At 50.3% G+C, this 255725-nt stretch overlaps 6 protein-coding genes and 1 long non-coding RNA gene across 26 annotated transcripts; 6 read left to right on the top strand and 1 right to left on the bottom strand.

Annotated features, from left to right (window-relative positions):
- The first annotated feature begins 12167 nt into the window (after positions 1 to 12167).
- On the top strand, positions 12168 to 69294 carry LOC112920381 (beta-galactosidase-1-like protein 2). Its single transcript, XM_072729290.1, has 21 exons — positions 12168 to 12246; positions 12381 to 12450; positions 13033 to 13280; positions 13432 to 13629; positions 26373 to 26441; positions 28757 to 28852; positions 30101 to 30209; positions 32361 to 32453; positions 42217 to 42298; positions 43393 to 43457; positions 53865 to 53949; positions 54465 to 54602; positions 55106 to 55186; positions 55844 to 55950; positions 62917 to 63063; positions 65225 to 65296; positions 65753 to 65840; positions 66734 to 66821; positions 67192 to 67303; positions 67966 to 68082; positions 68194 to 69294. The coding sequence occupies exons 3-21, from the start codon at positions 13192 to 13194 to the stop codon at positions 68290 to 68292; spliced, it is 1935 nt and encodes a 644-aa protein (XP_072585391.1). The 5' UTR covers positions 12168 to 12246; positions 12381 to 12450; positions 13033 to 13191; the 3' UTR covers positions 68293 to 69294.
- A 3070-nt stretch (positions 69295 to 72364) lies between these two features.
- Positions 72365 to 76478, top strand: LOC112920235 (cullin-associated NEDD8-dissociated protein 1-like). Its single transcript, XM_072729289.1, is given in 3 exon segments — positions 72365 to 72805; positions 72807 to 72834; positions 72836 to 76478. Coding segments are annotated over 3 exon segments (3537 nt in total). The 5' UTR covers positions 72365 to 72596; the 3' UTR covers positions 76136 to 76478.
- Positions 76479 to 84013: 7535 nt separating this feature from the next.
- Positions 84014 to 84423, top strand: LOC112920237 (FXYD domain-containing ion transport regulator 4-like). The gene has a single exon (XM_025998880.2). The coding sequence runs from the start codon at positions 84030 to 84032 to the stop codon at positions 84294 to 84296; it is 267 nt and encodes an 88-aa protein (XP_025854665.1). The 5' UTR covers positions 84014 to 84029; the 3' UTR covers positions 84297 to 84423.
- A 15634-nt stretch (positions 84424 to 100057) lies between these two features.
- Positions 100058 to 142453, top strand: LOC112920236 (beta-galactosidase-1-like protein 3). Of its 5 annotated transcripts, none has more exons than XM_072729285.1 (20): positions 100058 to 100211; positions 100934 to 101065; positions 101156 to 101371; positions 103696 to 103764; positions 104306 to 104401; positions 105469 to 105577; positions 109299 to 109391; positions 110807 to 110888; positions 111709 to 111773; positions 129045 to 129129; positions 130676 to 130813; positions 131405 to 131485; positions 132159 to 132265; positions 133115 to 133255; positions 133594 to 133665; positions 134207 to 134285; positions 134650 to 134737; positions 135046 to 135157; positions 141817 to 141933; positions 142076 to 142453. In XM_072729285.1, the coding sequence occupies exons 1-20, from the start codon at positions 100189 to 100191 to the stop codon at positions 142139 to 142141; spliced, it is 1971 nt and encodes a 656-aa protein (XP_072585386.1). In that variant the 5' UTR covers positions 100058 to 100188; the 3' UTR covers positions 142142 to 142453. The 5 variants fall into 5 exon arrangements, with proteins under 5 accessions (XP_072585386.1, XP_072585385.1, XP_072585384.1 ...); XM_072729284.1 differs by having other exon boundaries at positions 135028 to 135157; XM_072729283.1 differs by having other exon boundaries at positions 109176 to 109391.
- Positions 142454 to 154083: 11630 nt separating this feature from the next.
- Positions 154084 to 194945, top strand: LOC112911946 (beta-galactosidase-1-like protein 2). 2 transcript variants are annotated; one of them, XM_072729269.1, is made up of 19 exons: positions 154084 to 154269; positions 164750 to 164947; positions 166419 to 166487; positions 167030 to 167125; positions 168475 to 168583; positions 173775 to 173867; positions 175337 to 175418; positions 181182 to 181252; positions 183620 to 183704; positions 184784 to 184921; positions 185364 to 185444; positions 185811 to 185917; positions 186399 to 186539; positions 190386 to 190457; positions 190701 to 190779; positions 192789 to 192876; positions 193130 to 193241; positions 193579 to 193695; positions 193917 to 194945. In XM_072729269.1, exons 1-19 carry the CDS (start codon positions 154184 to 154186, stop codon positions 194001 to 194003), a joined length of 1911 nt encoding a protein of 636 aa, XP_072585370.1. In that variant the 5' UTR covers positions 154084 to 154183; the 3' UTR covers positions 194004 to 194945. The 2 variants fall into 2 exon arrangements, with proteins under 2 accessions (XP_072585370.1, XP_072585371.1); XM_072729270.1 differs by lacking the exon at positions 190386 to 190457 and having other exon boundaries at positions 154105 to 154269.
- A 1663-nt stretch (positions 194946 to 196608) lies between these two features.
- B3GAT1 (beta-1,3-glucuronyltransferase 1) lies at positions 196609 to 221832 on the bottom strand. 14 transcript variants are annotated; one of them, XM_072729275.1, is made up of 9 exons: positions 218628 to 218742; positions 218008 to 218250; positions 217155 to 217236; positions 206092 to 206187; positions 205780 to 205926; positions 200985 to 201493; positions 200199 to 200495; positions 199395 to 199495; positions 196609 to 198959 (listed from the first exon to the last, which is right to left on the bottom strand). In XM_072729275.1, exons 4-8 carry the CDS (start codon positions 206093 to 206095, stop codon positions 199409 to 199411), a joined length of 1044 nt encoding a protein of 347 aa, XP_072585376.1. In that variant the 5' UTR covers positions 206096 to 206187; positions 217155 to 217236; positions 218008 to 218250; positions 218628 to 218742; the 3' UTR covers positions 196609 to 198959; positions 199395 to 199408. The 14 variants fall into 14 exon arrangements, 12 of the variants coding, with proteins under 12 accessions (XP_072585376.1, XP_072585373.1, XP_072585374.1 ...); XR_011995743.1 differs by lacking the exons at positions 217155 to 217236; positions 218008 to 218250; positions 218628 to 218742 and adding an exon at positions 221691 to 221823 and having other exon boundaries at positions 196609 to 198426; positions 198863 to 198959; XM_072729272.1 differs by lacking the exons at positions 218008 to 218250; positions 218628 to 218742 and adding an exon at positions 221691 to 221796 and having other exon boundaries at positions 206075 to 206187.
- A 26523-nt stretch (positions 221833 to 248355) lies between these two features.
- On the top strand, positions 248356 to 252261 carry LOC112911947 (uncharacterized). 2 transcript variants are annotated; one of them, XR_011995741.1, is made up of 3 exons: positions 248440 to 249808; positions 250344 to 250494; positions 251955 to 252261. It is a non-coding gene; the product is annotated as an uncharacterized lncRNA (long non-coding RNA). The 2 variants fall into 2 exon arrangements; XR_003233454.2 differs by lacking the exon at positions 250344 to 250494 and having other exon boundaries at positions 248356 to 249808.
- The last annotated feature ends 3464 nt before the right edge of the window (positions 252262 to 255725 follow it).

Here is a 255725-nt window from a genome sequence, read left to right as displayed (position 1 = left end):
TTTAAAAAAAAAACTGTACTCCTCTATTATTTGAGAGAGGGAGAGAGCGGGGGGAGGGGCAGAGGGAGAGAGAGAGAAGAGACTCTCAAGTAGACTCCTCGCTGAGCATGGAGACCAACATAGAGCTCGATGTCACACTCTGAGATCATGACCTAAGCCAAAAACAAGAGTTGGATGCTCAAACAACTGAGCCACCCTAGTGTCTGGGCATCAGCTTTTAAAGTACAAATATGCTTCTTTCAAGGGAAGACTGGTGGTTGGAGTTTCAGTCTCCTCACTCTGCACTGAGCCCTGGGGTTATTACCACTGGGTTATCAGCCCAGTTAAAAATTTCTTTCTTTGATACCATCCTATTGAACCAGTAAACAATAAGCTCTGGTGATCACCAGAGCTAAGCTATCAAGGGATGTATCCTCTGGGTAGCCACCACAAAAACCAGGGTGCCAGGTGTGTACACAAGCTCTTGTGCTTGTGGCGGAGAGCCCGTTTGCGCAAACGTTCAATAAACCCTCTTGCTAGTTGCATCTGCCTGTCTCGGGTCTGAGTCTCTGGGGCGTCCACCGGGACACGTTGGCACCCGTGAGCCAGGGTCCAACAATGCTAATAATCTCACATGAGACAGATGGAAAATGTAAAGATGGTGCCTCCAGCCTCCCCAGTCTCTGAAGAGCATTGTAGTCAGCCCCTGGATGTTAATTAATTACAAGCCTACCCCTAAGGCCACAGCTATGAAAACAAGCTAATAGGCCTCTTTCACAGATTCTAGTGACCTGTGGAAAGGCAGGGGAAGAACTCAAAGATAGCACCCACCAGCCTCTGTCCCCAGAGAACACCTTAGTAGGCTTCTAGTTGCCTGCCCCCTAGGCTGAAGCTCCAGGGCAAGCAAATAGTTCACGTTCACAGAAATAATGGGCATATGTTTGCCTGCTTTTTGCATTGTGCCCTGAGAGGGCTAACATCTCTCCATTTGTTAGTCTTAGGAGTCCCGCAAATACAAACCCTGCTGGCTATCAGAGGTAGGTGATCAAGGGGCATTCCCTGGGCAGCAGCCATGAAAGCTGCTGTAGCAGATGTAAAAACTTGGGCACCAAGTGTGTGTATAGCTCCCTCCTAGGAGACACCAGATCTCTGGAGCATGGCAGAAGGAGTAAAAATAGCAACCACCTTCTGAGATCTGGGGGGAGGGGGGATTAAAGTCAGCCCTTAGATGTGTTTATTTAAAGGCCTACCCCTCAGGCCACAGCTATGAAGATAAGCCAATAGAACTCTTTCAAAGAATGGCTGGGGGGATGCATGGGTGGCTCAGTGGTTGAGCCTCTGCCTTCCGCGCGGGTGGTGATCCCGGAGTGGGAGATCAAGTCCCACATCGTGCTCCCTGCATGGAGCCTGCTTCTCCCTCTGCCTGTGTCTCTCCCTCTCGCTTTTCCTCCGCGTCTCTCATGAATAAGTGAATAAAATCTTTAAAAAACAACGACAACAACAAAGAATGGCTGGGTGTCTTGGTATATTTCCTCTCTGCTCTACTGTGAGGGAGATTGGTTAAGAATTCTTTCTCCATTTCTTATAGTCTATGGAACCCAGAGCATAGCTCTGCTAGTCATCGGAGCCAGATAATCTAGAGGTGTCACCTGGCTAGCAGCCACAAAAATTATCGTGCTAGGAAAGGGTACAAGCTGTTCCCCAGGAGCTACCAGCCTCCATCTTTGGAGACTATTCACCAGGCCTCTAGTTATGTGTTAAATTAGATGCCTCAACCCCTTAGGCCAATACTTTTTTTTTTTTTTTTGAAAGAGGAGGAGGAGGAGGGGCAAAGGGAGAGAGAGAGTCTTTTTTTTTTTTTTTAAGATTTTATTTATTTGAGAGAGAGAGAGACCAAGTGAGGAGGAGAGGGAGAAGCAGGCTCCCCGTGAGCAGGATGCCTGATGCAGCACTCAATCCCAGGACCCTAGGAGCAGGGCCTGGGCTGAAGGCGGATGCTTAACTAATGGAGCCACCCAGGTGCCCTGAGAGAGAATCTTAAACAGGGCATGGAGCCTGATGTGCAGCTCATCTCACGACCCTGAGATCATGACCTGAGAGAAAACAAGAGTCAGATGCTTAACTGACTGAGCCAACCAGGCACCTCAGCCCAATGCTTTAGGATAAGCAAGTAAGCATTTTCCACAGAAAGTCTAGGAGCTTTTCAGTCATCTAGCACCTCTGTGATGGCCTCTGGGGTGAAAGAGTTCATACATACAAGCCCTTTAAGAACTGTTCCACAGCTTGCTATAGGTTTGTGGGCCTCATTGACATAAGCTAGATGCTTTGGGGGCTAATCTCTCCAGTACAGGTCTTAAAAGTTGAAGCACCAACATGCAAAAGAATGAAAATAAACCATTTTCTTATACCATACACAGAAATAAATCCAAAATGGATTAAAAATCTAAATGTGAGTCATGAAACCACTAAAATCATAGAGGACAACACAGGCAGTAACCTCTTTGACATTGGATGTAGCAACATTATACTAGATATGTCGCCTGAGGTAAGGGAAACAAAAACAAAAATAAACTATTTGGACTACTTGAAAATAAAGCTTTTGCACAGAGAAGGAAACAACCAACAAAACTAAAAGGCAACCTCCAGAATGGGAGAAGATATTTACAAAAATGACATAACAGATAAAGGGTTAGTATCCAAAGTATATAAAGAACTTATCAGGGATCCCTGGTTGGCTCAGCGGTTTGGTGCCTGGCTTTGGCCCAGGGCATGATCCTGGATTCCTGGGATTGAGTCCTGTGTCAGGCTCCCTGCATGGAGCCTGCTTCTCCCTCTGCCTGTGTCTCTGCCTCTCTCTGTGTGTCTCTCATGAATAAATAAAATCTTTTTTAAAAAAGAACTTATCAAACTCAACACCCAAAAAACAAATGATCCAATTAAAAAATGGGCAGAAGATATGAATAGACATTTTTCCAAAGAAGACCTACAGATGGCCAATGGACACATGAAAAGATGGTCAACATCACTCATTATCAGGGAAATACAAATCAAAACTACAATGAGATATCACTTAACATCTGTCAGAATGGCTAAAATCAACAACACAAAAAACAACAGGTTTTGGAGATGATGTGGAGAAAGGGAAACCCTCTTGCACTGTGGTGGGAATGAAAACGGTGGAGGCACTGCAGAAAACAGTATGGAGGTCCATCAAAAAGTTAAAAATAGAACTACCCTATGATCCAGCAATTGCACTACGAAGTATTTACCAAATATCTATTGATTGATGAAGGGATAAAGAAATGGGATATTATATACAATGGAATATGCCTCAGCCATAAAAAATAATGAAATCTTGCTGTTTGCAATGATGTGGATGGAAGTTGAGAGTATTATGCCAAGTGAAATAAATCAATCAGAAAAAGGTTTATCATATGACTTTGCTCATATATGCAATTTAAGAAACCAAACATATTATCACGAGGAAAAAAGAGAGAGAGAGGGAAGCCAAGAAACCAATTCTTAACTATAGGTAACGAACTGAGGGTTACCAGAGGGGAGATGGAGTAGGGGTTGGGCTAAATACATGATGGGGATCTGGGAGTGCATATTTTATGATGTGCACTGAGTGCTGTAGGTAATGTTGGATTAGTAAATTGTGCACCTGAAAAAAACATTATACTATATGTTTACTGGAATTTAAATACGAACTAAAAAAAGAAGTTGAAGTGCCAAATGTGAGGTTCAAACATGCTGTTCCTCATAGAGAAGCTCGGAGTTTTGATTCTGCTTCTGATTGTGGGTCACTACGGGGGTGAGGCTTTTGGGGAGACTGTGTCTTAGACTTCCCTACTGACTTCAGTGTGGGTTTTTTTCTCATTTGCTTAAAATTTAGGAGTTGCTGAAGTAATTTTGGGGTTTCTTTTCAGAGGAAATTGTTCCATATGACTCTGTAGATTTTGTATGTCCATGGGAAGAAGTGAGTTCAAGGTCTTTCTATGTGGTCAGCTTGGATCAAGCTGACATTCTTCACTTAGTAAAGGCATTCATGCACATGTCACCTTCTTATAAGGCTATCTGAAATAGTGTCTTCCATACCCAAACTATCTTTTCTTTATTTTTCCCTTATAGCAGTCCCCATCTAACATAGTATGATTTTACAAATTTTTCTACCACACCAGAGTATAAGCTCTAGGAGGGCAAGATTTTTTGGCTTATTATTTTCCTTTGTTGTTTTATCTTCATCCTGAATAGTGCTTGGAATGCTTGGAACAGTGTAGGTTCTCAATAAATATTCATTATTCAATGAATAAATAAAAATTAAAGCATGGTGTTGTGCAGAGAGAAAAACTATTTTTTTAGGCCCAGAAAAGGGATCTCAAACATTTAATTAAATACCATGTACTTAAGTGGGATGATCTAATGACAACTTGATGAACTTGGTAAAATCATACTAAAATTCATCTGGAATAATAACTCATTATCATAAAACAGAAGAACTCATTAAACAAATGAACAAAGACATGGACTTGAGCTATGTAATATGCATTTGTGGAATCGTTTAATAGACCTACTGTAGAAGACAAAATAAATAGAAAGAATAAAACTCATAAAGATGTGTGGAGCGTAGATAAATTACTCAACTGTGGAACTTGTTAGATGAAGTAGGTAGATCACACGTGTATGAACATAGACAGGTTGGAAGGACCAAGCACAAAATAAATATTTATGACACCCTGAGAGTACCTCCTTAAATTTTGCACCCTATATACCTCACTCTAGTGAAACCCTGTACATAAACTTGAATGTTCATATGTCAAATGTATCTGAAGCATTTGAGGTCCTCAAAATTCATGAGGTCCTAGTTCCCTCACCCACTGGTGATATTCATCCTGCCTTTATGAATCTTTTACTCAAGGACCACTGATAAGAGGAGGAGTTAAGAAGGAGGAGGAATAGGGGGACTCTAAGCTTGTCTTATCCCTCAAATACAACTAGATAATTACCAAATCATTCTGAATACCCACAAAATCAGTTGGAGGTCTGAGAAAACAAATACTGCAAGTCTACAAGCACAGCAGCAACTATATTTGGAAGGAAGGAGATGCAGAGACTTGAATCCGGTGTGATATAGCTGAGGATATGGCAGCTGGGAGGAAGCCTGCTTAAGGAGGCTGCCACAAAGCATTATAAGCAGTGGAGTACGAAATCGGAAATTTTAGAAGTCCGCTACAGTGGGGGATGTGCCTGCTTTTAACAAGCAGACCAAAACCCAAATAAGATCTAGTTTTTGTTTTGTTTTGTTGTGGTTGTTCTTGTTCTTGTTGTTTTTGTTTGTTCTTTTTTTATTTTCTGGACAAAATCATGAGATGGAGAAATTCACTCCAAAAGAAAGAACAGGAGATAGTACTTGCAGCCAGGTATTTAATCAATATGGATATGAGTAAGACGTCTATACTACGACTCAAAAAAATGATTATAAAGATACTAGAGAATCTCTTACTGTAGAAAGAAAGAACTAAAACATAGGCCAAAATTAAAAATGCTAAAACTGAGACGCAGTCCCAAGTGGAGGCTATAAAAATGGAGATGAATAAATCAGTGATACAGAAGATAAAATTATGGAAAGTAATGAAGCCAAAGGAAGAGAGAAAGAAAACTATTAGATCACAAAGGTAGAATTAGGGAACTCAGTGATTGAATAAAGAAAAATAATATCTGCATTATAGGAGTCCTAGAAGAAGAGGAGCACAGAAAAGGGGGCAGAAGTTTTATTTGAACAAATTATAACTGAGAACTTCCCTAATCTGGGGAAGGAGACAGGCGTTCAGGTCTGAGAGGCACAGAGAACTTTCCTCAAAATCAACAGAAATAGGTCAACAGCTTGACATACGATAGTGAAACCTGCAAATTACAAAGATAAATACAAAATTCTGAAAGAAGGTTGAGACAAGAGGTCCTTAACCTGCAAGGGTAGACATATAAGGCTGGCAGCAGACGTGTCCAGAGACCTGGCAGGCCAGAAAGGGCTGGTGTAATATACTCATTGTGCTAAATGGGAAAAATATAAAGCCAAGAATACTTTATCCACCAAGGCTGTCATCCAGAATAGGAGAGATAAAGAGTTTCCTGAACAAACAAAAACTAAAAGAATTCATGAACTTTAAACCAGCCCAAGAAGTGTTAAAGAGGGCGCTTTGAGCAGAAAGAGAGACCAAAAGTAACAAAGACCAGAAAGGAACAGAGATGATCTACAGGAACAGTGACTTTACAGGTAATACAATGGTGCTAAATTCATATCTTTCAATAGTTACTGTGAATGTAAATGGACTAAATGCTCCAATCAACAGACATACAGTATCAGAATGGATAAAAAACAAGACCCATTGATATGCTGCCTACAAGAGACTCATTTTAGATCCAAAGACAACTCTAGATTGAAAATGAGAGGGTGGAGAAACATTTATCATGCTAATGGACATCAGAAGAAAGCTAGAGATCCTTAGACAAACTACATTTTATTTTTTTAAAAGACTATTTATTTATCTGAGAGAAAATGAGAGTGAGAGAGAGAGAGAGAGAGAGAATATGCACAAAGAGATAGGGAGAAGCAGACTCCCCGTTGAGCAGAGAATTCAATGTGGGGCTCAATCCCAGGACCCTGAGATCAGGACCAGAGCCAAAGGCAGAAACTAAACTGACTGAGCCACCCAGGCTCCCCCAAACAAACTAGCTTTTTTTAATTAATTAATTAATTAATTAATTTATTTATTTATTTATTTTACAAACTAGATTTTAAACCAAAGATTGTAATAAGAGATAAAGGACACTATATCATATTAAAGGGGTCTATCCAATAAGATCTAACAATTGTAAATATTTATGACCCTAATGTGGGAGCACCCAAATATATATATATATCAATTAATAACAAAATTAAAAAAAACCACTGAAAATAATGCAATAATAGTAGAGGACTTTAACACCCTACTCACAGCAATGGACAGATAATCTAAACAGAAGATCAACATGGAAACAATGGCTTTGAATGACAAACTGTACCAGATGGACTTAATAGATATATTCAGAGCATTTTATCTTAAAACACCAGAATACACATTCTTCTTGAGTGCACATGAGACATTCTCCAGAATAGACCACACACCAGGACACAAATCTTGTGATTGTGTCATACTATACATATTTTCAGACCACAATGCTATGAAACTTGAAATCGACAAGAAAAAATGTGGAAGGACCACAAATACATGGAGGTTAAAGAACATGCTACTAAAGAATGAATGGGTTAACCCGGAAATTAAAGAATTTTTTTAAATGCATGGAAGCAAATGAAAAAGAAAACATGACAGTTCATAATATTTGGGGTGCAACAAGGCAGTCTCAAGAGGGAAGCATATGGCAATACAGGCCTTCCCCAAGAAGCAAGAAAAGTCTCAAATACATAACCTAACCTTACACCCAAAGGAGCTGGGAAAAGAATGGCAAATAAAGCCCAAATCCAGCAGAAGAAGATAATAACAAAGATTAGAGCAGAAATCTATGAATTAGAAATAAAAAACACCAGTAGAACAGATCAATGAAACTAAGACTTGGTTCTTTCAAAGAATTAACAAGATTGATAAATCCCTATCCAGACTTATCAAAAAGAGAAAGGACCCAAATAAATAAAATCAGGAATGAAAGAGGAGAGATCACAACCAACACCAAAGAAATACAAACAATTGTCAGAGAATATTATGAGCAATTATATGCCAAAAAATTAGGCAATCAGGAAAAAATGGATGTGTTCCTGGAAACATATAAGCTACCAAACTGACACAGGAAGAAATAGAAAACCTGAACAGACTCATAACCAGTAAAGAACAGAGTCGGTAATCAAAAATTTCCCAACAAGGAAGGGTCCAGGGCTGGATGGCTTTTCCGCTAAATTCTACCAAACATTTTAAGAAGAATTAATATCTACTCTTATGAAGCTGTTTCAAAAAATAGGAAGGGGAGTAAAACTGCCAAATCCATTCTATGAGGCCAGCATTACCATGATCCCCAAACCAGAAAAGGACCCCAATAAAAAGGAAAATTACAGACCAATATCCCTGCTGAACACAGATACAAAAATTCTCACCAAGATACTAATTAATGGGATCCAACTGTCCATTAAAAGGATTATTCACCAGAATCAACTGGGATTTATTCCTGGGCTGCAAGTTTGGTTCAACATTCACAAATCAATCAACCTGATACACCACATTAATAAAACAAAATATGACAATCATATGATCCTCTCAACAGATGCAGAAAAGCATTTGGCAAAATACAAGTTTCTTGATAAAAACCCTTCACAGTGTAGGGATGGAGGGAATATGCCTCATCATCATAAAAGCCATGTACAAAAAATTCACAAGGAATATCATTCTCAATGGGGAAACACTGGGAGCCTTTCCCCTAAAGTCAGGAACATGACAGGGATGTCCACTCCCACCCCTGTTGTTCAACATAGGACTAGAAGTCCTAGCCTCAGGTCAGACAGAAGAAATAAAAGGCATTCAAACCAATAAAGACGTCAAACTCATTCTTTCCAAATGACATGACACTCTATGTGGAAAACCCAAAAGACTCCACCCAAAAGTGCTAGAACTCATAGAGCAATTCAGCAATGTGGCAGGATATAAAATCAATACCCAGAACTCTGTTGCATTTCTATACACTGTCAATGAAGCAGCAGAATGGGAAATCAAGGACTCAGTTCCATTTACAACTGCACCAAAAGCCATAAGACACCTAGGAGTAAACCTAACCAAGAGATAAGAGATCTGTATTCTGAAGACTACAGAACACTTATGAAGGAAATTGAGGAAGACACAAAGAAATGGAAAAATATTCCATGCTCATGGCTGGAAGAAGAAATATTGTGAAAAAGTCTTTGGTACCCAAAGCAATCTATACATTCAACGCAATCCCTATCAAAATACCACCAACAGGGATCCCTGGGTGGCTTAGCGGTTTAGCACCTGCCTTTGGCCCAGGGTGCGGTCCTGGGGTCCTGGGGTCCCGGGATCGAGTCCCACGTCGGGCTCCCGGCATGGAGCCTGCTTCTCTCTCTCTCTGTCTATCATGAATAAATAAATAAAATCTTTAAAAAAATACCACCAAATTTTTCACGCTGGAACAAATAATCCTAAGATTTATATGGAACCAGAAAAGACCTTGAGTAGCCTGAGGAATATAGAAGAAGAAAAAAACCCCAAGGCTGGAAGCATCACAATGCTAGATGTCAAGCTGTATTACAAGCTGTGATCGTCAAGACAGTATGATACCGGCACAAAAACAGACACATAGATCAATGGAACAGAACAGAGAACCCAGAAATGGACCCTCAACTCTATGGTCAACATGTCTTCAGCAAAGTGGCCAAGACTATCCCCTGGAAAAAAGAGTCTCTTCAACAGATGGTGTTGGAAAACCTGGACAGCCACATCCAGAAGAATTAAATTGGAGCACTTTCTTACACCATAAACAAAACTAAATTCGAAATGGATGAACAACCTACATGTAAGGTACGAATCCATCAAAATCCTAGAGGAGGACGCAAACAGCAACCTCTTTGACGTTGGCTGCAGCAACTTCTTGCTGGGCACATCTCCAGAGGCAAGGGAAGCAAAGGCAAAAATGAACTCTGGGACTTCATCAATAAAAAGCTTCTGCACAGCAAAGGGAACAGTCAGCAAAACTAACCGACACCCTGCAGAGGGAGAGGATATTTGCAAATGATATGTCCGATAAAGGGCTGGTGTCCAAGATCTATAGGGAAATTCTCCAACACTCAAAGAACAAACAATCCAGTCAAGAAATGGGCAGAAGGCATGAACAGGCATCTCTCCAAAGCAGACCTACACGCGGCCAACAGACACATGAATAAATGCCCCACATCCCTGGCATCGGGGAAATACAAACAGAACCACAAGGAGACACGCCCGCCGCTGTCACAAGGGCTAAGGTTTGCCCCGGAAACAACCCAGCTTGAGGACGAGAAGGGGGAGGCGGCCACCCGCGCAGCCACCTGGAAAACTGTGCGGGGCCTCAGGGACTTCAAAGAGAGCTGCGCTAGGCCCCGCCAGGCGCTCCGGGAGTTTGCCCCAAAGATAGGGATGCCGCCATCCGGAGGGGCCCCGCACCCGAGGTTCTCAGCAGCAGTGGCCGCACAGCTGAGGGCTCTAACTGGCACTTGACCCCCGGGGCGGGGGGTGGGGCGGGGGCAGCTGCGGGGCCAAAGCTGAAGGAAGGGCCACCCAAGCGCTCAGGCGCTGCGCGCCGGACAGGCGGGTGTAGACGCCGCTCCTCCACTTCCTGACCCCAACGGCCTCAGGTGCCCTCGGGGCTCCCCGCAGGTGGGGCGCACGGGGCTGAGGGAGGCTGCAGGCGGGGCCCCCCAGTCCGCGTGCCCCAGGGTGCGCGCTCGAGCACCGACGCCGCCCGCACAGCCGCAGATCCCGAACCCCCGACGGACCGAGCCTCTGCGTGTGGACGGGTTCCCAGCCCGCCTCGAGGCGCCAGGCTGCCAGCGCGGCGGGCGCCCCGGGGCGAGGGCTCGTCCTTCCGTGTGCTCCGGCCCGCCCGGCGGGGGGCTGCCCTCCGGGGACGCGTGCCCAGGCCATCCACACGGTGGGGGGGGGCTGCGGTCGTCGCGGAGCGGGGCACCCCTGCCCCCAGCCCGCAACCTACGGCGGCCAGCCAGGGTGCCGGTGGGTGGCCCCGCTGCACCGGCTTCCCCGCGGTGTGGACGGCCGTGTGGGTCCCCGCGGTGTGGACGGGTGTGTGGGTCCCCGCGGGTGTGGGGGGCGGAGGGGCAGGCGGCGCCAGGGCAGCACTCGGGGTGAGCCGCGCGGGCTTGCGGGGCGCGGAGGGAACGCGGTCTTTTTATTTATTTATTTATTTTTTATTGCTGTTCAATTTGCCAACATACAGAATAACCCCCAGAGCTCATCCCGTCCAGTGCCCCCCCAGTGCCCACCACCCAGTCACCCCTCCCCCCGCCCTCCTCCCCTTCCCCCACCCCTAGTTCTTTCCCAGAGTCAGGGGTCTCTCACGGTCTGTCTCCCTCTCTGATATTTCCCACCCATTTTTTCTCCTTTCCCCTTAATTCCCTTCCACTATTGTTTGTATCCCGCGGTCTTGACTCCGGGGACGCCCGGCAGCCTGAGCTGTCCGGCCCGCGACGCCCCCCGAAGGCGGCCGGGGAGGGCGGGCCCAGCTCCCTGCGGCGCCCCACCCCGCTGCGGACCCCCGGGCCCGGCCGCTGGCGGTGGCTGCGTCTGCCCGCGGGGGCGGGGGGGTCAGCGCGGGGGCGGGTCCGGGGGGATGGAGGGGATGGACCCGGGGCGGCGTGGGGGGACGGAGGGCGTGGGCCGGGGGCGGGGGCGCGGCGTCAGCGGAGGGGGGCGGGGGCCGCGGGGGGCGGGGCGCCCAGGAGGCAGGTTCCCCCGCGTCCTGCCGCGGGCTCCGAGCTGCGGAGCGCGGGGCGCAGGGTAAGGCGAGCTCGGCCCGGGCGTCCCCGGAGCGCAGCCGCGACAGCCCCGGGGCCTCCCTCAGCTCGGAGCCCGCCCGGCAGCCCCGCGCCGCCTCCACGCGGGCGGCCCCTCGGCTTCCCGCACTTTCTGCACTTTGCCTCCGGGCTCCGGGTGCCGCTGTGTCCCTCTGTGCGCCCCCCGGACTTCCCGAGCGGCCGCCCGGCGCGAGCGGTCCCCAGGACTCTCTCCATCCCGGGGGCCCCGCGGTCTCCATCCCGGGGGCTCCGCGGTCTCCATCCCGGGGGCTCCGCGGTCTCCATCCCGGGGGCCCCGCGGTCTCCATCTCGGGGGCTCCGCGGTCTCCATCCCGGGGGCCCCGCGGTCTCCATCTCGGGGGCTCCGCGGTCTCCATCCCGGGGGCCCCGCGGTCTCCATCCCGGGGGCTCCGCGGTCTCCATCTCGGGGGCCCCGCGGTCTCCATCTCGGGGGCTCCGCGGTCTCCATCCCGGGGGCCCCGCGGTCTCCATCTCGGGGGCTCCGCGGTCTCCATCCCGGGGGCTCCGCGGTCTCCATCCCGGGGGCTCCGCGGTCTCCATCCCGGGGGCTCCGCGGTCTCTATCCCGGGGCCCCATTGCGTCTGCGTCGGTTTCCCTGACAGCGGTTCCAGCCTCTGCGCCCACCTGCACCCGGGGGAAGGCTCTGGACGCCGGCAGAAAAGCCGAAGCTCACGGAGGCCGCACAGGTGTTTGGCGTCTCCTGCCTTTGTTCAGAAAACCCCTGTTGGGCGGTGGGTGAGGACAGAGCCGCGCCGCAGGCAGGTGCCCCCTAACCTCCCCCCCCCCCCCCCCCCCCCCCCCCCCGGCGTCTGTGCTATAGGCCGCCCTGGTTCTGCGCACCTGGGGTCTGGGCTTTTGCTGCAGGAGGAAAGCGTCTGCCGCCGGTGCAGGTGAGCGCGTCAAGATCGCTGGCAGGGGATCCCTGGGTGGCTCAGTAGTTTAGCGCCTGCCTTCAGCCCAGGGCGTGATGCTGGAGACCCGGGATCGGGTCCCACGTCGGGCTCCCTGCATGGAGCCTGCTTCTCCCTCTGCCTGTGTCTCTGCCTCTGTGTGTGTGTGTGTCTCTCAGCAATAAGTAAATAAAAATCTTAAAAAAAAAAAAAAAAAGATCACGGGGGCAGAGGAGAGGGTGTTGGGGGTGATGAGGCAAGCGCCCCACAGCAGCAGAGCGGCTGGTAGCTGGGCTGCGGGGGCAGGTTGGGACCTCCCTCCAGAGGAGGCCCCTGCATTCTGCCCTGGGTTCTCTGCTAGCCGCTGACTGTTAGGGCTCGTGTCTGGGGGGCAGTCCCCCCCCCCCTTGCGCACATTCCCAGACACTGTCCTCTCTTCTGGGAAACCTCCACCGCCCGATCTTCTCTAAGATGTAAGTGGTGCCCAGAAGCCCAGTGACTCTCAGGAGGTTCTTCGGGGCCGCTGGCCCCCTCCTGCAGTCAGTAGACGTATCCCTGAGGTGCTGTCTGTCCTGAGTGCAGGTGGTGCAGAAGCCGAGGGACTGTGTGCAGAAGCCCGGGGACGACGTTCGGAATCCTGCCATCCAGGGAGGCCACCTCCATCCGCCAGGCCTCACTCAGCTCCCGCCGCCTCCTGGGCGTCCGCAGTGTCTGACTTGTGCTCTGTCCTCTCCGCCTAGCATGCTGACCTTGTTGAGGCCGGTGGGCATCCTGTACCTGTCTTCAGGATTATTGGTACTAGCTCAGTTTAGAGGACACTTTTCACCCAGGTATGTTTGGGAAGGGCGTTTGGGAAGGGCTGGGAAGTTTCCCTTTGCCCTGGAGGTGCGCCTAGGGCCCTGAAGGAAAGGCCTTTCTTATCTGCCCGTGGGCCCCATGGGTCACATCTTTAGGACTGCACACGCTCCTTTGTCCTTGCAGGATGAATCAGATTTTCCTGACTCCCTCCCGCATGATAAATCGCGGTGTGGGTCTGAAAGTAGAAGGCTCGAGCTTCACGCTGGACGGCTCCCCCTTCCTGATCATAGCAGGCACCATCCACTACTTCCGGGTGCCCAGGGAGTACTGGAGGGACCGCCTGCAGAAGCTGAAGGCCTGCGGCTTCAACACGGTCACCACGTGAGTGCGGGCCCCTACGTTCAAGAACGTATAGTCTGAATTCCTACCTCTGAGACTTTATTAGACCAGTCTAAGGGTTGACTCTTCTAGTGCTTTCTTCCTTGTCCTTCGAATGTCCGAGTCTCCACTTGCTATCTCCAGAATATCCATCCTGTGGCTAGAGGATCCCATTGCTCTGAAGAGCTTCCCTCTCAACAGGGTCACTGTGGCCTGCGAGCAGAAGTCTGCCTTCCAGAGGCAGCGGCCAGTACGGGTGGCTGTAGGTCAGTGGCCCCGACTACTCAAGGAGCTCAGGCCCGGCAGCCTCTCTCCTCCCTGGATACCCTCCGTTGCAGTGATGAGCCCGGGATAGAACAGTTCCAGAAGATTTTGTCTTTGAAGATAGGTTTCGCAGGGAGCCAGGCCTGGCAAGTAATATAAGTATCCTCATCCTACAAGCTGAAATTAACCAAAATTAGTAATTTCTTTCTAGGCTTCTAAACTTGGAAAGTGCTTATGCATTACTGTTTTCATATCAGTTTTAGTTCTCTTTCGTGGTTTGAGTTTTAAAATATAGGTTTAAAAGAAAAAAATATTTTATTGGAATTAGATTTGGTGAATGATGAGAGTGATGTTTAAAAGCCTTTACCAGGGATCCCTGGGTGGCTCAGTGGTTTGGTGCCTGCCTTTGGCCCAGGGCATGATCCTGGAGTCTCGGGATCGAGTCCCACATCGAGCTTCTGGCATGGAGCCTGCTTCTCCCTCCTCCTGTGTCTCTGCCCCTCTCTCTCTGTGTCTATCATAAATAAACAAATAAATCTAAAAAAAAAATAAATGAAAGCCTTTACCTCTAAACTGTCATAATGCCTTTTACACATCACATCGTTTTCCCTCTTTTCTGCCCCTCATTATTTTGTCCCTTTATATAGCAGTGATTCACACGCTGAAATTTTGTAAACTATTAAAACTTTAAAGACGGTGTGGTCTAAATAAGACAGCTCCATTTTTGTTTGTTTTTAATACTGTAGATTAGACAGATTTTTTTTTTAAATTTTTTAATTTATTTATGATAGTCACAGAGAGAGAGAGAGAGGCAGAGACACAGGCAGAGGGAGAAGCAGGCTCCATGCACCAGGAGCCCGACGTGGGATTCGATCCCGGGTCTCCAGGATCGCGCCCTGGGCCAAAGGCAGGCGCCAAACCGCTGCGCCACCCAGGGATCCCAATACTGTAGATTAGAAAAGTAGGAAGTGTCATCCTTATTTCATAAACTATGAGACATTCTAAGTGTCTCAGAGGAAGAGAGTATTGTCTCAGAAGGAAGGCAGCCTTCTACATTAAAGACATTTAGGATATAAAGACTGCATTGCCTTAAAAAAAAAAAGTTATATACACTTAATCAGCCAGGGTCTTGCAGGGACAAACCTAGGGTCTGACAAAATCAGATCTGCTGACTTTCAGGGAGGGAGGGAGTTTGAGAGGAATGATGAAGTGCCAGTCTCAATGGAGACAAAGAGGGAGAGACTGCAGGGTTAGGCCCCAGGTGCAGGATCCTGAAGGGAGTCTGAGGAAAGCAGGCACGACGTCCGGACTGCTTGATTCCAATGCAAGATTAGACAGAGCGGGTCTAGCCAGGCTTGGGTTCTGGCACGAGGTGAGGGTAGTTTAGCAGTTGGGGCCCCCTAGAAGTAAATGGGTATAGCAGACAGGATCTGGGGGTGTCACTGGTGAGAAAGTAATGCTCACTCAAAGAGGTGACATTTTACCACTGCTACACCCCCTTGGCAGCCGCAGTGTCTCTTATTATCCGTGTCTACCTTCCAGTCTGAAAAATGGCAGGACTGGTTTTTCTTTTTCCATCAAACTAGTTTCCATTCTTTCCATCCTGAACAGGTTTTCAGTCATTACAGACGTTCACTACGGATTCGCAGAAACTTCACCTCAGTATCAGTAGATCTTGACCACTGTTGGAGAATGCAACCCCAAATTTCATTTCCCGGCTACTCGTGGTTCCGTTGTATTATGTATTCATTCTTGGACTATCATAACACTTAATTATTTCTTTGTGTTTTAGTTGTGTTAGTTTCCCCTTTTTCCAGATATGATAGTGGGTTTCTAGATTTTTGTTCTGTTTTAGTTTCTCAGCCTTTTATTGCCTGTTTCATGAATTATTTGCTAATTGAATTTTTTGCTTTGCTGGATGCTCAAGAGTTTAATAACACTCACCCTTAATCTGTCAACTAGTTCTTTCAAATACTTTTACCCACTTTACAATATAAAGACATTAAAATGCTTTGTCTCAGTTTTTTCTTTCTTCACGTACATGTTATTGTTAGGTATTTTAATTCTAAATAACAGAACTGTTATTGCTGTTCTGGAAACTTAATGCATGGAGAACACACTTTTGAATTTTCTATAGTGTAGATTTGCTGGTGACAAAGTTCTTATTAGCTTTTGTTTATTTGAAAATGTCTTCCTTTTCCTTTTGTTTGTGAGGAATCTTTTCACTGGTATAAAATTCTAGGTTGGCAGGTGTTTTCGCATTTTGAAGATAATGCCAGTGCCTCTGGCTTTCAGTTTCCGTGGTAAAGTCAGCTAGCTGTCCCTTAACTGATGCTCCTTAGAGGGCCATATATCCTTTTCCCTAGTTGCTTTGAGGACTTGAAGGATTTCCTCCCCACCCCCCCAAAAAAAGACATTCTTTTAAATTTTTTAATATTTATTTATTTATTTATTTATTTATTTATTTATTTATTTATTTTTAGAGACATTCTTTTTAAGAGGATTTTTAGGTTCACAACAAAATTAAGCAGAAAGTGGAGAGTTTGACTTCTGGAGAGGGGAGAGGAGCCAGATGTTGTGCTAGTTTACCAGTGCGCAGTGATTTAATCGACTAACTATTCCTGAAAAATGAAGTCCCTGTAACATCCTAACTGAAGGGGTTTGTCGAGCTTCCAGGTTGGTGAGCACACTGAGGTGCTGGAAGGGTGGTGTGTCCAGGGGAGGCATGGAAGCTCCCTGTTCCTTCCCTGTAGCTTGTCCTATGCATCTCTTCTATCTGACCGTTCCTGAATTGTATCCCTTAAAATAGACTGATAAAAAGCTAATTATTACCCAGAGTTTTGTGCACAGTTCTGTCTAGCAAATTATCAAACTCAGAGACGGGGGTCATAGAAACCCCTGATTGTAGCTGACTGATCAGAAATACAGGTGACAACCCGGGACTGCTATGTGAAATGGAAGAGTGAGGGAGTCATCATGTGGGACTGAGCCCAGTTAGCCCTGCTAACTGTGGGCGGTTAGTGTTAGAGCTCAGGTAAATTGTAGGACACCCAGTTGGTATCCGCTGGAATTGGAGAATTGCTTGGGGTGGGAAAAGCCTGCATATCTGGTGTCAGAACTGTTGTGTGACTAAAATGAGACAAATTTTCCTTGAAATTGACAATTCCTTTCTTGTAGCACTTAAAACCTATTGTGCTACTTCCTTCTGGACTCCGTAGAATAAGGCTATATTCCATGTCTCATAATTGACTGTAACTCCAAGGGGGTTCCTCTGTAAGTAATGCATCATTTCTCTCTGGACTTTCACAATTTTTTCTTTATATTTAGTTTAGGTTTTTTTTTTTTTTTTAGTGTTTCAATAAAAAAAAGACTTTAACTTCTTGAGTAAGTAATTTGGAGTTTATAATAAAATTAAGAGGAAGGCACAGAGATTTTCCGTATAATGCTAGCCCCCAACCCACCAGAACCACCCTCACTATCAATATCACCCATCACAGTGGTTCATAAATGATACTCAACAAACCTACACTGACACATCATTAATCACCCAAAGTTCATAGTTTGCTTACGGTTCACTCCTGGTTTAGTTGAATGTATAATGACACTTATCCACCATTAACAGTATCCCAGAAAGTAGTTTCACGGTCTTAACAATCCTGTGCACCACCTGTTCATCCTCCGTCCCCACTATCTCCTGGCCACCACTGATCTTTCCAGTGTTTCCACATTTTGCCTTTTCCAAAATGTCATGTAATTGGAATCATACAGAAGGGGGCCTTTTCAGACTGGCTTCTTTCATTTGGTAATATGCATTGAATTTTCCTTTATGTATTATTTTCATGATTTGATAGGTTACATTTTCAGTTTTGAATGAGTTTTCATTGTTGGATAGTATTGTTTGCTCAATTGTTCATTGCTGTTATACAGGAAAATGATTGAATTTTGTATATTAACTTTATTTTCTGCAACCTCACTATTGATCACTTAGTAGTTCTGAGAGGTTTGTTTCATCAATTGTTTTGAATTTAATAGACAAATATCATCAGTGAACAAAGAAACTTTTATGTTTTTCTGCCCAATCTATACTTTTTATTTAATTTCTTGTTTTATTGCATTGATTATGTTTTGTAGTACAATACTGAAAAGAGTGGCAATAAGGGACAACTTGCCTTGCCCCTAATCTTAGCAGTGAAACTTCTGATTTCTTATAATTACGTTTGGTATTAGCTGTAGGTATTCTAGAGCTATTTCTTTCTGAAGTTGAGGCAGTTCTCTTTTCCTAGTGTACTGATGTTTTTTTTTTTTATCATGAATAGGTGTTGAATTTTCTGAAATGTTTTTAATGCATCTATTGATAAAATTATGCGACTGTTTTTCTTTAGCCTGTTGATATGATGTATTATATTAATCATTATTTTGTTTAGGTCTTCAACTGACTGGATGAGACTTATCTGGTTAGGGAGTGCAGTCCACATTACTCAGTCCACCAGGTCAAATGTTAATCTTTTCCAGAAACACTTGTATACCATTTGACCAAGTGTCAGAGCAGCTGATTGCCTAGTCAAGTCAACATGTAGAATTAACCATTACATCAGTTGTCTCTCACTCTGGCTTTTGGGGCAGCAATCTTCCCTGTGACCTCTCTTCTGATGAATAAGAAGAGTTGTTGCTTTTCAACAGCTTCCAGTTTTTCAGCTTTGTTCTAGGCTCTTTGTTACTTTTCGGGCCAGAAAGTGGAAATCTTTTTGATGCCTCTGTCAGTTAATAAAAAACTTGCTCACTTTTTCTTGTTTTCCTCATTAAGAGGTTTGGCCCAAATTACCTACTATCTTTCTGGTAGTAAACATTCTCAATTCCTTTTTTCCCCCTATTCCTCTTCATTTTAGTTTTATCTTAAAGTAATATTTGATTTGAGTATTCAGTATTTAAGGATTTAGCTTGGTAAATTTTGATTAAGGAAACCTACTCCTATAACTAACCCCCAAAGCCTCACAGTACACCAATATCTCAGAAGCTCCCTCATCCCCCTTACAGTCATGACCTCCCTCCAAAAGATAACTACTACTCATTATTCTAACACATAGGTTACTTTGGCCTGTTTTTGAACTTTATGTAAATGGAATCCTACAATATGTACTCTGTTGTGTCTAATATCTTTTGTTCAAAATTGTGTTTATGAGATTCATCCTTATTACCACATATTTTAGCTTGTTCACTCTCATAATTGTATGGAACTACATTGATGATAATACCAAAACATATTTGTTTTGTGGATAGACATTTAGATATTTTCAGTTTTTAGCTATTGGAAATGGTAGGGCCGTGAACAATCTTGTACTTGTCTTTTTGGTGAGACTATGTAAACACTTCTGTTGGATATACATCTAGGAATGAATATGATGAACAATAAGATAGATGTATGTTTAGTTTTAGTGAATAATGTCAACTAGTTTTCCACAGATTCCAAAGTCAGTGGCATTATGTAAATACATGTTGTTTTGTGACCATTTCCTCTATCAATATCCAGAACTTTTTCATTATCCCATACTACTCTATTAAGAAATAACTTCTCATTCTTTTCTCCCTTCATTCCCTGGTAACCACTGTTCTACTTTCTGTCTCTGTGAATTTGATATTTGGTGCCTCATATACATGGAAACATATAATATTTGTCCTTTTATGTCTGGCTTATTTCACTTAGCACAACGTGCAAGTTTCATTTATGTTATAGCATGTGTCAGATTTCATTCCTTTCTAAGGTTGAATAGTATTCAACAAAATATATTTTGTTATCCATTCATCTGTGGATACGCACTTGGATTCTTTCTGCCTTTTGGCTGTTGTGAACAATGCTGCTGTGGACACTGGTGCATAAATATCTATCTGCGTTCTTGATTTCAATTCTTTTGTGTATGTTCCCAGAAGTGGAATTGCTGGCTCAAATTGTAATTCTATTTTAAATTTTTTGAGGAATGCTCTGGGTTTTTTTTGTTTTTTTGTTTTTTTTACAGAAGATGCACTGTTTCAGATTCCTACCAGCAATGGACAAGCATTCCATCCTAATGATGTGGAATGGTGTCTCTTTTTGTGATTTGGATTGCATTTCCCCAATGATTAATGGTGCTGAGCATCTTTTCATGTACTTATTGACCATTTATATATCTTTGTTGAAGAACTATCTATTCAAATATTTATGTTCTGTCCATTTTTTAAAAAAGATTTTATTTATTTATTGAGAGAGACACAGAGAGAGAGAGACAGAGACAGAGACAGAAGCAGGCTCCCTGTAAGGAGCTGGATGTGGGACTCGATCTGGATCCTGAGATCATGCCATGAGCTGAAGGCAGATGCTCAACCGCTGAGCCACCGACGTCCTACTTCTGTCCATTTTGAATTGGGTAGTTTGCTTTTTTATTGTTGAGTTGTTGAAATTCTTCATATATTCTGGATATTAATATCTTATGAGATATGTGATTACAAATATTTTCTTCTTTTCTATGAGTTACATTCTGTTGAAAGTATCTTTTGATGCACAAAAGTTTTAAATTTTCATGAAGTTCAACTTGTCTACTTTTCTTTTTCTTGCCTGTACCTTCATTGTCATATCCAAGAAATTATTGCCATATCCTATGTCATGAAGCTTTCTCAAAAGGTTTTTTTCTCAGAGTTTTATAATTTTAGTGTCTAGACTCTGAGCTTTGTGAGGGCAGGAATTTTTTTGACTGTTTTGATGATCTTTGGTGCTTTATAATAGCACCTGAATTAGTAGGTTTCTGAATGGCTTGTGTCTGTTTCTTTTGTTTTCAGTTATTATATTAACTTTATAAAATGAGTTTACTTTGATTTAACATGTATTATACAGCATCTTGGAGTTTGATTCTTATAATTGAGAGAATAATTTACTAAAAATATCATTTTTGATAATGGTGTTGGTACAAGGATTTGAATATTTAGTTATTGTAGCTTTCATCTATACTTTCTAATTTAACCAAATTTTATGCTTTTATTGAAATAGGCAATTTGTCTTTTTTTTTTGAAGATTTTTATTTATTCATGAGACACAGAGTGGGGGGGCGGCGGCAGAGAAACATGCAGAGGGAGAAGCAGGCTCTATGCAGGGAGCCCAACATGGGACTTGATCCTGGGTCTCCAGGAATGGGCCCTGGGCTGAAGGTAGCGCTAAACCGCTGAGCCACCTGGGCTACCTGCAATTTGTATTTTTTAACAAGATTTTCCATCAACTAGAGAGTTCCAGATTTCTTTGTATACATTTTTAACGTTATATTCTATAAGCTACTTTAATATCCTTTACCATGTTAGTTCTATTTCTCTTTAATTTCCAATTTCTCATGAATTATTTTCCCATTTTTAAAGTAATTTTTTAGCTTTATTGAGATATAATTGACAAATTGTGATTTTTGATTTTTGATTTTTATTGTTTTGCACAGCATAGTGAATTTTAGTGTTCCCCCTTTGGTCGGAAGAGATTACTCTTTCTGCTTTTGGAGACAATCGTAGGTTGTCTGGCACAGAAAGGATTTGGCCCAATATCTTGCTGACTTAGAGCACTGAAAAGCACAGAAAGGTCGCAGCTCAGACTCCTGTGGGCTGGGCTAGAGCAGGAGGTAGACAGGGAGGCAATTTATATAGATGAGCAGAACGTGGATGTGGCCTCAAGTTCTTGTTCACAGAGGTAGTTTGTCCTGGGTGGGTGCTGGTGCAGCTGAAGGCACCTTTAGTGCTCAGGCTGGGTAAATGCTGCTGGGGTGGTTCTTGTGTGCCCAGTCCACCAGCTCATTGCTCTGGAACCATAGCTGGATCTCTCTCTCGTCCCCTTCCACAGAATTTCTGGTGTGGATGACATTCTTGCTGGGGTGGATGATAACGTCTCCACAGTGGTGCCAACTGAGTCGGTGTAGACCATGTTGGGCCCTTCCCAGACCAGGGCTTTGCAGGCCACGATCACTGTGGAGCCAGAGCTCCTGTAGCTGGTAAGAGCTAGGTAGAGGGTCATACCTACAGGTCGTACCTGCAGGTCGTAGGGCATGGTAATGCTCAGCAAGGATGCTCCGGCACCTACAGCATCTTCAGCCCCAGCCCGAAGCCCCCATCTCAGAGTCCTCCATCCTTTCCCTGATGAGTTACCTCTGCACCCCATGAGGCTTCCTTGTGACCATAGTCCACTCTCAGATCCAAGAGGACCCTCCTCAGCTGGGGCGCTTGAGTAGGCTCAGGCCGGGCAGGTGGGCCAGGTAGCTGCCCCACAGTGGGATGCACTGAAGAGGCCACCTGGGCCTCCTTGCCTCTGGCTGAGCACTGTGAGCAATGCTCTCCTTGAAGCCGGAGTCCACGATCCCCCAGAGGGAGCAGCTGTAATGTATTTAAAGTATACATGTGATTAAAGTAGACATTGTGAGATGGTTCTAACCTATAATCCAGTTAATAGACACATCCATCACCTCACATATTTATCTTCGTTTGTGCTTTGGTGAGAACACTTAAATCCTATTCCCTTAACAAATTTCAGTTATACGGTACAGTATTACCAACTGTATACCGCGGTATACATTAGCTCCACAGCCTTTACTCATCTTGTAATTGAAGGTTTGTATCCTTTTATCAGTCTCTCCCCATTTCCTCCATGCTCAGGCCCTGGAAGCCAACACTGTATTCTGTGTCTATGTGTTCATTTTGTTCTTTGTTTTCTAAGATTCCACATATAAGTGATACCAGATGGTATCTGTCTTGCTGCCTGGCTTACTTCTCTACCATAATGCCCCTAGATTAATTTATGTTGTCACAAGTGACAGGATTTCCTCCTCTTTTTAAGGCTAAAAATTATTCCTGTGTGTGTGCGTGTATGCGTTATCGCCTTTTCTCAAATCATTTATCTGTCATCAGACACTTAAATTGTTTCCATAGCTCAGTTATTGTGAATGATGCTTCTGTGACCGTGGGAGTACAGATATCTCTTTGCGGTAATGCTCACTTCCTTTGGGTACATACCCAGAAATAGGATTGCTGAATCATAGGATAGGGCTATTTTTAATTTCTGGAGAAACTTCCACACAGTTTTCCGTGATGGCTGAACCAACTTATAGTTCCACCAGTAGTGCCACAAGTATTCCTTTTCTCCCCACACCCTTACCAAACTTTGTTATATCTTGTCTTTTTGATAATAGACACCCTAACAGCTCAGAGGTGGTATCTCACTGTGGTTTTGATTTGCATTTTCTGGTGACTGGGGATGTTGAGTACCCTTTGATGTATCCATTGTATATTTGTACATCCTCTTGGGGAAAATGTTTGTGCAGATTATTTGCCCATTTTTGTCTTGGATTATTTTTTTTGCTATGGAGTTGTAGGAGTTTCTTGTATATTTTGGATGTTAACCCCTAATCAGATTTGCAAATTTCATTAGATTTGCACGTTTGCAAATATTTTCTCCCATTCCATAGGTTGCCTTTTCATCTTGTTGCTGGTTTCTGTGACTGTGCAGATCTTTTAGTTTGAAGTAATCCCTCTTATTTATTTTTGCTTTTGTTGCCTTGGCTTTTCGTGTCAAATTAAAAAAATCATTGCCAAGGCCGATGTCAAGGAGCTTGTTTCTCCTAGGACTTCTATGGTTTTACATCTTAATATTTATGTCTGTAAACCATTTTGAGTTGATTTTTGTGTGGTGTAAGATAGAGGGTTAGTTCATTCATTTGCACATGGCCATCGAGCTTCCCAACACCACTTATTATAGCATATTCTGGACTGATTTGTTATAAATTAATTGACAGGGGCAGGGGTTTATTTCTGGGCTCTCTATACTGTTCCACTGACCTATATGTCTATTCTTATGCCAATTCTTTACTGTTGTCATTACTGTAGCTTAATATACTTTAACATCAGGAATTGTGATGCCTCCAGTTTTGTTATTCTTTTTCGATTATTTTGGCTATCCATTGTCTTTTTGTAGTTTCATACAAATTTTAGGATTTTTTTTTTCTGTGACAATTGCCATTGTAGCTTCGTTAGAAATTGCATGAATCTACAGTTTGCTTTCGGTAGTGTGGTCATTTTGACAATTATTAATTCTTCCAATCCTAGAGTATGGAATATCTTTCCACTTATTTATGTTGTTTAATTTCTATATATCTGTACATTTTCCAGTTTTTTCTTATAATTGACTTCTAGTTTCATACCGTTGTGGCCAGAAACAAGCTTGGTATGATTTCATTCTTCTCAGATTTATTAAGACTTGTTTTGTGGCCTAACGTGTGATCTGTCCTGGAGAATGTTCCACATGCACTTGAGAAGAACGTGTGTTCTGCTGCTGTTGGGTGAAATGTTCTATATATGTCTAGTAGGCTCATCTGGTCTAACGTGTTGTTCAAGTCCAGTGTTTTCTTTATTGGTTTTATGTCTGGATGATCTATCCATTGTTGAAAGTGTGATATTGAATTAAATCATTTTTAAGGATCCTGGATTTGTTTCCAAAGTTTTTATGTAAAGTTCTATATCTAAATTTTTAAATTCCTAATTTAATCTTTTTTTTCTAGACATATAGAGCTATTACTAGGAACTCTTACAATGGCATAGTTCCATTTCACTCTTCTAATCCTTTGTGCTGTGCTGTATCATGTGTTTTGTTTTTTATAAACTACAAAATTCATAGTATATTGTTATTTCTCTGCTTTGAACATCTAGTTATATTTGAATTTAAAGTGATAAAATATCTTTTTTATTTACCACATACTTACCATTTTTGGTGCTCTTCAATTTCTTTATATAGATTTTAATTTCCTATGGTATATAGATTTTAATTTCTTTTCTGTGGAAGAACTGCCTTTGGCATTTCTTGTAGTGGAAGTCCATTAGTAATCAATTCTCTTTGCTTTTGTTTCTTTGAAAAGTTGATTTTTTTCATCTTCTATTTTGAGAGAGAATTTCACTGAGTATAGAGAGAATTCTAGGTTGACATGGTTTATTTTTGTTTTTGTTTTTTATTTTCGGTACCTTAAAAAGTTTTTTTGTTGACTCCTGACCTGCACATTATCTGGACAAATCTGCTGTACTTCTTATCTGCCTCCATCCCAACCTTTGATTGCTTTTAAGATTTTCTCTCTTTCATTCATTTTCAGCAATTTGATTCTAATGTGCTATGGTGTAGGTATTTTTTTTTTTTTAATTCTACTTGTGGTTCACTGAAATTCTTGGATCTGTAGGTTTATAGTTTTCATCAAATTTGGTAAAACTGTGGCTCTATTTCTACTACTATTTTTGCCTCTCCTTTTTTCCTCCAGGGGTCCAATTGCATATATGTAGAGACTTCTTGATAAGGAATCATGTATCACTGATGCTGTGTTCATTGTTATTTTTAGTCTTCGTTTTTTCTATTTTCCATTTTGGATAGTTTCTTTTGTTCTGACAATATATTCTGTTTTATCTACTCTGCTGTTAGTCTCAGCCAATACATTTTTCACGTGCTGCTGTTAATAGTATCCAGAGTATTTTTTTTATTATAGATGCTATATTTTTAAAATTTAGAAGTTCCATTTGAGTCTTTTTTATATCTTCCTTTTCTCCTCATTGTGGTTAAGCATTCCTTTACTAATTAGAGATATGGTAAAATTTGTTATACCTTTTTAGTTTTTTTTTTCCTGCTAGTTTCATCTTATATGTCATTTCTGGGTTTGTTTCTATTGATTTTTTTTTTTTCTGTTTCGTGTCACAGTTTCCTGTTTTTTGCATGCCTAGCAATTTTTGTAATGGTTCTTGGGTACTGCGAATCTTGTATTGTTGACTTCTGGATTTCATTTTATTCATTTAAAGAAAACTGTATAATCTAGTTCTATAAACTTTTTTTTTAAAAAACAGATTTTTTTTTAATTTTTTATTTATTTATGATAGTCACACAGCGAGAGAGAGAGAGAGAGAGAGAGAGAGAGAGAGAGGCAGAGACATAGGCAGAGGGAGAAGCAGGCTCCATGCACCAGGAGCCCGACGTGGGATTTGATCCTGGGTCTCCAGGATCGCGCCCTGGGCCAAAGGCAGGCGCCAAACCGCTGCGCCACCCAGGGATCCCTAGTTCTATAAACTTTTTAGCTATTTCTGGTTTCTGTCATAAAAACAGTTTCTGGTTTTTCTTTTTTTGCCATTATAGATATGGATTTAAATTTTTCATATGTTTTCATTAGTATTTAAAAAAAGAAATTTGTGGTTACCCTCCAGAGGGTGTTACATATACATCTTTCTCACTTGAAGTTCAGCATCAAGGAACAGTATTGGCTGCTTGAATCTGCACTGGGCATTTGAAGGGGGAAATTTTTAATTTAATACAAAGTTCATTTACACACAGAAAGGGGCTGGCTACTGAAATCTTCAGTTTCCTTCACAGTAGAGGTAGCCCGGGTGCTATATTAAAACTGGAGGAATCAATATGGAATGAGGGCAAATAATAAAAGGTTTTTATGTTTCTCTTTTTTCCATTGCAGGCATATTCCCTGGAACCTTCATGAGCCAAGAAAAGGCTGGTTTTATTTTACTGCAAACCTGGATTTCGTGTATGTCTTAATGCTGAAGTTGCCTGTTTCTCTGGCTTGAAGACAGGGTTTAGACTCTGTGGGATAAGTTGTACAAGGGCACCTTACTTTCTGTTTGAGAAATCATCAGGAAGATCTGATCATTTTGTTCCCAGGATTGAAACCCTCTGGCGCAGTGAATCTGTTATTTGCAGTGGAGCTTAGACTATAGCGTCTGTGGTGCATTTTATGAACCGTATGGTTTAGAAAGTCTACATGCTGTAGTTTATTATGAAGAGCCTACTTTCTCGGTTATAAGAGGACAATTCTGGGCTATAATTTGGAAGGCTTCTAATATGTGGTACAGAGTCTAGATGGTCCCCAACTTACAACGGTTTGACTTACGATGTTTTGACTTTACAATGGTGTGAAAGTGAGAGCATTTGGTAGAAACTGTGCTTCAAATTCTGAAGTTTGATCTTTTCCCAGGCTAACAATATGTTGCACTCTGTACTCTTATGATACTGGACAGTAGCCACTAGTTATAGTACCTCGTCAGGCTGGCGGTCATGAGAGTAGACCGTGATATACAACCATCTGTACCTATACAGCCATTGTTTTTCAGTTTGAGTATAGTACTCAATAAATTACACGAGACATTTTACACTTTATTATAAAATAGGCTTTGTGTTAGCTGATTTTGCCCAGTTGTAGGCTACTGTAAGTGTTCTGAGCTCATTGTTGAGTAGGTTAAGCTAAGCTATGATGTTCAGCTGGTTAGGTGCATTAAACGCATTTTTTACTTAAAATATTTTCAATGAATGATGAACCTATTGGGATGTAAGCCCATCTTAATTAAGTTCAGGAAAATCTATAGTTGTTTATTCTAAAATAAGTATTAGCTATCTGCTAGAGTTCAGACGCTGACTTTCGTGCAAGAGATGGACAGATAAAGCACTTTGTGCTGTCAAGGCTAAGTATTCTCTGAGGGAGAGACAAATAACATACTAAGAACACACAACCCAGGGAAGAGGACAGTGAAGTCATAGCTGAAGTAAATTGAAATGTTAAGCAGGAGTTTGCTAGAGGGGACTGAGTGGTGTTTTAGGCAGAGGATCCAGCGAGGGCAAAGTCAGCGACGTGAGAAAGCATTTTTGAGTTTGTTAAGGTGGTGTTAGCTGCTGTAACAAGTAAGCCTCAGCATCTTTAACAATGGAGGTTTCTTTTCATTTAGGGAAAATCTAAAGTAGGAATTCCTGGTAAGCATTGTGTCTTTCTTCCCAGGAGTAATCGAGAGATTCAAGGTCTTTCTGTCTGTGGCTTCACCATCTTCATCACAGTGTGGAGGCTGCTACTCTTGTCTGTGTCAAGCCAGAAGCAGAAGAAAGGCAGGGAGAGTGTTTTCAGGACATTGGGATGCTCTGCTCCTGTTCACATTCTGTTGGCTTGAAGTCAGTCACAGAGCGACACCTCAACGCATGGGGGGCTGCGAAATGCGCTTGAGCTCTCTGCCCAGGAAGGAAAGGGAATGGCTTTGGCAATTAACTTTCTGCCACAGGTATTTTCTGGGAACTGCAAATAACGCTGTGTGGTTCTCCCGCTGGTTTAAATAGAGAAAATGCCACAAAATAAAGCGGAAGCGAGGATAGACCACATCTTGCCTTTGTATTTACCATGCACCAGAATTTGGGATCTTTTCTGAAGTCACTGGGAGTCATTTGAAGAGTTTTGATTTGGTAGGTTTGTGCATTTAGAAAGATTGTGCTAGCAGCATCTGAAGGAGGTGGATTAACACGTAGTTGATATTTCACTTCTGGAAGCTTTCTGCCTGCTTGTGGTTTTAGTTCTTCTGTTTACTGAAAATGTGATCTGCAGGAAGCTCTGGCTCGTTGAAGCTTATGTCCTGATCTGTAAGACGGAGACGATATCGATACTCCGCTCACTGAGTTGTCCAAGAAAAATAGTCTTAAGGAAGGCCGTTGCTCCAGAGGCCGAGACAAGGTAGAAGAGCACTCCTCTCTCTGCTGTCGGTGATGATGACTGACGTGACTGGGGGGACAGGGGAAGAAGGGGAGAAGGAAGGAAGGGGAGCAGCCAGTCAGGAAGCGGCGCCCTAGGCCCGGTGCCAGCCTGCGGCCCTCAGTAAACCTGGTAGCGCCACAAACTAGGTCTCACGTGTGAAAACATGAAGCAGGAGGAATAAACGTGGTTTGGTGACTGGAAGTAGGAGACATGGAGGGGGAGGAGAGCCAGGTCTGTAAGGCCCCAGGGTAGGGGGGCCTGGCCCAGGCCCCGCTGCACCCCTGCCTTGGGCCTCCAGCCGGGAGGCCACACAACCTCGATGCTCCGCTTCGCAGGACCTTCGTAGCCATGGCTTCGGAGGCAGGGCTGTGGGTCATCCTGTGTCCCGGCCCCTATGTTGGCGGTGACCTGGACCTTGGAGGCCTGCCCAGGTGAGTGTCACCCAGGCCCCTGGCTCCACGTGGGCCCCGGGCACATTCGGGGGAGGTTAGAGCAAAGGGGTTGTGCTGGGTTTCGGTGTACATTTTTAAACTACACTATTTTTTTCCCCATTTAATGACCTAGAAAATGAATTTTGATATATTGGGATTTATATAGTATGTATTTGTTTTATTTAAACCTCCATCTCATTTCTGCAGTACAAATGAGATACAGTACTTTAAGTAAAAACTAGTGGCAGCCACTTAAGCACTATCTTTGTAAGTTCTAGTTTTTGTGAAGGCAGTAGACATAGTAAGAAATTGGGTTGATTATCTCTCTTTAAATAGAGGTTTTCCCTTTTGTTAGCTTTGAATCATTTTTTATTGTAGTAAAATGCACATAACATAAAAATTTACCATTTGAAAATGTGCCATTTTGTGGCAGTTAAGTACATAAAAAATGCTGAACAACCATCACCACTCTCTAGAGCCAGACTTTTTATCACCCGAAAGGAAGCCCTATGCCCAGTCAACTCCCATTGTTCCTTCCCCCAGCGCCTGGCAACCACCAGTTTGCCTTCAGACCCTGTTGGTTGGCCTATTGTGTACATTTCATATAAATGGAATATTATAGGATATGTGACCGTTTTTAAAGTAGCTTCTTTGCTTAGCATAATGTTTTCAAGGTTCATCCATGGTATAGGACGTAGTTCTTCATTCCTCTTTTATGGCCAAATATTGTTCCATCAAAGAACGTGTCTTAAAAAAACTTTGAAACAGCTTTATAAAAGCTCCATCCAGACTAGGGGTTGATAAACCTTTTCTGTAAAAGGCCAGATAATACATATGTTCAGTGTTGAGGGCCACATACACTGTCTGTTGTGACTACTCAATCCTGCTGTTGTAGCATGAGCACAGCTGTGACGATATGTAAACAAATGAGTATGCCTGTGTTCCAATACAACTTTATTTACAGGAACAGGCAATTGGCTCTGATTTGGCCTGTGGGCTGCAGTTTGATGACTCTGCTCAGGATCATTTCATTATTACACAACTCTGATGTGTGTTTTGAGGATAGAGGTGGTGGCTCAGGTGCTGACCTATTTGCAACTAGAACATAGATTGCTTTTTCTTAAAGATGACTTAAGATGTCACAATATACTGTTCCCATGTGGCTGTATTTGTTTTCCAGCCTCATGCTTGAGTATTTCTTATTGCTTTTTCCCACCCCAAGAGTGATTCCTACCTTTTCAATCCTAGCTGGTTACTCCGGGATCCAAAAATGAAGCTGAGAACAACTTACAAGGGCTTCACTAAAGCAGTGAATCACTATTTTGATAAGATAATTCCCATGATAGTACAACTCCAGGTAAATCCCAGTTCCCCATTCCTGTGACCAAGGGAAATAATGGCCTCAACTGATTTCCTGGAAAGGGCTAGCCTATTTCCTGCCATACAGAAATAGGAAGTGTATATAGCAGGTTGTTCCAATTCCTTATTTAAGAACTACTAGATTTTTATTACCCTGCTTTTGTGCCTGTTTCCTATCTACTGCCCAACTGGAAGCCTTATCCTTGGCAGTGGACTTGAAATTGCATTCTGTATATTTTTGTTTACTCTTCTCCATTATATCTTTGCCCTCAATCCCATAAATGGGAAATTAATGTTAGTCATCAAAATGTTTTAATTTGGCTGCTAAAGGTAGCTACTTGGCAGTCCTTCACACATAATAGATTAGGTCTTGGTGACCTTAGCGGTTTTATAGAAGTTGCAATTCATTTGTTTTTTTAACATCCCTCCACCAAATAAAATCGTGGTGTGGAACATAATCATCTCTTAGTGCTACTGTATTTCTAAAATGGTTGAAAGATATAAAAAGAACTATATACTAGGTAGGAAATGAACAGAGGGAAGGAGCAAAGCTATAACATCTATTGCATATTAAGCTTTCTACGAGGTAATCAACGTTTGCCTAGCATATTTCGTGAATAGAGGCAATGGCAAACTTGTATGTGGGTAGGAGAGGGTTTCACAGAGTGTGAATCTGAATTTATTATGGGCAGAGTTTCCTAACACTGTGAGTATCTCAGAGTTAATCAGACTCAGGAAAGCCATCAAAACCACTAAGTGACTTAAGAGTGTCAATCAGTGTGCTGTTGGGGTTGTAGAGATCATCCTTTACTAAGATTAGAGTTGTGTTGTCCAGCATAGTAGCCGCAGCCACATGCAGTTATTTAAACTTAATTAAAATAAAATAAAATTAAATACTCATTTCCTCATTTATATTAGACGTTTTCAGTGCTCAGTAGGCACATGTTGATGGTTGCTATGATATTGGACAATGCAAATGCAGAATATTTTCATCATCAGAAAGTTCTGCTGGACAGCATTGAACTCGATTACTCAGCCCACTCCAAATCAGACTTCTCAGTCTTGAAACTGCTGGAAAACTAAATTAGTAATCAGAACCTTGCTTAGTGACCACAAAATCAGGGCCCAAGGAGGAGGAGGAGGAGGAGGAGGAGGAGGTGGAGGAGGAGGAGGAGGTTGGGAGGCCCCAGAAGCATTTTATCATGAATATCCAGAAGAGTTTCCAGAAGGAAAGGCCAAGGATGTCAGATGTTGCTCAGAGAGACAGTAAATTAGGATTAAAATGTATTGTTTGTACTTAGCAAAGAGAAGGTAATGTTAATAATGTAGGTGGAATGGAAAGAATGAAAGTAAGTAAAAGAGGAAATGAGAGAATAAGAAGTCAAGAGTGGGATTCCTGGGTGGCGCAGCGGTTTGGCGCCTGTCTTTGGCCCAGGGCGCGATCCTGGAGACCCGGGATCGAATCCCACATCGGGCTCCCAGTGCATGGAGCCTGCTTCTCCATCTGCCTGTGTCTCTGCCTCTCTCTCTCTCTCTCTCTCTCTCTCTCTCTGGACTATGATAAATAAATAAAAATTAAAAAAAAAGAAGTCGAGAGTGAGTACAGGAATATTTTAGAGTTTGTCTAAGTGAAAAGGGCAAAATAATGGGAACTGGAGAAGGAAGTGGTCCAGACAAGTTAATTTTAACTGAGGAATTTGAGTCAACCTAAATGATGATAGGAAAGGTTTAGTAAAAAAGGAGATGATGACACAGAAGACAGAAGGGTACTCCAAAAAGAGTGAAGTTCCTGAGAAGTGGGAAGGAGGTGAGACAACATTTAGGATGACACTTGACTCATGTAACTGGTGCTAAGGTAGAAAGGATGAAAGTGGAGGTTTGAAGCATCATGCTTAATGCATTGAATTAGGAGGGAAAAGGGTGGGAGTCCATTGACAGGGAGTACTAGAAAAGGTAGGATTCTATGAGCAGTTGATTGCTGACTGTGGAGTGAGAGAAATTGCCTGAACTATAGTGTAATTTGGAGTTGAGTTTAGGAATATGTTATTTTTAGGGCACTCTAAACATGTGTGTGCAACAGCAGCTTGAGAAAATCCACCCTTTCCAACCAGTAACTTCACTCTCAAACTCTCATCTCCTTGACCCTCAGTATGCAAAGGGAGGCCCCATCATTGCTGTGCAGGTTGAGAATGAATATGGTTCATATCATCAGGATAAAAGATACCTGAAATATATTAAAAAGGTAAGTGCTCCTTTAATTTTCCTCCATATTTACATATTTCTTATCTCACTTTGTGAGTCTGTGGAGCAAACATAGTCTGAGTAGCTACAGCTTGCATGATACCATGGGATATAAAGATGAATAAGTCCTGTTTAATTTTTCCATGCATTTACATCCTAGTGAAGGGACAAGGAACTAACTACACACCTCTCATGTGAGGCAAAGAGTGATCTTAGAATATTTTTCCTTTCTGTGAACATCACAGCTCTCTTTTGGTTGGTGTTTGTATAATATGTACTTTTCTATCTTTTTTACTTTCAGTTATTCTGGATTCATTTGCCTTACGAACATACCTTGTAAGCAGTACATAATTAGAGTTTGTTTTGTTAATCCGTCATGAAAATTCTTGTCTTTTAAATGAGGTATTTGTCTTATTTACGTATAATATAACTACTGATAGTTGTAGTTAAATTTACCATCCTGTTACTTTCTTTCTACTTGTCCTACCTGTCCTATGGCTCTTTTTCTCTTCTTTCTTTTTTTTTTTTTTTCCTTCTTTTGGATTGGCAGTATTTTTTATTATTCCATTTTTTCCTGTATTAGCTTGTTAAGCATTTTTCACTTTTCTTTTAGTGCTGGCCATAGAAACTACTCTTCACCTTAGAATTATTAATATCTAATATAAAGTAGTGTTTTTGCCAGCTCCAAGTCAAAGAAAGCACCTGAGAACAGTTTAGTTGAATTTTCCCCTTTCTTCAGAACTGTTATTTCTTTTAATGCTATATATATTTTAGACACACAAGTTATTATTTTTATTGTATGAAGTCATTTAGATTTATGCACATAATTTTCTTTTTGTTGCTTTTCTCTCCTCTCTGTCTCTGAGCTTTATCTCTCTTATCATTTCCTCTGCTTAAGGAACACCTATTTGTACTTTTTTTGTTGCAGGTTTTATGTTGTTAACAAATTCTCTAACCTTTTGTTTACCTGAAAATGTGTCTAGCTCATCAATATTTTAAAGGCTGTTTGTATTATATGTAGAATTCTGGGCTGGCAGTTATTTTCTTTGATGATTATCTGGTGTACATTGTTTCTATTAAGAAGCCAGAGATAAATAAAATTACTGTTCCTTTGAAGGTAAAATGTCTTTTTCTTCTAGCTTCTTTTAAGATTTATTTTTTCATTTTCTTCAACTTCACTAAGATTTGGCTAGGTGTGGTTTTATTTCTACTTTTATTCTACTTACACTTGTCTGCACCCTTCACTATGTGGCTTGAAGTCTTTAATTGGTTTTGGAAAATCTTCAGCAACTGTCAGCTTCATTTTCTCTCTCTTCTGGGACTTCTGTTATACAAAATTAGGTATTTTCTTCATAACTGTCTTGTTCTTTTTTGGATAATTTTTTCTTCATAATTTATGAATTTCCTCTGCAGCTTTGTCTAATTTGATGTTAAAACTAGTCTTAAAAAAAAAATAAAACTAGTCTTAATTTCGGATTTCATGATTTTTAGTTCTAGAATTTTCATTTGATTCTTTTCCATAGTTTCCCTTTTTTGGCCAAAATTTTCCATTTTTTAAAAAATTCCTTGAACATATTATAGTTATTTCAAAGCTATGCTTTAGAGGCTTAATGTCTAATCTTCTATGTATCTGTTCTGTTGTCTGTTTTTCTCATGGTTTCAGTAAAGTAATACCTTCTGGTATGCCTAATCATTTTTCAGTCCAATTTATTTATGAAAACATGATTTAAATCATTTGAAACTATTCAGACAGATTTATTTTTGCTTCCAGAAAGTAATATGATTCAAAGCTTGGCTTTGTTTCTTATGAGAGCAAGTCTAATTCTTGTTTACCTTCTCTCCTAGTGGATAGCCCTTTGGGTCCCAGTTGAAAACCTAGAATTGCTATGGCCCCTCCTCTACCTTGGCAGTCTATGAACTGCAATTTCTTTCCCTCCATCTCATAAATTGCTGGGGGATATGCTCAGCTTTTCAGCCCCTCAACTGATGTTTGGGGAATCAGACAGTGTCTCAAGGAAAAAGTGTAAGACATGCCAGGTTCCCCTCTCTAGGCCGCCTGCCTCTCTGGAAACTTGACTCGTCAAGGCTTGCCTTGATATATATCCAGTATCTTCAAATAGGTTATTTTTTTCCCAGTTCATCTAGTTGTTATTAGCAGATCTGAGACAAAGTAGCCCACTGTCCCTAAAAGTGGAACCTGTTGTTATCCCTATGAGTCATGGTCCATGAATTCTGATTAACACCTTTGTCATTTTCAAGTGCTCTAGTTTAGATGAAAAGTTATATGGTCACCTACCAATGAGCCATATTGCTTGCTTGGGGCAAGACACATGCACCATTGCATCTAAGAGAACCTATGGTGGTGGAAGGTTGACTTAATTAATATATGAAATGCTGTCTCCCTGGTTAGTTGAGAGAGGGAGGGAGGCAAGATGGCAGAAAAGTAGGGGGCCTCGTTTCATCCGGTCCCTTAAATTTAGCTACTGAACTCTCAAATCATTCTGAACACCTATGAATTCAACCTGATATGTAAGAAAAGAATTGCTGGAATTCTACAAATAGAAAAGTGACCACTTTTTGCAAGGTAGGAGGTGTGGCGGAGTGAACCTGAGGGACATATGAGAAGACAAAGGCAATGGGAGCAAGCCTCTGTAAGCTGGCTCCTATTAAGTGATAATGCCCTGGAGCACAGAACCAGAGCTTTTAGAAGTCTGCTCCAGTGAGAGACATCCCTCCCTGAAGGCGCTCAAGTGGCGAAGCAAGGTAGAGTACCAGGTAGGACAGTGTGGCCTCAGGATCCTTGGGGCCACACAAAGAAGGTGGTGCTTGAGCTGCAGAGTTCTCAACTACTGGGGCGGGGAAACCAGCTATGGTCAGGGAATCTAGGAGCGGGCTCTCAGTTTGCCATAAACCACAAAGTGTGGCACAAGCGGGAGACTCTCTCTGGGGAGCCCTGCAAGCAGCAGGCCCATGGTGACCTTCCTCCCCACCTCCAGGGGGTTTGGAGTGGCTGTGCTCCGTAGGCATCTGCAAGTTTGGTGCACACAAAGGTGCAGACTACTTTTCCCTCAGGGTTTGTTAAAAAGAAGGGCTGTGATCTTTCAGCTCCGGAGTGCACCTATTTTTATTTTCATCCTCTAAAGCAGCAAGTAAGGCCTTTGGGGAGCAAAAGCCACATAGAGCAACCCAAAGCAGCTTACACTGAGCCTGGACCCCTGGTAATGCAACTCCACCCTGGCAAAGACACCCGACAATCAGAGCAGCAGGCCCCTCCTCTAGAAGACCAGCTGGAACATGAGGCGAATACCGAGTTTACAGGCGCACAGAACTGCAAAACTCTAGCACTAGGAGAAAATAGTATATAGATTTTGGGATTTTTTTCCCCCTCATGTTTCTTTTATCTTTCAGTTTAAAGTTTTCCTTTTCAACTAGTTTCTTGTTTTATCAACTGTTTGTCTTTTTTTTCACTTTCACTTTTTACAATTGCATTTTATAGATATTTTCTTCATTTTTGGCTTTCTTTCAGTGTATTCAATTCTGAGATTTAGTGTCTTCTAACAAATATACCAAAATACATCCAGGACCAAGTGGAACACTCTGTTGTGTCCACTTGGGAGGTTATGTTCTTTCCGCCCTTTTTTTCTTTTTCTTTTCTTTTCTTTTTTTTTTTTAAAGATTTTATTTATTTATTCATAGAGACAGAGAGAGAGAGAGGGGCAGAGGCACAGGCAGAGGGAGAAGCAGGCTCCACTCAGGGAGCCCGACGTGGGACTCGATCCAGGGTCCCCAGGATCACACCCCGGGCTGCAGGCGGCGCTAAACCACTGCGCCACCAGGGCTGCCCTCTTTTTCTTTTCTTTTTTGGTTTCTGACACCTTCAGATTTGTCTAGTGTGTATTTTGTGTAGGTCGTGATTGATATTTTTGCTTTTGTTCTCTTCATTCTTCTCTGGGAAAAATGACTAGAGATAATTCACAATGAAAGAACCACAGATCTAATTGGTATGGATATAAGTAATACGTCAGAGTTGGAATTCAGGATAATGATTATAAAGTTATTAGCTGGACTTGAAAAAAGCATAAAAGACACTAGAGAATCTCTTAGTGCAGAAATAAAATCTAATCAAGCTGAAGTTAAAAATGCTTTACCTGAGATGCAGTCTGAAATAGATGTTCTAATAGCTAGAGTAGATGAAGCACAAGAGGGTAAATTAAATAGAAGACTAGATGATGGAAAGGAAGAAAGCTGAGAAAACGAGAAAAAAAAATTGATGGACCATGCAGGGAGGCTTTGAGATATCAGAGATACAATAATGTGAAACAATGTTAGAATTACTGGGGCCCCTGAAAAAGAATAAAGAGAGAGAGAGAGAAGATAATATTTGAGCAAATCATAGCTAATCTGGGGAAGGAAACAGGCATTTAGGTCCAAGAAGTAGAGAGAATCCCTCTGAAAATTAATAAAGATAGATCAACACTCCACCATATAATAGTGAAGCTTTTTCAAAAAGCAAATTTCAAAAATAAAGAGAAAATCCTGAAAGCAGGTTGAGATAAGAGATTCCTAACATAGAGGGGGAGAAATATTAGATTAACAGCAGACCTATCCACAGAGACCTGGCAGGCCAGAAAGGGCTGACATGATATATTCAGAGTACTAAATGAGAAAAATATGCAGCCAATAATACTTTATGCAGCAAGGCTGTTGTTCAGAATGGAAGGAGAGATAAAGAGTTCCCAGGACAAACAGAAACTAAAAGAATTCACGAACACTAAACTAGCCCCACAAGAAATATTAAAAGGGATCCTATAAGTGAAGAGAAAGCCCAAAAATAACAGACCAGAAAGAGAAAGAGACAATCTACAGGGCTTTCACAAGTAATACAATGGCACTAAATTAATATCTTTCGATAGTTACTCTGAATGTAAATGGGCTAAATGCTACAATCAAAAGATACAGGGTTATCAAACTGGATAAAAAAGCAAGACCCACCTATTTGCTGTCTACAAGAGACTCATTTTAGACTTAAAGTTGCCTCTAGATTGAAAGTGAGGAGATGGGGCCATTTATCATACAAATGCACATCAAAAGAAAGCTAGGGTAGGAATCCTCATATTAGACAAACTAGATTTTAAACCAAAGACTGTAATAAGAAATGAAGAGGGACACTATATCATAATTAAAGGATCTATCCAACAAGAAGATCTAATTATAAATATTTATACATCTAACTTGGGAACAGCCAATTATATAAACCAATTAATAAAAAATTAAACACATTGATAATAATCAATATTGATTATTGATTATGAGGGACTTTAACACCCCACTCATAGCCATGGACAGATAATCTAAGCAAAAGATCAATAAAGAAACAAGGGCTTTGAATGACACACTGGACCAGATGGACTCCACAGTTATATACAGAGCATTCCATTCTAAAGCAACCGAATACACATTTTTCTCAAGTGCCCATGGAACATTCTCCAGAACAGATTATATAATGAGTAACAAATCAGGTCTCGATACTAAAAGATTGGAAACAAGAGGAAATTTGGAAGGAACTCAAACACTTGGTGGTTAAAGAGTATCCTACTAAAAACATGAATGAGTCAACCAGAGATTTAAAGAATTAAAAAAAAATCATGGAAACAAATGAAAACACAACTGTTCAAAACCTTTGGGGTATACCAAAAGTGGTCCTAAAAGGGCAGTACTTAGCAATATAAGCCTTTTTCAACAAATTAGGAAGCTCTCAAACACACAAGCTAATCTTACACCTAAAGGAGCTGGAGAAAGAACAGCAAATAAAACCTAAACCAAGCAAGAAAAGAGAATAATAAAGATTATAGCAGAAATCAATGAAATAGAAACCAAAAGAACAGGAGAACAGATCAATGAAACTAGTTCTTTAGAAGAAGAATTGATTAAAAAAATAAAATAAAATCAATTAACCCCTGGCCAGACTTGTCAAAAAGGAAAGAGAAAGGATTCAAATTAATACAATCATGCATGAAAGAGGAAAGCTCTGGATCAACACCAAGGAAATACAAACAATTTTAAGAACATATTATGAGCAATTATATGCCAACAAATTAGGCAATCTGGAAAAAAAATGGATGCATTCCTGGAAATTTATAAGCTACCAAAACTGAAACAGGAAGAAATAGAAAACCTGAGCAGACCCATAACCAGCAAGGAAATTGAAGCAGTTATCAAAAATCTCCCAATAAACAGGAGTCCAGACGGCTTCCCAGGGGAACTCTACCAAACATTTAAAGAAGAATTAATACCTCTTCTTCTGAAGCTGTTTCAAAAAACAGGAAGGGAAGGAAAACTGCCAAACTCGTTCTGTGAGGCCAGGGTTACCTTGATCCCAAAGCCAGACAGACACCCCAACAAAAAAGGAGAATTGAAGACCAATATCCCTGATGAGCTCAGATGTCAAAATTCCCACCAAGATACTAGCCAATAGGATCCAACAGTACATTAAAAGGATTATTCACCACAACCAAGTGGGATTTATCCGTGGGCTGCAAGGTTGGTTCAACATTCACAAATCAATTATCATGATACGTCACATTAATAAGAGAAAGCACAAGAATCATATGATCCTCTCAATTGGTACAGAAAAAGAATTTGCCAAAATATATCCTTTCTTGAATAAAACTCTCCACAATGTAGGGATAGAGGGAACATACCTCAAATCATAAAAGCTATGTACAAAAAGTCCACAGGGAATATAATTCTCAATGGGAGAACACTGGGAGCCTTTCCCCTAAGGTCGGGAACATGACAGGGATGCCCACTCCCACCTCTGTTGCTCAACATAGTACTGGAAGTCCTAGCCTCCGCAGTTGGACAACAAAAAGGCATTCAGATTGGTAAAGAAGAAGTCAAACTTTCACTCTTCACAGATGACATGTGAATTTTTCACCTCAAAATTGCTAGAACTCCTATCAATTCCACAATGTGACAGGATATAAAGTCAACACATGGAAATCAGTTGCATTTCTATACACTAACAATGAGACTAAAGAAAGAGAAATTAAGAAAGAAATTTACAACTGCACCAAAACCATAAGATACCTAGGAATAAACCCAACCAAATAGGTAAGAGGTCTGTACTCTACAAACTACAGAACACTTATGAAAGAAATGGAGTAACGCACAAAGAGATGGGAAAGAGGCCATGCTCATGGATTAGAAGAACAGATGTTGTGAAATGTCAGTGCTCCCCACGGCAACCTACACATTCAGTGCAAGCCCTATCACAATACCATGGACTTTCTTCACAGAGTCGGAACAAATAATCCTAAGGTTTGTGTGGAATCAGAAAAGACCCCGAATAGCCAGAGGAATATTGAAAAAGAAAACCATAGTTGGGCGCATCAAAATGCCAGATTTCAGGTCGTACTACAAAGTTGCGATCATCAAGACAGTGTGGTCCTGCCACAAAAACAGACACATAGATCAATGGAACAGAATAGAGAATCCAGAAGTGGACCCTCAACTCTATGGTCAACTAACATTTGACAAAGCAGGAAAGACTATCCACTGGAAAAAGGACAGTCTCTTCAATAAATGGTGCTGGGAGAATTGGACAGCCATGTGCAGAAGAATGAAACTGGACCATTCCCTTACACGAGACACAAAGATAAACTTAAAATGGATGAAAGATCTAAATGTGAGACAAGATTCCATCAAAATTGGAGAGGAGGACACAGGCAGCAACCTTTTCAACCTCGGCCACAGCAGCTCCTTGTTAGACACATTTCCAAACACAAAGGAAATAAAAGCAAAAATGAACTATTGGACTTGATCAAGATAAAAATACTTCTATACAGCAAAGGAAACCACAAAATAAAAAGCAACCTATGGAATGGGAGAAGATATTTGCAAACGACGTATCAGATGAAGGGCTGGTATCCAAGATCTATAAAGAACTTATTAAACTCAACACCGAAAATCCAAATAATCCAGTCAAGAAATGGGCAGAATGGGCAGCCCGGGTGGCTCAGCGGTTTAGTGCCGCCTTCAGCCCAGAGCCTGATCCTGGAGACCTGGGATCAAGTCCCGCATCGGGCTCCCTGAATGGAGCCTGCTTCTCCCTCTGCCTGTGTCTCTTCCTCTCTCTCTGTGTGTGTCTCTCAGGAATAAATAAATAAAATATTAAAAAAAAAAAAAGAAATGGACAGAAGGCATGAACAGACATTTCTCCAAAGAAGATGTAGCAATGGTCAGCAGATACGTGAAAACATGCTGAACATCACTGGCCACCAGGGAACTACACATCCAGACCACCGTGAGATCCCACCTCACCCCAGTGAGAATGACAAAACTTAACAAGACAGGAAACAACAGGTGTTGGCGAGGATGTGGAGACAGGGGACCCTCCTGCACTGTTGGGGGGAATGTGAGCTGGTGCAGCCACTCTGGAAAACTGTGTGGAGGTTCCTCAAAGAGTTAAAAATAGACCTGCCCTACGACCCAGCAGTTGTACTGGTTGGTGTTCACCCCAAAGATACAGATGCCGGCGATCGGAACGGGCACCTACACCCAGAGTTCTAGCAACAGTGGCCAAACTGTGGAAGGAGCTGAGGTGTCCTGCGGCAGGTGGAGAGAGAAGGTGTGTGCACAGCTACAGTGGAACGCTAGCCTTCGGAAGGGATGAACACTTGCCGCTTGCTTCGATGTAGGTGGACCTGGAGGGTGTTATTCTGAGGGATGACAGTTGTCCTGTGGTTTCACTCATGTGAGGAATATAAGAAACAGCCCAGAGCGTCACAGGGGAAGGAGGGAACGGGAAGTTGCCAGAGAGGGGGAGAATCCGTAGAAACTTGTGACGGTAGGAGGCCTACTGAGGGCTGCTGGACGATGGGGGGCGAGGGGACTTGGTGATCTGGTGATGGCGTGAAGGGGGGCGCTGATGTGACGGGCACCGGGGCCTCTCCATGGCTGACGAGTCACGAGCGCTGCGGCGTGCTACGTGCTGGCGAATTGCATTGAATAAAAAAGGAACCCGCTGCCCCTTGCGCTCGTTCTGCTCACTCTCAGGCTTCCCGCCTTTCCCAGGGGTTGGGCGGAAGCAGACCACCCTTCTGACCCGACAAGCGGCTCTGGTGTAATTGCAGGGACAGTTTACCTTCCAGATCTTGTGACCCACAGGCCCAGGAAGGGGGACCTTTGGCCGCAGTCTCAGTATTTTATCTTAAAACAGATCCGTGTCTTCGCCTTTTCTCTTTCTCTTTGAAAGTAGAGGCCTTAAAGGCTCACCTGCAGCAAGTATGGCCACAGACTGGCTAAACCAAGATTGACTAGAGCTTGCCATTGACCAAAGGGCCGCCAGCAGTTGTGCGTGTTCCCTGGTCACCCTGTGGGTGGGTCCTCAGCGTGTGGTCACCCTGAGCGTGCAGAGGAGGGCGTCCGTCTGCTCTCGGGCGCACAGGCCAGATTCTCTGATGACTAGGCCTCGGGTCCTTAGGGGAAGGCGCTGGGCTAAGGTGAGTGCGAACCGTCCCCTGCTTCTTCTTCTAGGCGGGACATTTGCATTGTCAGTTTGGTGTCCCCGAGCCTGGCTGAGGCAGGAGGTGACATTTTTGTTCCAATTTACTAATTTACAAGTAGTTGGATGGGGAATTCAGCCTTTTTCTCCACTTCCCAGTATCATTCCAGTATTTTTATCACCATGATTTTTCTTCCTAGAGAGAAGGCATCCCATGGGACCAGAGACAGTCCGTTTACCTTACCGACTTTCTCCCCAGGCCCTGGTTACAAGAGGGATTAAGGTGTTGCTTATGACCGGAGATGACGGAGAAGCGCTGACCAGAGGCCACTTGACACAGGGTACAACTTCTCTTTTCTCTGTCTCCTCTACCTTGAGGTCGGAAACACAACAGCGGTCCTTCTGATGCTTTTATTTCTCCATTTCCCATGCATGAGGCCCCATAGGTTTTTGGGATTTTTGTTTTTAAAGATTTTATTTACTTGAGTGAGAGAAAGAGAGACAATGTGAGTAGGGGGAGAGGTAGAGAAGCAGATTCCCCGCTGAGCTGAGCGCAGAGGCTGATGCCCCGATCCTGGGACCCCAAGATCGCAACCGGGGCTGAGGTCGGCCGCTTCCCTGCCTGAGCCACGAAGGTGCCCTGGGGCCCCATAGTTTTTAGGAAAAAGTGGTGGGGCTGAGGTAGGGAGCCAGCGCTTCCATCTCCATGTCAGCAGCCATTACGTCCAGAGCAACAGCAACGCAGGGCACTTGCTCCGTCCTCTCCAGTGCTTAGTGGCCAGAGTGGGGCCTGGCCAGGGTCAGCGTGAAGAACAACAGGAAGTGGAGACAGCGGTAGAGAAAGGGCTGCCTTGGCCTGAGCCCAGGAGCTCAGGGGGCAGATACCCTTGGGGAATGCATGTGGTAGATAAACATGGAATCAGATCATGAGGAGGAAATGTGGATTGATACTTAGGGAAATGGAAGGAGGTGACAAGCCAAGAAGTAGAGCGGGAGGGCAGTGCCCCTGGCCCTTCCACTGGCCGCCTGTCAGGCGCGTTGTCCTCTGCTGACGGCCCCCCTTTGGCGCCCCTCATCTTGCAGGAAGGCAGGTCAGTGTTCTGAGTTGGAAGCTAAGGAGCCTGCAGTGAAGCCCAGGTCCTCGGCTGGTCACCCCTGGGCTGTCACTCCACTTGGCCTTCATGTATCATCAGCATAGTGGGACGTACTGCACCGCCCTTCTCACTGTCTGGGGCTCATTTAAATGCTGAATGAAGGGAGGCATGTGAAAGCACTTTGTCTGAAGCAAGTGGGCATCCGCCTCTTTAGTGCTAACCTCCACGCACGAAGTGTTCACGGGAAGAGCGCGAGGGCCCTGGGGGAGGACCTGGAAGCGTGGGGCCTCTGCCCAGCAGCGCCCGTGCAGGACCTGGCGTGATACCCCTTCCCTCCACAGCACTCTCCACCGTTCACATGAGACACATAAAGAAAGAGACTTACGACACGCTCTTCTCGCTCCAGGTAAGGACATTGCAGAGACGGGAGCTGTTCTGATTCTTGCTCATGCAAGGACCTTTTAGCTCATTTTTGCGGGGGAGGGACATTCTCATCAGGGATTAGTTCAATGAAAACTCGGATCTGTTAGACCCTTGAAATGCCTGCACTCGGTGGTTTGCGGTGGAACTGAATAAAACCCCAGTGCTTACAATGCCTGGCCCATTGCCCCGTAGAAGGACATGGAACGAGAAGCATTGCCTGCCAGCAGGGCAGCATCAGTAGGAATCCTCACAGCAGTCCAGGGGCTATGCCCGCCCAAACTGATAGCTCAGATTTCAGGGAATGGGAGTCCTCCTGGCGGAGAAGACTCAGTCTCGGGAGAGGAACCAAGTGGTACCCCTGTCACAGCCCCATGGGTGCAGATTCTGGGTGTCCTACAGGGAACTCTTGGTTCCAAGATACACTGCAGGCAGGAAGCTGTGTCTCTAGTTGGATTTGTCTAGGATTCATAGTCGTCCAACCCAGATACAGTTTGCTAATCGGAGGCTATTTTAACCAGAACGATCTACCTGATAGCGTGGATAACATTCTGCCTTGATCTGGTTTTCAAGTGGACCTGAAGTCAGTTTGCATGGGCCAAGACAGAGGTTTATGTTAACCCTTCATTCATGGCCCCATCCACCTGTAACTACTTCTGATCCAGTGAGAAAGACATGGGTGTAAATAAACACAAGATAGGAAATGCTACTTGTAGTAAAACTATTAGTGGGTAACTGGAGATCAGAGGGTAGCATTGGCTTCTAGCATCAGCTGAGATCCGTGGTTACTTGCTTCACTTTGCACAGGACTGAGATATGTGGTATTAGGAGCAAAAAAGCATCTGTTAGTTGCCATCCATATAAAATAATGCCTGGGGTTCTAAAAACTGTCAAATCCCTGATTCTCCTCCCTGTAGTCTAAGACAGCACTAAGATTTAGAGAAGAGTACAAAGGGATGGGTATCCAGCCTTCGGATGACTGGGCCAAAATCAGGAAGCAGTACAAGTGGCTGAGAGATGTGCAGGGGTTGGGGCGAGTGCACTCCAAGAGAAGAGGAGGAGGGACTATAATTCCCAGCAGAGTCCACACTAAAATAGATGCTAATAACATTGATCATGGAAGAAGAATGAGGAGGCAATAAAACCAGTGGAATCCAGAGTTAGAAGTGGTAGGCTGTCTGTAATTAGCAAAGTGCTGAAAATGAGGTCATTTGTTTATTCATTGAGTCAGCCAGCAAATGTTTTTAGCATCTACTATGTGCCACTTAGGCACTTTTCAGGTCATTGTGTATAAAGTAGTGAACGAGGGCAGCCCTGGTGGCTCAGTGGTTTAGCACCTCCTGCAGCCCAGGGCATGACCCTGGGATCCCGGAATCGAGTCCCACGTCGGGCTCCCTGCATGGAGCCTGCTTCTCCCTCGGCCTGTGTCTCTGCCTCTCTCTCTCTCTGTGTCTCTATGAATAAATAAAATCTTAAAAAAAAAAATAAAGCAGTGAATGAGATCTCTAAAAGCAGAGGTTTTGGAGCTTATATTTTAGTGATAAGAGACAGACAATAAACAAATGAAGGCAAATGTAGAGTATGAGGTAGTAACAAGAGCTAGAAAAACATTAGATGATAACATTTATATACATGTTTTTACCTTATTATTCTTCCCAATTTTTTATGTTTTTTTTTTTTTAAGATTGTATTTATTTATTCATGAGAGACCCAGAGAGAGGCAGGGACACAGGCAGAGGGAGAAGCAGGCTCCTTGCAGGGAGCTGGATGTGGGACTCGATCCCTGGACCCCAGGGTCACGCCCTGAGCTGAAGGCAGACGCTCAACCGCTGAACCACCCAGGGATCCCTTCATGTTTATTTCTTAAATCACCATGTAAAAACTTATTGATCTTATTCTCATTTTGCAGATGAGGAAACCGCAGTTTAGAATGGGTGAAGTACTGATTTGAGATCACATGTGAATAATCATGAAATAGAGTAACCTGGGCTTAAACCCAAAAGTTCTGCCTCCAGATCCTGTGCTCTTCTCACTTTCTTATATCATCCACCATTAGGTTCCTTCTGTGGTGAGGGAGCAGTCATAGGAATTAAGTAGTGAAAGTTCGTTGTAATTTATTTTCAGTGCATTTCTTATGTGAGAAAGTGAACACGAGAGAAACACAATTCTTAGGACAGATGTAACCGAATATGGGGAGAAAGCAGAGCTTTTGAACACCTTGTTTGTTTTTGTGCTCTCGGTCAAAGAGCTGCTTCTCCGACTGGACAAAGTAGAGCCTACATAGTTAAAGGGGAGCGAAAGTGTGAAGTGGATGAGAATTTAGATGTTTCAACTTTAGATCAGAATGAGCACACTGTTTTGAGTGGGTCCCTCATGCCAGGTCCTGTGCTAGGCTCTGGGTGTAGACTGGTGATCAAACAGGTGTCTTCCTTGTCCTTGTCGGGGCTCTGTCGTTGGCTCTGTTCTGACTGGTATCTGCTATGTCACAGTAGGCTGAAGTCAACACAGAGTAATTACAAAGTCCCTGCATTAAAATTAAGAACAAAACAACAGCAACAAAGCTGAAATACCAAAATACAGGCAGGAAGAGATCCATTCTGATAACAGTTTATATGAAAGACGCTTAGGATGCTATCGGTGGCAGCCTTCACGTAAGTCAAATCTGTGGCATCTACTGCCAATAGTTTTGAAAGCTTGAATTTTATTACTATGGGTGACATTACAACATTTCTTCATACTGGTAGGAGCATGTTTGAAATATTTGTTTTTCTGCTCAGAACGTTGTGCCTTAGGAGATATTTTACTGAAGTGGAATGCTTCCAGGAAATATAAATCAGGATTCCTCTAAAAATAAATGGAAGGAACTGAGAGTGTAGTTTGGAGTGAAGGTGTTTGGAGGGACACAGGAGACTCCTGAACTCCCAAACGTCCAGCCACCCGTAAGCAATTCTCTCTGAAACAGGTCCAGAAACTAGCTGAGTGACTATACGTACTGTGAGAATGAGAAAATACCCACATCAAAATAGGTGAGAAAGGCTAGACACATTCTCACCGTAAACCTCACCCCCATACAGTGCCACAGTCGAGAGGGAATCCCTAACCCCTAGCTACTCCCTGAGGAGTGAAAGACTGGGACCACACATCGAGCACCCCAACTTTCAAGACTTCCATTGGAGGTGTGGGCTTCCAAACACCTAGCTCTGAAAGCTGTGCCATGAGACCCACAAGACTATAAGAAAAGAAGCAGTTGTGGTCTCGTGAGCACTAATCATGATTGACCCCCACCCCCACCCGTCAGGGCTTAGCACAGAGGGAAAGGAAATATCATCCGTCTTCCAGTCAGTCCCTGAAGAGTTACATCTGCCTACTTTAAAAGTTGCTGCCTGAAGGCCAGCCTTCTAATTTCACGGGCCACTAAAGGCCGGCTGCAGTCTTCCCAGTCCTGGAAAGCTGGCAGACACTTCTCGCACCTTCTTTTCAGTTCACTCCAGTCATAAAATCAAGTCCCCAGAATCTCCGTGGAAGGAGCTTGTGAACACATCTGGGACCTGGCTTTTGCAGCAGTGACCTGAGGAACAGGCTGCTGGATCACCTGATTCTAGTAGCCACTGGGGCCTGTGCTCATGGGTACTGCAGCAACAGACCAAACAAAAAGTCCTTAACAAGCACAGAAGCACCTCCTGCCCATACTGTGGCTGTGTATACCTGGGCCCAGAACAGAGGAACAAGCTACAATGTGCCCATCGCCCTGTGTGTCCCTGGAAGGAGCTTGCTGATTCTCATCTTCTCCTTTGGAACACGGTCAGTTCTTGGCACACACTCAACTACTGCGAGCCATTAAAATACAAAAAGATTGCTTGGACAACCACACAAGTTTGAGAGGCAGCCAGGAACTTAGGTTGGGCTGATCTCCTACGTGAGATCATTCTGTCAAGAGGGGGAGAGAATGCTATTTTATCTAAGCACAGAAAGTGACAGAGTCAAAGAAAATGAAAGAAACAGAAGAATAAGCTCCAAACAGAAGAAGAAACTCCAGAAACAGATCTTAATGAAATGTCAATAAGTGTTTGCCTTATAGAGTTCGAAATAATCATCACAGCGATACTTACTGAGGAGCGATACTTACTGAGGTCAAGAGGGCAATGCATGTGCAAAGTGAGAACTTTCAGCAAAGTTCCAAACAAATCACAGAGCTGAAGAATACAATACTGAACTGAAAGAGTCAATAGAGAGGCTCAATAGAGACTCGATGAAATGAAAAAAATGGATCTGCAAACTCGAAGACAGGGCAGTAGAATTCATCCAATCTTAAGAGAAAGAGAAAGAGAAAAAAGAATGAAAGTGTGCTGAAAGCATAGGGGATGATTTATGGACATCTGGGCTCTTGCCATAGTTTGGCTATTCTGGAGATTGCTGCTATGAACATCGGGGTGCAGGTGCCCCTGCAAATCAGTATGTTTGTTTCCTTTGGATAAATCCCCAGCAGTGCAATTGCTGGGTCGTAGGGCAGCTCTATTTTTAAAATTTGAGGACCCTCCACACAGTTTCCCAGCGTGGCTGCACCAGTTCACATTCCCACCAACAGTGCAGGAGGGTTCCCCTTTCTCCACATCCTCTCCAACATCTGTTGTTTTCCGAGTAGTTAATTTTAGCCATTCTGATAGGTGTCAGGTGGGATCTCATTGTGCTTTTGATTTATATTTCCCTAATGATGAGAGATGTCAAGCCATGTGTCTGTTGGCTATTTGTAGATCTTCCTTGGAAAAAGGTTTGCGATAATTTGTTCAAATAAACCTTTTGTCCCTCTCTTGACCTCTTCATCTTCTGGGGCCCAATTATCTGGATATTATTTTGCTTTTATGGAATTGCTGAGTTCTGAAAGTCTCCTTTCACGATACAGGAGTTGTCTTTTTTCTTTTCAGCTTCCTTATTTTCCATCATTTTGTCTTTAATTATCAGTGACTCTTTCTTCTGCATCATTTATCCTCGCTGTTAACCCCTCGATTTGTGACTGCATCTCAGTAATGGCATTTTAAATTTTGGCCTGATTAGATTTTATTTATTTATTTATTTATTTATTTATTTATTTATTTATTTATATTATTATTATTATTTTTTATCCCCAGGAGTGCAATTGCTGGGTCTGATTAGATTTTAGTTCTTTTATTTCTATAGTAAAAGATTCTCTAGTGTCTTAGTGGTTGAGCATCTGTTTTTGGCTCAGCTTGTGATCTCAGGGTCCTGGGATCGAGTCCCACATTGGGCTCCCCGCAGGGAGCCTGCTTCTCCCTCTGCCTGTGTCTCTGCCTCTCTCCCTGTGTCTCTCATGAATAAATAATAAAATCTTAAAACAAAAACTATAGTTCAGACATTTTACTTATATCCATATTGATTAAATCCCTGATGCCAAGTATTACCTACTGTTCTTTCTTTTGGGGCAAATTTCTTGGTCTAATTATTGTTTCCAGAAGGGAAAAGAGGAATGAAAAAAAAAGAAAAGAAAAAAAAACCAGTAAAAACAGTGATAAGAACAACAACAACAAAAACTTCAGGAGGTGTTTCTGGTACATGCTGTGTACACTCTGCTCTTGTCTTTTGGCTACTGTTTCCACTGGTCCTTCCACCACAGAACTCTTCCTTGCTTGTAGTGGTTGTAGTGAGGAGTGTTTGGACCTTTAGGTAGGTGTCCTTTTGTTTGTCGAGATAAGCCTGCAAAAGAGAGAAAGAAAATAAGAAAAAACACAAAGACAAACAAAAATCAAACAAAAAAGACTGGTCCAAGACAAGAGAAAAGGAAATGGAACAAAAATACAAACAAAGAGATAAACAATAAGCTATAAATAAGCCTGATTCTTTTTTTTTTTAAGATTTATTTATTTATTTATTTATTTGTTTATTTATTTATGATAGAGAGAAAGAGTGAGAGAGAGAGGCAGAGACACAGGAGGAGGGAGAAGCAGGCTCCATGCACTGGGAGCCCGACGTGGGACTCAATCCCGGGACTCCAGGATCGCGCCCTGGGCCAAAGGCAGGCGCTAACCACTGCGCAACCCAGGGATCCCCGATAAGCCTGATTATTAAAAAGAAAAAAGAAAGAAAGAGAAGGGAAAGGAAGAGAGAGAGAACAGGAGCCTGACCTGAAAAATAAGAGAAGGAAACAAATGGACCAACAAATGAACAATAGATTATAAACATTGATACAGAAATATAATAGTAAAAAGAAATATATATATATATTTATAAAATAAAGGGTAAAGAATAAAAAAATTAAGAAATGTAAAAAAATTTTTTTCAATTTTTTAAAAATTAAGAAAACAGGACAAAAAAAAAGAAAGAAAGAAAGAAAAAGGAAGTAAGCCTGGTCCTATTTCCCCTGGAAGCTGATGTTTTGGAGCTTTCTTTAATCAATAGACTTGGTAGATGTGGTGGCTTGTGCTGTTCTTAGGGAGAGGCCTGCTGGGCTGGCCCACAAGCTGGCTGGCCCTTGTGAAGATGCTCCTGCCAAGTGCAGGGGAGCAGGGTTTAGTGTAGGAGACTCCAGCCCCCACTGGGGGTGCTCTCTGACTATGCTAGTGGGGTAGAGGAGGGGGGAGTGGTGGAGGAGCAAGAGTATGGGGTCACCCTACCCTCTTGTCCCTGGGGAGCAGAACTCCAGGCCACCACTGTTCAGGAGGACCTTTTAGAAAAGCAGACAATGTCCTGTGCCCCAGGCTTTCATCAGTTCCCTGTCCTTACCCTCTCTGTGCCTGGGCCATTGGCACAGCCAGCACCACAGGTCTCCTGCATTTTATCTCTGGCTGGTGGCTGGAATTCAAAACTCCAAGTTTTAAAGTCCAGGTGAGGTGTGGGCCCACTCCTATGCCCCAGAGGAGAGGCTCCGGGCATTCCCAGCACCATCCTGACCGCAGAAAGCTGTCGCACAGTGTATGCAGAGGCTACAGTTTATTGTAATGCTCAGCAAAAAGCTGGAACCAGGTTATTGGGCATCTGCACTCAACTTAGTCCCCTACTCCCTTCTGTTCCAGAAAAGTGGTCACAGAGGCTTGAATCTGTGGTGGCAGACAGGGAAAGTGGTGGCCAGGTTACCTGCAGTCTGCTCCTGTCTCTGCTTTCTGGTTAATTCTGCCACAGAAAAGCAGCCCCTGGGTGTGCAACACAGGATTTAAGCCTACGTGACTCACAGCAAAACGTTGTTGAGGGATTTTCTGCCCTCTGCACACACCTCTGACCCTACTATTGAGCACCACTCAGTGGCTCCCCTCTTGCCTTTTGTCTTTGGAGAGGGAAAATACGTTCTTCCAAATGGCCTCTGGGAAGGAGAGTGATCTCCCTGTGCAACCCTGGGCATCTCTTCTTTGTGGCTTATTGGCTTATTGTGCGGTCCTGACAATTTTCTCATTTTCTCTGGGCTCTTTCCCATTTTCTCCCTCTTCCTGACTTTGCTCTGTGCAAAGAGTCCTCTTCCCTTTGTGGTCACACAGCTGTCCTCTTCCCAATCCAAACTTCACATCTGCCACATTCTCTCCCTCCAACTGTGCAGAGTGTTTCCTTAATTGTCACATCTTCTTTTTAGGTGTTCCAAATAGTTGAACATTGATCTGGCTGTTTTTGAAGGAGGAGGCAAGTTCAGGATGCCCCTACTACCCTACCATCTTACATCTGCCCCCTCCTTATGGCTATCAGATTTTTAGCAGAAATCTTATAGACTAGAAGGAAGTGGGATGGTATATTCAAAGCGCTAAAAGATAAAAACTGCCAGTCCAGAATACCCTACCCAGCAAAAGTGTCCTTCAGAATAGAAGGGGAAGTGGACTTTGCCAGACAGACAAAGCTAAAGGAGTTCAGGGCATCTAAGTGGTGCAGTTAGGCATCTGCCTTCACCTCAGGTCATGATCCCAGTGTCTTGGGTTTGAGCCCTGTGGTGGCTTCTTGCTCAGCAGGGAGCCTGTTTCTCCTTCTCCCTCTGCCTGCCATTCCTTCTGCTTGTGCTAAATAAATAATAAATAAATAAATAAATAAATAAATAAATTGGAAAGCTAAAAAATTTCATCACAACAGACTAGCTTCACAAAAAATGTTGAAAGAAGATAATCTGAAAGAAACGGTAAGCTAATTAGTAACAGGAAAAGCTAATTTGTAACAGGAAGACTTATGAAAGTATAAAACTCACTGGTGAAGGTAAATGTATGGTTAAATTTAGAACACTCTAATGTCCTAGTAGGTAAATCAGTTTTAACTCTAGTATGAAGTTTAAAAGACAAAGGTATTAAAAATAATTGTCACTACAATAATTTTTTAATGATACACAAGGTAAAATTATAAATTGTGACATCAGAAATATAAAATGTAGGGAGAGGGTTAAAAATGTAGAGTATGTGTTTGAAATTAACCAACCTGTTGCTAGTAGAATAGGTTGCTATCAATATGGGATGTTTTATGTAAGCCTCATGGTAACCAGAAAACAAAATCCTGTGGTAGATATACAAAAGTTAAAGAAAGGAATCAAAACATACCAGTACAGAAAAATCATCAAACCACAAAGGAAGACATTAAGAGAGGAACAACAAGGAAGGAATTACAAACAACCAGAAAAGCATTAACATAATACCTACCAATATTACACTAAATGTAAAATGGACTAAATCCTCTAATCAAAAGACACAGAATGGCTAAATAGGTTTTTTTTTTTTTAAGATTTTATTTATTCATGAGATACACAGAGGGTGAGAGAGGCAGAGACAGGCAGAGGGAGAAGCAGGCTCCATGCAGGGAGCCCGACGTGGGACTCGATCCCGGGGCTCCAGGATCAGGCCCTGGGTCGAAGGCAGGCGCTAAACCGCTGAGCCACCCAGGGATCCCCGCTAAATAGGTTTAAAAAAAAAAAAAAGAACCAACCATCTATTGGCAACAAGAAACTCACGTCAGCCTTGAGGACACACAGACTGAAATCAAAGGATGGAAAAAGATATTCCATGAAGATAGAAGCCAAAACAAATCGGATGGGTAGCTATACTTATATCAGACAAAATACACTAAGACAAACTGTATCAACAGTCAGGAGATAACAAATGCTGGCAAGGATGTGGAGAAAAGAAAACCCTTGTATACTGTTGGTGGAGACGTAAACTGGTAAAAACCATTATGGAAAACACTGTAGAGGTTCATAAATTAAAAATAGAACTGCCGTATGATTTAGAAGTCTTGCTTCTGGGTATGTATGCAAAGGGAATGAAATAATTATCCTGAAGAGAGATCTGTACTTCTATGTTCATAGCCGCATTATTTACAATAGCCAAGGTATGGAGACAGCCTAAGTGTGTGATAATGGATAAATACATAAAGAAAATGTGATTTTTATAAGTTTATGTATTTCGATGATGTATATGTCCATAAATGTGATTGTTTTATTTGTATATGTAGTATTCCATAGTGTGTGTGTGTGTGTGTGTGTGTACATAATGAAATCTTGCCATTTGCAACACTATGGGTAGATCTAGGGGGTATAATGCTAAGTGAAATAAGTCAGAGAAGGACAAATACCATATGATGTCTCTCAGGTGGAGTTTAAGAAACAAAATAAATGAACAAACAAAAAAAGAGATCAAGAACGGACTCTTAAAGACCAGTGTGTTAAACCTGTAGTTGCCAAGGGGGAGGTGACGGGGGTTGGGTGAAATAGGTGAAGGGAATTAAGCACACAGGATGAGCAGTGAGAAATCTATGGAATTTTTGATCATTATATTGTACACCTGAAACTAATAGAACATTTAATTATACTTTAATAAGGGGATCCCTGGGTGGCGCAGCGGTTTGGCGCCTGCCTTTGGCCCAGGGCGCGATTCTGGAGACCCGGGATCGAACCCCACATCGGGCTCCCGGTGCATGGAGCCTGCTTCTCCCTCTGCTTGTGACTCTGCCTCTTTCTCTCTCTCTGTGACTATCATAAATAAATAAATAAAAATTTAAAAAAATTTATACTTTAATAAAAAACAAAACACAATTATGGGAATTGAGAATTCTTATTTAATGGGATTTAACATTTTTAGTATTTGTTTATTGATCATTTTTAGTGCTTCTCCTGGGCCAGGCAATTTTTACTAGGCCTCTAATCTGGTCCCTGAAGGGAATGAAGAGATCCTTTGTTCCAGAAAGGGATATGTGACTTTGGTAGTTGATTTTACCAAAGCCTGAGGGAGAAGTCCATTGAAACCCCAAGAGGACCAGGTAAATGACCTGAGAAAAGAGAGTAGAACTCTGGGTATGTGAGCCGTGGGGGGATGCTCTGAGTCGTAAAGGGAGTTTGTGAGGACTGGGCCTCGCAGGTCCCTACTAAGCAATTCAAGGCTTTTAAACTGTAGCAAACTTGACTAAATGGACACTTCATTTTTCTCAGGGTCGGAGCCCCATACTGATGATGGTGTACACGGCAAGATCTTTGGACGGATGGGGCACTGCCCCCCATTTTGCAGATTCACATAGTGAGTACTTCCTAGATCCTTTCTCAGGAGAATAGAGACACAGATGGCACTGGTCTGCACTTGAGATTCAGGGCACAAGGCTGAAGCCCCCCCGCCCCGGGGTCATTGGGTCATTGTAATCGCAATGGAAATTTGAGCAGTGTTTCCACTCTGATTGTGTTAAAGTGATTAGAGTGCGTTGTTCTGACAGGGCAATTCAATGAAAGTGCGTTGGGTGGAAGTCGAGTGTTCCCTGGTCCCAGATTAGCTTCCATGTCCTTCCAGGAGAGTTGACAAATACCATTAAAATGTGTTTTGAAGGTAAATATTCCCAACACCATGATTTTAGTTACTCACTGTGAGAAGCTACTAAGTACTTCAGGGACGCTGAGGTACTTAGACATATATTTACCTAAGACTAAGATGCATAAACAAATGTGTGATACGTGCAGTTTGAACAGCCCACAAAGGGCTAATAATGTTCCCAAATTTTAATTTTCTCTCCCATTTATCCTTTTCCTCCTACCTACGTGCAGTGTTAAAGAAAGAGGTACGTGAAATGTTCAATGCTAGTTTCTCCCTCAACTTCTATATGTTCCATGGTGGCACCAACTTCGGCTTCATGGGTGGATCCGCATCTTTGGATAATTACCTCCCTATGATCACGAGCTATGGCAAGTACTTGTGCCCCGCAGCTATCTCCAACCTAGGCCACCCCACCGTTTGAGATTGGAGCCTCCTCGGGTGGGTCTCTGGGAGCAATCTCCGGGACTGGAGGGAGGGAGGAAAGGAGTAAGGGAAGGAGGGAAGAAGGGAGAGAAGGAAGGAAGGTGGGAAGGAAGGGAAGGGAAGGGAAGAAGGGAAGGGAAGGAAGTTTAATTAGAAATTAAATAAAAAAAGAGAAACCACTGGATTGGAGTAGTCTTGAGCTCTCAGCCGGACTTACTCAATATCCAGGGACTGGGGTTATTGGCCTTCAGGTGAAAGCCCTGGGAGGTATGGCAGGTGTCTCCTGGTTTGGACTAATTGGGACACGGTATTTTCTTATCTAATGCCAAAAATTTTCCTTGCAAAGCTGTTTTAAGGATCTTTTTGCTTTGTACTGAGCTCTCATGTCTTCCTTTGCTGCAGTTGGAACTTTCTTAGGGAAAATGACAGATTTCTTTATATTTTTCAGACTACGGGGCACTGCTGACAGAAAACGGAGAATATACTCCTGAGTACTTCTCGTATCAAGACTTTTTTAGCTTTTCTTTGGGTACCTACAGCAACGTCTCTGAATAATAACTCAGCCTCTCAACTGGTCTCTTATCCTGTGAAGAGGGGATTGATGGAATGGATAAGGATGGACTTTTGGGGAGATATCCAGTTTATTCCAGTTTATTTTACCATTAGGCCATGGGGGTTCACATATGCACAGAATACAGGACTCAGCCTCTAGTTACTCAGCATCTAGGGCCATGTTGCTTACTTGGCTGTGCATGGGAATCCTCTCTGGAACTTGTAGGGCCCATCCCGGCACTGTTATTATTACTTTTTTTCCGGCACTGTTAGATAAGTATGTCTTGTTTGAGATGGGGAAGAAGGACAGAACCTGAGCGTTCATATTTTCCCGTCGGACTTTAGGAGAGTCTAACGAGCGGGCCGGGTTGAGCACTCTTGGTCCAGCTGTGGTATTGATGTGCCACGTCCTCTTCCCAGACAGCAGGACATCCTGCCTCAGAGCCTATAAATATGAAAGGATCCCACTCAGTTACTGCCTACCTTACGATTCTTCCCGGAGTTGGGAAAGCATTACTGTGACTGACTGGATTCCTTATTCATGGTGGTTTGGGGGTAGCAGAGTATGTGGTGGCCTTGAATGGGGGTGGAAGAGGATCTCAGAATAGTCCAATCTTCTGTTTTTTAATTGCAGGGATTCCCAAGCACCCCCAACCAGATTCTATACCTAAGGCTATATATAAGTCAGTGATAACACCATACTACATTTCCCTGTGGGACATCATGCCCTACTTGGAGGAGGTAAGCATTTTCCGGGTGTAAAAGCATGGGATAGCCTTTGGACAGACAAGGGAGGAGGGAAAATATTAGCTCAAAGAATAGGGAGTAAATTATTGGGGAAGTAAAAGCAATTCTTAGTAGGTTTAATTTCTTCTCCTAATTTTTGTTTGTTTTAGTATCATTTATTTTAGGTGTAACTTTTAAGAGAAGCACATAGTTGGAATTTGGTTTTAGGTACAAAATGAAATTTATCTTTCAAAAGAGAAATTACCCTGTTAATGATCTAGAATTATATCTGACTTAAACATTGTTCCATTATTTTAATCGAGGTTTGCACAATGCTTCCTTCTTTTCGTGAATGAACTGTATTTTCTTTCCTTTAATTTCTCTATTTTACTTTATTTATTTTATTTTTTTAAATTGTTTTTAATTTCTCTATTTTAGAAGCAACATTTACTATATTCAGTGCTAACTAGTGATTGCTTTTAGGGTTGTTTTTGTTTTGTTTTGGGGTTTAAAATTAGTTTCAGAGGTAGAACTTAGTGATTCATCAGTTGCATATAACACCCCATGCTTATTACGTCACGTGCCCTCCTTAATGCCCATCAGCCAGTTACCCCAACCTCGTACCCACCTCCCCTCCAGAGACCCTGTTTGTTTCTTAGAGTTCAGTGTCTCTTATGGTTTGTCTCCCTCTCTGAATTCATCTTATTTTATTTTTTCTTCCCTTCCCTTATGCTCATCTGTTTTGTTTCTTATATTCCACATATGAGTGAAATCATATAGTATTTGTCTTTCTCTAAATGACTTATTTTACTTAGCATAATACCCTCTAGTTCCATCCATGTCGTTGCAAATGGCAAGATTTCATTCTTTTTGATGGCTTGGTAATATTCCATTTCAAATATGTGTATATATGTATATATACACACACACACATACATACATACATACATACACACCACCTCTTCTTTACTTTTTATTTTTTTATTTTTTTTTTACCACTTTTTAAAAATCATTTGTTGATGGACATCTGAGCCCCTTCCATAGTTTGGCTATTGCAGACACTGGGGTGCAGGTGCTCCTTCAAATCACTATGTTTGTATCCTTTGGACAAATACCTAGTACTCCAATTGCTGGGTGGTAGGGTAGCTCTATTTTTAACTTTTTGAGGAGAAAATAGCTACATTGTTTTCTAGGGTGGCTGCACCAGTTTGCATTCCCACCAACAATGTAAGAGGGTTCCCTTCTCCACTTCCTTGCCAACATCTGTTGTTATCTGACTTGTTAATTTTAGCCATTATGACAGATGTGAAGAGGTATCTCATTGTGGTTTTGATTTATATTTCCTTGACGATGAGTGATGTTGAACATTTTTTCATGTGTCTGTTGGCTATGTTATGTATTCTTTGGAGAAATGTCTGTTCATGTCTTCTGCCCATTTCTTGACTGGTTATTTGTGTTTTTGGGTGTTGAGTTTGATAAGTTCTTTATAGATCTTAGATACTAGCCATTTATCTGATAAGATGCTTGCAAATATCTTCTCCATTCCATAGGTTTTACAATTCAGAATAAGACACCCAGAACCAATTCAGGAATATTCAGAAAATTTAAATGTAAAGAAACAGTGTAAATGTTGCAGGATACTGGGAAAATTTCCTTTCAATAGCATAACCAAGAAGAGATCCCTCCCTTCTGAAGATGGTTAGAATGAAGATCTAGGGTAATGATCTTTAAACTTTTGGTTTAGTAGAGGGACTCTCTTCAAACTCCCTGCAGTGTTCAGTACATAAAGCATGCACTGGTTAATCAGGGGTGGTGGTTCTGACTCTCTGTACTTGAATCCTAAGGGTCAGTCATCCTTTCTCTAGCAGGGTACATATTAGGATGGCTCACATGCCACTTCTGACTTACCTGTAGGGCTTAAAGGGACATAGTTTGGAAACCATTTGCATATAGGAAAACCTGTGTAGCTATTCACACAATACTTAGTAAACAATCTTTGGGGAACTGTATTATCAAGATGCTGTTTTGGGGGAACTTCCAGTCTAATACAGAGGAGAGGTGAGTAGAGATTAGGGGTTGTAGGTCCCATGATAGAGGAATGAAGGCAGCACAGCATTGTCAAGGGAACATAGTATTGTGTTGTGCATAAACTCTGGAGCCAAGACTGGGATTGAATCTTTGCTCCAGTATTTACCCTGGGGTGGTCATTTAACCTCATTGTAAGTTTCCCTACTGGAAAATAAAGCAAATAATTGCACTTACTTCATAGGACTGTGGTGTGGATTAAGCAGCTAATATTTGAACGTGACCTGTAGTAAGTGCTGAGCATGTGCTAGCTGCTGTGTTATTATTTAGAGAGATGTTCAGCATTCTGGACAGTCACAGGATCCAATATTATATCCCAATTGAGGTGATTTTGAGATCCAAAGGATTGAATAGGAGCTTAATGAGATGAATAGTAGGGTAGAATGGGGGAGGGAAAGGAATTTGAAGCATAGTGGAAACCATTTGTAAAGACATGGAAAGAAATGCATGTTTAGGGAATTGCAAATAGGATGAATGAAAAGTGTTTGTAAAGGAGTGCCAAGTAAGGGACTGGGTACCCCATGTTGGAGCATCCTGTGGTTTTAAATGTTTTCTAATGGAATTTTGAAGACATGAATAAGTGGCAGCGAGAAAAGTAGTGAACCCCTATGTGCTCAACATGCACCTCAACCTTATTAATATGTGGCTAAACTGTTTCATTTATACCCATATTCCTTTTCCTCTACTATTTTTAAGATTCATTTAAAACAGATCCTAGATATCATATAATTTCAACTATAATTAAACATGTATCTGAAAAGATAAAAACTCTTTTAAAAATACAACTACAGGGATCCCTGGGTGGCGCAGCGGTTCGGCGCCTGCCTTTGGCCCAGGGCGCGATCCTGGAGACCCGGGATCGAATCCCACATCGGGCTCCCGGTGCATGGAGCCTGCTTCTCCCTCTGCCTGTGTCTCTGCCTCTCTCTCTCTCTCTCTCTCTCTCTCTCTGTGACTATCATAAATAAATAATAATAAAAAAAATTAAAAAAAATACAACTACAAAATCATTATCATTCTTGATGACGATGGTGATAGTAGTAATAATCCCTAAAAGTCAGTGATTTCCTGGGAAATATTTAGTAACAGGGTCTCTAGAGGGAAAAACTCTGATTAGAAGTGTTTGCCAATTCCTGTGGTGTAAATATTCCCACTATGGCTAATTTAAAGACTCTGGCATGACAATACTGTATACAGAATTAAAATACAGGGTTGGGTAGAAATGTGCACAGTTGTCACTCATGAGCTGGTACAGACTGGCTGGAGCACACCACCACTGAAAATCATAAAATCCAGTGTTCCAATTTTCCCAATTATCTCATAACATTTTTTTGCATTGATTTGTTAAAATCAGGATCCCACTGAGGTCAGCCACACATTGTATTTAATTGATACGTGTCTTAAATCTCTTTTCATCGAAAGATGTCTTTTCTTTTTATTACATTTATTTGTTGAAGAGCAAGATTATTTGTACTATAGAATTTCCTACATTCTGGGTTTTGCTAATTAGATCCCCATGTATCTGGGAACATGTCTTTATACTCCCCACATTTTTAGTAAACTCGTCTAGATGCTTGATGAAATTTGAGTTAGGTGCTTTTAAAAAAATTGTTTGCAAGTATACTTCATAGGTGATGCTGTCATATTTTTATGCATCATATCCCAGGCACGTAATGGCTGGTCATTTCTGTTTTCATAATTGACCAGTGGGTTCAGGAGTAGTTAGCCCTGTCTACCCACAAACAAGTTTCCCATCAGCCTTTTACCTAATGGTTTTAGCAGTCATTGACAATTATTAACTTTATCCGATATTTCATTAAGGCTTTCAAAATAGTGTCATTCTTTTTAAAGATTTATTTATTCGAGAGAGAGAGCAAGAGAGTGGTTGAGTGAGACACAGACGGGGAAGGAGAGGGAGAAGCAGACTTCCCTCCGAGCAGAGAGCCTGATGTGGGGCTCCATCCAGGATCCTGGGATCATGACCTGGGCCCAAGGCAGATGCTTAACTAACTGAGCCACCCACGTGCCCCAAAATAGTATTATTCTAATTTAGTCATTTATTCTGCATTTATACACTTGAATTCCTCTATGTAGAAAAACTTTTCTTCATGAATTATCTCGTTACCTTAATGTACAGTTTGTAAAGAAAAGTTAGGACAGAAGTTCAAGGATTTTCTCTTATCAAATAATGGATTTATTCCTGGATATCCTCCAAAAGTGGTCAGTGAGGGGATCCCTGGGTGGCTCAGTGGTTTAGCGCCCGCCTTCGGCCCAGGGTGTGATCCTGGGGTCCCGGGATCGAGTTCCGCGTCGGGCTCCTTGCATAGACCCTGCTTCTCCCTCTGCCTGTGTCTCTGCCTCTTTCTCTCTCTCTGTGTCTTTCATGAATAAATAAATTTTTTAAAAAAGTGATCGATGAAGTTATTTTGCTCTTGTTTTTATTTGATTATAAACTCAAAATTTAGATTTTTTTATTTTCAATTGAAGTATACTTGGCATATAATATTATATAAGTTTCAGGTGTACAAGATTCTGATTTGAAAATGGTAGACAGTACAAAATGCTCAGCACAGTGAGTACAGTTACTGTCTGTCACCATACAAGGTTATTACAGAATTGCTGACTATATTCCCTATGCTGTACTCTTTATCCCTGTGACTTATTTATTTTATACTTGGGATTTAATACCTCTTAATGGCCTTCACCTATTTTCCTCAGGCCCTCCACCCCCTGCCATCTGGCAACCACCAATTTTTTCTCTATATTTATGAATCTGTCTCTGTTTGTTTGCTTATTTTTTTTTCAGATTCCAGATATAAGTGAAATCACATGGTATTTGTTTTTCTCTGTATTATTTCACTTAGCATAATACTCTCTAGGTCCATCTATATTGTTGTGAATGTAAGATTTTATTCTTTTTATGGCTGAGTACTATCTATCCCCCACATCTTCTTTAGTCATTCGTCTGTCAGTGACTACTTATGTGGCTTCCATATCTTAACTATTGTAAGTAACTTTACAATAAACATAGGGGTACATATATTTTTCAAAGTAGTGTTTTTGTTTCCTTCAGGTCAGTGGTGGAACTATTGGGTCATATGGTAGTTCTATTTTTTATTTTTTGATGAGCTGCTCTACTGTTTTCCACAGTGGCTGCCCCAAATTACATTTCCACTAACAGTACATGAGGGTTCCTTTTTCACCACATCCTCATCAATACGCATCCTCTGCCCATTTTTAAATTGAATTATATGTTTTTTTGATGATGATTATACAGGTTCTTTACGTATTTTGGATGTTAGGCCCTTATCAGATAGATCATTTGCAAATACTTTCTCCCAATCAGTAGGTTGCCTTCTCATTTTGTTGAGGGTTTCCTTTTTCATGCAGAAGCTTTTTAGTTTAGTTGAGATTTGATGTAGTTTACTTTACCTTTTGCTTCCCTTGCCTGGGGAGACAGATCCAGGGAAATATTGCTAAGGCTGATGTCCAAGAGTTTACAACCTATATTTTCTTTTAGGAGTATTATAGTTTCAGATCTTACATTTAGGTATTTAATTAAACATTTTGAGTTTATTTTTATGTACAGTATAAGAAAATGGTCCAGGGGCGCCTGGGTGACTCAGTGGCTGAGCATCTGCCTTTGGCTCAGGTCATGATCCTGGAGTCCCTGAGATCAAGCCTGCTTCTCCCTCTGCCTATGTCTCTGCTTCTCTCTCTCTCTCTCTCTCTCTGTCTCATGAATAATTAAATAAAATCTTTAAAAATAAATAATAAACAAACCTTTTTGAAAACCCATTAAACATGTTTTGAACCTATTGTCGTCATTCCTTTTGATATTCCAATTGTCTCATTTCCTTTAAGTTGGCTCCTGTGTCTTGTCTTGACATGAGTTCAATAGCTTTTGATACCTTCTTTGCTTTTTGATCCTCCAGGGTATCTCAAGCTGTGTGGCCCCACAGATTTGGAATGATGTATTTCTCCAAGGCAGTTTGAAAGGCCATGTTTTTGTGCTAAGAAATTTGAACATTTCCCTGAAAGTTGTGGGAAGCTATTTTAAAGCATGGCTTGGAAATCAGATGGACCAGCTTTGCATTTCAGAAAGATTTCTTTGGTATCTGTATGGGGGGTAAAGTAGAGTGGGACCATGCTAGAACACTGAAAATGAGTAGAAATCTACTGAAGTTGAGCTCAGATAACGGGAGTGAAGACGGGTTAGTGACTGGTTGATGGGGGATATTGGTTGATGGGAGGAAGAGGGAGAAACATTGTCTATGCTTTTTACCTTTTTGACTGAATGGTTGGTGTTGCTTTTTGGAAAGGGAAAAGAGTAGGATGGGAAAGTATGGTCAATTGGGAGGTACGGCATTGGAATCATCCTGGGATCCTTGGAAGGAGAAGTCTAACAGACAGTTAACAGATACCGAGTGCTTTAGGTCAGTGTGAGATGAGCAGATTCATGAATAGCCACAGTCAGACCTTGGATTAGGATGATTTCTCTTAGTCTGTGAAGGAACAAGAAGAGAAGAACAAGGCTAGATGGAATCTGGCACGCCCGGGATGGAGTTCCTACGTCTAGCCCAGGCTCTAGCATGACTTGATGAGCAAGTTAGCAGTTCATTCCCTTTCCTTGATTTCAGCTTTTCCATCTGAAAAAGAAAAATACATTAGTGGGTAGCACTTGCAGAGAAACACAAAGTCGGTTTGGAAAACAAAAAAGGGCATTTATAAGTGATACTTAAGCATGCCTATCATTACATATTCCCTTTTTATACTCCTGTCCTCAAGACTCTTGGTGCAATTCCTTTGGAGAAGCAGGCTTTGGGTGCAAGTTTATGAAGTTTTTCTCTCTAGCCTGAATGTGCAGCCCGGTTTTTGTTCCTGTTTCTGCTGCAGCCCATCAGCTCTGTCAAGCCGATCTGCATGGAAAAGCTGTCCGTGAACCAGGGGAGTGGTCAGTCCTCTGGATACGTTCTTTATGAGACTATGATCATCTCTGGTGGCCTCCTTACCACAAAGGGTCATCTTCAAGACCGAGGTCAGGTAGGGCACAACGGACGGGCCCCGGTGGCACTCCTCTGCAAGTGGAACCCCGTGGTATTGCTGAAGGGAGTGTCTCAGTGGTAGTCAAATCTTTTCCACTTTCAAAGAATCATCAGTGTTTCTTACCCTATGTCCCTTCAGTGAAATGTTTGATCTGTAGGCTACCGAGGTGTGTAGCTGTTCCCGGGGAGCCACCGGGTACCCCCGGAGCCCTTGGGAGTTGGTGGAGTTCTTTAAAGGAGACCCGGGCCGAGCTTCGGAAGTGCCTGTGTGGTCTGCAGCATCCCTGCGTTCACGTGGCCCCTTCCAATGGGCTGAGCTCTCATTTAATTCTCAACCGCCCCCCACCCCAGATGTGCCTCAGAGAAGGGAAATGCCTCCCTGAGGGTATTTGACCGAGAGCAGCAGGGCCAAGGGTAACGGTCACCATCGGACTCCAAGCTGGGAGCTGGCGGGTTCCTCGGGTCCCGGACAGACCCTGCTCTTGCCCCCACTGCACCGTCCGTGTCACCTTCTTCCTGAGTTTCAGGTCCCCTGCCCGAGACTCCAGGCCTCCTCGGCCTCCCCGGGGTGCACACCCAGGTCCCTGGTTTGCTGAACATTCCTCTTCACTTAAACACGTTCTACTCGCTTCTCACACTCATCTCCTCTAAAACCAAGCTCATTAGTTCCTAAATAGAGCTCATCTTGTGCCCCTCACATCAGCTCCTGGACTTGCAGCCCCCCCCGTGGGGCACCGCTCCCCTCCCCTCCCTCCAGCCCTGTCCTGGGCCCTGCGTGCCCTGTGCGCTCTGCTGGACCTCACTAGCGCCTCTGGGTCTTGCCCCCGCTCTTAGGGCCCCCAAACTGAGCCCCCTGTTTCAGAGCCACCGTGCCCCTCCTCCTTGCTGCACCCCACTCGCCATACCCCCAGTTTCCCTCCCAAGGAAGGAAATTTCTCAGCAAGCCAGCCCCCCTGCCTGCAGCCTTCTGTTGATTTTTCCTAGTCACCTGTCGTCAGGTTGGTGACCAGTTTGGACCCTGCTGCGGATCAGGACTTGCCGCTCCCTTCTCTGCGCCTCCGTGACATTCCGTCCACAGCTCATGGTAGCTCCCGGAGAGCGTCCTAGTAATTTCTTGGTGTTAACTCTCTGAGCTCCTCAACGGCTGGAGTTGTGCTTTAAGCTTGGTGACCCCTTGACCAAGCCATTCAGTGGGTGTTCAATAAATAAGAGTATGTAAACCTTGTAATTAGACTCTAAATAGGTTACAATGCAAATTCTGTTCTGTATGGTATCAATATTTGTGTTTTTAATATCTGTGGATTTCAATTTTTATAGTTTCCTAGTCAAATTTCATTTGAAAATTATAACCGGACTCAAATAACCTAAGGGGCAAATTTGTATCCTTCTGTGGCCCTGCATGGCTAGAGCCGATTCTTCTAGTGACTACATCTGAGCTTGAAGCAATATAATAGGTAACAGAATAGAGAAGGATTTATATCCAAGTTATTCTTAAAATGGGAAATAGAGATGCCCTGTGGCTCAGCGGTTGAGCATCTGCCTTGGGCCCAGGCCATGACCCTGGGGTCCCGGGATCGAGTCCCATGTCGGGTTCCCTGCATGGAGCCTGCTTCTCCCTCTGCCTCTCTGTCTCTGTCTCTGTGTCTCTCGTGAATAAATAAATAAAATCTTTAAGAGAGAGAGAGAAATAACGGTGGTAGCAGGCTCTTCAGAGAAGAGTCAGGAGAAACCTGGAAGATTGGATCCATTATGGAAGTGAACCCATGCGGGCGAGGCAGACAGATGCCTCCCGTGCCTGGAGCCCCGTCTCCCCTACAGCCATCACTTCTTTCACAATATCCATCCCTTACCTACCTTCCTTTGTCCTCATTCCCTGCAGGTCTCTTCAATTATTCTTTCCCTTCTTGCCCCGTGGTACAGCCAAGCCCAGATTTGGTATATTTGGCATCAGGACGTCCTTCTCTGAACTTTGCCTCCTACATCTCGTGACTGTACTGCTTTGAATGTGTTGTGTCTTTGTGGACGTATAGTCAGCTTGTAATATTCCGGGAGATAAGAGTTAATCATTCCCCTGAACCTGCCATTTCTTTGCTTTCCCAAGGACCATTTTATCCCTTTCCTTCTGAGGACCTAATAGCACACTCTTCTTTCTTTGGCAGGTGTTTGTGGATGACATTTATATAGGGATCCTGGACCATTCCACTAATCATCTGACCATTCCCACGAAAATGGTATATGATCCAGGGTTAATGAACTAATACCCCAGTGCCCAGGCTCAATTGTAAGCGGGGCCTGGCCCTGTGATAGCTTATTGTCTCCTCCATTGTTCTTTGGAATGTTCCTTGCATGAGAACCCAACAGGGGTGCAGGAGAGCTGTTTCTAAAGTATAGGTGTATATGCTTTGGGTGAGCAGAACTCCAACGTGTTGGATATTTGCTGCTCAGAAAACTCTGGGTTTGTCACCAGCCTCAGTAATGTCTTGTGAAATGTTCGAGTGACTTTTCTAAAAAGCCTAGTAAGGGGGTGGGGGTGAGGGTGGGGGTGAGGGTGGGGTGAGTAAGAAGAGCAGGAGCCCAAGGGTTTACCTGGCCAGAGCTGGAGGCCTGCTGCCTGTCAGTCACCCCGACCACAACCTCATCAGAGTGCAGAGGAGACTTAAGAGGTCTGGCGGGTCTGTCTTGGACAGGTCTACAAGAATAACCCAATGCTGCGGATCCTGGTGGAGAATCAAGGCCGCCTTGCCTATGGGCAGGACATCAACAAGGAGAGAAAAGGTGGGATCCCTGGTGGCTCAGCGGTTTAGCACTGCCTTCAGCCCGGGGCGTGATCCTGGGGTTCCGGGATCAAGTCCCACGTCAGGCTCCCCGCATGGAGCCTGCTTCTCCCTCTGCCTGGGCCTCTGCCTCTCTCTCTCTCTCTCTCTCTCTCTCTCTGTGTGTGTGTGTGTGTGTGCTTCTCATGAATAAATAAATAAAATCTTTAAAAAAAGAAAAAAAGGAGAGAAAAGGTGGGCTCCCTTTCTTCCAAGGGTGGAGAAGCTTGAGACCTCGAGGCACTGAATTCCTGTTGCTCCTAATCAGGCTGTGGACAGTCATGGCCCGGTTCATGGCTTGGCAGACAGCAGGGTCCCTCGGCCAGTGAGACAGCCGTATGTAGAGACTATGATGAAGTCTTGCTTTGATGGGAAAGGATGATGGTGCCTTCCCTCAAGGGTGTTCTCTGATTTCCAAGCCAGAGCACTGCCTTTCTCTTCCAGGGGGGTTTGAAGAAAGCTGCAGGAGAAGCTGGTTAGAATCCCTCCCTGGGAACTTTGATTTTTCCTTCTCTGGAGCTCAGTGCCTGCGTCCTGGGCTCCCCCTGGGCTCCTGGGCACAGAGTCACTCATACCTTCCCTCCGCTGCTCCAAGTGTTCTGACTGCTGTGCGGGCCGCACCCGGCAGGAAGTGTGGTGACTTCTGCACAGTTAATGGGGGACGTGCTGGCCCACTCGAAGGGTGCACGTGGGTAGCAGATGGAGGACTTTATGGAAGACCTTGCAGAAACCTTCCACCCGATGAGGCCGGGAACGCATCCTCCTTCGGGGGAACGTTGGCCACAGCCTGTTGACATCTGTGTGTTCCCATCCCTGTTTGCCTTCTTCATGTTCCCTTTATTCCCCCCTCTACAGGTTTAATTGGCGATATCTATCTGAACAATTCTCCTTTAAGAAAATTTAAAATCTACAGCCTGGATATGAAAACTAAATTTCTACGAAGGTGGGTGCCAGACCATTGAGTCCAGGCTCTTGATCAAAGATGGTTCCCATTTAGAGATGGAAAGAAGCTCGGAGGCCACACAGACTAACCCCCTTAGTTTTCAGATAAGAGAGGCAAGATCCGTAGTGTTGAAGGAAATAACCCCGAGTTTCGTAGTTGCTGGGACAGAGTAGGGACCATGCCCTTGTTCGTCCAGCCCCTGGCCTGCTAGTTTTGCTTTTCTTCCGTCTTGCATCGTGCCCCCTAGAGATGTGTTCCTGTGCTATCAGAGGGATGCTAGGCTTGGGCAAAAGGGGGGCTTACCTCAAAAGTCACAACTGCCACACAATGAAGGGCATGACCTTTCCACTGCTGTTTGACTCCCTCTCAGGGACCTTCCTAACATCTGGAAACCAGTCGTATTCAAACATCGGGGCCCTGCCTTCTTCCTTGGTATCCTGAGAATGGGTAATTACCCCAGAGACACTTTCATAAAAATGGAGGTTAGTGATTTTCTCCCCTGCCCATCCTCCCCTCCCCCATCCCCAAAGGATATTTGAAAAAACGCTCCTTGGTGCATGGGCTTGTCCTATGAAAGGAAATGTAAGGTCTCTGGGACACGAGCCACTGCGCAGCCGTCTGGAGGCCGCCCCTTCCCTGGTGTTGACAAGGGTGAGAGGTGGAAACTTAACAACTGTGACAGAGACCTTAGTTTGTTTAAGTGGGGACAACCGTAGACTGCAGCGCGTGAGGAATGTAGTGAATGTGAACCCCCCTGCCCCAGACATAATCCGGGCCCTTTAGGACACACACATCCAGTCTGTGGTGGGGAAGCTGAGATCCTAACGCACACGAAGTTCTGCAGGCCCAGTGTGTTTTGATGAATGCCTGATGGTCCGTGGAAATAATCCCACCCTGGCTTGGGACAGATAAAGGGAGGGGAGTTAGAAGTCAGTGTCGCCCTTCTAGACGCCGAGGTATCAAGCCCACCCCAGGCCAGGGGCAATAGCATAGAACTGTCCAGGCGACATTCTGTTTAAGGGCATGTGTGGTGAGCCACTCCATCGGGGCGTGTCTGTGACCATGATCCGGTGTGTTGATGGAGGGCGTGCGTGTGAGCCCGAGGGTCAATATATCTAGAATCCTCCATTCCAAACTTTTTCAGGGCTGGACAAAAGGTGTAATATTCATCAATGGACAAAATCTGGGACGCTACTGGAATATAGGTCCCCAGGAGACCCTCTACCTTCCAGGACCCTGGCTTCGTCCTGGATCAAATGAAGTAAGCTCCGCCACTACACCCCTCTCATCCCAGTCCACCTTGTTCAGCCTTTGCCTTGCAAAGAGTCAGAACTTGAATCTCACGGCCACCTCACCTTCTTCTTCTTGACAGATTATTGTGTTTGAGGAATTTAAGCCCGGCCTGCAGATCCACTTCACAAATATGTCTCATCTAGGTATGGTTCCCTGGAGGGCAAATTGCAGCATATGAGACCATCCTTCTGGGTCTTTCTAGCTGAGCTGGAGATAAAGAAGATAGAACGTACCGTCTCACGGTAACGTGAGCCCACCTCGATTGCCTTTGCATGGTGGCCAGGTTTTCTCGTATACGCGACACAGCCCTACTCATCACCTCCCATTTCCAAATGACTCAACTAGCTCATTCCTCCAACAGACTAGCTCAACTCCCTGGGCCTCCCTTCCTTCCAGACATTTCCACTGTGCTTTCTGGATCCCTCCCTCATTGTAAACCAAGGTCCCAGCATTTCCCACTTCTTGCCTTTTCTGAAACCCGTTTCCTGCTGCCTGACATGTGCTGTCATGTCTGATGATTCCAAGGCACTTTTTCAAGTACTGTTCCTCAGATTGCCAAAGGGAGGGACCGCATGGCCCAGTCGGCACAGGTGAGAAGGTTGCAGACTCTCTGCCCCTCGTGGATACCTGGTGTCTGTACAGAGCACCCCCCCTCCCCCGATCCTTATGTTGGGAGCAGGATCCAGATGTCCCTTTGGAGAATCACTCACGTTCCCTTCATTAGAGTCTTGGTGGGACTGATAATCACGTTGCCCTTTCTCCCCACCTGCAGCTGTCTCTCCGTGCCGGGGATGGGCATGTGATGCACAGTAGGCCGACCAGACTTTCTTTTCCAGGATATTGACTCTTGAGTGGTGTGACATAACGTAGGAAATGGATTGCGATGAGTCACTTCAACGGTGGGGCTGTGAGCAACCCACCCGTCCTGACACCTCCGTTGCTGCGACTACTTTGGCTTCTCCACCCTCCCAATCCCTGCTTTGGGCTGACCACCCACTTCCTAAGTTGCCAGTATATTCCTCTTTGGGCCTGGGTCAGCTAACTTTTTCTGATGCTCCTAATGAAATCAGCCTACTCCGTGCATGCCCTTTGTCCTGTTGCTACAATAAAGGCTGCTTGACCACCAAATAAAATGCTGAAAAACTGAGATACTCAGAATACTTGACCCCACGAGTGTAAATTTGAAGCAAAAGTGATATTTCAAAGATATCAAATAAAATGTAAATGTTAATGCAGTTCACTTTGTGTTTTCAATGTATTAAAAAAAAAAAAAAAAAAAAAAGGTATTTTGCCTTGGTGCTTCAGCGCTTGTTCCATACCCTTCCACTGGCATTGCCGGGGTCGGGGGGAACCTGCTTCTCTGACATTTATGGCAACCAACTGCCTGATCAGGCGCCTCCTTATCACCGTATTATCCTTTCCCCACCTCTTGGCTACCAGCTTTGGTGTCTGACGTGCAGCTGTGCTCGATTCCATGCTGTGCTCCCAGGCCCTGGGTGCCGCGAGCCGCCCGAGCCATAGTGAGAACACAGGGAGCCACTTCAGTGTTGGGGTGCACCAACTGTGGCACAGCCTGGGCAGGCAGAGGGGAGATCGGAGGCGCTTCACTTTCTAGAGCTGCTGCAGATTGCAGCCTGGGATAAAGTGGCCCTGGGGCTGGCTGGCAGGCTTCTGGGCAGCTTGGGAGGGTAGGACTTGGCACTACATCGGGGGCTGTTGGGAAGGCTAAGCGCGGCCAAAGCAATCGCAGTCAGACCTCAGGCCAGTCACATAAGAGGCTGCGGTCTTCCCAGGGTCAGGACCTGAGTCCACTCTTTTGTCTGCAAATGCCAGGGGCCCAGCAGCACCCATGTGGGCCAGGACTCCTGCAGCCCCAGGAGGTCACGGAACAGGATCTCCCTGCTTGGTTCTCCCTTCAGCGTCTACTCCACTGCCGCACGTCTCAGGCCAAAGCTGCCAGGGGGACACAGCAGGCGGGCAGCAGGGCTCCTTTCTGCTGTCTCTCGCTTCCCCTCCCACATTACCTGGGGAGTATCAGTGGTCCCCCAGGTTAGCCTCGGGCTTCCAGGGAGCATAAGCCTTCATGTGGACATCACCAGGAGGGCCTGTTAAAACATGGATTGCTGGGCTCCCCGGGTGGCTCAGCGGTTTGGCGCCTGCCTTTGGCCTGGGGCATGATCCTGGAGAACCGGGATTGAGTCCCGCATTGGGCTCCTGGCATGAAACCTGCTTCTCCCTCCTCCTGTGTCTCTGCCTCTCTCTTTCTCTCTCTATATCTATCATGAATAAATAAATAAATAAATCTTAAAAAAAAAAAAAAAAAAAAAAAAAACATGGATTGCTGGGCTCCCTGCCCAGAATTTCTGGTTCAGTAGATGTGAAGTGGGGCCTGAGGATTTGCATTTCTACCGAGTTCCCATTTGATGCCAGTTCGGGACCACACTCTGAGCACCTCTGTTAGCAGAATCTCAACCCATCTCAACACTATTACTCTTTTGGGCCAGATCATTCTGGCGGGGGGCAGCCTGATACTGCGGGGTGTTGAACAGCATCCCTGGGCTCTGGGCACTACATCCTGGTAGCACAACCCCTAGTTGGGACGGCTGGAATGTGTGCGGTGTCCCCTGGGGGCAAAATCCCTCCCGGTGAGAAATGCCACCAAGCGAATCGGGTTCTCCCATTTGGAAGCGATGCCTTCCCCACCCCACAGGAAACCGCCAGAGTTAGGGGCCTCGGGGATCAACTCTGTATGAATAAAAGGCAAAGATGACCGAATTGGGGAAATCCTCTTTCAAGACCATAGTCTGTCTATGACTCTGTTTTTCTTCTTCATAATCCTAGTTCTGAATGCTAAACAGATTATTCTTTCTTTTTTGTACTACTTTTAAAAGGAAAATGGATTCCTAGGGTAAACTGGGGTTAAAATCCTATATGGGATTGTCTGAAAAGAAAAATCCCATTACGTTTCTACAAATACTAGTCCCCTTATATTTGTAAACAAACAAGCACAGTATGATGTGATGCTGTGAAAGGTACAGCTCATGACTGGTGTCTGGTCTCCATGATGCCGCAGGGTCCAGCTAATGTAGACATCGTCTCTCCGAATCCATGCTATCCTACTGGAAGAAGCTTTAAGGGTGATGTAATCCGCCCCACCAACCAGATGTGTTAGTGCCTTGGGTAAAATACCAGGTTACCTAATAGCCTAACTGCAATTTCTCTACCCAGGTGAGTTGTGGTGTAAATATTTATCCTTCTTTAATTGTTGTGTCTTTAGAGTCAATCAGTGTTAGACACAGAGACACTCATGCAAAATTTAGGGATTTTGAGTATTTGCACCAATAGTCAAAAAGGGGGAGTAACTCAATGCCTGTTCTGTTCTTCTAAGGGGCAGGTTGAAGAGGTTGGGGATGGACAAAGGTCTGTCCTCTCCTGTACCATACAGATGTCTTTGCAGAGTAGGCAATATTTCAGTCCATAAGCTTCCTGTTAGGAACACATATCTGTTACTGGGAAAGGAGTGGAGAATCTGAAACCATCCTGTAATCTGCTAAAAGCTTAGCTGGTTTCTAGAAGTCCTCCCCCTGCCCTCTCTTTTTAAGCAATCCAAATTTATACAGAAAACACAAGCTCTGCTCAGTTTTTGACAAATGCATGGAAGGAGAGAAAGTTAATCAATCTGGGAACCTGGAAGGTCTTTATATTTGTTGTCCTCTGGAACCTTGCTGTCCCCGCAGGTGATACCTTGCTCTCCATGGCTGTGCCAAGGTAACGCTATCCTGGGACATACCTGCAGCCAGTCCCAACCCTCCCCACTCCCCAACCCCCCCACCCTCCACCTGAAGTCGAGGTGGTAACTGACTTCTCGTCCTCAGCTTACTAATATTTGGATGAGCAAATGTCTCACGAGTTCGGACTGACCAGGAGAATCCCGAGTGGCAGCCCTCCGTACTCTGAAGATACAACACCACCAACCCAACAGAGGCCCTTGTCTTCTGGAAACAGGAGAGGTGGATTCACTTGTCACCTACCCATCAGAGCACCGCCCTCTGAAGTCACTTTAGGAGCTATTGCCCCTGGACCAGGGGGCAGACCCCCAGGACTGTGTAGCACAGACCGGAAGGGAGGCTCCTCAGGAAGGCAGGACAGGCAGTGGTGCCCCCAGATGGGTTGCGTCTCTGCTTGATTTCACTACTTGCAGTAAGACTCCTTCCAATAGGCCCCCGCCCCCGCCCCCGCCCCGGAGCGAGGTGGGCGGGCTCTGGCCGCCTGCCCGGGGGAGCGAGCGCGGAGAGCGCGGGAGCGAGGCCGGCCGAGCGGAGGCGTCGGCTCCCCGCGGCCCATGAGCGCGCCCCGCCGCCGTCGTTAGGCCCAGGGACAGGCGCCGCGCCCCTGCGAGCGGGAGCCGCCGCGAGCGACACGACGAGCCCGGCCTCCGCGGCGGCACCGGCAGCGCCAGCGGGCGGGACCCAGGCCGCCAACATGGCGAGCGCCTCCTACCACATCTCCAGTCTGCTGGAGAAAATGACATCCAGCGACAAGGACTTCAGGTTTACGGCTACAAATGATTTGATGACAGAACTGCAGAAAGATTCCACCAAGTTGGACGATGATAGTGAAAGGAAAGTAGTGAAAATGATTTTGAAGTTACTGGAAGATAAAAATGGAGAGGTACAGAATTTAGCTGTCAAATGGCTCTGCATTAGCTGCTAATGTATGTAAAAAAGATTACTGGACGTCTTACCAGTGCAATAGCGAAGCAGGAAGATGTCTCTGTTCAGCTAGAAGCCTTGGATATTATGGCTGATATGTTGAGCAGGCAAGGAGGACTTCTTGTTAATTTCCATCCTTCGATTCTGACCTGTCTGCTCCCCCAGTTGACCAGCCCTAGACTTGCAGTGAGGAAAAGAACCATTATTGCTCTTGGCCATCTGGTTATGAGCTGTGGAAATATAGTGTTTGTAGATCTTATTGAACATCTCTTGTCAGAATTGTCCAAAAATGATTCCATGTCAACAACAAGAACCTACATACAGTGTATTGCCGCAATTAGTAGGCAAGCTGGTCATAGAATAGGTGAATACCTTGAGAAGATCATTCCTTTGGTGGTAAAATTTTGTAATGTAGATGACGATGAATTAAGAGAGTACTGCATTCAAGCCTTTGAGTCATTTGTGAGAAGATGTCCTAAGGAAGTATATCCTCATGTTTCTACCATTATAAATATTTGTCTTAAATATCTTACCTATGATCCAAATTATAATTATGATGATGAAGATGAAGATGAGAATGCCATGGATGCAGATGGTGGAGATGATGACGACCAAGGGAGTGATGATGAATACAGTGACGACGATGACATGAGTTGGAAAGTGAGACGTGCAGCTGCCAAGTGCTTGGATGCTGTAGTTAGCACAAGGCATGAAATGCTTCCAGAATTCTACAAGACTGTTTCCCCTGCACTGATATCCAGATTTAAAGAGCGTGAAGAGAATGTAAAGGCAGATGTTTTTCATGCATACCTTTCTCTTTTGAAGCAAACTTGTCCTGTACAAAGTTGGCTATGTGACCCCGATGCCATGGAGCAGGGAGAAACACCCTTAACCATGCTTCAGAGTCAGGTTCCCAACATTGTTAAAGCTCTGCACAAACAGATGAAAGAAAAAAGTGTGAAGACCCGACAGTGTTGTTTTAACATGTTAACTGAACTGGTAAATGTACTACCTGGGGCGCTAACGCAACACATTCCTGTACTTGTACCAGGAATCATTTTCTCACTGAATGACAAATCAAGCTCATCAAATTTGAAGATTGATGCTTTGTCGTGTCTGTATGTAATCCTTTGTAACCACTCTCCTCAAGTCTTCCATCCTCACGTTCAGGCTTTGGTTCCTCCAGTGGTGGCTTGTGTTGGAGACCCATTTTACAAGATTACATCTGAAGCACTTCTTGTTACCCAACAGCTTGTCAAAGTAATTCGTCCTTTAGATCAGCCTTCCTCGTTTGATGCAACTCCTTATATCAAAGATCTATTTACCTGTACCATTAAGAGGTTAAAAGCAGCTGACATTGATCAGGAGGTCAAGGAAAGGGCTATTTCCTGTATGGGACAAATTATTTGCAACCTTGGAGACAATTTGGGTTCTGATTTGCCCAATACACTTCAGATTTTCTTGGAGAGACTAAAGAATGAAATTACTCGGTTAACTACAGTGAAGGCGTTGACACTGATTGCTGGGTCGCCTTTGAAGATAGATTTGAGGCCTGTCCTGGGAGAAGGGGTTCCTATCCTTGCTTCATTTCTCAGGAAAAACCAGAGAGCTTTGAAACTGGGTACCCTTTCTGCCCTAGATATTCTAATTAAAAACTATAGTGACAGCTTGACAGCTGCCATGATTGATGCAGTTCTAGACGAGCTCCCACCTCTTATCAGTGAAAGTGATATGCATGTTTCACAGATGGCTATCAGTTTTCTTACCACACTGGCAAAAGTGTATCCCTCCTCCCTTTCAAAGATAAGTGGATCCATTCTCAATGAACTTATTGGACTTGTGAGATCACCTTTATTACAGGGGGGAGCTCTTAGCGCCATGCTAGACTTTTTCCAAGCTCTGGTTGTCACTGGAACAAATAATCTAGGATACATGGATTTGTTGCACATGCTGACTGGTCCCGTTTATTCTCAGAGCACAGCTCTTACTCACAAGCAGTCTTACTATTCTATTGCCAAATGTGTAGCTGCCCTTACTCGAGCATGCCCTAAAGAAGGACCAGCTGTAGTAGGTCAGTTTATTCAAGATGTCAAGAACTCAAGGTCTACAGATTCCATTCGTCTCTTAGCTCTGCTTTCTCTCGGAGAAGTTGGGCATCATATTGACTTAAGTGGGCAGCTGGAACTAAAATCTGTAATATTAGAAGCCTTCTCATCTCCTAGTGAAGAAGTTAAATCAGCGGCCTCCTATGCTTTAGGCAGCATTAGTGTGGGCAATCTTCCTGAGTATCTACCATTTGTCTTACAAGAAATAACCAGTCAACCCAAAAGGCAGTATCTTCTGCTTCATTCTTTGAAGGAAATTATTAGCTCTGCATCAGTAGTGGGCCTTAAACCGTATGTTGAAAACATCTGGGCCTTATTGCTAAAGCACTGTGAGTGTGCAGAAGAAGGAACCAGAAATGTTGTTGCTGAATGTCTAGGGAAACTCACTCTAATTGATCCAGAAACTCTCCTTCCACGGCTTAAGGGGTATTTGATATCAGGTTCATCATATGCCTGAAGCTCAGTGGTTACAGCTGTGAAATTTACTATTTCTGATCACCCACAACCTATTGATCCACTGTTAAAGAACTGCATAGGTGATTTCCTGAAAACATTGGAAGACCCAGATTTGAATGTAAGAAGAGTAGCCTTGGTCACATTCAATTCAGCGGCACATAATAAACCATCATTAATACGGGATCTTCTAGATTCTGTCCTGCCACATCTTTATAATGAAACAAAAGTTAGAAAGGAGCTGATAAGAGAGGTAGAAATGGGTCCATTTAGGCATACAGTTGATGACGGACTGGATATCAGAAAGGCAGCTTTTGAGTGTATGTACACACTTTTAGATAGTTGCCTTGATAGGCTAGATATCTTTGAGTTCCTAAATCATGTTGAAGATGGGTTGAAGGACCATTACGATATTAAGATGCTAACATTTTTAATGTTGGTGAGACTCTCCACCCTTTGTCCAAGTGCAGTACTGCAGAGGTTGGACCGACTTGTTGAGCCGTTACGTGCCACATGTACAACTAAGGTGAAGGCAAACTCAGTAAAGCAGGAGTTTGAAAAGCAAGATGAACTAAAGCGATCTGCCATGAGAGCAGTAGCAGCATTGCTAACCATTCCAGAAGCAGAGAAGAGTCCGCTGATGAGCGAATTCCAGTCCCAGATCAGTTCTAACCCTGAGCTGGCGGCCATCTTTGAAAGTATCCAGAAAGATTCATCATCTACTAACTTGGAATCAATGGACACTAGTTAGATGTTTGTTCAACATGGGGACCATTACATTGACCATATGATGCACTGAATTGACAGGTTAATCATAAGACATGGAAAGAAGTGTTTAAGGCTTCAAAATGTTCCATATTTTTTTTCCTTCATGGAGACAGTTTGGCTTTCTTCCATTGTTGTTTTTGTAGCATTTCCTTCAGAAACATGTATTTCCACAATCTCCAGAGGTTGTAAAACCACTAATGTCTTAGTGGTTAGGGCAACATTTAAAAAAAATGGAAACTAAAAGTTAGGATTTATGGAGATAGGGTCCAGTATCTATTTGCCCTGTAATGTTTAGGATTAAAATGTTAAAATTTTGTGACCATGAATTTCTTTCTTTTATAAATGTTCTTTTAAAAACCAAAAATTCTGCAAGATGAAAACCATGTTTTTCTTGTATAACTTTTTGTTTCAGCAACATAAATTGATTTTTAGCTGGCAAAAAAAAAAAAAAAAAAAAAGACTCCTTCCAATAAAAGCAGGGCATTTCCTTTTGATATTTTGCTTACTGAAACCCATGAAAAAGAAGAGTGAACCCACATCTCCTGGAAAGAAGAGATTAAAGATTAGAAGATCCTAGACAGGTCGAGGATCCGGACAGACTTAAGAAAGGAGCTTAATGCTCTTGACCTGTGTAAGACAGTAGTTCTTCAGTTTGGGTGTATATCAGCTCACCTGGGCAGCTGCTGAAAAACAGCAGTCCAGGCTTACTGAAGCAGCATGGGGCCTACGCTTCGTAGTCTTACCGCATTCCCCAGGTGATGCTGATAAACTGAAATTTGAGAACATTGCTTTAAGGCACTAAGGTACTAAACTTCTAAACTTGGCTGCACATTGAGACCCTCTGGGGCAGTTATAAAAATGATGTTTAGGTCCCATCTCCAGAGGATTTGGTAGGTATGTATACCTATCAAATATACACTATCTCTGCATATCACTATACTCTGCAAGTATAGTGCAGATATTGAGTTAAAACAATATTTAATTATTAATTCACTTAATAAAATCAATAAGCTCTCACTGTTTTATGAAAAAAAATTTAAAGTGTACTCTTAAAAAGTTCAGTGAGAAATATATCATTGTTTTACATCTTGGCTGGATTGGGTGAAAGTTGGATTCTCAGATAGGCTTCTAGATTCAATCTGTTGTGATACGTTGTTTTGATTGAAGCATATGAAGAAAATCCAGCCATCTGTAACTTGCAAAAGGAAGAGTATTTTAATAGCCTTACCAGGCAACTATCATGGATGTTCTTTGGTATTACACCAAAATTTTACAAGAGGTAGTTTCTTAATGATTAGTAGAAATGTGGAATCTAAAATCACATAAACTTCTTGAGCTCAGTTACATTAAGATCCACTGGTCTACTTGGCACGGACCTTTCACTCAAGAATGATCTAGTAACATCATGCGCTGGTTCGCTGAATTATTCCAATCTTCAAAATATTGGCACATTTCATCATCAAATAGAAAAAACCCACAGTTGTTAATATCATCACCAATGTCACAGATGTCTTTCAAGATCTGAGGAGCTGTCAAGGTACTGGTGGTGGACACAAGTTTTCCAAAATACTAATTTTTACCGTCAGTTGTTATCCTTCAAGTGACAGCTTCACTTCATTCTTTTTTCTCTCTTTTTATTTTTTTTAATTTTATTTATTTATTCATGAGAGACACAGGGAGAGAGGCACAGACACAGGCAGAGGGAGAAGCAGGCTCCATGCAGGGAGCCCGACGTGGGACTCGATCCCAGGTCTCCAGGATCACTCCCTGAACCGAAGGCGGGGCTAAACCGCTGTCACCCGGGCTGCCCATATTCTCTCTTTTTAAATAAAAGTTTTATTGAGACATAATTTACATAACATAAAATTAATCCTTTTAAAATGTAAAATTGAGTGGCTTTTAGTATATTGAGAGTTGTGTTGCCACCACTACCATCTAACTCTAGAGCGTGTTCATAGCCTCCATACCCATAGTGTCACCTCCCGTGTCCTCCTCCTCCCAGCCCCTGGCCACCACTAGTCTGCTGTCTATCTCCATGGATTTGCCTATTCTGGATGTTTCATGTAAATAGAATCCTACACTATGTGGTCTTTGTGATTGATTTCTTTCACTTACTATCATGTTTTCAAGGTTCATCCATGTTGTAGCAAGTATCAGAATTTCGTTCATGGGGCACATTGGTGGTGCAGTTAAGCATCTGACTCTTTTTTTTTTTTTAAGATTTTATGTATTTATTCATGAGAGACACACAGAGAGAGACACAGAGAGAGGCAGAGACACAGGCAGAGGGAGAAGCAGGCTCCATGCAAGGAGCCCAACGCAGGACTTGATCCGGGGTCTCTAGGATCACACCCTGGGCTGAAGGCAGTGCTGAAGCTCTGGGTCATTCGGGCTGCCCAAAATCATTTTTTTAAAAATGAATTTCATTGATTATTTTGGCTGAAGAATATTCTATTGTATGGATAGACCACATTTTGTTCATCCTTCCATCAGTTGGTAGACACTTAGGTTGTTTCCACTCTTGGGCTATTGTGAATAGTGCTGCTTTGGACACTCACGTGTGAGTTTTTTTGTGTGGACACGTATTTTCATTCCTCCTGGGAGCAGAGCTGCTGGGTCATATAGTAACTCTATGTTGAACATCTTAAGGAGCCACCAGACTTTTTACACGCTTCGTAAAGACATTTCTCCGTAGCCTCCTTGGCCCCACTCCCCACTCCACCCTTAAATCCTGATACCTGCCCTCCGTCACTGGGCGGCTGTTTCCTTCCACACCAGGTCAGCTAACGTGGTCATTACTTCTTTGCATATTTTGTGGGTTGGGCTGGGAAACTTGCTAGTATAGATCTTGTCAGGCAACAGGAGACAGAACCGCTGTATTTTTCTCTATTTTAATAATTTTTAAAAGTATGCACAAAAAATTCTTTCAATGCTTAATGCATATGCAAAAGACATTGCAATTAACGATTCTGTCTACATGTGAGAAAAACAAAATATTAGGAAAGAGAAGACTCTGGGGTTGTTGCAATTCCAAAATAAGTAATTTACTGTATTTAGCTCCTGGTAAACAGGTAATCAATGTTTCCTTCTGCTCCCCAAGACATAACATGAGAGACTCCCGGGAAAGGAAAGGAATAGAACACCTCGCAGACATGCTGATGTGGCAAAATTTACGCTAGAGTTTTAATTCCTATTATGCTAAGGAGAAATTTTATTTACGAAAAATCCTAGAGACAACAAATACTGAAAAACCCCCAAACCCCACAAATGGAAGAGTTGTTACTTGGCACATGCTTCTAGTTAGATTGAAATTTCTGGCTTTCATTCCATTACTTCAAAAAGCTTTGTAGAGCATCAGGGAATCCCGGACATTATTTAAAAGGCAGAAAGTGAAGGTGAAGAACCTTCTTCTACTGGTTCAGATTTTGAGTGAGCTGCTGTTATTTTAATCTTAAAATGGAAACGCATCCATTCTGCTTTCAGAGCTCGGAGCGCAGAGGCATCCAAGCCTGTCGTAAGCGCCGACCCTGGAACAAACACTACCCAAGTATTAAAGAACCAGAGTCAGGATCATGTGAAACTGGTCTGAGCGGACTCAGACAGACTTGTTTTACTGCAAGCCCAGCACCCCCTCCAGTGCACCCTGGGCCTTAAAACTGCATCATGTTGACCTAATGACTGACATCATCCATTGGGTGACATTTCTCAGAACAGATCATCAGAGGGGCAGCCCCAGTAGCTCAGCGGTTTAGCGCTGCCTTCGGCCCAGGGCAGGACCCTGGAGACCCCGGATCGAGTCCCACGTCGGGCTCCCTGCGTGGAGCCTGCTTCTTCCTCTGCCTCTATCTCTGCCTCTCTCGCTCTCTCTCTCTCATGAATAAATAAATAAATAAAATCTTAAAAAAAAAAAAAAAGGAACAGATCATCAGAGAAGAGAAGGAAGCTGCACTGTAGATGACAGCACGTACAGGCAAGTAAGGTAAATGAATGGAGTCTCTCAGACTTGCCCATTCAGGGCAGTGGCCACTGAGGGAGTCGGGGCTACAGATAGGCTTTTTATTTCTGATCCTTAAGAAAGCATCCTTCTTTGGGCACTCCAGAAACATTACGTGGTCCCCAAGCACAGCTGATTGAGAAAGGACGGGCATTGAATGAGGACAAAATCCAAGACCCAATTTCCTAAGTGACCATCTTAGGAAAAATCCCTGGGCTGCAGCCTGAAGACACTTTATACAACCACTTATATAGCTGGTCCTTTAGCCACTAACTATAGAGGAAAAAGCCTTGCACCTGATTGACCTCTGAAAAATTCTAGACAATACATCTCACACTAGGGGATTTTGCTAATGAACTATTGTCAGTCACTAGACAGCCAAATTCACCGGGACGCCCTACAGCCAAGAGCCTTGTAAGCAGTCGAGGAGAGAGTAAATCCATCCCTGCCCCGATCGCCTCTTCTCCGACTCCGCAGAATCACAGGCATTTGTGGCCACCTCAGGGTCGATGGGAATCTTGGAATAAGGCTCCACTGGCATTATTGGTCTCTGTGCTTTTGGGCTTGAGGACTTCTTCCTTTTTCTGAGAAGCTGTGGAACAGTCAGGAATATTTGACCCAGCGCTTACATCATGAAGATGGCCTCTCATGGGGCACCTGGGTGGCTCCGACAGTTACGTGTCTGCCTTTGGCTCAGGCCATGATCTCTGGGTCCTGACACTGAGTCCTGCATAGGGGTCCCTGCTCAGTGGGAGGGCTGCTTCTCCCTCTGTCTCTACCCCCTCCCCCTGCGCCCCTGTCTCTATTTCTCAATAAATAAATAAAATATTTTCTTTAAAAAGAAAATGGTCCTCTTACAACTACATTTCCACCCAGTAAAAAATAAATTAAAAAAGTTCCACTGTGATATGAAATTCATACATCCTATTATGAGCTACCCTTGCCCTCAAAGAGCAGCATCACCTTACTATACAGAGGTCTCTCCTCAACCCAAGCTACCCTTGCTTATTACTGGATCGGGATCTTGTCTATAAGATTTAACACCTGAAAAAAAAAAAAAAAAAAAAAAAGATTTAACACCTGAAAAGACAGCCTGGTTCACAGGTGAAATGCTTTGCATGCTCCTGGGGTTCTGGGATCGAGTTCCGCATTGGGCTTCCCACAGGGAGCCTGCTTCTCCCTCTGCCTGTGTCTCTGCCCCTCTCTCTGTGTCTCTCATGAATAAATAAAATATTAAAAAAAAAAAAGAATTTGCAACCATCTAACCTAGAGGTGATGAGTAGCTAATACCCCCACAGCACTGGATGCTTCTGTTGCAGGATTGCAGGGTTCTTATCTCACGGGGTAGGAGAACGAATCTCACAGACACAAAAGCGTGAAGTGAAAGTTTATTAAGTGAAGTGAGAACGGAAAGGAAAGTAAAAGCTCTCTAGAGTGAGAGGGGTCCTGAATGAGTTGCCACTGAGGGTTCTTAGGCCTTTTATTGAAAACTTGACCCCCCCCCCCAAAAAAAAAAACAGAAAAGAAAGAAAGAAAGAAAAAAAAAAAGAAAACTTGACCAAGAAGCTTGTGGCCTTGAGATTCTTGTGCCGTCTTGGTTTGAGCAACGACCATTGATAACACCCTTCATGACTTACTTCTTTGAGGTCTGGTATTTTCTGTGATTACAGTGTAGCCACCAAAGAAAAACACTTCCTAACAGCCAGGGCCGGGTGGCCTGGTCTATTCCCTTATCTCATGTTGGGTCTGTCTTAGTGCTTCTGCCTGCCAGGAATAATAGTTTCAGAGCCTAGGCAGGAGCCCCCTATCTCTCCCTTCCTATACTTTCCTTACTTTCACAGTGGACTGATTTTTCAAATGGTGTTCTTGCCTCAGAGCAAAGGCTGAAGACCTCTACACAGACCAGTGGACCAATAATAATATCTTAGCTGTCATCTAGGGCTGGATTATGAAAGACCTCCCTATGGAAACAGATGCAGTTCACTAGGTACTGTCTTTATGTGACGTGTGCATAGAACAATGCACGTGTGCATGAAGCAATTTCATCTAAAGAAAGGTATCTTGTGATTTGAAGGGGCACGTGCACCCCAATGTTTATAGAAGCAATGTCCACAATGGCCCAAATATGGAAAGAATGCAGATGTCCATCGACAGATGAATGGACAAAGAAGATGTGATCTATATACACACAATGGAACATTACTCAGCCATCAAAAAGAATGAAGAGATCTTGCTATTTGCAATGATGTGGACAGAGCTAGAGGGTATTAGGCTAAGCAGAATAAGTCAGTCAGAGAAAGACAAAGACCATATGATCTCACTCCTGTGTGGAATTTAAGAAACAAAACAGGTGAACATAGGGGAAGGGAAGGAAAAATAAAATGAAAATTGAGCGGGAGGCAAACCATAAGAGACACTGAACTCCAGGAAACAAGTAGGGTTGCTGAAGAGGAGGTCGCTGGGGGGAAGTGACAATTGGGTAACAGGCAGTAAGGAGGGAATGTGATGGAGCATTGGGTGTCAGACGCAACTGATGAATCACTAAATTCTACCTCTGAGACTAAAAAAAAAAAAGGTGTCTGGACTGACAAAGCCAAACGTGTACAACCATCATGTCTATTATGAAACTGCCGCAGAAGACTGAGAGCCCTCAAGACAGTTCTTTTGACCCGTGTGGGAGCTACGCTGTTCTCTCCAAGGGCAGCCCCATGGAGTAAGCTCGCCTGGGCCTCATCAGTCATGTAGGTGTCACATGTAGCCATAGCACCCTCCTTGGCTCAGCTCCCAGGGGCCCAGAACTCAGGAGCTGGGGAATAATGAGAATTTGAGAAGGAACAGAACATTTCTCTTCCTTTTTTTATAGCAAAGTACCCACTTTTTTTTTTTTCCTTTGTGCCTGTTCAGTCTCAGCAGACAGACGGATACAGATCACACTGTGCTTTCTTTGATGTCAGTGGATGGTCTGACAGCTCATATCAGTCAGAACTGAGACCTGCCTGGAAAAACTTGAACCCGGACATTGACTGCCTCAGGTTGTCCTCTGGCCACCTGCTTTGGCTTCTTCGGTCACTTGTACTAACAGCAGGACAATGGTGGAACTAATTGCTCTGGACAAAAGGACTGGCTTATTTTTAAGAGGGGATGATAAGGGCAGCCCAGGGGGCTCAGCAGTTTAGCGCCTCCTTTGGCCCAGGGCCTGACCCTGGAGTCCCGGGATCCAGTCTGACGTCCGGCTCCCGGCAGGGAGCCTGCTTCTCCCTCCTCCTGTGTCTCTGCCTCTCTCTCTCCCTGTGTCTCTCATGAATAAATAAATAAATAATCTTAAAAAAAAAGAGGGGACGATAAACTTTAGTTGGTTGGCCATATGTACGTCAGAGCTCGAAAGGTGGGCTGGGACAAAGGTGGAGTGAGAAACTCTCTCTTTTCCTATTGCAGAAATGGGACTAAGAGCTGCACGCAGCCTTCGCCCCCGTGGCGGGCACTAACTCATCATGAGGACACTCGTGCTGGGTATGTCCAGCGGTCGGTCGCAGAGCGTGGGGCCATCGGTGTCTCACTCCTGGGCGGAGCTGCGGGAAGCAGTGTGCTCCGCATCAGTGACAAACGGCACAGATAGTAACTCTATTTAATGAGGACGCGGCGGTGGGTTTAGAGGCGGTCGATCTGAGTGCCCTGGAGCTCCTGTTCTCCTAGCGGCTCGTTAGCTTAGCAGAAAGCTGGCCCGACACGCCTCAGGTGGCTTCACCGACGACGGCCACGGGCGGCCATGGGCTGGCGTCCCCCGCAGAGTTTTCTAAGGTCACTTCTTGCACCAGAGAACATCCCTTATCTGCAGGGTGTGGTGGTTTCCCGCCTCCGCCCAGCTCCCCTCTGCAGCCGTAACATGAAGAGAATGACCCAGGGCCTGCTCCTCACACTGGCAGGCCTGCCTGCCTTGGAAGCCAATGACTTGGTTGATAAAGACAGTCCCTTCTACTATGACTGGGAAAGCCTGCAGCTGGGCGGGATGATTTTTGGAGGGCTCCTGTGCATCGCTGGAATCTTGATAGCCCTGAGTGGAAAATGCAAATGCAAATACAATCAGAAGCACAGCCCCTTACCTGAGAAAGCCACTCCACTCATCACTCCAGGTTCTGCCAGTACCTGCTGAGCACAGGCACTCCTGGTACCATCTCCCATGCTGTTCCCTCCCTACTTGGCGCCCTTAGCCTCCATAATGGCCTTTCACTCCAAGAAAGGCTCCCTTCTGATCAGGAGGCTGTCCAAAGCTTATTTCTCTATTAAACTGTCCGTTTCTAAGCTGCCATCTAATATAGCGCTGCCATCAAAACTCCGTCTTGATGCTGGAAGCCAGCTGCGGTGACCCCGTTGTGCCACCAGCCACAGCTCTGGGGACAGGCGACGCGCCTTCAGGAGCCGGGAGACGTCAGGGAGGTTCTGCCCGAAAACCTACTCACTTTTTTTTTTTTTTAAAGATCTATTTATTTACGAGAGAGAGAGAGAGAGAGAGAGAGAGAGAGAGAGAGAGGCAGAGACACAGGAGGAGGGAGGAGCAGGCTCCATGCAGGGAGCCCGATGTGGGACTCGATCCCGGGACTCCAGCATCGAAGGCAGGAGCTAAACCGCTGAGCCACCCAGGGATCCCCCTTCTCACTTTTAAAAAGAGAAACACAAACAGATGTCCACGCCAGCGTGGCCGAGCCTGTGCTCGATGCCTGAAGCCGCTGCAGCCCTGGCCTCAATGGGTCCTGCTTGGACAGTCCACGTCCCAAAGGGCAGTGGAAAACACGAGAAAGGCTGAGAAGGTGAGTGTGTCCTTGAAATACCTGATCCGAGGGTCCTTCTCATCCCAATTTCTTGTTTAGAGAAAAAAATATTACTATAAGACGACTGAATAAAACCCTTCTATACCGATGTAGCACCTTATTATGTAGGAGAATTTCCACTCTACTTCTAGTTTTCTGAAAGTATTATTTTTAATTCTATGTGTGTGTTGCCTGCTATGTATTTTGTGGTTACATGGTTACATTTACACATGATCGGGATTGTTAGGTTTTCTTTGTAGATTTCCTTTTCCTCACTTAAGCACTAGCATTCCGTAATGCTATCAAATCCTTTTGCCTTAAACCCTATTTTGTCATTTATTGAGTGTTACTATACCCATTGTCATCTATATCTATCTGTATATTTTTTCAAATCCTTTCAGTGAATTCTGTGTGCTCTAATTTTATTTATTTTTTAATTTAAAAAATTTTTAAAAGATTTTTATTGATTTATTCATGAGAGACAGCGAGAGAGAGAGAGAGGCAGAGACACAGGCAGAGGGAGCAGCAGGCTCCATGCAGGGAGCCCGATGTGGGACTCGATCCTGGGACCCCTGGATCAGGCCCTGGGCCAAAGGCAGACGCTCAACCACTGAGCCACCCAGGGATCCCTGTGCTCTAATTTTATATTTTCGTCTCCCTAGGCCTGGCTTAACACACGGAGAACCAAACCCCATACATGATCCCCAGACTCCTATTAATACCAATCAGTAAAACCCCAACACTCTGTCTATAGACCCTTCTCTCCCAGACCAGGCCTTGCACTCTGCTAGTGGGTCGTGGTGGGGGGAGGACGGCTGATGTAAGGGGAGGTCGGAGGGATGTGTTCTCAGCTCTGCTGTGTCTGCTGCTGCTGTGACTGAGTCCACTCTTACTGTGCCAGCCTCCATCAAAGACTTTCTGATCCTCTTCCCCATTCCTGAGCTGGGCATTCAAAGCTTTTAAGTTGTCTTTTCTCCACTTTTCCCGGGCCATGTACACACCCTGCCTAGTTCACAGTCTTTGTTGCCATGGGAGCCAGTGCCCAGCCGCTTGATCTCCCAGGCCTGCCTTCCAGCTGCTCTCCACCCCGTGCCTGCCACGGTGACCATCGTGGTGGATGGTGCCATCCACCAACACCAACACCAAAGACGTCCCATTGCCCTCTACCAAGAAGGTTGTCTGTGTGTTTATTAAACATCTTTGTAACCTAGTTCTGAAACCTCGTTTTAAGGGTTTATTATCCGAGGGAAGAGGAGTGCACTCAGAAGGGGTGTGATTGAGGTGAGCATTGTTAGGGGTGAAGATAAAGCCAGTAGGGGATAGGGGAGCACCTTGGGGCTTGCACCAGCAGGAGAAGGAGCCACTTGCACCTGTAGGCCTGAGGGCTGGAGTGCGTGAGCCGCTCCCAGGGCTGGGAGGTCTGCAGTTGGGTAGAAACCTTCCATCTGTTGGCCTCTGGCAGCAGCTGGACCTCACCTCTGTAGCCCTGGGGCTCCCGTAGGTTCCTCCCGTCTTTTTGGGGCTGGGCCCTCATCACGGCCATCCTGAGTGGCTATGCTCCCTTGTAAAATCCCATTTGCTTTCTGTTTCTATGGGATTCCTGTTTTCTGGACCTCTGAGCTATATTCCCCCCTTGCTTTTGAGTTTACTTATTATTCACTTATTGAAAATAAAGTCTGTCTTCTTGATCGTTTCCACTTGGTGCAAGGGAGGAAGACTGCAGATATATTCACTTAGCTAACTCGAAACTGGAACTCTATGTCAATGATAATGTCAAAATTTTCAAGTTTTGTAATCCCTCATCCATAATTCTGACATTTACAAAATTTTGTGAAGCTTTGTGTTTTTTTCCGCCCAAATCATCTGGCAGCAAATCTTGACCCAAGTGTGAGTTTGATGAAAATAACAAAATTAATCAACAAAACCTGTTATGAACTGACCTTACACTTTTTAATTATCTTTATTTATCATCCTTAATATGAATGTTCAGATGTTTCACTGCAGAAATATTCATATATTTTCTACAATTTCTACAGATTTATTCTGTTAAAATATCCCTTTTCTATGATTTCAGTTTGGTGCAAGTGCAGGAGTTGAGCGGGGACCCCTGGTGCTTTGTGGATCCAGTTCCAGGCCCTCCCTCTCTGGGCAAGTTGTTCAGACAAAGCCGTCCTTCTGCAGATGGAAAGTGCACCAGTGTCGGTCGGTCACTGTGAGGCAAAAATGAGATAACAGCATATTTTGTCTATTTTTCAGCACAATGCTCGAAGCACACTGAGCTCTCAAAACTGAGAAGCTCTTACCATTACAATGATCTTTTCAGCAAGCAACTCACGTTCGAGGGACGGTGCCACGCAGACTGTCCTGTCACTTGCTTTTTAAATCAAATACTATTGTGACCTGGCTTCCATGTCATTAGTTTGATCTTTGTGTTTTAATGGTTTTATGCTATAATCTCTGCTGACCCCACGATTGCATTCCCTCTGCTACCACCCGGAGGTGCTGGCTGGAAGGAATTTGAGCACGTCTCTCTGTTCCAATACCCCCACCCCAGCGCCATCCCCGCCCCCTTCTCTTTCCTGAGTGTTGAGGCTGAACCTTCTGCCTCTAACCTCAGCTGCCAAGCCCATCACCTTTTATGTTCTGCTTTAGGAATTCCAAGGACCTGTATTTCTCTACTTCTGGAAAATTCCTTGTAATTTATCGGTATTCTATTTTTACACATTTTGTTATGGCCTAGAAGTCCTTCCGCTCTTATACACCTGGAGAATTTCTCACTTTTCAGGAGCCTCTTCAAGTGAATAAACCCTTTCCGTGAATCCCTTTCTACTCATAAGGCCTTGTGCAGGGTCCCTCTCCATCGAGGAGCTTGACATATTGCCCTGAGACTTGGACTCCTTTTTTTTTTTTTTTAAAGATTTTATTTATTTATTCATGAGAGAGAGAGAGAGAGGCAAAGACACAGGCAGAGGGAGAAGCAGGCTCCATGCAGGGAGCCCGACGTGGGACTCGATCCTGGGTCTCCAGGATCAAGCCCTGGGTCGAAGGCGGTGCTAAACCGCTGAGCGCCCCCCCCCCCACCCCCCCGGCTGCCCTGGACTCCTCTTTATTTCATTATCACCTCATCAAGGCTCAAACAACCTGAGGGTAGGAAACGTATCATTGGCCTTTGAGTCTAGCACACAGCATCATCCAGGTGACACCCCTATTTCTGAACAAATAAAAGAATATGATTATTTCTCTACGTTGCAGGTACTTCTCTAATTCTAAATTTCAGGAAGTAAGGTGACTTTTTGGAAACATATCTATGTCTTGTGGTTAAAGGCAATGTTGTGGATCCCTCCTTGTCCCATCCCTATTATAGTAATAATAGACAAGCAGACACAGCAGACAGTGGGGAGGTAGCAAATAAGACCAAATTTAACCACGAGGAGAAGCACCTCAGAGAATTAAGGTCGTGCGTGAGGCAGGCGAGCTGAGGCTGTGAGTGTGTCCGGTCTCACATTCTGGGGACACACCTTTTCTTCTCTTTGCAAATATCCTTTCTGCGGCCTCAGCTCTGCGCGGACCAGTTGATGGCTTCTCCTCCGTCGCCTAGAGGTCCCAGGTCTTTATGTGTCCTCACATAACTTTTAGTATCAAAGGGACTTTGTGTCCTCTTTGTAGTCAAGATACATTTCTCTGGGGTCAGGTTGCTTGCTGGGGCTGAGTTGTTACAGTCGTATCGAGGGGCTTTGGTGACATCTCTGTACTTGCTCAGTAATTAGAAAAAGCAGCCACAGCAAACTTGCCACACGGCCTAGAGAGTCTTCCATTGGACTCATTCTCAGCACCGAGTCTGACTTCCGTGTGGTCAGGGCTGCTCTGCAGGTTCCCGGGTTGCCTGCGAAGAAAATAGAGGATATGAATTCCCTGTGGTTTGTCCTTCCTTGTCTTCCCCGGATATATTTAAACGAGGAGGTGGGGGAGTGAAGGGATGGCCGTCCTCACTGTCTGCCTTCCTTCGGGCCACGAGCTTGTGCTTGGCCCCCCTTGGTCACCATCCCCAGGGCTTTTCCTATTCCCTCCGCTTGATTTCACCTGCACACACCTCCAGGATCTCCCTGCGTGTGTCCCGGACCTGCCCCGACCTGACCTCACTGATACCTGAGATCATTTTTACTTCTATATGTCCTCACCCTCTGGCTTATTTTGCCTCTTGGCTATATCCTTTATCACTTTTAAAAAGGATTTTTTAAAATTTATTTATCTTAGAGAGAGAGTGAGCACGAGCCAGGGCAGGAGCAGAGGGAGAGGGAGGGAGAGAATCTCAAGCAGACCCCCGGTTGAGGGCAGACCAGAGCTCAACCTCACGATCCTGAAATCACAATTGGAGCCGAAACCAAAGGTCAGATGCTTAACCAACTGAGCCACCCAGGCAACCCTCACTTTTTTTTTTAACCAAAGGGAACTTCTTAGACCCCAATCCTAGAGCCGTTCTACTTGAAAGATGCCTTAGTGGAAAATCAAGCTACTTTTTTTCATTTATCAGTCCTTATTGTTTAGGTTCTTCCTTGGATTGGAGTGATTTGTCTCTAGCTAGAATGGTTTCCCAATCTACTGTAGTTGGACACTCTTTCTTAGAGTGACCGAGCAGGAAACTGCTTCATTGAGGACAGCCATTGGATGTTTTCTTAACTTGGGGTGTCTCCTTCTTACAACTGGAAAGCCACTTTCTCTCTCTCTCTCTCTCTCCCTCTCTCTTTCTTATATTGGAGTTCAATTTGCCAACATATAGCATAAATAACACCCAGTGCTCATCCTGCCAAGTCACCCCCTCAATGCCCATCACCCAGTCACCCCATCTATCCGCCCACCTGCCCTTCCACTACCCCTTGTTTGTTTCCCAGAGTTAGGAGTCTCTCACGTTCTGTCACTCTCACTGCTATTTTCACTCATTTTCTCCCCATTGGGAAGCCACTTTATGGGTCATGCTTTAAAAATATGCACTCAGGGGATCCCTGGGTGGCGCAGCGGTTTGGTGCCTGCCTTTGGCCCAGGACGTGATCCTGGAGACCCGGGATCCAATCCCACATCGGGCTCCCAGTGCATGGAGCCTGCTTCTCCCTTTGCCTATGTCTCTGCCTCTCTCTCTCTCTTTCTCTCTCTATGTGACTATCATAAATAAATAAAAATTAAAAAAAATAAAAATAATGCACTCAGCATCTGTTCCTGAAACCTGTTCTCACCCTGGCCACAAATTCTTTTATGGGTTTCACTGGGCTACACCCCCACTCCTGGTAATATGGATGCCAGTCTCCTTTGTGGATGCCAGTCTCCTTTGTGGGATGCTGCAGGTGTAGACTGGCTCCCACTAAGTTAAGTTTGGATTTTAAAATGCACTAACTTCAGATCACAGAATTAGTTATGGAGACACGTGAACTACAGTTCTTTGTTTTATAGATTTTTTTCATTAATGTTACCCTCCCTAGTAAAATTAGAGTGCACATTCATTTTGGTGTGGAAATACTCTTGGAAAGGCAAAACAACTCTGATAACTCGGTTCTGATAGTATTCCTATTAAGTCATACATTTTTTTTCCTAGTTGGCCTAAGTTAACTAGTTTCACAAAGACCAGTAACTTGTCTTTTTATCTCAAAGGATGGCCAGTCCTGTGCTCTCTGCTTCTTGCTACCAAAACTCATTCCCCAGACTCAAGAGGCTTCCCTCCCTCTGAACCTGTGCATCACACCTCAGGCTGGCATTTCCTTCATATTAGGAGGATCCAACCCTCCTCCTGAAGTTGCTTAAATCATTTATGTCGTCAACAAGCACTTGTGGGAGGTTTTTCATATGCCAGGATGTTTTTTTAGGTGCTAGGATCCAAGAGTGAACTGGACACTCAGTCTCTGCCCCCATAGAGCAGAAATTTGTGGTGTTAAAAAAGAGACAACAGATCCCAAATGGAGTCGCTTGTGCTAAGCCCATGTAGCCAAACCAAAACTGAGTATCTGAACTAACTGCAGCTTCAACCTCCCCGGAAGGTAATCTTAAACCAGTAAATATGGAGCTCTCTGGTCAGCATTATTGACTTAATTTATCTGACAAATTCCTTCCAGTCCCAAAAGAAAGATGAGCTGATCTGCTCTTACCTTGTCCTTCCCCGCTCATGTCTATAAAAGTCACTGGTTGTGTTCGATTCTTTGGACTCCTTTCTATCTGCTAGATGGGAGGCTGCCTGAGTCACGAATCATTGAATACGACCATTGGATCTTGAAATTTATCCAGTTGAATTTTGTTTTTTGACAGTGGGAATTGAGTATCTTTTTTTTTTTTTAAGAGATAGAGAGCATGATTTTATTAAAATATTTTAGCATGATGTTGGAGGATCTTAAAATCCTGTATTCTAAACCAATGTGGGCACTGTAGATGACATATTCCTGAATTTAGTCGGCACTATGTCTAACTAAGGAAAGTTATGATTATCTAGTAGTACTAGTAAACTAATATAATTTAAATTGGAGGCTAAATAATTTTGGCATATTCACATTTCTCCAGCTGCCCTTTGTGACTATATATACTCAAAGTCTACCTCCATCCAGCTGAGTTGGATGGGACCATATGTTTACTGGTCTCACTTAAACGTCTTCACACCACGAGTAGCAAGGAATATGAAATTTCTGGCATTAAGATACAGTCGAGGTGTATCACACACTTTACCAGGCTACGTCATTCTTTCTCGAAAGCCATTTTAAGATACAGTAAAATGCTAGTCTCTGAAACAACTGAAATGATATTTTCTAACTTCAATCCAAACTCTGATGCGGTAAAATTTAGAGTTTTAAAAATTATTGTTCGATTTTGTTAACGGCTTAAACAGATTTGATTTTCTACTCACAGAATTTAGATCAGAGAATTTATTCTCTACAAATTTTAATATTCAACAGAAAAGGGAGATTGTTATTTGTCACCAGTCCTCCTCCTCTTTTGGGGCTGAAGAAATCAGTTGGTTGTCTACCAAAGCGCGTGTAATAAAATTCACAGAGTCAGTCCTTGACTTATCAGAGACGGCGAGGTGCTCCCCGGAGGAGGATGCTGTCCAGAGCCAGCTTACAAACAATGGACACCCAGTGAATTTCTCCTCCGTGGGACTTTGGGGCCACTTTTTGAACATTATCTTATTAGAGCAACTAATGTTTACTTATTTGTACTTGTTTCACGGGCCTCCGCTACCCACACTTTTCATGTAACAGCTTTAGTTAAAATCATCAGTGGCCTTGAAACTTGCTACTTCTGATTACAAAGAGAAAAGAACACAATCAAAACGTATAAACGTTCCCGCATTCAGTGACACTCAGAAAAATTGGCTTTGTATTTATGTTAAAAGCAAAATAACGGTCAGGCTGGTGAGTCTGAGTGGCTTTATATATAAGAGTCTTGATGTAAACCCAAAATACAAAATTATTGGAAAAATGCAAAGTAAATGCTGTGGCTAAAAATACAATGTAAAAGAACAGGATAATAGGACATGAGCTGCACCGAAGAACTGTCCACGTCGGGGTGGGCAGAGGGGAGTGGCAGCAGGACAGTGACTTTGGAGACCGTATCTCAAAACACCTTCTAAACCATATTTTTGGCCAAACGTAACTTTGGGATTTTAGGACACAGCATTTCAGGTGATAGTTATGGAACCAAACCCAAGTTCGTCCGGTGCGCAGCAGCGCCACGCGCCGAGGCAGAGCGTGCAGCAAGGAAAGGCTCTGCTAGTGGCACCCGAAGGAGGGGACGGAGACTAGCTTGAACCTAGCTCCTCAGCTGAGGGGAGAGCCAGGTCTTAATAACCACAGGGGGTGAGATTACACACATATTGATGAAAGGGCAGGGAAATTTAGGATTATTCACGAGGGAAGATGGAGCAGGGCACTGAACAAGCACATACGTAACACTCCGGGTGTTCACTGTGGGCTGGAGATTTAACACTAAAATGAGGCGGATTTGGCCACTGCCATAGGAGAAGGTGTGAGCTCCTGGGGGAGTATAAGCTAAAGGGGGTCTTGGGCTCCCTACCTCGGGAAGGGATATGGGGTGTTGCTTGTTCACAGCCTAGAATCCTATCAGGCCCAGGTCCCCGTGGAGACAGCAGTGCAGTCGTTGGCAGCGTCACTCCCGTATGTCCTACTTCATGAACCATGACATAGGATGTTAATGGATAAACTGAGTCATATTAAACATTTTTTGCTTATTTGAGCAAAAGTTCGAATTGGGTAGCATCCCAGTCTTGCAGATAGAAAGCAGCTCTGAGGAGCCGCACAAAATAAGACTGTTAACAGGCCGAAAGGAGGGCGTTTAAGGAAATTATTCTGGCAAAAGGCTGGGTTGCTTTATGCAAAGTTTCTTTCCTTTAGGGGAAGGCAGGGCGTATCCTAGAGACCATCTCACTGCTGGTCGCTGATTCCTCATTGAGCGAAGGGGTTGGGATTACACATAACCACAGGGGTTGGGATTGGGGTCATTGAGCGGTTTAAGACTCCAATTCTGGAAGAGCTGAAGCTGAAGCTATAATTAAGTCTCAGTTTGGTGACATGAGGCTTGGCTTAAGTGCCTCCATTTTGGGCCTGTTGTCTGTTTGATATATTTTAGTTTCAAAGAACATGCAAATTTGCATTTTTTTTTTGCCTTCATTTTCTTGTCATTTGGGGTTATTTGCAAGGGGAGAAGGGGAAAGCACAGCCTTTGCTCTATCATTTAAACAATGCAAATTCCCCTTATTTTATATGTTAATCCAATCTCTGCAATCGTTCTTTTCTTTTATCATTTAGATTGACTTAAGCCTTTGGCAAGTTCTTGGGAGAGACCATGAGAAACCTCTTTCTGAACAATTTCATTCATAAAAATGAGCATTTTTTGGGTGGTATCGCATAGGAGCACTTGGACATCAAAATCGGCTTTTTAACTACACTAAGTCTTATTTTGAGCGAATTCTCCATTTAAGGAACTCAGATGCTGGAAGGGGACAGGATAAAAGGCAGATTTAGAACATGTTTTCGGCCTTCGAAAGGCTGATAATTGAATAGGGAAATTATAAGACGTTGAGCTGCAATGTTAGTTCGTGATTAACCCGTGTTAAAGGGAGAAAGCGTTTCAGACCGGAGGAACCTGGAAGGAAAGGATTCACACGGGGGCATGGATTCAGGCGACACCTCCCCACACGCAGGGTGGCCGGCGGGGGGCAGCTTGTGTTCGAGGGGGCCGCTCACTCTCCAGCTGCCCGTGGCCGGGGAGCGTGTGGGCAGGAGAGGCAAGGCTGAGGCTATCTTGAGCTTGGATTTAGAGGGTCCTACGTGCCAGGTGACGAAGCCCTTTGATTTCTTCTCGCTCAGCGAGACCCACAGACGCTGGTAATCAGGAGCAATGCGGAGGCCTCGGCCACCGCGGCCAAGGGGAGTTTGAGGAGGGCTGGGGAGGGGGGTTGGGGGCTAAGCAGCCAGCAGGTGTGATAAGCGGGCAAGGGTGACAACCTGAGTGTGCAGGTGACTGCAGGCAAGAACGGGCGGGCGGGCGAGGGGGCGAGGGACGGGGAGGGACGGTTAGGGCCGCGGGTTCTGTTGGTCTCTCTGCTGGTTCCCTCCCCATCAAGGACACTCGGTGAGACTGTGGCTGAATACATCCCGTTACTGAACACTCACTGCCACAAGCACCCTGAATTTTGTTTTCTGAGAAAGTTCCCAAACGGGGTCCATGGCGGGCAAGGAAGCGGTGCCTACTGCACAACACCAGAATGCTTGGAGCTGGTTTCTGGCATTTTCCAGCTTCGCCCAGAAACAAAACGTTACATGCTGGTCAACGACCTCTTACTGAAAAACTGCCGTGTGCCCGGGGCCTACCACGCGCTGGGGGCCCGCAGGTCTCCCGTGGCGGCAGAAACAGGACCGACCACAGCCAGTTCAGGTGGCGCCCGAGACAGGCCTGCTAACCGCACGGCGACCAAGTAGGGTTCTTTAAACGCTCTCCCGCTCTCCCGTTATCAGCTCTTGCAACTGCCTCCTGCTGGCAGTAGGGTGAGCCCAGGGGAGCAGTAGGGTGAGCCCAGGGAAGGAGTAGGGTAAGCCCAGGGGAGCAGTAGGGTGAGCCCAGGGAAGGAGGCGGGAAACTTCCAAGGCCTCTCATTTGCTAACAGAGCTTTCCAGATTTGCGTGACTGGTCCTGAAGGTCTGCTAGTTAGGAGCACTCCACTGCCCCTTTCCCTAATCCCATAACCACTCCACTGCCCTTTCCCTAGTCCCATAACCACTCCACTGCCCTTTCCCTAGTCCCATAACCACTCCACTGCCCTTTCCCTAATCCCATAACCACTCCACTGCCCTTTCCCTAGTCCCATAACCACTCCACTGCCCTTTCCCTAGTCCCATAACCACTCCACTGCCCTTTCCATACTCCCATAACCACTCCACTGCCCCTTTCCCTAGTCCCATAACCATGCTCTCCTGGTAACCATGCGCATACTCCCTGTGGGTGACTCCCTCCAGCTCTTCCTGGCACCTGCTGAGCCCATGCGGCGGGCTGGCTCTGCATTGTGGGCACCCGGGCAGCATGGAAGCAGACCCACCCAAAGGCCGTCTGAACCCCAGTTCTGTCCCCAGCCTGCTGGGTGACATTACACAGGTCGCTGACACCTCTGTGCCCAGCTTCCTCACTGATGAACCAGGGACCACGCTGGCACTTGCTTTACAAGATTGTGAGGGTTAAGCCATAATGAATGTGTCGTACTTAGGACAGTGCCTTGTGTTTCTGATTGCTGAACGTTACATTCAGAAATATTCAAAATCTTCAGTTTTCTCTTTATCATGCTCATGTTTTCCTCAACCTTCTTGACCACGTGGAGCATGAACTATTTTTAACATTCTTTTCTGCTAGTTCCTTCACTTGTATGTTTCTATGGATTAAATTTTCTCCAGGTTATGCATCATAACTTCCCTTGTAATTTTTTAAAAAGATTTATTTGGAAGAGAGAGAGAGAGAGAGAGAGAGAGAGAGAGAGGGAGAATGAGCAGGGAGGGGGTGGTGGGAGAGGGAGAGGGAATCCTCAAGTAGACTCCCCACCGAGCACAGAGCCTGATGCAGGGCTCTATCGCAGGACCCCGGGATCATGACCTGAGCTGAAATCACGAATCAGGTGTTCAACTGACTGAGTCACTCAGGCTCCCCTCCCTGGTAACTTTTTATTGCATCCTGGACATCGCGAATATTACGTGGTTTGCTGGATTTGCCGTCATTCTTTATGTATTTTTGGGTTTTGCTCTGGGTTGTCACTGTCACTTGGAATTAATTTGATCATTTCGGGGATTGTCTGCAGCTTTGTTAGAGGGAGTGTATATTGCAGTATCCTTATTTGGACTCTACTGGCTTCTCCAGGCATTGGGGGATTGTCTCCTCACTGTCTCCTCCTTACTCTGTGTGAGCCCTGAGGGTTTTTTTCTGCTTAAAATCCTTTTTAGTTGTTCTTTCCCCGGCCTTGGTAGTTATCTCACATGAAGGCCCAGTTCAGAACTCAGCCAAAGACTCCTGGGAGCCCCTCTGAAGATCTCAGAACATTCCTGTGCAGATTTCTCTTGGGTACTTTGTTCTACAAAGTAGCTGCTTCAGTACAATTTAGCTGACTTCCTCCTCCTGATTCCCATCTCTATCTCCTCAATTTGGCAAAAATGCTGGCCTCTGTTTGGATTCCTCTCCCTGGGCGGCACCTGGAACCTGCTCGCAAGCCATAGACTCATGCAATCATAGGGCTTGTCTGGGTGGCATCCCTTATCTCAAGGATCACAGTCCTGTGCTGCCTTCTGTCCAATATCTGAAAAATACGGTTTTAAATATTTTTGTCTAGTCTGTTTTCAAGCTGTTTACGCAAAAGTATAAATATGTTCCATTTTTTTAGATGTTACACATTACATCTTGATTGGATCAAGCTCTAGATTTTAAGACTATGGAAACTGCTGTAATTTTCATCTTATTTAAATGGCTAAATTTACTGAATGATAAATATGAGAAACTGAATTATAAACAGTTTGCTATGGTAGGGATAATTAAGAGTGCTGGATTAATTTATAAGAATTTTCAAAAATTGGAAAAAAATGTATAAATATGAGAGCCAGGCAAGAAGCCTGATTTTTTAAGAATCTTAAGTACTAAATCTTAACTATTTTTAAAAAGATTTATTTATTTATTTATTTATTTATTTATTTATTTATTTATGATAGACAGAGAGAGAGAGAGAGGCAGAGACACAGGCAGAGGGAGAAGCAGGCTCCATGCAGGCAGCCTGACACGGGACTTGATCCTGGGACCCCAGGATCACACCCTGGGCCAAAGGCAGGCGCCAAACCGCTGAGCCACCCAGGGATCCCCTATTAAATCTTAACAATTAAATAAGAATTACAAGATCAACATAATCAATATAACATATATAATGTAATATAATTTCTTGCCTATGATTTTGATGCTTCACCTAGTGTATTTTTACCCACAAAAACAAATACCACGATTCTTAATTTAAACTTTTTTCTTGAAGGTATTAGAAGAATAGTGAGAGAACCATAACCTAGATGCATTACAGTTATTCTGTCCTAATATTTTCCCAGTAATATAAAGGCATCTGACACATTTGCTATTACAGATTATTTCCATTTCTTATTTCTTAAGGTCATTATAGCATTTTATTCCTTCCATCTGACAAGTTTTCCTTTTGAATACAATCCAAAAAAGCTAAAAAAATCTACTTTCTTTTCTTCAATCAAATACATGAATTTCAATTTTGAGGCATCACCCGATATGACCTGTTCTAGCAGTTACGGCTTTAAATATTTTTAATTTATCCTTGCTTATATCTTAGTGTAAATACTTTTTAATTTCTGGGGATCCCTGGGTGGCTCAGTGGTTTAGTGCCTGCCTTCGGCCCAGGGCATGATCTTGGAGTCCCGGGATAGAGTCCCACGTCGGGCTCCCAGCCTGGAGCCTGCTTCTCCCTCTGCCTGTGTCTCTGCCTCTCTCTCTCTCTGTGTCTCCCATGAACAAATAAAATATATTTTAAAAATAATAAATAAATAAAAATAAATAAATAAATAAAATAACTTTCAGCAAATTAGGAGTACAGAGAACTACGTCAACTTGACAACATATATACAAGCCCTACATCCAACATCATACTTCATGGTGAAAGACCGAATATCTTTTTACCTAAGTGTAGGAACAAAGTAAGGATGTCAGCTCTTACCACTCTTATTCAATATAGCACTAGAAATTTTAGCTGCCACAATAAGATAAGAAAAAGAAATAAAAGACATAAAGAAAGAAATAAAACTGTATTTGTAGACGACAAGATTGCCTCTGTAGAAGATCTCAAGGAATTGGATTTTCAATTCCTACAACAACCTCTTAGAATTAAGTGAGTTTACCAAGCTCACAGAATCCAGCATCAATACAAGAAACTGAATGGCATCTCTAAATGCTAAGACTAAATATGCTGAAACCAAACTTAAAAATATAATACCATTTAAAATCACTCAAAAGAAATTGCAACGGTGAGGTATAAAGCTGACAAAACATGCATAAGATCTGTGTGGGGAAAAAAAATCGCAACAATCTGATATAAAAAAGTGGAAGAAGACCAAAAGAAATGGAGATACATAGTGTGTGCATGGATTTGAGGACTCGACATAGTCAAGATGTCAGTTCTGCACACTTGGATCTGTGGGCCGACTGCAATTCCTATCCAGACTTTTAGCATGGCTTTTTGTGGAAAGAGACAAGCCTGCTCTACATTTTATATAGAAAGGTGTGAGCCATAGAATAGTTTTTAAAATCTTGACAAAGAATAAAGGTCTGTAGGTGTTTATTTTTTTTTTAAGATTTATTTATTTATTTATTTATTTATTTATTTATTTATTTATTTATGATAGACATAGAGAGTGAGAGAGAGAGGCAGAGACACAGGAGGAGGGAGAAGCAGGCTCCATGCCAGGAGCCTGATGTGGGACTCGATCCTGGGACCCCAGGATCACCCCTGGGCCAAAGACAGGCGCTAAACTGCTGAGCTACCCTGGGGATCCCAAGTCTGTAGGTGTTTATTTTTTATTTTATTTTTTTAAGATTTATTTATTTATTTATTTATTTATGCTGTATATATATATATATATATATATATATATATATATATATATAGAGAGAGAGAGAGAGAGAGAGAGGCAGAGTTTCAGGAGGAGGGAGAAGCAGGCTCCCTGCAGGGAGCCCGACATGGGACCTAGGACGTTGGACTGGATCCCAGGTCTCCAGGATCACACCCTGGGCCAAAGGCAGGTGCTAAACCGCTGAGCCACCCGGGGATCCCAAGGTCTGTAGGTGTTTAAACCAAATTTATAAAATAGGGTATATATATTCAAAGAAGTTAAACAGCACAAAGAAGTTAGAAGCACACCCTGCTTCTGCGTAAGGTGTGGAAAGTCCCGAAGCCCATCGCTTCCGACGTGAGAATGAGAAAAAAGATGGATAACCTGCAAAGTTGCTGACAAAAGTACACCTGCCCTGAGTGAGCCAAGAGAAGGAAACCCCTAATGTTTCCTGTAAACTATGGTCCTGATTTCAACCTGATGCCACACGCTCTGTTCTTACAAATGGGAGAGAAGAGGCAGAGGCTTTGAAGAGGAAAACCCGGGAGGAGCTGCCTTCATCCCTGGGGGTTCCAACCCTGCAGGTTCCTCGCGCGGCCTGCAGTCGCCTGGGCTGGACCCGCGTCATTCAGGCTCTTCCTGTAGCATCTGCCCCCGCGGGCGGTCGCCGGGAGCTACCGGCTTTCCCTGCCCCAACGCCAGAGTCCACAGGCCCTTTGCCCCGCCCCGAGCGGCTGCGGCATCGCGGCCCGCGTCCTGGGCTCACCGGCTGGGGGCGCTGGCCCCTCGGCGTCGCATCTCGCCGCCCGCCCGCCCCTCTCCAGGGCCTGCCCCTGCCACCCCGCGGCTGCACCGACCCGAGCCCCCTCCGCTCGCCCCGCACCCCGCACCCCGCCCGCCGTCCGCAGGGGCCCGCGTCTCCCCCGGACAGGCCGCGCCGCCCGGGTCCCGTCGGGCCGGTGACACCCAGGTCGCGGCCGCCGCGCCACACCCTCCCACGTGACTCCCCGAAGGGCTCCAAGGACCTGCGCCCGCGGCGGCTGGACTCGGCCGGCGCCCCCGACACCTCGGCGCGGGACCCCGGCGGCAGCGGGCGCCAACCATGGGTCCCCGGGCGCGCAGCAGGTGAGGTCGCGGGGCGCCACCCCGCAGCCGGCCGCCGCGGCCAGGAGCCCCAACCCCGCCCCGCCCCGCCAGGCCCGGCTGCCGGGTGGCCCGAAAGCCCGAGGCCCCAGGGTCTGCCTCCATCCCGGAGCCCCCAGGGTCTGACCCCATCCCGGAGCCCCCAGGGTCTGTCCCCATCCCGGAGCCCCCAGGGTCTGCCCCCATCCCGGAGCCCCCAGGGTCTGACCCCATCCCGGAGCCCCCAGGGTCTGTCCCCATCCCGGAGCCCCCAGGGTGTGCCCCTCACCCCAAAGCCCCCCAAGGTCTCCCCCCATCCCGGAGGCCCCAGGGTCTGTCCCCATCCCGGAGCCCCCAGGGTCTGCCCCCATCCCGGAGCCCCCAGGGTCTGACCCTCATCCCGGAGCCCCCTAGGGTCTCCCCCCATCCCGGAGCCACCCCGCAGGGTCTGCCCCCATCCCGGAGGCCCCCAGGGTCTGTCCCCATCCCAGAGCCCCCCAGGGTCTGCCCCTCATCCCGGAGCCCCCAGGGTCTGTCCCCATCCCGGAGCCCCCAGGGTCTCCCCGCATCCCGGAGCCACCCCGCAGGGTCTGTCCCCATCCCGGAGCCCCCAGGGTCTCCCCGCATCCCGGAGCCACCCCGCAGGGTCTGCCCCCATCCCGGGGCCCCGCCCCCGCCCCCGCCCCGCCCCGCCCCGCCCCGCCCGCTCACCGCGCCCCCCGCAGCCCGCGCCGCCGCTGGACCAGAGCCCTGGCCGTCGCATTCCTGCCGCTCATCCTCTCGGGGTTCGCGCCCCGACCGAGACAGAAGCTGGGTCTCCCGGGCGCCAGTGCGCAGCCGCGGCCCGCGCCGTCCAGGTGGGCCCGGGGCGGGGGGCTCCCGGGGGGCTCCCCGGGCTCCCCCAGGCCTGCCCCCGAGCCTGCAGCGGGCCCCCTCGCCGTCCGCAGCCTCTTCAACTGGTCCCACCTGACGCCCCTGGAGCTGGAGGACCGAGCCGCGGGCCTGGAGCCGCAGAGCCCCGGCGGCCGCAAGCCGTGCTTCACGCTGGGGGGGCACAAGTTCCAGGTCTTCGGGGGCTCCATCCACTACTTCCGAGTGCCCCGGGCCTACTGGGGGGACCGCCTGCGGAAGCTGAAGGCCTGCGGCTTCAACACGGTCACCACGTGAGTGCGAGTGCGGCCAGCGCTCCGACCTCTGCCCTGCCCTGGGGTCCCCCCCCCCGCAGGCCGGGCCGCCGTCCTCACCGCGAGCCCGCGGGGCCCGGCTCGGGACGCGAACCCAGAGCCCAGCGAGCCGCAGGACGGCGCCAACCCGGCCCCCGGCGGCTGGCTGCTTCAGGGGCCGCCGGGGCTCAGGCCGTGACCCCGGTCCCGGGATCGAGGCCCGCGGCGGGTCCGTCGGCCTGGGTCTCTCCTCACTCTGTGTGTCTCTCGTGGATGAATAAATAGAATCTTAAAAAACAAAAACAAAAACAAAAAAAGCCAACCTCTCTAATGGGAGAGTCCTTGGGTCCTTAGGAGCTCTCAGTTCAATGACAAAGGCCCCAGATATATTTACAGATAATTACATGCTGGCTTGGTTTTCTATTTAAGATTTTATTTATTCATCCATGGGAGACCCAGAGAGAGAGGCAGAAAGGCAGAGAGAGGGAGCAGCAGGCTCCCTGCGGGGCCCCAGGCGGGACTCGATCCCGGGACCCCGGGGTCTCGCCCTGAGCTGAAGGCTGGCACCCAACCCCTGAGCCCCGCAGGCCTCCCACCCTGGGGCGTCTAATGTAAAGTTTCTTTTTTTTTTTTAATTTTTTTATTTATGAAAGTCACAGAGAGAGAGAGAGAGAGGCAGAGACACACGCAGAGGGAGAAGCAGGCTCCATGCAGGGAGCTTGATGTGGGGGGATTCGATCCCGGGTCTCCAGGATCCCACCCTGGGCCAAAGGCAGGCACTAAACCGCTGAGCCACCCAGGGATCCCCGTCTAGTGTAAAGTTTACACGGGTTAGTAAACAACGTTAATTCAAAAGTAGCTGAGTTCGCCTCTGGGGGAATTGCGCCCCTGTCCTGAGGCGCCCTGGTACTCACAACAGGCCCTAACCTCCTGGGGCCCAGACCTGAGTCGTGCAAACCTTCCCTGGACTCAGAGGCCACCACCTCCTCCTCGCATGGGTTAGCACAGCCCCCGAGTCCCCCCCCCTCCCGTGGATCAGCCCTCGGGGACAGGTGCTCCCAGGGCCAGTACTTGAGGCTGGAGGCAGTCACTCCCCACTACCCCCGGCTCACCCACGCTATGAAAAATTTCATGATAAATAATCCCAGAGTCAAGAGGAGAGCCTTTCCTACTCCACTTCTGGAGGAAATGACAGGGTTCCTCCTCGCCCCTCTAGGAAAGTAGGAAATCCTACTGATGGTTTTTCTGATGTTCGATAAATGCAGGGCTCTGGGATAAATCGGCTGGGCTCCAAGGCCTGCACGCGGGAAGGCGCGTGCACACACACACACACACACACACACTCACGCCATAGATCACCGGACTTGATTTATTAGTGTCTTAGTTCAGATACAGATGTTTATGATCTTAACTGGGATTGATTTAAAATTGTATTTCTGGGCCCCCGGGGAGCTCAGTGGTTGAGCGTCTGCCTTCCCTCCGGTCGTGATCCTGGGGTCCTGGGATCGAGTCCTGCATCGGGCCCCTGCTCCATCAGAAGCCTGCTTCTCCCTCCCCCTCTGACTCTCTCTCTCTTTCTCTCTCTCTCTCTTTGTCTTTCTGTCTCATGAATAAATATATAATATCTTTAAAAGAATAAAACTGTATTTTTGTTACTGTCTTGTCCAGTTTTGGTATCAAGTGACTATAAATGTTTTCCTGCTCTCTGAAACTGTCTTGCAGTAGAATCCTCTTAACTCAGAGTGTTTGCTAAAGTCACCTGGAAAAGCCCTGTCACTACCGTCGGCGGTGGTTGGGAGGTGAAGATTTGGGGACAGTGTGACTTTCTTGAATGCTCATTGCTTTTTCTTCTAGAGTATAGATAATTTTTATTCGGTAGATCTTTTTTCCTTTTCTTTCTTCTTTTGGATGGACAGGACTTTGAAAAATTCTTTCTTGGAACTTGTACATCATATTGTGTATTTAACCTTTATTTTCTTACCTAAATGTTGAGTCTTTTCAAAGAGCTACCTTGTAGCCTTATTAATATTCTCTATGTCTTTTATTTTTAAAAAAGGTTTTATTTATTTATTCATGGGAGACACAGAAAGAGAGAGAGGCAGAGACACAGGCAGAGGGAGAAGCAGGGTCCCTGCAGGGAGCCCGACGTGGGACTCGATCTCGGGTCTCTAAGATCAGGCCCTGGGCTGAAGGCAGCGCTAAGCCACTTCAGTTTGTTTCAAAATAGAGCTATCTCAGGTGTTGGCATGATTTTGGAGTTGATATAGGATTTTAGGGGCAGAAATCAGAAGATGTTTCTTGTGTTTCCCCCTTCCCGATTACAGTTACGTTCCATGGAACCTGCACGAGCCAGAAAGAGGCAAATTCGACTTCTCCGGGAACCTGGACATGGAGTAAGTGCTCTTGCTGCTTCTCAGCCTCGCCCGGGGTGGGGAGGCAGAGCGGTGGCTCCTTGGGGTTGATGACGACCACGGGGCCTTCGTGGTTCTGCTTGGAGGAGCAGAGAGAGGCTGGGCTCAGGAGCCTCGTCCTCAGGACCAGGCGCAGGCAGCTGTGACCCTGTTGCTCGCGGGGTCGGGGTCTGCGTCCTGAGCCCAGGTCTCTTCACCGCACCCCAGAGGGGCCCAATCCCCAGGGTCGGCTCCGCTCTGCAGTGCAGTCCAGCCACCTGGGCTGGCACAGGGCTTGGCCCTCTAGGGTAGCTGGGCCGTGGGAGTGAGGTTCACTGTAGGGCCCCTTGCCCCCTGTCTGATGGCCTTGGGCCTCATGCCCCCCGGTGGGGCTTGCAGAAGGTCGTGGGCTAGGGGAGGGTGGGCACCCAGCTCCCAGGGCCTGTGGAGGGAGGGAGGGAGGGGGGAGAGGGGCTGGGCGGCCCCACCACCTTGTGCTGCACCCCCCTGACGTCCTGAGAGCTGCTGACACTGACCTCCCCAGGGCTTTCGTGCTGCTGGCTGCGGAGATGGGGCTGTGGGTGATCCTGCGTCCAGGCCCCTACATCTGCAGCGAGATCGACCTCGGGGGCTTGCCCAGGTGAGCTGGGCCGTGAGGCCAGAGTTGTGGTTGTAGTAAAGTCATTGACTATTATTAAACGTAAAGCTTCAGTCTAATAACAAACGAGCACTCCTCTGGGTCTTGCACTGGTATGTGCTTTATACACGTCGTGTCAGGCCGTGGTTTCTGTAATACGTTGAGGTGTGGATGCTCCTGTGGTCCCCGGTTTATAGATGAGACGTGTTCCTGGTGCTCTGGGCGTGAGGCCAAGAGTGTGCTGGGAGAGAGGAAGCGTCAGGATGATAATATCTTCTCCCCCCACTGGAGGTACCTGTGCCCAGCTGTGTCCTCTGGTGGGAAGAACGGGAAGGGAAGTTTCAGGCAGTGGAGGGTGGGCTTGTTTTGACGATGCCGGATTTTTCTTATTTGGTCAGTGGAAGACCAAGTTCTAAGCACCCTCAGATCCCTTCCCTACCCTTCCATTTTTCTTTGTCTGTGCTCTCATCTGTGATGCTTGTCCTCAATCCAAACACCTAAGGATCAGGGTGAGACGTCAAGAATGCGCTTCCCTTATTGTCACAAGCTGGCAGGACTGCCCGTTTAGTCCAGGGCTCTGCCTCCAGGGGAGCACGTCTACTCCCCTTTGTCAGGTAAAGGCATTGCTTTTCACCAAGATGAGCCTGTTCTCCCCTTCCAGCTCAGGAGCAGAAATCACCTGACCTTGCAGGAAGACGGTGCTTTAGAGAAGCAGCTCATGGCACAGCTTACTTTAAAATGCTTTAAATGAACTGAACAAGAATAGAGGAGAGTATTCCATGAAAGGTTAAGATGTGGGAGTACAAGCCCCGATAGTACATTGTAAAGTGTCATGTCAATGGAATTGGTGTTTTTTCTTCTAAATCTGTGAGAAAGATCGGAAAGGCTGACCTGGGCACATTCCTTCAGGACCCCTGGTGCTCCAGGACCATGGACGTGAGATCAAAGGGTGTGGAGCTGCCCAAGAGGCCTCGGGGAAGGGGCAGGTGGTCGTGTCCAGCCCCGCCCTGGCCTACCCTCACCTGCGCCCTCCCACCTCGGGCACTGAGCTTGTCCCTCTCCGCCCCCAGCTGGCTGCTGCAAGACCCCAAGATGGTGTTGAGAACAACCTACAGCGGCTTTGTCGAAGCAGTGGATAAGTATTTTGACCACCTGATTTCCAGAGTTGTTCCTCTCCAGGTAAAGCAAATTTCCTGTTCCTTCTTTTTTTTTTTTTTTTTTTTAAAGTTACACATCCATCTTCATTTTTTTTATTTTATTTATTTTTTATTTATTTATGATAGTCACACACACACACACACACAGAGAGAGAGAGAGAGAGAGAGGCAGAGACACAGGGAGAGGGAGAAGCAGGCTCCATGCACCGGAAGCCCGACGTGGGATTCGATCCCGGGTCTCCAGGATCGCGCCCTGGGCCAAAGGCAGGCGCTAAACCGCCGCGCCACCCAGGGATCCCCTTGTTCCTTCTTTCTTATCTTTGCTTTAGGAAAATAGTTATTCCATCTTGTTCACAGAACAGTCTGTGCTCAGTCTTTATGAGGATTGAAGCTGACATTCTTGCAATTTGCAATTCTAGGTCCTCGTATTAAGTGCGGCCTTTACCCCAGGGTTTCTAGAAAGACACACATCATACTAAGGATGACAAAGGGTATTTATTTGTGGTCATCATTGTTCTGAATGTCCTCAGCGTTCATTAAACTCACTGATGTTCATACTTCTTATTTTTACTCTTAAATTGTCTTTGTTATTTTAAATAGTTAACATAAGCCCTTGGTTATAAAACCCAAAAGAGGACAAAGGGGTTTATGGTGAAGTAAGTCTCCCCTCTTACCCTGAGCTAAAGCCATTCAAATGCCTTTTCAGAAGATAAACAATTTTGCCAGATTTTTTATGTGTCTTTCCAGAGATTTTCTACACATATAGAAGCGAATTATTCACGCATGTGTATGTGTGTCTATGCATACTTTTTAATAAAAAATACACAATTCCCACTGGGCTTTTTTTGTCACTTAAAAAAATTTTTTGAAGCCCATTCTTTTTCGTGGCTGCATAGTATTCCACAATACAGATATATCATAATTAATGTAACTAATATCTTATCATGGACATTTGATTTTTCAAGTTTATGCTATGATGCATAGCTTGGTTCACATGTCATTTTGTACCTGTGTGAGTATATTTGCTATTGCTTACATTCCAGTTTGTTTTAGTTTCATAAATGCACAGAGCACAGACACCATGCATTTTTCTTTCTTCATGGAGTCTCCAGATCTTAGGCAGGGTACCCACAGCACACAGACCAGTCTATGATGAAAAAGAACATTACACCCTACAGTCTACAAGGCAGCAATTATTTGATTATTATGTTTGATTTTTAAAATACACCTCTCTTCCAAACAAGAGGAGGCACATGGTCATTATTTAAATAAAAATAAATCTTATGGGGCAGCCCCAGTGGCTCAGCGGTTTAGCGCCGCCTTCGGCCCAGACCCTGATCCTGGAGACCCGGGATTGAGTCCCATGTTGGGCTCTTTGCATGGAGCCTGCTTCACCCTCTGCCTGGGTCTCTGCCTCTCTCTCTTTCTCTCTCTCTCTCTCTCTCTCTGTCTCTAATAACTAAGTAAAATAAAATCTTAAAAAAATAAATCTTATATTAAGAGCATATCTCTTGGTAAAACTTGAGAGGGGGAAAAATACCATTCTTAGGCAGTAGACCAATAGCTTATTATCTTAGACTTTTTTTGGGGGGAGGGGGGAAATAGGATGCAGATCTAGCCCTTTGTAACTAATTCTCAATTATGAACTGTGAGTTTGAGTTACTCCTAGACTAATTTTTAAAGAAAGGAAACTGGAGATTAGGAGTGGAGATAAAGGGGAAGACAGATTAGGAGTAAGGTCTCTGCAGTACAGCTTTAGGAGAGATGAGCAATGCTGAGGGGAAGAGGGCATCACCTTTAGGATTAAATTGTGGGTCTGTTAGGTGGAATCGAGGTGCATCCTTCATAAGAAGGCCTGAAAACCATTTATTTCTGGCTGCATTTCTGCCAGCTAAGTGGGACCAGATGTGGGAGCAAAAATCTCTGAGCCTTAAAACTAGAAAGACTTTGAATGTTTGGCTGGGAGTTCAGGCACGAGTACAAATGCCACGTATCACTCGTACAGGTGCAGCAAGCAAAGCGAATTTATAGGCATCTACTGAAATCATGAGATAGGAAATCCTAGGAATTTTTTAAGAAGCAAGGAATTAGGGCAGCCCGGGTGGCTCAGCAGTTTAGCGCCACCTTCAGCCCAGGGCGTGATCCTGGAGACCCGAGATCGAGTCCCACATCGGGCTGTTTGCATGGAGCCTGCTTCTCCCTCTGCCTGTGTCTCTCCCTCTCTCTCTCTCTCTCTCTGTCTTTCATGCATGAACAAATAAAATCTTAAAAAAAAGAAGCAAGGAATTATAAGTGCAAATGAAATTCAACAAGTAATTATTGAGCACCTGCTGTGTGCCAGGTGCTGGGTGGGCGCTAAGCTTCCCATGGTGAGAAGGGCAGACGTGGTCCCTCCCCAGGGGGACAGATAACCACTTACAGTATAAGGAACATCTGCTGCAGTGGACCAAGTGCAGGGCACCCTTCCTAGGGGTAGCGGCCAGGGAGAAAGGGAGGTTCAGGGCCTGGCTTTCTAGAAAAAGTAACCGGAACAGTGAGGTGAAGGGTGGGTGGGCACTAGCAATGGCCGGGAGTCTGTGGGTGGGGACCAGGGAGCAGGGGTAGGATGAGGCACTTGAAGAGCTCGAAGTAGCTCAGCTCCGTGTGGAGCATAGACGTGAGGTGGGAAAGAGGCGGGGAGGCTGGGGAGGAAAACCCACCGTGGTGCTCGTCCTCTTCTGTCCCCGTGTCCGAGGGGGTACCTCGCCCTGACCCACGTGGGCCCTTGCTCTATAGGTCATGGGAGCCCGTGTTGGGTGGGCGGTGAAGTGGTGGGGCAGCCCTGGGCCGCTGTGCCTTCGCGGGAGGACACTGGAGGATCAAGCTGGATGCTTAGGGCTCCGTGTGTCCCGCGAGGTGGCCGTTAGGGACGGTGGCAGCTGGGCGCTGGGGGACCACTGCGGGGCTGAGTGGCAGGGCCAGCGTGACAAAGCAAAACAAGCAGACAGAGCAGCAGAGAGGGCAGGGGACAGTGGCCGTGCACCAGGGGACAGAGCTGCTGGGCAGGAGCCCCCGAGGCTGGGAGGGCAGCAGTCCTGCCGTGTATGCCCCCCTCCCTGATGCCACGGTTCCCAATGGGTCTCTGTGGACGTCAGGTGGCCTGGAAGGTCAGGCTGAAGTACAGGAGGTGGAGGGGACAGGGTGGTGGCGAGGCGTGCTGCGGCGGGAGGATGGGGTGCCTCTGTCTGCTGGACATGGTGGCCCGGCACAGAGGGAGCCCGACGGTTGGCGACGGCCCGTGAGCAGATTATTAGTATGAGAGAGGGCAGGGAGACAGTGGAGGGCCGCCCACCGGGGGGGAAGGCCGGACTCTGTGTGAGCGCCCGGGCCCTGGAGGAGGCGAGTGGGGCCGGGAGGAGGGGGCGCACGGGAGCACATGGTGCACGGGGTGACAGAGGCACAGGGATATGGGGCACACCGGGGCACGGGGAGCATGGGGTGCACGGGCAGCATGGGAGCACAGGGAGCATGGAACGCACGGGGAGCACATGGTGCACAAGGAGCACGGGGTGCACGGGGAACATGGGGTGCGTGGGGCACTGCCCATACTACAGCTGGCGCTGGGCGTGTGGTGGCCGCAGGCCCAGCCTCCACTCCCTGGCCTCCGCTCGCCCGGTCTCCACTCCCCGGACTCCTCTCCCCGGCCTCCACTTGCCCGGCCTCCACTCCCCGGCCTCCACTCGCCCTCCGTGTGCTTGTCTCAGTACCGCAGGGGAGGCCCCATCATCGCGGTGCAGGTGGAGAATGAGTACGGCTCGTTCGCAAAGGACAGAAGCTACATGCCTTACCTTCAAAAGGTAGGAGGCGCTGGCCTTGCCGCGTGGGTACCTGGTTGGGGCGTCGCTGTCACTTCCCGTGCCTGCTGCCCGGGGCCCTGCGGCAGGTGCTGCGGGCGGGGGAATCCGCGAGTCGCAGGGCAGCGCCTCCGAAGGCGCAGTGGAGTGGTCGGGAGGCGCTCAGGTCACTCTATTGGGAGATGAAACGTGCCGCGGGAAGATCATTCCTCTCGGTTGCCGGGACTGTGACCCGCACTTGCCCTTAAACCTGGGGGCTGCTGACTTTAGGGCCGCAGCCCGCGATGGTTCATGAGCTTGATGACAGTGGCCTGCATCCTGCAGCTTTCTGACCCGTAGTGTTAACGCTCTTTCCTTCATTGCTTGGCTGCTCTGTGGGGGGGGCGGGTCGGGGGGGGGCGGGGGAGGTCTCAGGCCAGGGAGCAACTGCAGGCCTGCCTAGTGGCCCTGCTGTCGGGTCAGGCCCCTTCCCGTCCCTGCTTCCCCGCAGCGAAGGAGCTGATGAGGTCCAGGGTGAACTGACCGCCTGCACAGGCTGCTAAGTGGGACACAGGGGTCACGTTAGCTCTGTCCCCACACAGACACCTGGGTGGCATGACTTGGAAGGCAGTGGGGAGGAGCTGCTGGCTGGGTAGGGAAGGGGGTGGTGGTGACAGGAGGGGGAGAAAGGACAGGGCGGGGCTCTGTGGACCTCCTGCCTTACAGCTGTGGCCTCTGGGCCTGGACAAGGTCTGTAGGGTCGCCCCTCTCTAACTTTTCTCAGGCACATCACGTCAGACACCCTCAAATCAATCTCATTTGGGTAGCCTTGTTTTCCCTTGATTTTCAGAATTTACTACTTGGCTCCCTTGCCAGGCCCAGCCATGGCTCAGTGAACAAATAAGACCCACGGACCAGGTCCACTCACCCCCTGGCCGTCTTTCTGCTCCTCAGCCCTGAGTAAAGACAATTTGCAAATTAGATCCCCCCTTCCCCCTGAAGCCAAGGCAGGCTTCCTTGCTTCCTTTGGGTGTCCAGGCAGGACCCAGGTTTCATGGAGTTTTTCTGGGGTCCCCACAGCCGTGGCCTCTTCCCGTCAAGCACAAAGTACTCCAAGGCCTTCTCTCTTTCCCTTGCATTTAGAGCCTCCCCCAAGTGCCTCCTCGTAACACTCAGCCTCGTGTTTTTCCCCCTCGAGGCTGTGAGCCCCTACTCAGCTGCTCCGGGGTCACCCTGGGAATGACCAGCCTGCAGCAGAGACCGGTGTTCCCCTGATGTACTGAATTGCAGATGGTCAGACTCTAAATCCAAACCTTTCTCTCTAGCTCCCATGATGCCCAAGTGAGCCCAAGCTCTGTTTTTCCCCCTAATTTCCTTGTATTTTCTTCTTCTCATGGGAGCAAGGGAAGTGGGTTCATTTTGTCCAGTTTGCTCAACAGGCTCTGCTGGAAAGAGGGATCGTGGAACTGCTCATGACCTCAGATGATGCAGAAAATTTGCTGAAAGGCCACATAAAAGGAGGTACAGATTTAGACTTATTTTAAGGAAGAACTGAAGCTTTTCACCAGCAACTCTGAGTCTTGAACCAAGTATGTCTCTGCTGTCTTTCTTTCCCATGTATGTTGACAAGGACTCCGCCAACCCCGTCTCCTTCCCTCACTCATGTTGTCTGTAAACAGAACTGTGCTTGAGCTCTTCTGACCTCAGTATACTTTTGCATCCTGCATAATTTTCCCGTGGGCTAAGACTCTGGATTGGTGCCGGGCGGGGCTTAGAAGGCAGGTCTCCCCACCCGTGTAGAGAGCCACGCGTCAGGAGGCCGGCCGAAGCCAAGTTCCGGTCCTGGGATCTTGCAGCGGGAGGCTCCTGCGGACTCCGAGTAGAGTTCATTCTAGAGAGTGAAGTAACAGGGCAGCTGAGACCAGATCCTGAGGCGATGAGAGTGAGGGAAAGGACCAAGGTGTCGTCCGCAGCCCTTTGAGTCCAGGGAGCATCTGTCCTGAGTTCAAGGACTCGCATGTATAATGTGGCTCCTCCTCGCAGTGCTGCAGCGGGAAGTGTGCTGAACTTGGGGCAAGTTGTGTGATCCTGGCCTGTTCAGCTTCTCTACAAAAGTTGGTTAATTTTAACTGCCCTTCTTATCTTGCATTGTCCTCGCAAGTGTCCAGTGACGTGAGGACACGTGTGGCAGCTCTTTGTACTTTGCGGAGTGGAATACGAGTAGCGCCTCCTCATCCTCACTACCTGGCACCCCTTCCTTCTGTGTGCAAGGTGTGGCCCCCACCCACCCCGGTGGCACTGCCATGGCGCCTCACGCAGCACCTGTGTCTTCTCTCTATAGTTCTGGCCACCATCAACATGAACAGTTTTCAGAAGAGAGATTTCAAGCTGCTTTCCTACGTGCAGGTAAGGATGTCTCAGAGGTGAGGAGTCTTTGCTCCTTTGCCTGCCCCAGCCTCCCTCGCTGTGGGGCTGTGAGAACGGGCTTGGCAAGAACACCCCGTCCCCCTGCCACCGCCCACCTAGGGCCTCAGCCCAGTTCCAAAGCAATGTGGGGAGTCTTTGCCTTTTGTCATGGGGAGAGAGAAGGAAGTCCTGCTCCTATCACGGCAGTCGGCGAAGCACCTCCTGGAAGTGATTAGAGGGAAAGTGAGAGGGTTTTCCAAGGTACATCAAAGGCAGATGAGGTTCATTTTCCTCCGAGAGGCCAGCGCTCAGAAATGGGCCGTAGCTGTTGCTGAAGAGGGCCCCTATCTCGCTGAGGGCCCCTACCTCGCTGCGCTGAGTCGGCCTATTTACCCAGACTCTGCAAAGCATGGGCGTGAATAGCTGTTGTACATGATTCACTGACGACCGTGGATTGAGTAGCTCCTGTCTCCTCCCCGTCGGGGGTCCCTGTGATAGTTTCAAAGATGGACAAACCGGAGTCCGTGCTCTGGGGGTATATCCTTTCTTCACAGAACAGCTGGATTGGGGTCTTACAGACCCAATGTCATTAAGCTTTCCTCTGCTTAACACCCTTCTGTGGGGCCCCCCGTGCCTGGGCTGGGATCCGACGTGGTACCCCTTCCCGGCGCGGCCCACCCTGCTCCTCTCCCGGAGGCCCGGAGGCTGCCTTCAGCCCTGCAAAGTACGGGGCTCACTGCTCGCTGGCCCGAGCCTCGCGGGGCGCTTCTCCCAGGGCCTTACACCCTTCTACACAGAGTTTTAAAGAATAAATTAGTCTTATTTCCTCTTCTCACTAATTTCTGCACATTTTCTGGCCTAGGAAACGGAAGGGAGTCTGTGGGGGCTGGATCCATGGCTATCTAGTTTTTAATGGCTGAAAGTCTCTGTCTTTTTTTAGTATTGGTTCTTTATTTCTCTTCTCACTTTTTTTTTTTTAAAGAAGCTTTGTTGAAGTGTAATTCATACATGATTAAACTCACCAATTAGAAGTAAACAATTCAATATGTAGAGTTTTACAACTATCCCCACAATCTAAAGAGTTTCCCCATGCTCAATTGTGGTGAATCTCCTGCTCCCATCTCCAGCCCTAGGCAGACACTGATCTGCTTTCCATCTCCATAAATGTGTATTTTCTAGACATTTCATATAAATGGAATCATACAGTATCTAGTCTTTTGTATCTGGTTTCTTTCATGCAGCTTGATGTTTTTGAGGTTCCTCTGTACTCTAGCTGGGATCAGTACTTCCTTCCTTCTGAGAGCCGGGTGGACCGTGTCCTTGTGTCCTATGTCTAAAGTCATAGCCCAGGCCAAGGATCATGCAGGTTCTCCTCAGATGTCCTTCTTCTTTCCTACACCAGGATGGTTAACATGGGTTTGAAAGTTGATGCAGTCTCGTATTCCTGGGATTAATCCCACCTGATTGTGATGTGTTGTTGTTTTATATGCTGTGGATTTCAATTTGTACATGTCTATACTGAGAAGTTTTGCTTCCATGGTCATGAGGGATATTGATCTTTGGTTTTCTTTTCTTGAAATGTCTTTATTTTAGAATCAGGGTAATGTTGGTCTCATAAAATGAGTTTGGAAATACTCCCTCATTTTCTATTTTCTGGAAGAGGTTGTATAGAATCCATAGGATTTCTCACTTAATGTTTGGTAAAATTCACCAATGAAACCATCGGGACCTGAAGTTTCTTTTTTAAAAAAAAACTTTTAACTAGAAATTTCATTCTCTAATAGTGTAGCATAATTTAGGTTATTTCTTCTTGAGCAAGTTTTAGTAGTTTGTGTCTTTTAAGGATTTATTCTATTTCACCTAAGTTTATGAATTCATAGGCACAGAGTTGTTGGTAAGATTCTCTCGATATCCTTGTTGTCAGTGGGGGGTGGCCCTTCTCTCATTCCTGATACTGGTAAGTTTGTGTCTTCTCTCTTTTTCTCAGTCAGTGTGACTAGGAGTTTATCAGCTGCATCGATCTTTTCAGAGAACTAGCTTTTGGCTTTTTTCCATAGTCTTCCTGTTTTCTGTTTCATTGATTTCTTCTCTGATCTTTAGCATTTTCCATTTTGCTTCCTTTGGACTGAATTGTCTCTACTTTTTCTGGTGTGTGTGTGTGTGTGTGTGTGTGTGTGTAAGCTTAGATTACTGATTTGAAACGTTCTTATCTAATACGAGCATTTATGGCTGCAAGTTTCCCTGAGTGCACTGTTTAATATCCTGTATTTTCACTTTCAAAAATGTTTCAAAACATTAAAAAATTTCCCTTGAGACTTCATCTTTATTCTATGTATCAGAAGTATGTTGCTTAATTTTTGAGTCCTTGGGGATTTTCTAGGTACTATTCTGTTGTTGATTTCTAGTTTAATACTGTTAAAATCCAAGAATATAGTTTGTATGATTTCTGTTCTTTTACATTTGTTATGATTTGTCTTAATGTTCATAATATGCTCATTTTGGTGAATGTTCCATGTACTCTTGAGAAGAAAGTGTATTTTGCATTTGTTTGTGAATTTCCATTAGCTTACATTGATTGATGATACTATTCAGGTAATCTCTATTCTTACTAATTTTCTACATACTTCTCGTATCAACTATTAAGAGCTGAGTGTTGATTATCTTGAAATATAATTGTGGATTTATTTACTTGTCCTTTCAGATCTATCCATTTTTGTCTTGCATGTTTTGAAGCTCTGTTTTTAGGTATATACACATTTAGAATGGTTATATTTTCTTGGAGAATTCATCCCTTTATCATTATGTAATGATCATCTTCCTTGTTTTGAAGTCTACTTTGATATAAATAGAGCCACTCCAGCTTTCTTTTGGTTAGTGGTTTGCATGATGTATTTTTCTTTATCCTTTTACTTTTTACCTTTTAAAAGATATTTTGAACTTGGCCACAGTAACTTCTTGCAAGATATATCCACAAAGGCAAAAGAAACAAAAGCAAAAATGAACTATTGGGACTTCATCAAGATAAGAAGCTTTTGCACAGCAAAGGATACAGTCAACAAAACTAAAAGACAACCTACAGAATGGGAGAAGATCTTTGCAAATGACGTATCAGATAAAGGGCTAGTTTCCAAAATCTATAAAGAACTTATTAAACTCAACACCAAAGAAACAAACAATCCAGTCATGAAATGGGCAAAAGACATGAAGAGAAATCTCACAGAGGAAGACATGGACATGGCCAACATGCACATGAGAAAATGCTCCGCATCACTTGCCATCAGGGAAATACAAATCAAAACCACAATGAGATACCACCTCACACCAGTGAGAATGGGGAACATTAACAAGGCAGGAAACCACAAATGTTGGAGAGGATGCGGAGAAAAGGGAACCCTCTTGCACTGTTGGTGGGAATGTGAACTGGTGCCGCCACTCTGGAAAACTGTGTGGAGGTTCCTCAAAGAGTTAAAAATAGACCTGCCCTACGACCCAGCAGTTGCACTGTTGGGGATTTACCCCAAAGATTCAGATGCAATGAAACGCCGGGACACCTGCACCCTGATGTTTCTAGCAGCAATGTCCACAATAGCCAAACTGTGGAAGGAGCCTCGGTGTCCATCGAAAGATGAATGGATAAAGAAGATGTGGTCTATGTATACAATGGAATATGACTCAGCCATTAGAAACGACAAATACCCACCATTTGCTTCAACGTGGATGGAACTGGAGGGTATTATGCTGAGTGCAGTAAGTCAATCGGAGAAGGACAAACAGTGTATGTTCTCATTCATTTGGGGAATATAAATAATAGTGAAAGGGAATATAAAGGAAGGAAGAAGAAATGTGTGGGAAATATCAGGAAGGGAGACAGAACATAAAGACTCCTAACTCTGGGAAACGAACTAGGGGTGGTGGAAGGGGAGGAGGGAGGGGGGTGGGGGGGAATGGGTGACGGGAACTGAGGGGGACACTTGACGGGATGAGCACTGGGTGTTATTCTGTATGTTGGTAAATTGAACACCAATAAAAATTAATTTATTAAAAAAAAATATTTTATTTATTTATTTGAGAGAGAGAGAGAGAAAGCACAAGTTGGGGTGGATGGTCAGAGAAAGAGGGAGAAGCAGGCTTCCTGCTCAGCCTGACGCTGGGGTTCTGACCTGAGCTGAAGGCACACACGTAACCAACTGAGCTATCAGGCACCGTACTTTTTACCTTTCTTTAAGTATTTATATTTAAGGGGTGCCTGGTGGCTCAATCGCTTAAGTGTCTGCCTTCAGCTCAGGTCATGATATCAGGGTCCTGGGATGGAGCCCCACGTCAGGCCCCCTGTTCAGTGGGGAGCCTGCTTCTCCCTGTCTCTGCCTCCCTCCTCCACTAGTGCATTCTCACTCTCTCTCAAATAAATAAATAAATAAATAACCTTAAAAAGTATTTATATTTAAAATGGATTTCTTGTATACAGCCTATATAATTGTTTTTTACTTTTTTAAAGATTCAGTATGACAGTTTTGTCTCTTAACTGATGTGGTTAGATAATTCAAATTAAAATGCTTATTGATACAGTTGGAGTAAAATCTAGCATCTTGCTAATTCTTTTCTATTTGTTCTACTTTTTATGTTTCTTTTTTTCTCTTCCTCTCTTCTTGAATTAATTATTTTTGTGATTACATTTTATTTCATCTATGGACTACTTTTCTCAGGTTTTAAAGTTTTAGCTTTTGCCCAAATTTTTATAATATACATGTTAAATTAATCTGAATGTACTTTCAAATACTGAACTGCTTCACATATAGTGTTAAATATCTTATAACAGAATATTCCTAAGTCCTCATTTTAAAGATACCATTCTACTGTGGGAGGTTTTTGTTTTGTTTTCTCGCCTTCATCGTTTCTGATGAAGAGTCCATACTAATTCTTATCTGTGGCTTTTGTAGGTGATTTGTCTTTTTTTCTCCGACTGGCTTCAGAATTTTTTCATTGTCTTTGGTTTTCAGAAGCTTGAGTATAACATACTTAGGTGTGGTTTGTTTCTTAGAGTTTATCTTGCTTGATGTTCTTACAGATTGGATCTGTGGTTTGGTGTCTGTAATTAATTTTAGAAAATTCTCAGCCATTACTTATTCAAATATTTCCTCTCTTCTCTCTTCTTCTGCAGGTCCAATTATATGTACATAAGATCATTTGATATTGTCTCACATTGCTTAGATGCTGTTTTTATTTCTACTCTTTTTATTTTTCAGTTCAGTTTGGTTAATTTCTACTGGCTTCTCTTTAAGTATAGTGATTCATTCCTCTCCTCCATTGAGTCTACTGGTGAGCTCCATGAAGGACTTCTTCATTTCTACTCCCGTGTTTTTTGATTTCTAGTTTTCCCATGCAATTCCTATAGCTTCCATCTCTCAGCTAAAACTACCCATCTGATTTTGCATGGTGTCCACCTTTTCTATTACAACCTTTATTGTATTAATCATAGTTATTTTAAATTCTGTGTTTAATTATATCTGTCGTATCTGAGACTGTTTCTTGATTATTGCTGTGTCTCTTCAAAGTGTGTTTTTTTCCTTGCCTTTTTGTAGGGCTCATAGTTGTTTTTGTTGCTGTTGTTTTTAATGAGAACTGAACATCCAGTGTGGGACATAGATACTACCTTAGAGATAAGCACATCTTTCTTTCTGCTAGGCTTTTAATATGGGGGTTTTGTGTTAATCAAGTAAGGAGTTGGGCTGAATTTGAGGTTTCTTGTTGCTAAGGTTATCCTTCTTGAATCATAGGCTTCAAAGTCCTCTAGTAACATCTCTTGTCTGGTGTGAGGGCTAGTTTGTCAGAGGTATTTTCCCTTGGCTTTGGTTCTTCCCTTTGCATTGCACCTCAGAGAAGGTCTGTCTCTTCCTGCTCTCCCCAGCTCTGCTGTCCTGGTTAGCCTGATGGTGAGGCAGGAAATGCACCTCCTGATGCTCCAGTTAAGCCTCAGTCTCCAGCAGGCACTATGTGCCTGGGTCTGAGGGGTATGGCCTTTCCAAGTGCTCCTGCTTCTCCCCTCGCTCTAGTTCCAGGCCTAGCACAGGTTCTTGCTCCTCTCCTAACTGGAGTGTTTTGTTTTGTTGTTTTTTTCCCTGCTCCAATCTCAGGTTTTCACCTGTGCCCTTAAAGTGACAGCTTTTGTTGCTCTTATCTCTGTAGGTTAAGTCTTTTGTTCCCCAGAGGAGAAGGGTAGGGGACAAGGGGTAATGGAAAGGGAGATGGGCGGGGGGTTGGGGTGACGAGCATTGAGGGGGGGCACTTGACGGATGAGCACTGGATGATATGCCATATGTTGGCATATTGAACTCCAATAAAAATAAATAAATAAATAAATAAATAAATAAATAAATAAATAAATAAAATTTCATATTTTAAAAAATACTTAGTAAAAAAAAAGAAGGGTAGGGGAGATTTGGCCATGGCTGCAGCTTTCCTTCCCCAGCCAGTTTTAGGAAGGAAGCCAGAGTGTCTGCGGGCTTGTTGGCTTAAACAGTACTTCTCTTCTCAGTTCTGGAGGCTAGAATCTGAGATCGAGGAGTCAAAAAGGGTTGTTCCTTCCGAGGCTCCTCTCTTTCGCCTGTAGGTGGCTGACTTCTCTGGGCATCTTCACAAGGTTTTCCCTCTGTGTGTGTGTGTGTGTGTGTGTGTGTGTGTCCTAACCTCTTCTTATAAGGATACTAGTGCTATTGGATTAGGGTCCACCCAAGTAATCTCATTTAACGTTAATTAACTGCTTAAATACCCTTTCCCAAAATATAGTCATATTCTTGAGATACCAGAGGTTAGGACTTCAGTTTAAATGTGGGGGGGGGGGGCACATTTCAGCCCATAGCTTTCCACCCAAATTTATGTCTTTCTTGCATGCAAACTATATTAACCCCATGCCTGCAGCCTCAAAGTCCAACTTTTTTTTCTTTTAATTCCAGCATCAACTTTGAATCCAAAACCCCATCTAGTACAGGTAGACATGAGACCCAGGTATGATTCATCCTAGGCAAAATGCTTCTCTAGCTATGAACCTGTTAAATGAGGCAATAAGTTATCTGCTTCCAAAATAACGACATAGGCTAGGCACAGGATAAACAATCTCATTCAAAAAGGGAGAAATTCAAAAGAAAGAAAGGGTTTGTCAATGGGAAGCAAGTCCAGAATCTCGTAGGGCAAATTCCATTAGATTTCAGGCTTCAGAATAATACTTAGATTTTAAGGCTTAATAATAATTCTCTATTCTCTGTGTCTACCAGGGTGGGCCTCCCTGCCAGACTCACCAGGGTGATAGCCCCATGCCCTCAGCCCCGGGCATTGGCTCTGACTCCCCTAGAACCAAGAAAAAGACAAGACAGCCCCGTCCACTGGGCCTTTGTGCCCACAGTAGTAGCGGCAGCTGCTGACCTCTCAACCATCTTCAGAGTCATCCTTCTTTGTTGAGGGATAATGCATGTTTGCAGCCAGAGAGCTCTGTTGGCCCATCCCCTAGAATCCCAGCGCTCAGATAGCTTTCCTTCATTTTGTCTCAGCTCTGTCTCCTTCAGTACGAGCCGGTAGCATTTCTGCTAGTATGAAATGTTTAAAAAACCTATTGGCCTCCCATATAATTCATGGGAGCCCACACCATTAGACAAGGGGGTCCTCCTTACATCTTTCCTAGATAGCCCAATCTCTATTCCTGGCCTCTGCTGAGATGGCTGAATGGAACCATAAGTCACACCAACAACCTCTAGCAAATGATTGCCCCGCCACATCTTGGATACTCTCTAAACATGCTTTCTCATTTTTCTTATTTTTTACAATATAGACAGGCTGAGAATTTTACAAATCTACAAGTTCTTTTTTGCTTAACAATTCTTTGTTCAATTTATCTCTTTCCTCTTATATTTCACTATAAGGAACAAGGAGAACCAGACCATGCTTCAACATTTTCTTAGGAATCCCCTCATCTAAATATTGAAGTTCATCAGTTCCAAGTTCTGCTTTCCACAAAAAGGAAAAATTTTCCATTTTACAAGGATCAACTTCTCCTTTCAGTTTCCAATAACATTTACTATTTTTCTTTTTTTTTTTTTTAAAAAAAGAGATTTTATTTATTCATTCATTATAGACAGAGAGAGAGAGAGAGGCAGAGACAAAAGCAGAGGGAGAAGCAGGCTCCATGCAGGGAGCCCGATGTGGGACTCGATCCCTGGACCCCAGAATCACATCCTGGGCCTAGGGTAGATGCTCCACCACTGAGCCACCCAGGCACCCACATTTACTAATTTCTACCTGACATCTCATCAGAAGCACCTTTGACATTGATATTTCTAACAGCAATGTTTATGATGACGTTTGTATTCTCTAAGATGATACAAGCTGTCTCTCCAGCTTCTCCTCTTTTTCAGAGCTCTCACTAGAATTGCCTTTAATCCTGTATTTCTATTAACAGTGCCCTCAAGGAAATGTGGGCTTATTTTTAGCAAGGACTTCATGGTTCATCTAGCCTCCCCCCATTACCCCGTTCCAAAGCCACTTCCACGTTTAGGTATTTGTTAACAAATAATAAATCACCCCAGGACCCTGCTTCTTGGCACCAAAGTCTGTATTAGTTTTATTTTTTATTTTTTAATAATAAATTTATTTTTTATTGGTGTTCAATTTACCAACATACAGAATAACACCCAGTGCTCATCCCGTCAAGTGCCCCCCTCAGTGCCCATCGCCCAGTCACCCCCACCCCCCGCCCTCCTCCCTTTCCACCACCCCTAGTTCGTTTCCCGGAGTTAGGAGTCCTCATGTTCTGTCTCCCTCTCTGATATTTCCTACCCATTTCTTCTCCCTTCCCTTCTATTCCCTTTCACAATGATTTATATTCCCCAAATGAATGTATTAGTTTTCTTAGGCTGCCATAACAGAACACCGCGGACGGGGTGCTTACAGCAGACATTTATCTTCTCACGATTTTAGAGGTGTAGAGTCCAAGATCAAGGTATCAACAGGGCGCTTGTTATTGGAGGTTCTCTCCTTGGCCTGTAGACGGCCATCTCCTCCCCCTGTCTTCACATGGTCTTCCCTCCGTGCTTGTCTACATTCAAATTTCGTCTTTTTAGAAGGGCACCACTCATTTTGGTGGCCCTATCTCCAAATATAGTCACATTCTGAGGTCCTGGGAGTTAGGACCTCAATATATGATTTTTTTGAGGAAGGGGACCCAAGTCACTCGGAACAGAAAGTTACTGAGGACTCACCCCAGTCTTTCCACAGGACATGTGGTGGGATTTGTGGAAGTAAAGTCTGCACACAGGTGTAAGAGCCAGCACACCCGGGCCGCAGGGGAATTCCCATTCCCACATCCCCCACTCGCCCCATGTGTCTTCCTATGTGCTCTTTCCCACATCTTTAATGAAGAGAAATGAAGGAAGATAAGAGAATAACCCACACTCAGGATAAGACTATCGTTTGTAACTGTTTCGGATTCACTCATTTAGGCGGGTTCAGTAGATTCCTCTACCCTTCTTTTTTTCTAAGGCTTTTTTTTCTTTATGATTTTTATTTTTTTACTGAGGTATAATTGACATAAAGCATTATATTAGTTCCAAGCATATAACATAATTATTTGACATTTGTATATGTTGTGAAATAATCCCTACAATAAATTTAGTTAACAACCATCACCACACGTAATAAAAATTATTTTTCTTGTGATGAGCACTTTTAAGATCTACTCTCAGCAGTGGTCAAATTTGAATACAGTGTTATTAACTATAGTCCCCATGCTGTGCATTACATCCCTGTGACTTACTTGTTTTATAACTAGAAGTTTGTGCCTTTTGACCTCTTTCACCCATTTCACCCAATACCTGCTTCTTCCCTTCTCTCCTCCGTCTGGCAACCAGCAGTCTGTTCTCTGATTCTCCAAGGTCTAACTTTTGTTAATTATTAACCTTTTTTTTTTTTTTTAAGATTCCACATACAAGTGAGACTATGTGGTATTTATCTATCTCTGATTTATTTCACTTTTTGTAATGTCCACAGGTCCATTCATGTTGTCACAAATGCCAATATTTCATTTTTCTTTATGGCTGAAATATTTCATTTCTCTTATATATATCACATCTTTTTCATCCATTCATCCATCTATGAACACTTGGTTTGATTTCATACGTTGGCTATTGTGTAATGCTGCAGTGAACACGGAGGTGTGTATGTCTTTTTGAGTTAGTGCTTTAATTTCTTTCGTGTAAATACCTACATGTGGAATTGCTGGATCATATGGTATTTCTCTTATTACCGTTTGAGGAGCCTCTGTACTGTTCTGCATAGTGGTTCCACAAATTTACATTTCCAGCAATGGGTTCCTTTCTCTCTACATTCTCACCAACACTTGTTTCTTTTCCTTTTGGTAAGAGCCATTCTTACAAAAGTGTGAGGTTATATGCCATTGTGGTTTTAATTCACATTTCCTTGAATTATTAGTAATGTTGAACATCTTTTTATGTACGGGTTGGCTATCGGTATTTCTTCTTTAGAAAACTATTCAGATCTTCTGCCCATTTTTTAATCAGGTTATTTTGGTGTTTTTGTTTTTGTTTTTTGCTACTGAGTTGTATGAGTTCTTTATGTATTTTGGATATTAACTGGTTATCAGATAATATGCAGATATTCAGTAGGTAGCCTTTCCATTTTGATGATTTCTTTTGCTGAACAGAACCTTTTTAGTTTGATGTAGTCCCAACTGTTTATTTTTGTGTTTTTTGCCTTTGCTTTTTTTTGTTTTTTTTCTTTGTTTTTTTTTGCTTTAAAATTTTTTTTTGTTTTTGTTTGTTTGTTTGTTTGTTTGTTGTTTTTCTTTTTTGTTGACTTTGCTTTTGATGTCAGATTAAAAAACCATTGCCAAGACCAATATCAGACGAGATTGGGCGCGTTCAGGGTGGTATGGCTGTAGACTCAAGACCAATATCAAGAAGCTTACTGCCTATGTTTCCTTTAGGGATTCTATGGTTTCAGATCTTACATTCAAGTATTTCATTTATTATGAGTTAATTTTTTAAAAAAAGATTTTGTTTATTTATTCACAAGAAACACAGAGAGAGGCAGAGACATAGGCAGAGGGAGAAGCAGGCTCCATGCAGGGAGCCAGATGTGGGACTCGATCCTGGGACCCTGGGGTCACAGCCTGGGCTAAAGGCAGACACTCAACTGCTGAGCCACCCGGGTGCCCCATGAATTAATCTTTATGTAAAGTAAAAGATGGGGGTTCAGTTTCATTGTTTTACACGTCGCTGTCCCTGTTTTTCTAACACCATTTATTGAAGGGTCTGTCCTTTCCACATTTTATATTCTTGGCTCCTTTTTGTAAATTAATTGACCATATACATGTGGGTTTATTTCTGGGCTTTCAGTTCTGTTGTACATTGTTTGATTTGTGGATGTTAAACCACTCTTGCATTACCAGGATAAATCCCACTTGTTCATGGTGAATGATTCTTTTATTGTATTGTTGAACTCAGTTTGCTAATATTTTGTTGAAGATTTTTGCATGTACGTTCATCAAGTATATTGGTCTGATATTTTCTATGCTTTTATGCTGCAAGCAGTATGCTTGGGCTGGTTTTGGTATCAGGGTAATGTTGGCATTGGAAAATGAGTTTAGAAATAGTTCCTCCTATTTTTTGGAAGAGTTTTAAAGGCATTGGCATTAATTCTTTAAATATTTGACAGAATTCACCAGTTAATCCATCTGGACCTGGACTTTCATTTATTGGGATTTTTTGATTCTGTATATTTTCATGATTCTGTCTTGGCAGATTGTAAGTTTCTAGAAATTTATGTATTTCATCTTGGTTGTCCAGTATTTTAGCATATAATTGTTCATTGCAGTCTCTTACTTTCTGTATATTAATGTGATATCAATTGTAATATATCCTCTTTCATTTCTGATTTTATTTCTGTGAGTCTTCTTTTTCCTGTTAAGTTTGGACAAAGGTTTCTTTATTTTGTTTATCTTTTCAAAAAAGCTGCTCTTAGTTTCATTGATCTTTTCTATTGTATTTTTAGTCTCTCATGTATTTCTACTCTGACCTTTATTATTTCCTTTCTTCTATTAACTTTGGTCTTTGTTCTTTTTTTTTAGTTCCTTGAGGTGTAAAGTTAGGTTATTTGAGATCTTTCTTGTTTTTTAATGTAGGCATTTATCACACGAACTTACTTTTTTAGAACAGCTTTTGCTGCATCCCTTACGTTTTGGTATGTCGTACTATTTTCATTTGTTTAAAGATTCCTTAATTTTCTTTTAGATTTCTTTTTTGACCCATTGATTGTTCAGTAGCATGTTTAATCTTTGAATCTTCCAGTTGTCTTCCTGTAGTTTATTTCTAGTTTTATACTATTATAGTTGAAAAAGAGCTTGATGTGATTTCAATCTTCTTAATTTATTAAGACTTATTTTATGCCCTGATCTATCCTGAGAATGTTCCACTTACACTTGAGAAGGATGCATATTCTATTGCTCTTGGATGGAATGTTTTGTATATGGATACTCAGAGAACCAAAAGAACTCTTGGGCATTAAAATCTAATATTTATTTATTTTTAAAAGATTATATTATTTATTTGAAAGAGAATGAGCATGAGTGGGCAGAGAGTGGAAGAAGCAGATTTCTGCTCCATCCCAGGACCTTGGGATCATGACCTGAGCCAAAGGCAGACTCAACTAACTGAGCCACCCAAGTGTCCCTAAAATCTAAAATTTAAATTAGAAGTTAAATATGAGTTGGAGGTAAAGTTGAAGAAATTTCCTAGAAATAGTACTAGTCAACAGGATATAAAATATGAGACAACATAAATGTTTCATAAGATCAATTTAGGAGGCCCAACCCCTAACTACTAGAAGTTATGAAAAGAGGACAAAGAACACAGAGAAAAGGAAATTACAAATAACTAATGTAAGAAAACTTCCTTTAGCTGAAGAGTATGTATCTCTAGATTGAAAAATGCCCCTCAAGTGTTCAACACAATAAATGATTTAAAAAAAGACCCGCATTGTAAAATTAACATTTGTCAGAGAGAAAAACCATAGGCTTACTACATACCGATCAACGAGAATAAGATAAGAATCAGGATTTTAAAGTATTGACATTGGATGATACAAAGCAATGAAATATACTTTTAAAATTCTAAGGATAAATGAATTTCACCTCGAATTTTATACTCAGTGTAACTATGAAGGAAGTGTATTGCAAAATAAAGATATTTTCAGAGATGCCTGTGTGGCTCAGTGGTTGAGCATCTGCCTTTGCCTCTGAAATTGCTGGATTGAGTCCCACATCGGGGTCCTTAATGGAAGCCTGCTTCTCCTCCCTCTGCCTGTGTCTCTGCTTCTCTCTATGTCTCTCATGAATAAATAAATAAAATCTTTAAAAAAAAGATCTTTTCAGATATTTAAGGGCTCAGGTTACCTGTTTTCTATTCACCCTTTTTATGGAAATGTTTGAAGGATGGAGAAATAAGGGATTAAACCAAGACAGAAGAACACACAGGATCCAGAAAACATCATCTTCAACTCCAGGGATCAGCGAAGAAAAGGCCTTGAAGGACAGGTCTTCGGGCTTACAGTGTGACCGTTTTTGGTCATGGCAAGAGGCTGGAGGCCAGCAGGAGTAAAACTGAGAATGCATACTATGAATGTCTGGCATATTTCCCAAGAGGGGCCCACCGTAATTTTCTTTGGTAATTTATAGGGACAGCAACTGTCAGTCCTGCTGTGGTGAAGATATCAGCTTTTTAAAAAAGAACCTGCATTATTCAGCAGCATTGAAAAGTTTAGGCTGGAAGTGGAATGCAGGTATCAGACTAAAAGCCTATAGCATTGGACAGTTTAGGTCGCCCGTAATACGAATGTTCAAAGAGATGCCTGTGCTTTTATGCAAGAGTCATTCAGAAGTTTTGAGAATTGGAATAGCTTTGGTTATATCCTCCAGTTCTAGGTGATAAGTCGTTTACATTCCAGATGCAGTATGGTGTAAATGGTTAAGAGTGTGGAGTCTGGAGCTAGTCTAGCTGAGTTCAAGTCCAGGTTGTAGCACTTCCTAGCTGAGTGAACGTGGATGGGTTATCTAACCTCATTTTCTTTATTTGTAAAATAAAGACTCCTAATATCTACCTTATAGTTTGTTACGCAGAACAAAGTAAGTCAAGTACTTTGAATAGTAGTCATCAGAATTACATGGATCCTTCAACCCAGATGAGGTAGGCTAAAATTTAAATAAAGATAGGGAGAGAAGGAATGAAATATTTATTAGGTAATATAACTTAGTAGCTGATAGTTTGGCTTAGACCTGGATTTGAGGTATAGCTCTACCCTTAACCAGCAATGTGACCACTGAAATTCTGTTTGTTTTTTTTTTCAGATTTTTATTTAAATTCTAGTTAGTTGGGCAGCCCCAGTGGCTCAGCGGTTTAGCATCACCTTCAGCCTGGGGCATGATCCTGGGGTCCCGGGATGAAGTCCCACATCAGGCTCCTGCATGGAGCCTGCTTCTCCCTCTGCCTGTGTTTCTGCCTCTCTCTCTCTCTCTCTCTCTCTCTCTCTGTCTCTCATGAATAAATAAATGAAATCTTTTTAAAAAATTCTAGTTAGTTAAGATATAATGTTATCTTGGTTTCAAGAGTAGAATTTAGTGACTCATCACTTACATATAATACCCAGAGCTCATCATAACAAGTGCCCTCCTTGATACCCATCACCTGTTTAGCCTACCCCCACCCACATCCCTCCATCAACCCACATTTTGTTCTTTAAGAGTCTGGTGATTTGCTTCCCTGTCTCTTTCCCCTCCCATATGGTCATCTGTTTTGTTTTTCAAATCCCATGTATGACTGAAATCATATGGTATTTGTCTTTTTCTGACTTATTTCACTTAACATAACAAACTCTAGCTCCATCCACATTGTTGCAAATAGCAAGATTTCATTATTTTTGATGGCTGAGTAATATTCCTGTGTGTGTGTGTGTGTATTTACACACCACATCTTTATCCATTCATCAGTTGATGGACATTTGGGTTTCCATAATTTGGCTATTGTTGATCATTCTGCTATAAACATCATGGTGCACATATCCCTTGGAATATTTACTTTTGTATCCTTTGGATGAATACCTAGTAATGCAATTGTTGGATCATAGGGTAATTCTATTTTTATCTTTTGAGGAACTTCTGCGCTTTTCCAGAGTGGCTGCACCAGTTTGCATTCCCATCAACAGTATAAGACGGTTTAGCTTTCTCCACATCCTCACTAACATCTGTTGTTTCCTGACTTGTTAATTTTAGCCATTCTGGTAGATGTGAGGGGGGATCTCATTGTAGTTTTGATTTGCATTTCTCTGATGATGAGTGATGCTGAACATCTTTTTTTATATATTTTATTTATTTATTCATGAAGACACAGAGACACAAGGCAGAGGGAGAAGCAGGTTCCATGCCGGAAGCCCGATGTGGGACTCGATCCCAGGACTCTCGGATCACGCCCTGGGCTGAAGGCAGGCGCTAAACCGCTGAGCCACACAGGGATCCCCTGAACATCTTTTCATGTGTCTGTTGGCCATCTGGATGTCTTCTTTGGAAAAATATCTATTTGTGTCTTCTCCCCATTTCTTAAGTGGATTATTTGGTTTTTGGGTGTTGAGTTTGGTAAATTCTTTATGTATTTTGGATACTAAACCTTTATCAGATAATTGCAAATATCCTCTTCCAGGCTGTAGACTGCATTTTAGTTTTGTTGGTTGTTTCCTTTGCTGTATAGAAGCTTTTTATCTTGATGAAGTGCCAATAGTTCATTTTTGCTTTTGTTTCCCTTGCCTCTGGCAATGTGTCTAGTAAGAAGTTATAGCAGCGGAGGTCAAAGAGGTTGTTGCCTGTGTTCTCCTCTAGGATTTTGATTTCCTATCTCACATCTAGGTGTTTCTCCATGTTGAATTAATTTTTGTGTATGGTGTAAGAAAGTGGTCCAGTTTATTCTTCTGCTTGTGGCTGTCCAGTTTTCCCAACACCACCTGATGAAGAGACTGTCCTTTTTCCGTTGGATATTCTTTCTTGCTTTGTCAAAGATTATTAGTAGGTCCATTCTGGGTCTCTTCTTTTCTTCCATTGATCTATGTGTCTGTTTTTGTGCCATATCATACTGTCTTGATGATTATAGGTTTGTAATAGAGCTTGAAATCTGGAATTATGATGCCTCCCATCTTAATTTTCTTTTTTAGGATTGTTTTTGGCTGTTTGGGGTCTTTCGTGGTTCTATACAAGTTTTAGGATTGTTTGTTCTAGCTCTGTGAAAAATGCTGGTGGTATTTTGATAGGGATTGCATTGAATATGTAGATTACTTTGGGTAGTATGGAGATTTTAACAATGTTTGTTCTTCTACTCCATGAGCATGGAATGTTTTTCCATTTCTTTTTCCTCTTCAATTTCTTTCATAGGTATTCTATAGTTTTGACATACAGATCTCTTACTTCTTTGTTTAGGTTTATCCCTGGGTGTCTTATGATTTTTGGTGCAATTATAAATTAGACCGATTCTTTAATATTTCTTCCAGCTGCTTCATTATTGGTATATAGAAATGCAACAGCTTTCTGTATGTTGATTTTACACCCTGTGACTTTGCTGAATTCATATATTAGTTCTAGCAATTTTTTGGTGGAGTCTTTTGGATTTTCTACATAGAGTATCATGTCTGCAAATAATGAAAGTATGGCTTCTTCCTTGCCAATCTGACTGACTTTTGTTTATTTTTGTTGTGTGATTGCTGAGGCTAAGACTTCCAGTACTCTATTAAATAGTAATGGTGAGAATGGACATTCCTGTCTTGTTCCTCACCATAGAGGAAAAGCCCTCAGGATGATATTAGCCATGGGCCTTTGGTATATGTGAGCCTCAGTTTCCGTGTCAGGAATTTCAGTCAGGTCCTTGGTCCAAAGCCAGTTCTTTCAAAACCAGCCTCACTTATGACAAAGTTGGAATCATTGGTGATGCTATCGAAGTACAGCAGGAAGGCACATAAAGCGTAAGGAATGTGAATGTTTTGGGGGGGTGTGGAGAACCAAAGCTATGGATGATGGCAAAGGTCTAATGGGTGATGGGAAAGGAGGGAGAATAAAATGCTGAATTTTGAAAACGTGAACAGCATGAGTTCCTTAAATTCTCATCAGTTGTGCTTATTTTTTTTTTATTTTCTTTTTACATTTTCTCAGACTTGGTATTTGATTTGATTTGTTTCTAGAGCAATAAGCCCATTATGGTCATGGAATTCTGGGTCGGCTGGTTTGACACATGGGGAAGTGAACATAAGGTTAAAAATCCTAAGGGTAAGTGTTTTGCAGTGTTTGACCCCAAATAGAGGTGGGCCTGAGTCATGGATCATTCACACATTTCTTTGCTAATTAATTAGCTCACTCAACCATAACTATTCATTCTACACCTGTATGTGCAAGGACTTGGCTAAGCTTGAGAGTGCACTGATGAATAAAAATGACTTGGTTCCTAGAGCTTGTTACTTAGTAGAATTGACAGATAATTAAGTAAATCAAGGGTTCCATATCTGACAAGTGCTTTGAAGCAAAGAAGCAGGTGCAGTGATAGAAGAGACAGGGGCAGGCCTGCAGAGGTAAGGCAAGGTGGTCATGGAAAGGGTCTTGAAAGGCAACATCTCTGAAGAAGGGAATGCATTTGCTAAAAGTCTGAATAATCTCTGCTAAATGTGCAGGCCATTGCTATAGCAACGTCAACAAAGTGGTAGTGGTTATCAGGAGGCAACATGCAATGATGGTTGACAGCGTGGATCCTGGTGCTGAAGAGATCAGGATTTCAATCTCAGCTCTGCCCAAGGACTAGCTTTCCTTGTTTGCTAAGCCTGTGTCCTCACCTAAAACAGGAATTATCATGTAACCTGCCTTGTAGGGTTGTTGTAAGGATTAAATGTGATAAACGACTCAGAACAGTGCCTGACAGAGGTTGACTTAATAGAAGTATTCTGCTACTAAAGATATTTTGCCATTGATATTATGAAAACAAGCTCACTTAAAAAACAAAAAAACAAAAAACAAAACCAAGCTTACTTGTACCAGAAATAAACCAATGAAAAATTCCAGGTAACTGAGGAAAGTCTGCTCAAGCTGAAACAAAACAAAACAAAACCCACTACTAACAAACAAGTTTTCTGATCGCCTTCACGTCGGCCACAATGATGGCATGTTTCTTACATATGTTCTCTCATCAACCCAATGAGGTAGTAGGAGTTAGGACTTTCATTTAGCAGATAAAGAAGCAGAGGCTCTAAGAGAAAAATGGGCTCTCCAAGTCAGTGCAAGTAGTAAAGAGCACAGCCAGGGTGGACTCCCACACATAACTACCTTTTAACTAACTCCCTATGATGCCAGGAGGAGGTTGCTCACACCTGGTAAAATCATGGTGATAAGATAAGAGTTCCTGTGGCTAAAGATTGGGACTGTGCTACTGTGGACTACTGCAGTGGTTTTAAACTAGTGTCCAAAGAGATCTTACCTTAGAAGGGAGTAATGAGATTATACTAATTATTTGTACAATTTCAAAAAAATTCAATGAACATTAGATATTTAAGTGACATAAGGGTTCTTAGGCTATTATTTAATAGGTATAACATGGAGCCAAATTACGTCCATGCTCCAGGAAAAACAATTTTTAAACAGGCACTTGGAATTGATAAGACTTGGTTTCCTGGAGGAGTTGTGGCCAATTTCACCTATTTTCTGGTTAGAATCGTAGTGGGGGTTGAAAGAACAGTTAAGTTGATCACAGGTGGGGTTGAGAATAAGATTTCACCAGAGACTTCTGTCTTTTTAATTTTCCCTGTGTTCTTGTCTTCCTCACCTACAGATGTTGAGGAGACTGTGACCAAATTTATTGCATCTGAGATCTCCTTCAATGTATATATGTTCCACGGTGGAACCAACTTCGGTTTCATGAATGGGGCCACAGATTTTGGGATACACCAAGGTGTTGTCACTAGCTATGGCAAGTACTTGCTGGTACGGTTACCCCGCAGCAGAAGTGCTACGGAGCTTTACAGAGGAGGCTCCAAAAGCATGTTCTGAGCATCACTGGATTCTTGACCTACAGTGTGTGCTGAGCTTTCAGGGTATTCCTACCTATTTTTGCTTTCTTCTGTGATGTTCCTAACGCCCCCAGACAGGCTGCCATCGCAGCAGATGGGGCACCTCAGACCTAGAGTCCTGCTTCATTCATCATATATACTGAGCCCTTGACTTGAACTTTCTAAGATACACAATGGTGATTGCTTGATTGACACATCCGGGCAATCCAGGGGAGAAGAGGAGTCCATTAGAAAGTAAGACAGAGGACGAATCCAGTATCTTGGCAGCCTCAGACCCCTAGGAAGGGTTGTGGGGAGTGTTCCCAGGGTGGCATGACCCCCTCCCTGCACACATGCACACCCTCAGCCTTGGATGGCCTAGTCGGAGGGGTGGGGAAGATGTGTCTTCCCATTGCCTCTGGTAGCCCTGGCCTGTGTCATGTCAGCAGTGCTGCAACAAGGTCTGTTGTGGACGACTGCCTGGCCGGCAACAATACCCCGGTGTCTTGCAGACTATGATGCTGTGCTCACAGAGGCCGGGGATTACACAGAAAAATATTTCAAGCTTCGAAGACTCTTTGGATCTGTCTCAGGTACTCAGCAGTCATTTCCATTTGAGGGATGGCTCTTCTCATAAAGTGGAAGGATGAGGAAAGGGAAGGTTCCCCTTTGGGCAGAAACTTGGAGCCTTAATGGCAAGGGTAACCTTAAGTTCAAATCTCGGTTTTCCTACTTAAAAGATGAGTGGCTTTGCATGAGTATTTCAAGCCCTTGAGGCCCATTTCTTCACTGAAAGATGAAGACAGTGATCTGCATGTCCCGTAATGACTGGGAAGATTTGCATAAGTTACTATTTGTAGACCTCTTAGTATGAAGGCGTAGTACCCTCACATCCAAGAGCAAAAGCCACCCTATTTAGTTTTATTTATTTAAATAAAGTAAATCATCTACTGTGTGCTAGACGGTGAGCACTGGCGTTGCCAGAGGGCCCAAGGCAGAGTTCTTGCCCCCGGGAGCCCTGGGTCTGTATGGCCGGCCCTGCTCTGCAGAGGTCTCCATCTGTCAGCTCTCCAGGCCTAGAAACTGGTTCCAACTCCATTATTTCCAGTTTCTCCTTACTCTTGGGGAAGTAAACCCATATGCGAGGATAGGACCCACTTCTGTTGCTGGCTCTGGTGTAAGAGAGTTCATGGGAGGGGTGGGGAGGTAGGGAGAGGGCAGTAGTTCTTTCGGACGCTTCTCGCCCCATGGCCTGTTCTCTTTCAGCAATACCTCTGCCGCCTTTACCCGAGCTCACTCCCAAGGCTGAGTATCCTTCTGTGAAGCCCTCTCTCTACTTGCCGCTGTGGGATGTCCTCCAGTACTTAAATGAAGTGAGTACTCCCTGGCGCTGGAATGGGGGGTTGGCTCCTGGGGGCCTGGGGGAGAGGGCTTTTGGCCACAGAGTAGAGATGCCTTCAAAGACTTTTTATTGGGAAATGTAAAAATAAATATTTTAGATTTTGTCCAAATTTAGAACGATTAGGCAAAAACCACAAACTCTTTCTGGATAGACTGTAAAAGGGTTTGAACTTGAAGAATGAGTCGGCGTAGGGGGAGAAGGGGGATGTTAGAGGATCTGGTTTCTCAGCTCAGATGAACCATTGCTCTTGGATGGGACTACATGATCCATACTGAAAAGGCGGAGAATCGGGAACCTGTAAAACTGAGTTTCTGACTCTTCTTCACCATCAAAGAGGCCAAATCACTAAACTTTTATGGGTCCATTCTGTCCCTTTCAAATTAGACTATCTGTCTTATTTTGAAGAAGAGATAAAATTGTTCGGAAAAACGTTAAGTCGAATTCACATCAGGTTCACACCTGCTATCACTGTTTTAGATAAATATAGTGATTGGCACGTTGTAGATGCTAACTAAACATTTGCTTTAGTGCATAATTCCTGTTCAACTTCAGTTACGTTAAAATTAGACTTGTTCATTCCATTGGTTCCCATGATAACAGCAGTTGTTCTCTCTACCATGTTCCTACCATCTCTGGAGCTTTCTGGAGAGTAGAGATGTGGGGATGATGCACATCATCATACAGCACTGGTTTTAGTATTTCTTATCCAAAGAACTGTTGGGGACCCTTAGGAGGGTCAACAAAAAACGCCAAGGGCCTGAGGAAGAAGGATCCCAACTTCTTGCCACCCTGGCTCCTGTCTCTGCCGTGTCTCTCATAGCCAGTTATGTCTAACACACCAGTCAACATGGAGAACCTCCCTATAAACGGTGGGAACGGCCAGTCCTATGGATTCGTGCTTTATGAGACTTTGATCTGCTCCGGAGGTTCTCTGCGTGCAGACGTTCACGATACAGCACAGGTAGGTGTCCGCAGGCTGACTGTGGAGGTAAGAGAACATTTAGCCTGACTCTGTTATGGGGCGGGGGGTGGGGAGTCACCGGTCAGCTGTACTATTAGGTGGCATTTTTCAAGCACCTGCTATTTGGGAGGCGTTGGGAATATAGAGTCAAACCAGGGAGACTTGCTTTCTGCTTCACTGCAGCTTAAGTCTGTGAAGGCCTCTGTTCCGCTTCCAGCATCTGTGACCGCCGAGGGTGGTCTCTTCTGTCATGGTGACCTGCTCCTCAGTGAGAGCCTCTCGCCTCCTTTCTTCGGGTGGGTGGGCCGATCAGTCTGATGCTGGCTCTTCGTTTGCAGGTGTTTTTGAATGAGGTAAATATAGGACATCTGCACGATCATGCGAAGACGCTGACTGTTCCTACGATGACGGTATGTGATCCAAGAGTCTGGGCGCTACCTTAGACCTCTGACTCTAACGTACGCGTGGACCAGTTCTGAGGTAGACCACCTCCTTTCTCTGCCACTGCCCTTAATTGCTTCCCACTCGGGGTCCCAGCAGCAAGGGCTTAGGTCTGTAAGCGGAACTGCATCTCCCAGGCCCCAGTGCAGCGGAGTGTAGCTCACATGCTTCGGTGTGAATGGGATCTCCCCGTTAGGCCCTGAGTCAGTCATCAGCCCCTGGCTGGGTCCCTGATCAGAGGCCCACAGCGGAGTCTCTCTGCCTTTCCTAAGGTAGACCAGCAAGTGGAAGGGAAGAGTGAGTTGAGAACAGGAGCACAGAGTCCTCATGAGAGAGGAGGACTGCTAGACTCTGGGGCCCCCTTGTCTCCCCTGTGCTTGTCTGTCCATCTGGGACTTGGAGAAAAGAATGAGTTCTAGAGTGAAAGCTCTGTGAGACCATGTGGTCTCTGTGAGCTGGTCTATCCCGAGGAGGAACGCCGAATTCTTTTGCTTGTTTGTTTGTTCTTAGACATGTCAACTTCTGAGGATCCTGGTAGAGAATCAAGGACGAGTCAATTTTTCATGGAAAATTCAAGACCAACGGAAAGGTGGGAAACAGACTGTAATCCCTCTTTGTGGTTACTTAGATCCTACGGTTGGGGCAATGTGGCATTTGGGAGGAACAAATGAACCCCTTGAGCAGTGAGATACTGAGGTTAAAGCAGAACATTTAGTTTGGGCCCTGGCCTATTGTGGAGCGGGGCAATTTCAGAGAAAGTTCTGATACTAAGTGGGATGCTTTCTTGGCAATATGGAGCCACACGGTAGGAAACTTTGGGTCCTAGCAGGTCAGGCCAGCGTCTCCCGTCCTGGCTGATTCCTTGTCATAGGCGTCTACAGTCTGCATGATCTTAGGGGACCCTGGAGAGTGTCCAATCCTTGTCCGTACTTTCTCCTACCCCTTCCCTGCAGGACTAACTGGGTCAGTTACCATCAATAACACGCCCCTGCAGGGTTTCGCTATCTATTCTCTGGAAATGACAATGAGCTTCTTTGAAAGGTACGTCCCTCCTTATACCCGGGAGACACTCGGAGGGACGGGGGCTTGCAGATGGTCATGCTCTTCACTTTGCAGATGAAGAGCTCATATTCCGAGAACTGAAGTGATTTACCCAGGATTATAGAGTGCTTTGGGGTCAGGACTAGAACTCCAGAACAAATCTCCTGACTCTTGATTTTGATGCTTCTACTCTTAATACGTCTTCCTGGATCAGAATCTTAATTCCTGAGTGGGGGAGTCTAGGGTCAGTGTTGGCAGCAGACTGAGGAAGGGTCTTCCTCCTCTTCAAGGCTCTGCTCTTCCTCCAGGCTCCGCTCTGCCACCTGGAGGCCTGTCCCAAAGGTCTGTTTGGGCCCCGCCTTCTACCTCGGTACCTTAAAGGTGGACTCGTCGCCCAAGGACACCTTCTTGAGGCTACGGGTAGGTGAGCTGCCCCCCTCAGTTCTGGTGTCCCAATCACCGCTTCTTTTCAGAAGAGTTTGGAAGCAAACCCATGGTGTTCCTGGCAGGGATACTTCTGATTTTCTCTGTTTTTCTCATCCTCTTTATAACAAGTTTTCCAACATTTCTCAATCTTCCTAATTGATCGTTATTTTAAAAATAGTAAAACACAATGGAAAACCGGAAATAATAAGGTACAGAGAGCAAATGATGGAATTTCTCTTTCCAACCCACTCTGCATTCCGGTTCCTTTCTACTTTTCAGAACTAAACACCGCCCGTGTCATTGGACCAAAGTGGGCCGCTTCTTGGTGCGTTGTAGACAGACTACACCAAATGGAGTTCCCTCATTTGTACAAACCAGGAGATTGTGGGGAATAATTTCCAAAGGTCTGTCTCCCTGAAGATGGGAAAGCAGACCTTTTTACTAGGGCTTGGGGTGAATATTCAGAAGGGGATTTTAAAATCGTCGTGAGCCTACAGTCACTTCTGGCATTTTCTGGTTCATCTGCACAGGTGTGGCCCTCAAATGTTTTTTTTTTTTTTTTTCTATTCTAGCAATCTGTTAGTTTCTTTCTAAAAGCTAAAATTAACAGTTGGCAAAAGCCTCTGGTTTCACTCCTACGGGATAACGTTGACAGAGGCTTCTACTAGAAATTTCCTGAGGTCAGGGGGTCAGGCTGGTGACACCAAGAGTTTGTGGGATTTCATATATAACTTTGCCTAAACATATGCACTAATTACTTTTATCACTAATGGGTTCACTCCCTAAATTATATTTTGCAACTTGCTTTTTCAGAAATACTATACCTGGTATATATAGTTCTGTACGAATGAACACACATAGTGACATAAATGCACAGTGCAATAAATTATTGCCAAGTGAATGCCATGTAATTATTTTGAGATGAAAAAAATAAAATATTGTCAGTATCCCTCCCAATCTGTGTCCCTCCTTGTCCCTAAAAGGGAACCACTATCTTGGCTTCTAACGCTCCAAGTCAGTGCTTCCTCTTTTGACTACATGTAAATTGAATTGCATAGCGTGCCTTCTTTTTCCATGGGGTTTCTTTTGTTGCTAAGATTCAACCATTAAGTGAGGCTGTGATTTATTCATTTTCACTATTGTATGGGGTCCCACTTTATAAAATACCATACTATATTTAACCAGCCTACTATTGATAGGTATTTGTATTATTTCCAGTGTTTGGCTATTATAGATATTAAGACTTCTTTTGTGTTTATGTTTGTGACTGAGACATCTTGGTCCTGTTTTGGTCCTAAGTTTTAGGACCCCCATAAACGATTTGGTAAGTAGCCTGTGTAAGCCTGGTATTACTTCTTACATGTTTGGTAGATTTCTGGAGCCGTGTAGGGCTGACATTTTCACTGTGGGAAAATTGGTAGGTGTGGATTAAATTTCTTCAAGATTAAAGTACTTGTCAGATTTTGTTTCTTTAAAAGTTAGTTTTCATAAAATTTACTTTTCTGGGAGATTTTCCCATTTCCTCTGAATTTTCAATGTTTTATGTTTAAATTGTTTATTTTTAATGTCTAGATCATCTGTGATAACGTCTCTTTTTTTCCTGATACGTTTTGTACATTTCCAGTGTATGAATCTTTCAAACAATCAATGGTTGGCTGTAATTTTTAGCATATTTTATAGTTATCTTCTGTTTCATTTCTCCCATTTTCTTTATTATTATTGTTATCATTTTTATTTTGTTCTTTTGTGAAATCCTGCACTATCTTTGCAAATTGTTAATAGATCTGGAACTATTTTAAAATATGAAATATATTAGACATTTTAGTATTTTTCTAACACATTATTTTAATTGTTCAACTTTTTAAAAAAGATTTTATTTATGTATTTGAGAGACAGAGAAATTAAACACAAGTGAGGTGGAGGGGTAGAGGAGAGAGACAAGCGGACTCTCTGTGGATCAGGGAGCCCGATGTGGGGCTCCATCCCAGGATCCCGAGATCATGACCTGGGCCAAAGGCAGATACTTAACCGACTGAGCCACCCAGGTGCCCCACAACTCTTAAATACTAATAATTTCCTCTATCACCTAGTCCTATTATTTTGCATTCTAAAATTTTTTATTCAAGTATAATTAATATCCAGTATTATATTAGTTTTAGGTATACAATATAGTGATTCAGCAATTGTATCCATTTCTCAGTGCTCATTAAGATAAGAGTACTCGGAATCTCCTTTATCTATTTCACCCATCCCTCCACCCAACTCCCCTCTGGCAACCACTAGCTTCTTCTCTGTATGTAAGAGTCTGTTTTTTCACTTGTCTCTTTTTTTAATTGTTGATTTGTTTCTTAAATTCCACAAAGACTGAAATTGTATAGTATTTGTCTTTCTGTCTGACTTATTTCACTTAGCAATATACCCTCTAGTTCCATCCATATTGCTGCAAATGGCAAGATTTCATTCTTTTCTTTGTGGCTGAGTAATATTCTATGTATTATATATAATCTTTATCCATTTACTTCTCCATGGACACTTGGGTTTCTTCCATATTGGCTAATGAAAATATTACTGTAATAAATATAGAGGTGCATATATCTTTTTGAATTGTTTTTGTTTTCTTTTGAGTAAATACCTAGTAGTGGAATTACTGGATCATGTGATAATCCTATTTTTTTTTTAATCTTTATTTATTTATGATAGTCACAGAGAGAGAGAGAGAGGCAGAGACACAGGCAGAGGGAGAAGCAGGCTCCATGCACCGGGAGCCCGATGTGGGATTCGATCCCGGGTCTCCAGGATCACGCCCTGGGCCAAAGGCAGGCGCCAAACCGCTGCGCCACCCAGGGATCCCGTGATAATCCTATTTTAAATTTTTTGAGGAACCTCCATACTGTTTTCCACAGTGGCTGTGCCAGTTTGCATTCCCACCAACAGTGCAGATACCTTTTGATCCACATCCTTGCCCACACTTGCTATTTCTTGTTTATTTATTTATTCTTTTGATACTAGCCATTCTGAAGGTATACCGTGTTTTGTCTATTCTACTTTTAACCTTAGAAGTTATGTTCTTTCTTTTTATAATTTCTTGAGATGAGTGCTTATGTCGCTTTTAGTCTTTATTCTTCTTTAACATATGAGTTAAGGCAATTTTTTGTTCAAGTATGAATTTGGTTGTATCCCATAAGTTTAAAACATTTATTGAGGTGAAATTTACATTAACATAAAATTAATCATTTTAAAGTGAACAATCCAGAGGCATTAGGGACATTTACAATGAATGCAACTATTCCTTCTATGTAGATCCAAAACACTTTTAGGACTCTTACAGGAAACCCTGTACCCATTAAGCACTTACTTCCCCAATTTCCCTTCCCCTCCGCTCCTGACAAACAATTTTCTCCCTGTGTTTATGGAATTTCCTACTCTGGATATATATTCCATAAGTCTTTATATGTTTTATTTTCATCACCGATCAGCTCAAATATGTTCTAACTTTCTGCATGATTTTTGCTTTGGCCTCTGCATTATTTAGAAGTGTACATGTTTAATTTTCAAATTTTGGGATACTTTATAGTAATCTTTTTGTTATCAATTTCTTGTTTAGTTGCACTGTGGTCTGAGAACTTTAAAATATTGGGCAGCCTGTGTGGCCCAGCAGTTTAATGCTGCCTTCGGCCCAGGGCCTGATCCTGGAGACCCAGGATCAGGTCCCACGTCGAGCTTCTTGCATGGGGCCTGCTTCTCCCTTTGCCTGTGTCTCTGCCTCTCTCTCTCTCTCTCTCTCTCTCTCATTAATGGATAAATAAAATCTTAAAAAAAATAAAATACAACATTGCTTAGTCCAACATAAGGTCAAAGTTATAAAGATTATTATGTATACTTGAAAGAATAGGTATGTTCTGCATGTAGCAGATCAATATTCTATATATGTCAATTAGTTACACTTTGTTAATCACCTTATTTTAAATGTTTTATGTCTTTACTGATTCCTGTTTGCTTTATCTATTAGCTGTTGAAACATTTGAAAATTTTCCATTATCGTGAATTTTATTTCTCCTGTTATTTTGTCAATTTTGCTTATATATTCGGAATCTATACTTTTAGCTTCTCTATATGTCATTATCACTCAGAGTTGATTAAGAAAATTATCATCAGGAGATGTTTCTATCTGTCATAGTGCTTCTTAATGTCAAATTTTTCTGATATTAATAGAGCTATAGCAAATTCTTTTTGCTTAAGGTTTATCTATTTTATTTTTTCTGTTATTCTTTTATTTTTTTTAATTCCTTTATATTTTAGATGGTTTTCTTATAAACATCAATGCTTTATTTATTTATTTATTTATTTTTAAGATTTTATTTATTTATTCATAGAGACAGAGAGAGAGAGAGGCAGAGACACAGGCAGAGAGAGAAGCAGGCATCATACAGAGGGAGCCCATCATACAGAGGGAGCCCATCATGCAGGGAGCCCAATGTGGGACTCAATCCAGGGTCTCCAGGATCACGCCCTGGGCTGCAGGCGGCGCTAAACCACTGCGCCACCGGGGCTGCCCTCAATGCTCTATTTAATATGCAGTCCAGCAATCTTTATTTTTTTTAATTTTTTAAAATTTATTTATGATAGTCACATACAGAGAGAGAGAGACAGAGACAGAGACAGAGACACAGGCAGAGGGAGAAGCCGGCTCCATGCACCGGGAGCCCGACGTGGGATTCGATCCTGGGTCTCCAGGATCACGCCCCGGGCCAAAGGCAGGCGCCAAACCGCTGCGCCACCCAGGGATCCCTCTTTATTTTTTTAATTGGAGCATTTCAGAGGTTCCAATTTTATATGTTAGAATCATTTTGTTATATCTCTTTTTGTGTCTTCCTGTCTTGTGTGTTTCTCATTCTTCTTTCCATGGAGCTTAATTTTGAAAACTTTATTTCCTATTATTCAGTTTATTAATCCTATTTAATCCTATTAAATTAATCCTATTATTTCCTATTAGTCAGTTTATATTTAGCTATATTCTCTAGTTAGCTATATCTAATCTGCTACTCAAAACATCTGTTAAATTCTTAATTTTAATTATTACATTTTTTCGGGCAGCCTGGGTGGCTCAGGAGTTTAGTGCTGCCTTCAGCCCAGGGTGTGATCCTGGAGACCCGGGATCGAGTCCCACATTGGGCTCCCTGCATGGATCTGCTCCCTCTGCCTATGTCTCTGCCTCTGTTACTCTCTGTCTCTCCCAATAAATAAATAAAATCTTTTAAAAAATTACTATGTTTTTTCATTTTAGAATTTTCATTCTATAACTTTAACCTTATTAATAATTTCCATTTCTCTGTCAAAATTCTAGCTCTTGTCTTTGATACCTATTAAATACTAATTTAATAGGCATAATTCTTTTAAAGCCTGGGACTTATAAATTCATTATCTGCATCACCTGTGCATCTATTTTTATTGTCTATTGTTCCTTGTACTTTTTTTTATTATATTGTTTTCCCCATCCCCATCTGCTTGATTTTTTTGAGTTCCAGAAATTATATATAAAAAATGCTAGAGATAATTTTTTAAAAATATTTTTATTTATTTATTCATGAGAGAGAGAGAGAGAGGGAGAGGCAGAGACACAGAGGAGAAGCAGGCTCCATCCAGGAAGCCCGATGTGGGACTCAATCCCGGGACCCTAGGATCATACCCTGGTCTGAAAGCAGGCGCCAAACCGCTGAGCCACCCAGGGATCGCCCTTTTTAAAAAAAATATTTTGTTTATTTATTCATGAGAGACACAAAGAGAGACAGAGAGAGGCAGAGACACAGGCTCCACACAGGGAGCCCGATGCGGGACTCGATCCCAGGTCTCCAAGACCAGGCCCTGGGCTGAAGCAGGTGCTAAACCGCTGGGCCACCCAGGGATCCCCGCTAGAGATAACTTAAAGCCTAAGATGATGTCAGAGAATGTACATCAACCTCTGGAGTGGCTTAGGTACACTAGTAATCCTCTTACTATAATTATGAGGATGGAAATTATTTGATTCAGGCTTCATCCAATGGCGGAGCTGTTTCTAGTTTACTCTTCTCTTTGGGTATAGGCCCTCAGGATCACAGCCCAGGGTGTAAATTATTTAATAAGTTTCCTTGGTATCCAATTTGTGTTCCCTAAACTTGTGAGGCTATAAAAGGTTCTGCTAAGCTTCTCAGCCACCTCTTCCTGAATAAGCAGATGCCTCTAGGGGAAAAACTGTCTCAATGTCTTCTTACCTCTCAGTTTTCTTTGCCTAGATCTTGGTCCTATCTATCACTCATCATTGTATTGTGAGCAGAGTTTTAAAAATGTGTAACTTTTATAACTGTTCTTAGCATTAGCATTCATCTTTATTACATGGTACTTCTCTCTGGAAGTAGAACAACTGCTTTTTAAAAAGCCACAGCATTACATATCATGGGGCAGGAACAACAGTAGCATTAGCATTAAAGGTTTGGTTCATGTTTTTCTCTGTCATCCCTAGACCAGCTTGGCCGAGTTTCTAGAACATATCCCGTCCTAAACTCTGCTGTTTTCAGTGCCACAAAGCATTGAGTCTTACAGTCACTCCCCAAAGTGCCTTAGATTAGACATCGCCAGTGTGAGTCTGTTACTATATCTCAAGACTTCATTCCTTCCAGACCTGGAATTCTGGATTTGCATTTATCAATGGACATAACCTTGGGCGGTATTCAATTATGGGACCTCAGGGAACACTTTACCTTCCTGGTGCTTGGCTTCATCCAGAAGACAATGAGGTAAGTCACCCCTACCCCTGCTTTCATGTTTCATAAACATTGAGATCTGCCTTCATCCCCAGAATGCAACCTAGTGTCCTTCTCATCCTGTCCTGAGTAGGCTTACCCTCCTTCTTACTGTCAACTTTTCTTTTCTCCCTAGATCATCCTGTTTGAGAAAAGGAAGTGTGGTTCATACATCCAAACTACAGATGAACCCGTACTGTGAGACTGTGTCATAACACATTCCTTGGATTGTTAGAGTTCATCTACAAGCATTTTTTTTAAGTAGGCAGATTTATGTCGAGAATATCAGTGTTGCCTACAATAGCATAAATGTAAAAATAACCTAAAAAATCAACGAAGAAATTGTTATGAATATTATAGTATATCTAATATGATGCCTATTTTTAGGCTTTAAAAAGTCTTCAAAAACTTTAATGGCTGATTTACCTAGTTAAGTGCCTAATCTTTAGCATATCTGTATTCTCTAATCAAATGTGCCTTTAGGGAGATATGAATAAAATAATAACAAATTTTATTTCTGACTCTTCATACTCAGTTGGAAGGAAGAAAAGAGTCTCTGGCTTAAGAGAGAATAAGAATTACTGCTCTCTGTATGCCAGAGAAAATACTGTAGATGCTGATTGGCAAATTTCTGGGATGTGTGTGTGTGTGTGTGTGTAGGAGGGAGGAATACAAGGTGCCATGAACAATGTCTTCAGGCACTTCCCTACAGCTTGTGTGTCTCCAAGGTGACCTTGTGGGTCATATCCAATCAGAGAAGGTGTAGCAATTTGGTTGCTTGGTTCCGACAAGTATGACAGCACAGCCTGTCATAGAGCACTCTATGTCTTACTACTCCTCAGCTATCTGGATATAGTCAAGGCTCCTACTGATAGTGGACAAATATTAGTCAAACAAATTTCCTCAAATGACACCATTGGAAATGAATTACATTTTTATAATCAAATTATAGGACTTGACTTAAATTCAAACTATTGCACTATAACAAAATCTTATCACCCACTTAGATATGGTGCCCAGGAGCTTCAACAAATTTAGCAAATGATCTGGTGTTAAAAGAAAAGAAGGAACCTTCCTGCTTGGGATGAGGGCTGAGGAGTCAGATGATCTTCTCTCCCACTAATCTGAATCGTTGGCTCATTGAAAGAGAATTTTATCATGCATCCACACAATTTCTATGTAAAACTATTCTCTGGGGTTATAGACTCAAACCCATAAAATCTATGGATAAGCTATAGACCAAAGGAGAGAAACAGAAATAATAATCCTGAAGATCATATATATGTATTATATTTCAGGTAATGTATAGGGTATTTTTAATCTTAGCAACCATGTGGCTTTTCCACCTTGTTGATGGAGAAACCGAGGCTCAAAGGGGTGTTTGAATACATGCCTCCTGATTTATACCTCTTCTTCTGTTATTATACCTTAGCTCCATACCTATGTCATTTTTTGTGAATACAAATATGAATGCAACAATACTATCCAGATGTAATGTTTTCTGGGAGCTTAGAGAGAAGTGCTTACAGCTTAGAACTCCTTACCCAGCAACATTGTCCTTCAAGAAAAAAACCAAAGCAAAAGAAAACAAAATATAGAGCTTGCAGACAAACATGGGCAAAAAGATTTTATATCATCAGAAGATCCATGTGCTAAAGGGAATTCTGGGGTAGCCTTTCTTAACTGGGGTTCCATAAGACAACACCTTACTGAAAATGTTTTTAGTGATTAGTTTCTTACTGAGTATTACAGATGCATATTAAGTAAATTAATTCATTCAGACCATGGATGCCTTAGGGCATTACAGTTTAAGTCTCTCAGGGAACCTCAGAGGAGAAAATATATGCTAAAGAACAAACTGTCAGCAGAAAGAAAATGACCTGTGTGAAGGTCTGAGATTCAAGAAAAAATGTGAAACAAAGGGAGGATGCCGACAAATATGCAAATACATGTGAACAAACATTAATTCAATAAAAAAAATGTGCTATAGCCTAATTTGAGGACAAAATATGTATAATATTCTAAGACTAGGAGAAAATATCTATGGTGAAAGGGCTTGATAGCAAAGGGTGGAGCATCTAAGGTTTCTCAGATATAAACTTTAGACTTTGTTGAATATGCATGTTCATAAATTTAGCCTAACTGCTTAATGTATATAATGCTTCTAACTTTCAAAACAAAACAAAACCCTAAAGAGGACAAATAGAATGAGAAAAAAAGCAACTAAAAATGTAACCAATAAAAAGTAAAAGTGAGTAGACAATAAAATAAAAAATAAGTACAAGTAGAAAGCACATATTAAGATGGTAGAAAAATACAAATATATTAGCAACCACAGTAAAGTTTGTAAATGCACTAAACCCTCGAATTAAAAGGTAAAAGTTGTCAGACACAATAAAAAATGAAATATATAAAAAATGAAATATATATGTTTTACAAGAAATACACCTTAATATAGTACACAAAATGATAGAAAGTTAAGATAAATATACCATGCATGAATTGGCGGAAGGAAAAATTAAAATGATCCCATTTATAACAACATCAAAAAGAATAAAATACCAAGAATAAATTTAACCAAGAGAGAGAAAAACCTATACTTTGAAAGCTCTAAGACATTGATGAAAGGAATTGAAGACAACACAAATAAATGGAAAAATATACCATGCTCATGAATTGGAAAGTCCATACTACCCAAAGCAATCTACAAATCCAGTGTAATCCCTATCAAAATACCAATGACATTTTTCATAGTAGAAAAAGGAATCCTAAAATTTGTATGGAACCACAAAAGATACCAACTAGCCAAATCAATCTTGGGAAAGAACAAAGATAGAAACATCACAATCCAAAATTTCAACTACATTACAAAGTTAATAGTAACCCAGTATGGAACTGACACAAAAATAGACACATGGATCAATAGTACAAGATAGAGAGCCCAGAGATAAACTCACACCTATGTGGCCAATTAATTTACAACGAAGTAACAAGAATATACAATGAGGAAATGACAGTCTCTTCAATAAATGACAGTGTTGGAAAAATTGGACAACTACATGCAAAAAATTGAAACTGGACCACTTTCTTATACCACATACAAAAGTAAACTTAAAATGGATTAAAGATCTAAATGTCAGACCTGAAATCATAAAACCCTTAAGAGAAAGTAAAGATCGTAAACTCTTGGAAATTAGCCTTAAAGATATTTTTCTAGATATGCCTCCTGAGGCAAGGGAAACAAAAGCAAACATAAACAACTGGGACTAAAATAGCATTTGCACAACAGAGGAAACCACTAAAAAATGGAAAGGCAGCCTACTGAGTGGGAGAAATTATTTGCAAATGATATAGCTGATAAGGAGTTAATTTCTAAAATATATAAAGAACTCACATAAATTAACATCAAAAAACAAATGATCTGATTTAAAAATGGGCAGAGGACTGTGAATAGATATTTTTTCAAAGAAGATGAACAGATGGCCAACAGACACATGAAAAGATGCTCAATGTCACTGCACACAAGGGAAATGCAAATCAAAACCACAATGAGATAATCACTTTACACCAGTCAGAATGGCTAGTATCAAAAAAAGTAGAAATAAAGAGCATCAGTGAGGATGTGGAGAAAAGGAACCCTTTAAGCATTGTTGGTGGGAAGGCAAATTTCTTGCAGCCACTATGGAAAAGAGTATGGAGGTTCCTTAAAAAAAAATTAAACTAGAAATATATGATTCAGTTAATTCCACTACTTGGTATTTACCGGAAGAAAACAAAAACACTAATTAAAAAAAACCTGAAACTTTGTGTTTGTTGCAGCATTACTTACAATAGCCAAGATATGGAAGCAGTCCAAGTGTCTGTCCATGGACAGATGAATGGATAAAGAAGTTGTGGATATATACAACGGAGTGTGACTCAGACATAAAGAGATTGAAATCTTGTCATTTATGACAATGTGGATAGATCTAGAGGCTATTTTACTAAGTGAAATAAGTCAGAGAAAGAAAGACGAATACCATATGATTTCACCTATATGTGGAATCTGAAAAACAAATGCACAAACAGAAACAGACTCATAAATACAGAGAACAAAGTGGTGTTTGCCAGAGGGGAAGAGGGTAAGAATATGGGGTGAGATAGGTAAAGGGGATTAAGAGGTACAAACTTCCAGTTACACAATAGATAAATCATAGTGATGAAAAGTACAGCATAGGAAATATAGTCACTAATATTGTAATAACTTTGTAAGGTGATAACTGCATTTGCTGTGGTAAGCATTTTGTAATGTATATAATTTTGAATCACTGTGTTTGTCCACCTGAAACTAACATAAAATGGGTCAACTATGCCTCAATTAAAAATATGAACATACCATGCAAATTCTTATTAAAAAAGTTGGAGGGATCCCTGGGTGGCTCAGCGGTTTAGCACCTGCCTTCCGCCCGGGGCGTGATCCTGGAGACCGGGATCGAGTCCCACATCAGGCTCCCTGCATGGAGCCTGCTTCTCCCTCTGCCTGTGTCTCTGCCTCTCTCTCTCTCTCTCTCTATCATAAATAAATAAAAAAAAATTAAAAAAAAAATGCTTACTTTATACTATGCTGAAATTATTTTCTAAGTACGGAGCTGAAGGTCCTGTTTGTAATTCCTTATTTATTTATTTATTTATTTATTTATTTATTTATTTATTTTTCTGTTTGTAATTCCTAAGTCATTTGTGCCTTTAGCTATGTTTGTCCTTTGCCAATGACAAATACACAGCACCTTTATTTCCTAATTTTTCATTCTATAAATATTTCTTAGTTCGCTATGTCAGACTCAGAAATCGCGGTAACAATAAAAGAGAAGCACAGCTAAATTCATCATTTATTATGCTGTCAAGCTTTAAGAAAATTTCTATTTGTTCCTATGTGTCCTGATACCTGATATACGAAATATGGATATTTCCTATCACTCTCTGGTGCATAACAAAATATAATTTGGGGAAAAAGTTTTCAGTGACATGTCTTGTAGAAGGAACTTCCCACCTGGGAATCATAAGTTGGGCACCTTTTTAAAAATCCTTAGGCAGTTGGAAATGTCTGAAAATAGCAAGTTAGAGTAATTACGATGAGACATTTTTTTTTTAGCCTCCATAGATTCAAATCTATAAGAAATTGTCTTCTTAAAATATTGTAAGTCTGTTCTTTTGAAGTTTGGTAGTGATAACCAAATGTGCCTCATTTTTGTTTAATGCTCTCATCTTTTCTTCACACGTTGTTCATTCTTTGTTCTATCTGAATTGAACATGATTTATGATAGATGTAGCTGCATATCATGCTGTGGCTTATCCTCCTCATGAAATTTTGGGGTGGCAAGAATTCCCAAAGAAGACTTTTTCCCAAGACTCATGGCTGCAATGAAATTAAGTAGTACAGTTAAATTCAGCTTATAAAAAGTATGTCGTTTAATGTTACGGATGGTAGACATTAAATAGTCCTAAAATGATAAAGTCATTATATAACAATATTAATATATCTTATTTCTATTTCAAAATCTATGCTATGTAAATATATAATGTCTATCTTCTTTATTTTCTTGAAGATTTACTTGTTTATTTGAGAGAGTGTGTGCACGTGCATGTACATGAGTGGGGGAGGGGCAGAGGGAGAGGAAGAGGAGGGGATCTTTTTTATTCTTTTTTAATTTCTTATTTAAATTCAATTTGCCAACATACAGTATAACACCCAGTGCTCATCCCATCAAGTACCCCGCTCAGTGCCGGGATCCTAAGCAGACTCCCCACTGAATGCAGAGCATGGTGCAGGGTTCAGTCTCATGACCCTGAGATCATAACCTGAGCTGAAACCAAGAATTGGGTGCTTAACTGAGTGAGCCACCCAGGAGCCCCTACCTTCTTTATTTTCTAAAGATCATCTATTTACATTTATTGGCTCAAAGAAGATACCACAGTCTTCCTTAGAACTTATAAAGCTAACGTACTCTCCTAATATTCTAACTGGCTATCAGTGTATTTCTCTGTGTGCTTCAGTATTTGAAAGTTCTTCATAGTTCCTTCTGTACGTTATGGTAAGAGTTTTCATAATAACCATTAATCATTAGTTTGCTCTATCAATGAAATTTTGATGTTTCACTTCACGTCACACCTCAAATGTGTACCTACATTTGAAAGTGAATATGCAGGTATTAACGAATTCAGATGAGGACTCCGGTTCTCATTTCCGACAGTGTGGCACTGTGTGCAGTCGCCATCAACCGACGTGATCATTCCACCCCAGAGGGGCCGGCGTCGCCTTGAGTGGCCCTGGGTGTGCGGGCACCGAGAGCCTGCCCTCGGTCTGGGAACCAGCCTCTATTGGCCTCACCTCCTCAGGGGTAGGTGGTCACTACCAGCATTCAAGTGGGCAGCAGTTTCTATCTAAAATAGACATGAAAAGAGCGCACTGCCCCGACTCAGAGCGAAGACCCTCAGCTCCTGTCCCCCTTGCTGATCCCCTTCCCTCTTGGATTCCTCTTCATCCAGGCAGCTCCCGCAGCCCTAACCCCTCCACCTGCACTGCCCCGTCCTAGTCGCCGAACCCTCCCAGTACTGAATCCATTGATTCATTCTCTGCCTTTCCTTGCCTTGACCTGTCCACCCCAGTAACGCAGGTCATCACGGCTTCCTCCTTGCTAACTGCTCTCTCCTGGGTTCACGATGCCCTCAATTCTGAGTTTTCTTCCCACCTCACTGGCTGCTCCTCTGGTTCAACTTTGCTGGTTTCTCCTCTTTTCTCAGTGTCAGCTGCCCCGGGGCTCGTCCTTGGTCCTCTTTCTCACCCAGGCTCATGCCTTTATTTATTTATTTTTAAAGATTTTATTTATTTATTCATGAAACACACAGGCAGAGGGAGAAGCAGGCTCCCCGGAGGGAGCCCGATGAAGGACTTGATCCCAGGACCCCGGGATCACAACCTGAGTCAAAAGCAGCCGCTCAACCGCTGAGCCACCCAGGGGCCCCCAGGCTCATGCCTTTAAAGGCCAAGTCTAGGTCAACGCCTCGTGTTACATCTCCACGCCGGACCTCTCTCCTGAACTTCAGGCTGTGCATTCATTCAGTAGCTTACAGGGTATCTCCCCAGCAGGTCTCTACCTCAAACTCAACCGGCCCAGGCTGTACTTCTGATACCTCCTACAAACCCATAGGCCTCTCCATCCTGGTAAGGGCAACTCCAATTCTTCTAGTTTCTTAGGCCCACAGTGTTGGAGTCATTCTTGAATCCTCTTTATTTTTCTCTCACCCCACAAAGATCCTGGGATCACAACAATCCTCCAGTGTCTGCTTTCAAGCTATTTCCAGAAATCCGACCCTTCTCACCACCTCCATTCCTACCACCCCTGTGTGAGCCAGCATCATCTCTCACTGGGACTGTTGCCTCGAAGCCGGGCTCCTTTCTTCTGCTCTTCCCACTCCTTATGAGTCTCAACATGGCAGTCAGAGGAGTCTTCGAAAGCATAATTGATGTCCAAAGCCTGCAGTGGCTCCCATTTCAGTCAGTCAGAGCCGTCCTCCGAAAGGCCTTCCTCATTAGGCCCTTGAACTTCTGTGACCTCCCGACCTCCACATCCCCCCCTTCACTTCCCACGCAGACCTTGCAGTTCCCAGAACACCCTGTCACCCTCCTGCCTGAGGGCCTGTCACTGTGGGTTCTCTCCGCTTGCACAGCCCTTCCTCCAGGTACCTGCATGCATGGCTAACCCCCCTCCTTCAGATCTTTGCTTGGTTAACATCGGCTCATACAGCCTCCTGGGCGCATGCCCCTGCCCCCGCGCTCACACTCTCCTTCCTTTAGCTACTTTCTTTTTTGCTGTCAATGTATTACCTTTGGACCTACTCTGCGATTTACTTATTCATTTGTTGATTTTTGTTGTCTTTCTTCTTCAGCTAGAAGGTAAATTCAAAGGTCAGGAGCCTCATCTGTTTGGTGCACTGATGTACTGCGAGTACCTGAAACAGTGTTCAGCACGTAGTCATTACACATTTGTTGCTTACTTAATGCATGAAATGTTGAATTGGGTCTTTGGCTTTTCTGCTTTCCAAAGGCTGACACTGAAGAGTGATATTTTTTTTTTAAGATTGATTGATTGATTTATTTATGATAGACACACAGAGAGAGAGAGAGAGAGAGGCAGAGACACAGGAGGAGGGAGAAGCAGGCTCCACACCGGGAGCCCGACACGGGACTCGATCCCGGGACCCCAGGATCGCGCCCTGGGCCAAAGGCAGGTGCCCAACCGCTGAGTCACCCAGGGATCCCCCCAAGAGTGATATTTTGGACAACAAAGGCCAACGATGAGGTTCAGTGCATCCCCCCCCCCCCCCCCCCCAGTGCATACAGGTCCGTTCCAGTCCCACTGACACATGTCTTGGGATGAGAAGCCTCGACTACTTCTTTTTTTTAATTTTTAAAAATTTTTTTATTATTATTTTTTATGATAGTCACACACAGAGAGAGAGAGAGAGAGAGAGAGAGAGGGATCCCCTCGACTACTTATCTTAACTTGGATCTGCTTTGTCTTTTTCCAAGGCCAAAATCACCTTCCTGGGACTTTATTTTATTTTATTTTATTTTATTTTATTTATTTATGATAGTCACACACACACAGAGAGAGAGAGAGAGAGAGAGAGAGAGAGAGGCAGAGACACAGGCAGAGGGAGAAGCAGGCTCCATGCACCGGGAGCCCGACATGGGATTCGATCCCGGGTCTCCAGGATCGCGTCCTGGGCCAAAGACAGGCGCCAAACCGAGGTGCCACCCAGGGATCCCTTCCTGGGACTTTCTATTTCTATTTCCTGGGACAGTCTACAGTTGAAATTGCCCTCATTTATTCCCAGAAGTTCCCCAATGTTCTTAATTTCTTTGCTCAAGACCTGGCAACTTTCATGAGAGCCTCCACTCTACTGATTCTGAAGGACTGTAGCTTTTACTCCCTGTCCCCAGTGCTTCTTGGACTACATTTCTTTCTCACGGACTATGTGGCATAGGTGAACTCTCGAGGAAAGAACTGTGCTCTCTTGATCTGTTGGAACTCTAACCTAGAGTTGCGGGCTGAGGATATCAACAGGACTTCACTAAAAACAAAACAAAACATGTTTTATGTTTTCTAAACCAAAACCCTGACACCAGAAAGGGAGCCTGTGAAGGTTGATTCCTGGGCATCAGGGATTTGTTTCCATCCCATGCGCCTTGCCAGAACTTCTTTACATTTCCACCGGGCCAGTCTATTTAACTGTAGTTTCTGTTCCCGAGATTTGAGTATCTCATTGTCTTCTTCGGGTTAAATTCATTAAATATTTTGAAAAGGATTATTTTAAAGGTGTCTGTGTGTGTATACACACACACACACATATTTTCTTTTATTTTTTTAATTTATTATTATTTTTTCATATATATATTTTAAACTTTTATTTATTATTCATGAGAGACACAGAAAGAGGCAGAGACACAGGCAGAGGGAGAAGCAGGCTCCCTGAGGGGAGCCCTATGTGGGTCTTGATCCCAGGACCCCGGGGTCACCCTGTGAGCCAAAGGAAGACACTCAACCACTGAGCCACCCAGGCATCCCTAAAGGGGTCTCGACTCCTCAGGAAGACACCTCCCAGATGAGTGCTATCTTTGTACATCCTCTGTGCTATCATTAAAGTCAAATAGAGTAAGATTGTTCTTAAATCATGAGTAGCTGTGTCTATAGTTCTGCACTTCCCAGAAGGTTAAGGGTTAATGATTTTTTTTAAGTGCTGAGTTATGTTTCCTTTCATAAATAAAAAACAAGGGATACAGGGAAGGGCTAAGAACTTCAGAGGTTTAGTAGCTCATATTTACAAGTTTTTACTAGTATCTGAAAAAATATGGAGATGCTTCATATTAACTCAGGATACCGTGATGTGTGTACTACTGCCCAGCAATACCGCGAGGAGTGAGGGGTGAGTGTTGGGTGTGGCCAGGGGGGTCTCCAAAGGTAAAAGGTTAGCCACCTTTGACACTTTCTCCATGTCTCATGGGCTAGCTTTTATTCCAATTATGTTAAAATATGTTCACCATAGTCCTAGTAAAGTATCAAGCAATTTATGTCTTTAAAAAAATGGAGTGTGCTACTTCTCTCTAAACCTCTCCAGGAATGTTTCCAGCCTGCCCTGCTAGCCTCCCCCTTGTTTGTTTTTTTCTCTCTTTGGTTTAACTTTTGCTACCTAATTATTTGCCTCATGGTAGTAAAAGGATCCTTCACACCAAACTCTGCAGGTCTTTGTTCTGAGAAGTAAAATCTCCTTTTGTTCCTATCAGCTTTACAAGTTCAAAACCATGCACAAGTGAAGGAAGTGGTTTTGAACATGCAACAGGGAATATTTTCTAGAAACTCAGATGCTCTGAAAAAAACGTTAGCTTTCCTAGAAAATGTTTCAGATTTTCTTTCAGGAAAATCTGAATTTTGTTCTTGGGATGAATCACACACTTGGGTGTGTGATTGTTAGAAAGCAGAAGTTTGCTCAAATATTACACAATATCCTTTATGACATAATTATGTCCCAGGATAAGGATTTTATTCGTCCTTTCATAAATGTGAGGGTTTTATCTGGACTTTTTTTTTAAAATTTTTATTTATTTATGATAGTCACAGAGAGAGAGAGAGAGAGAGAGAGGCAGAGACACAGGCGGAGGGAGAAGCAGGCTCCACGCACCGGGAGCCTGATGTGGGATTCGATCCCGGGTCTTCAGGATCGCGCCCTGGGCCAAAGGCAGGCGCCAAACCGCTGCGCCACCCAGGGATCCCCTATCTGGACTTTTTTTAAGATAAAAAATTGGAAGTGCCAGTGAACAGGAGAGCTTGGTTCCTGTCTCGTGGAGTCAAAGAATGAATCTCAGGGAGGACAGTGAGCAAACCGATAGGATAGAAATATTTATCAAGCAGAGGTTCCGAGAAAGCGCTCAAGAGTGGGAGGGGTCCCCACAGGGTGGCCACTGCGGGGGGGGGGGGCTGTCTTTTATAGGAAACTGACCAGGGAACTTGGTAAATTTTGTATCAATATCAGGGTGGATTTCTGAATATCCTGTCAATATTTAGAACAAACATGGAGGATTTATTTTTTTATTTTTATTTTTTTTAAATTTTATTTATTTATGATAGTCACACAGAGAGAAAGAGAGGCAGAGACACAGGCAGAGGGAGAAGCAGGCTCCATGCACCGGGAGCCCGACGTGGGACTCGATCCCGGGTCTCCAGGATCGCGCCCTGGGCTAAAGGTAGGCGCCAAACCGCTGCGCCACCCAGGGATCCCACATGGAGGATTTATAACAAACAAGATGTTTCTTTGTGAATATCCTGAGCACAAACAAGGTGTTCCTCTCTGGGTAAGGGCTCCTCCATAACACCTGGGTTTCTGTGATCACTTAGTAGCCATTTAAGGGGGAGAATCCCTAACACTGTGGAGCTGCGGAGCCGGGTTTATTTTTTATTTTTACTGTTTTATCTCTGTTTCCTTGGGAGGGGTAGGAGCCTGACTCGGGCCTTTCGGTGCCCTTGGGGTTAATGGGAGGCCAGATTCCTGGAAGCCTGACTTTGGGCCTTTCCCTGCCTAGCGCCCTCTGCCCCTAACTCCTTCCTACATCACCGGGAGTCAGGACCGGACTAGGACTCCTGGAAACGAAAGGCAACAGATGTTTTGGGGCGCCTTGCTCTGCACTCACCACCCCGCGGGCTATCCCCACGTGCACCACGCAAGGCAGAAAATGCGTCTAGAGGAGATTCCACGATGTGCGGACTTTTCACCGTACATCCCTCTTCAGAATCTGAGTTGTAAAACGAGTGTTGACTTCGCAGGCGCCCTTAGCGGGGCTTGCTGGTGTAGCGCGGTGCGGGGTGCTCTCCGGCTGTGTAAGGACGGGGCCTCGCGCCCCGCGTGTTCGCACCTGTGTACACCGTGCAGGGCCGGGGCCGCGGAGGTGGACGGCAGGGAGGCCTGGACCCCGCGCGAGCCCACACCTGCTCCGGGAGGCCACCTGTGCAGCCCCGCCCCCGGGACAGGCCCCGCCCCTCAGGGCCCACGCGGGGGCGGGGCCGGGCGCCTCGGCCAATGAGCGCCTGCGGGCCGGCGGGACGCGGGCGGTCTCCCTGGCGACCAGGGCGCGGCCCCGCCCCCGCCCGAGCCTCCCGCGCGGCCGAGCGCAGGCTCCAGAGGCGGCCGCGGGGTGTGCGCGCCGCCAGCGATGGGCAAGTGGAGCCTGGCGCGGAAGCCCGGCCGCACGCTCGGGGTCCTGCTGCTGCTGCTCCTGGGCTTGCTGGTGCTCCGCAGGTGAGCCGCCCCCGCCCCGCGCGCCCGGAGGTCCCCCCGGCGGAGGCAGCCCCGGCACCCCGGGCCCCCGGGCCCCCGGGCGACACCGGGCGCTTGCGCTCAGTCCCCGGGCGTCGGGCCCCTTCTCGGTGCTCGTGGTCCCCGCTCTGCTTCCTCCGCGGGCGCTCCCAGCTCCCTGGGCGGCCAGCACGGCTTCAGGTCGCCTCGCTGCGCCCGGTCCCTGCTGCACCCCTCGTCCTCCTCGGGAGCCTGCTTCTGCTGTCCCCGGGCCCCCGCATCTCCTAGCACGTCTGCCGGGGGCTGCTCCGTTCGCCAGAAGCCCGCGTCCTGGACGCGCACCTGCGCACCCCCCCACGCCCCGGCGGCTCCTGGACGCTCCCACCTGCGGCGCAGTCCTGAGGACGCTGCCCCTCGGGCCCTCGGAGAACCTCAGTGTCTCCAACCCGGACTTCTAGCCCCACTGTAGGACTGATGCGTCTGGTCTCCACCTTCCCGGGTCGGTGGGCCATCGGCTCAGCCCTGCCCTCCCCCCTTTACAGAGTGGCTGTGTCTGGCGGCAGAAGGCCTTGACCCGCAGCCGCGGTGCCCAGCCGGGACTTGGGGGACTGTGTCTGTTTATAGGGTTCTAAGGTTCTGACCAGGTCTTTCCGGTTGATGGCTGGCACTTTGCATATTCAAAACCTCCAGTGTTGCTGGGGAAGCCGACCAGGGGTATCAAATGCTTTGGCCCTGAAAGTTAGTGTTGAGGAAGCTGAAGGTGACCCCCCCTTTTCAGCTTTATTTTTTGCTTTTTCCAGCCCCCTTCATTAGTTTCTCTGAATTTCCTCTAGGGGATTGGGAAGAATGAATACCTAAGTATTTTTTGCTGCCACGGAACATACTCAGGAACTTGTTTCCACCTTTGTAAGACTTACATGTCTTTGCTTTACCTGTTCTGGCTTTGGAGCGGGTGAGACGTTATAATCATTTGAGAGAAAGAAATGGTGCTCTTCTCACTCAGGGGTCTAGAAAACTGAAGGGGCAGTTTGTTTCCAGGGGCTTCTACGCCCTTTTTCCACCTTGTCAGTGATCTCTAATTCATTTTTCTGTGAAGACTGGTCCTGGCTCTTGTAGGTTGCTCAGGCTTCCTCTTGACGCAAGGCTGATGCAAAGCCCAGAGGATTACTGAAAGCAGAGGGAACAGGAGTCTCCGTCATGCAGCAGGAACCAAGGAGCCCACACCCCAGAGAGAAAGGCCACAGGTGTGCAGGTGGCTTGTGGTTTGCCCATTGCTGGAGGTCGAGTAAATGGCAGTCCACGCAGAGGCACGGGGGGCTGCTCTGAGGCCTGGAGCCGGGCGGCTGTGCACCCTAATCGTCCACAGGGAGAGGGGTGGGAAGGAGGCTGGGTGTGTGTTGGTGTCGAGCAGGAAGGAGGATGAGGTGTCAGGTAGCTGACTGGCTGAGAAGGAGCCTGAGCTGCTGGGGGCAGTTGCCCGTGGCCCTGCCTGGGGCGAGTGGCCGTGGCAGGAGTCAGTGGGGCTTGTGGCGTGTGTGCCTGGGAGTCACTGTGGCTCAAGCCTGAGGAAACGGCTGGAAAGTTCTCCCTGCTGACCCCCACTTCTCAGCCGGGAAGACAGAGGCCGCAGAAGCTCTGAGCCCAATTCAGGGCCATCTCTTAGGGTCCTTCAAAATCTGTGTCTCTTGGGCGTCGTTAGTTGTAGTGGCCTCGTGGTGTTGCCCAGGTCCTCCTCCTGCTTGGCCTGGACACCGAGGATGCTCTCCGGACGGCAGACGAGAGCACCTTGCGGCTTCCTCTGCTGGCCTTGCTCGAGCTTGGCCTAGGTCACTAACCGAGCAGAGGTGGGGCCCTCCCAGGGCTGCCGGGCTGTGGCCGTGGCATGTAGGCCCCACGGGACCTGGCTGCTCAGTGGCAGCTCTGTGGAGCGGAGCCGTGGGGATCAGCCCTTTCCCTGTCCCTCAGAAGGCGGGGATCTGGTGATGGGCAGGCGGCGCTGGGCCCCAGCTTTTGTTTTTTCCCATGAACTTTACCTTGGGCTGGTTCATGCTCAGTCATAGCTGCTTGATTATGTCACATCCAAGAAATAGGACCAGGCTGACTTTTTGAGGATGATTTCAACCTTCCGTATTTTGGAGCTTGGACACTGGTCTGAAGTAACCTCTGTTGCTGGATAACTGTCATGCTCAAGTTGTTATTTGTGTAGCTGGTACTGCTGGATAGGCTGCGGTGCGTGTGTATCCACCTGTGGAAATCCCCCTACGGTCGGGGGTGGAGATGCCCGCGGCACCCGGAATTCACCTGTGCCCTGTGCGTCCCTCCTGTGCCCTTCCCTGCTCCCCCACTCCTATACACCTGGCTCTGCCGTGGTGTGTCTGCATTTTTTAGAGCTTTATAGAAACGTAATCCTAAGGTAAATACTCTGCTTTGATTTGGCCTCTTTCACTCCGTGTTAGGTGGAGATCTTTGAAGCATATCAGTGTGAAGAGTTAGTTGCCCTTCCTGGTCTTTCCTCCTCCCACTCCGTAGACGCTGGAGTGCCTGCTTGATACGATCAGGACATGGTTCCCACTCATGACTCTTTTCCTTACCATAAATGCATCACTGAGCAATAATTAATTAACCCGGCATCGTTCATACCTGATATTTTAGCTGGCAAAAGTCAGGAGAGCGGAAAGTGGCCAGGTAGGCGCTCTGCATCATGCCTCCTGAAAGGTAAGTTCACCTGTTTGCCCAGCTCTGCCTCACTCAGGGCTCCTGCCCTGGCATTATCTGGATTCCAGGCCCTACACTCTTCCTGGAGGAGAGGAGAAGAGAGCCTATTAGATCTTTCTTTCTTTCTTTCTTTCTTTCTTTCTTTCTTTCTTTCTTTCTTTCTTTCTTTCTTTTTATTATTTTCTTCTCTTTAGAGAAGGTGGATCACTTAGCAACATGACCTGGTCACCTTCTTTAATCCAGATCATGGCCAGTCCTGTCTTTCAAGGATGTGTGGGCAAATGGTGCCTTTCTTCCTGGGCCTCTGTGAGGTCATTTTTTAATGACTTTTTTATGATTTTTATGAGCTTTGCCTGTTGCAGGACTCTACCCTGCTTGAGGCCTGAGTCATATTTCCTGGAATCTTAGAATCTTTGAACACTGTTCCTTTGATCTTCTGGTAGCGAGTCTTCAGCACCTAGGAAGCGTCTCTTTCAGTGGCTAGTCCTTTCTCAGACACAAGTGGGGAAACCTGGCTCCCTGGACATGGCTCAGTCAGCGCGGGGTAGGATGTCTGAGTCGCCCTGTGCTGGGAAGATGGTGGGCCTTACCAGCCAACTGAAAGGGGACCAGAGTGTCTTAAAGCAAGAGCAGGTCACCAGTGGTGTATCTGTGATTAAAGTGGGGTACTAGGAGATTCAGGGAAAAGCTATGCAGCCTTGGCAGCAGACATATGGGAAGGTTGGCCAAAGAGTTCTCTGTACCTTGGGTCAAGGAAGTAGCATGTGAAATAGAAACACTTCATCTTTGATGAAATGACTCAGAGTTCCATTATATTGCCTTGAACGGTCTTCTGATGAAGTTTCAAAAATGCTGGAATTTAGAGCGGTCTTTTCAGAACATTTAGCACCTGAAAAAGACTCTGAAGGCCCGCCCCCTTCTCCCCTGTTCCTCCCCCATCATCCAGCTCAGTTCTTCTGGTTTAGGGGTATTTGCTGCTTCCTCCCCACTCAGTTTTATTTCTTGCTTAAATCTATTACTCTGGATATCAAAGGCCCTGTTGAGAAAGAGTTCCCGTTGCGTGAGACTTCTGGGATAAAAGGGCAGGAGTATTTTTGGACGCTAATGGTAATGAAGCAGGTAACTCTTGACTGGGGTCTGCGGGTGGAGACTCCTAGTTGATGATGCTCACGGCTTTCATACTCCTGCAGCAGGACAGACGGATGGTGGCATTGTTCCTTTCAAGAACGTGCTGTGTCTTCCTGCAAAGCTTGCCTTGTGGGTCGGTAATCTACGTAAAGGACGAAGTATTCAAATAATACAGAGAGGAAAATAAAGACCCCCTAGGAGCCCCTCTGCACCCTAGTAGAGGTGATAATGATGATGTTTCTTGCAAGGCTACTCTGGGCATGGACAGGAAGACCACTCTGTGCATTACCCCAGGTGCCATTAGGGATAGGATTTATTCAAACGGGTCCCTGTTGACAGACATCAATTGTTTGCAGTCTTTTAGCTCCTGCAGACTTGCAGTGTATGTTAACTACACTGGAGTTAACATAAAGCCCAAGCACTAACCACCCCACCCCACCCTGCCCAGGTTGCAGTGAAGATCTGCTGGGTGTATTTCTGTACCTAGAATTGCTCACCATATGAGATACTCGTTTTAAATCCTGATAGACATTTAAAATAAGTAAAAAATAAGTTAAAATAAGTAAATAGCACATTCTATGTCTGTTGGATCGATGTGAGGGAGGCTCTGAGCTCCATAGATGGAGGGGGAAGTTGTTTAATCTGCGTGTGTATAGGTTGTGTCTTTAAGAACTAGTCCATCTCGTATATATATGTAGATAAGTCTCGTGTTGGATTTTTTTAAAAGATTTTATTTATTCATGAAAGACACAGACAGAGACACAGGCAGGGGGAGAAGCAGGCTCCATGCGGGGAGCCTGATACAGGACTCGATCCCGGGACCCGGGGGTCATGCCCTGAGCTGAAGGTAGATGCTCAACTGCTGAGCCCCCCAGGCGTCCCTTATGTGGTGGATTTTAAAAAATATTGATCATATTTACGTTTCCCCTTGTTTCATGAAATCATTTTATTCTGATTCCACATGCATCTCTAAGAGCATCTCTAAGCACGTATGTCAGTAGAGGTCTTGCATTTTTCTTTTTTTTTTTTTTAAAGATTTTATTTTATTTATTCATAGAGACAGAGAGTGAGGCAGAGAGAGAAGCAGGCACCACACAGAGAGCCTGACGTGGGACTCGATCCCGGGTCTCTAGGATCACGCCTTTGGCTGCAGGCGGCGCTAAACTGCTGCGCCACCAAGGCTGCCCAGGTCTTGCATTTTTCTAACGGAATTTTCATCTCTATTTTGAGAAAAGACTTTTTCTATTTATGACGTTGCAATGGAAATTTTCCCCCAAATGGAGAATTTCTGTTACATAACGTCAAAATACTTTCTATTGTTAATATGTGGTTGATTACTACGGAGCAGTTTTGTTGCTTCACCAATGGGTCTCAAGGTTTTGGTCTAATCCGCATTTATTCACATATAAACTTCGGCAGTATTTAGAAGATGTCGCCCTCCGAACCAGCAGCAAGTCCCTGGACTGTATAAGCAGCCACTTGGCCTGACTTGCTGGAGCCTGGGTGCTGGGCCAGTTCTTGGCTTACCAAGAAGCCTTTTCAGAGGCAAAGACAGAGGCACTAAGGTTGCAGTAGTGCCACTGACCTGCAAAGTGCTGCAAAATGACCTCACATCCCTGCAAAATGAGTGTACTGGCCTTCGGAATGGAAGGCTCGAGCCCTTTGGAAATACTAACTGCTGTTCCAGCAAAGCAGGAGCCTAAAGCGTTGCGCGGGGTCCAGGGATCGCATCCAGGAAGCTACATCAGCTACAAGGACAGTTTGTTTCACTGGGGCTGAAGTTCTTGGGGTTCCAGGATTGATCCAGGAGCCATTATTCTGGATTAGAGGCATTAAGGGCACTGGCCTGGGCTGGAGGGTGGGCAGCTCCTTCCTTATGCCCTCAAGCTCCGCTGCTGAGGGGGAGCGTACAGTCCGGAGACTGCGGAGGCCGAAATTTCTGCAAGCGGGCAGCTGAAGGGAATGGGATGCCCAAGGAAATGGGCCTCGTGGGAGCCTGTAAGCGCATCAGGCTCCGGGGTGATGACCAGAGGTGCGTACTGTAGATCCCAGCGAGGAGATTTGTATGCGTGATGACGTCCTCGGGGCAGTTGAATAGAACTGCCGTCTACATGGTCTACATGATGGTCTCTGGCGTGACCACGTGCATGAACGAGGAGGCGAGTGTCGTCTTGGTCGGTACCTTTAATACGATGCACTGGACTCCGATGCAGTGAACCTGTGCTGGCGGCGGCCCCGTGAATCCCAGTGCACTTGGAGGTTGGATTTGACAGTTGTCATCTCTTAAGTTTCCATTACGTGTAGGGACGGAGCGGCCAGTACTCGGGGTCAGCGAGGACTGAGGCTGTGAACCAAAGGACGATTTCTGCACACTCCTCCTCTGTGTACTGAGCCTGTGCACACCCTTGGCCAGCCTAAAATTGCCTGGTCGCTGCTGGGGACCAGCATGCCTCCAGCTGGTGACCATGACCCCACGGGAAGCCTCCCAGTCCTGCCACGGCCCCATTAGCGATCACCATTTGCAGGACGTACAGGTGATACTGGGATCCTTCTGGCACGGCCAAAGCCATTTCAGCCCTGCCTTGACGAGCGCCCTGGATCTAAGGAGATCGTTCAAGTTGGTGACTGGATGTGGCTCTTGTCCTGCCCACCTGGAAGGCCCTCTCCAGGGGCCGAGATGCGATTCAGGGGCCCACATGAGGGAGGTATAGGCTTGTCACCAGCCCATCTGGCTTTCCCACTCAAACACATTGACCCAGCACTGTTGACCGTGTCTGGTGCCACCAGCCTGTGTGGAGCCTGCCCTGTGTCCTTTGTCCTCACAGTCCACTACAGTGATGACGTATAAGGACGCCTTCCTCTCCTCCTCCTCCTCCTCCTCCTCCTCCACCTCCTCCTCCATCCTCCTCCATCCTCCTCCATCCTCCCTGTCTCTGCCTGATGGCATCTCCTCACCGCAGGGAACTGGGGCCCCATGTCCACTGCCTGTTACTTCTCCTCTAACCTGTTGGGTCTGTAGCTTGCACAACCTGCTGTCATCTGCCAAAAGGGACAGTGGCACTGGGATGTAGAGGTCTTGTTATATGGTGCAAGGGCCTGTCACACATCCTGACCCATGTGCCTCCATCTGGAAACCTCGCTGTAGACCGTGCACGGAGATGGCTCTGAGCAGAGCAAACCTGAGCATGGGTCAGCCTGGTGGCCAAGGCCTGCTCCTCAGTTGGTTCTTAGACTGAGAACTTACTTATCCTACAATGAAGCAAAGATACAAAGGCAACAGAATTTCCAGGATAAAGTAGTACGTGCTCCAGCTAGAGGAAGGCAGATGCCCTGGTCTCTTAAAAAAAAAAATTGCTTTCAACAAGGGCCACCTGGCTGGCTCGTTCGGTGGAGCTTGTGACTCTTGGTCTCGAGGTTTTGAGGTTGAGCCTCACGTTGCACATAGAGATTACCTAAGAGGAAGCTTTCTACAATCTAAACAATGAAATAAATCTAGCTTTCTAATAAACGCTTTGTACGAGGTTTCAGCATGAATTACTTGCTCCCTGGGAGGAGCAGCAGAAACCAGGGTTTCCTGAGGCCTTGGTTAGCTCCTTGGAAACAGGCCTAATTTGGAAGGAAAGTGTCTCTGACCTGATAGAACCACATAGTTTCCACTTTATTTATTTTGTTATTACTGAGTTAATTACTCAGGAAGCATGGGGGTGGTTATTAATTTGTGATCTCTAGTGCTAATGACTATTATCAGTATTAATAACCATTTGCATGGAGCTTTCTCGTTTATGAAGCTCCACCGTGTACCGCCTTTCATTTTCTCGCAGTGAATTCCTTGGAGAAATCCCACATTTATCCTCATTTTCTCAGTGAATTCATCCTTTTCATTAGTGGATTAAAAACTCATGTAGTAGCGTACCAGCAGCACATTTTCAGAGAGGAAACCACTGAATTGTCCAGAACTTGGAATTTGATACGAGCTAGCTTTTGTGGTTTGCAGGGTTAGTTTCATGCCTCTTCATAAGCACCGAGACGAGATACTTTCTTTTAAAAAAATCTAGAAAATGACAGCACGTGAAGACAGAAGCAGATAGATGCTTTATCCGGGATGAGACTATGAAGATTTATTTATTTTTCATTTACTTATTCGTGAGAGACACTCAGAGGCAGAGACACGGGCAGAGGGAGAAGCAGGCTCTCGGCAAGAGCCGGGTGCGGGACTTGATCCCGGGTCCCGGGATCACGCTATGAGCCGGAGGCAGGCATCTAACCGCTGAGCCCCCTGGGCGTCCCCAGGAAGAGGTGACATACAGATGTCAGAGGATGAGATGCGGATGAGTGCTTCTCAGACTTTACCTTGGGGTCTGGTTGGGATGTGGATTCTAATTCGGGTCTCACTTGAGGCCTGAGTGTGAGCAGCTGCTGCAAACCCAGGTGACCACCTCGGCAGGTGCACTGCAGGGGCTGGCGGGGCTTGGGCAGGTGTGAGCGCAGGCCGTAGGGTGGAGCTTCCAGCCCCGCCTCCACCCGTGCCCTGAGCAGGGGCACCCAGGGCATCTGGGAGACCCCTGAACGAAAGGTGGGGATGGAAGCTTGGCGACTCAAAGATGGTTCTGAGGTCTGGCCAGTGAGCAGAGTGCGGCCTGCTGGGCTGAGGGCCGAGTCGTGTGTTCACCGTCCTTAAAGGTAACGAGGGGCGCCCAGGGCTCAGCGGGTGAGCGCCTGCCTTCAGCTTGGGTCATGACCCCGGGGTCCCGGGATCGAGTCCCGCATTGGGCTCCCTGCATGGAGCCTGCTTCTCCCTCGGCCTGTGGCTCTGCCTCTCTCTCTGTGCCTCTTGTGAATAAATAAAATCTTAAAAAAAAATAGAAGGGCGGGGAACATTCCATGTGAAGGACCCTAGGAGAGCCCCGCGAGGTGATTGTCCCCAACGCAGAGCCTGCAGAAGCAAGCTGATGCAGAGGGAGGCAAAGCCTTGTATGGCACGCAGTTGGGGCCGGCGTGTACCCCGCTTTACGGAGGACGATGCTCGCACCCCCGGAGCTCATGTCACCGGCCCGAGGTGCAGGGCTACCCGGGAGCAGGGCCGGGGCTCGCTCGTGTCCACGTCCTCTCCACGCAGGGGGCTCTGGAAGGAGTTGGCTTAAGCGCTGGTGCCAAGCCCAGTGTGGAGCCCAAAGTGGGGCTTGAACTCGGGACCTGAGCCGGGCCGACCCCACCGAGCCAGTCGGGTGCCCCCGGAGGAACTGCCCTCCAGGACCTCTCAGAACCTGGAACGTGCAGCTTTGACTTCAGGGAAGGGGAGCCGTGGTGGGGTCTCCATGTGTACCCAGGCGGCCCCACAGGAGCTCAGGTCCTGGCGGCTGAGAGGCCGGAGGAGGCGGTTCTCCTTGCCCGCCGTGGCCGTGGGCACAGCCTCCCGGGCCGTGGCGTGCGTGGTGCCTGTGTGGTCTCAGGCTCCCCTCCCGCGGGGAGGCCCAGGCCGCAGCCTCGCCCGAGCTTGTGGCCCCCGGCCCTGCGTGGCACCTGCGCGCTCCCGGGGGACCTGCACCCTGGCGGGCCGTGCCGAGCAGGGTGCCCACCCCGCGGCCCCTTGGGCGGTGCAGCCGAGCTGAGCGGGGAAGCGCTGACCCCGTCGGGGGCTCCTGTGCGGCACCCAGCCTGGTGCCTGGGCTGCCCCGGGGGGCCCGTCCTCACATGGTGGCCCTGGGTTCCGGCCTCCAGCAGGGGGCCCCCCCGCTCTCTCTGAGCCGGGGATCCTCCTCCTCCCCTTCTCGAAGTTTCTTTCCTAATGTTACCTTATGGACTCCACTGAAAGCACGTGACTGGAGAGAGGAGGTGAAAGAGGAGATGCCCGGGTAGACGCCCACGTGTCAGGCTGCGCGTCCACCGGCAGGCGCCCCGAGCCCGAGCTCTGTTCCCTCCACCTGCTTCCTTCCTTCCCCCACCAAGAGTTGCAGGAGGGCCGTCCTCTGGCCGTGGCCCCGATGCCCCCCCCCGGTGACACGGTGGTTCTTGGTGGGACACGCGCCGTGGACCCGCCCCGCCGTCGCAGCCAGGCTGGCCCCTGGGTCGGGTCCCCGTGTCCAGCCCCCCTGTGTCCCCCCCCTCCTGCCAGGCTCCTTCCACGGCTGGGAGATGGGACAAGGCAGGGAGGGCACGCTAGTCTGGGGGCAGTTGGAGGGTCGCCTGGCACCTGCCACTTGCCAGCGCCCTCTGGCTGGGGCTCGGGGTGCCGACTGTGGCTCCCCTGGGGCTTCAGACGCTGACACGAGGGACACGGGCTGTGCCTGGACGCCGCCGGCCACAGGCCTCCCTGCGGGGCTCCGCAGCTCCACGGCTGCTGCCCCACCAGGCGGCTGTGCACGGCCGGACGCTGGTGTCCTGAGCAGGCAGGCAGCCCCCCTGGATCCCTGGCCCCCCTGGATCCCCCAGCCCCCCCACAAACTCCCTGGATCCCCCAGACCCCCTGGCTCCCCTGAACCCCCCCCCCCCAATGTGCTCCTCTCCTGTCTGCCTGTGGTCTTGGCTTGCTCCTCCCAGCTGGGGCTGGTGGGGTCGGGGAGGGAGCCTTGCCTACGGAGGAAGGCCCCCCCCACCCCCGCCCCGGGACAGAGCCAACTTCTCGCTCCCTATCCCCCTGCAGGTTGGACTGGTATCATCTGGTCCCCGTGTGGCTGAGAAACCGGCAGTCAGGGCTGCAGGCCAACGGCCCGCGCTTCACATTGGAGGACTCCACTTTCTGGATCTTGGGGGGCTCCGTGCACTACTTCCGGGTGCCCCGGGAATACTGGAGGGACCGCTTGCTGAAGCTGAAGGCCTGTGGCCTGAACACCCTCACCACGTGAGTCGGGCCCACCCCCAGCGGCCTCTGGTGTGTGCGGCATGTACCCCGGCTTCCCCCCGGGCAGCCCAGACCTCGGGTTGGGGTGGGGGAGCGCGGCCCGGTCCTGAACCCAAGCGGCCCCCAAAGGGAATCTTTGGGCCAAGCTCTGTGAGGAGGAGCTGGGCCCCCTGCCCGGGTCTGCGGGGCTCCACAGCCTCCTGCCCGGCCTGGTGCCCCCGTTCGTGCGGGTGAGGAGTCGGGCTGGCTGGGAGGCTCCAGAGGAACGGAAAGGGCCCACGGGGGAGCCCAGTGAAGGTGAGCTGGGGGGTGTACGACAGGAAGACGTGGCTGATTTTTTTTTTTTAAAGATTTTATTTACTTATTCATGAGAGACACACAGAGAGAGAGGCAGAGGCACAGGCAGAGGGAGAAGCAGGCTCCATGCAGGGAGCCCGACGCGGGACTCGATCCCGGGACCCCGGGGTCACGCCCTGGGCTGAAGGCAGATGCTCAACCACCGAGCCACTCAGACGCCCTGATTTTCAATTTCTTTTAAACCGACACTCCACCCCCCAATGTATCCAGCAAACGAATGTGATCCTTTTTCAAAAAGCTTCCTTGGGAAAGCTATTTCCAGGCAAAAATAGGTGATTGCAGAACAAGGGTGTAGATTTTCTTGAGTGGTTCATGACGTAGCTCTGCAGACGGTCTCTGAAGAGAGTCACGGGATTGGGCAGGGCCACCGCAGCGCAGTTCAGACCCGTGTGTGATTTTCCAGAAGGGCGACCGAAGAGGACGCACGGGTCTGCGCAGGTCATTGCGGCCCTGGGGGTGCCCTCATTCCCAGGGCAGGACCCCTGAGGCCTCGGGAGCGTTGCCCGCTGAGCATTGCCTCATAGAAGCGAGATCGTCTGTCTCAAGGGTGGGCGCCTCTTTCCCTTCACCTGTGCACATGGCAGGTGGGGCCGGTGCCGGCTGGGGGGGCGCCCGTTACTGTCACGGTCACCCTGAACCTATTCCTGGACTCAGGCCCCCTGCAGAATTTCTTTATTTTCCAAAGATGAGATAAAGAGAGAATTCTTTGGAACCTATGGGATTGACTGATGACTGAGGCTTCCTCTTATCTTTTAACTTTTCCTCCTAGGAAGTTCCTTTTTCTTTTCTTTTCTGTGATGAAGGAAGAGTGGGAGAGATGGGGGGTGCACACTCAAGGTGGCGGTGGTCATGTCGTAGGCTCCAGCCGAATCTCCCTGGCCTGCTCTCCCTTCTCCGGAGGAGGCGAGGGATTAGCCCCCCAGGACTGGCCCCGGCCTCTCTAAGGTCCCTAGATCTCTGCACTTAGGTCTTGGTTCCAGGCCTGACACCACTGGGACAACGGACCTCAGAGGTGCATCCGCACCCGTCACGATGGGTTGTAGGAATACAGAAGCTCACCTAGGACAGGAGGGGAGTCCACGGAAAGCTCACTCCTGTCTTGCCGTCATTACAGTTACGTTCCATGGAACCTGCACGAGCCAGAAAGAGGCAAATTCGACTTCTCCGGGAACCTGGACATGGAGTAAGTGCTCTTGCTGCTTCTCGGCCTCGCCCGGGGTGGGGAGGCAGAGCGGTGGCTCCTTGGGGTTGATGACGACCACGGGGCCCGTCGTGGTTCTGCTTGGAGGAGCAGAGAGAGGCTGGGCTCAGGAGCCTCGTCCTCAGGACCAGGCGCGGGCAGCCGTGACCCTGTTGCTCGCGGGGTCGGGGTCTGCGTCCTGAGCCCAGGCCTCTTCACCGCACCCCAGAGGGGCCCAATCCCCAGGGTCGGCTCCGCTCTGCAGTGCGGTCCGGCCACCTGGGCTGGCACAGGGCTTGGCCCTCTAGGGTAGTCAGGCCGTGGGAGTGAGGTTCACTGTAGGGCCCCCTGCCCCCTGTCTGATGGCCTTGGGCCTCATGCCCCCCGGTGGGGCTTGCAGAAGGTCGTGGGCTAGGGGAGGGTGGGCACCCAGCTCCCAGGGCCTGTGGAGGGAGGGAGGGAGGGGGGAGAGGGGCTGGGCGGCCCCACCACCTTGTGCTGCACCCCCCTGACGTCCTGAGAGCTGCTGACACTGACCTCCCCAGGGCCTTCGTGCTGCTGGCTGCGGAGATGGGGCTGTGGGTGATCCTGCGTCCAGGCCCCTACATCTGCAGCGAGATCGACCTCGGGGGCTTGCCCAGGTGAGCTTGAGCTGCCCTGGGTGCTTGTGCAAAACGGCAGCCACAAACGTAGGTTGGCTTTTGCTCCCGAGCTCTATTTTTCGTTGTGTGCTGAGACTCCTTTTCAGAATAAGTGGTGCCCAGGGGAGGCCTTTTCAAATGATGTCGCTTTATTTTGATAAACTATAGGAGACACAAATTAGTGCTTTTGCTTGCTGCTTTATCTTCAGATCTCAGGCTGTAATGAGTCACGTTAGGGTGTGTGGTCTCCACTAAGATCCGTGGGGTGCTGCGGGGCTGGAGTACGAAATCTGGACAGTAATCCCCTCCTAGCACGTTGCTGCTTGTCCTCATCCTTACTGGCCTTAATTTTACACAGAAAGACTTTGTGGTTAGTAGGTTGGTCCTTGCCATCCTCCCGGTGCCCAGATGGCCGCTGGTCCCTGATCAGGAAGAAGGCTGGGCCTGTTTGCCCTGTGGTCTCCTGGGGAACGGCCTCCCTGCCCCCCCTCCCCCGCTTTCCCTCTGGTATCCAGTGCGGCCCAGCGCTTCCCTGGGGATCTCACGCAGCCCTGTCTCTGTCTCCTTGCTCCCTGGGATCACTCCTCTGTGTCTGTGCCCTTGACAAAGCGGTGCCCGCCCAGCCGAGTGCCCTCCCCTGCACCTGGGGATTAGAAACCTGTGTGTCAGCGATGTCCTCAGGCTCAGGGGCAGCTGCCAGGAGGAGGACAGGATTGAAGGGTTAGCTCAGAAGCAGCAAGAACTGCAGCGCTCAGCCCTCCTCCTGGGCGCACTCCTGGGAGCCCCACACGTGGGGCTTGGAGGCCGGAGCCCTGCAGGCCGCGGGGAGGGAGGGGGCCGAGTCCAGAAGCTGCGGTCTCCTCCTACCTTTTTACCTAACAAACTGGTAATCTCCGGGCATGTTCAGGGCTGCCCCTGGAGGACGAGGGGCATCACACTCTCTGTAAGGAAACAGAAGGGTTTTCTCAGGTCTCCAGTGAGAAGGAAGCTTCCTGAGCCCGGCTGTGGCGGGAGTGGCCGCAAAGGGCAGGCCATGGCAGGCCGTCCCCCCCACCCCAGCTCCTCCAGAGCGGCTGAGGCTCCCAAGCCCCAGGGTGACCCTGGAGAGCAGGTGGGAGCACCGAGAAGAGGGATTAGCCTCCCGGTCTCCCCTCCGTGTCAGGCTGCATTTCTGGGATTTTCCTTACCCCTCTGGCTTCAGCGCTGGCCCAAAGCCAGAACCGGGCCCGCAGTGGGGCGGGTGGGGAGGGCCCGCTCCAGCCCTGCAGCTGCTTCCTTTCTCCCCCCCATCATCCTGCCCAGGGCCCACCCACACACCCCGCCACTAATTCCACCCCCTTTTATTCAAGCTGGTTACTCCAAGACTCTGGCATGAGGCTGAGAACGACTTACAAGGGCTTCACCGAAGCAGTGGACCTTTATTTTGATCACCTGATGGCCCGGGTGGTGCCACTCCAGGTAAAAGCAGGGAGCGCCCTCTCTCATCTTCTGCCGTCCTGGGAGGCGATGGTCCCAGGGGAACCTGCTCCCCGGGGCCGCGATCTGTGGGCTGAGGCGCTCTGGGCAGTTGGCGCCCGGACATGGAGTTGAGCGACAGAGAAGCCCAGCAGCCGGTGTCCTAAGTGTGTACAGGCTGGTTGGGTCCTGCGTGGAGAGGAGCGTACACGGGTGTGCCCTTACCCGTAGGGCGGCGGGCATTCCGTGGTCCTATGATTACAGCTGAGGACTTTCCAAGGTACAGCTTTCTGTTGCCTACCGCAAAGGTGCTGTGCGGGGCACCCCGTGTTCAAAACATGGGTGGTGAAAATCAGTTTTGGGGAGAAAATACCATTGCACGTCACATTTGAAAGCGATACAAAGGCAGGAATGGGATTAACCCAATGTCTTATGTAAAAAGAAGAGTCGTGCTGAGACGTTAGTACATTAATAAAAAACGCTAGTACATCAGTAAACACTGTTCTTGAGCCAGTGGTTTGGAATGTTCACAGCACCCGTAGAGCAAAGGAACTACTTGACCATTTGTAGGGTGTGCAAATAAAACACGGGGTACTCGGTTAAATTTGAATTTCAGATAAACAAGGAATTTTTTTTTTAGTATAAATATGTCCTAAATGTTGCGTGAGACATGCCTACATTGAAAATATCCATAATTTAGGTAAACGTCTATTCATTGTGAATTCAAGTACAACTGGCTATCTTGTATTTTTATTCCTTAAACCTTGGGAGCCCTAATTATGAAAGAAGTAAGAAGCCAGGAAATGATTAGCCTGGAGTTTTGCAAGGAAGATGGGATTACTGAGAGACTCAGCAGGTTGTCGTAGACTGGGCGGTGGAGGTGGACGTGGGGGTTGTAGGGAAGGTCACGCCAGGAACATGGCTCAGAAGCATCCTTAAATATGGAAGTGGTGTACCCGAAATAAAAAATTCTAGGTGTAACATGATTATTTTGGTTTTTTTTTATGGTGACAAAATACATGTAAAATAAAATATACCATCCTTACCATTTCTGAGTGTACAGTTGACTTGCATTACATACATTCCCATTGTTTTGCGAAGATTACCACCTTCCATTTCCTGGACTTTTTCGTTTCCCAAACTGAAACTCTAAGAGGATTGTATACCCTCCTGTCGCCCTTCTCCATAACCCCTGGCAGCTACCGTTCTGCTTTCTGTCGCCGTGCAACTGTCCATTCTGGGGAACCCACAGAAGTAGAATCGTACCGTATCTGTCCGTTACAGCAGGCTTCTTTCCCTTAGCATGTCTTCAGGGTTCATCCGTGTTGTAGCAGGTGTCGGAACTTTTTTCCTTTTTAAGACTCAAAAATCCCTTGTATGGTTGTACCACATGTTGTCCATCCACTCATTCGTCAGCGGATGCCTGCGTTGCTTCTGCCTGTCGAGGATAATGCGGCCGGGCTAGTTAGTCTCAGGAAAGGTTTGTCAGTTTTGTTAATCTTTTAACAAAAAGATTTGTTAAAATCTTTTTTTGTTTTTGTTAATCTTTTTTGTTAATCTTTTGTTAATCAAAGACCTAACTCTTGGGATCCCTGGGTGGCGCAGCGGTTTGGCGTCTGCCTTTGGCCCAGGGCGCGATCCTGGAGACCCGGGATCGAATCCCACGTCGGGCTCCCGGTGCATGGAGCCTGCTTCTCCCTCTGCCTATGTCTCTGCCTCTCTCTCTCTCTCTCTCTCTCTCTCTCTCTGTGTGTGTGTATGTGACTATCATAAAAAAAAAAATAAAAAAAATAAAAAAAAAGACCTAACTCTTAGTTTTGTTAATTTTTCTTGATTTTTTTCATTATCTATTTTTTTTTTGCCTCTGTTCTAATCTTTATTATTTCCTTCCTTCTGCTACCTTTGAGTTTGTTTCTTTTTCCTTGTTCTCTAAGGTGAAAAGTTAGGTGTTGACATACCACCTTTATTCCTTTTTAATGTGTTTACGGCTATAAATTTTCTCTTAGCACTGCTTTTGTTGCATCCCATAAGTTTGTGTTGAATTTTTATTTTCATTTGTCTCAAGATATTTCCTGATTTCCCTGTTATTTCTTCTTTGGATCGTTGGTGGTTTTTAAGAGTGTGTTGTTTAATTTCCAAGTGTTTCTGGAATTTGAAATGTGAAGTATTCAGTGTTCTTTCAGTTTTTGGCTTCTAGTTTCATTCTTTTGTGATTGGAAGAGATACTTTGTATGATTTCAATCTTATAATAATACTTGTGTCGTGGCTTAACATATGATCTGTCCTGGAGAATGTTCCATGTGTATATATTTGAGGAAAATGTGTATTATGTTGTTGGATGTGGTGTTCTATGTGCATTTGTTATGTTCATTGGGTCTATAGTCTTGTTCAACTCCAAATCTAGGTTTTTTCATTAGAAAGTTTAATCCATTTACATTTAAAGGAATTACTGATAGGGAAGCATTTACTTTGGTCATTTTCTTACTAGTTTTTGGTATGTTTTGTAGCTTTTTTTCTCCCTATCTCCTCCGTTACTACTTTTCTTTGTATTCAGTTATTTTTTTTTATAGTGACAAGTTTTAATTCCTTTTTTTTTTCATTTCTTTTTGTGTATATTCTATAGGTATTTTCATTGTGGTAACCATGGAGATTACAAATACTGTCCTAAAGTGATGACGTTCTATTTTATATTGGTGCCACACACAAAAACTACTCCTTTACAGCTCCACCTCCCTGTACATTATTGATGTCAGAAGTGACATCTTTATATATTGTATATATACAATCTTTACATCTTTATATATTGTATATATAATTATATATAGTATATATGTATATAGTGTATATACATCTTCATTGTATACTCATTTATATAGATTAGTAATTATTTTTATGCATTAGTTTTTTAAATCTTATAAAAAAGATTTATAAACTAGAATTAGAACAATACTGGGTTTTATGTTTTTCTTTTTTTTGTTAGTTTCAGAGGTAGAATTCAGTGATTCAGAAGTTGCATATGACACTCATTACATCAAGAGCCCTCCTCAATCCCATTACCCAATTATCTCTCCCCCCACCCACCTCCCCTCCAGCAAGCCTGTTTGTTTCCTAGAGTTCAGTATATCTTATGGTTTGCCTTCCTCTTAATTTTCACCTTTTTAATTTTTCCTTCCCTTCCTCTATACTCATTTGTTTCTTAGATTCCACATATGGCTGAATCATATGGTATTTGTCTTTCTCTGAGTGACTTCCTGTGCTTCCCATAATACCCTCTAGTTCCCTCTACGTCATTGCAAATGGCCAAGATTTCATTCTTTTTGACATTTGCCTTTACTGGAGAACTTAGTAGTTTCCTATGGCTTCAAGTCCCTGTCAAGCATCTTTTCATTTCAACTTGAGGGACTCTGTGTAGCATTTCTCAGAAGTCAAGTCTAGTGGTATCAAACTCCCTCCACTTTCATTTGTCTGAGAATATCTTAATTTTCCCTTGTTTTTTGAAGGATAGTGATGCTAGATATAGAATTCTTGCTTGATAGTTTTTTTCATCACTTCATCACTTTGCATGTATCATCCTTTTGTCACTCACTACCCTGCAAGATTTCTGGTGAGATATCCATGGATAGTCTTTTGAGGATTGTTCCTACATGTCAAATTGTTTTTCCCTTGTTCCTGTCAAGACTCTCTTTATGTCTTTGGCTCTGACAGATTGATTGTAATGTGTCTTGGTTTGGTCTCTTGGTTAATGCTACTTGGAGTTCACCGAAGATTCTTGGATTTGTATATCCACGTCTCCTCAGATTTGAAAGGTTTCCAGCCATTAATTCTTCAAATAATCTCTTGACCCCTTTATTTCTTCTTTTGGAATTTCTGCAATAAGTACATTTGTCTGCTTGCTGATGTTGTGTAAGTCCCTTAAATTCTGTCCACTTTTCTGTAGACTGAATAATTTAAAATGATTTGTCTTCAAGTTAGCCCATTATTTCTTCTTCCTGTGAAGTCCATTGTTGAACTTCTATGGTGATTTTTTCTATTCAGATACTGTATTTTTCAGTTCCAGAAATCTTGTATAATTTTTTTATACTTTCTATCTCGTTATTGATCTTTTCACTTTACTGATATGGCCTCTTCCCGATTTCTTCATGTTTTCTTTAGCTCTTTGAGCATATTTATGGCAGTTGTTTTAAAATCTTTGTCTAGTAAATCCAGTGTGTGTTTCTTTAGAGAGGGTTTCTAGAGATTTAATTTATCCTTTTGAATGAGCTTTGTTTCTCTGTTTTTTTGCCATGTGTTTGCTTTTGTTGTTGAAAATTGGACATTGGAAACAACAGTCAGCCCCTGCAGTCTTTGCAAACTGGTGGGGAACACCTACACTATTTGGTGGGCTCCTAAGCATGAAGATCAGCGTGGGGTGATGACTTTAGATCTTCTCAGATGTTTTCTGGGCATATGTCTAGTCTGTCCTGTGTGGGTGCTGCCTTTTTTTTCCTCCTGATTTTTCCTGGCTGCTTTTACATGTCTTAATTTCCTGAAGAGTCTCGCTCCAGCTTCTTTTTGGCCTTCAATGTCTATCATATTTTTCTGCCTATGACCCCATGCACCTCGGCATACATGGGCCTCTAGACCCTCTGAAATTTTCACATGTTGTGACCTTTATTGCCATATGTAGCCTCCAACCTGAGGTCCAAGCTATGCATTTCCTGTCTGAGCTCCAAGTTGGATGAGACAGAAACTGGTCTATTGGGCAGCTCACAGACAGCCAGAAGGTTGGAAACAAGTTCCATTTTGCTCCTTCTGTCTTGAGGGAGGGAACTGGGAATTCGGTTACTTTTTTGTGACTATGGCATGCTAAACCAGGGAGGGAGTGGGGCAAGGGTGAGCCAAAAACACTATGGAATTTCTCATAATTTTAAACATGTGTTTTTGTTGACTTACTTAAACATTTAACTGGTTTCCAGAGCGCCAATAAAGTCATTTGAGTCTGTCTGTAATTGTTCATTTGATGTTTCCTTAGAGGAACAAGGACCCGGAGCTCCCTACCTACTCTGTGTCTTACTGACAGCATTCTCAATTATGTAATCACATCTTCTGAGACATTCTGCTTTCAAGTGGATTATTTTGCTGGTAATTTGTGATAAGTGTGGTGAAATTAGTACAGTTTCCACTACAAACTCTGCTTTTAATTATCTCATTCCAGTACAAACATGGAGGCCCCATCATTGCTGTGCAGGTGGAGAATGAATATGGTTCCTATAACAAAGACCCCGCCTATATGCCTTACATCAAGAAGGTAAGAGTCAGCTTGGTTTATTTCCTTACATTCCCTTCTCTGGATACAGTGTGAACCATGATGTGCTGTGATGGTCTACTACTTTTCCCGTACTAATGCCTCATCTCCTAGCACCAATTATTAATTAGTGAATCCTTTCACCGTACTTTTATTTCAGTAGGGTTGTCAGTTATTTACCCTTTATCGATTGAGTCTAATTGGGGGTTGCAGTACACACATGGTGTCGCAGTGGCTGAGAATAAAGGGACGGGCTTCACTGAGTGTGATGATTAGTAAAGTGTCTGTAGAAGCCGCTCTCATTTTGGCATCTAAAGCAAGGGTTCCCAGCTTCATCTGAACACTCACTTTATTTTTTAAATATTTTATTTATTTTTTCATAAGAGACACACAGAGAGAGAGAGAGAGAGAGAGAGCGCGCGAGAGAAAGAGAGGCAGAGACACAGGCAGAGGGAGAAGCAGGCCCCATGCAGGGAGCCCGACGTGGGACTTGATCCCAAGTCTCTAGGATCAGGCCCTGGGCTGAAGGCAGCGATAAACCGCTGAGGCCCCAGGCTGCCCTGAACACTCACTTTAAAAATCCCTACGCCCAGGCCATAGACCATACCAACTAAATAAGAATCTCTGGGGTGGTCCTCAGACATCTGATTCCAATGTGTGGGTGAGTTTGAGCACCACTAATTTAATGTGTGGCAGGTCAGGGAAGGGCAGGGCTAGGCCTGTTCTTTCAAGTGTCAAAGAACAGGCCTAAGCTTAGACCTGGTTTTTGTCCCTTTGTAGCCGAGGCCTTGAGCGAATGCCTTAATTTTTCTAAACCTCCATTTATTCCTCTTTGAAGTGGGACTAATGGGAGAGTTTGCTTCTCCGGATTGTGCATGTGTGTGAGGTCACTTGGCTCAGGACTGTTGTAGACATGTAGTAAGTAGTCCATAAATAAGACTTGGATAGATCATTGGCAGTGGTTTTAGAGGACTCGGAAAGCAGGACCATGGTGGGGGTTGAGGAAATGTTAAGTGGCCTCAGGGAATCCACCTAATTAAAGCTGCGGGAGCTTTGGCCCGTGAGGTCAGTATCCTGCTGTCCCAGGCAGATTCATTTTCCATCTGAAAATTACTGCAGTCCCTGCACACAGGCAGACCGAGCTCCCGCGCTCCAGCCTGTAGGTTCTCCTCCCCAGGCAGGGGCGGGAGGGCTGACCCGCCTGTGGAGCCCCCTGCAAGCCAGGGGAGCAGCGCCCCAGCTCTAAGGCAGCCAGGGGAGGCCCGAGTCTGACAGCCCCGCCCCCACCCCGCTGCACCTCAGCCGACAGTTTTGTTGGACATGGTGGGCACAGAGGCTACGTTTCTGTCCACTTTCTGCAGAGAAGTAAATGCTTTAATTCAAACCGTTCCCTCTGGGTCTCCTAGTTGCCACCTTCCCAGCGCTGGGGACTTGGGGACTGACAGATCAACTTGTCTTCTTTTCCCCAACAGGCCTTGGAGGACCGAGGTATAGTGGAATTGCTCTTGACTTCAGACAACAAGGACGGCCTGCAAAAGGGTGTCCTGGATGGAGGTGCTTGCCTGGGCTGGGGGGGGGGTGTTGGGGGTGGTGGGGGACAGCCTGGCCTCACTGCACGCTTCCCCGTGTGGCCGGGCCGTGGGGGGTTTCCCTCCGGTCTGAGCTGCCCTCATGGCATCGGGCCTGCAGCTGTGGGCCTGAGGCTCAGGGGATCTGAGGCCCCCACCTCTGGCAAGCACTCATTCAGGACCAATCACTGCTCAGGACTGGCGAGTTGGTCACCCAACTCTGGATGTCTGCAGAGAGGGCCGAGCAGATGCAGCATTAGGGGGGCCCGTGAGGGTGGCGTGCTCAAACCTGGCCCAAGTCGTGGAGGTGCTGGCCACTGCCCGGGGGGCCGTGTCGTGGTGGCAGCTGGCCAGGCAGAGGGCGCTCCCTCCAGCAGCAGACCTGGGGGGCGGGGGGCGCTCCCTCCAGCAGTGTCTGTTCCCAGGTCGGCCTCACACCCAGCTGCCTACAGGCGCTGGCCCGCTCCACCCTGTGCCCCAGGCCCCTTCTCCCGCAGGCCCCGCGGCCACTGCAGCCCCGTGCTGGGTCACGGACTCTTGCTCCAGGGGATCGCGCATCTGCCATGAACCAGGCCTCCTCCTCCAAGGCAGATCCCTCCACCCCGCGGCCTACACAGAGGCTGCTGTGCTTCCCCCTCCCTGCTCGCTGGCTCCCGGGCTCTTCCTCCATCTCTCCTCCGAGGGCCGTCACCACCCTCCCACTCCCTCTGCTCTTCTCCAGGTGCCCAGTGACCGCCCTGTCACAAGTGTAAATGCTTGTCCCTGTCGCCTCTGATTGTCAGCGACCACCCATGTCTTTCCCTTGAAAGGTTTTCCTCTCGAGGTTCCTGGATTTTCTCCGACAGGCTGCTCCCACCTGGTCTCTCCTGCTGGTCACTTACTTCCCTGCTCCTGAGTTTTGATGTTTAAGTTCTTTCCTTCTTCCTCCTCAGAGTGAATTTTCCTCCTCTCCTGGGGGTGTCCTGCAGATGCCTTTAACTCCAACGTGTGTGTCCATGAGTGTGGGGTGCTCGTCTCCGTCAGCGGCTGCAGCCCCACCTGGGCATCCGCCTGCTGGCACGTGCCCGAAGGCTGCCGGCCTCCGCCGAACCCAAGGGCAACTGAGCCTCTCTCCCTCCCGGAGCCTGAGCCCACTTTGGGTCTTTTTTTTTCTCAGTAAATTACAACTGCATTCCCCCCAGTTGCCCAGACACTAAGCGCTGTGGGCGCTCTCAGGCCTCTCCTTCTAGATGCCTGACATGCAGAAAATCGTTCATCTTTAGCTTTATCTTCACATTTATCCTGATCAAGTAATTTTGACCCCATCAGCTGTTAGCATCATTCTCTGTGTGCTGTCCGGACCCCACCTTTTCCCACTCGTGACTCCCAGAACGCTTTTTCTTAACGTGGCAGCAGGTGCCACGTTCCCTGGATGGATTTGGGGCTCCCCGCAACTCCAGGCGCGGCTGCTGCCTTCAGAGTGGAGCGCAGGTTGTGAGAAAGGCCCCCGAGGGCCCCCTCTGACCTGTGACCCTGCTGGGAGTCTGCTCCCCTCCCTCCTTCTCCTGTTCCTGACACCTGCTGGGCCCCCCCAGCTTCCCTGCTGCTCCATGACCCCCGGGAGGCCGCCTCTGGGCGCCCAACCGCAAGGCAGCTCCGCGGGGCGCTCACCCAGCCCTGCTAACATCCCGGGGGGTGGGTGCTCTTAGCCGAGCTCCGTGGGGACGGCAGTGCTGGGGGCCTCCTGCTGCCCGCGCCCCCCTTCCCTCCCACCAGCGGGCCTGTCCTGCGGCGCCGCCCGGTGCCTGCGGGGCCACTGGGGGAGACCGCGGCTGGGGTGGAGGATGCCCTTAACCCAGACCCAGCTCTGGGAGCAGCCGCCGTTCCCGCCGCTTCCATGCGGTGGCGGCGTCTCCTTGTGGCTGTTTCGGGGCCTCCGGGCGCATCCCTGGGGGCTGGGGGGAGCTGGGCCCTGGGGCCCTCCGCAGGCTGCCCAGGTGGGGTCGGTCCCCTTGGGGGAGGCTGGGGGGGTGCTGGGCGCCGGGGCCCTCCGCAGGTTGGTGCCCAGGTGGGGTCGGTCCCCTGGGGGGGCTGGGGGGGGGCTGGGCGCTGGGGCCCTCCGCAGGCTGGTGCCCAGGTGGGGTCGGTCTCCTGGGGGGGGCTGGGGGGTGCTGGGCGCCGGGGCCCTCCGCAGGCTGGTGCCCAGGTGGGGTCCGTCCCCTGGGGGGGGCTGGGGGGTGCTGGGCGCTGGGGCCCTCTGCAGGCTGGTGCCCAGGTGGGGTCCGTCCCCTGGGGGGGGGGGGGCTGGGGGGTGCTGGGCGCTGGGGCCCTCCGCAGGCTGGTGCCCAGGTGGGGTCCGTCCCCTGGGGGGGGCTGGGGGGTGCTGGGCGCCGGGGCCCTCCGCAGGCTGGTGCCCAGGTGGGGTCCGTCCCCTGGGGGGGGGCTGGGGGGTGCTGGGCGCTGGGGCCCTCTGCAGGCTGGTGCCCAGGTGGGGTCCGTCCCCTGGGGGGGGGGCTGGGGGGTGCTGGGCGCTGGGGCCCTCCGCAGGCTGGTGCCCAGGTGGGGTCCGTCCCCTGGGGGGGGGCTGGGGGGTGCTGGGCGCCGGGGCCCTCCGCAGGCTGGTGCCCAGGTGGGGTCCGTCCCCTGGGGGGGCTGGGGGTCTGGCCGCAGCGGCACAGCTGGGCAGGGCCAGGTCTGCGGGGCTGGGCCGGCTGTAGGACTCCAGGCCCTTCTCAGCGCCCGCTCCCCTCCCCGCCCCCGCTCCCCCCGCCCCCCGGAGCTCCGCCTGCTGTTGGAAGGGCTCTTTCCATTAATGTGATTAAGGCGCTCGCAGGTGTAGACGAGATGACCGCAGGTGTAGACGAGATGACCGACACCCCGCCGCCGTCTCCGCCTCCCCAGCGGGGACCGGGGCGTAGCCCCTGCGTGATTCTGGCTGGTGGGGGCGGGGCCGGGGGCGGGGCCGGGGCCTGGCGGGCTGCGAGGAGCAGGGGCGAGGGGAGCGATTTCTCCGGCATGATTTACAGTGACTCGCTTTCAGTGTAATTGTACTATTTCACTTTCCTTTTGAGTCTCCTTTCTCTCCCTTTTCTGTTTTATTATTTCCTGACATTTGGGTGGACACCACCTAGTGGATGCACAAGGTGGCGGTGGCTGTTGGTGTCCCTTCCCCTTCCTAACTCATTATCCAAGATCCCCACGCTCCTGCCCTACCTGTGTTCCAGTCCTGTACCTGTCAGAGTCCCTGTGATCCGGGCCCAAGGCCCCAGGGCCTGACCCCTCCCTGGCCTCTGCTGAGGCTGCACCCTGTGCAGGGCCCGAGACCCTAGGGCCGGACCCTGACCCACCCTCTGCTGAGGCTGCACCCCCGACCCGGCTGAGACCCCAGGGCCTCACCCTGGGGAGGCCTCTCCCTTCCCCTGACTGCACCCCGAGTCCCATACCTGCCGTTGCTGCTGAGGGACCAGGACATCCGGCTTCCTGATCCTCTTACATGTTTTAGCTGTGTTTTTTTTCTTACCACCTCTAGAATATTAAAGGGTTTTCCCTTTATCCTTAGTATTCAGGTGTTTCACAATGACGTTCTTCAACATGAGATGTTTTCCCTTTTGGGGCACTTCCGTGGGCCGTCTGAATTGAGACAGTTGTGGTTGTTGTCAGTAGGACGTGGGTCAGTGCAGTTTCTGATGTGCTTTTCTTTCTGACCTTTGGTCGCTCCTGTTATTTGTCGATTGGATTCTCATGTCCATTGTCTAACTCCTTTTTTTCACTTATCTTTGCCCTTAGTTCCACATTCTGGCCGACTTCCTCCCCGTGTCTCTCATAGTCCTCCTCTTGTTTCCCGGAATGTGTTTCCTTCCTCGTGGCACACTTTTTAGATGGGCTCTGTCTTTCTTTCTTTCCTCTGAGGATATTTTACTTTCTTTTTCTTCTCTGTAATACCTAGCAGTCCTGCTCAGTCTTCCACATGAGAGGACCTTCTCCCCCTCTGGGCTCCCAACTGAGCAGAGTAAAGAGGAGGCTCTGAACGGCTGCGTGAAGCAGGCAGGGGCTCAGGCAGCGCTCGGGCTGAGACGGCCTCCTGACCCTCCTGACCCTCCTGACCTGCGGCAGGCCCCTCCCTCCACGTGCCGCTGCTGCGCTGAGATCCCTCTGGGCCTGGAGACCCCGGGCTCAGCTTCCCGGAGCGTGTGGTCCCCTGGAGTAGGGCACCAGCGGGAAGGGGCCTGAGTGTGTGAGGCAGGGATGGATGTATCCTGGGACCGGCAGCGAGGACTGAGGCAGGGGTGGGAGGCCGGTGGACTTCTGCAGCCTCCTGGGCTGTTTACTGACCCCCTGCTGTTTCTATCCCCCCGAGGTTTTCTTGAAGCTTCTTCTCTGCCTTGTGTCCCCTCGGTCTTGCTCTTGTGGCTTTCCACCCTTGCACCCCTCTGTTCCTGTGAGCGAGGGGCCAGGAAGGCTAGGGCCAGGCGGCATGTCACTGGCCTTGCTGATCTGTTCACTTCTGGGTTTCTCCTGCTGAGTTTCAGACGGGCCTCCTGTCTGCAAGGTTCCTCCCTTGGGGGAGGGCATCTGGGTGCAGGGTCTTCTCCAGCAGCTCGATGGTGACCTCGCAGGAAAGAGGGTCAGTGTCACTCGGCGCGGGGGTTGCAGCCCTCGTCTGTGGCTCACCACTCTCATGACCTTGAGGCGGGTCACCTCACCTCCCGGAGTGTGAGCTATGGTTTGTCATCACTGGTGACCAGCAGCTCATGTCCAATGGGAGCGTGTCGGGGTGTCAGGGTGGCTCAGTGTGGCTCAGGCATCCCAGGCCTGCTGGAGTTCACGCCAAGCCTGGTGCTCAGGAGGCCCGCTGTCCAAGCAGACGACAGGCCGGCAAGGAGCCTCAGACCAGCTCTGCAGCCGCGGTGGCCCGAAGGGTCCACGACCGTAGACCAAGTGTAGCATGTCCTTTTTGGGCGTCCCTCTCACTGATGCTGTTTAAAATATAATTTTATTTTTTTTAAAAGATTTTGTTTATTCATGAAAGAGACGGAGAGAGAGGTAGAGACACAGGCAGAGGAAGAAGCAGGCTCCCTGTGGGGAGCCCAATGCGGGACTCCATCCCAGGACCCCGGGGTCACGCCCTGGGCCCAAGGCAGACGCTCCACCGCTGAGCCAGTCAGGTGTCCCTAAAATACAATTTTATTTTTTTATTTTTTATTTTTTTAATCTTTTTTTTTTAAATTTTTATTTATTTATGATAGTCACAGAGAGAGAGAGAGAGAGGCAGAGACACAGGCAGAGGGAGAAGCGGGCTCCATGCACCGGGAGCCCGACATGGGATTCGATCCCGGGTCTCCAGGATCGCGCCCTGGGCTAAAGGCAGGCGCTAAACCGCTGCGCCACCCAGGGATCCCCCTAAAATACAATTTTAGATGAAAAGATGGACATATTATGAAACGGAATAGAAAGCCCTCATTTAAGAAACGAAAGGGGAGTCTTCACTTAGAGGGTTGCCTGGCACGGACGCCTGCGGTGAGAGGCGGGGCTCGGGCCGGGCTCCTAGAAGCAGCAGAAGCTGTGCTCTGGGTACAAGAACAACGTCCGTCAAGGGCGCGCCCAGCGAGCAGCGGCCTGTGAGCTCCGCCGGGGGGGAGAGGATCGCGGGGAGTCTCCTGACACCCGAGGATCTAAACCCTCGCCAGAGGTGGGCAACGCCGTGGGCTTCTGTGCCTCTGGTTGCCCGAGCGCCCCTGGGGCTCTGACCCGGTGCCTGCTTCGTCCGCAGCGCTGGCCACCATCAACCTGCAGTCCCAGCACGAGCTGCAGCTACTGACCAACTTTCTCGTAAGCGTCCAGGTGAGTCCAGCGGCGGCTGCCCCGCGCAGGCGTGGGAGGCGCTGGAGCCCCGAGGGGCCGTGGCGGGGGTGCGCGGGTGCGGGGAGCCCGGGTCGCTGGGCCGGGGAGGGGGCCCTGCGGCGCTCAGCCCTGTGCTCCTGCGGCCTCCTCGCCCCAGGCAGGCCACGGTGTCCCAGCCTGGCCGCGGCTTAGGTGTTGCCGTGTAGACGGAGGCCTGGATGTGGTCTCCACCCCCTGAGGCCCGAGCTTGTGTTCCCGAGGCTCTGGACCAGAACTGTCGGTCCCCGGTCCCCGTGAGCCCAGCTGTGCTCGTTTTGGGATTGAGAGGAGAAATGCTGTTCTGTCCTGCACTGTGTCTGATCCTAAGCCGCCCCCCGCCCCCGGGCCTAGAAGGATCATCATCAGCAAGATGAGAAGCCCGGGCCGGCTTCTCGGAGGGGGGGGCTCTCCGAGTCTAAGTTCCATCCTCCAGGTGTACGGGAACCTGCAGCCAGAGCCTGGTCCTGTCGAGCTCTCGGGCTCGGGGCCCGTCCCTCGGGGCAGCTGGGATCACGGCAGGGGCAGCGCCCGAGGAGCCGACCCAGGTCTCCCCGTGTCTCACTGGGGGTGGTGGATGCCCGACTGTCAGTGCCTGTCGGGTACAGGCGTTGCCGCCCGGGCCTCACGGTGACTCTGGCAGCGTCTGTGGCCCCCGTCCCGGCTGGTCAGCTGTTGGTGCCCCAGAGCAGATGTTGCATCTGCAGGCGCGTGGACAGGAAGTCCCCGCAGGAGTGTGACACCTCAAGCGTGGGGGCACCTGCGTGTGTGGGAGGGACCAGTGTTAGGCCGACGGGGGAGAGGTAGGTGTAGGGGTCCCTGCGAGCGCCCCACAGCCAGGTGGAGTTCCCCTGAGCGCCGTCGAGGCAGGTGCTGGTGCTGTGGGCTGTTGGCCCCCAGGGGCTGTGCAGCTGCCGTGCTTCCCTTCCTCCTCTCGCGGAGTGGGGACGGTGACAGGAGCCCCTCGGGGGTTGGTGAGGGCCAGGTGACATCAGCTTGGAAAGCCCCTAGGAAAGCCAGGCTTGCTGCGGGCTCCTTGGCTGGCGCCCCACCCGCATGTGCCCAGGGTCCTGCCGCTGACGGGTGCCAGGGTGGGGGCCCTTCTGTCCAGCAGCACCCCCTGCACCCTCGGGTGCCCGCCCCATGAGGGGGGTGAGCAGCGTGGTGTCCTCGGGCATTTCCAGCGTGAGGCACCATGTGCTGGAAGTGTCCGTGCGAGTTCCCCCGTGACCGGGTGAGCTGGCTACGGTGGGTGCCGTTGTCCAGGTGCGGGGCCGGTTTGCAGGAGCAGCAGATGCCCGGCAGGTGGCTGGTGACGGCAGTTGGCGCAGCTGGCGGAGGCATGCGGGGCAGGGCCCAGGCCGTGGCTGGCCCCAGTGCCTTGGCCCTGGCTCCCCTGGCACGGGGAGCCCCGTGGCCCTGGAGGCCGCTGGCATGTGGCACTTAGACTGTGTGTCCCCTGGTGACCTAACGGTGTGGTGCTGGCCCGCGGCCGCCTCCCCCTCCCCTTCCTGGGGGCCCGCGGCTCTGAGGATCCCAACTGCCTGTCCTGCTAAAAAAAGGACGATCCGCAACAGCCTTGCTCCCGGTGTGGCTGGTGTCTGCTGCCCAGTGGGTCACGAGTGTGCCCCCCGGCTCTGGTCTCCTGCTACTGCACGTGTGGTGTGGCCGGGCCTGTCGGGGTGGGGGGACCCCTGCGCCCCTGGGGTCACTGGCCCTGGTTGGTGCTCTGCAGCGGCTCTGAGACACCCCAGCCGAGGCGCAGCCGGGCTTGGGGGTGTGGGTGGGCCGTAAGTGGCTGTGCCAGCAGCTCCCCGGTCTCCCCAAGCAGGGCTGTCGTTTTAAGCTAGCTGTCTAGGAGGGGTTGGCCCCCCAGCCCTGTGACCCTGCGACCCTCCCACTGCGGGGAAGCGGCCACGGAGCCGCCTGCGTCCACGGGGAGCCCATCGGGAACCGAGTGATCCTGACGGAGAATTCTCCTTCCCAGGGAGAGGATGAGCAAAGCTTGGCCTGACCTAGGAGGCTGAGCCTGGGGACAGCAGTCGCCGAGCGCATGGCAGCCCTGACGCACGTCTGGGTTCTGTCTCTTGAGACTCTAGAGCCAGGTTAGGGCATCAGGGGCCCTCGCGTCAACCTCGGTCCCCAGCTCCGTGTGGAGGGGAAGCTGGTGCAGGTGCTTGCGGCCGTCGCCTGCGCTTGCTCTCGGGTCCTGCATGGCCCAGAGCTTGAGGCCAGGGGACACGCGGGAGGAGAGACAGGCCCGGTTTCCCAGAGGAAGGACCCCCCCTCTGCCTCTCTCGGCCAGCTAACCTCTCATTTTGTGGTGCCCAGAGGGTTCAGCCCAGGATGGTGATGGAGTACTGGACGGGGTGGTTTGACTCATGGGGAGGCCCGCACAACATCCTGGATTCCTCTGGTGAGTGCTCTGCGCTACCCACGCCCAGTGCGCATGCTGATGTGTGGCGGGAGTTGGTTCCTTGCGACCCAGTAGCTGCTGTCGCCGCGTGTTGGGGGCCGGGCTCCGGGGGGACCTGTGTCGTGCTTGGGTGGTGCTGCTGCAGAGCCCCCGTCTTCATGTCTCCATGTCTCCAGTGGGTGGCAGGACCCTGTGCGGCGCTTTACTGTGTTTCTGTGATCACGTAAGTGACGCACGGTGGCCACAAACATCCAGCAAGTGCCAAGAAGGTGGGAAGAGGAGGTGAATGTCCCAAAGCCCCAAGGGAGCACACGCGGGCTACTTGTGGGCAGCCGGGGGAGAGGCATGCTGAGCGCCCGCCCACTGGAGGCCTGCTGTGCGCTTTGATGGCCCCTAGACCGAACAACCAGTAGCCTCCTGCCAGTGGGAGACCCGCAGGTGGCCTGGACAGCTGGCGCGGTGGCCTGTGCCATGTCCGGACGGAGGGGCTGTGCAAGGTCATAAGGAAGAGCAGGTGCGCCTGCAGAGGTGCAGCCCAGGCCCGCGTGGCCCAGCCCTGCATGGTTTGCAGGGACCCTTGTGGTCATAGCCGCTCTCCATTACCTGCTGGTGGCTTGGCCGTCGCCGGGGCGCAGGCTGCGGACCGACATGCAGGTTGCTTCCTGTGGTCTCCATTCATGGAGCACGTCGTAGGGGAACCTGCTCCGACGCACGGTTTTGCAGGCCCAGCTGCTTCCTGGGGCGAGGCCACGTCGGTTCACCTGGCGTGTAGGTTGTGCTCCGTGGAAGACAGCAGCGGCGCCTACCGCTCCCGGGGGGGGGAGCGTCGCGGGCCCAGTGGCACTGGGATGGCCGTCGCCAGCCGTGAGCAGGTGCGGGGCGCACGTGCGTCGGTGCCGATGCCCGTGTTTCTCCCACGCCACCGCCCTGCCGTCTTTGCCCGCGCTCTGCGGGAGGCAGGGCGGGGCCTGGTCTCCAAGCCCCTCCCCCGCGCCATCGCACCTCCAGTGGGTGTGCAGGCAGAGCTGGAGCTGACGGTGGCGCCCCAGGTCGCGATGGGCTCGTCCCCTCGCCCGCAGAGGTTCTGAAGACCGTGTCCGCCATCCTGGACGCCGGCTCCTCCATCAACCTCTACATGTTCCACGGAGGAACCAACTTCGGCTTCATCAATGGAGCCATGCACTTCCACGAGTATAAGTCTGACGTCACCAGCTACGGCAAGTGTCCCCAGCATGACCTGGCCCAGACACCCCACGTTTGTGTGCAGAGTCAGTGGGACTCTCATCTGGCCCCCTTCATGTGTGGGGCCCCGGAGCGCCTGGGGATGGGGTGGTTTTGCTTGAACGGTCGCCTGTAGACCCCAGGGCAGGAGGGGGTGCGGCCCGCGGATGCGCTGTGAGCCCATGGGGGTGCGGGAAGAGGGGAGCACAGCAGGCCGGGGCAGCCCGTCCTTGGGATGCAGCCCCTGGGCCCTGTAGGTCGGGTGTCCCCGAAGGGAGGCGAGCCGTGGGGAGTCGGGGTGGTGCCGGGCCATGGTGTCCCAAGGTGCCAGGGCTGCTGTGCCCCCACCGGCCGCCTCCCCGGTGCTGGGAGGGGACCCCGCCACGCACCCCAGGGTCTGGCTGCCCTTCCACGGCCTGACGGCGCCCGGTCCCGCAGACTATGACGCGGTGCTGACCGAGGCCGGGGACTACACTGCCAAGTACTTCAAGCTCCGGGACTTCTTTGGCTCCCTCTCAGGTGCCCGATTGCCGCTGCCTTACTGCCAGCGGGGCCCTTGCCTTAGCCCGCCCTGTGGGGTTCCTCGCCCTGCCCCGTCCCAGCCCAGCCACCTGCAAGTAGGGCTGTCCCAGCCTGGCCACCTGCAAGCAGGGTCGTCCCTAGACGCTGGCAGGCGAGTCTGGGATGCTGTCCTCATCATGGTTTGCGTCCGGACCCCCGAGGTCGCCCCCGGCTCCCCACCTCCCGCCTCCCACCGGCTTTCCTCCAGGCACCGGGCACCCTCAGCAAGGCTTCCCTCCGGGCTCCGGGGTAAAGGAGCCCGCGGGGTGGACGGGAGCCGGGGGCGCGACCGGGTCCCCGAGGGGTGGTCTGTGTGTGTTGCAGGTGTCCCTCTTCCTCCCCAACCCAGCCTCCTCCCCAAGATCGCCTATGAGCCCGTGAGACCGAATTTGTACCTGTCCCTGTGGGACGCCCTGCAGCACATGGAGGAGGTGGGTGCCGCGGGGCGGGGCTGTGGGGGGAGGAGAAGCCGGCGAGGCAGCCTCGAGGTCCCCTCTGCGGCCTTGGAGCCAGGAGCAGGCCTGTGCCAGAGCGCGAGGTGCGAGGGACCAGCGGAACTGGAAGGGAGCTGGAGCACAGGGGGAGACCAGAGGGCCTGGTGGACGGGCACAGGGTGGGAGGCCTGTGTGTGGGCCGCAGCCCTGAGGCCAGGGGCCCCCCAGGCGGTGCAGGCACGGTGGGGGCGGCGGGGCTGCATGCCGGTCCATCGCTGGGCCTCCTTCCGTCGCCCTCCCCGAGCCCTGACGGCCACAGGGCTGAGGCGCTGAGAAGTTCCCATCCGCTCTCCGAGCACGCTGGCCGCCCGCCACCCGCGTTTGCGTAAAGGAGGGGAGCTAGAGGGGGTCAGAGGGCCTGCTTCAGGGCCCGGCACCCCCGCCTCCAGCCTCGTCTCCCTCCACTGTCCCCCCACAGCCCGTCAGTTCCGAGAAGCCGGTCAACATGGAGAACCTGCCAGTGAACGACGGGAACGGGCAGTCCTTTGGGTACACGCTGTACGAGACCACCATCGCCTCGTCGGGCGTCCTCAGTGGTCTTGTGCGTGACCGGGGCCAGGTAGGGGCAGTTTCTCTCTGTCGTAAGTGTTTTATTTGAAATTGATTTAATTAACACAATTTCAGAGGTAGAGTTGGGTTACTCAGGGCTTGCATACCACACCCAGTGCTCCTGACGTCACGGGCCCCCCCGAGTGCCCACCACTGGTCACCTCATGCGCCCCCCCCACCTCCCACTCTGTTTCCTGCGCTCGTCTCTGATGGTTCGTCTCCCTCCCTGTGTCTTACTTTATTTTTCTTTCCTTCCGCTTCTGTTCATGTTTTGTTTCTTAAATTCCACATATGAGTGAGATCATACGGTATTTGTCTTATTCCAGCGGACGTATTTCACTCAGCATCAGACCCTCCAGTTCCATCCGTGTCACTGCAAATGGCAAGATGTCATTTTTTTGTGACTTGAGTAATATTCCACGTATACAGAGACCACATCTTCTCTATCCATCATCTGTCGATGGACACTGAGGCTCCTACAGTTTGGCTATTGTGGACATTGCTGCTAGAAACATTGGGGTGCAGGTGTCCCAGCGTTTCACTGCATCTGTATCTTTGGGTTAAATCCCCAACAGTGCAATTGCTGGTCGTAGGGCAGGTCTATTTTTAACTCTTTGAGGAACCTCCACACAGTTTTCCAGAGTGGCTGCACCAGTTCACATTCCCACCAACAGTGTAAGAGGGTTCCCTTTTCTCCGCATCCTCTCCAACATTTGTGGTTTCCTGCCTTGTTAATTTTCCCCATTCTCACTGGTGTGAGGTGGGATCTCATTGTGGTTTTGATTTGTATTTCCCTGATGGCAAGGGATGCAGAGCATTTTCTCATGTGCATGTTGGCCATGTCTATGTCTTCCTCTCTGAGATTTCTCTTCATGTCTTTTGCCCATTTCATGATTGGATTGTTTGTTTCTTTGCTGGTGAGTTTAATAAGTTCCTTATAGAACTTGGCTACTAGCCCTTTATCTGACACGTCATTTGCAAATATCTTCTCCCATTCTGTAGGTTGTCTTTGAGTTTTGTTGACTGTTTCCTTTGCTGTGCAGAAGCTTTTTATCCTGATAAGGTCCCAATAGTTCATTTTTGCTTTTGTTTCCCTTGCCTTCATGGATGAATCTTGCAAGAAGTTGCTGTGGCCAAGTTCAAAAAGGGTGTTGCCTGTGTTCTCTAGGATTCTGAGGGATTCATCTCACATTTAGATCTTTCACCCATTTTGAGTCTATCTTTGAGTCTGGTGTAAGAGAGTGGTCTAGTTTCATTCTTCTGCATGGGGATGTCCAGTTTCCCGAGCACCATTTATTCTTTAATTTTTTTTATTATTATTTATGATAGTCACAGAGAGAGAGAGAGAGAGGCAGAGACACAGGCAGAGGGAGAAGCAGGCTCCATGTACCGGGAGCCCGATGTGGGATTTGATCCTGGGTCTCCAGGATCGCGCCCTGGGCCAAAGGCACGCGCCGAACCGCTGCGCCACCCAGGGATCCCCGGAGCACCATTTATTGAAGAGACTGTCCTTTGTCCAGTGGATACTCTTTCCTGCTTTGTTGAATATTAGTTGACCATAGAGTTGAGGGTCCACTTCTGGGTTCTCTATTCTGTTCCAATGATCTGTGTGTCTGTTTTTGTGCCGGTACCACACTGTCTTGATGACCACAGCTTTGTAGCACAACCTGAGATCTGGCATTGTGATGCCCCCAGCTATGGTTTTCTTTTCTTTTTCTTTTCTTTTCTTTTCTTTTCTTTTCTTTTCTTTTCTTTTCTTTCTTTTTTTTCTTTTTTCTTTTTTTTTTTTGACATTTCTCTGGCTATTTGGTGTTTTCTGGTTCCACACAAATTTTAGGATTATTTTTTGCAGGTTGTGAAAAATGTTGATGGTGTTTTGATCGGGAACATACTGCTCTGGGTAGCATAGATATTTGAACAATGTCTGATCTTCCAACCAACCCATGGGCATGGAATGTTTTTTCCAGTTCTTTGTGTCTTCCTCTGTTTCTTTCAGAACTGTTCTGTAGTCTTCAGAGTGCAGATCTCTTACCTCTTGGTTGGGCTTATTCCTAGGTGTCTTACGGTTTTGGGTGCAGTTGTAAATGGGATCATTTCCTTGATTTCTTTCTTCAGTCCCATTGTTAGTGTATAGAAACGCAACTGATTTCTGGGCATGGTTTTGTATCCTGTCACTTTGCTGAATTGCTGTAGGAGTTCTAGCAATCTTGAGGTGAAGTCTTTCGGGTTTTCCACATACAGCATGTCACCTGTGAAGAGTGAAAGTGCGACTTTGCCAATCTGAATGCCTTTTATTCCTTTTTGTCGTCTGACTGCGGAGGCTAGGACTTCCAGTACTATGTTGAGCAACAGGGGTGGGAGTGGACATCCCTGTTGTGTTCCTGACGTTAGCGGAAGGGCTCTCAGTTGTTCCCTATTGAGAAAGGTATTCGCTGTGGGCTTTTTGTAGACGGCTTTTATGATATTGAGGAATGTTCCCTCTCTCCCTACACTCAGAGAGTTTTATTCAAGAAATGATGCTGCACTTTGTCAAATGTTTTTTCTGTATCAATTGAGAAGATTATATGGTTCTCATCCTTTCTTTTATTAATGTGATGTATCCTGCTGATCGATTTGTGGATGGTGAACTATCCCTGCAGCCTAGGTATAAATCCCACTTGGCCGTGGTGAATAATCCTCTTAATGGACTGGATGGATCCTGTCGGCTAGTATCTCATTGAGAGTTTTTGCATCGTGTTCAGCAGGGATATTGGCTGGCCTGTATTCTCCTTTTTGGTGGGGTCTCTGTCTGGTTTTGGGATAAAGGTCATATTGGCCTCATAGAATGAGTTTAGAGGTTTTCCCTCCATTTCTATTTTTGAAAAGTTTAAGAAGAATAGATGTTAATTCTTCTTTAAATGTTTGGTAGAATTGGGATCCCTGGGTGGTGCAGCGGTTTGGTGCCTGCCTTTGGCCCAGGGCGTGATCCTGGAGACCCGGGATCGAGTCCCACGTCGGGCTCCCGGTGCATGGAGCCTGCTTCTCCCTCTGCCTGTGCCTCTGCCTCTCTCTCTCTCTCTCTCTCTCTCTCTCTCTCTGTGACTATCATAAATAAATAAATGAATGAATGAATAAATGAATGAATGAATGAATGAATGTTTGGTAGAATTTAGCGGGAAAGCCATCCGACCTTGGACTTCTCTTGTTTGTTGGGAGACTTTTGATGACGGCTTACCTTTCCTTGCTGGTTATGGTTCAGGTTTTCTATTTCTTCCTGTTTCAGTTTAGGTAGCTTATATGTTTCCAGGGATGCAGCTATTTCTTCTTCCACATTGCCTAATTTGTTGGCATATAGTTGCTCATGATATTCTCTGACAATTGTTTCTGTGTCTTTGGTGTTGGTTGTGATCTCTCCTCTTTCATTCTTGATTTTATTTGCACCCTTTCTCTTTTTTTTTTTGTTAGGTCTGGCCAGGGGTTTATTGATCTTGTGAAGTCTTTCAGAGAACAAGCTCCTAGTTTTGTTGATCTGTTCTAGTATTTTTTTAAATTTCTATATCAGGGATCTCTGCCCTGATCTTGGGGCGTCTTCTCTTATTTCCTGTGACCTTGTAGTCTGGAAGCCCTTCCATACACGTCTGACTCTCTCTCCTCAGTGCTCACATATCTGGCTGTTGCCAGTGAGTAGAAAGGGCCCATCACCTCAGCTCTGTTGTCCTTCTCACTATAGTCAAGGACATTCGTTTTCCGTCTCTTCTCGGCTAACCCCGTATCCACCGTACGCACAGAACGTTACCCCTTCCTTTGCTTGGCAGAGACCCCCCTTGTGCCTCCCTCCCACTCATCCATGGATGCTCTCTGTCTGCTAATTTGGCAGGTGTTTGTGAACACAGTGTCTGTAGGATTCTTGGACTATGAAAGGAAGAAGATCGTTATTCCCTTGGTCCAGGTGTGTTACCCTGGGGAGCTGCACCAGCTGCTTCCTGAGCAGGTTTGGTGGGAGGAAAGGAGAAAGACCCGGAAGACACGAGGCTCCTTCACCACGGAGCTGCTGATGGAAAGAGGGGCCAGACAATTGCTAATGATGACCCCCAGGAAAGAACTGGGATTCCACAAGAAACTCTTGAGGTGCAGCTGGGACCTTGTGGCTGGGTAATCAGGTGGTGATCCCGGGCCACTGTGTTCCTGGCAGGGTTACACCAGGCTGAGGATCTTGGTGGAGAATCGCGGGCGAGTCAACTACGGGGACAACATTGATGACCAGCGCAAAGGTGGGTCATGGCGTGTGTCAGGAGGAGTCAGCTTCTGGTGCTCATCCATGCCGGGCTGTGTCTCCTCTGTACCAGTATGACCTTGACCTGGCCGTGGAGCCTGAGTGCGGTGGGTCATGGTGGCCCATTGGAGGGAACTGGGTTGTAGACACCCATGAAGGGAGGTGGGTCATGGAGGCCCGGTGGAGGGAGGTGGGTTCCAGAGGCTCACTGTAGGGCAGTGGGTTGTGGAGGCCCCTTGGAGGGAGGTGGAAGGGGGCCTTTCTGAAAGGCCCACTTGGGGTCTGACCTCTTTCTCAGACATGCTGTCCACACGTCCACGGTGAGCACACAGAGAACATTGAGCCAGTCTCTCCAGATCTCCCTGGGTTGCACTCTGCTTCAGCAGGGGACTGTCTGCGGGAGCTGGGCTGGGGCGGTGAGGCTGGAGGAAGGGGGCTCCCAAAAAGCCAAGCGTGGCATGGGACCCCTGCCTTCTTGGGTCTCCACACTGGATTTTTCTTTCCTTTTTTCTCTTTTATAGTTACTTATTTATTTGAGGGAGAGAGAGAGCATGTACGGTTGCAAGTGGGGGAGGGATGGAGGGAGAGGGAGAGAATCTCAAGCACACAGCACTGAGCACAGGCCCCACGCGGGGCTGGATCTCACAACCCTGAGACCGTGACATGAGCTGAAACCAGGAGCCAGCCAGGTGCCCCAGACTTTCTTTCCTGGATGCACATGGAAGCCCAGAGGTGATCTCGGGGGCCGGGGGGCGTACACACGGTGAACGACATGCCCTTGATGGTGTGCTCCGCTAGGAGTATTCTGCTCTGTTTTCCTGACCTCCTAAACCTTCTCTGCTTGAATTGGACTCTTCCTTTTTATCTATCAAAATGTGGGAAGTTCCATGTAGGTTTTAAGAATCCAGACAAATCCTACTGTGGTAGGGGATGCGGGCAACCTCCCCTCTCTCCCGGATGCCTGCCGTTGTCATAGAGGACCCGTGTCTCCCTTCCTTTCCAGCCTGGGAAGCACCGTGGCCCCACTGGGGGCTTCTGGGATCCTGGAGTTTGGGCCTCTCCCTCCACGTAGGCCTCCTGGTAGCTCCTAGCACCGTCCGGGCTTCCTTTTCCCTCACAGAACCACCAGTGTTCCTCTCTGGACCTGGCCTGCTCCCCTAAGGAGCCCAGCCTTGGGCCCATCTTCCCTTCTTTGCTCTCCTGCGGGCAGGAAGGGATCGCCTGGCCAGCCCTGTTCCCAGTCTGCGTCCCAGGCTCCAGACATGCGCGGGCTCTCACCCCGTGGAATGTTCCGTGTTTATAAGTCTGAGACACCCCCCCCCCCCACGCACACACGCCTGTACTGTAATTTCTGGGTCTGCAGGTTCCATGAAAGCTGTTTGCAGCTCTCGGCCTGTTGAGACTCCATCTCTGGCAGGTCAGCAGCCCCGTGGTCGTGAGCTGCATGGTTGTTGCTCCAGGACCAGCGCCGCTGGCCCCTTCCCAGGGCGCTCGTCCGTCCGTGTGCAGGTGTGTGTGCGTCCTCGCACATGGGCCCGTGGGTGCCCACGTCCCATTGCCACGTCTTCACGGTGGAAATACATAAACGCTGTAGCTGTGATCCCAGGTCATGTGGCTGCGGTATTAGGCCTGTGCAGTCAGGCCCTTGAGCTAAGTGAGCACCGCCGCGACCCTGGATTATCTGTCCTTGGGCCTCGTTTCATGTTGGGAGGTCTTCTCGCCAAAGGGAGCTTCCCGCAGAGAGAGCAGTGAGGGGCCCTGGTCAGCGGGACAGTGTGACCCGCTGGCCTCCCGCATTCTTCCTGCAGGTCCTAGGGAGGTCCTGGCAAATCCTGCTCTCACCCATCCGTTTCTCCTTGCGGATCTCTGGGGGTTTCGTGCCATATGGACCTCGGAGGAACCCTCACCGGAACTTTGCAGAAACCGCAGGGATGTGCAGGCCCTCCGCTGGGTCAGCTGCGCCCCCGCTTGCGGCCTCATTCCGGTTTCTGTGCTCCCTTCCCACAGGTTTGATCGGAAACATCTATCTCAATGATGCCCCCCTGAAAAAATTCAGGATCTACAGCTTGGATATGAGAAAGAGCTTCTTTCAGAGGTGGGTTCCCGCCCCACCAAGCATGTGAACCCGTGGGTGATGAGCAGCGAGCACCAGCAAGGCCTTGAGACCTGCCCTGGCCTGGCCTCCAGGCGCGGTGGGCAGACCCCCGGCTCCGGGCGACCTGCCCAAGGACTCCCACCCCTCCCCGGAACTGGTGGGCACGGGCAACGCCCTTGTAACGACATTCGGGACGGGGCCCCACCCTGAGAACGTGCCGACCTTTCCTTCTGGCCTCCCATTCTGCTCATAGGTTCAGCGTCGACAAGTGGAGCCCTATCCCAGAAGCACCCACGTTCCCGGCTTTCTTCCTGGGTGCCCTGTCCATCTCCCTTTCCCCCTTCGACACCTTCATGAAGCTGGAGGTTTGTAGTCCCCTCCCCGCTGGGTTCTCATCCTGCCTCGGAGGGCTCTGAGCCCGGCCTGCACCCGCCCCTGCTGGTACCCCCGGAGGCCCTGTGTTGCCCTCTCTGAGGGGCCCCGGGGTGGGGGGTGGACTCAAGGCAGAGGAGCCGCCTGCTGGTGCTCGCCAGGGCCTAGGTCTGAGCTTGGGCACCTAGTGTGTTCGCCTCATGGCTGCTGAAATCTCTGTTCACACGGAAACCGGGAGAAGAGCACGTGGCATGTGTCTGTCTGTCTGCCCGGGACTATGTGTCTGGTGGTTTTCATGGTCAACTAACCCCTTCCCCACTCTGCTTAAAGGGCTGGGAGAAAGGGGTCGTCTTCATCAACGGCCAGAACCTTGGACGCTACTGGAACATCGGACCCCAGGAGACCCTGTACCTCCCAGGTGCCTGGTTGGACCAAGGCATCAACCAGGTGGGCACCTGCAGCTCCTTCCCTGCCCTGGGCCTCCCCCGTATCGCAGCTTCCCGGGGAGACCCCGGGTCACGGTCCGTGTAGGCTGGTTAGGGCTGGAACCCCCTCCGGGTGCCCCCTCCATGCCGATGACCCGGGGTCCCGTCCCTTCCCCCGAGGCAGCCTCCTCTGGCTCCAGGACCGAGCCCTGTTGCTATCACACACCAGCCCTGTCCCCCCAGGTCATTGTTTTCGAGGAGAGGATGGCAGGCCCTGCCATACAGTTCACCGAGACGCCCCACCTGGGCAGGAGCCAGTACCTGGACTGAGCGGCGCTGGGGACCCACCCGGAGGGCATGCTGCCCCCAGCCGCGGCCTGCCGCTCTGCTCCTGCGCGCCCCCCCGCACGCCCCCTGCACACCCCATGCAGCGGAGCTTCCTCTAGCAGCACCTGCAGGGACCAGGGGCTGCGGCCAGGCCCACTGGTTCCCGTCAAGACCCTGGGCCTGGAGGGGTGGGCAGGACGGAGGGACCCCTTGTTACCTAAGGGTCTGTGGCTGGCCTTTTCCTACTTCTCCTCTTTGGGGGAGGACGGAGGGGTGCGGCCCTTGGGGCAGGAATGTCTCCGATGTCCCCGGGATGACACCTGGGGCCCTCCGTCGGCGGGGGGGGGGGGGGGGGGACCTCCAGACCCAGTGGCTCCTGTGCTCCCGCCTGTGCTCCCTCATGCTCTCCTGGCCCGTTTCCATCTGAAGGCAGAGGAGAGGGGCTGGGGAAGGGCGCGGGCGCTCCCCTGAGCCACGCTGCTGCTCAGCCTGCCCCAGGCCACCTCTGGGATCCGGGAGGAAACTGCGCAGAGACACACACACGTTTTCTCCCCTCATTTCCGCTCCAACTGCATCTGACGAGAGGACAAGCAGGCTCAGCAGAAACAGAAATACCCCGGGTTAGCGAAGATTTCCGGTTTTACTCCGAGCAGAAGCGGCCGTGGAGGACGGAGCGCAGACCCTGTAGGAAGCTCCGCCGGCTGGGAGGCTGCCCCCGGGACGGCAGGCAGCCTTGGGTGTTGCTGTAGCCATGGGGCCCGCAGGCCTAGCCCACGCCTTGCCTCCGGCTCGGGGTCCCCCCCTTAGGCTCCTGGGGCTAAGCGGCGGGTGGAGAGGCCTTTGCGGTCATCTGTCCCAATTCCAGGTGCTCCTTCTAGGGACCGAGCCCCCGGCAGCTCGGGCTCACCGTCCTGACTTGCAGTAAAGCAGCAGAGTTGAATCAGACCCTTTGGGTGATGTTTTTCGGGTCCCGTCTGTGCCCATTGATCCCAGGGGAAGGCACTGTGGGCTCGGGCACCAGGGGGGCCACCTGGCCTCGGGGTCTCAACTCGGACTCCACCGGTTAGCGGATGGTCCAGCCCCTGGCTCCTTCCCACCCCCTTCCTGACCTTCGTTCCGCCTGGAAGGTCCTCGGAAGCGCGCCCTTGGGGGGGAAGGAGTCGTGTGCAGGTCGTCCTGGTGCTGCGGGCGGCTGGGAGACCGCTGGACAGCCCAGGGCTCCACAGGGGACGCCCGGGTCGGGCTGGCCCACATCGTCCTCTGTGCACAGGGTTAGGTGGGGGCACCTCAGGACCCTGTCTTCACTAGGGGCCCCCAGGCTGCGTGGGGAACAGTGGCCGCGAGGCTCCCTGCAGCCCTAGTGGTGCAGCCACGGCGGGGAGCATGGGGCCCACAGGGCTTCACGGGGGTGCTGCGGAGCCAGGTATGAGCCCCTCCAAGCTCCTCTGCCGCCCTGAGTTGGCCTGGAATGGGACCGGGGCTTCCCAGACATGGCCAGCATGGGGAGCCGGCGTCGCTGCGCCTCCTCCCGCCGAGCGAGCTTGTGTGGATGCTGGCCTCCACTGGCCTCCGTTGGCCTCCGCTGGCCGGGGCAGCAGGGGAGACGCTCCCGTGGACCCCCTGATCTTGTGCAGCGCGGAGAAGCCTTGGGGCGCCCGTCTGGGGCTGCGCAGGGTCCCGTTGCGCTGACTGCTCTTCACCGTCCTGTGCCATCGGCCCGCGGCTTCTGGGCCAGGCCCTGGGCGGAGCTTGCCTTCCCCACGTCCTGTTTGTGGGGTTCCCAGCGGGTGGCCTCACCGCCCTGCTCCAGGCCCTGCTCCTCCAGCCTGTTCTTCCTCTGTCCACACTCGCTGGGCAGCCCTGGACAAGGACGGTCCCATGCTTGGTGCTTGTCTGCGTCCGGCATCCGAGCCCCTCACCGCCCGCGCACCTCCTCTCCTTGGCACCAAAGCCCGTGGCACCCGCCCCAGCGCGCTGCTAGCTCTCGGTCGTTTGGGCCGCTGGCTGTCCGGCTGCGTAGTCCGTCTCCCCGGTGGAGGGGGGAGGGTCTCCTGGCTGGGCCTCGCCCGAGTGGTTGTCTCGGCCCCGGGGTCTGCTCTTCCGACTCCCCGTCACCTGCTGCCTGGATGGTGGCTGGAGCCTCCCTGGCCTTGCCTGGCTTCTGTTGGCGGTTGGCGCAGGGGGGCACTGGTGCCTCCATGGCCGCGTACATCCTGGTGGCCCTCAGCTGCAGGCCCTCCCGCGGCTCCAGTTCCCTCTCCCCTGGGGAGAAGCCAAAGCTCCGGCCTGGCCCCCCCTGCAGCATCCCCCCATTGGTGGCAGGTGCGTCGGCCTTCCTGCTGGTCCTGATGCTGTTGGGGGCTCTGACCCCGTGTGCAGGAGTGGTAGCCCCCGAGCTGCGCTCACCCCCCACCTGGCCGCCTGCTTCTCCCGGCCCGGACCACACCTGGAATATGGGGGTTCGGCTCGTTTCCCAGGGAGGGAAGCTCCAGGAAGACGGTGCTGTGCACCCTGACCGCTCGGTGCGGATTCCGAGGGTAGCGCCTGCCAGACAGGTGCCGGGGGAGGTGAAGGCAGGCTGCGAGAATAAAGGCTGGGCTGCGGAGGGTTAGGGCTGTTAAAAACCATGTTTGACTTTTAATTTTGGAAACAAATTAAATACAGTTAAATTAAAACAGACCAGATGGTGCAGCTGCATGGGCCCCGCCGTCTCCCCAGGCTCTGTTCTCGGGGCTCCGAGCCCCCGGCCCCGCTCCTCTGTGGTGTGGAGCAGGGACAGACCAGGTTTGCCAAGCACTGTGGTCGCGACCCAGCTCTGATTTGGAACAAACTCGTTCCTGACAAAGATGAAAGCTGCAGTCCACCAGGGTTATAATTATAAATAAATACACATGCAGCTACGAGAGGCTATTAGGTGAAAAGAACGGAAATAGGATCCGCCAAAAAAAAAAAAAAACCCCAAAAAACAAAAAACAGAATATCCCCTTTTGTTGTTCATTATCAATTTCCTGAAAAACGAGCCCTGGGTTTTTGGCTAAGAAGGTGGCCTACGACCAGCCAGGCTGCCCTGAGCGCTCAGGGCGGTGTCGGTGAGTGAGGCAGTGCTGTGCCTGGGCGGATTCATCGTGGGTCGTGCACCCCCGTCCTCCCGCCCGCCACCCTGGCTCTGAGCGGCCTGGGGACCTGCTGGCAACGTCCTGCCCTGGGGGGCCCGGCGGGGCAATCGCGGACGCTGCTGGGCCCCGAATCCACTTCCCACTCTGCAGCCGGTGCCCCTTCTGACTGGTGGGCTGGGGATGCCCCCCGGGAGGGGCTGTGGGCGGGGGCACCGGTCTCGGGGTGTGCACGGAGTGGGGGCTGTTAGCGTTAAAAAATAAACACCTCTTGGGTTGGCTCAGGCTGTTCCTTTTTCTCGACTTGGAAAGGAAAATTGTGGAAAATTGTGCTTCCAGCTTTCAGCAGAGGGCCGCGGTCCGGGGAGCAGCACACACTGTTCCTGGGGGCGGGGGGCGCAGGCCGCGTGGTCCTCCAGCCCCGCCTCGCCTCGGGGACAAGGGAGCCATAAGAGGGCATGATTTGCACAGCAGCGTCCCCTCAGGGTCCAAGTGCCCTCGCCCGTTTGCACGGATCCCCTGAAGCCACAGCCAGCTCCCCAGCACCCCAGCAGGGGCAGGAGGAAGCACGGAGCGGCCCCGGCTCACTCAGCACCCCCAGGCCTCTAGGCCTCCACACAGAGGGCTCCTGCCTGCCGGGCCTGGGCGAGGGGAGGCCGAGTGTCCACGGGCGAGACGGTCTCGGTCCAGATCGGGCCCCGCGCTGGCTCCAGGGCCCCCCACCCTGTGCGGCTGGGAGGAGGTGCGAGGGGCGGGGCCACCGCAGGGACGTCACCCCCAGCGCGGCGGGAGGTGCGGGGGCCCTGCAGCAGGACGGTCGCCCGTGGGGGTCAAGACAGCCTTCTCCTCCGGAGGCAGGAGCCAGGGGGAAGCCAGAGGGGCCTGGCTCCTTGGGGGCAGCTCCGCCCGGGTGTTCCCAGTGCTCCCCGGCAGGTGGCCTGGGCATCATGCTGGGCCCCAGGAGCGGGCGGGGAAGGCCACACTGCCCCGGACAGCCAGGGGCTTCTCACCTGTCCAGCCTGGCCTCACCCCAGGGCCGGGGCCCCCGTGCCTGCCCACAGGCCCTGTCGCACAGGGAGCTCGGGCTGGGGCTGGCCCGCTGGGCTAGTGGTGGGGCCGGTCAACCGCAGGGAAGAGAACAACAGGTCTGGGGTCTGTGCTTTAGCTCCTCCGTCCCGTGTCCTGGAGCAGGCTGGGTGCACTCTGCAGCCCCCGGAGGAGGAGAGTGATGGTGCTTCCTCAGGAGGTTGCCTCGGAGGGACCATCAGCCACAGGAGACGATAGACGGCCAGGAACGTGCGAGGAGGAGGCTCCTGTGCGGGGAGAGGAGGGACGTGGTGGGGGCAGCGGCGGCGGCCACCCGGCCCACGGTGGGCCCCGTGCAGAGTGCACCCCGGGGTCCCAGGGCCCCTGCTTGGGAGGCGGGCAGGGCCTCCCAGTGACCAGGTGAGGGCGGGGACGGCTGCAGTGGCACCGCTCAAGCTGGACCTCGGCTTGGGGCCTGAACAGGCCGCGGAACAGGCCACGGACACCCTGCGGGCCCTGCGGGTGGGCAGGGCAGATGTGATCCCGAAGCCAGAACGTGACTCAGGGATGGCGTGCGCCCCGCCATCTGAGCCTGCCCCCACCCCCGCGGGGAGATCCTAGCGAAGCCCGCGGACAACTCGTGATGGGGACCATCGGGCTCCGGCCCCGCCACCGGCTTCTCTGGGCGCCGTTCCTCTAGCGCTCGAACGGAGAGAGACGAACCGCGGCCCGCGTCGGTGGACGTCTTGAGGAACCAAATACAAAGAGCAACACTTCTGCAGGGAAGACTGGATGGGTGCTCAAGATCGCAGCAACGCACCTGGCGGATCAAGCAGCGGAGGCCCAGAGCGCGAGGTCGGAGGCGAGCCGTCCCCCGCTGGCCACTGTGCTGGGCTCTGGGGCCGTCCCCACCATGAGCCCCCTTCCCCTGCAGCGAGTGCCGGGCCCCTGTGGCAGCAGCCAGGACCCGCAGGGAGGGCAGAGCCTGGGAGAAAGTCTCCACAGCCTGCCTCGCCTGGGACCAGAGTCACCACCCAGGTGACCATAGCGATAGGGTCGTCACGAGGCCCCATTCAGAGGCCGCCAGAAGCACTGGTGGCAGAGGGCCGCAGCTATGTACGGGAAGGTGTGCTCCGGGGGCAGTGGGAAGGGGACTTGGGCTATGCCCCGTTCATGCTTGCCCCCTTTCCCTGTCCCTGTTCCCCCCCCACCTCAGTTAACACGAGAGGGTGGTTTGCCTGTGGACATGCCGTACCCGTGTCCTGGGGCTCAGATCTCCACAGTGGGGTCGGTGAAGCCTTTCTTTCCCTCATTCACCAGCACCGGCTTCTCCGTCCGTGTGTGCCAGACCAGGATCTGTGTGTGCAGAGACAGGGAACAACCTGGGGCAGGCCCTGACCCCGGCCTGCCACCCCGATCCCTCCTCCTCCTCTGCAAGCACTTCTCTTCCTGTTCTGCCCTTGATCATAGAGATTTTCTCCACTGTTCTTTATTTCTACCGACTGCCCCCCCACCTGCCGTTTGTACACGCGATGCATCCCAAATATCTGCTGGAAACAAAAAGTGTGTAGCTACAGAAAATACATGAGTCAGCCCCACGATCTCCTCTCACTTCTCGTTTCCCCCCGTTTCTTGATAGGTTCCCCTAGAGAGGGAGAAACTTCTACAGGAGGCTCAGCGAAGCGACAGTCCAGGCTGTCGCTGAAGAAGTCCGAGCTGGACGTGGTATGCACGTCGGCGTGTGTGTGTGTGTGATACGTGTGTGCATGCACCAGGCAGGCACGTGCACGGACGTATGTGCACACGCGTGTCTGCACGGTGGTCCCAGAGCCCAGGTGTTTCCAGGTCTGGGAGGGAATGCACCCTTAGGCCCCCCAGTGATCGCCACCCTCGTTTCCCTGCTTGACGCCTGGGTGATGGCTGAGGAGACAACCTGCCTGCGTGGGCTCGACTCCAGGCCAGCCCCTCGCGGGGCTGTGCTGCGCTCTGCTCCCTCTGCTGTGCTCTGCAGGGCGGCGGGGGGCTGGGGGGAACATGCCTGGTGCTGCGGAGGGTTTACCTTGGTGCAGTTGGCTGCCTTGGGCTCCAGGTCATTGAGGGTGACAAGTTCTCGGAGGAGGCTGCTTTCCTGGTAGCCGCCTTTGACGCCGCGCAGCTTGAAGTAGGCCTGGCTGCGCTGCAGGATGAGCCGCAGGTTGACGGCAAACCCAGCCATGTCGATGGCGAAGGGTCGGTGCGGGTCGAACACCGTCTTCCAGCCGACCACCTTCCCGGCGCCGTTGACCCGCGGCGCCTCGTAGCGAAGGCCACCAACGAAGGCCACGGGCCACACAGACACCCTCCTGGTGCTGCGCATCTGCGGGAGGGGACCCGGAGTCAGGACACGTGGGGCTGCTGATGGGGAGAGGTGCCCGGCCCCGGAGGAGGGGACTGAGCTGACCCGGAGCCACCGCAGGGGCTGCAGACGCTCTCCCCGCGGGGACAGCCGCAGCCTGCCTCGCCCAGGGAAAGGCTCCTCCACCTGACCTCAGCTTCCCGCCCTGCTGCAAGGCCTAGCCTCCTAGTGTGGAGTCTGGGGGGACCCCTCCCTCCCCGGGCTCCCATGACCCCCAAGCCCCAAGGGCAGCCGGGTCCACGTCGTGGGACCCACTGGCGGCCGCGCTGGGACAGGAGCTGCGAGGCCACCGCTGCGGTCTGAGGGCTGCACCGCGGGGGGCGAGCCCTGAGGCCTGCGGGCTTTTCCCGTCCCTCCCCCGGTGGCCTGCAATCTCCACCGCCCCGGCTGGCCCCGTCCCACGCGGCGCCCGCCCCGGCCCCCAGGCACACCCGGCACACCCGCGCCCACCTCCTCGAAGAGCTCCAGGCTGTAGGTGTTGTCGTCGTCGGCGAAGTACACGACGCCGGGCTGGCTCGAGTTGCGCGGGAAGGTCTCGCGCAGCCAGCGCAGGGCCAGGTTGCGCTGCATCGTGCCCCGCGGGATGCGCGGGTCGCGGGCGTCGCCGCGCAGCTTGTAGTTGCGGGGCGTCTCCACGTGCAGGTGCGTGTAGTTGAGGCCCGTGTCGCGCAGCAGGCGCGCGGTGAGCGGGGTCCGGCGCGGCGCGTCCTCCACCACCAGCCAGTGCAGGTTGGGCACGTGCAGCAGCGTGTTGGCCATGCGCGTGAGCTCGGCCTTCTGCACCGGGCGGCTGTAGGTGGGCGTCACCACGTGGATGGTGGGCAGCGTGTCGGACCACGGCGGCGGCCGCGTGTACACGTACTCCGTGCGCACCACCTCCACGATGTCGCGGTCCGACATGCAGTACTCCCGGGGGTCGCCGCCCGGGGCCGCCTCGCGCCGGGGGTCCCTGCCGTCATCTGCGGGGCGGGGGACACGCCGAGTGGGGCCGGGCCAAGCGGGAGGCCGCCCCGCCCCGCCCCCCCCGCCTCCGTCCACACCCGGCCCCGCCCGTCCACGCCCCGGGCCCGCCCCGTCCACACCCCGGCCCGCCCCATCCACACCCCGGCCCCGCCCCATCCACACCCCGCCCCCGTTCACACCCCGGGCCCGCCCCGTCCACACCCCGGCCCGCCCCATCCACACCCCGGCCCCGCCCCGCCCACACCCCGGCCCGCCCCATCCACACCCCGGCCCCGCCCCGCCCACACCCCGTCCCCGCCCCATCCACACCCCGGCTCCGCCCCACCTACACCCCGTCCACACCCCGGCCCCGCCCCGTCCACACCCCGTCCACACCCCGGCCCCGCCCCCGTCCACACCCCTTCCGCCCATGTCCACACCCCGTCCTGGCCCCGCCGCATTCACAACCGGCCTTGCCCCTGGCCCAGGCCCCAACCCATCCACAACCTGCCCCGGCCCCGCCCCCGCCCACACCCTGGGCCTGACACCCTCCACACCCCCGCCCCATCTGCAACCCGCCCTGCCCCGGCCCCGCCCACATCCACACCCCTGGCTCTGCCTCATTCAAACCGGCCCCCCCCCGCCCCAAGCCCCGCCCCCGGCCCCGCCCCCACCCCCCTCAACAGGATCCTGGCCTGCGCTCCTCCCTCCCCCAGGACCATCCTCGGAACCCCGCGGGCTCTGGCTTCTAGAACTCTCTGGAACTATCTAGAGCTAAGGGAGAAGGCCTGTCCCTGGAATGCTGTGGGCATCTCCGGGTCCGAGTCCCGAATGACACAGGAATCGCCTCCCACCCTCTCCGCCGGCTCCGAGCGCTTGGGGTGCGGCGGGCCACGTGCCAGGGCGGGCTTCCCCCTCCTCGAGTGCTGGGCTCCACATGGCCAAGTGCCCTGCCGCTTCCCACCCCAGGGCCCTCCTGGCCAGAGCCGGCCGCCCGAGGGGCCTGCATGGCCCGGTGGCACTGCCCGCGGTGGTGTAGACGCTTCCCTGGCCTCGGCGCGCTGGGCCCCACCGAGGCCGAGGCCGGCTCAACCCCATTCCCCGCAAGTTCCTACTCAAGACGGTCCCCGCCTCCTGGTCTTAGGAGTCGCGGTGCAGCATTTCATACTCCACCACCACATCCGCTTCCAGGACCCTGCCGGAGGCTGGCAGGACAATTTGGAATCCTGAATCCGTGATCGTTTGTGCTGTTAGCTGTTCTTAAATCCTAGCCCACACTAAAGGAGCGGTGTTTCAGCAGTTCTGCGGCTTTGATGTCCGCTCCCGCCCTGTACTTGTGGGGCACTTGCTCAGCCCCCCGAGGGCTGGCGAACCGCTGACCTAGGGTGCAGGGTCCAGCTAGTGTCTCCACATCGCCCCCAAGGACACCGCGAGGGGCAGTGGGCGAAACCTCGCAGAGCCCGGCCTCTGCTGCAACACTCACAGGCTGAGGGGCCTATTCCTTCCGGAAGGCAACCTGTGCGGCTGGGGCAGCTCTATTGACCAAGCTTTTTCTTAGATCCTGGACATTTTCCTCATTAGCGAAGCAAGTTCTGTCAAGAGGAGAAGTCAGGGCCACTGGTACTGTTGTTTTTAATGAGCCCCTCCTCTCCGGGTCAGGGCTTTCTGTGTGAACCACTGTGTGGCCCCCCTGCTCTTACAGCCTCTCAGGAGGAGGTGGGAACAGTCAGGACATACCTGGAGATCCCAATGCCTGGGCGCAGACCCTGTCCACTCGGTCCCTGACTATTGCCCTTGAGCATGTTACTTAGCTCCCAGTGCCTCGATGTCAGCAGCCACAATAAGCAGCGGAGACCAGCACCTGCTACCCCTACAGCACCTCAGGGATCAAGGAGTCAGTGTAAGAAAGGCCTCCGAACGCCGCTAGGCCTGCTAGGCAGGCTGCTGTCACTTCCGTGCGTACAGGGAGGACGGGTGCCAGCCCTACTACGTGTGCCCAGCTTCGTGCAGCTGAGCAGGGGCGAGATAAGCATTCTTGCGATTGCATCGAAGCCTGGTCCCAGGGGGGATGCTCAGGATCGGCCCTTGTGTCCCCTCCCCTCCTTCCCATCACTGTCCCTAGCGGATGGGGTGCTATGCGGTGCTTGTATGAGATGCTCGTCAGAGGCGTGTCCCCGGGCTCTGGGAGGAGGTACAGTGAACCCAGAAGAGCAGCTCTGGGCTCTGGGCTCTTAGAGTGTCACACAGGCCAATGGCACAAGAAGACCTACAGTGATGGCTAAGGAGCACCCGGGCCGGGGACACCATGCCCCCTGGGGTGTGAGTGCACGCACGTAGGAAGACTGGCTCAGCCCCTCTTGGGCAAAGGTGATGTTTTTGGAGGGGTTTGGGGTCAAACTGGGAAAGCAGCACGAAGTTGAAGAAAGAGAGATGGGTGATGGGGATTCTGACCAAGGTATTTTTAGGGTTTATTTATCTTGCAGTCAGTGAAACTGAGGCCTGGGAAGGAGGATTCAGAGCCATCCTCCCCACCTTTCTAACATTCAAATCCTCCCAAACAGGCGGGGCTGGGCCCTGGCCTGGCTCTCTATGCACTGTGACCTGGCCACAATGTGAACTCAGCCCTTGTGCTGGCTGCAGGGCTTCTGTAACCTCTGGGTCACAAAGGACTCCCAGCCACCCGGAAATTAGTTCATTGCAGCTTTCATCCAGCCCCCTTGGCACAGTCTGAGGGGACAGATGCCAGCTCCCTGTCCTCAGGCAGCAGCGTCCATGCTTAGCGAAGCATTCTGAACCTCTGCCCCCAGAGCTCTGCCAAGACCGGAATGCACATGACACTAAGCCACTGTGTAGATGGTAGCGAGCCCTCTGGGATGACGTGGTGGCAGGTTTGCCATTCCAGAATGAAGAGCACCAAAGAGAGATGCTGGAGGGTCAAGGTCAGGAGAGGCTCTAGGTGCCCAGCAGTGGGCAGTGGGAATTCTGTGATCCTCAGCCTGGAAAGTCTTCCTCATGGAAGCTCCAGGAACTGCTGGGGCGGAGCACTGCACGACTGTGGAGCAGCCTGGCTTCAGATTATGATTCCGGCTACTGCCGGCATTCCAGATCACTCGGGGTTCTGATTTACAGGCCCTGCCCCAGACTCCGGGATGGGCCTGGTGCTTTCGTATTTTATCCTGCTCCCCATGTAAGATGCTGCACGTTTCAGTAGGAGACTTGCTGCCTTAGTATTAAGTCTGTAGGGCACGGAGTACACGGGAGGGAAGAAGAGCGTCAGGGAGAGACCAAGGAATGCGGGGCAGGCTAGATGTGGGGCACGTGGAAGGGGCCAGGGAACAGGGAGCCCGGTGGAGCAGAAAAGGCCCCTGGTGGAGGGGAAAGCTCTGCACTCAAGGCCAGGAGAGGCTGGTTCCAGCCTGTTCATCCATGAGTACTTCGTGGGACTTTTCCTCTATCCAGGCCTATTTCACAAGGTAGGACTAGATCGGGGCCTGAGCAGGAAAAAAGGGGCAAACGGTATGGTCTCTTGGAGTGGTTTAAAACACAGGCCCGAAACTCCGCCCATCCATCCTTCGCCACCCACAGCTGAGAGCAACCAGTCCTTACACATCCTGAGACTGCATGCAGACCTGTGGGTGTGTCTGTGCATGCATGTGTCTATGGATGCGTGTGTGCATGTGTGTCTATGTGCATATGTGTGTCTGTGCATGTGTGCACGCATGTGCGCATGCGTGTATCTGTGCATGTGTCTCTGTGCATGCATGCGTTTGTGGATGTGCATTCTGCACATGTGTGTCTCTCTGCATGTGTGTGTCTGTAAATGCACATGTCTGTGCATGTGTGTCTCTCTGCATGAATCTGTGCACGTGTGTGCATGTGTGCCTGTGTGCATGCGCGTCTTGCAATGTGTCTGTGCATGTGTGTCTATGGATGCACGTGTCCGTGCATGTGTGTCTCTGTGCACGCGTGTGTCTATGGATGCGTCTGTGCATGTGTGTCTCTGTGCATGCGTGTCTGTGCACGTGTGTGCATGTGCATGTCTGTGCGCATGCGTGTATGTGTTCATGTGTCTTGCACGTGTGTATGCATGCGTGTCTGTGCGCGTGTCTCTGCGCATGCGTGTGTAGGTGGCATTCATCAGACTTCCAGAGGGACCGAGACCCCCAGAAGGTAGGCTCTGCGGCCCAGCCCATCCTCCGGCTCCCCCAGCTGCCTAGTCAGCGGAAGTGCAGCCCCACCAGTGTTGGCTGCCGTCCTTACTGTGGAGCCTGACTGGGGACGGGGCCCGCGGTCAGGGGCTCACCCTTGTGCGTGGTGAGCAGAGGCGCGATGGTGCTCTGGTGCCACACGGTGACCAGCAGCGTCCAGGGCAGCACGATGAGGACAATCGCAAGGATGTCCCGTCTCTTCGGCATCTCCAAGGCTGGCTGGGCCCACAGCTCCTCGTTACCTGAGCGGCGGCAAGGTCAGGAGAAGGGTGGCCGCGGGGGCGACAGCAGCAGACAGTGGCAAGCACAGGGGAGAAAAGAACAGGAATGGGCCGGGCGGGCCAGGCGCGAGGAGAGCAGAGAAGCCGAATGTTGGCTAGCAGGTCTTACCAGCGCTCACAACCCACCCATTGCGGAAGCAGGTTTGCAGGGTCTGGCCAGGCCGGAGAGCGGGAAGGGGTGGCTGTGCCAGGGCGCACTCAGGAGCCCTGCGAAGTGGACACCTGCAAGAGAGAGCAGGACGGGATGGCCAGAGACCTGGGGGCGGGGCTGGCGCCCAGCAGGGCCTGGCCGGGCTCGGCGCCGTCGTCCCCTGAAGCCTGCGCCACCGCCTCCCTAAGGAGTGACCCGGGCCTGGTGCCCTCGGGCGTGGGGACGTGGCGCGGCCCGCTTCCATGGCTCAGCGGGGCCCAGAAGCCGAGGGCACGGCCTGCGGACCCATTCGTCTCGTGCTCAGCCCCAGCGCCACCGTCAAGCCCTGTGCCCTTCGAGAGCTCCAGCCACTCTGCCTCCGTGCTCCGCGGTCGGGGGGGGGGGGGGCGTACTCGCTGCGCTCGGCTTCCAGGAGAAGCTTGTTAAGGCCCGCGGAGGCCACCGGATGTGTGCACGTGTACCCGTGCATGCTCGAGCGACGCTTTCCCCTAGCCGCGGTACCCGGTGCGGCCGCCGGGAGGTACTGGGGACAAGCCCTGGGCCCAAACGCAGCGCGGCTCTTCCCTTGGCTCCGGCATCGGCGGAGAAGGGGTGCCTGTGGGGCTGCGCGTCCCCAGGCGGCGGCCCGCGCGGTAACAACAGGGGGCCCGGGCGGGCCTGCCTGCACGTCCTGTCGGTTGTGCGGAGGGTCTGGCACTGCCGTCGGCCGGCCGTGCTGTCCTGAGTGACCAGGTGAGCAGCGCACCGCCCTCACGGCCACCGTGGAATCCGTGCCGCCCTGTCGCTTGCCCTCCTTCCCTTCTGTGCTGGGCCTCGGGTACACTGGGAGCCCAGCTGGGGGGGCACATGCCAGCCCGGCCCAGCTGTGTGCACAGGTGGCCTCGGAGAGGCCCGTGGGCAGCAGAGCGTGGGCTCCTCATCCCTGGCAGGGGTCAGGAGCCGAGAACCTCCGTCCCGCCCCCACGGCCTCGTCTCTCCAAGTTTTGTCTCCTCAGGGAAGGACAGGTATGCCTCCCAGTACCGTGTGGGGTTTCCGGGGCAGCACGTACGTCCTGCCGGCCGCCTGCCCTCCTCAGGGGTGTGGAAGGCCCACCAGGCTTGCCCGTCACGGGTGGCGGCACATGACATGCACAGAACAGGGACAAGGATTCGGGGGTCCGAGGTGTGCCCCCATCACAGCCTCTGCAGGCCTCGGAGCCCAGGCCCCCGCCCAGGAGGCGCGTGTGGTTCTCTGTGCCAGGCTCGAGGACGTGGAGCAGCCTCTGGTCCCCAGCCTCCCGCCTCTGGCACCTGTCACCCTCCCTGCATGTCTGCTCAGGCTGCCTCGGCAAGAACCAGCTGTTATGCAGCACCTGGTGGCGTCCACAAGTGACAGCACGTCCCACTCGATGCTCGTGACACCTGCAGCCACAGGTGCCGCCGTAACCGCACTTCACGAGGGGGTCACAGAGGCCAGCGGGCACCAGTGATTGTCCAAGGTCAGGTCACAGAAGAGCCAGACGTGAGTCCTGGCCCTTGTGCTCCGCTTTCAGCAGGTCCCCGAGCCTGGAACCTGTCCCGGGTGCAGGGTGAGCACAGGTCTACACGCAGCCTCCGGCCCAGGGCTGCCCCGGAGCCCCCCTTCTGCACAGAAGCCACCTCCACCGTGGGGCCGCGGCAGCGTCTTGGCGGCGGGAGCAGGAGGCAGGCTCTGGGAGAGGAGGATTCAGGCCAGGGTGCGGGGGCCCTGCGCGAACGGATCCCACCTAGTGTTTTTGGCCAAAACAGCTATGAAGGGGGAGGGAGGGAGGATGAGGGAGAAAAGCTCTAAAAATAAACTTAGCAATAAACCCAGTTGTGCATTAATTACTGTGGAAGCCATTACGGCTTGAAACCCCCATAACTTTAATGGAGCCTATTACAAGCACCGGAGCAGAATTGTGGAGCTAATCAGCAGGCAGTCGGGGCGCGCACGGAGAGCCCCCCGCCTTGAGGGAGCCTGCGGCCGGCGGGGCAGGTGCGTGGGGAGGGACCGGGGCAGGGGAGCCCGGAGCCTCGCCCAGCCCCGCATCCGCAGGGGTGCCCATTTGGGCACAGCCTTGGCTTGTGCCCTGTGCTGTGGGGCCCCCACCCCCGCTACCTGGCCGCCACCCCGCTGGAGCACGGGGACCCCACAAAGGCGGCCCGGGTGGGGGAGGCAAGGCCGGGAGGAGGCCGGCTGGGGTCGCGGGGCCTGGGCCTCCCCGCCTAGCCCTCGTCACTCGCGTCTGTGGCGGCCTCCACGGTCAGTGCACACCGGAGGCCCCTCCAGCCTCCCGCGCGCTCGGAGGCCTCCGTCCACTGGACACAGACGACGGCAGTGTGGCCGGGGACGTGGGGATGAGCGGGCAGTCACCTGGCCAGGGCGCAGAGCGCTGCGGAGACGGGTGGCTGTGGCCTCGACAGCCTGCCGGTGGGGATAGCGTCGCCTTCACCAGGGCCCGGGCCCACCCTCTGCGGCCCCCAACGTCACCTGGAACCGTGCAGTCTGGGTCGGGGCCCTGGCTCGTTGCAATGGCACCGCCTTGGCCGCCTGACATGGCGATGTTTAGGGCTCCGTGATGGTGCAGGGGGTCAGGTGGGCACTGGGGCGGGACACCACAGCCGCACGTCTGTCTGCGCGGAGCTCAGTCAGGACTTAGGGGCCAGTTGGCCGCGCGGCCCGCCGGGTTCTGGGGAGTCCCGGGTGCTGTGTGGGAGCCAGGGGCCCCCGGGTCCAGATGTAGGTGCCTGAGCCCGGGGCAGGGACAGGCAGCCCAGGAGACGCCCGGCCGGGGCCAAGCTGGACGGGTCGTCCGAAGGCGCGGGGGCTTCTCCGAGGCTGCAGAGCTCGCCTGGGGCCTCCTCAGCGCCCGAGTCCACGACATGCGGCTGATTCCCCTGCACCAACAGGTCAGAGCCAGCGCGCCAGACGGGCGCCTGGGGGGCTCCAGGGCCGTGCTCCCTCCGAGGCCACACGCTCCTCCCGGCACCCCGGGGCCGGGGAGGGGGGCGCCTCCCGGGGTCTGGGAGCCACTCGGCGCCGCGCACGTGCGGCCGATGGAGGTCCCTGCACACAAGCGCAGAACCCACGGGCCAGGGGCCTCTGGAGGATGATGGAGCCACGTTCCCAGCGGGGCTGGTCGCCCGGGGAACCTGGCGGCATCCTGCACACGGCGCTGTGCAACACGAATCAGCCTGACAAGTGCCTTTTAAGGAGCCGAGAGCTCCATGTGGGGGCGCGCTGGGGCTCTGGGGTCCAGCGTCTGTCCTCAGCCCAGGGCGTGACCCTGGGGGCCCAGGATTGAGTCCCACGTTGGGCTCCCTGCAGGGTGCCCGCTGCTCCCTCTACCTGGGTCTCTGCCTCTCTCTCTATGTCTCATGAATAAATAAATAAATCTCAAAAAAACAAAAAGAGCTCAACAGGGACGCCTCCCCCGACCACGGCGCACACGGCGGCTCCCCCGACGCACAGCCCGAGCGCTCGGTCCCAGCTCTCCTCGGGGGGGACAGCCCGGCGCCCCCCCATACCCCCGCGGCCTCCGGCGCAGATCTCTGATATGGTCCAGGCCCCCGAGGGCACCTGGCCAGCCCTTCAGTGCCGCATCCTTGAAGAATCTTTACTTTTCCCACCCGTTTTCGCCTAATTTCGAGAGCTTTCTCTGTTGACTCAGGGTAGAGGTCTGTTGGGAGCCGGCACCCTAGTTTTCACAGAAGCCCCACATTGTTCCCCACAGGACTCCCAGCGCAGCCCTTGACGGGTGCCGAGCGCAGGGCGAACACGCGGGAGCCAGCCCACGCTGAGCAAGCCTGTGGCTCATGGTCTGCGGGCCCGGAGGGGCGGAGGCCCAGCGTTGTGCTCGCGCAGGAGGCCGTTGGCGAGCGAGCGGGTGGGCGAGGACGTGCCGGGGCCACCAGGGCCAGACCAGCTTGCACTGTGAGTGGAGGGATAGGCCCCATCTGAGCTGCCACATGGACGGCGTCCTCGCGCAGGGAGGCCCAGCTCCAGGGGCAGCCGGCGACCCGGGGTGCGACCTAGGGGCGCGGCAGCAGGATGCAGGAACAGCGGACACTTTAAGGGAAGCCGGTGGGAGGGATGCAGGCCCATGTACCCAGACCGCACTCATCCCGCAGGGGAGCATAGGCCTTGTCCCGGCCCCGCAGGACCCCTTGTGGGATCCGGGGTTAGCTGGGCCCGTGTAGCCACGCCTCAGGGCCAGCCCCCCGCCGATGGACCCTGACCTCACCCACCTCGCCCACCCTTGCCCTCCACCCTAACCAGCTTCTGCGTGCAGCCACCAGCTCTGGGGCGGGTACGGGGGGGCGTGGGGGGGCACACAGGCCTCACCTGCTCCCCGCTGTCCCCCAGGACACATGTGGGGCGAGGGTCATCGGAGCCGCACTGCTCAGGCCCCGCTCCCCTTCGTCCTCCTGTTGCCCCCACGACCTCAGAAGACATGAGGGGGGTCCTGTGGGCCACTGGGTGCAGTGGCCAGCCCCCCCCCCCAACAGCCAGGTGCCCGCTGCCTCAGCAGCCCGAGGGCGGGCAGGGAAACCCGGCCCATGTCACCCCCGCGGGAAGCGGTGAGAAGCATCGCACATCGGCCCCAGGTCTCAGGGGGCCACGGGCACAGCCCCCCCCCCCCCCCGCCCAGGTCGCGGCCAGGGACCCGGGGTGCTCCCCACACCCACGAGCTTTCCGTGCCACAGGAAAGGTCCCTGCGTCCTGGCAGCCCAGGTGCCTGCCCCTGGCCTGCCCTCCGGTGGGTGGGCTGGGCCCCAGGAAGGGCCCCGGTGCCTGGATTCTGGCGTGCCGCGCTGACGGAGGGCCCCCGCCCGGGAGGTCAGCCCCCACCTGGGGGCCCAACCCTGCTGCCTGGCTCCCGGGTACTGCCGGGGACGGCGGCCGAGCGCACTGTGCACCACCTGGCTCCGCACGGGCGCCGCACACCAACGAGGGCTGCGGCCAGGGAGGCTGCGCTCCGCCGGGCCTTGGTGTCACCTGTACCCGGCCTTGGTGTCATGGGCACCCGGGCTTGGTGTTCTTCCAAACAGCCGCAGCAGACGCACTCACTGATGCGGGGTTTTAGGTAGCCTCTTTGGTTTGGGTTTTTCTGCAACAGCCTTTGGATTCCAGCGGGCTCACGACTCGGCAGAAGAGGGCGCTGGGCTGGGCTGCGAGGGCGAGGCCGAGTCCGCGCTGCTTCACCGCGGGGTTTACAGACAGGGACGGGCCCGCGGGTCCCAGGAAGGCCCTGGAATCCTGTCCCTGTGGCTTCAGACAGAGGCATCCACTTGCCCTGGGGCCTGCAGGCGGGAATCGGCCAAATGCCGCTGCTTCTGGGGCTGCCCAGTGCTCCTCCTGGGTGGCCCCACCTCGGCCGGGCCGGGCACACAGACAGTGGGGACAGCAGGGAGGTGGCGGCGGCCGGGGAGGCGGGGAGGCGGGTAGGTAAGGGACGGGGGCTCCCGAGGGTTGTGTGGAGCTGGGCAGCGGCCCTGCAGGCCCATGGGGCGCCCCATGCGGAGCTTGGGGCGGAGGGTGCTGGGGTGACCATGGGGGGCCTGGGCATGCAAGACGATTGGCGGGGGGGGGGGGGGGAGGTCGTCTGCACGGGGAGGGGGGAGCACTGAGCCGCCCGCCTGGACTTTATGGGATGGGGAATCATACCTGCAAAGGGCCTGCAGCCCGCAGTCCCCTGCCCCTTGGTGTCTGGGGGCTGCTGTGGGGGGGCTGCTGTCAGGGGGCTGCCCTGCCTGGGGGTGCCCTCCCCGCAGCTGCCATCTGCCGGCCCCCAGGGCCTGCCCCAGCTCTCCCACCACGCGGGTCCTTGAGTGTGGCCGCTCTGTCCACCCAGACAGCCAAGAACACTCAGGGTCAACCTGCCGACAGCACCGAGTCCTACCCGACACCTCGGCCAGCCCGCCGCCCTCTGCCACGTGTGCTGCTGACAAGCAGGGCCTTGCCCACCGGGGAGGAACAGCAGGACTTGGGGGTCACGGGACCTTAGAGACGCGCCCCAAACACCTGACCCTCGGCTCCTGATGGTGACGGCAGGGTCTGGCCGTAGTCACAGCTGTCACCTCCCTTCCGTCCTCCCCCTGCCCTCCCCTGCACGCCCTGCCCTGCTCTGCCCTCCTCCGCTGCCCCCCTGCCCTCCCCTGCACCCTCCACCCTCCTCTGCCCTCCCCTGCCCAGAGAGCGGCATTCGGACAGTGAAGCAGCAGAGAGCCTGTGCCCTGGACCCCGAAGCCCTGGGCACAAACCAGGGCCCCTCGTCCTGTGCCGTGTGATGTAGGTGAGCGACATAACCTCTCTGGGCCTTGCCTTTCCCATCTATGAGATGGGAATAAAAACAGTGCTTCCCGCCCAGGGTTGTCCGGGTGATTAGGCCAAATCAGTACAAAAAGCGGCGCAGGTGTCGACAGGAGCAGCTGCCCCGAGCACCGACCCTGCAGCCCTGGAAGGGCCGAGGTGGGCCTGCCCACCCTTCCTGCCCTCTAGGTCCCTGCCCTGGACTTCGCCGAGGAGGCGGCAGGGCCTGACCCGGGGGGGGGGGGGGGGGGGCACCGACACGAACCTGTGACGTCTGCAGCCTCAGCTTCCCCTCCCCGGCGGCACCGCTGTGTCTCCTTCACTGCCCGCATCTTCCATTGTGCCCTTGCCCCCGACAACGCGGGTTCGGTGCCCCGCCCGGCCGCATCCCTGTCCTTGGGCCGGCGGGCGGGGTCCCCAGCGGGGGACACGTGCCTCCACCGGGTCCGCTCGGGTCTCGGCTCCGCCAGGCCGGGCCGGTGCTTCCTCAGATTCCAGCCCACTGCTGGCCCCTGCGCCCGCCGGCCGCGCACACTCAGACCTTTGTGTGTCCTGCTGACCGCAGCTGGCTGAGCTCGGCGTTCCAGGCTCCGTGCCCTGCGGCCGCCCACGGCCCCCCGCCCCCCCGCCGGCCCCGTGTGCCTGCCGCCCACCGCGGTGTCGCCAGAGCCCGCGCCTCCCCCTGCGGCGCTCAGGCGAGCTCCGGAGCCAGGAGACCGGCCCGCTGCATCCGGAAGGAGCTGCCGGTAACCTCGCAGGCCGCCCGCGGGGCCGCCCGGGGCCCTGGCAGCAAAGCCGGAGCCAGGGTCTCCCCCTCCTTGCACCTGCAGCCGCGCTTCTCTGCCTCGGCCCGAAGCCCGGCCACGCCCCCGGGCCCGGCCACGCCCACTAGGCAGACCACGCCTCCTCGAAACCCACTCACCCCATTGACTCTGGCCACGCCCCTCGCCCCGGCCACGCCCCCTCGGCAGACCACGCCCCTGACAGACCACGCCTCCTCGAAACCCACTCACCCCATTGACTCTGGACACGCCCCTCGCCCCGGCCACGCCCCCTCGGCAGACCACGCCCCTGACAGACCACGCCTCCTCGAAACCCACTCACCCCATTGACTCTGGACACGCCCCTCGCCCGGCCACGCCCCCTGGCAGACCACGCCCCTGGCAGACCACGCCTCCTCGAACCCGACTAACCATACTCGCCTCACGGACCCCGGCCACGCCCCCTGTCCCGGCCACGCCCCCTCAGCAGGCCACGCCTCCTCGAACCCGACTCCCATCATTGACCCTGGACTCGCCCCTCACCCCGGCCACGCCCCCTCGGCCCAGCCTGCCCCCTTGACCTCCGTCCACACCCCCTTGACCGCCAATCACGCCCCACGACTCGGACTTGCCTCGTGACCCCGCCACAACGCCTTGACCCTGACCACGCCTCCCTGGCACCTGCCATGCCCCTTGACCGCCCGCCACCCCTCCCTGACGCCAGCCACACCCCCTCGGCCCTGGCCACGCCCCCGAAACAGGCCACGCCTCCTTGGCCCCAGCCACGCCCTCCTTGACCTTCCTGCACCTCCCCTTGACCGCCGGGCACACCCCTTGACTCCCACACTCCTCCTGGACCCAACCACGCTCCCTGGACACCTGCCACACCCCTTGAGACCCGCCACGCCCCTCGACACCTGCCATGCCCCTTTGACTCCCAACCACACCCCTTGATCCCAGGACGCCCCGCCCCCGCCCCCGCCCCGTCCCCGCCTCCACCACCCACACGTCCCTGGGGGCTCCAGCTGCACCTGCTGGCCGTCCTGTCCGTCGCAGGTCCGCCCGGGGCCAAGCATCAGCCTGGAGCTGGGGCCGCCCGCGCCCTCCCAGTCTGCACCGTCCTGGCCGCCCGACTGCGGACCTCCCGGCCGCGCACCCTCCAGCGCGCCTCACCCCCGCGCAGGTCGGGGCCACACCAGGCCTGCCTCGGACCCCTCCCGTGGTTCCAGCCAAATGCTCCTCAGCCTCTCCGGGTCCGCCGGGCGCAGGGCCCGCTGGAGACGTGCGGGGCAGCCCAGGCCGTGCGGAGGGGCCGCCTCCAGGGGCACGGCCCAGGGTCAGGCCCCACAGACCGCACCTGACTGGAGGTGAGCGGAGCAGGAGTGGGGGGCTCGGCGGGTCCTGACACGAGGGCAGCAGGGCAAGACAAGCAGGTGCGGTGGCTAGACCGACGGTGGTTGGTGGAGCTGAGTCCCACCCTCCCTGGCCGGGCGGCCAGCTCCTGCTGAGCCTGAGGCCACAGCTCAGTCCCGAACCCGGAGCGCTGACCCCCTAGCACCCGCGGATCTGGGCACTGGGAGGGCACAGCCATCGCCTCTGGCCCCCGGCTCCAGGGGAGGCCCGGGGACGGACTGGGTGGGCGCCATGCAGCGGCTGCAGGGGGGCCAGAGCACGGAGCTGGGTCAGGTCGTGGGGACTGACCAGGCACACGCTCGACCCTTGCAGAGGTGCAGGCGGCGCACCTGACCAGGGCCTGGGGACCGGAGCCAAGCGGGCCAGCTAACCAGGGGGCCTGGCCCCACGACCGAGAGTCACGGCGACAATGGGCCACTCGGAGCCCCTCAGACTGCGGGTGAGGCTGGGGAGCGTGCGGGCAGCCAATGCTGATCTGTCTCCGAACTACGGTCCTTCCTGCCCGTGTGCCATTCGGGCCGCTCTGCCTCAGTTTCCCCTGGTGCTGATGTCTCTGCAGATCTGAGTGAGGGTACCGACCGGGTGGGTCCGTCCTGAGCTCGGCACCCGTGGCCTGCCCTTCCTGCCCTGGCGCCTTCCCCGGCCCAGCTCCCCCCAGGCCCAAGTGCGCAGCGTCCACACCGTGCAGGTCCCGCCCTGTAACCATCGGGGCACTTGCTGGTGTTCACGCTGGTCTCCAGCTCCTGGGCCGCGGCTTCCTCTGGGCGCAGCGGGCCGTACTTACCCCGGGATGCTCCCACAGGGTCCAGGCCCAGGCACGGTGCAGCAGCTGCACCTGTACCCCTGTGACTCAGTTTCCTTATCCGGTAACTCTTGCTAGGGCTCTTTTTGGGATCCCGTGAGGGGGCCCACGGAAGCCATGCAGCGTGGGGCCTGAGCACAGTCTGTTCTACGACAATAGGCAAAGCAAAGCAGGAACTGTGACCGCCAGCACCGCCACCACCACCTGGTCTCAAGATCCAGCTGAATCTGTGTGCCTGCAGGACAAAGGCACAGGCAGCCCAGCCCTCCTCCTGGGGCAGCTCTTCCAGCAGGTTCCTCCCCGCGAGGCTGAGGCTGTGCCGAGGCCGGAGCCCCCAGAGAGCGGGCACCCCGCAGGGTGAGGAGCAGGTGCCTGGAGGCGGCGGATGGGCCACGTGGGGGGGGCCGAGCCTGGGCCTCGGGCGGGGCTGAGCCCTGGATGCTCTGGGGTTCCCCTTGCTCTCGCCCTTGGCACAGGTGCCCGGACGGCAGCAGCTCCCTCGGGACGGCACTGCCTTCCTTGTTCCTCCTACAGATTCAGGAGCCCCAGCAGAGCAAGGGTGGGGTGGGGGGACGGCCGGGCCTGCCCTATGCGGCCCCCACCGTGAGCCCGGGTCCCGCCGACCCTCTGCAAGGCTCGCCCCGCGCCCCCAAGGCTGAGAACTGGCCATCGGCAGGGGTGCCCTCCCCGCGGCGGTTGGACACGCCGAGCGCAGCGCCCGCCTGCAGCGGGACATCATCCAGCCGGGAGGCAAGGGTCCTGGGCCCTGCCGCGACCCGGGGGAGCTGGGGCCACCATGCCAAGAGGACAGCCGCCGTGCCTCACATCACGCGGGACGCCCACAGCAGCCAGACTCGGACGCAGGGGCACAAGGGCGGCTGCGTGGGGTAGAGGGGGGCGGGGTGCAAAGCGGCTGCCCGGGAGCAGTTCCCGGTCTGCCCAGTTTGCCAGGTGACGCTGCGGAGCCCGACGGCCGCGCGCAGGAGTGAATCGTGCCTGGAGCCCTGGAAGCCGTGGGGCTGGCAAGCTGTACGCCGCGAGCTGTGCCCCAGGGTGCCCATGGCGCTGGTCGTCCCGGGCTGTGGTCACTTGTGCCAGTGACGCACCCTGACAGCACACCCCCCCCCTCCCCCGCCCAGCAAGGCGGTGATCTGCGGGGCCAGACGTGGCCCTGCCTTAGTCCCAGGGGGGCTGCCACTGCACCTGCCCGGAGGGTCGGCGTGGGGCCAGGGGTGAGCGAGAGGAGCCGTGCACTGAGGCACGCTCGCACAGGGCAGCCTGCTGTGTCACCCGGCCATGCCTGGGGACCGCTGGATGTGGGGCCCCAGAGAGGCGGCCATGAGGGCCAGAGGACGTTAGGACCAGCAGGTGACGGCTCAGGCTAGGAACACTTCGGCCAAGGTTCAGAAACGGATGGAAAAGGACAACCGCACGAGAGGCTCCAGTGGAGCAGGTTGGGGTCCACTGACTTAACTGAAGTCTCGTATGTGTTTTCAGTGTGCTGCCCGTGGCCTGGTGCCCTAACACCCCCTGGGGTTGGGCCAGAGACAGTTTATCTTGGTCCTTTGGGCCCATTGTCAGGGGAGGGGACAGGAGCCTTGTCCCAGCCGTGAGGAGGGGGCCTTGGGCCTTGGCCGTCAGCCTCTACCCTGCCTGGCTGAGGCCGCTCTGCTGCCCTGGGGCGCTCGTCGTCCTTCCCCGGGGACAGGTGGGTGGACAGGAGGGAGGAGAGGGAGCGGCGACACGTACATTGTGGTCTAGGACGAGGCCCGACGGTGCCGAGAGACCCGAGGTAAGCCTGGAACCTCTCTGGACATCGGTTTCCTTATCTCTGAAAAGACAGAGCAGCCCGGCATCACCAAATCCACGCACCGTGCAGAGCCCTGTGGGCAGGCTCCTCGGTGTTCACCCAACAGGCCGTGGCGACACGCGGCGAACCCTTGCTCCCCGACCCAGCTCCCCGACAGGTCACCTGGCTCACGCTCCTACTTAGATGAGGAAGGCGAGGTCCTGCGAGGCCCTGTCACCCTAGTCCCGGGTCTCCGTTCATCTACCAAGCCCCCTCCCTCCTGGCTCCTCAGGCCGCTGAGCTCGGGCAGCCGTCTCCTGGCTCCTTCCCTGGGGACCGGGGGGGGGGGGGCAGGCAAGAGCCCCTCAAGCCCGCTCCATCCCTGCCCAACAAGATGCTGGAGGCAGCTGGGACCGCATTCGCCCCTTTTATTTTAAACTTATGGGGGTGGGGGCTTTGGGATGCTTTTCGGTTGCAATAAAAAGAGAATTTAAGTCATATCCACTTCTGGAAACGTGAGCCCCTCTTTGTCGGGACGTGTCACGGGCAAAGGAGGACACAGTCCTCGTCTCGCTGCCCCCCCTCAGCAGCCGAGTGGTGCAGGGGTTATTCTCCGGCCACCGTTCCTCCGCAGGTGAGGAGCCAGGCACGGGAGCAAGGGCCCGAGCTGATGACCGCCGGCCCGGCCCCTGCAGCGGGCCGCGCACAGCTGCTCAGCATTCAGGTTACATCGAGGAACAGGAATCGGTAGGCAAAGCACTTGCTCCGCGTGGTCCTCACCATGAACTGTACGGACTCATTCTCCCCTCATACCTCCCGGTATTAGCCCCATCCTAGAGACAAGAAGCCCGAGGCCCAGGTCAAGTCCCGTCCCAAGGCCACACAACCACCAAGAAGCAGAGCCGCGTGTGAGTGTAGCCAGGCAGGCTCCAGGGTCCGTGCTCCGAGCCTGAGGCTCAACCAGCAGCAGGGAGTCCAGAACGGCGCTTTAGAAGGACTTGCTGTGGTTCGGGGACACTGACGCTATGGCCACTACTGCATGTGCAGACTGAGCTCCTGAAACGTGGAGAGAGACCGTCCAGCGCGGGGTGGGGGTGGGGGGAGCCCGCCCCACATCTCCTGGGCTCTGGGCGACGGTCAAACGGGCAGCCCAGGGTCTTGAGCCTACAGAGACGCACGGCCTCGGAGGCCAGAGCGCCCAGCTGCCTCGCAGGGAAGGAAGCTGCATGGGGAGAAGTGACGGGGCTCAGCCACACGCACCAGTCGCGGAGGGCGGCCCCAAGCCGGGGCTGCTTCCCACCCTCCACCGCAGGTGCCCAGCGCCACGCCACTGTGTCTCTGCTCCCGCCAGCCTTCTTCCCCCACAAAGGGATGGCAACGGCTCATAGTTCCCACAAACGAGGAGACAGAAGCCCAGCCCGTGGCCCTAGTACCTGCTGAACCTACACAGCCCCGTGGCAAGCTTTACGCCAACTCGAGCCAGCTCCTGGGGATCCGCAGAGACCCTCTGCTTTTGGGCCTGTTGGTGGCGAAGCCCTAATCCCTGCCAGGCATTTGGCTGGGAGGCTGCCCGCCCTGCTGTCAGCTGGTGTGCACAGTGAGCGCAGACTCATTTTCATATTGGCTGGAGCTGAACCTCATTAGAAAAGTAAATTTGCTGTAGCTGCAAAAAAAAAAAAAAAAAAAAAAAAGCAACCCACATAACCCTTTCCAAAGGCTAAATAAAAACTCCTGATTTGGGATTATTTGATGCCTTATGTTCCCAACACTGGCCCAGAGCCTGGAACACAGTAGGTGCTCAGTCAACGTCTGCGGAAGTGAAAGGAACTTTGAGTGATGTCCGTGTACCTTGCCGTCTTTCAGCGGGGATGACAAGAGGTCACGGAGCTAGAGCTCGCGTGAGTTGCTTCTGTCACTTCAGGCCGGCATGGGCTGAGGAGCTGGAACGCTACACTGACCACTGATTAGATGTGGAAACACCGCTGTTGCTGCTGCTCCAAGGAGGCCTGAGCATGTCCTTGCAGCAGGGGCATGGCCAGCTGGGGTGGCGTGGGGGACAGGGGGGCTGTAAGCACCCCAGCGTGATGGCTTCCAGGGACGGCACAGAATGGCTACTCCAAATTCTAGAGCCATCCAGATACTGGAAGACGATGGGGAAAATAAGGACATAAATGAGCATTCGCCTAGCACGTCCCCTAGAACAGCCAGGTGAAGGGCGGCCTCTTGAGCTTAGGTCTTTAGGAAACTGGAGCCTAGAGGGCTCGGCTTTTCCCAAAGTCCACTCAGCTGGTCCTGCAGGGAACAGAGCTGGGCCCTCAGGCCTGGCTGAGCGCCGGCACCGTGCACTGCACCACTCCTGTGGCCCCGAGGCTCTTCGGCAGGGTCTCCAAGGAGGGTTCTCTGTTCCTTCTCCCCAGAGTGCACACCCTTCCCCACCCCACGGCATCCCAGGACCAGCAAGGGCCCTGGGGCAGGGGCCAGGAGATGGGGGAGGCCCTCAGGACTGGGGTTGGGCAAGAAGGTCCTCCCAAGACCCCTGGCCCACCAGCCAGCCCTCTTTGGCCTTTGGGCCTCCCTCTGAACCGTCCCCCACATTGCTCAGAGCCAGGGAAGCAGCCTCCCTGAGGAGCCCCTGCCCTGGTGGGTGACTGCCGACCCCGGGGCGCTCGGGCGGGCCCTGCGCTGGCCCCACAGCACCGCTGGGCCAGCCGGAGCTGTGCCGCGGCCCCCGCCCGGTCGTCCTGTGGGCTGTGGGCGAGCTCCTCTTTGTCTGCTGTCTCAGGCTGGCTCCCCTGCCGGCGGAGGGCTCTGCCTCGCTTCTCCTCTAGGGTCAGCAGGCGGCGGCCTCAGGCAGCTCTCCCCTTCCTCCCCTGGGCCAGGCTCAGCCAGCACCCCAGTCCTCCAGCCCTCGACTCCCACTCGCTGGCTGCCTGCACTTCTCATGCCTGCAGGGCTCTAGCCTGCCTCCCCCTGCACCTCCGAGCCAGCAGGGCCGGCCTGCCCCCCAGTGCTCGGGGGCTGCGGTGGGGAGCTCCGGGCCAGAGACCTGGGGGTACCTCTGCCCTCATGGTGCCTTCTTGGGGAGGCGGGTGGCTGCTGCACACCCTGGTCCTGTCCCATCCTGGGATTTGCCTGCTCCAGGCTTCAGGTGCACCTGCCCTGCCTGCCCACGCGCGACCTCCCTGCACACACTCAGTCGGGTCCATTCGAGCTTCCAAACGCCTGAGAACAGAGCGGCTGCCCCATACCCAGGGTCAGGTACAGAGCGGGCCCCAAGTTCCGAGCCCCTCGCCGAGCCGTGAGCCCTGGCAGGCCTTCCCGATCCCACTGAGAGGCACAGGGCAGATGGCATGGTCCCCAGACCCTCTGGGGGTGCTGGGGGTGCCTCAGCAGACGGGACCCTCTCTTATAGGGTCTGGGGGAGGCTCTTTGCTCCGCACCAGGGAAGTGGGCTGTGTGGTTTGGGCCAGGCAGGCCAACCCTGGTCGCCAGTCAGGCAAGCTCCGGGGAGACAGCCCCTGTTGGCAGAGGTGGGGGACATGCAGGCCCTAGAAAACCCCGGAGCATCACCCCGTGGAGCTGCGCTCCCCCGCGGCCCCAGGACCTCAGGAAGCCCGAGCTTCCCCCCCTCCGCCCCAGCAGCACCGACCTCCCAGCGATCCGAGCCTCGGCGAGGCTGCTCCCCGGCGCCCAACTGGCTCCCGCGGAGCCTCCCGGACCAGCCCCGCAGGTGGAGCGCCCGGCGCAGGGCCGGCAGGTGCCCGCGGAGGCCCCTTCGGGCCGGGGCTGGAGGTCCGGGGAGCCTCCGCCGCGGCTCCTGCGGGGACTCGTCCCGGGAGTCCCAGGCCCCGGCCTGGCCGGGTGGAGGCCGTGGGGCTCTGTGGCCGCGGCGGGCAGGGGTGTCGGGGGCGGGCGCCCGGCCCGCCGTCCCCTCCCTCCTCCGGCCGGGGTCCCGCGGCTCCCCCGTCCTTGGACCCTGCCCCAGCCGCCCCCCGCCCCCCGCTTCCCTTTCTCAAGTTGTCGGCTGGGCTCGGGAGGCCTGAGGCCTCGGGTGCCGCGGGCCCGGGCCCTGGTCCTGGTGCTCCGGGGTCCCGGGGACCCTGTGCGGCCGCGCGGCGGGCAGCCCGGGGAGTTCAGCCGCCTGCGCCCGCCCGGCGGGGTGGGGGGCGGGGTGGGGGGCGGGGGCGCGGGCGGGGGGCGCGGGGCGCGGGCGGGGTGCGGGGTGCGGGGCGAGGGGCGGGCGCTGCCCCAGGCTCCCCGCGCGCCCGGAACCACCTGCTGAGGCTCGGGGCGGCCGGCAGGTGCGGGGCCAGCTGTCCCCAGGCGGGCGCGGGGCAGGGCCGCGGGGTGTGTTCCGCAGCCGCCCCCGCCCCGGCCCCGGCCCGGCCCGGCCCGCCCCGGGGGACACGGCCTGGGCACCGCGGGGGCGGGGGCGGGGGCGGGGGCGGCGGTGCAGGGGCGCGGGGGCGGGGGCGGGGGCGGGGGCGGGCACTGACCTGCGGCGGCGAGTCCGGAGCGGCCCCGGCGCGGTCCATGGCGGCGGCCCCTACGCGCCGGGCCCCGAGCCCCTCGGCTGCTGCCCCGGGCCGCGCGCTCCTCCCGCCCCGGGCGCTCTCGGGCTCCGGGCTCCCGGGGGCCCCGTCATAGCCGCCCCGGCCCGGCTCCGGGGGGCGCGGGGGGCGCGGGGCGCGGGGGCGGGGGCGGCGGCCGGAGCCAGCAGGCGGCGGCGCGGGTCCCTGGGCGGCGGCGGCGGCAGCGGGCGCGGGTGCGGGTGCGGGCGCGGGTGCGGGCGGCGGTGACAGCGGCCCCGCCCCGCCCCCGCCCCGCCCCCCCCGTGCGGGCCCGCCCCCTCCGCTCCCCTCCCCTCCGCTCCCCTCCGCTCCCCTCCCCTCCCCTCCCCTCCGCTCCCCTCCCCTCCCCCCCGCTCCCCTCCGCTCCCCTCCCCTCCCTTCCCCTCCCCTCCCCTCCCCTCCCTTCCCCTCCCCTCCCCTCCCCTCCCCTCCCCCGCCCCGAGCGCCGGCAGCCGGCGGGACCCGCACGGCCCCGGGCGCTACCAAGCAGGGCGGCGGGGGGGGGGGGGGGGCCGGGTTGGTCTCGCCGCGGCCCCGGGCCCCGAGGGTTAAAGCGCGGTCCCCGCCCCCCGCCCCCCGCCCCGCCCCGCCCGGCTGCTCCCGGCCCCGCGGCCGCGCTCAAAGGGTGATTGTCTCCGGGCGGGCGGGGGCGGGGCTCCGCGCGGGGCGGCCAGCTGGGGCGGGGGCGGCGCCCCGAGTGCCCCCCTCGGCGCCCCGACGCTCGGAGGACAAAGCCGGGGGGCGGGGATGGAGCGGGGGGGGGGGGGGCGGGGGGGCGGGGGCCCGGAGTCCTGCGCAGGCACGTGCGCTGTGCGGGCGGCGGGGCGTGTGCGGAGGCTCCCGGCGCCCGCAGGACCCGCACCCCCGCTGGCCCTCGCCCCGGGCACCTGCCGGCAGGGGCTCCTCACCGCCCAGGGAGGCCGCTCCTGGAGCGGGGCGGGGGGCCGGGGACTGGGGGAGGAGGGGGGCCTGGGGCAACAGAGGGGCCTGGAGGAAGTGGGGGTCCCTGGGGAAGTGGGGATGTCAGGGGAAGCAGGGCCAGAGGATGTCATTGTTCTTTAGAAGCTCAAACTGTCCCACAGGGGGTGCAGCCTTCTTCCCTCTTCCCTTTGCTGAATCAAAGTACTAGGAGCAGGCACCGTGGCTCTGCGCGCCCAGGGCAGATGCTGAGAGGCACGGTCGCCTCCCCTAACCCTTCCCTGCCCTGGTCACCACCCAGCCGCTGCCCTGCTCCCTCCTGAACATACGTGGTGCTGCAGGGGCAGGGCCGGGCCGCAAAACCAGCCACTCTGGTCAGGATCTTGAATTGAGGAAGGGGCCTCATCATCTGCACCATCTCACACATATTTGAAAATATGCTTAATTCTGCGTCTGCGGACAGCTGTCCCTCCCTCTCGCTCCCTCTTCCTTTCCTGTGGTCACCAGGCATCCTTCCCAGCAAGAAGGTTCTTCCAAATCTTTTTTTTTTTTTTTTAGATTTTATTTATTCATTCATTCATGAGAGACAGAGAGAGAGAGAGAGAGAGGCAGAGACACAGGCAGAGGGAGAAGCAGGCTCCATGCAGGGAGCCCGACATGGGACTCCATCCCGGGACCCTAGGATCACGCCCTGGACCAAAGTAGGCGCCAAACCTCTGAGCCACCCAGGATTCCAAGTTCTTCCAAATCTAACCCACGTACCTTCTGCTGCAGCACCGGGTCCTGTCCCCGTTCTCCCAGAGAACCCTGGATTGCAGCCATCCGGACTCCTTTTCCGTCCCCTGTTGGAGTCACCCTTGCTCCTTGGACCCTGTGAAGACAGTCTTTCCGGAGACCCGGTTGTCCTTGTCTCCACCTTCTGCGTCCCCTGCGCACCAACTGGAGCAGGAAGGGGCAGGTCACAGGGCACAGAGGAGGGCCCCGGCCATGAGTTTGCCTGCGGCACGGGACTGCCTGTTGCCCCTATGAAACCAGCGGCCTTGGAGACACGATCCCCAAGTGGCGGCATAGAAGCGCCCTTGTAGACCGACTACTCTCGGCCCCCATTTTACAAGCAAGGGAACCAAACCCCAGGACAATGTCACCGTCAGCAGTGTGTGGGCCATGAGCGTGTTTCCCCCAGTTCCCCAGGACCAGCTGCCTGCGGTCAGCCCAGGCCCAGGCCGTGAAGAGCCTCAGGCCCCTTGCGAAGACGCTGCGGGGGTGACCACAGGCGCTCTCCGGTGCTCTCCCTCCTGCTGATGGGAGGCTAACCAGATGGAACAGGATGGGCGACAGGCTTCACCCTCGCTATTCCTATAAGAACAAGAGCGGTAATAAAACCCCTTTCTAGGGACCTGTCTTGCAATTTAGCTCCAGGCTCTATTTACAGAATTTTTTGATATTAATTTTTAGAGCCAACTTAAAACAATAATGTGGGATTAAAATTAGCATGATAAGCCTCAGTGAAGAGGGAACAGCCTGCCATTAGTTTCGGTGGGAAGTTTTGGCAACACCCCAAGTGCGTGAACACGTATAAATACACAAACAGCCATATAGACACCAGATGTGCCGATGCACACGCAGACACCCACAGCTCTCCTAGGCCTCAAGTGCGTGCATGGGTGCATGCGTGGGTGCGTGCCCGAGCCCACCCCCACGCACCGCACCCCGCAAGGTGGTTGGGGCTCTAACGGTCGCCCTTTCTCGGTTTTCCTGCTTGGCCTCTGCAGGCCTGTGGAAATCCTTCCCTTCCACATCTGGATTCTGTGCATCCCACGAGTCAGCCCTTGCTCCAAACATCTGGAGCAGCCCCTGCAGCTCCCTTTCCCCCTCTTCCCTGCCAGGGGTCAGTGAGCCCCTCTCCTCAGAGGCCCCCCGAAGCCTACCACCGAAATGTTTAGTATGCACGGCCTGGGTCTGTCCTCTGGGACAAGCTGTTATGTGTTTACTGTGCGGTTGAACAGGATGGGAGCCCTGCCCCTGCTCTGGTCCTGGCCCAGCTCCTGCAGCAGGACTCCCAGAAGGGTTCCATAAAGCCATCATCTGCAATGCAAAACCCAAGAAACATCTGGGAGGGTCTGTAGGTTTTCTCCAAATCACCTGTGCCCTAATTTAATATGAATGACAATTAGTTTGTTCTTATCAGTTAATTGTTCCCCTTGTGGGTTCCCTCTGCCTCTGGCAGGCCTCTCTTCCAGCAGGCGCTGTGGCCTTCCCATTGGTCATGACACGTCCTTTTCTGGCCGCCTTTCCACCCCTGAGAGGTAACAAAGCTGCCCAGCTGCCCTCTGCCTCTCTGGGGTCCAGGGCGGGGCTTGTGGAAGCCCCATCCCTAGGGAGCCGTCCCCTGCCCTGGGATACCAGATCCATAGCGCGGATTGTGCCCAGGTGAATGGACAAGTGGTCGAGGAAGACTCCCCAGCAGCGCCCCCGCTGCAGGTGCTCACCCTCCCTCACCAGCCCCTTCCCCGTGGGTGCTGGGAGTTGAGAGGAAGGGCCTCAGGGTGAACTCCCCAAGGCCCCAAAGCGCCTGGCAGGCAGGGACAGGCACGGGGCACGTTCCCGTGGGCTCTCACGGAGCGTGTGCCTGCGCTGTCGCGGGTGGCCGAGCTCACGGCCGGGAGAGACAACGGAGAGGAAGCCCCTCAGCCCTTCTCTCTCATCGGGGGTCTCTGGTCAGAGCTTTGGATTCTGAACGTTGTCGTTTCCCTATAACAAACTGAAGATGGTGCTTTGGTCTCCAGGACTCCCTCCCTCCCCTTCCCTCTCCAGCAGGGCTGCCTTCTTCCTCAGCTTCAGGCAGAGGCTGGCCCTGCCCTCCTCAGGTCCCCGCATCCTCAAGGAGGGGGCAGATGCACGGCTTGGGGACCCCAGAGTGATCTCAGTTTCTCAAATCCCAGTGCCGTTAGCACACGGCCTTCTGTTAGTCTCAGGAGCACAATACGTGATCCAACAATTCCCTTCATTGCTGGGTGCTCTTCGTCCCCTTCCCCTTCACCCATCCCTGTCCCACCTGCCCCCTGGAAACCACTTGTTGGCTCTCCATAGTTGAGAGTCTGTGTCTTGCTTTATCTCTTTATCTTCAGCGCAATTACTGGATGACAGGGTAGCTCTACTGTTAAGGCCTCGGGGGACTTTCATCCTGCTCTGCGCAGCGGCTGCGTCACTTGCATTCCCGCCAGCGGCGCACGAGGGTTCCCTTTCCTTCAAAGCCTCCGTAGCTTCCCAAACATAAGGTGAACCCATTTTTGTTTTGCTTTGCTTTCCCTGTGGCTGAGGGAGCCACGAGAGGCTCTGGGAGCAGAGCCCCGTCACTCGGGGGTGCCTCTGTCTGGGGGTGTGCCTCTTCGGGCAGTGCGAGCACCCCAGGTCACCCCTTGACCTCTCCGACCGCTCCCTGGGTACTCCCGGGGCCTGCTATTCAGGCCTGCATGCTCTCGTTTGTTCGGCACACACCCTGTGCCCGTCATAAGCTCCTCGGAGGCCGCACTCTTCCCGGGCACCAAGGGAGAGCAGCAGTGACAGCAGAGAGAGAAGCTGACTTTCGCCAGGCCCTTGACGTGTACCGGGTGGTGCTCATGCTCTTCGTGTGCATCAACAAGTTTCACGACATTGGTTTATGAGGCACGGTTAACAATAAGGTTCTATTATAAATTCCATTTTATAGGTCAGGAATCCAGGGCATAGTATTTAGGTAATTTAATCAAGGTGACATGTTTAGTGAGTGACAGAGTTGGCATTTGATGCAGGCGGTCTAGTTCTAGAGCTTATATAGGAGGGGCATAATGCACCAGCAGACACACTGCGTGAACACGGGTGTTGGATGAGATAGAGCCGGACGCCCTGGGGGCTCAGCAGTTGGGCACCTGCCTTCGACCCAGGGCGTGACCCCGGGGGCCTGGGATCGAGTCCTGAGTCGGGCTCCCTGCATGGAGCCTGCTTCTCCCTCTGCCTGGGTCTCTGCCTCTCTCTCATGAATAGATAAATAAATAAAATCTTAAAAAAAAAAAAAGAATAAGATATAAGAAGGAAATCACAGGACAAAGAACTTAGGGGGGATCCTGGGAAGGATCAAGGAAAGCCTCTGCCAAGGGGTCACAGTGACGCTGTAACCTGCAGGAGGCAGGGCCAGTGGCACGCAGCGCTGCAGGCCCGAGACCCTGTCCTAGAGGCCGGTAGTAGGCGACGGCAGGAGGCAGGAGAAGGCATGGTGTGTTCAAGAAAAGGAAAACCACAGGGCAGCGCGGCTGGAGTGTGGAGAGCAAGCACACAGCAATGCGAAGTGAGGAGCGCGCTGTGCTTCAGAGCGTGGGGATTGACGTGCACGACCGACCTCCTGCACACGTGTCTTCTCCAGAGGAGCCGCTCAATAAATATGATGGATGTAGTTGCTTAATTTCCTGCCCAGACTCCCCTCCACGGCCGGGGTGACGGGCAGGCACTTTAGACCTCCGATGTTCACAGAGCTTCTGCGGAAGCGACTCCTTCCTCCTGGGCCACTGTCACCTTCTTTTGGAACTTGGAGGACATAAAGAAGGACTAAGGGGACACCTGGGAGCTCAGCAGTTGGGCACCTGCCTTCAGCCCAGGGCGTGATCCTAGAGACCCGGGATGGAGTCCTGCGTCGGGCTCCCTGCACGGGCCTGCTCCTCCCTCTGCCTGTGTCTCTGCCTCTCTCTCTCTTTCTGTCTCTCACGAATAAATAAATCAAAATCTTTTAAAAAAAGGACTAAGAAAACTTCCTCTTAGGTGCTTTGATTTCATTCATTCATTGATTCATTCAACCAATTTCTGGGAGGCTGCTCTGTGCTGGGATTTCCACCAGGTGCAGAAAAATAGAGAAATGAAAGATATGGCTCCTGCTCCTCTCACGCCTGGGGTTTCTGTTTCCATTTGCCATCTGATTTTCCCCATGTGCCCCACCACTGGATTTTTCTGAAAAAAAGAAGAGAAATGGGTTGTCTGAGGGGCAAGCTGAGATCCGGGCAAGCCTGCTGCCCAGGACATAATGGGCGGGGGGAGGAGGGGCGATGACCTCCAAATTTTTCCTTATGACCCAAGGTGCTTGGTATCATAACTGCTTTTGAGAGGAGATGAAGAATGGGGCTGTGACAGTTACAGGTAAAATCTAGACTTAAAGTAGTGACTTCTGATCAAGCATATTCTCAAAGAAAAGTTGGTGTTAAAAGGTTTGAGAAATATATATATATATTTTTTACTCAGTGTATCAGAAGCAGACCTGTCTCCTCCCTCTCACAATTCCTTAGGCCTTGCTCTTCTCTTTTCTTTCTTTCTTTCTTTCTTTCTTTCTTTCTTTCTTTCTTTCTTTCTTTCTTTCCTTCCTTCCTTCCTTCCTTCCTTCCTTCCTTCTTTCTTTCTCTTTCTTTCTTTCTTTCTTTCTTTCTTTCTTTCTTTCTTTCTTTCTTTCTTTCTTTCTTTCTCTCCCCTGGACCCATGAGAACAACAGAGTCGAGGAGGGGAAACTCAGCACCAGTGGGCATTGATGCTCTTTGCCCAGCCAGCACATGGGCTGATCTATGTGTTACAGCAGAAGGAAAATAAATAACACACTAAACACTCTCCGACAGCCTCATTGATCACGGGAGGCTGAGGGGACTGAAGAATACATCCCCTCTGGTTTTGTAAAACAAGCAAGAGTCTGTCAGGATTTCTGGGCAGCAAGGAGAAGGTTTGGACGTGTGAATGGAAAGGGTGCTGAATGTTGAGGATAAGCTTTTCCTCAGACTTTGGGAAGAAATGATGGAGGCAAGGCCACTTATGGAGGCAGAGCCTGGCCAGTCAGTGAGATCCCCAGGATGACATTCTGGAACCTCCAGCTCGGACAATCAGCCCCAGGCTACGGTGGCTGCTCACCGGGCAGCCCACCCAAGATGCCCGCACCCAGGCCTGTGACTGGGAAGACGGCCTTTCATTTGATCTCTCCTCCCTGGCTGCCCGCACTCAGGGTCTCTGTAGGGGAGCTGGTGATGTGTCCTCACATGGCCTACGGATGGATCACAGGGTGAAGGAGTTAGGGAGAGCTCTAATAGGGCCCCCTGGGTTAGAGCACGCGTCTGATAGCTCTAATTCTCCAGCTCCGTTTTCCGCAAATGGATGGTCATTTTGGGCTTTGTGGTCTCTAATCCCTCGTTCAGCAGAGCAAACACCCTAAATCCTCAATAATGTAGGTTTTACTGTGTCACAGGTCCGTATCTACGTTTCAGCACCGCGGCCAGCGCCACTGTTGCGGCATATGCTCCTGCATCTGGGCTGGAGCGGAATCTGGGCCCTGGAAGCTCAGCCCGGGCTTGGCAGGGGGCCTCCCGGCGTGGGAGCCGGGCTGACATCCACACAAAACTCTGTTTCCAGGCCCTGTAGCTGTGTTTCTTTGAAAAAGACGGAATCGGGATCCCTGGGTGGCGCAGTGGTCTGGCGCCTGCCTTTGGCCCAGGGCGCGATCCTGGGGACCCGGGATCGAGTCCCACATCGGGCTCCCGGTGCATGGAGCCTGCTTCTCCCTCTGCCTGTGTCTCTGCCTCTCTCTCTCTCTCTCTGTGACTATCATAAATAAATTTTTAAAAATATGAAAAAGACGGAATCTTTAAAATGACGGCCAGGTAAGGCATAGAGTGGGAACCATACAGTCGCGTACTGATTGGGAAAGGTTAAGAGAGCCCGTGTCCCAGCTGAGGAGGCCGACCTAGATCAGGGACAGCAAATCCATTCTCTCTTGCACGCCGATTTCAGTGAACTGGTTGTGGAGGTGCAAAGTGTTGAGTGAGGTGCTCTGAAGCTGCATCTGTGGTGAGCAGGACAGAGCACCGTGACCCATTAGTGATCTCACCTTGACAGGGTGGCAGGATAGGGGTGGCCATTTCTGCTAAGTAGGTGGTGACATCCAAAACCCTTTTGACTTCTAGGATTAAAGGTCTTTAAAAATCTGTATGCATTCTCTTCTTTCAGTTTTTTTTTATCCACTTATTTGTTCATCTATTTAGCTAATATTTATTGAGGGCCTGCAAGGCACTTGTTACCAGGCAGTACATTTTACTAACTTTCAGTGAGCTTGCCGTCTAACAATAGGGAAAAGGGACAAATAAGGTGCCCAGCGTAGTGGGTAGAGACGATATTCTATGGAATGAATTACATGTTTTTGATGTAGTGAGGGTATGATGAAGTCCTGGCACAATGGGTCCCTGGATTCAAATTTCACTCCTTTCAACACCTTGGTGACCCAATTGGCAGATTTTGAAAGCGGGCTTCCCATGCATGACGTAACTCTGAGGTTGAGAAAAGAGGCCCCAGACCCTGAGTCATCAGTTTGCTGGTAAACCCTTCTTGTTAAGTGGCCTTAGCCTATTGAGGTAGCTAAGGAGTCAGAGTCCTCTCCTAGGCCTCGCCTAGCTGCGGTCACCCACAGGCCCCCTCGTAGAACTCCACAGTTGCTATTCAGGAAGGCTCAGCATATCTCCAAGTTTGAAACCACCTTTTAAGTTCCTAAATTTTGGAAGGGAGGAGGGTGCTGGAATGTCTTTACTAAGGATTAAGGGGGGGATGGGAGTATCTTGGTGGCGTGAAAGGAATTGGGAAGACCACCAGAGATGTTAGGACAGGCCGTTTCTGATGAACGTTTTCCTTGTTCTCTGGTAAACTACCGTCGTCTTTGTGAGTTTCAGCAAATTCGTTTGCAATAAATCAGGCTTAAGAAGAGTTAAGCAGTGGGAAAGTGGACATCGTAGCTTTATGGCTGGGCACCCTGAGGCCACGTGGGCCTCCTGCATGCCGAGACCCCCAGCAGGCTGCAGGACCAGGGCATTGCAATGGTCAGAGGCCCCTCCTGAGACTGAAAGCTAAAACTCAACCCAGTCATCTCAGTGGTGAATGGTGAATCTCTCTGCCTCTCTTGAAAAATCCCACAATTAAACAAGCAGAGAAATGTATTTCATAAAATATGTATATTGTTTGCTTTGTATAAAAGCATTTTAATCTCTCTTAGCTTAACAGCCAAGATGAGCAGGGGAAGGAACAATCTTTCACTGTACGTTACAATTGGACACTGGCTAGCCGTATCTTCTGGGGTGAATGCCTGATCATCGTCGTCATCCTCACTATCATCACCACTGTCCCTATTTATTAGGTAAATGTATGGTTTCACATGAGTTCCATGGAAGTTCAGACTGTGGCTTATTCATTAAATCAGCTATTTTACCTAGCAGTGTTCGGTACACACTAGATGTCTAATGAATATTAGATGTTATAAATGTTTATTAAAAATGAATGAATGAATAAATGAGGTTTCACATAAATTATGTTGTTTGTTCCAAAGTATAGTCCCATGAGATGGCTGGGTAGGTCTATTACCCTCCAGTTACGTATAAGGAAACTGAGGCACAGATGCGTACCTTGTCTTTATCTGGCTCCGTCTTGGGATCTAACCTCATAGAGGTAATTGTCCTGTTGTGCTCAAGTTTTTTTTTTTTTTTTTTTCCCTTTCGTAGAATCTGATCACTAACCTCCCTATCCCAGCTTCCCCCTTTCTGGCCCTGGCTGGGAGCCTTGGTTGGGGGAAGAAGGCAGCCCTTAACCCATTTGGCTCCTGCATTCTATTCGACTGACCTCACTCCCATGGGTAATGGCTCCCTGTCAGCCCTGGGGCCTGAGGAGCAAATTCTTCATTATTGGATAGAGCTGACGTGCAAGAACAATTGGACTAAATTGATTGTATTTTCCAAATCATCAGCCAGCTTCTAATTCTATCTATGAGATGAACTAATTTAAACAAGAATTAGCTTCTAAATTGGGAATCCAAGCCCTTGACCAGGGAGGGAAAAAAGGGCCTTATGTAGTTCAGTATGCAATAAAAAGGGTTTTAGGCTTGTAATAGGCCCAGCAGCCTCCCAAGAAGTGGTCTCTGGGAAGGAAGGAAATAACGTACAATCAGGATGGGCCCCCATCGCTCTCCTCTGCCCCATTCTGCTCTCTTCCACCATCACCTCTGTATGTAGTAACGGTGTCTCAACTCCAGCTCGTACTCTGGCTCTACGGCCTCCTGCACAGAACCAACGCAATGGGCGGAGGTTGAATGTAAAAGCCATATACCTCGGACTTTGGAGAAATCACAGACCATGCATGTAAACCTGTGTAGGATACTCCATTCCCCTGTACAACACCCCAGAGAGGCGTCTTTCCTGTTTCTGTGCTAACCCAATGCTAGAGGCTCCATTGCCTTTTAAGACATCCTATTCTGTCTTCAGTCTGCCTCCTAAATTAGAAAGTTCCTCCTATTGGTGCTTAAATCTGCCTTTTTACTCTTTGGTCCGTGTTCTTTAGGGCCTCTCAGACTTTCAAGTACATAGGAATCTCCTGATTCTGACTGGAATCTGATTAAAATAAAGATTCTGATCCAGATGCTGATACTGAAGCCGTGGGTCCACTAAGCTCACCTTGAGTCGCAAAGGCTCGCTCATGGCTGCAAGACAGGATAAAAGTTTGAAGTTAGTGATAAAGTTCATATTTTGATTTTTGATTTCTTTTCACTGAGATAAAAGTCCCTACATTCCATTAAATTCATGGTAAACACGTTTTGGCTTGTTTACTAAGTTTTTAAACTCATAGAATGTCAAGTGTAGAAGAGACCTCCTCCTCCGAAAGAGATCTTGTCTAATGTTTTCTTTTTACAAAGGAGGAAACTGAAGTCCGAGACTTGCTTAAAATCATAATGCTGGCAGAGCCAAGAATAGCTACAATTAAATTTGTCTGAGCCAAGATAAGCTGAGCTGACTTCAGATAGTAGAGATAAGAGTAGCAGATAAGAGAAGGTGATAAATGTAATGTGTTCCCTGAGCTACTGTGGGAGGCACAGAGGAGGTGGTCTTCTCAGTGGTGCTCCATGGGGGTAAGAATAGTAGGAATGAGTAGCTCCAGCCAGGGAAGAGAGGATGCGACAGGGGAGATCCATGAGGGGAAGGGGGCAAGAGTCACGAGACGGGGGGAGAACGCCGCGGAGAGGAGGGACCCGGAGAATGCAGGGCCCTAGGGACTCCTATTGAAGAGGAAGAAATGTTAAAGGTGAAGGGAAGAAATAAAGGATTGGATCCCTTGACACTTATTGGAGAGTGGGTACCCATTCTTCTCATTCCCACAGCGCAGTCCTTTATCCCTGTACAGAATGTGGCCCTCCGTGTAGTGTTTCCTGTTCACATAGACATTCCCGGCAGTGTGCAGCAAGCACCTTGGAGGTGAGGACCGTGATCGGTTCACGGTTACTTTCCAAGCACCTGACCCAGGGCCTAGCACACAGTAAGTACTAAATAATATATTTTTAAAAGATTGTATTGATTTGAGAGAGAGAGAGAGGGAGGGAGCATGAGCTGGGGGAAGGGGCTGAGGGGGAAGCAGGTTCCCCACTGAGCAGGGAGCCAGACATGGGGCTCGATCCCAGGACTCTGGGATGATGACCTGAGCTGAAGGCAGACACTTAACCGACTGAACCACCCGGGTGCCCCTAAATATATGCTTTTAAAATATATGAGAGCTGGGATAAAGAACTAGAAGCAAGAAGCCACAATCTAGGACTGTACATCCTAAAAAAAGAATCTGATTACTGCAGACATCTGAAAAATATCCTGATGGGATGATGTGGTAATCAGACCCAGGATGACCAAGAAGACTTGATGCATGGTGAGGGGAACCCGAGGGATTAAGGTTTGTGGATCAGAGAAGTAGGGGAGTACAGGGCGGGGAATCAGAGTTCTTAGGAGACACCAGTTCTGTTTTGGCCGTAGCTTGAGGTATTAGGTACTTCAGGGAAGATTTTGAGTGGTTGGTTAGATACAGCCAGTCTCCCTGGATCCAGAGACTCTGCCAGAAGTTCTAGGGGAGGTCGGAGTCCGTCCCCACCCCTGGCGCTGCGGGAGGGCTCCCCCAGGGCCCCAAGGTGGAAGGAGACAGCCTTGGTGGAGGACTGACAGCTTGGCCGGCTCTGGTGGGGACCCTGGTTGGGGTTTGGCAAAGGCCAAGGTAGCTGCGGGGCTGCAGGGGGGGCTTCCGCAAGGGCGAGGACCATGGGAACTCGGAAGGCGCAGGCCAGCCATGGCTTTCCTGGAGAAGCGGAGGGAACCTGACGCGCTGACTACAGACCAGGGTAAGGGCCGAGAGTAAGCTCAGCATAATGGAAACTTCCTGCAACTAAGACTCTCGTTTCCCAAGCGGAACATCTCCGGAGCTAGCTGCAGGTAGAAGGCAGCAGGTCCTGAGCGGTAGATCGGTGGTTCAGAGGATGACGGGGAAGAAGCGCCTGACACGGGAAGCAAAGAAATGAGGAGCTGGAAATCATGAGGCGGACAGAAGGAGGAGGACAGATTCTGGAGACTTCACATGTAAATCGCAGGGGTTCCAGAAGGAGCGCAACCAAGCAGATGGAGAAGGAATACATTAAAAAATAATGCAGAAAAATTGTCTTGGTTTGTCAAATAACTTGAGTCTGGAGACGGGAAAAGCTCCCAGAGTTCCAGGCGAGACTGACAAAGTCTCCCCCCACCCCTTGTCTCCTGGGGACAGTGCGTTCTAGTGTGTTTTATCGTCCGCACCACGCCTCTCGGTTGTAGGGCATGAGTGTCGCTGTGACTCGGAGAGGAGCCCCAGGAGGGACTCACCTGGCTGATCACTCCTCATCCCTGCAGGGACAAAGGGATGGGGGGTGGATAGGGCTGTGTTCCTGCCGTGACACTCCCCAGTCCACGGACCTGCAGAAGGATCCAAGTCCCAGACGCAGGATGAAGGACGTGGGCCAGGAACCGTGTCTGGGTTCAAGGCCAGGCCTGGAGGCTGAGAAGGCGGCAGCAGGTGGGTGGGGGCTGAGCGGGCACAGCAGTTGGCAGCCTCTGAGTTTGAAGCGGAGGTTCTGGGATCTCCAGGGGTCCAGGAGCCCCAGGAGCAGTGGGGGAGGGGCGTGGGGAGGGCTGGGGAGTGGTGGAGGAGGGGAAGGGGGCAAGGGGGGAGGATGGGGAGGGCGGGGGAGGAGCATGGGGAGAAGTGAAGGGAGGGGTGGGGGGAGGGTGGGTGATGGGGGAGGGGTGGGGAAGCATGGGGGATGGGTGGGGGAAGAAGGGGGGAGGGGGAGGGGGATGGCTTGTTCTTTGGGAAAAGTAAGCAGCTAAGACTCTCACTTGATAATATGTATCAAAGGAGACCTGGGTTAATAGGGGAACATCAAACCATATTGAAACTTGAAGAAAATTTGAGTTCGCGCTTGCCTCTAAATGAGAACGGGTACCGTAGGCATCTAAGTCATGAGGTTAAGTAACAACGGGTTAGATTACACTTGAAAAACTCGGGCAGCCCGGGGAGCTCAGCGGTTTGGCACCTGCCTTCTGCCCAGGGCCTGATCCTGGAGACCCGGGTCGAGTCCCGCATTGGGCTCCCTGCGTGGAGCCTGCTTCTCCCTCTGCCTGTGTCTCTGCCTCTCTCTCTCTGTGTCTCTCATGAATAAATAAATAAAATATTTTTTAAAAAAGAAAAACTCTATGCATCCAAAGTGTTTGGCAATGAAAAGGCAAATGTAATGGGAAAAGTCAAAGCCACCAAAAACACAGAAGAGATGATCTGAAGACCCCCGCCTACTTTGGTAGGAAAATACTGAAGCCCCTGCAGGAAGAGGGGCCCGAATCAGGCATGGGCGGGTCAGAACCCCAAAGCCCGGAGGGGCGCTTCGTGGGGACTGCTTGGTGCACGAAGGGTCTTGGGTTGGCTGTGCCCTGTGCTCTGCTCGCGCATGTTGCACAGAAGGTGCCGTGCACACAGCAGGTGCTCCACGAATATGGAACACGTACTGATCATGTGTTGATGGATTGAGGACCGTCGTGTTAGCACCGGTGCTGCCACCCACCCGGTAGACACCCGGAGAGTGAGGCAGGGCCCGCTCCCCTCTGGGGCTGCTCCTGAGTGTGGACGGAGACCCTCGTGGTCTGTCAGTGGGACGGCGGGGCGGGGGTGCAGCCCTCGTCTGCGCGTGGAGAAGGCCCCCGACAGCCCACCCAAGCCCTGTTCGGTGCTTCCCCGACACACCCATGTGGGCCTCGGCGGCAGGAGCAGGTGCCCGGGGACAGGCCTGGGAGTGGCCAGTGCCTGAGCGCCCCCGGAGCCGCGGCGGGGGCACCCGGAGCCTCCTGTGTGCTCTGACGCTCCGTTGTCACCGGCCTGAGCCCATGCCGGGGCGACCCCACCACCTTCCTGACCAGCCCCCCAGCCGCTGCGCCCCCCCCCCACCCCGGCCCGCCCAGCCCCCCGGGGAGCCGAGGTGTGCTCGGTGGTGCCAGGAAGTGTCTCAGCAAAGGGAGAAGCCGAGGGACACAGACCCCAAGCTCCGCTCCACAGGGCTGGGCCACTGGCATCTCTGGCCCTCTCTTTGGCTGCCTGGGTGGAGCCGCTCCTTCGTCCCAGCGCTCTCGGGAGGCCTGGCGCCCCAACGTCATGTCCCCGAGCTGCAGGGGCGGTGAGGCCCTCGGGGAGAGCGTCCATGCCCATCCTCGCCGGCCCTGCTGGGTGCCCGCCCTCCTGGGTGCTGCCCTTCTTGGTGCCGCCCTCCTGGGTGCCGCCTTGCTGGGTGCCCGCCCTCCTAGATGCCGCCCTCCTGGGTGCCCGCCCTCTTGGGTGTCCTCCCTCCTGGGCGGCGGGACATTTCCCTCTGACCCATCCCGGTGGCTCTCGGAGGACAGAACACAGCCGGGCCTTCGGTGATGGGGACCAGCTGGGCCGCGGGCTGTGGGTCTGGGAAGGAGCCGCGTCTCCACGGCCTCACCACAGCGGGGTCGGGGGCTTCCCAGCTGTGCTCGGGCTGGGAGCTGCCGGCTGCACGGTCCCGGGATGTTGGGTGGTGACCGCGTGAGAGCAGAGCAGCCTCTGAAACCCGGGGAGAGATCCGCTCCCTAACCTCTGTGTACTCCCCGAGGCCCTTGCTGCTCTTGCCGAGGCCCAAAGCCCCGAGGCCTGAAGCCGGAGCCCGAAGCCGCCTCCGGCCCTGCCCGGCTCCTCTGCCGCGGGGGTCAGGGGGGTAGGCCCGGCGTTTGGGCACCTCTCAGGGCCGTGGGCTCAGGGGCGCTGGCGCCGCAGGAGGCATCACGGGGTCGTGGGTGCTGGCCCCCCGCTGCAGTGTTCGGGGCTGCAGAGGCGCCGGCTGGTCCTCGGGGCCTGAGGCTGGGTCCGGAGCTCTGGGGACGGCCCTGACGCCGCAGCCCCTCGTGCCCCGTGTGCACACGCCCGGAGGAGCCCGGGGTCCCGCGTGTCGGGCCGCGAGGCAGTGAAGGTGGGGAGCTCTCCTCTCCCTCCTCCCGGGCTCCCCGACGCCTCTGCCCCCCACACCTCTGCCCCCCATGCCTCCTGGTCTCACCCGCCGTGTCCTGGCCTTCCCTCGGTCCCCGCGTCTCCCTTGCCCGGGTCACTTGGCACCCCACAGGCTCCCCTGCCCCTGCCCGTGCGTCCCGCCCTCCACCTGCCAGCTCTTCCCTCTTGCCCCCTGCCCGCCTCTTTTCCACCACCGCAGCCCTGGCCCAGGCCGTGTGGCCCCCTCGGCCCGGCCGTCACCTGTGCGCGGCTCCCTGCGGGCGGGGGGCAGATTGATGGTCCCAAGGCTCTACTTTGACAGTATCACGTTTATAGACACATAAAAAGACGCACTCAGGCAGGCAGGCATGCGGCATCCTCACCATCTTTACAGAGCTTTTTAGTGCTGCCCATCAAGCTGTCGCTGGCCTGAAGGTCCCACACTGAGCGTCCCTGATGGCTCCCACGGCCGGGGGGTGGCGGGGGGACACCCACAGGACAGGGCTTGCAGTGGCACTGCACAAGGCCGTTGGGGGCTCTGAGTGACATCTGGGCCTGTTCCGCCCTGGGCACCCCTGGAGCACCCGAGGGGACCAGAGGCTGCCGGCTCCGGGCACCGTCAGCACTCGGCTGCAAAGGGCGACACGCACCAGCCGTTAAGCACGTGCCGGGGCTTGTGTTCCAGGCTCTGGCGGGGGGAGGCCTGGGGTCCGGGGGCGGTGCTGGGCAGGCAGGTGGGCTGAGCCGCGGCGGCCGCCTGCTGCTAAGGCTGGGACGGCGACACCTGCGGTCGTGGCGAGGACACACTTCTGAGGGAGTAAGGGCCCCGGGAGTGAAAGCACCCCGCTGGGCTTGGGGGCCAGACGTGCCGCACACGTACTGGCCGTGTGACTCGCCGGTCACTTACCCTCCCCGGGCCTGGGTCCTTCCTCCCGACGCCTGGTGCCTGCTGTCCGCGGGGACTGCGGGTCAGGAAGGCCTGGCCCGAGTGGGGCAGCGAGCAGCAGCTGGCCCTGCCCTGTCCGTACGCAGGCTCCTCTGCCCCTGGCCTTCCTGAGGTGTGAACGGGATGCAGGGGTGTGCGGGGAGCTCGGGGCGCGTGCCCTCCAGGCTGGGACTCTGGGTGCCAGCGGCCGGGGTGCAGCATGGGAGCCCCGAGGGCCTCGGAGGGCAGCCCTGCGGTGCCTGCGCCACTAAGTGACCAAGTCGGTCTCCGAGAAAGGCCTCGGTTGCTTCCGTTGCAGCTCCGAGCTGTGCCCCTGAGGAGAGAGAAGAGAGGGGGCCCACAGGGGGTGCCCTCGGGAGGGGCGCGCATCCTTCCCACCAGGCCCGGACTCTGGCTTCTTCACGGCTCCTGGTTCGCTGGTGGGACGCGTGGGGACCCACCTTCTTGCCGGGGCCTGGCCGTGGACTGACGGCCCCCAACGGGCTGACTCGGGGCCGTGACGGGAGGGGGGGGGATCGCCATGGCACAGCAGCCCTTTGGGCCTCGGGGGGAGGCATCAGGGCTGAGGACGTGCACGGTCCCCTGTGGTGCTACCATCGTTCCAGGTGGCCAGCGAGCTCGTCTTCTACTCTTGCCTCTGTCATTGGTTTGGTTTGGTGGCTCCCCCCCAGGTGTCCTCCCCCGAGGGCAGAGACCTTCCTCCATCTGCTTCCTGCTGGAACAGAGCCCAGGACCTCTCCTGCCACGCGAGCCTGTCCCGAGGCCACACGTGGGCGATGCCCTCCCGAGCTCCGTGGCCCTGTGGCCCTGGCCGTAGGAGCCTGGGGGATGGTTCTGAATGGATAGCAGAATCCCGCAGGTGCTTATGGAGTGTCCAGTGAGTTCTGGGGACAATTAGATGCACCGAGGTTGTGGTTAGACCTTGGAGCTCATCAGTGAGGGGACGTGGGCTGTAGGCAAGTGAGAAAGGAAGATACAGAGCCTCCGGGAAGGTGATAGGGCAAGGAAGGAAGAGACGAGGGGTGGCAGGTGCCAGAGCAGCGACGGGGAGGGAAGCCATGGCGACGTGGAGGGAGTGGGGAGGAGGCCCTCGCTGCAAAGGTGAAACTGAGGCAAAGACCCGGAGGACAGGGGGTTGCCGTGTGCGTGTGTGAGAGAAGGGCTCCCCGGGGAGGCTCCGAGGTGACGGAGGCCTGGCTGCTGGAGGCACCGCAAGGGGGCTCTGGCGGCAGGAAGCAGCTGAGCAAAGGTGAGTAGCAGACGTCCACTCCCAGGGGTCACCAAGGACTTGGTTGTACAGGCCTTGTCAGCGCCTTAGCTGGTTTTTTTTTTCCCTTATAACTGGAGGGCCACTGGCTAGTTTTGAGCCTCAGCAGTGGTGGGCAGCACTGGCCCCAGTGATGCCCACGGTCTCATTCCTGGGCCCTGAGAATGTGTGCAGTTGTGATCAGAGAGCAAGGATACGACACAGGGAGCGGGGTCAGAGGTCACAGAGATTTGAGGATGGAGGATGGGGCCTCTCGGGGCTGGAACAGGGCAGGAGGCGGAGTCCGTGGCACCTGCAGGAGGGAGGGCCCCGGGTGAGGACAGAGAAGGAGCTGCAGGTGCCTGCAGGTGCCCGCAGGCACCCGGGGCCAAGGGCCGGGAGCAGGCAGGTGAACAGGATAGACCCACCGGGGGTCGCCGGCCTCCACCCCCAGGAAGGGATGCACCTGTGGCGCGGCAGGGGACCTGCCCTGGGAAGATGCGTCCTAAGGCTGCGCCCAGGCTCATCGTCTGAAGGCTTTGCCCTGGTGACAGTACAGGTGACCCGGGGGAGGCAGGTGGTAGCTGCGGGGGGCGAGACAGGTGGACAGACGTCTCAGGTCACTCTGGGCTGACCCCGGGGGCTGGAGGGCTCCCCCAGCGAGGCCGGGAGGAGGAGGGCGGCTCCTCAGGCTCTCTGGCCTCCTGGGCGTCACCCTTCTTACCAGGGCTCTCGGGGCCGAGGGTCAGACCGAGCGAGTGTTGAGCGTGCAGAGCGGGTCCTGCCCACTCACCACGAGGACGGGACCTCAGTTCAGCCGCTTACGGCTTCTCCAACGCAGGCCTCGTGCTCTTTTCCACGACCCCGCGGACTCTCATCCTCCAAACAGCGTCTTAAGTCCTCCCTCCTTCCGGAAACCTTCTAAAACTGGGCACGTGAGGATCCAGTTTCCCTGGCTCCCCGGCCTGGGAATTCTGAGGGGCGTGTTCTCACAACTCCACTTTCAGTACATTTTCTCCCAGTGTAGTTTTGACATTGAATGTGCCACGTAGGCTGTGGTGGGCTGACTCCCGCTGCCCTACTGGAGCTTTCTTCAAATTGATGAACTTTATAGTGTCTCAAACAGAGACTGTGACACGAAAATATTCCTAGGAAGTGTACCCATCTGTCCATCCTTCTGTCCATCCATCCATCCATGCACCCATCCATCCGTCCATCTGTCCATCCATCCATCCATCTGTCCATCCATCCATCATCCGTCCATCCATTCATCCATGCATCCATCCATTGTCCATCTGTCCACCCATCCATCCATCTGTCCATCCATCCATCCATCCATCCGTCCATGCATCTGTCCATCTATCCATCCATCCATCCGTCCGTCCATCCATCCATCCATGCATCTATCCATCGTCCATCTGTCCATGTATCTGTCCATCCATCCACCTGTCCATCCATCCATCTGTCTGTCCATCTATTCGTCCATCCGTCCATCCATCTACCATCCATCCACCCATGCATCTGTCCATCTGTCCATCCAATACTTGCTGAGTCCTTACATGTGCCCACATTTGTTCTCAGCACCAGGGACAGAGCTGCTGTCAAGGGGGTTGCATCCCAGTGATGCTGACCCAGAGGTGTGAACCAACATTTAATCCAATCTTTGACGGGCAGCCTGGGTTGCTCAGCGGTTTAGTGCCGCCCTCAGCCCAGGGTGTGATCCTGCAGTCCGGGGATCAAGTCCCACGTCGGCTCCCTGCATGGAGCCTGCTTCTCCCTCTGCCTGTGTCTCTGCCTCTCTCTCTCTCTCTCTGTCATGAATAAATAAATAAAATCTTTTAAAAAAATAATCCAATCTTTGGGATATCGGTTGCCTCAGAAATGGAAAATGTCAAGGCTGGAAGGGACCTTAAAGATCATCTAGTAAAACCCTTTCCCAAATGAGGAACCTGAGGCCAGAGGGACACAGGGGGCCAGAAGTCCCTAAGACGGTCGGTGGCCCAAGCAGACCTGAACCTGATCCACTGCCTGGTGCAGTGAAACCCCACACTGTGATTTTCCAGGCCTGGACGTGGTGCCCCGAGTGGATGATGTCCGAGGCTGGTGTGGTGGGTTGCAGTCACAGAACAGGGGATACAGTGACATTTCAGGTGACTGGAGTCCAGGGCGAGAGGACCACCTAACAACGGAGGGGCTTCGTGTGTGTGATGCATGGTGACGTCTCAGGGAGGGATGCTTCCGGGGCATCCTGAGGCGGCCGCGGCCTGCAGGTGTTTACCTGGGGTGGATTGGACCCCCCAGTAGGTGAGTAGCCCCATTCCCTGCACTTGCCCCACCGGGTGGGCTCAGGCCACCTGCAACCGCACCTTGAACCTCCTGGGTGCTGCGTGCTGGTCCCTCGGTGCGCGCTCCTCACGCGGGAGCTTTGCAGGACCGTAGCGTGGTGGCCGGCCTGGCCCACGGCGCCCATGCCAGCTGTTACTCATCCTCTTTGGTTTTGTTCCCCAAGCCTCCTGTGTCGTGGCTTCCACAGGAGGTGGTGACGTCTGAGCGGCGCTGGGCAGCCAGGAGGGCGTCCGGTGGCATCTAGGCAGCACGCGGTGACAGCGCTCATTACCTTCTATGTGAGAGGTGATGAGGAATCGTAACATACAGAGTCCTAGAGAGATATATTAGGTGATGAATTTGTGTAAGAATTCTGGAAATCCATAAAAATTTTAAGATGAGAAAATTGAATGGGTTTCCGTGAGCATACCTTTTTTTTCTTTCATATATCAGTGTTGGTGCTTAAAATAGCTCCGATTTCTGCCCCAGACTCGCTGATGATTTGTTGGAAGTCTTGATAGGCACCATTGACTGGAGACTTTGTGCACACAAGTAGGCGATAAAGGTTTTAGAACCATTTTCTTACAACCACTTAGAAATTTACAACATTTGAAATTAGACTTAAAGGCTCCAACGGTTCTTCCTTTTCCTTCACTGACTAAAGTAACGTGGGAATCTCTTGCAATAAGTTAAATAGACTTCTTATGGGGCTTGTTCATACCCAGTGTTTCCAGATGACGAGTGTGCGGCCAGGGCTGGAGGGCTGCTCAGCGGGAAACCTTTGCCGACGTGCACCTGCCAGGAGCCCGCGCTGGGCCTGCCGTGCCCCTGCCGCAGCGGGCGGCTCCTCGGCTGCAGGTGGGGCCGCGGGCCCTCTGGCTGACCGGGCCCGGGGCTGCTGGAGCAGGTGTGCCTGCGACCCTGCACCTCCGCACACATGCACAGAGTGTCACAGCGAGCAGCATGGCCTGCGTGCCGTGAGGGCTGGAGCCGCCCTTCGGAGCCCCCCCCCCCCCCCGCCCTGCTTGCAATGCCAGGACCCATCTGGCCCTCAGTCCTCGAAGGCCCCCGGGGCTGGACCCACCGGGGCGCCAGGGCCCAGCTGAGCGCATGGCTTCCGAGGCGGCTCTGCGTCCTCCCTCTAGCGCCTCCTCCATCTGTCTCATTTTGAGATGACAGTTTTCTCTTACTCAACTGAGGAAGTCGAGACGATCCAGTGGAAACTCCCATTTCCCTTCTTTTGTATGTCAAGTTCTCCATTCCTCATCCTTCTTTCTTGCCTCTGATTTCATCGTGCACGTATTTGCTCATTGCCCAGTGTCTGCTGAGCACACCGCTGGGTGATGCAGGTGCATAGTGTGGATGCAGAAGCACAGACGGGCTGGGGGAGGTGGGCAGGAGCTCGGTGGACGCTCCCGGCAGCCCCTCGCCCGTCCTGGCCTCGTCTGATGCGCTCCCGACCTTTTCCCCGCAACATCTGTGTTGTTCAGCCTTGCAGCTGGCCGCTGTTCCCTCTCGCCGCTGCCGGGTTTACCTGATGCAGTGCTCCCTCTGGTCCTCCCAGCTCACGCGGTCTTCAGCTTCACTCCCTCTGGGCCTGTGTTCTTAAAGGTCACCAAAGACTGAAAAGCTGGGTGAGGGCGCTTCCTCAGCCTCCCGTCCCTCAGCCTCTGTGGCATCAGACAGTGATGAGCACCTTTATTCCACTTGACTCCGCATTCTGCTCCCTCCCACCCTCCCGATTACTGGTACTGGGGAAACCTGTCTGGAGGGTGAAAGGCGGTAGGAGAGGGGGATAGAGGCCTGAGCGGGAAAGCCAGGGAACCAAGTCTTATATGGACTTAGAGTCAAGGGCTTGTACGTGGTGACCTTTGAGTCTTTGGATTTTCCCCTTTGGTTTTTATCTCTTGGCTTAAGCAGGAGGGAGCATCCTCAGTAGCACAAATGTGCTTTGTGTTTTTTTTTTAAACAGTAGAGAGCAGGTTAGGGTCCAGACCTTGTTTTCCATGTCAGTTATTTGGAAGAAATGCAAATCTCCAGAGGGGCCAGACGGCTTGGGCTGTCTCCCCAGCCCCGTAGACGGAGAAGCCACAGCAACCTGTCAGGCACCCAAAGCCCTGGCACGTCTCATGGAAGGTTTAGTCTCTGCATCGTCGGGACCGGCACAGTCCCTTCCTCTTCTGCCCTATAAATGAGGATTTCTCCCAAAAGTGTGTGTAAAGCCTGTGTCTTCTGCTCCTTTTTCTCTGACAACTCACTTATTCCAATGACACGAGCCCTCTCTTCTCTGAAGTTGAAGTCTAAATTCAGAACACTGTAGTCATTGCCTTGTCTAGGTTTTCCCTGAAATCAGGGCCTGAGGAAAGGGCTTGGGTGCAGACCAGGCCGTCTGTTGGGATGATGATGCCCAGGGACCAGGGCGAGAGGTGGGAGCAAGTGAGCCGGGCAAGGAGGAAGGCTTGTCCGCGGGTGCGTGGCTGAGCCCGCCATCACTTCCAGGCCGGTGGTTGGACCGGCCTGGTTGTCGTGCTGGATTGTTCTAGATCTCTTGATGGAAAGTGGAGACTGTAGCTCTGTGATTCTGCGGTTCAGGATTTTCCAGCGCATCTGAGCCCTATGATGCACGATCCCATCAGAGTTTAGCTCCTGTGCAACCTCGTTGTGAAACCTAATCGCCCGGACAATGGAGGCTCTCTGCTTGCCCTCTGCCTAGCCTTGTCCCAGGCACCTGGGAACCTACTAAACGCTGGTGAAGGAGGCTGACGCTAACCGTTTCCCAGCCCTTGATCCTTAGGTCGAGGAAAGCCTTATCTCAGCCATCAGATGTGGCTTCCAAAGGAGAACAATGACAGTGATGACGGTCGTCCACAGCTTTCAGTGACCGCGGCAGCAGCGGCGGCAGTGGTGGTGGTGACCGGCATCTGTATCACCACAGGAACCGTGCTGAAGGCAAGTCACGTCTTTACAACTGTCGCTAATACAGGTGATGTGCTTGGGCGCCTTGCTCAGCGCTTAAGCATGGGTTGATTTCGGCTCAGGTCATGATTTTAGGTCGTGAGGTCTGGCCACGCTCTGAGCTCCGCACGGAGTCCGGAGCCTGCTTACGATTTTCTCTCTCCCTCTCCTTCTCCCTCTGCCCCTCCCCCCTGTTCCTGCGCTCGCTCTCTCTCGCTCTCTGTCTCTCTCTCTTCTCCAAACCATCATGGGGATAAGGCCGTGGGCACTCCTAATTATCTTGATTTTGTAGATGAGGGAGTTGAAGCTCTGAGAAACTGGTCACCTGCCCAAGATCCCACTTCCAGGAGTCAAGTCCAGGTCTTGCATCTCTTACTCTGGATCATGCAGCAAAGGGCAGGGGTGGGGGATGCAGAGAGAGAGGCAGAGACACAGGCAGAGGGAGAAGCAGGCTCCCTGCAGGGATCCCGACGTGGGACTCGATCCCGGGACTCCCAGGGTCACGCCCTGGGCTGAAGGTGGCACTAAAGCGTGGAGCCACCAGGGCTGCCCCATATTGTCTGAATTCTTAATTCGGCGTTCCGAAGCTCCAGCCCCTCGACTGCAGGGTCGTGCAGGCTGGTGTCAGGGGCCTAGAGACCACCCAGGGGACAGTGTCGATGGACCAATCTGAGCTGCAGGGACCACGCTGTAGGGAGCCGTGGGCCGGGCCTGTGCCAGCAGCCTTCCTGAAGCGGGACTCAAGGCCGCTTGGTCTACATAATTGCAAAACCTGTTTAAGAGCTCCCACATCTCTTTTTAGTTCTCATATAGTTTCCTTTAAAACCGTCGCCACCGCCAAGCTTGGGACCGCACAGATGGGCATCGTGGGGGAAACCTGAGCACCACCAGCTCGGAACCAAAAGTGAATCAGGAGCGTTACGTTCTGAATGGGAAGCTGGGAAGCAGTCCTGAGAGTGTCTCACTCAATTTATCTGCTGTTTTTCTTTCTACATATGTAAAAGAGTAACGTGTAGCAGCAGACGGGGCCGAGATAAACCCAACCAGCTCCCCGGACAAATATAAAACAAAAACCACGTCAGGAGATCGCATGGTGTCCAGATTTAATCAGCAGTCGCTCCTTTCCTAAGAAATAATATGTAAAAAAAAAAAAAAAGGCGATACAGTTGTTGCTATGTCACATTTAGTGAAACCGAGTACGTGAGCCACAGACGGCTGTGGTTCCCCTAAATAGTCCTCCCGTGACGTGTCATGTAGTTGCACGAGCTCGTTTGGTTGGCAATGCCCCTTGGTAGGGGGATGATTTTTGGTGTCCACGAGGTTAGGCCGTGGTATCCAGTCGTCTAGTTAAGTGTCAGTCTAGGTGTTGCCCTGGAAGTATTTTGTAGACTCAGCATTTACCATCGGTTGACTGTGAGAGAGAGAAATAGATTATTTTCCATAATGTGGGAGCTGGGAGAGGCTGGTCCAATTGGTTGAAGGCTTTTAAGTCTCCAAAACCGAACTTTCCAGGCAGCCCGGGTGGCGCAGCGGTTTGGCGCCTGCCTTCGGCCCAGGGTGTGATCCTGGAGTCCCCGGATCGAGTCCCATGTCGGGCTCCCTGCATGGAGCCTGCTTCTCCCTCTGCCTGTGTCTCTGCCTCTCTTTCTCTCTCTCATGAATAAATAAAAATAAAATCTTTAAAAAAAAACAAAACGAGCTTTCCTGAGAAGGAAGTAATTTTGTGTCCAGACTGTAGCGTCACCTCCTACCTGGATTTCCAACGTGCTGGCCTGCCCCATTGGTCTAGAACCTGCCAGCCCCGCAAATCACACGAGCCGAGTCCTTAAGAGAACGCTCTCTCTCCCCCATTGGTTCTCTTGCTCTGGAGCCCAGACGGTCGTCTTTGAGCAGGTGTTGGATAGAGTTGAACAGCATGACTAATGTGGAACCGAGGACGGGCGCCTTCTGGGCTCACACGGGGAGAGAACTTTCCTTAATGCACCTGCTTTTGCACCAGCTTGATGGGGGGCAGGTGGACTGTTGGTGACGCTCATCGTCCACCCCACGGCTTCTCCCCACAATGCACAGACCCTCCCGTCCACCCCAGATACTTTCTACCTCACTGGGTCTGCCCCTTTGCCTCGGGCTCTGGTCCTTTAGAGCTCAGCGGACCATCCTCTGAGGCGCCCCTCGTGTCTGCTGGGACCACAGGACCCGAAAGGCCTGGGAGCGGGGACCTCTGTGGGTGCTGACGTGCTCCCCACGGCGGGTGCAGGGAGGCCGCCCCGCTGCAGCGCGAGTCTCCAGGGTGCGTGGCTCTGGGCCCTGGGCGCAGGCTGACGCGGGCTGCGGGAGCTGGATTACCCGTCTCCCCGGCATGATCCATCAGCCCCTCAACAATGTGTTTGTGACAGTTCATTAGAGTCCACACGGCGGAAGGACGGCCCTCGTGCGCAGAATTACAAGCCACTGCTAAACAGCGCATCAGACGGCCTGTTGTCTGCTGTCACCCGGATGTCGTAGCGCTGGCTCACCTCGCCTGTTAACACTCTGCAGCCCTTACGCTGCCCTGCCGAATGGTTTCAGGTGTGGCTTGATCACTGAGGGAGGGAGCTGCACCTGTCCCCCGGGGAGGGGGGGCACGGCCAGAGAGGAGGAGCCAGGATCCTGTCCCCGGGCCTTGTGAGGGGCCTGATGACGGGCCGCGGGAAGCAGCAGGAGCCTGAGCCACAAAACCCGAGTCAGAGGGGCCCCGGGGCCGCGGGGTCAGCCCTTCCTCCCTCGGAGGCTTGCAGGGGGACCAGCCCGCTGCGCCTCCCCCTGCCCCGGCCGGCTGGGGAGTGGCTGCCCGAGCGCAGGCCGCCGTCGGGGGTCGGGGCGATGGCTCGGGAGGACCTCGACCTGGGGGCAGCCCCTGCTGGCCGCCCCCCAGGCTCTGGCCCCGATGGGCCGCAGCTGCTGCCTGACACTGGGCTCTACCCGGTGAAGCGGGACCTTCCTCCTGTTGTCACCTTACAGGTGGCCTGTCCCTCGCCGTGCGTCCGTGGGGCTGTGCGTCCGTGAGGCAGGGACCCTGAGGCCCCACTCTGGGAGCGGCCTCGTCATTCACGGCTCATGTCGGTGCCCCCGAGAGAGGCGGTCCGTGTTCTCATTTGGGGGCACAGCTGCCGTGGTGCCCGGGGCTCCCAGGCTGGGCCCCCCTGCCTGGGCTGTGCGCTCGTGGAGGTGCGCGGCCTCCCCTACACACAGCACGCAGGAAACAGTCCTTCCTTAAACGCTAAAAGAGGAGCAATGATGTAATCAGGTAAAGTGCCCGGTAGGTATGTGGACTGTGTGTGTGGGGGGGTTGACTGCTGCGCCCACCTGTTCATTCGCGGTGCCCCCAACCTGGGCAGGAAGCTGCGGCCAGGAGGGCCCTTCCCTTGGGCCTGGGGGCCGGGGGGGTGGGGGCATATTTCGACGTCACCCCCGACTCCACCGGGCGGGCATGCTGCTGCCGAAGGACCTGACCTGGCCGCTCAAGAGCCGGGTCCATAAGGTCGGGGTGTGCGCCGTGGGCTGCGGCCGGGTCCGAGCTCCTGCCCCGTGAACACTGACCTCCTGGTGGGGGCATCGGCTTAGAGTCCGCGGACCTGGGGAGGGGGGCTCTCACTGGTGGGCGGGGGCCGAGAGGCGTTGCAGGGGGCTGGGGTTGGGGGGGCCGGGCCTGGCGCTGCTGGGAGCTGTGGATACCCAGTAAGTGGAGTTTAGGCTGCTCAGTGGTTGGTGCCCGTGCTTATCCCCCCGCCGTCTCATCCCCGTCCACCCCACCTGCCACCCCGCCTCCGCCCCCCACGCCGTCCTCCCCACTGCCATGGACCCCCTACATGCCATCCCCTCCCCCACTTCAGCCCCCCCATCTGTCCCCCTGTCCCCGCCCCCATCTGTTGGTGGAGCCGCAGGAGGGGACACCTGCCTCCGCGGTTCCCGGGCACCTGCTGCAGGCAGGACCCTGCGGTGCCCCAGGGGCTCAGTGACCCACGCCCGGCCCTCTGGGAGCCCCCTGAATGCTGGCAGCGGCCACCTTGGGCAGCACCTTCCCCACCTGCACCCTCTCTGGTCCGAGGCCAGGCGGCTGTGGGCGGGCATGAGTGTCCGTGCAATGACAGGCGTGCTCAGCCACGAGTCACCGGTGGGCACAGCGAGGACAATGGGAGAACCTTGGAAGCGTCCCCTTGCCCCAGCCCTGAGAGCTGGTCAGGGCCGTCGCCTTCCCTGTGGGCGCCGGGCCTCACGCGGGGGCTTGCTGTTCCTCTTCTGCTTTGCGGTGTTGCTGGCCTGGCCCCCCTGAGCTCAGGGCCACGGGCTCTGGCTGCTCCCCCCCGCCCCCCCACGCTGGGCCGGCTCTGCGCTCCCCTCCGTCCTCCAGCCCGGGCCGACAGGAGCCACCTGCACAGGGCTCTGCGCCTCAGCTCCCGCCGCCGAGGAGGACACAGTGACTTTCCGGAGACGCTGCGCGCCTGGCGGGAGCATCACTGCGTCCCCGATGCGAATCCCCACAGGACAATGGATAGAGGTTCCTTTGTTGTGACCACAGCAGCGTCCTGATCTGCCTGCGGTGATTAAAGTGTAACCGGGCTGCCGTTTAATTTCATTCCGAGCCCTTTCCTAATTGTGCTGTGTAGACAGCTTGGTTCAGGAGCACTCCCTGCCGCTCAGGCCCCGTCGGGGGCTCCATCCTGGGAGCTGGGCTTCTGCTGGGGAGCGAGCTCCAGGGCAGCCTGTGGGTGCCTGTGCACACGGCCGCCCTCCACAGGGACTGCTCTTCCATCCTCCCATCTCCTGATGAAGACGCTCCAACTGCATCTTCGGGAAGACGAGCCTCCCCTGCACCCCCTTCACGAAGGCTGGTGATGCACTTGGCCCGCACTGACGTAGGCACCGACGGAGGAGCAGCTGCCCTGTGTGCAGAGCTCTCCTAAGCACCCCAGGCCAGACCCAAGCCAGAGGGAGGGGCCGAGGCCTCAGGTCAGGGGTGGAGTTTGCGGGTGGGAGCTGGGGCAGAGGAGGAAGCTGAGGCTTGTGGGGAGGCAGCCGGGGAACACCAGGCATGAGTGCAGCTGGGGGGGCGGCGGCCGGCGGGCAGGTGCCGTCTGAACGGCCTGAGCCCTCTGCTCTCCCTTGGCTGCCTGTCTGCGGGGGGCCCCTCTGGCCAGGCTGCGCCTGCCCTGGAATTGGGAAGGGCCCAACAACAGGTCGTGAGGCTGACTCGACGCTCTCAGCGGAGAACCCCCGGGACTCTGTTCCATCTTCTTGGCCCCAGGAGGACAAGTAAGCATGGATACGGCCTGTGGGTCAGAACAAACGCACTGGCCTCTGGGAGACGAAGGGGTGGGGGCAGAGTAGGGGTGGGCTGGAGACTGGCTTCTGTGGTCCTTACAAATCTGGGACAAAGGAGAAAGGGTGCAGGGTCGACGGGAGGTACATGTGTTGAAGTTGTCAGGGAGGAGCTACACGCTTGCTGCATGAGTGTGAGTGTGAGTGTGTACATGCACGGGGTGTGGGCCGCCAGATGAGCGGGGCGGTGGGGGGAGCAGGGGCTGGGTGCCCGCGACTGGGAGACCTGGAGCCCCCTCTCGGGGGTTGCCTCGGGTGGGCGCAGCCTGGGTGGCAGCCTTTGCTCCTTGGAACAAGCCTACTTCCAGGTGTACTGGAGGGAGGGAAGGGCCGCGGGAAGGCAGGCACGCAAGGGTGCTCCCGAGATGCTGTTACGGCAAAACATCGGAAATAACCAGAACGCCCACCAATAGTGGGTTGGTAGGACAGATAATGGCAAATTCTTATAATAAAACATTGTCCGTCTTAGAAACGGCGATCACACCAAAAATGCCTGAGTGACCTTTTGCACGAAACCAGAGTCCACGACCGTGTGTGTAAGCAGGACTGAGGATGAGTCATGTAAGGTCATGGAGACGGCCCGGACGGGTGTCACTGGAGAGTCGTGGTGCCGTCTCCAGGTGTGGACGATCTTTCTCTCTCTGGTTTTGGGAGTAAATTTCATATTGTCTGGATTCTTTTTTTTTTTTTTTTTTAAGATTTTATTTATTTATTCATGAGAGACACAGAGAGAGAGAGAGGCAGAGACACAGGCAGAGGGAGAAGCAGGCTCCATGCAGGGAGCCTGACGCGGGACTCCATCCAGGGTCTCCAGGATCACGCCCCAGGCCAAAGGCGGCGCAAACCACTGGGCCACCCAGGCTGCCCCATATTGTCTGAATTCTTAATTAAAACAGTAAACATACTTAATTTAAAGAACTGTCAGTGGGATCCTGGCTTCTGGTTGAGACTTCTGGAGGGCGTTGTGTTCCCTTTAGAAAAGATTTTTCAAGTCTCAGGTCAAAATCCGTTACTTGTTCTAAACTTGGTATGTAGGTTACAGACAGCATTTAAAACCGAAACGACAAACATTATATGGTCTCATTCATTTGGGGAATATAAAAAATAGTGAAAGGGAATAAAGGGGAAAGGAGGAAAAATGAGTGGGAAATATCAGAGAAGGTGAGAGATCATGAGAGACTCCTAACTCTGGGAAACGAATTAGGGGTGGTGGAAGGGGAGGTGGGCGGAGGGTGGGGGGACTGGGTGACGGGCACGGAGGGGGGCACTGGACGGGATGAGCACTGGGTGTTATGCTAGATGTTGGCAAACTGGACTCCAATAAATAAAAAAATAATAAAAAAATAGAAAAAAATAAAAATAAAAAATAAAACCGAAACGCACACAAACACAAAGCTGAGCGTTATTTGGTGAAATAAGACAGATTTAATAAGCACGTTGTGCTTTGTGAGGTGAAGGGCCAGCTCTGGGGTCAAACACGGTGCTTCGGGGTATGGCCGCAGACCTGCTCCTGCTCAGCCGGTTCTTGGGATTCAGATGCTGAGGGACCCCCTGCCCCCTGCCTCCAACTCTCTGGAGCAAAGAGAATAAAGGCCCCAAAGAATCCTTTTTTTTTTCTTTTTTCTTAATTTTTTTTCCTTGTCCGTGGAACCCAAAGCCGCATTTCTCCCTCTTTTTCCCCAAATGTGCTGCGTGCTATGGGTTTGTTGGGAGTGTGCTTCTTACCGGCACCATTGGGCGCTATGGAGGCAGTTTTCTCCGCAGAACGGAGAGCTCCCCGAGGGCAGGGCTGCCTCCCCCGCACAGCTGCGTGCTTGTGCCTCCGCCTGCAACTTGGGAACCGGGGATGGAAAGATGCGAGGCCACCTTGTGAGGTCTGTGCAGGGAACAGCGTCAGGTTTCCTGTTGACCCGATGCAGCATCGTCAGCAGTGAGCCCCGAGAGCCCACGGGCACAGGCTGCACGGTGGCAACAGGGCCCCGACGGCTACTCACAAAACGCTCCATCTGAACCCGCGTGTGACCCGGCAGCAAGCCATCGCGCGGTTGTCCTGGTCATGTTTCTTCTCTGTACTTTACAGTCTCTGACGTCCTGGAGCCTGTGACGCGGAGGGACAGCCCTGAGTGACAACCGGTTCCTACAGATGGCGAGCGACTCCCTGCGTGGTGTCCTTGAATTCCAGCCCAGCAAACCCGGAGCCCGCAGCCCTCCCCGCCTGCTGTTTATCACAAGGTCCCACAGTGCAAGACCGTCCCCTGCCCCACGTCAGCACAGCGCCGGGTACGGGACCACGAGAGGCCGCCGCTGCAACCCCGGCCTGTTCAGCTGCACACCCTGCTTGCCCGACGTCCCCCAACAACCACAATAAAGGCTTTGTTCTTGTTTTCCTCCTGCCCCTTCTGGCTCCCGACAGACCCTGGTGCTCCCTGGGTGGCCTGCTGGGCTGGGGCACACCCCTCCGGCTCGGGGGCGAGAAGTAACCGACTGTCCCCTCGGTGGCAGTGGCTGCTGGAGTGTGGGCCTCGCCGTGCCCGAAGACAACACGCCCCGGGGTCACCCCCCAGCCAGGGTCGCCATGTGAAGTGAGTAGGCACTCAAACCCCCCAGATTACTCTGGATTCGTAAAAGTAGACTCCAGCCATTTGGAGGTGCAGGTCTCCCCCTTGCTAACAGGCCTAGGCCTGCAGGGGACGTGTTCTACGAGCACAGGGGCCCCTTGGATGGTGCTCGGGCTCGGAGTCTGCAGAGCGAAGGCGGCGGTCGGCGTGATCCTAGGGCCTCCTGGGCGAGTCCGCTCCAGACTCGCAGACGGTGGTGGTTTTGGGGGCTGAGCACGTGCAAGGGTGTCAGCAAGGTGGGGGGCGACTCTGTGATGGGTCAAGCAGCAGAACAATGCTTTCAGACCTTTTCCAGAAGACTCCGGGCACGTCGGGTGCCGCCCGCAGCAGCGGCTCTCTCTCACAGAAATGCCGCTCATCCTCCCTGCAGGGGACGGTGGGAAGCTCCTCCGGCTGTCAGCTCCAGGGACGGTCACGTTGGAGGCTTCCTGCGGTGAGAACGACTCAGCGGCAGGGAACTGTCATCTCGGTTCTGAAGCTCCGGGAGCTCGCCCGGTGGCCAGGGCTCCTCCCGGGGGTTTGGACACTGTGGCGATCTGTTGGGAGACAGGAATGTCCCGAGACAGCGAGGGAAGCACCTAACGTTGCAGCGAGCCCGCCGGCCCCAGCTGCCCGTGGGTCTGCGGTGTGACCCCAGCAGCTCCCGCCGGGCCTGTCCTGAGAGGCTATTTCCGAGCTCACGGCCCGGATGGCCCGACCGCGGGACGGCAACGACACACCGCATATACCCACGTCTGGGAGTGGGCCGGCTGTCCCCACCTGGGGACACGGCTCAGCGCGCTGGGTGATGGGGACACGGGGGGCCTTGTCGGGAAGCCGCGCCTCCATAGCGGGCTGTGGAGGGCACAGAGCTCGCTTTCCTGATGAAAGGCTTCAGGCGGCAGCAGGCCGGTGGCGGGCGCCCAGGCCCCGTGGGCGTGCTGGCTCCTCGGAGGGTGGGGCTGCGCTGGTGCAGGAGGTCCTTGTTGGGGACCCCGGGCTGTGGCCTTGCTGCGGGGGGGGCCTGGACGCGGGAGGCTTGGGGGGGCTGAGGGCCGCATGGGGTCGCCTGGGGCCACCGCGCTCCAGCTTACCTTCCCTGAGGCTCAGCCTCTTCATCCTCATCTCCAAGGATTGTCCTAAAACTTAAATGAGATTAAGTAGGCGAAGCTTTCAAAGTGCTTCCCTCCGTCAGGCTCATCAAGGACACTGCTTAGGAGCAGGTGCCGCATCCCTCCCTCCTCCCCCCCCCCCCCCCCCCCCCCCCCCGCCCACCCCTTCCTTCTCCCCTCCCCCTCCCTCCCCCCTCCCTCCCCCCTCCCTCCCCCCTCCCTCCTCCCCTCCCTCCTCCCCTCCCAGCTGGTCCCGGGCAGGTTAGGGCATGATGAGCAGTGCTGACCCACCACTGAGGCAGGAGCCAGGGCGCAGCTCCTGACCCCACAGGTGGGGCCAAGGCACCGTCACGAGCGGCTCCTAATTGTCCAGGAGGGGACGCGAGCAGCTCGAGGGGCAGATGAAGGGGGGCAGTTGGATTATCCTCTCTCTCCTCCTCTAGAGAAACATGAGATTTCTGGCCTGGAGGACAAAGTGCCTCCCTCACAAAAAGGAAGACAGTTAAAGCTTCCTTCTGCTGCAGGGGGAAGGGGAAGATGCCCCTCCCCTCAGGAGGTGGCCGCCGGCTTTCCCCACCCGAGCAGAGCAAGCTTTCCCTCACTGCCACTGGCTCGCTCATCCCGAGCATTCATTTTCTTTCATGAGCAGAATTAATGACTTTAGCCAATTTCTGGTGCTCGTGAAGTGGTGCCTTTCATCACCAAGGTTAACAGCTCCCTGTGGCAGGTCCCTGCTCCGCTGGGACGGACGACGCCCCCCGGGGGCTCTGGGTGGCCCGCACCCGTCCTGCTCCTGGGACACCAGATGCGTCCTCTTCCTTCAACCCACAATCTCTGCCCCTGTTAGTCCTCCAGCTTCAGGCTCCCCTCTCCCAGGAGTGCTCCCCGATTACAACCACCCTGTGATGTCATCATCTTTTTTTCTTTAAGATTTTACTTATTCATGAGAGACACAGAGAGAGGCAGAGACACAGGCAGAGGGAGAAGCAGGCTCCATGCAGGGAACCTGATGTGGGACTCGATCCCGGGACCCCGGGGTCATGCCCTGGGTCAATGGCAGGTGCTCAACTGCTGAGCCCCCCAGGTGTCCCTGATGTCATCTTCTTAAAATACTTGCATGAGCCCGTGACGGGGAGACAGCCAGCCCGGTGGGGCCATGCTGGGGAGCCGCTGACCAAGGCCCCTCACCCAGGGTAGGGCCAGGGAGGTTTCTGGAAGGAGGTGCGTTGAAGCGTGTGGCGGGTCACGGCTGGAGCCAGGGCCTCCTCCCGTCCGCTCGGGGTCTCTTCCTGCAGGGCAGCGCTTACTCTGGGGCCTGGCCCCTCGCAGCCCGCTGGCCCGACGCAGCCTGTTGCCTGCTCCTGTGAATGCGATTTTACTGGCCTGAGCCGTGAGCATCCCCCATGCACTGGCCGGGCTGCTGCGTGCGATGCCGGCCACGCGGAGCAGCAGCAGCAGGGGCGGCTCTGCGTGGAATCAGTTTGCCCGCCCAGCTCCCAGCGCGTTGGCTGTTTGAGGTGAACCGTCCTGACGCTCCATCTCCACCAAAACGTTCCCGCCCTTGGAGCCAGGCGGTTGAGTCTCAGGGTAGCCGGTGTCACCGCGCTGAGAATCAGGCCGTCAGAGCACCGTGTTTGGATCCTGGGTCAACCCGGTGGCCAGTGGCTGCACAGCAATAGAAATAGTAAGCGCAGCAACGGTTTCTATCGGCTCAGCTGTTATCATGTAATAGGCTTGGGGTTGGGCTTGCAAAATACAGGATTTCATTCTCACAGAAATATCTGGAATGTGGGTATTTTTATCCTCATTTTACAGATGCTGAAACTGAGGCTCAGAATAAGTGGTGAGCCTAAGGACCACATTCACCCTCTAGGAAAAGAAGAGGATATAGAAAACCAGTAGCGGGGTTCCTGGGTGGCTCAGGGTTGAGCACCTGCCTTCAGCCCAGAGCGTGACCCCAGGGTCCTGGGATCGAGTTCCGCGTCGGGCTCCCTGCATGGAGCCTGCTTCTCCCTCTGCCCCTCTCTCGCTCTCTCTGTCTCTCTGTGTGTCCCTCATGAATAAATAAATAAATAAAATCTAAAAAAAAAAAAAAAGAAACAAAACAAAACAACCCAGTAGCCTAAACGGAGCTGAGTGCTC

The sequence above is a fragment of the Vulpes vulpes genome, chromosome 12 (assembly GCF_048418805.1).
Source record: "Vulpes vulpes isolate BD-2025 chromosome 12, VulVul3, whole genome shotgun sequence".
NCBI classification, from domain to species: Eukaryota; Metazoa; Chordata; class Mammalia; order Carnivora; family Canidae; genus Vulpes; species Vulpes vulpes.
This window is presented reverse-complemented; position numbering and strand designations above follow the sequence as displayed.

What these genes read in the sequence shown, in the direction of transcription:
- LOC112920237 (XM_025998880.2), top strand. Translation starts at nt 84,030, where the DNA reads ATGAAGAGAATGACCCAGGGCCTGCTCCTCACACTGGCAGGCCTGCCT.
- LOC112920236 (XM_072729283.1), top strand. Translation starts at nt 100,189, where the DNA reads ATGGGTCCCCGGGCGCGCAGCAG. An exon ending in TCCGGGAACCTGGACATGGA is followed by an intron (nt 103,765 to 104,305) that starts GTAAGTGCTCTT and finishes TGACCTCCCCAG; the next exon opens with GGCTTTCGTGCTGCTGGCTG. An exon ending in ACACCTTCTTGAGGCTACGG is followed by an intron (nt 135,158 to 141,816) that starts GTAGGTGAGCTG and finishes CATTCCTTCCAG; the next exon opens with ACCTGGAATTCTGGATTTGC.
- LOC112920381 (XM_072729290.1), top strand. Translation starts at nt 13,192, where the DNA reads ATGCTGACCTTGTTGAGGCCGGTGGGCATCCTGTACCTGTCTTCAGGA. An exon ending in GGCTTCAACACGGTCACCAC is followed by an intron (nt 13,630 to 26,372) that starts GTGAGTGCGGGC and finishes TTTCCATTGCAG; the next exon opens with GCATATTCCCTGGAACCTTC. An exon ending in CCATTTTGCAGATTCACATA is followed by an intron (nt 53,950 to 54,464) that starts GTGAGTACTTCC and finishes ACCTACGTGCAG; the next exon opens with TGTTAAAGAAAGAGGTACGT.
- B3GAT1 (XM_025988642.2), bottom strand. Translation starts at nt 212,761, where the DNA reads ATGCGGGCAGTGAAGGAGACACAGCGGTGCCGCCGGGGAGGGGAAGCT. An exon ending in TCTGCTCACCACGCACAAGG is followed by an intron (nt 201,494 to 205,779) that starts GTGAGCCCCTGA and finishes CCCGCCCCGCAG; the next exon opens with ATGACGGCAGGGACCCCCGG. An exon ending in GCCTGGAGCTCTTCGAGGAG is followed by an intron (nt 200,496 to 200,984) that starts GTGGGCGCGGGT and finishes CCCCTCCCGCAG; the next exon opens with ATGCGCAGCACCAGGAGGGT.
- LOC112911946 (XM_072729269.1), top strand. Translation starts at nt 154,184, where the DNA reads ATGGGCAAGTGGAGCCTGGCGCGGAAGCCCGGCCGCACGCTCGGGGTC. An exon ending in GGCTTGCTGGTGCTCCGCAG is followed by an intron (nt 154,270 to 164,749) that starts GTGAGCCGCCCC and finishes ATCCCCCTGCAG; the next exon opens with GTTGGACTGGTATCATCTGG. An exon ending in ACTTTCTCGTAAGCGTCCAG is followed by an intron (nt 181,253 to 183,619) that starts GTGAGTCCAGCG and finishes TGTGGTGCCCAG; the next exon opens with AGGGTTCAGCCCAGGATGGT.